Source organism: Mirounga angustirostris, unplaced genomic scaffold (assembly GCF_029215605.1).
Source record: "Mirounga angustirostris isolate CCGP_5_RB_7025 unplaced genomic scaffold, mMirAng1.0.hap1 SCAF_13, whole genome shotgun sequence".
Taxonomy (NCBI): domain Eukaryota; kingdom Metazoa; phylum Chordata; class Mammalia; order Carnivora; family Phocidae; genus Mirounga; species Mirounga angustirostris.
In genome coordinates, this window is record NW_026991721.1 from 36,766,717 (window position 1) to 37,055,074 (window position 288,358).

Sequence of the window (288,358 nt, forward strand, 5' to 3'; positions counted from 1 at the left end):
GCCCAGACCCATCAGAGGAATCACTGTCGCAGCTCTAGCCTTACAAAATGCGTTTCTTAAAAAAACCTTGAATGTCGAAATTACTCCTTGACCTATGGGCAGCAAAATGGATGTGGCATGAAAACATCAATCTCGTTGTCCATCTCCATCAGAGCTCTTGGGTGACCAGGTGCACTGTCAATGAGCAGTAATATTTTTGAAAGGAAGCTTTTTTTTCTGAGCAGCACATCTCAACAGTGGGCTTAAAATATGCAGTAAACCATGTTGTAAACAGATGTCTTGTCATCTAGGGTGTGTTGTTCCATTTATAGAGCACAGGCAGAGTAGATTTAGCATAATTCTTCGGGCACCTAGGATTTTCGGAATGGTAAAAGAACCTTAGCTTTAACTGAAAGTCACTAGCTGCATTAGCCCCTAATAAGAGAGTCAACCTATCCTCTGAAACTTTGAAGCCTGGCACCGACTTCTCTCTGGCTATGAAAGTCCTAGATGGCACCTTCTTCCAGTAGAAGCCTGTTTGTCTGCACTGAAAATGTTTCGTGCAGCCACCTTATTATTTTAGCTAGACCCCCTGGATAACTTGCTGCAGCTTCTACAACAGCACTCACTTGCACTTTTCTGTTATGGAGACTTTCTTTCCTTAAACCTCATGAACCAACTTCTGCTGGCTTCAGGCTTTTCTTCTGCAGCTTCCTCACCTCTCTCAGCCTTCACAGAACTGAAGAGTTAGGGCCTTCCTCTGCATTAGGCTTTGGCTAAAGGCAAAGTTGTAGCTGGTTGAAGCTTCTATCCAGACCACTAAAAACTTCCTATCAGCAATAAGGCTGTTTCACTTTCTTACAGTTTGTGTGTACACGGGAGTGGCACTTTTAATTTCCTTCAAGAACTTTTCCTTTGCATTCACAACTTGGCTAACTGGTGCAAGAGGCCTAGCTTTCCGCCTGTCTCTGCCTTTGACAGACCTTCCTCACTAAGCTTAAACATTTCTAGCTTTTGATTTAAAGTGAGAGACATGTGACTTTTCCTTTCATTTCAACACTTAGAGGCTACTGTAGGGTTATTAATTTGCCTCATTTCAATATTGTTGTTTTCAGGGAATAGCGGAGGCCCAAGGAGAGGGAGAGAGATGGGAATGACTAGTCCATAGAGCAGTCAGAACAATCAGAACATTTATCAATTTAAGTTCACTGTCTCATATGGGTGCAGTTTGTGGTGCCCCAAAACAATTACAACAGTAACATCAAAGATCACGGACCACAGATCATTATAACAAATATAGTAACAATGAAAAAGTCTGAAATATTGTGGGAATTACCGAAATTACACAGACAAGAAGTGAGCAAATGCTGTTAGAAAAAATGGCACTAATAGTGGTTGCCTTCACAAACCTTCCATTTGCAAAAAATCTGCAAAGCACGATAAAGCGAAGTGCAATGATACATATCGGTGTTAAATAAATTTGTATGCTTTTCTCTTGTTAGTCTGTCTTTTGTTACAGAGGTCATAGTTGAGAACTTAAGAGTAGAGCAAAAAGTTGTTTTTCTTCCCCTACGCCACTAATCTTTAAGTCTTTAAGGATTGGGAAGCCCTCAAGCTCATAGATACAGGTTTTCAAAAATTGCAATTTTAGCTTGAAAACTAGTATTTTATCACTAGCAACAAATTCTACCAGTTGTTTTATTTGAAGTGCTAAGGTCAGTTGTTTTTTTTTTTTCTTTTGCAGGACAATGCCTGCCATAGTTTCTCAGTCATTCTTTCAAGTAAAAATAATATTTTATGAAAAAAGTGGCTAGTTTAGGTCACAAATCAATTGCACAAGTGCTTTCCCTGGAGACAAATATTGTATTTCAGCATGCAGCAAAAGTGTTTTATTAGTATCACACAGAATATTAAAAGACATGTATTCAAGGGTAAAGATCTAATAAAATTAATATTTACCATGTCACCAAGGACATTTTAAAGAGAGTATGTGGTAGTGAAGAATAAAATGATTACTTTAGTAATAGTTTGGTGCCTTGATTTGTGTGCTAAAGGGCCAGCACTTTTACCTACAATAGCTTTTGCATCATTAGTATAAATGCCAATACAGTGAAAAAGGCAAACAATGTATCAGTATTATTGCAAGAATAGTTTTGATCTCCTGGACTTTCTGCAAGTTTTATTTTGGAGTCACCAGGGGTCTGCTGGCTACATTTTGAGAACTAACGATTGAGGTGAAAGATGATGCTGGTTTGGACCAGGATAGCAGTGATGGAAGTAGTTAGAACTATTTTGGTTCTGGATATATTTTAAAGGTAGATCCAGTAAAATTTGTTGGCCAGCTTGGATGTGGAGTTGAGGATAAAGGTCAAGGATGACCTTAAGGTTTCTGGCCTGAGCTAATAAAAGAAATTCCATTAAGTGACGTAGAGAAAGATAGCAGGAGCAGGGTTTGGGAAAGATCAGACATAGTTTTGAAACATGTTAAGTTTCAGATGCCCAGGAGACAGCTAAGTAGACATGTCATGTAGGCGGCTGGATATAGTCTGCAGTGGGAGATAGATGGCTGGAGACACACGCTGAGGAATCATCAACATCTAGGTATTTAAAACAGTAAGACTGGATGAAATCACCAAGGGAGGGAAGATGGGCAGAAAAGAGATCTCAGGACTAAGGTGCCAACATGTAAAGGTTGAAGAGCGAGGAAAAGCCAACAAAGGCAACTGAAGAGTGGTCAAGGAGGAAGGAAGAGAGTGGGGAAAGCCAAGATGAATGTGTGTTGTGTTCTATGTGTTGACACACATAACCATGATGAATCTCAAAAAACACTGTGCTAAAAGAAGGTGGAAATGAAAGAGTACATACTATATGACCCCACTTACATGAAGTTCTGAAACAGGCAAAACAAATTTATCTTGATGGAAATCAGGATAGTGTTTGCCTGGAAAAGGGAGTGGGGATACATGTTGACTGCATAGTAGCACAAGAGAACTTTTTGGTGTGAAAGAAGTGTTCTAAATAGTAACAGGGGTGTTGAGTATATGCATACATTTGCCAAGTCATACTGTACACTTAACATGTGCATTTTATTTTATATAAATTATACCTTAATACAGTTGTTCAAAAAATGGGAAGAGAAGCAGCACAGACCATGAACATGGAAAACTCTTTGAGTGGTCTCAATGTAAAAGGAAAACTAGAAATGTGGCAATAGCAGAGGGAAAAGTGGAGTTAATTTTTTTTTCATCATAGGAGCACCTGGGTGGCTCAGTTGGTTAAGCGTCCCACTCTTGAATTCAGCTCAGGTCTTGATCTCAGGGTCATGATCAAGCCCTGTGTTGGGCTCCATGTCCAGCATGGAGTCTACTTAAAAAAAAATATATCATAGGTGAAATAATAGCCTATTTGTATGTTAACTGGAGAGAGGTGGAGGGAAAATCTGATGATACAGGGGAAACATGCTGAAGCAATTAACTTTGAACTACTCAGAGAAGGAGATGTGGGACACAGGGAGAGAAGCTGGCTTAGCTAGAAGCAACGGAAGTTCACTTAGTGGGGAGGCAATGCACAGGCATAAAGATCGACTGGGGCATGTGGTATGGAAACCTGTGGAAGTTCTCAGATTTGTCCTATTTTCTCAGTAAAACAGGAAACAAGGACTTCAGCTGAAAGAATGAGAAGGATGTTCTGGAGGTTGGCAGAGAGAAGGTATAAAATGTTGGCAGAGAGAAGGTATAAAATAGTCACTGAGGAGTCTGTGAGATAAACAGACCAGGGAAATGACTATTGGACACCTGAGATTAGGAGTCATAAATTTAAGACTAGACCATCAGTATGGTTGAGTGTTTACCTCCAGCCTCACTGAGCTGCATATGTGCAGTCATGTGTTTGGGTTAGAAGCAGAACTGTGGTTTAGTCAAGAGTACAGAAAAGTGAAGGAGAGGCGAAGAAGATGCAGCTATATGAAAGGGGGTGTTTATAATGATGGCCTATGGATTTTAAGCCGATCCAAGAGAGAGGTGTAAAAATGAAGAGGTGAAGGATGGAAGACATGTGGTATGAATGAATGGATTTTGGTCTTGGTGGAGTTGAAGGATTGCTGGAATTGGATTACAAAAGAGAGTGTGCTGAAAAGAGGTAGTTAGAATGATACTTAATGTTGAGATTTATACAGGAGTTTGAGTTCTTGTTTGACCAGTTCTACAGGATGACCATAGGAGGGGCTGAGTTAAGGTTATAGGCAAGATCACTGGATGAGGTCAATGAGACAAAAGGTCAGCGTATAAAAGGATCATTCACATGAAATCTTACACTCACTGATGAAGCAGGAGCAGTGTAGGGCAGTGGTGGCAGTTAAAACTTTCAAGGAATGGAGATTAATCTGGAGGTGGAGAGTTGATAGGTAAGATGGTTTGTGTTGCAGTCTTGATGACAAAAGACAAAGATGGGAGGGGGTAGGAAGGATTTTGGAGAAAATGGTCTATAACTGACAACCAAAAGCCAGGAAGTCACTTACTGCACATCCAAGTGTAGGGAGGTAAGTGGTGTGGGAGAGGACAATCACTATTTAAGAGGCCTTTGGGGGAAGCAATGTCCTCAGGAGGGCAAGGGATTTCAGAGAGAAAAGAGGAGACATACAGAACTGCACAGGGATATGAGACTGGGATGCAGAACAAGGGAGGCTGGGGCTTCATCTTCCTTTACTATTTAAGCTATTGTTATCTTAATTTTAAAAAATTACAATGAACTCAATGATAGACTATTTTTGTATGTATTTAGGTATGCTCTAGAGCTAAATGCATGCTAACTGTTCCACATTAGCCAAGATGTTAAGGCACTATATGAAAACTGTTTCTTTGGTAGGCTTTTTTTTTTTTTTTGCACCCAAAACTTTATTGGGAAGGACAAATCAATTGCTAAGACACTTTAAAAGTACTTCGCTTATTCATCATTCTGCTTGGAAAAATTTACCTTTACTTTATAGTAAGGAAACAAACACAAAATCATTAAAAATATATGAGCCTCCAAGGCAACATGGCCTCATCTGATAGCTGGGCAGGGACTTTACATACCTTCCCATGGGGCCTCGTGCATTAATACAACAGGAACACCACATGCTAGGGTGAGAACCAAGCAAGGCAGGCATTGGGAGCCTCAAGGCATGTTGAAAAATGCTGATACAAAGCAATTTCCCCAACTGTCTCTTCTACTGTTGGCAGTTAGTTTTGGGTCCAGAGCCCTTTTAAGACACCCAGAGGTTAGTGAGATTCACAGAAGTGCTTCGTAGTTTAGTCTGTAGCTCGTGGGTGGGGTTCAACCATCTCTAACTTTGAAAAGTTCTGTCTGCACCTCTCTCTGGTCTTATTAAAACTTTCTAAATGAAGTTGATAATCAGCTTCAAAGTTTTGTGCTAATTTCCTTTGCACAGGGCACTGTTACAATTCCAGACACCAGTCTCAATTATGTAAGTACTTATATATATATATATTTTACATTAGGGTAAGTCTTGGTTAATCCTCTAAGTCTCATAAATGAAGTACATCTAGTTGCTTAGCTTCAAGTCTGTAAAAACTATAGTCTTTGTAATGTGTTCTATTGCGTGTATATTCTCTGCCATGGCCATTAATGAATCTTGTGAAGAAATATTCTACTTACACTATTCGCTATCTCTGCTCCAATAAAGCCTTATCAAAATGAGCAACGGGGTGGATTTGGCCCCAGGCTATAGTTTGCCAACCCACAGTAGGCAATGCTTGACCTCAGCTATCTCACTGACCTTGCCTTTCATCACAGATTCAAATTCCGTGACAGTATTGTATATTTAATATGTTTTTGAGGTATTCTTCACAGAAAAATCTGGATCTCTAGATGTTCTGGATCTATGCTACAGCCAAGCAGCTTAAATGATCACTTCCGGCATGACTGGCAGGAGCTAAGTGATATATGATCCTGTTTTAATCTTTCCTATTCGGAGTTTTTAGCAGTACTGTTGGCACACTCCCTCCACTTGATAGTTGACTGGTGAGATTAGTATGGGCTGAGCTCAAGGCAGTAACTTCACACAATACATTTTAGATATTCCACTTTAAAAAGAGAGAAAGGTAGAATAATGGAAAACACAGGAGGACCAGACTGGTTAATCTAGATTAAATGGTAAGAAGCAAATAACCCTGTAGGACCAGAATTACTTGCCCTCCCTCTCAAACAGGGATTATTTCAAAGTGAAATGATAGCTCCCTCATTTATTTCACAATGTATTCCTAGCACTTGGGGCTCCTTATTGGACCACTTTGTGCAATGCTGTACACCCTCAAGAGTTGTTTTGTTGAAACAATCCTTCCAGAAAACACTGTTCTAGTAAACAGAGATGACTAGTTGGACGCAGCCTACACACAAAATAACAATGTTAATTTCACAAAGAAAAACAGGAGGAAAAATATTTTCTTAATGGAAATGAAATAAAATCCTTGGGACAGAGTAGTTTGCTATCCATAAATGTGCATCTGTCACAGCATGAAAGGACAGTGTATTTATCATTGTCATGGGCTGTGAAGTTTTAATTTTTTTGTAGCAGTTTAACGGCTGAAATTCCAATCGAAGAGCTAATATTTGGATTCTCATGTTCTCTTAAAATGTTTGGTACACACATTAGAATGTTTCAGCCTGGGAAGGCAAACTGAAAAGAACAGAGATCTACCAACTATGGTTGGCCTATTTATAACCAGGAGAAAATCAAAAGAGCCACGGGGTGAAAATCCTAGGCAAATCTAACAAGAGTTTTTTAAAAAAATCATTTTTGAGAAATACTTTTTTAAATAGTAAAAAATATTTGTTATGCACTTACATGAAAGAAAAATAAAGCAAAAAAAAATTAGGCGGTTTTTGGTTACTTTAAAAACCCATTAAATCTTTTCACGGGGGTTCCTTATTTTTATCACTCTACCACACTCAAATTTGTACATGAAGTCATTCCGGACAAAATTTAAAGTACTTTGAGCTATGTTATCAGCACCACATATTTCTAGTAATGTTCTAAATCAAAAACAAGTTGGCTGGTTTAACCCAGTGAAAACAGAAATCATGCTTATAGAACAAGACTTAAAAGAGATGGCCTGAAATACAGCATTTGAAGGGGTTAATTTTCCCATTGCTAGAAGTCCAGTTCTCTAAGACCAAAAGACAATTTTCAAAATAGTTTTCGCTACATTAAATACTAATTTCTGTTAAAATCTTCCCACCCATTCATGTACTTAAGGGTAGTATTTGATTCCCCAACGAATCTAATGTAGATAGCACATATTCCATGAAAGGGATCCTTGACTGCCTAATGATACCGACCACCTAGAATTTACTGACTGTCTTCTATGTGCCAGGCACTGATTGAAGTAGTTGAAATGTATTAACTCATGAACTGGCACATTCATAAAGGGAGAGAGAGGTTAAGGAACATGACTGAGATCCAACAGCAAGTAAGAGCTGTCACCAGAGCCTGCGCCTAGGCAGTGACTCCGGAGCTCACACTGCTCAACACTACGCTATGCTGCCTTGTGTGTGTCTTATTTTGAAAAAGAACCAGCTGTTTAACTGAAAAAAAGGATATGACCCAGCTGTCCTTAAATCCGTTTTAACGGATTGACTCCTTTGTTAAGACTTGTTTTAAATGCTTCTGATTTTATAAAAGGCTTTAGTATGTTAAAATACCATTTTATAATGTTAATAGTTGTACATATTTGATTGAATGTTTTCTATTCTGCATTTCAAATTGAGTCAATAACTGTAAATAACACAACTGTAGGTATACTAACAGTTCTTTAATTATATTCTGATATTCTAGCAAATAATACAATTAAAAACTATTCCTCAGAGTAGAAATCTGCAATAAAATGTATAATAGCTTGTGTATAGTTACTAGTTTAATAAAACATTATCCAAATAATCAGTTACTCGTGTTTAAAATTTATAGTAAGAAACATTAAAAACAACAAAAGACTATCTCTGTTTCAAATTTAGGCCTATTTAAATGATTTTCAGTATAGTTAAACTCAATATAATGGTTACATTTAGTAAAATCTTGCTGACCAGACTTCCAAGACTGTAATTGTGTAGGTGGTCCACTAGGATCTATTGTTCCTTTCCCTTAGCTAAATTACATCAGATTCCTACCATGTGTCTCTAGTATTGAGGAGACTCATTAGGAAAGGATCCATCATCCATCCACATGCTCACATAAAACCCCCTCTTTCCACCCCCTACCCATAACCCACCCCCATACTAAAACCCACAAGTTAGTTGTGCTTTTGTAGTCTTTTCACTGGAGACCATAAGTTTGAGTTGAATTATTCAATGTGAGGGTCACAATGAGAGAACGTGGATCTTTCTTATTCTTGTGGACTGTGATCTTTCCTTTCAAGGCTTCACCTATAGAAGAAAGGTAAAAGATGTGTTTAAGAATTCAAGGAATACAGAAACAAACTGAGGGTTGCTGGAGTGGAGGGGAGTGGGAGGGATGGGGTGGCTGGGTGATGGACACTGGGGAGGGTAGGTACTATGGTGAGCGCTGTGAATCACAGACCTGTACCCTGAAACAAATAATACATTATTATGTTAATAAAAAAATTAAAAAAAAAAAGAATTCAAGGAATACAGTCTAGCAGAAAAGTAATAATGTATACCTAGTACTTCTCTTTTATTGTTGTGAGATGTTTCACTCATTTTGGAAAAAATTAATCGATTTAAATTTTAGGGCAATTTTATGTTTAATTTTTGAACAAAGTAGATCTAAAAAATGAAAAAATTTAAAATTAATTTAAAACATAACTGAATATTTAAAGCATAACTAACAACAATGTATTGGGAGATAAATCTATATATAGCACCATTTGGGGAAGTGAAATTTTTACAATAGCTCAAAGGATTGGAGGGGGTAAATGGAAGAAAATTACTGAGTCTTAAACTATAAATGAAATGGTGTACTATTGTTTGATGGTAGTCTGGTAAGCTAAAGAGGCATGCTGGAACTCTAGTGCAACAATTATAAAAACAAACCCAACACATGTAGTTATTTAGCTAAGGGTGGAGATAAAATGAAATAATAAAAGAATATTCAATAAAAAAAAAAGGTAAGAAGGAAAAAAGGAATCAATGACAGAGGGGATAGAGAAAAACAAATAGCAAATGACAGAATTAAATCTAGTATCACAGATAATAACTTTAACTGTAATGTGTTTAATATACTTTCAATATAAAGAAAGGGTCAAAGTAAAATGTAATTCTATATTAATCATAGAGAGTCTGAAATGGCAGTATTAATTTCAGACAAAGATGACTTCAGGAAAAAATACATAACCAGAGATAGACATATTTCAAAATGATCATTCAATTTACAAAGACACATAATGACTTTTATGTATGATTGTATGACTACAGAGCTTCAAAACACATGATGCAAACTGACAGAACCACAGGAAGACACATATAATCCACAATTATCATTGGGAATTTCACCTCTCCTCTGTCAATAATTGCAATAACAACTAGATAGAAAACCAGAAAGAATATGGAAGACTTAACACACTACTAGATATCCCTCATAAACAAAGATTCAAAAATCCTTTGACTAAAGAGAAAAATACTACTGTCTCATAAAATACAGGAAAAAATCTGACAGAATTAATTTATAACAACTTTCAGCAAGCTAGCAATAGAAGGACTCTTCAAGCTGATAAAAGGAATCTATGAGAAACTCCAGATAACATTTTATTTATTTTTAAGATTTTATCTATTTATTTGACAGAGAAAGAGAGAGCACAGCAGGGGTAGCAGTAGAGGGAGAGGGAGAAGCAGGCTTCCCACTGAGCAGGGAGCCCGATGTGGGGCTCGATCCCAAGATCCTGGGATCATGACCTGAGCCAAAGGCAGACACTTAACGGGCTGAGCCACCCAGGCGCCCGACGTTTTTTTTTTTTTTTTTTTTTTAAGATTTATTTATTTTAGAGAGAGAAAGTGTATGAGCGCAGGGGGAGGGACAGAGAGAATCTCCTGCAGACTCCACACTGAGTGATGAGCTCGACTCCAGGACCCTGAGATCAAAATCAAGAGTGGGCCACTTAACCGACTGAGCCACACAGGCACCCCACTCCAGATAACATTCTTAATGGTGAAAGACTGAATGTGTTCTTCCTAAGATTGGAACTGAGGTTAAGGATGGTCATTCTGACCACCTCTAATTAGTATTGTATTGGATGTACTAGTCAGGGCATGAAGGTGTGGGGGAAGGAATAAAAAAGGATATAGTTTGGGGGCGGAAAAAAAAGAAGCAAAACAGTCTTTATTTGCAGACCACATGGTCTTATACAGAGAAAATCCTAGTATGCAAAAAGAGCTACTAGAACTGTAAGATGGTTTAGCAATCTTAGAATAGAAAATTGCATTTCTATATGTTAGCAATGTAGAATTAGAATTTGAAGTTGAAATAAAAGCCCATGAGCATTTACAACAGCGTCAAAAAAAAGCATATAATACATGAGATAAATTTAACAATATATGTACAATGTTTAGTCACATAAAACTACAAAATAGTGCTAAAGATGATGAAAGTACAGTTGACCCCTGAACGACACAGATTTGAACTGCATGGGTCCACTTAATTGTGTATTTTTTTTGATGAATATAGTAAAGTACTGTAAATGCATTTTCTCTTCCTTATTTTTTTTTTTTTTAAGATTTTATTTATTTGACAGAGAGAGAGAGAGAGAGGGCAGAAGCAGAGGGATTGGCAAAGTAAGAGGGAGAAGCCGGCCCCCCATGCTAAGCAAGGAGCCCCCTGAGTTGAAGGCACCCCCTTAACTGAGTGAGCCACCCAGGTGCCCCTCCTTAAGATTTTCTTAACATTTTTTCTAGCTTACTTTAAGAATATATGATACATACACAAAATAAGTATTAATAGACTGTTTATGTCATTGGAAAGGTTTTTGGTTAACAGGAAGCTATCAGTAGTTAAGACTTTGGGGAGTCAGAGGTTTCGTGCAGATTTTCGACTGTATAGGAGGTTGACCACATTATTCAAGGGTCAACTGTAAATGGGGACATACATTCTGCTTGTGGATGGAGGACAAAAACAATATGGTTAAGATGTCAGATCTCTGCAAGGTAATCTATAGATTCAAAACAGTTCCAATCAAAATCCCAGCAGGCTTTTTTGGGTAAGAAATTAACAATTTGATTTTAAAACTTATATGGAAATTTAAAGGATCTAGAATAATGAAAACAATTTTGAAAAAGAACAAAGTCTGAGGACTTACATCATCTTATGAAGACAGTGTCTAACTGGCATAAGAACAGATACATAGATCAATGGAACAAAACAGCTCAGAAAAAGACATATCCATATATGGTCAATTAATTTTTGACTAAGGAGCCAAGTAATTAAATTGGAAAAGGACAGACTTTTCAAGAAATGATGAAGAAACAGCCTAATGTACATTTGGAAAAAATGAACTATTATTCTTAAAATTAACATGAAATACACTATAGACCTAAATGTACAAGGCAAAACTATAACATTTTTAGAAGAAACATGTATGAAAAACTCTATGATGTTAGGGTAGCAAAGATTTCTTAATTAGGAAACAAAAATACAAACTTCAAAATATATTGAGAAAATGAAAAGAAATGCTGGGATTTGGGATAAAAATATTAACACCACATATATCTGACAATGAACTTGTACCCATGTATATAAGGTTTCTTTTAATTCAGTAAGTTGACAAACACCCCAATTAAGAATTCAGCAAAGTATTTTTAACAGACACCTCCCACACACAAAATATACAAATGACCAGTAAACACATGAAAATATGCTCAACATCATTAGTCATCAGGCAAATGCTAATTAAAAAGACTGCTTACAGACAAAAGAATGACAAATTAAAATGGCTGACCTTTTTTATAAGTGCTAACAAGGATGTGGAGCAGCTGACCCCACTATGGTGGTAGGAACGTTGAACAATTTGATTTTAACAGTGCAGATTTTAACAGTTAACAGTTGAACAGTGCAGTGATTTTGAAAAAATTTGCTAGTTTCCTATAAAGTTAAACATACACTTACCATAAGACCTAGTAATTCCTCTCCTAGGTATCTACCCAAGAGAAATGAGAATGTATGTCCACACAAAGACATGTTTTTACATGAATGTTTGTAGCAACTCCATTCATAATGGCCCCTAACTGGAAACAACACAAAGTCTAGCAGCAGGTGAATGTGGTATTAGTAAACTGTGGTATGGTCATATAAAGGAATACTATTTAAGAATAAAAAGGAACAAACTACTGATATACAGATGAACCTCAAAATATGTTAAGCAAAGAAGTATAACATTTTAAAAGAATACCAATAGTTTAGTACTAGTAATACTAATATATAGTGGCAGAAAGCAGATCAGTGGTTGTCTTGGTCTGGGAATTGGAGCTGGGAATGAATAATCACATAGGGGATCAAAGGAAACTTTTTATTTTATTTTTTAAAAAATTTTTATTTATTTTTTAAAGTTTTTATTTATTTATTTGACAGAGAGAGAGCACGCACAAGCAGGGGAGGGGCAGAAGGTGAGGGAGAAGCAGGCTCCCCGCTGAGCAGGGAGTCCAATGTGATGTGGGGCCTGATCCCAGGACCCTGAGAGCATGACCTGAGCCAAGGTAGATGCTTAACTGACTGAGCCACTCAGGCATCCCCAAGGAGGAAACTTTAGAGTGATGCAAATATCTTTTATCTTGATTAGGATGGTGCATACATTTGTCAAAACTCATCAAAGTATACAATGAAGATATGTGAATTTTTATTGTATGTAAGTTATGGAAAAAAATTATTTAACAAATGTGGCAGCTTAGGAATAAACTGACTCAGAGATAAATGGAATATAGTAGAGAAGCCAAAAGATCTGTTATGGCGATTTAGTACATGTAAGTGGGGCATTTTGAGTCACTGAGGAAAGAATTCAACAGAAATGTGTAAATATAGTAATACAATCTTTTTCAGTATGAAACCAAAGTCAGAAACCAAATGGAAAAGGTTAAAGACTTGATTATACAAAAATGATAACAAAATTCCACAAAGCAAGATACTCTAAAGAAAGAAAAGTAACTTGGGGTGCCTGGGTAGCTCAGTCCGTTGGGCGTCTGACTCTTGGTTTCAGCTCCTATTGTGATCTTATGAGTAGTGGGATCAAGCCCCCTGTCGGACTGCATGCTCAGCAGGGAGTCTGCTTAAGGATTCTCTCCCTCTGCACTCCCCCCAAAATAAAGAAATAAATATTAAAAAAAAAGGCAATTTAAAACACTATACTTTCACTTCTTAGAAGAGCAAATATTTTTTAAAAAGTGAATTTTGATTTGATTCCTTAGGATGAATGATCAGAAGTGGAATACTTTCCAAAAAGGCATAAAGTATATTCCAGTTTTACATTCCTGCCATCTTCATCAACGCTGGGTGTTATTAGAAACAAAACAAAAATGAGTAAAAGAGAACAACAGAAGTATTTTTGTTATTTAAACTACCACCAGAATCTGACTGCTTTGATTGCATTTCAGTGATTATCAGTGGTGATGGGTATTATTTCAAATGTTTACCACCTAAAAAAAAAAAATCCTTTGTGCATTCAAGTTAGTGATTTTGTTGAGGTATATGAGGTATTGTTGCAAATGTTTCTTTTTAGTGCATGTCCTCTAATGGTTGCTGCTGTTTAAGTGCCTTGGAGGTGTTAAAAAAATGAAAGTTGGCTTGTTTGTAAATGTTCTATTCAATCCTTAGGATAAAGGTCAAAATGGAAATGTTCTATAGAGCTTATGAAGCAGGTCATCAAATTCTTCATTTCAAGTTTAAAGGATACATTTAAGAGTTCCATGTAGTCCTCAGCTTAGAAATATAGCACAAGTCAAGATGAACTAGTAATGGATACTTTTGTTAAATTTTCATGAAAGAAAAAATTTTAAGCATCAATATTAAACATTGAATAATTAAAGAGTCATAACAGTAATTACCTTATAAGCTAGTATAATTTTCATGTCTTGAAATACAAGCAAAGTAACTATTTCTGTAATAATCTCAATTTCAAAATGAGGGTGCAAACAGCACTTTTTAAAGTTAATTAAATAGCATGAAGGGTCACAGAAATAAATACGTAATTCACACTGCCGAACTCCCGTCAATTGTTTAGGCCTGACAAAAATGCCAAGGCAGTGGCTGTAATACTGGAATGGATCGTAGTAATTACTCGGTGTCAAATAGATATGAAATGACCGATGCTGTTAAGCGTGTATACGGTGGTGAGAGCTGCAAAGGACACTCTCTGTGGAGCTGAGCTGTATCACCCTGTTTTTACCATCGGCAGACGGCCATTAGTACCACAAAGCAGTGCTGCAGTTCAAAGAACAAAACTGATTTCAGTTCTGTTATAGTGGCTTTTTAAAATTAATTTCTTCCCGAGCAATGAAATTTCATTGCCCCAGAAGGGGGAAAATTTAAAAATCATTATTATCACTATTACAGCTTCAAGAATGAAAGAAAAAAGAGAAATGGATTTTCCATTATATAAAAGCTTACTAGATACATAAAGAGAAAGAAAAATAAATAGCCTGATTTTAGTCATATTTTCAAAGCCAAATTACATGAAAAAGATCTTGATTTTTACAGTAAACACTGCCATATAAGTTTGTACAATAAAAAATTGTACATTAAAGGAAAGGGGACAAACACATTGAATTTAAACTTTAAACTAAGTGTTCTTTAACTACGTTAAAAGCATTCATTCTGGGAGGGTGGTTTGTTACTCCCAGAATGCTGCAAGTGCTCAAATGTTGACAGCATTTCTTCTGAAATATTTTTAGATCTAGGTTGTGAATAAAATATAATACAAAAGCCAAACACCAAAACAAAACAAACTAGGTTCATTATTTTATAGTTCCATTTTGTTTGTGGCCAAATGTACAATTCTTTTTTTTTTAATTAAATTTATTTTATTTTTATTTATTTGACACAGAGAGAGAGTGAGAGAGAGAGCACAAGCAGGGGGAGCAGCAGGCAGGCAGAGGGAGAGGGAGAAGCAGGCTCCCCGACAAGCTAGAAGCCCGAGGCAGGGCTCAATCCCAGGACGCCGGGATCATGACCCAAGCCGAAGACAGCCGCTTAACTAACTGAGCCACCCAGGTGCCCCCAAATGTACAATTCTTAGTCTGAGAAATTCCTTATTCACACAACATCTTTTCTTACTTTCTAAATATCAAGTCTACCCTGAAGGGTGCAAAAAGAGATTTATCATTATTGAAGATATTCACACACCTGCCCCATGCCCCACAATCTAGGCAGCATGATGAAAGGCATATTTATAATATTTTATTTAAAAAATCTTATATTACTTTCTGGATATTAAGACAAGGTTTATACACACAGTAAATTATTCTGATTAGACATTCAGCTTTATTAAATTTTATCTAATAATTTTAGAGCATAATGAGTCCAAAACTACTTTTAGTTTTAATTAAACCCAACTACAGAGAACTCTTCAAACATGCCAAGATAAATCTGAATACCAATCTATTCAAGTTCAATAGTATGATAAAATTTTTGAGAACATCAGAGTTGACAAAATGGGAAAACCAAATAAAACAGCCAGTAAATGCCCTTGGCATGATGTCACCCAAGGTGATTAGAGGAAATGAGATTTCAATGACAATGCATATTACTATACTTACTTGTATATTCAGCAAAATATTTACAATATGGCAAATACTACATCAGATCAAAAAGGAGAAAGACAACTCATCTATTAGAACCCTTTATCACAGCATACTGAGATGTGATAACAGATGTATGCATGAATTGATCTAAGAGAACGAAGAAGACAGCAATTAATTTTCTAAGGTGAGGAAAGATTTATAGAAATAAGCTGGGTAATAAAGAGAAAATTGAAATTTATCAAGTGAAAGAGGTCAAAACAGCTTTCTATGTAGACTATCTTAGACAAAGGCAAGGAGTAAGAAAAGATAGCAAAGTTAGCCAAAAAATGAGCAGTCTGTAAAAGTCCATATGAGCTGGAGCATATGATGGGCTTATGATGTGGAATGTAACACAGTGGGATTGGAAATGATGAAAAATGGTCAGATTATAAAGGGCCAACGTAAGGAATTTGGATTTTATCCTGGAAATATTGATAGTCCAGTGAGGTGTTTTTTTTTTTAATTAACTTTAGTAAGGCATGATTTACATACAGTAAAACGTGCACATTTTACATGTGCAGTTCAATGAGTCTTACCATTACCTCACCCTCGTAAACTTTTGCCTACCCCAGATCTCAAAGATTATCTCTTACGTTATCTTCTAGAAATTTTGCAGTTTTATACATTTGTATTTAGGGTTTTGACTCATTTAGAGTTGGTTCTTGAATATAGTATAAGGTAAGCATTGAGATTATTTTCCTGTACAAACATTTAGTTGTTCTAAGCACCATTTCTTGAAAAGACTATCATTTTCCCATTGAATTACATCGATCCTTTGGAAAAATATAATTACTATACAAAAGTGGGTCTATTTCTGGATTCTCTTTTGTTATATTAATCTCTATGTCTTTATATAGTATAAAACCTTACTGTCTGGTTTAACAGAACTCTTTAATAAGTTTAGAAATCACATAGTAAAAGAATCCAATATGATTCTTTGAAAAATTGCCTGGTGACTCCAGGTCTTTTGCATTTGCATTCAAATTTTAGAATCAGCCTGTCAATTTCTACCTTGCTAAATTCTTACTAGTTCTGTAGTTTTTCCTGAAGATTCCTTAGAATCCACTGTGGACACAATCATGTTATCTATAAATAATGACAGTTTTATTTCTTCCTTTCCAATGACTTTTAATTCTTTTTTCATTCCTTATCACTTGCTAAGACCCTCAATATAAGAGAATAGGAGTGGTGAATGTGAACATTCTTGCCTTGTCCCAAACAGAGGAAAAGCATTCAGTTTTGCTCCATTCAGTATGATGCTAACTGTGGACTTTGTGTGGATGTCTATTATCAGGTTCAGAAAGTTCTCTTTTATTTCTAGTATGCTATGAGTATTTATCACGAATAGATACTGAATTTTGTCAAATGCTTTTTTGCATCCACTGATGTGACCATGTGGTTTTTCTTTAGATTGTTAGCACGGTTGACTGTATTAAATAATTCTACAATATTTTTAAATTTTGTATTATTGAATCAGTCTTGGATTCCTGGACTAAACCTCACTTGGTCATAGTGTATTGTTCTTTTTAAAAAATATTGCTGGATTCAATTTGCTAGTATTTTGTTGACAATTTGTGCATCTATATTCATGAAAGATGTTGTTCTGTAGTTTAATTTTCTTGTATAATTTTTGTCTGGTTTTTTGTATTAAGGCCCTTATAAAATTAGCTCTCTTCTATTTTCTGGAAGAGACTGTATAGAATTGGTGTTATTTCTTTTTGAAGTGGTTGGAAGTATTTGCAATGAAGCAATCTGTGCCTGGAGATTTGTTTTATGGAGGACTTTGAGGCTGGCTGCCTGTTTTTGTAAATAAAGTTTAACTGGAACACAGCCACACCCACTCATTTACTTACCATCCCTCAGAATTTAAGATGTTTGTGGGTCCCCACTGCTGCCACTGTGGGGTTATTTGGGGGCGAGGGTATAAGAGAACAAAGAGAAATATAGAAAAGAAAAATGCGGATTTCTCTACCTAAGCATTAGGAGATCCTTTCCCCATTCCTCAAGTTAGAATTAGAGGAGCTAGTTAGTCTTCGCTGATGCCTTAATTCTGGGTTTCAGGCTGTCTGGAGACCAGACTGGGGGATATTGGAGGCAAACAAATCATAAATTTATCACCAGTTCAAGGTATTTGAATTCTGGTCTTCTCCAATTTACTTTTCAGAGATCTCAAATAGCTATTCCCTGCATTCTGGTTTATTCAAGCTGCATTCGGTGAGAGAGCTTATTTTCACTGCCCTAAAAATCCTCTGTGCTCTGCTTATTTGTATCCCCTGCCCTTGGCAACCACTGCTTTTTTCATTCTGCAGTTTTGCTTTTTCCAGAATGCCATGTAGCTGGAATCACACAGTGTGTAGCCTTTTCAGATTAGCTCCTTTCACTCAGATATATGAACTTAAGATTCCTCCATGTCATTTCATAGCATCATAGTTTATTTCGTTTTAGCACTAATATTCCATTATGTGGATATACAGACCATTCATTTTGAATTTAAGTCTACCATCACACCATTTCTTTTCTTTTCTTTTTAAATTTTATTATTTGACAGAGAGAGAAAGAAAGAGAGAGATAGGGAGGGGGAGAGAGAGCACAAGCAGGGGGAGTGGCAGGGGGAGCAAGAGAAGCAGAGTCCCCACCAAGCAGGGAGCCCGATGCTGGGCTTGATTCCAGGACCCTGGGATCATGACCTGAGCCGAAGGGACTGAGCCATCCAGGCGCCCCATACCTTTTGTTTTCTATTTCTTTATGTTTGCATCTTCTTTTGAACTAAATCTTTTGCTTGAGATTCCATTTTATCTTCACTAATAGCTTATCAGCTTTATTTTGTAGCTTAAACTTTTTTCTTACCTGTTCCTCTAGTGTTTACAATATACATATTTATCATAATTTACCATTAAATTGCTTCATGTCCAGTGTAAGAACTTAATATATTTCCATTTTCTCATTAATTTTTTTTGATTACTGCCATACATTTTATGTTGCTATGTTTTGAAATCCGTAATACATTATTTTTACTTTAGTCAATTATCTTTTAAAAATTAAAAAGTGAGAAAATAAAGTCTTTTTTAGGAACTCACACATTTACTATTTCTGACATTTCCCATTCCTTTGTTTAGATTCAAGTTTCCATTTGGTGATATTTTCCTTTCACTTGAGGAACTTACTTTATCTTGTATTGATGGTCTGCTGGAGATGAATTCTTGCAGTGTTCTTCTTCTGGGCAAGTTTTATTTAGCCTTCATTTTTGAAATATATTCTAAATATAGAATCTAGGTTGACAGTTGTTTTTAGCACTTTGAGAATGTCATTTATCATCTGGCTTACATAGTTTCTTAAGAATATTCTGAAATTATTCTTTCTTTGTTCCTCTGTTTAATTTTTCTCTGGTTCATGTTAAGACTTTATATTATTATCACTACTTATTGGCACTTTGTTTGCAATATGTCTTGGTGTTGTTTTCTTTGTGTCAATCTTACCTAGGGTTCACTGAGTTTCTACAATCTGTGGGTTATAGCTTTTATCAAATGAAAGAAAAATTTGGCCATTATTGTATCTTCAAACATATTTTCTGCCCCGGCTTCTTGCAGGGACTTCTTTTATTACATTTAAATTAGAGTGCTTCATATTTTCCCACAGGATACTGTGGATATGTTTCTTTAAAAAATCTTTTTTTCCCCTCTCTGTGCTTCATTTTGGATACATTTATGCTGCATCTTCAAGAACACTGACCTGTTTTTTCTGTTAATTGCATCGAATGACATTTTCACTTCAGATATTATAATTTCCATCTCTAGAAGTTCTTTTTGGATTGTAAATATATTCTCATATAAAAGTAGTTAGTAGTTTCAACATGCTTGTGTGCTAATTTCATTTCTGGGTCTGTTTCTATCAACTGATATTTTCCTGCATTCAGTGCTTTATTGGAAATTTTGGCCATGACGAATTTTATGTTGTTCAAGGGTTTTTTGTTTTCCTTTGTTGCCAATAAAGTTACTTGGGTCCATTTTTTTTTTTTCTTTTAAGGCTTGTTTTTAAGCTTTGTTAAGGAGCATACAGGTTAGCCTTTATTTTAGGGATAGTTTATTCCCACTATGACGCTATGGTCTTTTTGGACTGCATATATTGATTCCAAAAGGAGTCCCCACTCTAGCTGGTTGAAACTCATACCCCACAGCCCCATGTAAACTCTGAGAACTATTTGTTCACAGCTGCCCCAGATGCTTTGCTTGACCTCAGGCATTTCATCCTATATGCATACATCTTAGTACTCATCTAAAACTTAAGGGGACATTGTGTGTAGATTTCTGGAGGCTTTTTCTGATTAGCATGTCTTCTTCAGTACTCTGCCCTCCAACTTCTGGCTTCTATTCATTAGTACTAGCATCAGAGTTTAGCAAGGTTAAAAAAAAAAAAAGTGTTGTATTTCCTTATATAATCCCTCCATATTTATACTATCATAGCTGAGAATTTTCCTTACTTTGAAATTTCCCTTTCAAGTCTTTCCCGGTTATATTTTAGGGGATTCCAAAATTTTGTGGTGTACTGGTCTTGCTATTTAAATACCAGCACATATATAATGGCAGTGAAAGAAATACAGAATGTAGACAAGAAGGCAATATTAAAATCACACACCTCCTTCATAGTATTCTAAAAAAGCTGAATCAGTTACTCTAAGGATTACTGGGTAATGACTAGTTAGGATTTCAAAATTTCACTAGACAAAATAATATTTTGTTGTAATTAGGTAGGAGAAAATTCAAATGCTATTTTAAGTCTCCCTCAAGATTAAAACATGAATGAATTAGCACTACCCTTAAAATTTAGCATTAAGATAATAAAATGGTTACCATGAAGAAGAAAGCAACATTTTCAAGTTTCCAAATATCAGTCCAAATACCAAAGCTATACAAAACCCAACCAATCAATCAAACAAAAACAAATGAAAATGTAATAAAATTTCATTTGTGTTCACCACACTTCAGTTTTGCTGTGCTCAAGCTTTTTGGAGAAAGAAAATGACACCATCAAGGTTTTATTTCCACAGCATTGCAATCTTAAAGTGAAAACATGACAACAAGGTGCTGCTTTACTCTAATAGTGTTTATCTGCATCTACTAAATTCAATTTATGCATCAACAGTGAAATCAAACTATAATTGAATTTTATGGAATATTTTAAACATATAGAGAACAATATAATGACCACCTGGACCCACCACTCAGTTTTGTCAAATCTTAACATTCTCCCACAGTTCCCTCAATCTAAAAGGAATAATTCAGATCTATGGCACTGAACCCTCTTTACCTTCCGTGCTCCTATTTCTATCTCTCCTCAGGGGTAGCCACTATACTGAATTCCGCAGTTATCATCCTTTAAGTATCGCTTCTTATTTTACTACATGTGTATGTGTAACTGTTTCATTGTCTTTAAACTCCATATAAACAATGTATTGTAGGAATCATTCTGCAACTTTTTTTGCTTAATGTTGCTTCTGATATTCACAAATATATGATTTATCTGTTACAGAGATTTTACTGTATGCAACTACCATATATCTTTTTTAATGGACATTCAGGTTGCCTCCAATATTTCACTTCTACAAACCATACTTTTGTTAAGATTGTTGTAGACAGGCTGCAGGGGAGATTGTTCACAATACATGCCTAGAAAAAAATGGTTTTAGTGATGGATATTTATACATCTATTCTTAACTTGATGGTAGCAAACTGTTCTCTGAAGTTGTACCAATAAAGACTACCAGCAGAAGAGTATAAAAGTTCCATTTGGCTACACAATTGCAGGCACTTAGCCTTGTTAAATTTTATGTTTTTTTCCTGTAGTGATGGATAAGAAACAGTTTCTTACATAGTTTTAACTGGCCTCTCTCCCTGGTTACTAGTGATGTTGAGTATCTTTTCATTGAAGTTTGTTGTACATTCAGGTTTCATATAGTCAGAAAGCTTTCAGTGAAGGTGGGGGAGGACAACTTATATGTAATAAACAATTTAAATAAAAAAAGGTTCCATAGTTAAATTCTAACCTTTGGAGCTAAGGGTGTAGGTACATAAGAACTGTAGGTTCTCATCAGAGTGAGCAATCAATGCGGTGTAAGACAGAGGAATGTGGAATTAGGCCAGTCCTTGAGCACTAAGATTTGAGCAGGTGGAGACAGTGGAGAGCCCCCTAGACATATATACTGAACACCGTAACTACTGAATGGCATTCTCTTTAATTTACACTTCACCTCTATGGGTGATATTTCTCTTCAGTCACTTTGGAGGTGAAAGTATTTTTAGTTATGTTTGCAACTTAGTAATGTATTAGTTACTGCTTAAAGAAAAGTTTTCAGAATTTTTTTGTGGTACTCAAAAGCTACATACTAAAGCACATTTTAAGTGGCAGGAATTATAAATCTAATCTAGAGTTTTCTTTAAATCACCACTTTAATGAAATGATATGCCATCTAAAACTTATGCAGCTCTAAGAACATCTTACCTTACTTAGCATCTGTTATATTGCTTCAAATACAGTGGACACACAAAAAGTCATTGTAGAATGAAGGAATATTGTTTACTTCAAAATGAGTAATTCATTTCTCCCCCTTTTCTTTCTTACCTGCTTTTTTTTTAATTAAAAAAATTTTTTTTTAATATTTTATTTATTTATTTGAGAGAGAGAAACAGAGATAGTGAGAGAGAGCACAAGTGGGGAGGAGAGGGAGAAGCAGGCTCCCCGCAGAGCAAGGAGTCCGATGTGGGACTTGATCCCAGGACCCGAGGATCATGACCTGAGCCGAAGGCAGACACTTAACCGATTGAGCCACCCAGGCGCCCTCTTTCTTACCTGCTTTAACTGAAAATGGCTTTTCCAATAGAAATATTGTTTGTTTCCAGTGTGTTCTGGCACTCTGGGGGCCCGTGGAGAACACGACCTGCATTGGTAGAGTTCAAAAGTATCTGATTTTTAATATCATGCTACATTAATCTACTCCATCAAATACAAGCTCCAATTGCTTACAACAGCAAAATGCTTATGATCAAATACCTTGGGGCACAAAAATAAAATACAATGTATTTCACATAATTAATTCTTATGAGAAAACTCATGATACTTACCCTGCTGTGACAATCCTTCTCAAAATATATATCAAAGTAGCCAGCAATTGCCTATTAAAAGAAAAAAAGGGAATATAAATAATTATTAAACTAATTACATGACATAACAATTAATTATTCAGTATTTCAAGACATGGCAACAAGAAACCATTTCAAAGACTAGATACCTCTTAAATTTATGACAGGCCACTATTTTTTCCTGGAAAAGATGTTACATGTAAAAATAAATTAATATAATTTGGCTTTCCCCCACAGAAACAATATAATAATAAGGGCAACAAGGCTAATCAAATAATCAATATGTGTTTTATGAGAGAAATGACTGTGGTAGACTACTGAAAAGTGAGAGACCACATTAAGGACGAGGCCTCAGCCAGCCCCTACCTGACCCATGCTCTCCCAAAGAGAGGCCGCTGTGCAAGCTGAGCCATCTTGGAGCTCTTTGCTCCAGTCAAACCAGACAACTGCAGCAGCCTGAGAGACCCAGGGAGAAACCAGAAGAGAACTAGAGGATAAGTCCAGTCCAGACTGCAGAATCATACACAAATAAATCTAAATGATTGTGACTTCAAGGCACTCAGTTTTAGGGTGGTTTGTTACAGAGCAATAAATTTAACTTAAACATACTCTTTTATACAAAGATCTCATTTAATTTCTTCTGACCTTGTGCATCTAATTTTAAAGCAAAGTACTATGAACATTTTTGTGATGAGATCAACGGAATTTTTAAATGTCACATTTTTTTTTCCTGAAGATAAATGAAAAATATATAATAGTACTCAAATAAAACTTATGTTTAAACAAATACCCAAAGGAGAACCTCTGAGGTCACTCTAAAGATTACTGTGATAGTACAAAAAGGTCTCTAAAAGATGAATATTCAGATGAGGATATGTAATTTTCACTTCTTTTTGTTTAAAATTTAAATGATACCATCCCTTTTTCTTTCACTAATGGAATTAGCCTAATCTATTTTTAAAACTGGCAATAAAAAAAGCTTATAAAGTGTTAAAAATAGGACACCGATGACTGAAAAATCACTCTAAAGCTAATTTATGTACTCTGCTGCTTTTTGTTGAGAATGTGAAGTTTTATTGATCTGTGAGGTTAATATGGATTGGGCCCAAAACAAGTTCAATATTTAACACTGAGGTTCATTATATTTTAGATACCAAGAGAGAATCAAAGTACTATTTATAATACTGTGAAACAGACAAATATAAAGCAATGCAGTACTCAGATACAGATTATAGAAAACCATGTAGTTAATCAGAACATTTCTAAAACATGACTTCTTTCAGTTGGTTTCCTGGTATCCCTCCACAGACTAATTCAATTGTTTTCTTAAATTTATTCCTGTATGCCAGTCTTGTTCACCAGTCTCCAGAGCAGTGCCTGGCCCATAGTACACAATAAACATTTGCTAAGAGAATGTGCTTATTATATACAATTCTATTACAGTACTTAACCATACTATCTTATAGTTACTCACGCTACCAGATTGCAGTGTTTTCTAAGAGCAAAGCCTATGTGTAATTCATATTGTTGTGCCCCTTACCTAGCACAGGTCTGTCATATAGCAGGTTTTCAATAAATTTTAGTTATAATTTTCAGTCTTCAGTTTACTAAATTGAGCTAGTCTTATTATGTCGTCAGGACACTTTATGAAATCAGCGAATAACTAACCTTAGATAGAACTAATAATTTTCAACTGAAAATAATGGAGTATGTGTGATACATATGGGGGAGGAGAGGAACCCTACTTCTTTGTATGAGCCTGCACAAGTCTCAGCCTGACCTCTGAACTACAGGTTAGATCCAAATTAACAAAACAAAGGCTGAGAGAATGGAACTAAAATCTGAATCACTGGCACAGGCCTCAAAAACCTAAAATCAACAAGATCTCAAGAACAAAGCAGAGATTTGAAAAACCTCTACAAGTCAGACTAATCACTAAGAACAGCATATGTGCATGAGAGCCCAAAACACTATAGCAAATGTTTAGAGAACGAGACTGAGATGTGAACCACCGCCTGCCCAGACACGGCTGACAGAACTTAATGTTTTGGCTTTAATTGGTCGACTGCCCGCTCACACCAAACATCAACAACATTCCCCAGATGATTATAATAGGGCCGAGAGGACACACAACATAACATGCATAACATCCAGAACACAATAAAAAATTATTCAACATACAAAGAACCAGGAAAATGTCTTTAACTTTCAAGAGAAGAGCTACTGCTCACATGTCAATTATGGGATGGCCCAGAAGCTGGTATTACGAGACAAGGACTTTAAGACAGGAATTCTAACTATGTCATTATGAGGTGACAGAGATGAAGTTAGAGAAAACACACTGAAATGAAGTGAACGATAGGAATTCTCGTAGAGAAAAGAAACTACAAACAAACAAACAAACAACTAATGGAAATTTTAGAATTAAAAAATACAATAACCAAAACAAAAAAACTCCCTGCGGTGAACTGCAGAATGGAGATGACAGAGAGAAAAAAAAAAAATCACTGAATGTGAAGATAAGTCAATAGAAAGTACCTAATTTGAAAAATCAGGGAAAAAGATTGAAATAAAATGCAAGAGTCTCAGGGACCTGTGCATCTAACATACACATAACTGGAAGTTCAGATGGAAAAGAAAAAAACACTGGAGCGGGGAAAAACCTTTCAAAATTCTATATCCAGCAAAAATATCCTTCAGGAATGAAGGCAAAATAAAGATAGTTTCAAGTAAAGGAAAACTAAAAGAATTCATTGCCAAAAGACTTTTTAGAAGAGATGTTAAAGGTAGTTCTTCAGGTTGGTGAGCAATAATACTGGGAGGAAACCTGAAAAATCAAAAATAACAGAAAAACAACAGAAATGATCAATAGTTTGGTAAATACAAAAGATTACCTTTTCCCTCCAAATTCCTTTAAAATACTTATGATTGTTTAAGGCAAACATAACATAACATCATTTGGTGGGGGTTTTCCATGTAAGCAGATGTAATCACAAAGATCAGTGCAGGGGGTTGGGGGGTGGTTAGGAGGAAGAAGAATAAAATCCCACCAACATATACAAGTGTTTATAAAACTGGGATGTGAAGAAGGCTTTTTAAGCACCACAGATAGGCAGAAACTTAATATGAGAAGTTTAAAATTTTAGTATCACAACCATAATAAGATATTACCTTACACCTGTCAGAATTGCTAGAATCAAAGAGGCAAGAAATAATAAGCATTGACGAGGATGTGAAGAAAAAGGAATACTTGGGCTGTTGGTGGGAATGTAAATTGGTGCAGCCACTGTGGAAAACAGTAGGGCAGTTCCTCAAGAAGTTAAAAATAGAAATACTATATGATCTACTAATTCCATAGGGTATTTACCCAAGAAAACAAAACCACTAATTTGAAAAGATACATGCACCCATGTTTATTGCAGCATTATTTATAATAATCAAGATATGGAAGCAACCTAAGTGCCCATCGATAGATGAATGGATAAAGAAGATGTGGTACACACACACACACACACACACACTGAAATATTACTCAGGATAAAAAAGAATGAAATCTTGCCATTCAACAACAACATGGATGGACCGAGAAGGTATTATGCTAAGCGAAATTAGTTAGAGAAACACAAATACCACATGATTTCACTTATATGTGTAATCTAAAAAACAAAACAAAGAAACAAAGAGACAAACAAAAAAACCCAGATTTATTTTTTTTTTTAAGATTTTACTTATTTATTTGAAAGAGAGAGGGGAATTCTTAATCTCAGGAAACAAACTGAGGGTTGCTGGAGTGGAGGGGGTTGGGAGGGATGGGGTGGCCTGGGTGATAGACATTGGGGAGGGTATGTGCTACGGTGAGTACTGTGAATTGTGTAAGACTGATGAATCAAAGACCTGTACCTCTGAAACAAATAATACATTATATGTTTAAAAAAAGAGAGAGAGAGAGAGAAGATAGTAGGAAAGGAAAAATGAAGTGGGGGGAATCGGAGCGGGAGACGAACCATGAGAGACTATGGACTCTGAGAAACAAACTGAGGGTTCTAGAGGAGAGGGGGGTGGGGGAATGGGTTAGCCTGGTGATGGGTATTAAAGAGGGCACGTACTGAATGGAGCACTGGGTGTTATACGCAAACAATGAATCATGGAACACTACATCAAAAACTAATGATGTAACATGGTGATTAACATAACAAAATAAAATAAAATTTAAAGTCACAGCGAAAGTGGTACACATGCTCTGATTCTATCTATATATAGAAAATTCAAAACAGCACAACTTACAGTGTTTTAAGTCACAATAGTAGTTACCCTTCAATAGTGGTAGATTCTAGAAAGGGGTTATGCTCCTGGGCTGCTGGTAATATTCTGTTTCTTCAGCTGACTGCTGCATGGATACATGGTGGATATTCACTTTGTGCAATTTTATCAAACTACACTTAAGATTTACGCACTTTTCTGTTGTGTGAGTATATGTTATGGACTCAATCAAAATGTTTATATAATGCATATACTCATTGACCCAGTAATCTAAACTTTCAAAAAAATATACTATGGAAATTTATCAAGTATGGTTGCAAAGATTTAGCCATAAGATGCCAATTTTAGCCTAAATTTTCAACAACGGGTGACCAGTTAACAAATCTTAATACCTCCATATGATGGAATAACATTTTGGCCATCAAAAGTAATCCTATAGGTAAATATTTACCAATTTGGAAATGTAGTCACAATATACTATTAGGTAAAAAGAATAATATATATATTATTGGCACTTATTATATGTTATGCAAATATGAATATATATGTACATATCTGAAAAGATATTCACCAAGCTATTGAATGTGGATGATAGATTTGGAATGTTCATATTCTCTATCCTTACCTATAATTTACATTTCCCATAAAAATGAACAGCTTCTGTGATAACACATTATTTCTAAAACTTGAGTTAAATGATCTATAGTATTGCATGGAGAAACATTCAATTTAACTATTACCTTTCTTTCAGTTCCCTTTGCAACACCCCAAAATCACTCATCCCTGTACCCCCAAGGGCTAGGGCAATATCTAATATGTAATAGGAACTAAATGATTTTGAAAAAAAAAATGACAAGTTTTCCCAACTATAACACAATACCAACATTACTATAATAACAATTTACATTGTCAGAAAATGTGATCTAAGTCTGAAATGTATAAAATATACAAAGTAAAACATCATATACTTAACTCTGGTAAAAGACAGACTGGCAATATTATTATGCTAGAACAACTGTAATTATAACAGAGTATATAGGTCTAAACGAAGAGGGGAGGCTGATGCATGAGTTTACAACAAAATTAAAAAATCAGAATATTTGAGAATACAAAGGTATTTTAGAACTGTCTTCCAATCCCCAAATTGAACTATCTATGAAATTTAGTTAAAAATCAAAGAAGAAACTCACCTTCCTCCAAACCCACAAAAATACAGTGGAAGAAATACTGTGTAGTTTGGGTTAGTAAGAAAACAGTTTGTTAAGTCTCAAGACAAATAAATAAAAATGAAAGATATAATTCACTTTGGTTATGAGAATTTGGCAGGGAACTATGACAAAGATAAATCTGAAGTCACATCTACTTTATAGTTCCCTCTGAAATGCATCCTAGTTTCTTCAACTCAAACAGATTTACCTCCCTAATGATGTCTGGTGGAGGGTAATATCAAAATCAGTTCTATTATAGCACATAGGAAGCAGAAGCATGAGAAGTTAGGAACAAATTGCCTGCAGTAAAAAATTACGTGCAGATAGTCAACTCATCAGACAGTTAAGATTCACATAACTGGGGCGCCTGGGTGGTTCAGTTGGTTAAGCAACCAACTCTTGGTTCCAGGTGGGGTCGTGATCTCAGGGTTGTGAGATCGAGCCCTGTTTGGAGCTCCACGCTCAGCATGGAGTCTGCTTGAGATCCCTTCTCTCTGCCCTTCCTGCTCCTGCGCTCTCTCTAAAATAAATAAATCTTTTAAAAAAATCCACAAAAACCCAAAAAGATTCACATAACTGAGCAAGTAGAAAACTCTTGCTCTGAAAAAACCAAAGGGCATTTCTGGTTTTAACATGGGTATTAACCCTCAAACAGAATGCTACTGAAAGGGAAAGGGCTCCCCCCACCCATAGGTGGTCCTTAATAATTAAAATAAGATATAGAAAAAAGGAGGAAAAAACTTTAAACTTGAATCATAGTCTATAAAACCCAACTGAACTATGATTAGTGTTTTTACTTCTGCAAAGCCATTATAACCAATCAAATATGTCAGCTGATTAGGGGACAAAGCTATTTATTCTGAAGAACATAAATATGCCACCATTTTTCAATTAGTTTCACCACCTTGTTACCATCACTTTGACAGGCTATCTCTAGGTCTTTCAAATGTTAATTTCAATGAACTTACACTCTCTCTGTGGAAGTCATTCAAATGTAAGAATTAACAACAACCACAGGAAATTGAAAATGATGACTAATAGGCAATGGTAATAAATAACTGGAGCACAGCTTGACACGTGCTTGAAAAAGATCAGATAGGTTATAAGGCCTGAGCACGGAATAAATTTATCTTTTGTTCCACATGTATACCTTGTCAGGGGCAAAGGGAACTGCTGAGGGGAAAATAAGCATTAAAATAAAATATCGGTAGGAGCTGGGTTAATCTGCAAAGGCAAGGTCACAGTTAAATAAAATTTCACTGAATTATACACCACTGTGAGAAAAATTTTTAAAAAGTCCTTAGCCTGAGAGAAGGGAGAATCTGTGGTAATTAAGAACAACAACAATGCTTATTATAGAAGAAAACAGAAGAAAAGGAAAATACGTGCACATACAGCAAACTTCTGGGACAGTTTGATCACATTTGCAATTTGGTGGGAATCCTCCACATATACAGGAGAAGAATTCAGGCATGTAGCTTTGTTGTGCATCTTAAACATTCCTAAGCATTAGAATACAGTCTTTCAAAATGAAATGTTTGTTTCTTCTTTGAGGATTTCACAAAAAGGAAGAAAAGAACTCAAAGTATGTGTAAACTGAGTATTTAAAAATCCGTTTCAAGCCACATTTTGCTTGTTTATCCCAGATACACAAAGGTAGATGCAGTTCATTTTATATATGCTCATTTGAAGAACAATGACTTGGAATCAAAATAAATTATTTCCTCACATATTTTGGTGTGATGAGTATTTCTTTAAAGAAAATGTATCATGTGTATATGTAACAGGATGGCAGCCAATGAAATAAGACCAGACTAGACCTTATGAGGAAGAAGGAAATTAAAAATTATCATTATCACTATCACCTGCAGGGAGTAATTTATCATTTCTGTTCTTCATTGGTATCATGTTCCAACAGCGTGTGGTTACAGCAGATACAATTAGGCAGCTGGCCACAGAAGTAGGAGGATAATGTGCTTTTGATGGAGTTTATCCAAGCATGGAGATAGAGTGTTTGTAATCCATGCAGCAGAATCACTATAACAAAAATACAATTCATTTTTTTGTTGGAGTATTTCTTTCAAAATCTTAATACAGAATTCAAAAGCCAACTGATGATGAGTCTGAAGCAAGTAAAGAAAGCCTAAGAAGAAAATGCATAAAAATGATTACTATAGCTACTATAGCTTACATCACTGTATATAAAAAACAAGATGATAACATAAACATAAGCCACGCAAGCTGCTGCATAAAGAGTATGAACTCTGTTAGTAATAACTGGTATTAAAACTAAGAAGATGTAATCAACAAATATGAAAATTATATATGATTTTCTCCCAGTACTATACCTTAAATTATGGACTCTTTCTTCTTCAATTAATTTTCTATTTTATCCCAAGAGAAAATTTGCATCTTTTCTTTCTTTCATGATTCCTCTAGGGAACAATACACATTAAGTGCCATATATTCCTCAAGGGATACTGCCAAATTGAGTAGTGTTTAGAAATAGACCAAGCAATAGGGGAAGTAGCAAAACAGACAATAGGTCTAAAAATATTTTTAAAAAGGTATTTTTACTGAAAAACTCAATATAATTAATTTGTGACCTACTTAAAATATTCCTAGATTATAACAAATTTCACTTAAATTTACTTATCTGGGTCCCTTGTAATTTCAAAATTGCTTATTAAAGTGCTTTGGGGGGGGGAGAAGGAATCACCTCTTCAGAGCCTACAACATAAGTACTTTAATTCTGACATTTCATAAATTGATAGCTTACATGCCCTAACTGCTCTACATTTCTTCCTAGCTATAAACACAAGATGCTGTTTTATACACTCAATAATCACTGACATTTACTAATATTTTCACTTTTAAAAACCTTTTAAAGTACAGTGTATGTGCAAAAAAGTGCACTTAAGTGAACATCATAAATTTTCAAACAGAATACAGCTATGAAACCCACACTCAGATCAAGAAATAGAACATCCCAGCACCCTAGTAATTCGCCCTAGCCAATCCTAGGCACCTCCACCCCTACAGGGTAACTACTATTCTGATTTTTTTCACCAGCTTTATTGAGATATAATTGACATATAACATATAACTGACACATATATAACATATAATTAACACATAACAATAGCAAATTAAAGGTGTGCAATGTGTTGATTTGATACACTTATATATTGCAAAATGATTACCATCACAGCATTAATGAACATCTCCATCGTGTCAAATAATTGTGTCATTTCTTTTTTGTGGTGAGAATACTGAAGATCTAGTCTCTTAACTTTTAAGTATATAACACAGTATTATTAAGTATACGCATAATGAGGTACACTGGATCCCCAGAACTTACTGGGTATCCTCTGACCAACATCTCCCCATTTCTCCCAGCCTCTATCCCCTGGTTATTACCAATTTATTCTCTGCTCTATAAGTTTGGCTTTTTTAGATTGCACGTGTAAGTGATAGCATGCAGTATTTATCTCTAATTTCACTTAGCTTAATCCCCTCAAGGTCTATCCGTGTTGTTGAAAATGGCAAGATTTCCTTCTTCTGATGGCTGAATAGTCCACAGTGTATGTGTGCATATATATATATGCATGTGTGTGTGTATCTTCTCATCTACTGATGGACACTTAGGTTCCTCCAATATTTTGGCTGTTGTGAATAAGACTGCAATGAATACGGCAGGGCAGCTATCTCCTTGAGATTCTGTTTTCACTTCCTTTACACATAGAAGTGGGATTGCTGGATCATATATTAATTCTGTTTTTAATTTTCTGAGGAACCTCACACTGTTTTCCATGGCGGCTGCACTGATTTACCTTCCCACCACCAGTGCACGAGGGGTCTGTTTTCTCCGCATCCTCGCCAGCACTTGTAACCTCACTACTATCCTGATTTCTAAGATCACAGATTCATTTTCCCTATTATATATTTCAACATAAACGGAATCACACATCATGTAGTATTTTGTGGACTGGCTACTTTCCCCATTATTGTTTTTTAGATTCACTTATACTGTTATATATTACTTAAACTGTTATACGGCTGTAAGGCATATTTGACTATACAGTTTATTTATCCAGTCTAAGATGCACTGACAGGCACTAAGTAGTTTTAAGTCAAGGCTTTAATGAATGGTGCTTTGAACATTCTTTTTTTTTTTTTTTTAAGATTTATTTGAAAGAGAGCGAGCGAGCACAAGCACGAGTGGGGGGGAGGGGCAGAGAGAGAGAAGCGTTGGCCTGACCAGGGGCTCAATCCCAGGTCCCGGAGATCAATCCCAGGTCCCGGAGATCATGACCTGAGACAAAATCAAGAGTTGGACGCTCAACATACTGAGCCACCCAGGCACCCCTGAACAATCTTTTATGACCATGTCTTTTGGTGAACATATGTATTAACTGTTGTTGGGTATATACCCAGCAGTGGAACTACTGGTATGTGCATATTTAACACTTTTGTTAATCTTTACTTTTTCCTGTATTCTGGCTTTCATCGGGGTCATTTTCTGTTTGCCTGGATTCCTGTTAGTATCTTCTTTAGTATAGGTTTCCTGGGACAAACTTTCTCTCTTTTTATTTGTTCATCTGAAATATTTTTATTTCAGCTTCATTCTTTTTTTTTTTTTTTTTAAGATTTTATTTATTTGACAGAGAGAGAGACAGCTAGAGAGGGAACACAAGCAGGGGGAGTGGGAGAGGGAGAAGCAGACTCCTGGCTGAGCAAGAAGCCTGATGCAGGGCTTGATCCCAGGACCCTGGGATCATGACCTGAGCCAAAGGTAGACACTTCACAACTGAGCCACCCAGGCGCACCTATTTCAGCTTCATTCTTAAAAGATATTTTAGTTGGGTAAAATTCAGGGTTAGCAGTTATTTTCTTTTAGTACACTGAGGACGTCATCACTGTATTATCTTTTCAACTCTACTCTTTCTGCTGAGAAATCACTTACCAGTCTATTTACTGCTCCCTTGAAGGTAACTCCAGTGCTCTAGTCATAGCCCCACTGACTGCTTTTAAGATTTTCTTCTTGATTTCTGTAGTTTTATTAGGATGTTCTAGGTGATTTCTTCTCCCTCTTTTTGAGATATAATTCACATACCCTAAAATTTTCCTATTTAAATAAACTGTGTAATTCAAATTTTTAAAGAATATTCAGAGTTGTACAACCATCAGCACAATCTAATTTTAGAACATTTTTATTACCCCCAAAAGAAATTCTGTATCCATTCCCCCTCTAATCCGAGACCTGTCTAACAGATTTGCCTTGTTTGAACATTTCGTATAAATGGAATCATATAAATGGGATTCTTTTGTGGTTAGCTACTTGTACTTAGCATAACCTTTTCAAGATTCATCCATGTTGTAGCACATACCAATACATATTTTGTTTTATGGACAGATATTACTTCACTGTATGTATCTACATTTTGTTTATTCATTCTCCAGGTGATGGACATCTGGTTTGCTTCCACTTTTTTGCTATTATGAATACTGGTGCTATGACCACTCATGTATAAGTGTTTGTGCGGACATATGTTTTCATTTCTCTTGGGTATGTATCTAGAAGTGGATGAATTTTTAAAAATTAATCTTATTCATAAACTCAAAATGGATTAAAGACCTAAATGTGAGACCTGAAACCATAAAATTCTTACAAGAAAACATAGGCAGTAATTTCCTTGAATCAGCCATAGAAACATTTTTGTTGATATCTCTCCTCTGACAAGGAAAACAAAAGCAAAATTAAACTATTGGGACTACACAAAATAAAAAGCTTTTGCACAGTGAAGGAAACCATCAGCAAAACAAAAAGACAACCTGTTGAATGGGAGAAGATATTTACAAATGATATATCTGATAAGGGCTTAATATCCAAAATATATAAAGAACTTATGCAACTGAACGCCAAAAAATCTAGATAATCGGATTAAAAATGGGCAGAGGACTTGAATAGACATTCTTCCAAAGATGACATACAGATGGTCAACAAACATACGAAAAGATATGCAACATCACTAATCATCAGGGAAAAGCAAATTAAAACCATAATGAGATATCACTTTATACCTATCAGAATGACTAAAATAAAAACCACAAGAAACAAGTATTGGTGAGGATGTGGAGAAAAAGGAATGCACTGTTGGTGAGAGTGCAAACTGATGCAGCTGCTGTGGAAAACAGTATGGAGGTTTCTCAAAAAATTAAATAGAACTACCATATTATCCAGTAATTCCACTACTGGGTAATTTACCCAAAGAATATAAAAACACTAATTTGAAATGCGATTATTGCTGGTTGAAAATATATATGCACCCCTATGTTCACTGCAGCATTATCTACAATATCCAAGATAAGAAAGCACCTGAGTGCCCACTGTAGATGAATGGGTAAAGAAGATATGGTGTATTTATACAGTGGAATATTGCTCAGCCATAAAAGGAATGAAATCTTGCCATCTGCAACAATACGGTTGGACCCAGAGGGCATAATGTTAAATAAAACAAGTCAGTCAGAGAAAGACAAATACCATTTGACTTCACTCATATGTGGACTTTAAGAAACAAAACAAAGAAAGAAAGAAAGAGACCAACAACAACAACAAAAAACCCCAGGCTCCTAAATACAGAGAACAAACTGGTGGTTGTAAGAGGGGAGGTGAATGGGGGTATGGGTGAAATAAAAGGGATTAAGAGTACACTTATCTTGACGAGCACTGAGTAATGTATAGAATTGCTGATATATGGTATGATATGGTATGATATATGGTACATCTGAAACTAATGTAACACTATCATCATTATACTTGAATAAAAACAAAATTAAAAAAAGAATCTTATTTAGGTTATGTTGTGCTTCTTGAGTTGTAGCTCATTGTCTTTCATCTGTTTTGGAAAATCCTCAGCCAATACTCTTCAAATACTGTTTTGAAATAGTCTCACCTCCTTTCCTTTGGTACTCCCATTTAAAGGTGTATTAGGACTTTACTTCTATCCTCTCTATCTCTTGCCCTTCCCATACCTTCATCCTTGTATCCCTCCATGCTTCCTACTGGATATTTCATTTTTTTTTTAAAGATTTTATTTATTTATTTGAGAGAGAGAGAGAGCGAGATAGGGAACACACGTAGAGGGAGTGGGAGAGGGAGAAGCAGGCTACCTGCTGAGCAGGGAGCCCAATGTGGGGCTCAATCCCAGGACCCTGGGATCATGACCTGAGCTGAAGGCAGACACTTAACGACTGAGCCACCCAGGTGCCCCTGGATATTTCCTTCTGACCTAAAATCTAGTTCAATAAACCTCTCTATACCAGTGTGTTAAGATCTGCTGTTAGGGTGCCTGGGTGGCTCAGTTGGTTAAGCGACTGCCTTCGGCTCAGGTCATGATCCCAGCGTCCCAGGATCGAGTCCCACATCGGGCTCCCTGCTCAGCGGGGAGTCTGCTTCTCCCTCTGACCCTACCCCCTCTTGGGCTCTCTCACTCTCTCTCTCTCAAATGGATAAATAAAATCTTTAAAAAAAAAAAAAGATCTGCTGTTAAACTCATTTTAGTTAAGTTTCAGAATATCTGTTTGACTCCTTTTCAAATCTGCTATAATTCTTTTTAAATGTTTTCAATTTTGGCTTGAAATTTACAATTTCTTTTGTCCTTCAACTTAATATGCATAATTATTTTTATTTCTAACTTTTTTAAGTAGGCTCCATGCCTAACATCAGGCTTGAACTCACGACAGATTAAGAGTCAAATGCGCTAACGACCAAGCCAGCCAGGTGCCGCGCAGAGTTATTTTATTTTTTTTTAAAGATTTTATTTATTTATTTGAGAAAGAGAGAGAGAGAGCATGAGATGGGGGAGGGTCAGAGGGAGAAGCAGACCCCCGCTGAGCAGGGAGCCCAATGCGGGACTCGATCCCGGGACTCCAGGATCATGATCTGAGCCGAAGGCAGTCGCTTAACCATCTGAGCCACCCAGGCGCCCCCAGAGTTATTTTTAAAGTCCATATCTGACATATCTAAAACCTGGAGCACCTGGAGCTCTGTTTTTATTACTTACTATTTCAGCTGGTTATTGATTTATGTTGTCTTGTGTCCCTGTGTGACTGATTACCTTTGATTATGATCTGAACATTATATTTGAAAAATTGTAGAAATAATTTAAGACCAATGAGAATGATCTCCTAGAAAGAATCTTTGTGCAAGGAATCTGGGGGTGCTAGCAAACATGAAGATCATCTTAATCTAATAATGGGGTTTGAGAACTTCCTGGGTCACCCAGATGATTTGAAGCTAGGCTGCAGTCCATGCAAGGGTTTATTTATCTATAATTTTACCCTATTCTTGGGTGCAATCTTTCATGGTCACAATGCAAAGCACTGGGGAATCACAAAGGCCCGATTTTTGTATTCCTATCCATGCGAGGCTATCAAAGGGCTACACAAATCTTTTAGCTGCTACTTCTGAATTGGTAAATGCCTTTAGGGCAAAAGCAGTCCCAAATGTCAGTCTCATTTCTTTGGATTTTCTTCTTTTCTGAGTTTTAGCTTGATAATGCTTTACTAATTTATCTCTCTGATACCTTCAAACAGACAGTATTTTATATTTTCTTTAGCTTTTGTAGTTGTTCTCAGCAAAAGGGTCACTCCATTTTATGTAGTCCACCATTATAGGAGACAGATTTATTACTGCATTTTTTCTTCCTACTTAAGGCTCCCTGCCTGTAACACTCCCCCATTCCCTAAACTAGCTTCTCCTCATTTACTATGTGTCTGTTTAAATGTTACTTCCTCTGGGCAGTCTTCCCTAATCCCACAGAAAAGATGTTTCTCCACTCCCTGTAATAACACTTTCCATGTTCATAGTACTTTTGGTTTAATTACAGAGACCAACAGGCCCTTAAGGGCAGTCTCACCACGTCTGTGCTCTCCTCCATATCCTCACTGCCCAAGCACAACACCCGGACATTCCACCTCAACAGTGAAGACAACTGTGCAGTTACAAAGGCATGAAAGAGCCCAGGAAGTGCAGGGACTATAGACAATTAAGAAAGATTTGCTAATTGAGAACCAATAAATGAATAATCAAGTGATATAATATGCTCAACTCCTATCAGCCTTTGGGAAAAGAAAATCATGATGCTTTACTTCTCTTATAACTTATTTTTTTGAATTCAAAATAGCTATTTGATGTCGACTACTTTAGGGAAACATTCCCTAAGTCTACACCAACAACAATTACTTGCTCTCCATTAATCCAGTGCATATGATATTAGGAAGGCTTTCTGGAAGAAGCCATGCCTAAGGTAAAATCTTAAATATAAGTAGGATTATTGAGGACAAGAAGTTAAGAGTGTGCCAGGCCAAAGGTATCTTTTATATGCCTCTCTTATTAAATTCTCTTATAGAATACCATATTACAATTATCTATTTATATGTTGGCCTCTCCTCCTAAACTAAGGTCCTGGGAGTCAGAGATTATATTGTGTTGTACTCACAGTACCTAACGCAGAAGCCAGAACTAGCATCCTAGTACACACAGTACTATTCAATACATGCTGCTTAAGTGAAAATTGTCTTGAAAAGTATTTTTGTGTGTATGTGCTTGCCGCTAAAAAACTTGCAGCCCGCTGCTTCTCTAGATTTCTATCTCCTACCCGCTTCCTGACATATCATCAGTTTCTCACTGTTTTATATCAATGCTTATTGTTTCCTTATATTCCATTTTTCATGCTGCTTTTCAATGTTCCCTAAAAACTACCCACCTAAAGGCTCTATGGCCCATTCCTAGTTCCTCAAATGGCAGAAAATACTATCAATGGTAAGTAAACATTATAAATTTTAAGAACAAAATAGCAGATACACTGAATTTAAAAATCAATGCAGAACAAAAAAGATAACCAGTTTCGTGATGACTGAAGAGGTTTAAAACTGAAAACTCTTAAAACCCATTTTTGTGACAAGGTGATCAAGTTCTACCAAATGTTACTTGTTTTTACAAGCCTTTGGGAGTATAAATTAAGAAATGGAACACTGAAAGAAACTCTGACAGACAGGAAAAAGAGGGCAGGTAGAAGATGTGGTGCACTTTACTTTCCAGAAATGAACAGGGTATTTTCTCTTTTGAAAAGTGAGGTAGGAGAGCCTGGGTGGCTCAGTCGGTTAAGCAACTGACTTTTGATTTTAGCTCAGATTACTATCTCAGGGTCCTGGGATCCAGCCACGCATCAGGCTCTGCACTTGGTGGGGAGTCTGCTTGAGATTCTCTCTCTCCCTCTCCCTCTGCCTCCCCCCTCACCCCTGCTCATGTGCATCTCTCTCTCAAATAAATAAATAAATCTTAAAAAAAAAAAAAAAAAAAAGTGAGGTAAAAGGATGGTTTCCACCTCCCCATCTGATTCCTACTAAAAAAGTATCCAACATCTGAAGTGAGAACTAAATACCTGGTAGCATTCATTTATGTTTGTCCCTTAGAGGCTGCAATTTTTCAGAGAAGGTAATTATACCAGTTATCATAAGTTCTGGCTTTATATTTGTAATTTCAGTGTTTTTTTGACTGCCTTCTCTGCACACTACTGGGTAAGACAATCACTTACATTTCTGGGGCCCCAGGACTGACTCTGGCCCATCCTATATCCATGGGGTTGGATGCTGAATGAAAGGATGAGGAGAAAAGAATAAGAAATCAGATGGAATGCTATGGTGCAATCTTTCAGGACAGCCAGAACATATCACTTGTTAAAGCTAAGGGCATTCTGTAATAGTTATGTCACTGTCTTTGTGATCTAGAAATTTAAAATGTGACTGTTTGCAAAACTGTAGGTAGAAAAGAAGTGATTTTGCTTTGAGAAGCTGATTTGCATAAATGAAACATTTTGAATAAAGGTCTCATTTCTCCAGTATATCAGATAGTCAGGTATATGGACAGATTAAAGAGTTTTCATTGCATTACCTTTGCCTGTAAAGAAACTAGTCTTTGAGAGCGCCTGGGTGGCTCAGTCGGTAAGTGTCTGCCTTTGGCTCAGGTCATGATCTCTGGGTCCTGGGATCGAGCCCCGCCTCGGGCTTCCTACTCAGCAGGGAGTCTGCTTCTCTCTCTCTCTACTTCTGCCCCCTCCCCACCACTTATTCTCTCTCTCAAAGAAATAAAATCTTAAAACAACAACAACAACAAAACCACAGTCTTTGAAGTGGTACGTACAGCCACATCAGTTATACTTACTCAATTCTGATGGAAGAAGTAAATTCCATCTATCAATTCTCACAATCTAAAATCTCCATAACCAAATGGATAAGTTAAAAATAAACAAATAACCCTTTCTTTAAAAATGCAACAAGACAGGAAAATGAATGAAATATTAATTGGATTATTTTATGGAGACTTTCTATGAGCCAGGCATAGGGATAAGTGCTTGTGTGCATTATCTCATTTAGCACACTCAAAATAATAACTTGGAAGTAGGTATTGGTGTTATGATCTCCGCTTTTCAGACGAAAAATCTGAAATTCACAGAGAAGTTAAATACCTCTTTCTAAAGTCATACTAGTAAACTCAGTTCATTGGGTCTAAAGCTGAAGCTTTTTTTTTTTTTTTAAAGGAGGCTCCACACCCAGCAAGGAGCCCAATACAGGACCCAAACTCACGACCCTGCGATCAAGACCTGAGCTGAGATCGAGTCAGATGTTCAACTGAGTCACCCTGGCACCCCGAAAGCTGAAGCTTTTAACACAGTATTACATTAACACTATTTAAATTTTCCTCTTTGATTTTAATCATTTTTAGAAAACTCCCTACTATTTCAAGATTGGCCCTTTTCTCATTCAGTCTTCTAGAAAAGAGAAAGATGGACTGATTTTGGTAACTAATATGTTCTGAGCCATATGGTATTTGTAACAAAAATTTATTTCTCCAATTCTAGACTCATCTCCCAATAAAGACTGATCCTTCCTGTGAATACATACATATACATCAGATGGCTGGAAACATTAGGTGTTTTGGATGTTCAGAATTTCTGAATGCCAATATTCATGATGGCTTCTGCTACAGTGTAAGTCAAAGGAAATCTAAACTGAGAAGATTACTTCCTTATAGGTCATTATTCTGGGGATAACTGCCTGAATCAAAGAGGAAAATACCTGGTCAAACTCATTTATTATCACAACCTAATAATGCTAATTGGCAACCTCTGAGATAAGTGTAGGGAGGAACTCCCCTGACATGTCTAATCTGAGTTCACTATTATTGATTATTTGATAAATAAACCATTTTTATGCTTATTGCTGTGCTTGAGATAAGTATTTCAGTCCTGCTTGAGTGTGATTATTTCTCTCAAATTTATTCTGACCCTTGGCATTGATGATTTCAAGCATGACCCTATTCCTATCTAGAATTAAATTATGATTGTAATATAGCAGAAGAATTTCAACACTCCAAATTATATTTTAGAACAATATGATGTTCAAATCCTTTTATAATATAACTCAACTGGAGGCTTTAAAATCACTGTTAATGGACTTCTAAAAATGCAGATTCAGAGGCATTATTTACAGCATGGCTTTCAAAGGAGGATCAAGCACAGGAATCTCTATTCACTCTAAGGACACGTTATTTTACTCAACTTCAGAGTTTCTCATTTTGTGGACTTCTGCATTCTCTCTAAGCATGTTTAAATAATGGTTTAATATTGCAGGTGATTCATCCCGCTACTCTAATCAATGAACATACACCTCAAAGTTAATAGGAAGTGGGAAACATATCTTTTAAAAAAATTAAACTTTTCTTAATGGTATGTTTCCAAGGCAAGAGTACAAAAATAGATAGGAAGGCAACTAGCCACAGAAAATTATTTGAAGAAATCTAGATTTTAAAAAGGCTAAAATCCTCTGGGGCTTAGCTCAGAAGGCTAGACTCTGTGGTTGGGAAAAATGAAAGATTGCAGGGGGGTCAGATGGAAATATCCAAGATTTTGTAGGCAATGCATTGGGTACACCTGGACTTTAATCAAAATATAAACAATATCAGACTAGATAGAATCCCTCTGAATATGAGACAAAGCTTCCTTTTACAGTAGAGTCATATATTATGTAAAGAATTAGTCACATAGACGCCATGAAACACTCCAATGTCAGACTTACTGGGATCCCAGAGGGGGTGGGGAGAGAGAGAGAGAGGACTAGAAGATACATTTGAGCAAATCGTAGCTGAGAACTTCCCTAATCTGGGAAATGAAACAAACATTTGTGGCCTACAGGCAGAGAGGACCCCTCCCAAGATCAAGGAAAAGAGACCAACGCCCCAGCACGTAATAGTAAAACTCGCAAATCTTAGAACCAAGGAAACCATCAGAAGGGCAGTTAGGGGGAAGAGGGAGGAACATCAGAATAACGTCAGACCTATCCACAGAGACCTGGAAAGCCAGAAAGGCCTGGCAAGACATATTCAGGGTACTAAATGAGAAGAACATGCAGCCAAGAATACTTTATCCTGCAAGGCTATCATTTAGAATGGATGGTGAGATGCAGAGCTTCCAAGACTGTCAGAAACTGAAAGAATATGTAACTACTAAGCCGGCCCTGCAAGAAATATTAAGGGGGGGGTTCTATAAAAGGAGAAAGACCCCGAGTGATAAAGAACAGAAATTTATAGGGATGGTCTATAGAAACAAAGACTTCACAGGCAACATGATGACAATAAATTCATATCTTTCAATAATCACTCGCAACGTGAACAGCCTAAATGCTCCCATAAAACGGCACAGGGTTGCAGATTGGATAAAAAGACAGGACCCATCCATATGCTGTCTACAAGAGACTCATTTTGAACCTAAAGATACATCCAGAGTGAAAGTGAAGGGATGGAGATCCATCTTCCATGCCAACGGACCTCAAAAGAAAGCTGGGGTAGCAATTCTTATATCAGACAAAATAGATTTTAAGCTAAAGACTGTAGTTAGAGACACAGAAGGACACTATATCATTCTTAAAGGGTCTTTCCAACAAGAAGATCTAACAATTGTGAATATCTACGCCCCCAACATGGGAGCAGTCAACTACATAAGCCAACTGTTAACCAAAATAAAGAGTCATATTGATAATAATACATTAATTGTAGGAAACCTCAATACTCCAATACTCCACTCTCAGCAATGGACGGATCATCTACACAGAAAATCAACAAAGAAACAAGAGCTTTGAATGACACACTGGACCAGATGGACCTCACAGATATATACAGAACATTCTACCCTAAAACAACAGACTCATTCTTCTCGAGCACACATGGAACTTTCTCCAGAACAGACCACATACTGGGTCACAAATCAGGTCTCAACCGATACCAAAAGACTGAGATTATTTCCTGCATATTCTCAGACCATAATGCTTTAAAACTGGAACTCAATCACAAGAAAAAATTTGGAAAAAATTCAAATACTTGGAAGCTAAAGACCACTCTGCTCAAGAATGTTTGGGTCAACCAGGATATCAAAGAAGAACTTAAAGAATTCGTGGAAACCAATGAGAACAAAAACACATCGGTCCAAAACCCGTGGGATACTGCAAAGGCAGTCCTAAGGGGGAAATACATAGCCATCCAAGCCTCACTCAAAAAAACAGAAAAATCCCAAATTCACCAACTAACTTTACACCTTAAAGAACTAAAGAAAAAGCAACAAACAATGCCTAAGCCACACATTAGAAGAGAAATAATTAAGATTAGAGTAGAGATCAATGACTTAGAAACCAGAAACACAGTAGATCAGATCAATGAAACTAGAAGCTGGTTCTCCGAAAGAATAAGATCGATAAACCACTGGCCAGACTTCTTATCCAAAAGAAAAGAGAAAGGACCCAAATTAATAAAATTATGAACGAAAGGGGAGAGATCACGACTAACACCAAGGAAATAGAAACAATTATTAGAAGTTATTATCAACAACTATATGTCAATAAATTAAGCAGCCTGGAAGACATGGATGCCTTCCCTGGAAACCTATAAACTACCAGGACTGAAACAGGAAGAAACTGACAACCTAAATAGGCCAATAACCAGTAAAGAGATTGAAGCAAAAAACAAGAGTCCAGGGCCTGATGGATTCCCTGGGGAATTCTACCAACATTCAAAGAAGAAATAATACCTATTCTCCTGAAGCTGTTTCAAAAAATAGAAACAGAAGGAAAGCCTCCAGACTCATTCTATGAGGCCAGCATTACCTTAATCCCCAAACCAGGCAAAGACCCCATCAAAAAGGAGAATTTCAGACGGATATCCCTGATGAATGGACTCCAAAATTCTCAACAAAATCCTAGCTAATAGGATCCAACAATACATTAAAAGGATTATCCACCATGACCAAGTGGGATTTATCCCTGGGATGCAAGGGTGGTTCAACATTTGCAAATCAATCAATGTGATAGAACACATTAATAAGAGGAGAGAGAAGAACCATATGGTCCTCTCAATTGATGCAGAAAAAGCATTTGACAAAATACAGCATCCTTTCCTGATTAAAACCCTTCAGAGTACAAGGATAGAGGGAACATTCCTCAATTTCATAAAATCCATCTATGAAAAACCCACAGCGAATATCATCCTCAATGGGGAAAAGATGAGAGCCTTTCCCTTAAGATCAGGAACAAGACAAGGATGCCCACTCTCACCACTATTGTTCAATATAGTACTAGAAGTCCTAGCAACAGCAATCAGACAACAAAAAGAAATAAAAGGTATTCAAATTGGCAAAGAAGAAGTCAAACTCTCTCTCTTCGCAGATGACATGATACTTTATGTGGAAAACCCAAAGACTCCACCCCCAAATTACTAGAACTCATCCAGCAACTCAGTAATGTGGCAGGATACAAAATCAATGCACAGAAATCAGTTGCTTTCTTATACACTAACAATGCAACTGTAGAAAGAGAAATTAGAGAATCGATTCCATTTACAACAGCACCAAAAATCGTAAGATACCTCGGAATAAATCTAACCAAAGAGGTAAAGGATCTATACTCTAGGAACTACAGAACACTCATGAAAGAAATTGAAGACACAAAAAGATGGAAAAACATTCCATGCTCATGGATCAGAAGAATAAACATGGTTAAAATGTCTATGCTGCCCAGAGCAATCTATACCTTCAACGCCATCCTGATCAAAATTCCCATGACATTTTTCAAAATGCTGGAACAAACAATCCTAAAATTTGTATGGAATCAGAAAAGACCCTGAATCACCAAGGAAATGTTGAAAAACAAAGCTGGGGCATCACATTGCCTGATTTCAAGCTCTATTACAAAGCTGTGATCACCAAGACAGCATGGTACTGGCACAAAAACAAACATATAGACCAATGGAACAGAATAGAGAGCCCAGATATGGACCCTCAACTCTATGGTCAAATAATCTTCGACAAAGCTGGAAAAAATATTCAATGGAAAAAAGACAGTCTCTTCAATAAATAGTGCTGGGAAAATTGGACAGCTATATACAGAAGAATGAAACTCGACCATTCTCTAACACCATACACAAAGATAAACTCAAAATGGATGAAAGACCTCAATGTGAGACAGGAATCCATCAAAATCCTAGAGGAGAACATAGGCAGTAATCTCTTTGATGTCGGCCACAGCAACTTCTTTCAAGATACATCTCCAAAGGCTAGTGAAACAAAAGCAAAAATGAACTTTTGGCACTTCATCAAGATAAAAAGCTTCTGCACAGCAAAGGAAACAGTCAAAAAAACAAAGAGGCAACCCACAGAATGGGAGAAGATATTTGCAAATGACACTACAGACAAGGGCTGATATCCAAGATCTATAAAGAATTTCTCAAACTCAACACCCAAAAAACAAATAATCAAGTAAAAAAATGGGCAGAAGACATGAACAGACACTTCTCAAAAGAAGACATACAAATGGCTAACAGACACATGAAAAAATGTTCATCATCATTAGCCATTAGGGAAATTCAAATCAAAACCACACTGAGATACCACCTTACACCAGTTGGAATGGCAGAATTGGACAAGGCAAGAAATACCAAATGTTGGAGAGGTTGTGGAGAAAGGGGAACCCTCTTACATTGTTGGTGGGAATGCAAATTGGTATAGCCACCTTGGAAAACAGTGTGGAGGTTCCTCAAGAAATTAAAAATAGAGCTACCCTATGACCCAGCAATTGCACTCCTGGGTATTTACCCCAAAGACAGAGATTTAATGAAAAGAAGGGCCATATGCACCCCAATGTTCATAGCAGCAATGTCTGCAATAGCCAAGCTGTGGAAAGAGCCGAGATGCCCTTCAAAAGATGAATGGATAAAGAAGATGTGGTCCATATATACAATGGAATATTACTCAGCCATCAGAAAGGATGAATACCCAACTTTTACATCAACATGGATGGGACTGGAGGAGATTATGCTAAGTGAAATAAGTCAAGAAGAGAAAGTCAATTATCATATAGTTTCACTTATTTGTGGAACATAAGGAATAGCATGGAGGACATTAGGAGAAGGAAAGGAAAAATGAAGGGGGGTTAATTGGAGAGGGAGATGAACCATGAGAGATTATAGACTCCGAGAAACAAACTGAAGGCTTTAGAGGGGAGAGGGGTGGGGGGAGGGGTTAGCCTGGTGATGGGTATTAAAGAGGGCACGTATTGAATGGAGCACTGGGTGTTATTCGAAAACAATGAATCATGGAACACTACATCAAAAACTAATGACTAACATAATAAAATTAAATTAAATTAAAAAAAGAATTAATCACATAATGGGAAAATCAGGTAATCAAAATTACTCTGGAAAATCCCTTAGTAAAGTTTTACATTAGAGACCAATGTCTAAACCATCCCTCACTAAGTTCAATTCAGCCAGTTCTTCTGGCAATGGCACACATCATCATTTCTTTGTCTGGGCTCCAGATGAAGTAGACAGCTTGTAACAGAGTGCCATGCTGTATTAAAAAATATGCTTTTATTTATTTTTTTTAAAGATTTATTATTTATTTGAGAGAGAGAGAGATAGTGCGCACGTGTGTGCATGTGCAAAGTTGGGAGGAGGGGAAGAGGGAGACAGAATCCTCAAGCAGAGTCCCCACTAACCACAGTGCCTGATGTGGGGCTTCACTGCAGGACTGTGAGATCATGACCTGAGCTGAAATCAAGAGTCAGGTGCTTAACCAGGTGACCCACCCACATACTCCATGGTATGTTTTTAAACTTTCCAGATTTTTTTTTCTGTTCATAAAGAATTTATCCATTTTGTAGTGTACACTCAAGATCATCTTTTTTCATTGGTATATGCTACTCCATATATATACTACATTTATTTATCCATTTTACTGCTGATAAATGTTTAGCTTGTTTCCAGTTTGGGATTATAATGAAGTAGGGTGCAATGGACACTTGTGTACATGTCTTTTGGCAAACACGAACACACTTCTGTTGTGTACAGACCTAAGAGTGAAATAGTTAAGCCATAGAATAAGCATGTGTTCAGCTTTGGTAGCTATAGCAGTTGTATGGTAACAACTTAGCACAGTACCTTTGCCTCATCACTCCTATGCATTTCTTAGAATGCTGTCTGGTTAGTATTATTCTTTAAAAACATCGAGGTATGAAAAATTTTAAGCATACACACAATTATAGAACCTCTGAGTACCTATCACCTGTATTCAACAGTTACCACTATTTGGCAAATTTACTTCATCTATTCTTCCTCCGTCCCCTTCTTTTTGCTGAACTGTTTTGAAGCAAATGCCTGATATGTCATTTCTCCCCCATATTACTTTAGTTTACATCTCTAAAAGATATCGACATTTTCTTATATAACTAGAATGCCTTTATCACATGTAAGCATAAAATGAATTTAAATATCTGTCTCCCTCATTTATGCTTTGTGAATAAAAGAACTGTTTTGGCTTGTTATTACATTCCCAATGCCTTACAGCTCTTAGCACATAATGCTACTCAAAAACAGTTTCTGAGAATAATTGAAGAGATTTAAGTATCGTCACCACCACTGAAGCCTAACTACAAAGGTTCAGGTTTCAGAGAACAGTACAAAGTTATGGCCATGCTCTAGATCATATGGTCATTTATATAAGGAGAAAACTAAAACTGACTGGAGAGGTAGAATCACATAATTAGAAACGTCCTCCCCCCAACACATAAAATTTACTTAATGAAGCCTATTAAAATATATACCAGATGTCCCACTAAAATCTATGATGCAAGTTCAAAACAAATCTTACAATTTCTAAGCAGCACAGATGTGTTTTAATAATTAGTTTCTTTAGCTGACTAGCTTTGCAAGGTCAAAATTAGGTCAATTTACACCTAAAAGTACTAAGAGCTGATTTAATACCCAAGAAATGAGTTTGGAATTAGCAGGTTTCTACCGTCTTGAGATTTTTCAAGAAGATTTAAGAACAGAATTACAAAGAAATAGGCTCACTTGAAGTTTTTTGGTAAGCTATTAGAAAAAATTAAAGCTTAATTAAAAAGTAAAATAAAAAACAAAGAATACTATGAGTAAGGAATCACTAAAGTTTGAATTTTAAACATTTTAAAGTTTCATTTAATAACACTTGCATTAGCCTTAAAAAACTGTTAACCAAAGACTTGTTTTGAGTCCATCAAAAGCTAAATGTCAGTGCCTCTTAAATACATCTATCATTTATCAAGTATGTCATTTAAAAACAGGGAAGAAAACCAAAATGAGAATTAGGAGGTAACATACAATTTATTTTTTAGTTCATGGACTAAATTTGTTTATGTTCATTTACTTTTCCTAACTTTCAAAAATCTTAAATACATAAGCCCAGATTTTCCAGATTGGGTTTTTAAAAACAATGCATGCAGGGACTTCTGTTTCTAGTTAGGATGTAGAGGTTTGCAAAAGATCCTCACTCTGATATAACAACAAAAATAAAAAAACCTTCGCTAAATTAAACAGTCATATTTTTCATTAGAACCATCGAAGAATCTTGGAGGCAAAGAAGTCTAGATAAACTATTTCCAGAGAGGGACGAGCCAGCCAGCCCTCCCTAGTTGAGCAGAGAGAAACAGTGGTTTTCATACCTGAAGGCATTTACCCAATGTCGGGCCCCTTAGTGGGAAAAGCAGCAAAAATGCCACAGGCACAGCAACCTAGCTGGAACAAGGAGAACCCAGTCAATTTTTAATGGGCAGCTCTGAGCTAATATGGTACACTAGAATCTGGAGAAGCCTGACAGGTAGAGCAAGTAAACCCAGAAGGTGGATGAAGCTGGTGGTTGTACTGCAAAGCAGGCAGAGCAGAGAGGTTTTCTTGCAATGCTTAGATCCCAAAGCCAAAATCATCTACAAGCACACAGTTCACTGTCACATTAACATGACATTATTATTCAACTCTCTGCTATTCCCGAAACTTGCCCAGGAAGATAAAGTTGTTTGCTTCAGGCACCTTAAGAAAACCTGTTTATATGAACAGACCTTTCAACTAATCCTGAGAGCTAATGCCCTCTTAAGAAGAGAAGGCTCAACTAGACTGTTTACTCTTCACTTTGAAACTCACCCTCTCGCTGTGTCTGCCAATTCTCAACTAGATCACGAGCCATGCCAAATCCGTATCAGGACCTTTCCTACCCCTGCCAACTCCTTGCTCTGTACTGAGAGGTCCACCGATGATCAGATTTTCCAATATCCTGTGCTTTGTCTTTCTCCCTAAACTCAACTGTATTTTGATTGTCATCCCAAGAAATTGGTGAGAGGGAGTGCCCTGATCCTGTGCCCGTGGTACCCAGCCCTGACCAAGCTCAATTCCAGATTAGATAATAGGTATCAGCCCCTCAATTCTACCAACCCAGGCAGAGGTTAAGTGGAAGCCCTTCTAGGGGAAAATATCACCTACTTTACTCTGATTTATCCTTTCAAATAATGGCTAGCACAAAACATAAAATTATGAAATATGAGAAGAAACAGGAAAACGTGACCCATAATCAAAAGCAAAAAGCAACAGGGGTGCCTGGCTGGCTCAGTCGGAGGAGTGCACAACTCTTGGTCTCGGGGTTGTGAGTTTGAGCCCCACTTTCGGGTGCAGAAATTACTTAAATAAATAAAACTTAAAAAAAAATAACAAGTAGAATCACAGTTGGCTTAGGAAAGTAGCAAATAGACCTTAAAAGAGTGATTATTAATATGTTAAGAAATTTAGATAAAAAGATCGACCAAACTGGTTAAAAAAATGAAAGAATGATAACTCAAAAAATGAAAATAGAAATTATGGAACTGAAAAACATGATATTTAATATGAAAGTATTTAGCAGCTATCTTAACAGCAGGAAGAATACAGATGACGAAAAGACCAGTGAATTAAAAAATAGGTAAACAGAAATTATCCCAAAGTGAACTTCTTAAATGGCTACTAGACTTTAGTCTTTTCCTTCAATCTTCTCATCCTTGGAAACAGGTTTCCTCATTTAAAATAAAATCTTTTGGGGGGGGGGGGTAAAGTGTTTTTTTCTTCCTCATAGAATCTTGGCTAAAAAATTTAATTACCTAAAACTACAATTTTTCCTCCAGAAAATCTCTCTTTTGGCTCCTGTTCCCAAACCACTCTGTGTATATATCTATACTCATAATTTTAAAGTTATACTGAAATTTTCTTAGCCCCTGTCTCCTCTCACATAAGTGCCTTTTCAGGACAGAGAACAGGTTTTGTGCGTGTGTGTGTGTGTGTGTGTGTGTTTGTGCATAGACTTCAGACAAGAGCCTGGGACACAGTCAGTATTTAATATTTGTTTAACAAACTGAAATATCTGTTAATATAAATTCTTATATTAATGATCTTAAAAGTTTTGATAAAAAATTAAAAACCTCTCAATGTCTCTGTACTCATATTAATGTACTTTGATAAAATCCAAAAGACTTTATTGTAAGAGGTTTTTAAATACAAATATAAAAAAAAGTCTGCTCTTTTTTATTTACTCCAGTGGCTCTTCTTTAATTTAGCAACTGTAGTAAAAGAAAAATGCCTAGGAAAAATGTTGTTCTTTGTTAAATGAGGTTTAGAAATATATTAAGGAAAGTTTATACAAACTGAACATTGTTGTACCAGTCACTGTTCCAGTGCATGCTAACAGAGATGTAGAATAAAAGAAAATATAATGCTGAAATTAATATATAAAAATGATTGCTCTAAGAGATAATGTATCAAATAAAAATCTTTATATGTCAAAGATTTATGTATGTAATCTGATAAAATCATATTATTTTCCTTTTTAAGGTAAACAACTCATTTGTTACACAAAAGGCAATATGAAGAGTCATTTAATGTATCTGCTTGCCTGTATCTTTAAGGAGCTTATATAGACAGATGCCAATATAAATGCTGCTGGAACAAAAAGGGAGAATATTATACAATTACATAAATGACATTAAAAATACACTAGAACTCACAAAATAAAACATATTAGTTCTAAATTGTATGGCTTTAAACCACTTGCTTTTGAACACTTATAAACTTCCCATATAATAATGGACTTTATTGCTCATTTACTGCACGGTTAGGCAGGCTACTGTGATAGACAGTCAGGTGCTAACTAAATTCATATCCCATCATAAAAGCAAAGGCAATTTGACCTAAACTGTCAGTAATATATGATACATAAAAAATGCTCAGAAAATCCCTATGTATACGCTACAAGTATTCATTGGAAAATTATCCTTTAACCAAGATCCAAGACTCTTACATATGATTATTATGTCCCGTTAAATTCCCCAAAACATAAAAAAGTTTATTAATGCAAAACACTACATTAAAAATGCTATCAAATTTCTTCAGTGGTGTATGTACCCCTGTGTGTTGGTGGTGAAGACTGCAAAGAAAAGATGTTTTCTATTAAAGGTTCTGAGAAACTTGAGAAAGCCATCTAAAAACACTATCAGTCTACAGCACACATGCTTTTGAAATTAAATGCAAAGGGGGTGTTCTTAGCATCTTGTTACTTTGAAAAATCCAATTTCCTCTAATATTTTAATTAGGCTACAAATTTAGAATCTCATTAGAAATAAATGGTTGTGCATATATTTAAAATGGGCTTAACTACTCAGAGAAATCATCCATCTTACTTTTTGACTATGCATTCAAGTTTTAAGCACAAGGAAGAAAGTATTTAATATATTTGAAGGTTTGTACTCAGCAGTACAAAAGCAAATACTTTTTTCTTTACTCTATCTAGAAGCCATACATCTTCTTCCCCAAAGTAACTTTTTCCATCTCTTTGACACGCATTGCTTTTTTAAAATTATTTTTATTTTTAGTATTTTCACTAATTCTTCTTACAATATAAAGGAGAAACAAAGTTCCAATTAGGCACTCATCCTTTTTAATACCTTTGTTGTGGATTATTCCCAAGTAACCAGGCGAATAATCTATCTATTCAAAAGTAGCTTTAGAGACTAGGTTTGCATAATAGCTCCAGATGGTTGGTAGCAGAAGAGTGTAAAGACTTGGCACCACCTCAAAGAGCAAAAGATAGTTGGGAGTAGATATGGATGGATAGTTGGGATTCACAAATAATGAAACTGTAATAAAGGCATTACAGGCCACAAAACCTTAACTCATGCCAGGCTCACGTTAGGGTAAGCATGCTGGGAAGGAAAGAAAGTTCCTAAAACCAAATAACGATAAATATACTCTGAAAATGTGAAGAAAAAAAATTTCGAAGATCTACTTTTTCTTTGCAGCAAAGAGGATGGGATATGTGACTTATTTTATCATATAAATTTGTCACCCCTATCTCTGAGAAAGAGTGCATTTTGATCATACTCTCTCTCTCCCTACCAAAAACTGCTAGACTATTGGCTGAGAATCACATTATTCAGACCTGTTTCATATGCAACATGTTTTAGATTTTTCAGATCTATTTCAAATGCAACAGGCTACCTCCTTTCTTCCACACCTTGAATATCTCATTCATAAGTTTCTGTATCTTCCTTTAATAGTTTGTACAATCCCACCAGAGTTTTTTGGGGGGTCAGGATATTTCACAAGTAAGACATAGTGATTTATTTTTCTTCACCCCCCCCAAAAATGGGAATGTTAGTACCTGCTTCAAATGGTTATTAAGAGGACTAAATGAAATAATGATTTTAAAGTGATTAGCACATTGTCTGGCATGCAAGTGTTCAATGACTTAGACATTATCACCAAGACAATTTATATTGACAAATTATTTGACAGAATAGTCTCAGAAGGGTTAACACTGAATAAGTACTAAAATTTTATGTTCAGTACCTGGTGTGCATCCAATAAATATGGTTTGAAACTATACATTCCTCTCAAAGGTGAGTTACAGAAGTACATTTTTCAGCAGTGATCAGACATACACAAGTCCACTCAATCTTCAGCCACCTTCTACCTAAACCCCAGACCTACCTCATTTCCAGACTTCTATATTAAAATCATTCAGGCATGTTGGGAAAAAAATATAAATCTAAAAGGCTCTTTACAGATATAAGGTAATATAACAGTTTCTTTTTGATTTATTTCTCTTATGGAACTCTGTACAGGAACAAATGCAGCAAGTACCTATTTGATTTGTTCTTTAATACAAAAATTTCTATTATAATTTTTGTGTTAAACAGACTTTACCAGCTTTTTAAAAAATTTTTATTGTTATGTTAATCACCATACATTATTACATCATTAGTTTTAGTTTACCAGCTTTTTTGTGTTTTATTTCTATTTTATTCTTTTAAATATACAGAATAAAACCAAGATCATTAAAGGATAAGTATAATTTATTTCAACATAAAGCTTCTTGTACTCTATGTCAAATAAAAAGAATAGAAAATAATTCTGTATATGCATTGTGAAACTCTTTTGTAGCATAACACTACTGCAGCTAAAACCACCTCCTAAGACTTTTTAATCGCTAGTGTACAACCTGACCTATGTGCAGCCAGAGGTGCTGAATGAAGATCTGTACAGAGGACCTGAACAGCATGACTTGGGCAGGGGGGATAGGAACAGGATGGCAGTGAAGAGTTCTGCTCATCTGGGGAGGTCAGTGGGGCCTCCCATTTACTGAGAGGGCCAAGGGCTCTAGGGTTTACGGGGGCTACAGCAGTGCAGCCTGCTTTGTAGCAGGCTAGTTCTAAGATGCGGTTTACGAGTATTTTGGCTATTCCTTTAGCTCTCCCAATGTGTCTGGAATTATGTTACTTAACTCTTCAGTAAATCACCTTTTGCTTTAAGAAGCTGATTTGGACTTTGTAGTCTGAAACTAAGAACCCTGACCAATAACCCAAAAAATAAAGAACATTTCAAAAAAACTCAGTAAACTCCTCTGTCTACATAAGGCTAAAAAATATGCACAACTAAAAACAAACAGTTTTTCAGGTCTTGACTACAGTTTTACATTTGCTCTACTTTGATTCATGTGAAGGGCACTGAAAGAAGATTTGAAATAATATTATTTAATAATACTGGTCATCCGGCAATTTCTATCTAAGAATTCCCTTATAGATTGATCAACTGTCATTAATCAAGAGGTCTTTTTTAATTCTCAAGGATTACTAACATCAAACACAGAGCAAATCTAAGAGTTAAAACCTTTAGCCTGTAATTTCAATTGACCAAATCATTTCAGTTACTATAAAGGACAACTGGAAAATCTGGGAGAAATCTGGGAGAAATCGGGGAAGAATGAAATTTTGTTTTTATCAGTTAAACAAATATAATGGGTGCCCTGAAATAATAAATCTGGGATCTAGATATTTACCTTTTAAAAACTGTAAAACCAATTTCAATGAAAAGAATTCCTCAAAACATCAAAGCACACTGTTAAACTCACATGGATAGAAAATAATTATTGGATCAAAATGAACGGAAACAATTTTTAAGAAGCCATAAAATCTTTTGTATGTCTATCTTTTAAAAAATCAGGTTCAAGAGTCAAAGTCAACATGACCATAACCTGTTTCACACAGTTACTGACCATACAGTTTTCAGTAAAATTTTAATTTTTAAGGTATAATTAGTATTTCAAAAACTATACAATTAATTTTTCAAAATAATATAAATATTTATATCACTACCACCTATGTAAATTCATACTTTAAGTAAAGGCCCACATTTTATTAACATTCTGAGTCTTCTGGTAAAAAATATTGTTATCTTAGTATTAATATATATTTAGAAATTATTTAAGAAAGAAAAAAATTAATATATTTTAATAACCTAGCATTTCTGGCTACTTCGTAGGTGCTTCCACATATATTAATTCATTAACCTGTGTAACTAGTCTACAAGATAGAAATTATTACCATTTTTCTGAAAGCAGTTGTTTAGTCTGAGGTACAGATTACCTAGGTAACTTGAGCACAGTAACAAGCTAGTGAGTGGCAGAACCAAATGTGAATCCATACTAACTTTTCTAATGCCCATTACACCAGGATGCTTCTTTAAAGAAAGGTATATCATCATTTATTATATTTTACACAGGAATATAAAATACTATACCAAATAAACATATTTTACTTCCATCTACATTGAGTGTGAAGAGCTGTTAGGAGGTGTAGGACATGAACTTGTCTATTAAGATAAAGATGAGTGCTTTCAATTAGTTACATGAGAGGCAATAAGGAAGACTCTATAAAGAAAAATCATTGTGCAAATATGGTGTCCTATTACTTTCTCTTCTCAACTAAACCAACTTTTTTGAAGTCTACTGACCTATCAAAACAGATCCGTTCAATAGCCTAACAAAGGCAAAGATAGACTGTCGAGGGCAATAGTCTTTTTCATTTATCACAGTCTGGTAATTAATTCATTAGCCTGCCAATCAACTACACTGCTAGTGAGATTTGTGAAAGGAGATGAAACAGCTTACCGTGCACATGGATGTCTTTGTAATTTGCAGGGTAAAATTCGAAGAAAATTCCAAAGCTGAGACAGATGTTGTATGGCAATCTATTTGCTACCCATTAAAAAAGAGTGGAAGGAAGAAGTTAGTAAAAATAGTGAAAACAAAACCAAAATCAAACAGATAAATATCCTTTTTAATGCAGTAAACCAATGTTTTGCAAAGTTTAATCATTCAAACCTCACTTCTGGAGTTGTTTTCAAATTTAAAGGCTACTAGCACTATCATTTAGTTAATTTCTGTATAAACCAAATTAGTATTTTTTTACTTAGACTTCTTGTAAGAACACTATATATCAAATCATGGCTCTGATGTGCTAGTTAACGTTTTTCTAAGATACACTAAAATATTTTCAAATAAAATTCTTTTCTTGTTTTCCAACTAAAATCATTTTGTATACTACCAGTGGTACACATTTGCTATAAATTATGCATGGTAAGAGTCAACATTTTTATAGGAAATGCCAACTTGAAAACATAGGCTAATGAAAAGGATAAGGTGTTTTAGGATTCCTTTTTGTAATTGCATTTGAAGAAAAGTTTGTTAGATATTAGGAAAAACTGTAACGGATAAAATCAAAGAGCCAAACCAAGGAAGAAGATTTAACTCAGGAAAACAATGGCCAAAGAGCCTTATTTTCCTTACTGCCTTGGTTCAAGTCCTTCTTCACTTCACTATGGAGAGCAGATGGGGACAGACCATGGCAGTGGGACGAGAGGGAGGCCATGAGTAGATTATGACATAGCATACACAATTCACAGGACTATATACCTGAGCCACTACCCTCTTTTAAATAGCTTGAGAAAATTTTAAAGAAGTTATAGTGTGGTTGCCTTCTATTTGTAGAGGATTGTGGAACGTGGAACAAAATATATTTACCTAAACAAACAAGTAAATAAACATTGATTAATGTTTAAAAAAAAGAGAAAGGGTATGTGTACTTTTTAAACACCTTTGTTATCAGTCTAAAATTTTCTATTTCAACTATTTCTTCATAGCAGTTTTTGGCATTAAACAAAGAGCACTAGAGAGAAAAATTAGCCCCTTCCCCCACTACCCTCCTCTTTTTGCATAGCCTTGAGGCTGAGTTGACTGAACTGCACACTCCTACCCATAATCAAAGAATACAAATAAATCTCTTACTATCAGTGTACCAGAGCCCTCAACAGTACTATAATCATTAACCAGGCTATAGTTTTTTCTTAGAAGCTAAATGCAATTTTAATCAGCTTGCTCTTGTTGAGAAACTTTTTAAGTTTATTATTCTATGCCAACTTTAAATATTTTTTATCTATTAAGAAAATTAACAAATATTTATTGAATATCCATTTTATGCAGGGAACAATTATTGATGCTATGAAAGTATGACTACAAAAAGCAGACAGTGTTCTGAACCTAAAACTGAACAAACTAAATTTATCTAATTAAAACAGACAAATTAAGGACTTTTTAAGAAAAGCAATGACTTTTCACTGCAAAGTTATTATTTAACCTATGTAAATATGACACAGCAAAATTCACAATAAAACTAGAGATTGGCATGGTGAACAGTTAAGATTTTATTTATTTTTTTAATATTTTAAAAGATTTTATTTATTTATTGACAGAGAGAGAGACACAGCGAGAGAGGGAACATAAGCAGGGGGAGTGGGGGAGGGAGAAGCAGGCTTCCCGCGCAGCAGGGAGCCTGATGCAGGGCTCGATCCCAGAACCCTGGGATCAAGAGCTGAGCCGAAGGCAGATGCTTAAAAACTGAGCCACCCAGGCACCCCAACAATAAGATTTTAAAACACAAAAGGAATTAACTGAGAAATCTGAACAGAGTAGGGCTTTAGTTTCATAGGCAAATTCACTGTAATTACTTAATTTGAAAAGGTGGAAGAAATTTGAATGTGAGATGTTAAACTGTGTAGAATATATGATATGAATGAATAATCTGGCTGTAAATGAGAAACTAGAACAAGGCCAGGGAGGTGGTGATGAAGCAGAAATGATAATACAGCAGGACTTTTCGCCTTCAAGCCTCTCAGTATAAGGAACTGCAATATACAGATAAGTGATTCCAAAGGATGATATAGTCAACTGGTAAATACTGTAACCTCAAGGTACATTAGCCTGGTTAATATAGGAAGAATAATCACTGTTTTGAAAGCCCATATATAATATCAATATGTTAATTTCAAATACTGAACTCATAAATGAAAACTAATAAAAATGGCAATTCTGTTAAAATAAAACTGGTAAAAACACCTACCTTAATACTACAAGCATCTGAAATAAGAGTCTTCGGATCTAAAACTTCCACAACAGCTTCTGGAATAACTGCTTTCTTCATACAGGACATGTTGAAGCCATAAACATTATCCCAAAAAGCAATTCTATCAGCATGCTTATTCATATCACTTACTGCCACAAGGCTGATAGTGCAAATATCAGGGTAGACTGTAACAGATAAAATACCCAACAATTTATCATTATCTCCGTTTGTGGCAAAATATACTTTTTTAAAGGCTAAATATAAATCCCCAAATCATCAGTATGAATTACTAGCAATTGATTACTAGTAGTGGGGGATTAATGGAGGTATAGGTCAGGGAAAATAACCAAGTCCTATCTTTAAAAAAAAGATTTCCATTACAGTGATGGCAAGATTAAAATAAGGATTTCAATGATGGGTTATTAAAATAATTAAAGCAAGAGAGCATAATTGAATAAACCGGAAATGAACGTATTTGTTAAACTTACAATATGCTAACTTTAAAAAGATACTAAATCTTTACACATTACTCTGAAACATGTAGAAAGAGACAAATCATTTAAAAAAGGGCAATTATTGGTGATGTAATAAATACTAAGAAAGGGGAGGTATAAGGTACTGAGGGAGCTCACAGCAAAAACAGCTAATTCAGATTTGGCTATAGCAGGGGTGCAGGTATTTTTTTTTTTTTTAAGATTTTATTTATTTATTTGACAGAGAGAGACACAGCGAGAGAGGGAACACAAGTAGGGGGAGTGGGAGAGGGAGAAGCAGGCCTCCCGCGGAGCAGGGAGCCCAATGCGGGGCCAGATCCCAGGACTCCGGGATCATGACCTGAGCTGAAGGCAGACGCTTAATGACTGAGCCACCCAGGTGCCCCAGGGGTGCGGGTTATTATATAAGAACTGAAGGCCACATAAATTAGGAGTGGGGAGGGAATTTCTAGGCAGAGTGAGCAGTGTGCGTATGGGGTCACAATTAATATACACTCCAATTTAAGAGAGTGAGATATAAGACTATAAAGGTAAGCAGGGAGCAAAGAAAACATGGCTGGATAAACCATGCTAGTAAACTGGATTTTATTCTAAGAATAATGACAAGCCTGTGAACAATTTTACATAGGGTCACAACCTGATCAGATTTTGGTTTTGGAAAAGCCAGATGGAGTACAATGTGGAGAATGAATGGGAAGATGCAAGATTAAGACAAAGACTAAACAAGAGATACTTGTAATAACCCAGGTGATTTGCAGTAGAGCAATGGCTGTGGGAATGGAAGGGGGAGATATAAACAGCTGACCCTTGAACAACACGGGTCCATTTATATATGGATTTTTTAAAAAAAATACAGTACAGTACTGTAAATGTATTTTCCCTTATGATTTTATTAATAACATTTTTTTCTCTAGCTTACTTTATTGTAAGAATACAGTATATAATACATATAACATACAAAACGTGTTAATCAACTGTTTATGTTATTGGTAAGGCTCCCAGTCAACAGTAGGCTATTAGTAGTTAAGTTTGGGGGGGGGGGGGGTTAAAAGTTATAGATTTTTGACCACATAGGGGGTGGGGCAGGTGATGCCCCTAACTCCCACATTGTTCAAGGGATAGTTAGGAGGAAGAACTCACAGGATTGGCTGGCTGTGGAGGTAATGAAGAGGGAAGAGTCACGGACAAGTTTTTAGCTTCCGCAGTGGGGCAGATCTTGGTATTAACCCTTACATTAGAGAATAAATAAGGGCAGAGTCAAGAGGAACAAAAGAGTTCAGTGCTTATGGGACAAATGGGTAAAAATATCCAATAAGCAGCTGAATAAACAGGACTGAAATTTAAGAGATGATCTGGGTTCAAGATATAAATTTGGGATGATAATCATATGAATGGAAATGTAAGTTACGGGAGCTCATGAGTTCATCTAGGGAGAGTACATAATGAGTACCAGAATTTAAGGGATGTGTAGAAGGGAAGGAGGTTGATAATAAATGGCTGAGAAGCTGGGGCCACCAAAGCAAGAAGAAAACCAGGAGAGTAAGTATTAAGAGAGGTGACAGAATAGAGTGATTCAGGAAGAAACTATTCTAATAACAAGGGTAAAAAGTCTGTATAGCACCAAATTAAAAAAAAAATAATATTGGGGGTGCCTGGGTGGCTCAGTTGGTTAAGCGTCTGCCTTCGGCTCAGGTCAGGAACAAGGGATCCTGGGATCTAGCCCCACATCAGGTTCCCTGCTTATCGGGGAGCCTGCTTCTCTCTCTCCCTCTGCCCTTCCCCCCTCCACTTGTGTTCTCTCTCGCTCACTGTGCACTCTCTCTCAAATAAATAAACTAAAAAAATATTTTTCTGACAAATAAATAACAAAATTAACTTTGTCCTTCAAATAAAATTCAGGGGATTCATGAATTAAAGTAGAAATCACATTTTCTTATATCAATAAACTGAAAACAAGTACATATGTACCAAAGAAATGCACAAAAGAAATAATTCCATGATTAACTAGTCTTTAAACAGCAGAGAAGTGAGCCTCCCCTTCTGCCAAACTTTGTTTCTATCCACAGCCTTAGGAATTTATTATTCAATGACAGCAGCACTAACTTATCTTCCTAATAAAGCCCATGATAAGATCTGTTGGCATTAAAGCAATTGCTCCTTTCAAGCCTGACGTGTGAGATACCCAGAAAAACTACTTGGTGCTATGCCACTGATAAGAAGTTTCTCAAGTCCTCCCTAAGGGGGCATGTGAGGCATGTGATAGCTGCACTGGGCTAGAGTACTGGGTACGGGGCTACCATGGACCGTTGAGTTACTTCTACAGTCCTCCTCTTCCACATACACACGGTAAGTCTCTTGACTGTGTTTAAATTCCTGACTAATACAAATTCTTCAAGGTATCTGATTTGTTGCTGACTATGCTGAACCAGCAGAGCATAAGCTACAGGAAAGCATGTTTAGTTTCTTGAACCAGATCCTTAGATGAGAAACACTGAAGCAGAAACAGAATTCTAAAGTAACTTTAGATATTTGGCAACTTCTTTATATATCTTTTGTTGGACTTAGTAAGGCAATCATACAAGTGTCCCACATTTTGCCCTGTAACTCCATCCTTAAAAAGGAATATAGTTAGGGTACAGATCAGGGATCAGCAAACATTTTCTGTAAAGTAACTATTTCTGGTTTTGTGGGCCATATGGTCTTTGTTGAAACTATTTATCTTTGCTGCTAGAATTGTGAAACCAGCCACAGACAATATGTAAATAAATGAGCTTGGCTATGTTCCAAGAAAACTTTATCTACAAAAACAGGCAGCAAGCCAGATACAGATACCCCTGATATAGATGTGGGAGAAATGGATGAGGGAGGTCATTATCAGAGCCACCATATTGTACTACTTCGGGGAGTGCCATTCACACCATAGTCTATGGGAAACTGAATATCCTTCTGAGTCTTGTAGTGCACAGACATTCAAGTTACTTAACACGGCCCAGAGTTCTTTTATTTCAGATATTATTAAAAATCTTAGTGAAAAATTTAAAATATCATTAGTCCATATATCAGGGGCTGGCAAACAATGGCCCATGGTTCAGATTCAGCCCCCTGCTATTTCTGTGAACAGTTTAACTGGAACATTGCTACCCTCATTTATTTACCTATGGTCTATGGCTGCACTGTGTTCTAGAGGCAAAGCTGAGTAGTTGGAACAGAGACGGGAGGGCTTACAAAGCTGAAAATATTTGTTGTCTGGTTTTTGTAGAAAAAGTTTGCTGACCTCTGGCTCTGTATCAAGCATTATGACATACTAGTAATATTACCAAGAAATAAGGATAACTTTTTCACAAGGAAAAACTATAATTTACTAAAATAAATTTAAAAAACTTTAAAAATATTTTGGTAAGAAGAAACAAACAGAGAAATATGACTTTACTTTTTCTAGTGTTGAGGTATATTTTTCAAGGTAATTATATTTCACAAAGATACAGAAAATTATGGTTTCTTTATTTGCTAGCATTTAGAAATGAAATTATTTTTTATCTTTGTTAGTAAGACGAATGAATATTCATAAAGGACCTGTAATCAGTGTTACAGGTCAGTTTAGTTCCATATCCACCTCCTCACAGCTGGCTAAGATTTTGGGCCACCTGCCAGAATCATGACTAACCCTTTACCTTCACATTCTGACACATTTGTCATTTGATTTTTGTAGAAATCATAGAAGCATAATTGAATAATTATACCTTCTTATAGGTGAAATTAACAAAGCGCTGATTGGACAAAGCACCCTCTTAACAGACCATTTATAAATTCATGGCTTTGACATCTGTGTCCTTCTCGATTCACTGCCCAGAATTCATTTGTCACTAGAACAGCTCAAACAGCTCACATGGTGAATAAAGATGGGAAATCCTTTATCCCTTAGAAATGCCTCACAAAATTTGGGACACTAAAGGGTAAAACTGAGATGCATAAAGAAACAATTTCTAGTAAGTACTGGCATCACTGCATGTATATAAATAACCAGAGAGTAAAAAGGTTTAGAACAAAAGGAGATAATAAGTCAAAATAAACTATTCTTTTCACAATACACGTTAACAATATGGAGGAAAGATTTTAGTAAACTAACAGTCAATGACAAAATGATTGATATGTATAAAGGGAAGTATACTACTAAGCTACTAAATCAGCAAAAATTCTGAAGTTGAATAAGCTTAAAAATCAATTTCCAATTTATTTATTTAAGATTTTATTTATTTATTTGACAGAGAGAGACACAGCGAGAGAGGGAACACAAGCAGGGGAAGTGGGAGAGGGAGAAGCAGGCTTCCCACCGAGCAGGAAGCCCGATGCGGGGCTCGAGCCCAGGACCCTGGGATCATGACCTGAGCCAAAGGCAGACGTTCAACGACTTAGCCACCCAGGTGCCCCTCAATTTCCAATTTATATAATAAGGATATCTTAAAAAATTAATTCTTATTTGGAAATTGGAAACATTTTCCCACCATTAACTTATAAATAGTGACTAGGCCCAGCTTAGCTAGCTGCACTATACACTGAAAAATTATGTATTGAAAAACAGTAGAAAATGATACTACTGCAACATCACTGAACAAAACAAAAATAACAAATGTGAAAAACACAGATGTGAAGACAAGAAAGTAGACAGTGAATTATGGAAATACTAAAGGAAATCTCCAAGCACTATGAACCACAAGCAGTGGGTGATTACCCTGAGTTGAACTATGTGAAAGTCAAGTCTTAATAGCGTGATGCCTAAATTCATTTCAATACTTTTATAAGGTATAAACCTAACACTAATCTCATTTTGCTAGCTATAGCTCACTTCACTGTAAATCTATAGTTTACCAGATGTAACTCAGGAGGGGAATTAACCTTTTTGAGCAACCACTTCATTTCAAGCATCCCATTTAATGATTTTGATTCTATAAAGCTAGATTATAATCCTTTTACAGATAAGAAAACTGAAGTTGGTAGCAGTAAAGTACCTTGCCCAAATTACCAGTCTTAATCAGCTAATTAGATTAACTGTTATCTGACAAAGCAGGGATTCAACATAAGGTCTACTTGCAAAATCTATATGCTTTCCATTATGCATGATGCTACATTTTATGCTTTTCAAATGGGAGAAAGGGAAAGAGGAACCCCATTTTCCCAAGGTAAACGGGCACTTGTTGAAAGAGAAAGAGGAAGGTGAAAGGGGTTGAGAAAGATTGGAGATTAATAAAATTTCAGAGCAAAGTGAGGAAAATGGAAACATTCAGCTTTACTTACTCCAGCTGAGTTAAGGAAGGAGATCATGGTGCAAAAAGAAACACTTAAAAGGAAAGCAACCAAGTAGAAATGAGGGAGCAGTGAGTAAGCTGTACAGTCCAGCTTTCCACATAAAGTATAGCTAGGAAGGTACAGAAGCAAATGGTGACTTTATAACAGAGGCAATTTCTTATTAGCATAGATCAGGTTTCCAATGCAAATTCCAATGCAAAACTGTGGAGAGAGACAGAACTATTGGTGAAGCATATATACCTATATATCTGCCACTCTATTTAGCTGCCCCCTTCTGAACTATTTGTGAAATTCTCTATGTTACAAGGCAGGGCCTGCCAGCCTCTATGGAGGCTGAAAATGACAGAAGCTTGCTTTCCCTCTCTCCCTTGTAGGTTAGGCATGCACATATGACCTATGTCCACAAATGAATGATAAACACCTAAAATTCTGGCTACTTCTCAGAGGTAGCAATGCCTACTGTTGGTAAGATCAGCAATGTAATATGTCAGCTAGTGCCAATATTAGGTTAGTGGTATTACTTCTAAACCGGGCTTGTAACATAATTTTAAACATTATTCCTGGCTGCATAACCTTCCAGCCTGGTTTTCTAGTTCTCACAAAAACCTAATAACCTACCCTACCTACTTTTTAATAAAGTCCTACTCTGTTGAATAGCCAAGGTAGATTTCTATTTCTTCCGACAATAACCTCGAGTGATACTAAGGAAAATATATATTTCAAATAAATTCTAAAACAAACAAACAAACAAATAAATAAATTCTTAAAATAGGACTCTCCCCCTACATTTTGGTTCAAAAGGATCCGATGTGGGGCCCAAACATCCATATTTTTAACAAAAGGCCCCAGTGATTATGATGGTCTGTCAAGATCAGGAAACAGTAAGTTAGGAACTGACGGCCTTGGTAATTGTGCATTGTACTGGACGTAGTCCTCAACTTCATAATCTTGATAATTACAACTCAAAGATGTATATTCTGAAGAACCCCAGAAGAAATGTGAGTCTAGTTTTGTGAGGGAGAAAAATCTTTCATTTTGCTTGTGATGAAAGGCAGTAAAAACATTCTTTTCTACTAATATGGAAGAAGATATCTCCTATGATGACCTCCTAAATGTTCTATGCAACAATTATGATTTTACAAAACTATTACCAGTTCTGAGGAAGTTTCAAAGAAATGATTTCTATATGCTCCTATCAGACCACAATTTTAATCTGACCCATTCCTGAGAATGTCAACCCTGATTACTTGATGAAGGTGGAGACTGCTATGCTTCTACATTGAAATTTACTCTTTTTGTAATTGGTAGCTATTTTGTGGGGAGGTTCTTTGAAACTAGGTAACTATTCCATTCTTAATCAAACTTTCAGATTATTCATTCATTCATTCATTCATTCATTATTTTAAAGATTTTATTTATTTATTTTTTAAAGATTTTATTTATTTATTTGAGAGAGAGAGAATGAGAGAGAGAGAGCACATGAGAAGGGGGGAGGGTCAGAGGGAGAAGCAGACTCCCTGCCGAGCAGGGAGCCCGATGCGGGACTCGATCCAGGGACTCCAGGATCATGACCTGAGCTGAAGGCAGTCGCTCAACCAACTGAGCCACCCAGGCGCCCCAAGATTTTATTTATTTATTTGACAGAGAGAGACACAGTGAGAGAGGGAACACAAGCGGGGGAATGGGAGAGGGAGAAGCAGGCTTCCAGTGGAGCAGGGAGCCCGATGCGAGGCTCGATCCCAGGACTCTGGGATCATGGCCCGAGCCGAAGGCAGATGCTCAACGACTGAGCTACCCAGGCGCCCCTCGTTTATTTATTTATATCTCAATGGACTTGTTTCCTATTTTATTCAAAGAGTTATAGCACCTCCCACCCCACAAATTAAAGGTAGAAAGTATGGAATGGTAGAAGTAAAAAACTGTCTGTATTTGCAAACAACATGACTGGTCACATAGAAAAGCCTAAGGAATTTATAAAACAACTACTAGAACTATCAAGTAAACTTAGCAAGGTCATAAGATACAAGGTTAATAAGCAAAAATCAATTGTATTTTTGTACTAGTAGTAGACAACAGAAAAATGAAATTTAAAAATTTCCACTTGTAAAAATGACAAAAAAATTTACATACTTAAGAATAAACTTAACAGGGGCAGGCGCCTGCCTGGGTGGCTCAGTTGGCTGAGCGTCCGACTCTCGATTTCAGCACAGGTCATGATTTCAGGGTCGTGAGATTGAGCCCTGTGAAGAGCTCCGTGCTCAGTGCAGAGTCAGCTTGAGATACCAACCCCCCCCGCCCCGCTCATGCGCACACAACACACACACTCTCTCTCTCAAATAAGATTTTTTAAAAAGAATAAACTTAACAGAAAATGTGCAAAATCTCTAAATTGCAAATTACAAAATAATGCCAAGAGAAATTAAAGACTTTAAAAAATGAAAAGGTATATTGTGCTTACGGTTTGGAAGACAACACTGTTAAGATGCTAATTACTCTCAAGTTGATCTACTCATTCAAGCCAATCCTATCATAATTCTAGCAATCTTTTTAAAATCGATAGACTGACAGATTCAAAACTGGTAAGATTATAAAATTTATTTTAAAAAACCACACACACAGACACACACACAAGGACCAAACTGCCAAAGCAAATTACAGTAAATAATTAGTATGGTATTGATGAAAAAAGAGACTTACAGATCAAATGAACAGAATACAAAAACATACCCACACATATATGGTCAATTAATTTTCAACAAAGATGCCAAGCAATTTATGGGAAAGGATAATCATTTCAACAAAGAAAGAGTGCTAGAACATATTAACATCTATCCTTACTTCACACCATAGACAAAAATTAATTTGAAATGAACCATAGACCTAAATGTCAAAGCTATAACTTCAAGAAAAACACAGGAGTATTCAGTGCAACCTTGAGTAAGACAAGGATTCCTCAGATTGGACATTTTTCTGAATAGGGCAGAGACTGAGCACATTTTTAAGAGTCATCTGTATTCCTTTTCTGGGAGCTGCCATTCAATTCTTTGCCCAATTTTCTATTGGGTTTGTGGTCTTATTTGTAGGATCTATTTAAGTGTTAAGGGGATTAGCTTTTTGTTGGTGACAGGAATTGAAAATTTTTTCAGTCTGTACTTTCTTGTGTGACTTTGTATATGGCATATGCTGTCATTTAGAAATTTATTTATATAATCAAATTTATCAATCTTTCTTTCAATAAAGGCCTCTAATCTAAGTTCTTATTTAGAAAGCTGCCCTTCCCAACTTTATATGTCTCTTTTCAGTATTTTTTTTTAAAGATTTTATTTATTTATTTGACGGAGAGATAGAGAGAGAGCACAAGTAGGCAGAGAGGCAGGCAGAGGGAGAGGGAGAAGCAGACTCTCCACCGAGCAGGGAGCCCGACATGGGGCTCGATCCCAGGACCCTGGGATCATGACCTGAGCCGAAAGCAGCCACTTAACCGACTGAGCCATCCAGGCACCCCTCCTTCCAGTATTTTTATCCTTTTTTTTTGCACTTAATCTTGACTCATGTAATATTTACACTGTCTGGATTTTTTACTTTATAATTTGTGTTTTCTTTTTTAAAAAGTATTTTATTTATTTATTTGACAGAGAGAGCGAGCACGCACAAGCAGGGGAGCAGCAAAGGGAGGGGGAGAAACAGACTCCCTGCTGAGCAGGGAGCTTGACACAAGGAGACTCAGGGCTCAATCCCAGGACCCTGAGATCATGACCTGAGCTGAAGGTAGACGCTTAACCTACTGAGCCACCCAGGAGCCCCTATGTTTTCTTTTTATTTTAAGACAGAGGGCTACCTAACTGTCTCAACATAATTTACTACAGTAAATTATATGATATACCATATATTACTTGGTTTATACCAGGATTCTCAATTCTGTTCAATTTATCTGTCCATTCAAGAACATTGCTTTAATTATTGAGGCTCTGTAATGTTTTAAATTTGGTAGCACTAGCCTTCCTGTTCCCTGCTCCCCCTGCCAGTGCCCTTCTCAGTTTTCCTTGCCATTACTACCAAAAAATTTAAAAATCCTAATTAAAAACACCAAACCTGTTTGTTGGAATTACAATTTTATAAAATTTATCCTATAAAAGTATCAAATACACACAAAAACAAAAGAGCATAATTAACTCTCATGTACTTATCATCTGTCTTCAACAAATGTCAATGGTTTTGGATTACACTAAATTTTTTTTTTTTTTAAAGATTTTATTTTATTATTTATTTGAGAGAGAGAGAATGAGAGAGGGGAGGGTCAGAGGGAGAAGCAGACTCCCTGCCGAGCAGGGAGGCCGATGCGGGACTCGATCCAGGGACTCCAGGATCATGACCTGAGCCGAAGGCAGTCGCTTAACCAACTGAGCCACCCAGGCGCCCGGGATTACACTAAATTTTAAATTAATTTTGGGAAAATCAATATCCTTATGGCACTGATTCTCCTTTTCCAAGAACATCTATATTTCCATCTATTTATCTTCCTTCTTCTAGTAGTAAAGCTGCTGGCATGTAAGTTTTGCTTATTTCTAATGATGTTATTTTGTAGCTCAATAATGTACTAAATTATTTTATTATTTGTTATCATTTTTCAGTTGATTCACTTGAAGTGCCTAGGTTTGAATCAGAGAATCTACAAATAGAATTAGTTTTCTCTCCTTCTTGGTTTATCTTCTATGTTCTTTCTCTTTTCTAATAGCACTGACTAGTACCTCTGGTAAAATATTAAATAATGGTGTAATAGTGGCCATCCAAATCCTGTTTTGACTATAGAGGAAATGTTTTTAGTATTTTCCCATTAAACATGATACAGATTTTCACTTGAGATAAATATACTTTACCATTATAAGCCAGTGTGATTATTCATATTTTCTCATTTAAAAAAATTAAGAATGTAAATTGTACTTTGTCAAAAACCTTTTGAGTATCTATGAATATGGGCATGATTTTATACCTTAGCTCTAAGTCCTACTCATATGATTGATTATATAACATTTTGCTCCAATTCTCTCTTGCCTGGTATCAGTAACACCAAACTTCTACTTTCATTTTGAGGGGATTTGCTTAACTTAACTATCTTTTTTCATCCTTTTAACTTTTCCAAATAATTTTGTTTTAGATGTGCCTCTATAAGTACACAAAATTGGGGTTTTTTTGGTGATCCAAACTGAAATTCGTTTTCTCTGAATAGGTGAGTTTAACCCATTTACATTGATGGATATGAAAAACATTTTTTGATCATACTCTACCATTTTATGCTATCTTTTTTGCATTTGTAGTTTCTGTTTTCTTTTGTTTTTAAGCAGTTCACTACATGGTCTTTTTGACTTTTTCCTAAATATTAGTTCTTATATTTAGGAAGTTTTGTGTTTTTGTTTTAGTAGCTAACTTTGTAATTACATTATAGAATACCTTTAGTTCTCTATTTTCAACACTATTTATTAATTTCCTATCATGAACAATGATAAAATTAGTATATTTCTTTATTCCTCCCCTTCTCTTTTTTCCATCATTTTTTTTTTTTTAACTCAAAAGGTAGATGTATTGATGATACTAACAGCAAATACAGAGGTGGGCACAAAGTTAGTACACAGCTTTAATATATTTTTTGGGAGTTAGAAATCAAACCATGTCGTAGTCCAATTGACTTCAAGGTGGGAAATGATACTTCACTTTTTTTAAATGTCACTTTCATTAAGGTATAATTTACACACAATAATAAAACTTGCTCTTTTTGGCTTTTTCGGGGTAGTATTCTACATGATTTGATAAACACATACAGTCATGTAATCACCACCATAATCAAGATAAAGACAGAATCTCTCACCACAAGCTTCACCCACTAAATTTAATCAATAGTATTATTTTAATATTAACTCTGTAGTGCTAAATGTGCTTACAATTCTATTACTTGATTTGTCACCTTTAAATGAGAGTCCATGAATTCCTGCTATTAAAGATAATGCAACTCAAGTATATACACTTCTTCCTACCTTCCTCCTGCATTCTCTTTCCAATTTTTGTAAAATACAGTATTTGACATTGTTAGGGTATTAAATACATACATTCTATGTAGTCATCCTAAAACATACATTTGTTTTTGTCTTAATTCTAGTTGTAAAAATATGCATAGGTCACAGCATATCTTTCTTTCCCCCCAATTTTTAATTTAAATTCCAGCTAGCTAACATACAATGCAATATTAGTTTCAGGTGTAGAATTTAGTGACTTATCACTTACATACAACACCCTGTGCTCATCACAAGTGCCCCTCCTTATACCCATTGGGTATTTAACCCATTCCCCCGCCCACAGCAAATCATTTCCTTAGTTTTCCTCTTTATCTATAGCCTAGCTGAATGTAAAACACTACAGTTCCTGACACAACTAGTGCTTTATAAATCTTAGCTAAAAATAGAAGCAATCTTTAGTAAATACATTTTCATTAACTTTATAAAATTATATTTTTAGTAGTAATAGCAGTAAATGAATACCTCTAAAATACTTCAGAATTTGCTTGGTGATAACAGGGAGAAGAAATACTTTGGCTGACTGTGTTTTATAAAGGACTTCCTCCATACCACTGTATATATAGTGAGACATAAATTGAACCTAAATTCATGGGAAAATATCAGTTGTGGTCCCTTCATGTTTATAAGAATCTTTAATATTTTCCCTCTCTCATAATTCAATCATTCTTCTAAAATCATTGCACTAATTGCTTAGTAAATCTTTCTTTTAGAAAAACATAAAGAAAAATTTGCTTTGTAACAGAAGAATGAGCACCTAGATGATTGGAGATATTCATCAGGCATACTCAAATACAAAATAAGCTAAATAGTCTACTTCATGTTACTCATTTCTGACTTTGCCTTCTTTTCTCTTAATTCTGTTAACAAGCAACATTCAATGGCACAGCCTAGGCAGTTAAATGCTGACCTCTCTTCAATATGCCTCCAGATTACCTCAGTGCTAATATTAGGTACATAAAAATTAAAAGAACTAGACTTAGGAGCCTCCACTACATCCCTGATGATGGGAAATACTCTGCTACTGTTTAATCAACTATAACTTCATTATTTTCATGCTGTAAGTTCTTAATGAATTTCATCAGGAGTTCAATTTAAATGTATTAAGTTGCTGTCAGTCCTTCAGTAAGATCGATGAATACCATTCAGGGAGGTATGGAAACAGTTTCCTGAATCTTCCCTAGAACTTCAAGGCAAGAATCAGATTCAATAAAGTGCACTTTAGTAGGGAACAAGAAGGGATGTTGAAAAGAACACGAATATTGGAACTGGCAGATCTAGTCTTTAAAAAAAATAGTCAAGGCTTGACCACTTATTATGTGTCCTCTAGGACACCTTTGTTTCTAAAATTCAAAGGGCTGTTGTGAGGATTAGACATGTAATAATATAAATAAAAGTATAGTTTCTGGCAGCTAGTAGACAATCAACAAATGGTAGGTAATAATTAGTTTCAGTCATTAAGTATAACAGTCATTTTAAAAAAGCCACTGCAACTATAGAAAGATATAGCCAATTTTTGCAGGGTAAAGTATATCTAAAAATTCTAGCCAGGTTCATGTCAGAGATCAGTAATACATCTTGAAATGCTTGCAGAAAATATAGTGATAAAATAAATGAAAGTATTTTGAAACAGATAGGCAAACCATTTAAAAGCTATTATTAAAGAATTCTATTGTACTGGAGAATTTTCTGTGCTTTATGTTTTGGCCTCACTGATTTTTACTGTACCATAATTGCCAAAGTGATTTCACAGAATATGGATGGGCAGGAGGCATAACTACGATCAAGTGCTTTATGTTACTAGTTCAAAATGTCCAATTTTCATCTATTTTTTTAAAATAATAATTTTCCAGATTTTAGATTTTATTTATCTATTTGAGACAGAGAGAGAGAGAGCATGAGAGGAGGGAAGGGGAGGGAAGGGAAGGAAAGGGGCAGAGCGAGAGGGAGAAGCAAACTCCCCACTGAGCAGAGCTTGATTCCAGGACCCTGAGACCATGACCTGAACTGAAGGCAGACGCTTAACCAACTGAGCCACCCAGGCGCCCCTTTACATAACAATTTTATCAACTGTACTCTGACCACAGAAACCATTTGTTGATCTTGAAGCTTTGAGAAAGTGAAGGTTCAGGGAGAGGTAAATGAAGGGAGACAGATGCTATCCAATTCAGTTTTAATGATTTGATTAAATAAACTTACATGATGCTCTATCTATGTTCCAGGAGCAGTAGAGCTTGTTCAAGAGTAAAAGATGGACAAAACATAATCCCTGCCTTGAAAAGGACTGTTTGTATATAACTGTTCATAGCAGAAGGCTTATAAAAACACATTCTCAAAACATACTCTCATTTAGAGTATACAGAATTAATATGAGAAAGCTTTCCAAATTTATTGCGATCTAATAAAAATACTGATAAAAAATCCAGTATGTCTAGTATAAAAATACTGATCGGGTATGCTGCACTTCATAAACTTAGTAGAAACCAATCACTTTTTAAATGTTCTCATTAAATCACAGAGATGACAGGTTTATATATTTAGTGAAGTCATGGAAAATTGTCCAGTAAAGTAGGTAATATCCAACCTAGTATGAAATACTCTATTGGAAAAAAAAAAAAAAAGACTAAATGTCATAAGCATTAAAAATCAAAAGGAGTTTGTTAGATTTTGATTTCAACAGCAAAGAGCTTCCAAAGCTAGTCCTACCACTAGTATTTTTATAAAAAGCATTCTTGAGATACCATTAACTTGAAGTCCTGCATATCTTCTATAATGTTCTACTATCAACAGTAAACAACTATCTTCAAGCTTCATCTAATGGAAACATCTTTCATTTCTATTGGGAGTTTTCTCTGTCACATAGTTTATTTGAAATCCAAAGGTTCACTTGGTTCTGCCAGACTAAAATTACATTATTAAAACTAGAATTTTTACTCACCCGATCCTCCTTTTGCCAAGTATTTGTTCTTCGCATAAAGGACAGAATCTAACATAGACTCAAAAAGAAGAAAATAGCCCTGCATAAAAAACATAAAAAAAAAAAAAAAAAGATTTAGAAATGTGGAATCAATATCTTCATAAGTATATCAATTTAAATATCTGGGCTACTCTTTTTACAAAAAATATGTTTTTGTCTCTGCCGCATAATTTTCTGCAAAGTTTGAAGTTACTTTTTGCATTAAATTCTCCAAGTACATCTAAAAAATCAGGCCAGGGTATAAAGTGGACCCAGAAAGTTTATTACGGTCGAATGTACTGAACTTTCTTAATCTGTGCTTCCACTTTCTAGACCATTGTTTCTTCCTCATTAAAAGGAAAATCTGAGATAGGAATTGTTAATGTACCCTCTAACTCCCTGGAATATTGCAATATTAATCCAGACAGTGGTTCTCAGCCACATTTTTGTCCCCTGGAGGACATCTGGCAATGTCTAGTGCCATTTTTGATGGTCACAACTCAGAGGGAAGGAAGGGTGCTACTGGTATCTAGTAATGTAAAGCCAAGAAATGCTGATAAACATGCTACAATGCACAGGAAGCCCCACAACAAAGAACGGTCCAGTCCCCAAAGTTGATAGGGCTAAGGTTAAGAAAGCCTGGTCTGGAATAGCGTTTCCCAAAGAGCTTCCTGCCCAGTGACTTTCTCTTTTGTTTAAAAAAAAAAAAAAAGGAAGGAAGGAAACCTTTAAAAAAACACCAGATGCTTTATCCTCATCTTGAGATTCGTAATGCACATTAGCACACTGATAGTTCTGGGTAGTGTTATGGTAAAGAGGTCTACTGAATATATCTTAACCATATCTTAACGTAACATGGTTACGTTTGTAGGTTTGCCTACAAACCTTTTTCTTTTCCTATTTTACACCTATCAATATCTTGCACAACTAGTGTTCTACGTTCATGAAATACAGCCCTGGAGTACTCCAGATTTTAGAGACCAGTAATGAATCCTCTACCAAGAAAGGATAATCGTAGCACAGGTGAAAAGAAAATTTACCACTACTGGTATAATGAGTAAGGGATCAATGACAGCTTGAGTCAGTCTTTCTCCTTTTAGAGCCTACCCCCCAACTACCCAGAGCAGTAGGAAGAGTCAAGTGCTTAGCACATAAAACACTTTACTGCTTAGAATAAACCAACATGAATTCTGCCCTAATGACGCATTCTAAGTTCTCACTTACTCATTTGTTTTGTGCACAAATAACTGTTTGACAGGATAAATGCAATACTCTTTAACCACATGAACAAAGACTTTTTAAAGGGGTCTCTAGAAGAGGAAAAACCTGCAACTTGGGATGGATAATCGTCACAAGAGATTATTATTATTATTTTTAAAGATTTTATTTATTTGAGAGAGAGAGAATGAGAGAGAGAGAGCATGAGAGGGGGGAGGGCCTGAGGGAGAAGCAGACTCCCTGCTGAGCAAGGAGCCCGATGCGGGACTCTATCCTGGGACTCCAGGATCATGACCTGAGCCTAAGGCAGTCGTTTAACCAACTGAGCCACCCAGGTGCCCCAAATCTTCACAAGAGATTAACAGCACATTTAAATTTATAGAAAATGTAGCTCACAAGCCTGAATCACTTAAAAAAAACCTAATTAAACTGCCACTAGCAACTCTACATTGATGTTTACCCAATCCCAGCAACATACCAATTCATTGAAAAGAAAATACTTGCCTACAAAAGAAAGACTTAGCAACAAAGCCTTTTATTAATTTGTTTGCATTAGGAAAATTAAGGATTTGGTGGAAACTGTTCTTCTGGTTAGAGTATCTCTGTAATATGTCTAACTCTTACAAGTTTGTTCACTGTTAATATCATCTGCATATTCAAAGAACAAGGAACTTTTGGAAGTCAACTAAGAAATCTTTATCAATCTGACATAATTCATGCAGATCTATGCACACAATTGCTTATAAATAAGCATTCATCTGTTAATTAAAGTGAATTTTAATTGATTCCAAGGAATTATTAAAAGAGAAGTCTTCTATTTACCTTCTATTACTTCTTTTTCAGACAAGCCAAGACTATGTATATGTATGCACAGACAAAGGAAAAAGATCAGCTGGTAAAACATGTTAATAGCTTGGGGAAAAAACAGTCCTTATTTGCAAGATTACTGCATGTTAAAACATTAATTAAAATAAATTAATTCACATTTTGATACAAACTTAAGTATTCATTATAGTCTAGTCTTTTTTGGAAGGGGGCAAAAAAAATTAGTTTGTCATTGATTTGGCACTGTGTCAAACTGTTTTTACTATTAACTTTCAAAGTAGTTGGCAAAAAGCTAAGTATTTTGTTTCCTATGTCCAAACTATCTTACTTCCATGTACCACAAATAAACCAAAGTCTTTTCCATCAGTAACTGAAAGTAGCGCCTTCTAACAACATGCTTATTTACTGCATTTATGATAAAGTTATTATTAGCTATCTACCAGAGATTAAATTGTGGCGTATTTTAAACTGGTGCTAAAGTCAATACCAATAATATAGTGGTGAAAAGGGTGCACTCCTGGATTTAAATCCCAGCGGAGTCCCTTTCTCTCTCTTTTTTAAAAGATTTTATTTTATTCGACAGAGAGAGAGAGAGAGAGAGAAAGACCATAAGCATGAGTGGGAAGGGGGAGGAGGAGGGCGGGGCAGAAGGAGAGGGAGCAGCAGACTCCCTGCTGAGCAGGGAGCGCTCCCTGCTTTGGGGTGGGAGGCTCGATCCCAAGACCCTGGGATCACGACCTGAGCCGTAGGCAGACACTTAACTTACTGAGCCACCCAGGCACCCCAAGGAGTCCCTTTCTCTATATGACCTTGGACAAATTAACATCATTGTGCCTCAGTTTCTTCATCTGTAAAGTGACAATTATGGTATTCTACTTTATAAGGCTGTTCTGAAGATTAAATATGTTAATACACAGAAAAGGTTAGAAAAATAAATCTTATTAATTTAGCTTAAAAAATTAAGAGCTATTTAAAAATACATTTAAAAATAGGCTTGTAAAGACTAATCAAAATTTTAAAATTATATTTAATAAATTAGAGAGTAAAGTTTTACGAGCCTGTCCAGAATCATCTCGTTTATTTAGTCAATGGTCCTATATTACAATCCATGACTCAGAACTGGAATTCCTGTTTTTTCTTTTTCCAGGGGTCTAAGAGAATACATTTTCTTGTGTCACTTTTTTCAGACCAACCAAGACTATGTATATGTGTGCACATACAAAAAAATATAAAACACTCAAAATTTCTTTACATTAAGAAATAGAATTTTAAAACCCAATAAAAGTAATTTGGTCACATTGGCCAAATTGGTGCCAATTCCAACTTTAAGATTCTTCTCACAAAGATAATCACAGGGATTTTTTTTTCCCCCAAGACAAAAAAAAAAAAATCCGTTTTATTTAATACTTCAAATTTTGGTATTTGCACTTAAGACGCTCCCATATGTCTGCTTCTATTTAAAATAGTAAACATCAATAAGCATTTTTCCACATACCCTATGATGATTACATTAGCTAAGCTTACAATTCTGATCAAACTGTATTAGAGATAGTTTCTAAGGTTTTAACTATTCAAACGACCTAATTTTCATATTATAGACATCAACACTAGAGAAGTTAAATGACTTAAGTCATATGACTGGATGAATAATACTGGACAATTTTTTGCTCCCCTTACAAAACAATGGTTTTAGGATTCATTTCCTACTGTTGCTAAACTCAACAGTAAAATCAAGTGCAAACAAACAAAAGAAAGAAGATAATCATCCTTGGCAGCAAAAATACCCTTTCATAAATGGCATGTTTTTCCTTCCCATTTTTTCAATCAGTCATCATTATTGATCAGAGAATTTCTGAAAGCAAATAATCAAATGCTTTTGTTGATACAGGTAAAGGATTTAGCACAGTTCTTGGCATAGGGTTAACACATAAAACCTATGAAAGACTGTATCATGTGATTCTTTAACTTGATAGAAGTCACTATGTGGGGTCAGCTACCATGTGGTAGAATTAGGCTAACATGGATAGAAGCAGAAGGCTAACGTAACTCTTTCTTCTTTCATCTTTCCCCATTTTTATCCCCCTTTTCTCTCTTCATTGGTGTACAATTAACAATGGTATTCTGTATCTATAATTTTTGACTTCAGTATCAAAGTATTGCTTATGTAAGTATATGATGAGGCTTCTATTCTGTCAAAGTAGTTTGTAAACCTTAACTTAAAGACTAGCTGATCTAGTAAATCAACAGAAAAGCATTCCTTCAAACCAAGAATAGATTCACATTTCTTCATATTTAGTCTTCAGTGAAGACTGACAATTTTATTGGTCATTCATTTCACTCAGCAGTCAGATTTCTGCTCAACTATTACCTCCTCAAAAAGGATTTTCCTGATGTCTCCACATAAAATATCATCTTTTTCCTCTATCAACCTCCATCTCTTTACCCTACTTTGTATTTCATTGTGACCCTCATGAATTAAAATGTGGTTTATTTTTGTGTTTAACTCTTGACTAAAATGTAAGCTCCAAGAGGAACAAGGATTTTATCTATATTGTTTGAAGCTATATTCCTGAGGGCTACAAATGTGGCTGGTAGACAGCGGGAATTCAGTACGAAATTTTTAAATGAATAAAAGAATAAGAGTTATTAATATCATACATCATTATATTTGTTAAAAATGAAACAGTACCTGCTTTTTCTTACTTTTCTGGTACTTAATAAAACTGGTTATTTTAAGAACATTTTTTTTTTTTTAAAGTAGGCTCCATGCCTAGCGTGGAGCCCAATGTGGCGCCTGAACTCACAACCCTGAGAACAAGACCTGGGCTGAGATCAAGAGTTGGATGCTTAAACTGACAGCCACCCAGGCACCCCTAAAACTGGTTATTTTTAAATGCTGTTTTGCTTTCTAAAATTAAAATTCTCAAATAGTAGTGATAATTGCTGACTTTTATTGTATTAAGTATCTTTATAAGAATTATTTAATTCTTCCCAAAGCACATCTTACTGTTATTTCCATTTAACTGATAAGGAAATTAAGGCTTACAAATGTTAAATAGCTTAAAACCATACGACTTAAAAAACAGCTCATAGTCACAGAAATAGTTGAATGACCCAGAATTTGAACCTTGGTCTAACTACAGAGTCACGTTCTGAATAACTATCCTATGTTGCTTCTTAAATTGATTTACCTAATTTAAAATAAGATTTAGTATTTGTATTATATACTACCTTTGTAATTAAGGACTCAAGTGTTCTGAAATGAAAAATTTCCCATAAAGCATATTAAACAAGATTAGAATTTATAATAGGTATATGATTCATAATATTTCAGAGTGATAGCTTAGTTGGCAACTGGCTCTTAGCCACCATCCATTATGAAAATTATCAGCTTAGAAAATCCATGCAAATATTAGAATATATGTAGAACCAGTATATGATATCTATGAGATAAATTAATATATCTAGCTTTAAATATTAGCAGATGAAAAGATTCATATATGTATTGCTAACTATTGTCCTTTTTCTCAACTTTCCACTTTGTTAAACTTCATTTTACTATAGGCTCCCAACGGGATAGAATAGCCTTTAATTTCCTGGGAACTGTCCTTGGTTCTGAACCAAGGCATTTATTACTGATATCAAAAGGAGCAGCTCCAAATGTCCGGCTCATCTGCAGTGTAATTCAGAATGTAATTTCACAGGCTGCTGCCTCACCTGTAGGGGTGCCATCTGGAAGAGAATTATACCCAATATTTTCTCCCATGATGCTCATGGGGCACGCTTCTTTCCAAAGTGATTTACTTTTTAAAATTAAAATTTGCATTTACACTTCAAAAATTAATTACTACAAAAGGTACACATTGGATTAAATCTGGGACTACGATATTAACATTATTCATTGAAATGGGGACCTTATTTTTAAAATGTCTGTTCATATCTTCTGAGAATAAATTAATGATAAAAGAAACTTGTGATACCTTCACTATAAGGTTTTCTTTTTTTTAGTGCAAATAACGGAGTTACTGATACACTCTTAGGCATAATTAATTATTATAAAAAGAGAGGCAGGGGAGAGTTACAGATAAAATGAAGAGTTAATCTGTAGAAAGTCTAGTGACAAATACTCAATAATTTAATTTATCTAAAGATAAAAATAAAAGATTACTTCTAACAGAGAAACAAGGCTACAAAATCTTTTTTTTTTTAATTTTTTTTTTTTAAGATTTTATTTATTTATTTGAGAGAGAGAATGAGAAAGAGAGAGCACGAGAGGGGGGAGGGTCAGAGGGAGAAGCAGACTCTCCGCCAAGCAGGGAGCCCGATGCGGGACTCGATCCCGGGACTCCAGGATCATGACCTGAGCCGAAGGCAGTCGCTTAACCGACTGAGCCACCCAGGCGCCCAAGGCTACAAAATCTAAACCCAATTTTTAGTATATTTCTGAAGCATGATAAATATTTTATGACACTTTTTTCCAATAGTACTCTCAGTTCTATAAAATTTGCTGTAGACAGAACTGTTACCCAATGTGATTGGGACTACTAGTTGGTTGTTAACTGAAAACAATACATTTTAAGGAAAAAATACAAATAAATATAGATATGTTTACTAATACTCTTTGAGGGGGAATCTATTAATTAGGATCTTCACAATCTTCCTTGCATAAACCACACTCATAATGGATTATAATTTCCAGTTTGGATTATTTTAAAATAGAAAAAAGAATCTAAGGGTATGGAGAATCTCTGAGTTCTGTAATTCCCACCTTCCCACTTCTATTCTGTCACAATCATTTTACTCATTACTTTACTCAACAGGAATATTTTTTACAATCCTGTTCAATAGTTTATGTTAATATTAACTGATATTATGTAAAGAAGCAGGGAAACAAGCACAATAAGCTCTTGGTAAACTTATAACGCAATTAAGAGGAGCAAAACAGGAGCAGCATACTGAAGGCAATTTACCAGCTTTAAGTGTTCAGTTAGCCATGGAATCTAGCACGTTATACAGAGAGAATGCAGAACATCATTAATTTATTGAATTAAATGCAGACTGGTTAAGGACATGTCTATTGTATATCCGTGTGACAAAGTATATTCTTAATGATGACACCTTTTAAGGAAAACCTTCTTTGATGTCCCATACTAGGTCAGGTGGCCTTTATAATATGATCTCATTTAGAAATTGAGTTATTATCAATGCACAGGAACGAGAACTTTAAAGCAGGGTTTCTCAACGTTGGCACTACTGACATTTTGGGCCAGATAATACTGTATTGTAGAGGCAATGCTGTCGATTGTATGATGTGTACTAGTACTCCTGGCTTCTACCTAACAAAGGCCACCAGCACTCTCCTCCTGTCTTTCTCCCCCCCAACCCCCAAAACTGCTGTAAAAACCTAAGATGTTTCCAGACATTTCCCAATACCCAAATAGCCCCAGGTGGGCAAAACTGTATACCCTTCACCACTGAGAACCACTGCTCTAGAGATATCCAAAAAGTAATTAGATAAGCACTTTCTCCTAATCTGTAATGCTCTCTGCTAAAAATGTACCAAACTTAAGTTTTTACAGGATATAATGTAACCTCTGTTTATTTCACCATTACATTTATAATAGCCTTACACACTGAATACCTGAATTGTAAAGTTTTTTCAAAGATTCCCCAGTCTATCCCTTGACTCTTTCAACTTAAAATGTGCTAATGCTAATGAATTTATCACAAATGTGATAATGAAGATACTGAGATACTGAGGTATTTTCCTTACTGACAGCTCTACAATGACTGAAACAGATATTACACTTACACACTTGGCAAATGCAAGGTGGCTGATGTTATCAAGCAACAAGAATATCTGTATGTTTTGCATTCACTTACTGTAGAATAGGTAAGAAAAAAAGTTTTGAACATGTATATGTACACACACACACAGACGACGTTTCGGTGTTTTATGTATTTGGCTAAGATAAACTTCTTAAAGCAGAATTTCTGGATTAAAGGACATGTACATTTAAGGTTTTGATCTGTATCATCAAAATGCCTCCAGAAAGACAATTTTTATTCCCACATCTGTCTAAGTGAATTAAAGACTTATATATAGCTTAAAAAGATATAAAGTTTGTGGAGAATATTTTCATGTTCTGGGGTGGGGTGGGAGTATTAACTATAAAGAAAAAGACCAATAAGTTTTACTAGATTAAAATTCAGAACCTCTGTTCATCAAAAAACATAAAAAGAATTAAAAAGAGTTTGAAAAGATATCAAACACACACATATCTTTACTTCCCACGAAGAACACTAATCATTAAGGGAAAAAAAAGGCAATCCAAAGGAAAATGGACAAAGAATTATACACAATTACTTCACAAAACAGGAAATCCAAAGAGCCAATAATGACATATAGAGATGGTGAACTTCATTAGTAATTCAACACAAATAGAAACTACTATTGACTAGCAGAGTGGCAATAATTACAAAGTCATACAATGTCCAGTGTTGACAAGTCTATGGAACAATAAAAAATTTTTTTACAACTTTTAGAAAAGTTTGGCATCATCTAGTAATGCAGAAGAGCAGCACACCTGTTATCTGGCAATTCTACTTCTAAATATACATGTAGAAAAACACACTTGAGTGTAACGGCATACATGTACCTATATACGACAGCACTATTATTTGTCATGGTGAAAGAACTGGAAATGATCCAGTGTCCACCAACCGCAGAATAAGAAACATATTGTTATACAGTCACACAATAGAATATACAAAAATGAAAATGAACAAATTATCCATACTGGCAATATTGATGAATGTTATAAACATGACTTAGTGAAGAAAGCAAAAAGCTATTTTTTTAATACAAAAACATACTTATATTTTGATTCCACTTACATAAATCTCAAAAATTGGAAAATATAAACTACACTGAGTTGGAATGTAAATCTAAGTGGCAAAAACATAAAGGAAGCAAGTAAATGATTACCACAGGGTCAGGAGAGTGGTAACCTCTCTGGGATGGGAAAGAAGTTGTAACAGATACAATTAAAAGATAAAAAGTTATTTTAAAATATTTGGAAAGATATTGTAAGAGACATCTGAAGATGAAATTAGTATACAAAGATATTTGAAGAAAGTTGAAAAGATACTTGACAGCTGCTTTCTATATTTTGATCTAATGATTATACAAGTGTTCATTATGTAACTATTTCTTACACTGGGTCTGTAAGTTTATGCTATCTTCTGTGCATGTTGTATTTCACAACTTATTAAAACGAAGATTTTATGACTAGTTATATAATATGCAATTGTCTGGGAGAAGGCAAAAGGAACACACACTCAAATCTGTTTATAAATGTTAAAATGTGTCTAGAATAGTACACAATTAATTAGAAAAGTGCTAAAGTAAACTAAAGGACCAAATTTAATAGGGACAAAGGACAATACTTCATAATGGTAAAGAAAAAAAAAAAAGAAGCCAAACTTTATCAATAATACATAACAATTCTAATGTGTATGAACCTAAAAACTACATAAAACTATCTGAAGCAAAAACTGACAGATGAAAAGAGAAACAACTCCTGAACTATCGGTAGAAACTGCATTCTTCTTCTTTTAGTAGTTAATAGAACAGATAGACTTAAAATAATAAGCACTTAAAAGATGTGAATCATACTATCAACCAACTTGACCCAATTGACAATTATATACGTCCATCCAACAACAGCAGAATACACATTCATTTAAATGAATGTGGAACATTCAACAAAACAGACCATATTCTGGGCCATAAAGCAAGTCTGAACAAATTTAATGTAATGATAACACAGACAGTATGTCCTCTGATATCAACCAAATTAAATCATAAATCAGTAACAGAAAGATAAAAAGTTCCAAACATTTAGGAATTAAACAACATACTTCTAAATAATTCATTCATCAAAGCAGAGATCACAGGGTAATATTTTAAATTGAACAAAAAATTTGTGGGATACAGCTACTGTAGTCATAATGGGAAATTTATAGATTTAAAGGAGATGAAAAAAGCAAGGTGTAGAACAATATGCAGAATATGCTTACTCTACACTAAATGTAAGGGTGGGGCTTGTCATCTATTTTGTTCACTGCTTTATCCTGCCTAGAACAGGGTCAGGTACATAGCAGCCTCACAATGTTTGTAAAGAAATGAATCAATGTGCCAAGAGGTAGAGATATATGTATAACTTATTATAACGTTTCAGGAAGGATACACAAGAATTTGGTAACAGATTTTGTTGGGGAATCAGTGTAGGTCTTGAGTGGTAGTGTAAAGACAAGATGAAATTTGTAACTTCTGTGTAATTATATAGTAAAAAAGCAATAATAAAATTTTACATGTATATAACAAATATTTGTTAGAGCAGCTCCTATTTCATTATTACTTCACTTGATCGTTACCTCCCATGCAAGAAGAATGAAAATAATAGTAGTAGCTACCATTTATTAAGCAATTACTATGTGCTTGCTACTCTCCTGCAAGACTATTTCCTTCCTCTCCTCATACCTCACAACATATAGTTCTCACTTCTTAGTGCCATGGACTTCTGGAGAACATAACAGCACAGGAGATAATTCCTTCTGCATACTCTTCTAAAGTTCAAAAAACTTCTATCATATTAAAAGTCTCTTCCCCACTAGATGGCACTCTCACTTAATGAACAAAAGACTGACAGTCAAATTGGTTCTTTCTTCAAACTGCAGCAAATGGTCCAAAAAGCAAGCCTATCAAAGGCAAAACTGGAGGTGCCTAGGTGGCTCAGTCAGCTGACCGTCTGACTCTTGGTTTCAGCTCAGGTCATGATCTCAGGGTTGTGAGACTGAGCTCCACAGCAGGCTCCACGCTCAGTGGGGGTCTGTTTGAAATTCTTTCCCTCACCCTCTTCTGCCCCTCTCCCTGCTCACATGCTCCCCCCTCAAATAAATAAATAAATCTTAAAAAAAGAAAAAGGAAAAACCAAATCATCTCAAGATCTTTCCAAATGCACATATGGGTCTTACTCCAGAGTTACAGAATCGGTTTCCAAGGATAAGGGTATGAAATGCAATATTAATTTTTACTTTTTAAAAAAGGTTTTATTTATCCAATGTGGGGCTCAAACTCACAGCCCTGAGATCAAGAGTTGCATGCTCTATCAGAGCCAGCCAAGTGCCCCAATAAATATTAATTTCTAAAAATGTTCCCAATCCCCATACCAGTTGAAAAAAAAAATCTTAATTATAACTGGATATTCTACTTTAAAAATTACAACTAAAGTATTAGTACTTCTGTTGAAGAGAATTATATTAGAGCACATATATATACACATATATAACAATGTATAAAGTATGCTAACTTTTATATAACAAAAGAGTGAAAATATAAATACATAAATATCTAATATTTTTTCTAAAAAGTCAAAAGCTTATAAAAAGGTTATTCACTAAGGGACAAAAGAAATAGAATCACATCATTTCTTCATAATTAAAACACAAAATTAAACTAAATAAAGGAAAAAGCAATGTCCCAAATTGAAGAACAAGGAAATAAATAAATCTGATTGTATGTCATGTTGGTGACATACTAACCTGTGAAATTAATTACTTCAAATGACTTTCAAACACAGTAGTTAGACTGTATATTTCCCATGAGCTATATTCTAGAACAAAAGAAATTACAAAGAAATCTTCAACTGCATGTAGAAGCCTTACTGTTAGTAATAAAGGTGGTATAAGATTTATAAAACTATAATGGGCAATTACATGATAAAGTCAATAAGTAATTAGCATTATCTTAGAAATCAAGATTTTCTGTAAAGAAATACAAGTATAAAATTAAAAACTTAAAAAATTCCATAATCTTAATTTGGAAAAATCAGTATAAACTCATAATTTTTCATAACAAAAAAATAGCTACATCTGTCCACTAAAATAAACATTATAAGCAATGACATTGCATGACAATTCATTACTCTGAAAATGGCAAATAAATAGAAAATACTGAAATTTTATCCTATTTTTCCTATTCAAATTACAGTTCATAACCAAATATTTGAGGAGAGAAAGTACTTTGGGAATAATTTCAGCTAACAAATAGAGAATAACTGGTACAGGTAGAATATCGTAACTTGGCAACTTTTAATGAAATAATGAATCCAAGAAATCATTTTCAATAGCTTCTAAAACCATTAGGTAGGTTTATAATGAATAGATTAGGCTGACAGCTCCAAAAAGCCACTGATCAACCTTAACATAATAGAAGGAGACAACCAGACATTGAGTCCCCTGATTCAAGGCAACAGAAACTAACCATCACTGCCCCCCATGAAGTGTTTTCATGGGCGGGGGGAAACAACAACTTTAATTTGTTAAACCTCTATTTCTGGACCCCATATTTCTGGTTTACAAGAAATACAAGGGATAGAAAAACATATTAAGTGACACCATGAGGATGCAATCATCAAAATCTAGAAAGTAGAAAATTCTACAGGACAACTGACTGAGTTTCTTCAAAGAATGGCAAGAAAAAAAGGGAGGAGGTGAATGTATAGACGATAGATTTTAGACTTGATATCAAAAGCATGATCCATAAAAATAAAAACTGATAAATTGGACTTTATCAAAATTATAAACTTTTGCTCTGTGAAAGGCTTGTTAAGGGGACTGGCTATAAATTGGAAAAAATATTTGCAAACCACATATCCAATAAAGAACTAGTAAAAAAGAACTATCAAACTCAGCAGTAAATAAACAATCCAAATAGAAAAAAAGCAAAAGACACAAACAAACATTTTACTGAAAAAGATACAGAAGGCAGATATGCACATGAAAAGATGTTTAACATCATTAACCATTAGGGAAATGCAAATTAAAATTATAATGAGATATCACTATACACCTATCAGAATGGCTTCAATAAAAAATCGTGACAATATACAATGTTGGCAAGAACGTAGATAGATACTGCCACTGGAACAGTCACACATTGCTGTAAGAATATAAAATGGTACAGCCCCTCTGCAAAAACAGTTTGGCAGTTTCTTATGGAACTAAACATGCAATCACCATATGACTAGCTATTGTACTCTTGGGCATATATCTGAGAGAAATGAAAACTTACGTTCACACAAAATCATATATGCACAAATGTTCATACAGCTTTATTTGTAATAGCCCCAAACTGGATATTCTTCAAAAGTTAAATGGTTAAAACAACTTTGGTATATTCATACCACTGGAAAAGTACTTAGAAATAAGGGCGAGACTATGGATATGTACAATAATTTGGATGACTCTCCAGGGAATTAAGCTAAGTGAAAAATGCCAACCCGAAAAGGTCACATACTATACAATTCCATTTCATTCTTGAAATGACAAAATTATACAAATTGAGAACAGATTAGTGACTGCCAGAAGTCAAGGCTGGCGAATGGAAGAGGGAGTGGTTTAGTCATAGAAGGATAACAGGAGGGCTCCTTGCCGTGATAGAACTGTTCTGTATCCAATGGTATCAATATCAGTATCAACATCCTAGTTGTGCTGCTGCACCATAGATTTTAAGATGTTATAGAAACCGGGTAAAGAGAATAAGGCATCTCTCTGGATTATCTAATCTAATAATCTGGATTATTAATCTACAATCATCTCAAAATAAAAAGCTTAATTAAAAAAAGATTTATGAGATAAATTAATCAAATGCAACATGTAGACATAACTCAGATCCTGATTTAAACAAATCAGTTGTAAAAAAATATATAAAATTCATGAAGCAATCAGGGAAATGTGAACACAGACTGAGTATTAGGAATTTTTTTTGAATATGGAATTGTGCCTATATCGGTAATTTTGTTAGGCTCAATGACATAATAAATATACATTTAAAAAAGTCCTTATCGGTTAAAAAAAGATAGCAGAAAAATATAATAGTGCAAAGATAAATAAAACAAAAATGGCAAAATATCGACAATTGTTGAAGCTGGGTGATAGGTGCATAAGGTTCATTGAAACATTTGTTCTAAATTTTTTACATTAGAAATTTTCCCTAATAAAGTGTTTTTAAAAATTAAAAAGAATAAATAACAGTGGTCTGCATCTGTAAATATCCCAGGTACAAAGCAAAAACAAATGCCAAATTATCTGGGGTAAAACCCAAGCACCAAAGAGTTTTCCACAGATAAAGTTCCTTAGAAAATATATCGCAGAATAATCAAATAGTACTAAACACTCAAATAAATAAGCACCAAGCACCAGGAATGAAGGCTAGTAGAAACAATAGTCAGCAAAAGCAGATCTGCAAAACTGCTGGATATTGTTTACGATTTATGAGATTAAAAGAGGCTTGACGATAAGAGTAACAAGCAAGCAAAATTTTAAAAGAACCAAAGAGAATTCCTAGAAGTAAAAAAAAAAAAAATTTTTTTAAATGAGATAAAACTCAATAGATGAGTTTAACAGATAATTAGAAAGAGCTTCAGAAAAAATTAATAAGTTGGCAGACTGAACTGAAGAAATTATCCAGAATACAGCCAAAAAAGTCAAAACAAGAGAAAATATGAAGGAGTATAAGAGGCATAAAAGATAGATAAGTCTAATAAATATGTAATGGCAATTCAAGAAAGATTTATTAAACAAGATACAAAAACTCAAACAATAAAAGAATTCTGGTAAACTTAATTCATTAAGTATGTCTTATTCATCAAATCACACCAAAAAATAATGCAATGATAAGCCATGTGCTGCTGACAAACATAACTGATAGGGAATCCATCAGTTGTATCCATCAACAAGCTAAGTTATCCTACATTAACAAACAGTATCCAAATCATCACTGAAAACAGAAAAGATTTATTTCTTACATTACAGGCTGACAAGAGTCATTGCTTATTATAATTACTCAGAAGTCAGGCTGACAGAGGGTTCATATTAATACAAGCTTCCAGAGTAACTGATGTGTAAAAAGGGGATATGGAAAACTGTGTACCGGATGTTAAACATTCTGTCTGGATATGACTTTCACTGGCCAAAGTAAGTCATAGGGCCACATCTGACTTCGAAGGGGACAGAGAGTTAAATTCTAATATGTGCCCAGAAACCAGGAGATGCAGAAAATATGAGAAGAGCCTTAACAACAGATTGGCAACTAGAATAAATAAGGAGCTCTCAGAAAAATAATAAAAAAATAAAGATCTCCAACAGAAATATCGCCAAAAGAAATTAACTAAAATTTCACAGAATGCCAAAATGAACCATAAGCACACTGAATGTGACAACCACTAGTCTTTAAACATTATTAAATATTTGAATTATGTACTGCCTTTCAAATTCTTATACAATTGCATTCCAGAATTTCCTTCTCTGGTTATGTAATGAAATGGAAAAAACTAGGAATTAAAAACAGTCACAAAACTTACTATTTTTTATCTCAGGAACATGCTTGTAATGGGTTTTATCTGTTGGCTGTATAAAAGAATGAGATTTCTTTCTGTCTTTGCAATCTCTTAGTGTTTGCCTGTTATGCACATCACATTCAAGCTTACTGCTTATCTAATAAAAAAAACTGTGTGTGTGTTTTCTCTTCTAAAAAACAGTAATCACAGTAGAACTGAACAAGGAAAGAGGAAATGACGTCAAAACTGATATCCCTAAGGAAAAAAAGTAAAATGTGTGCTCTTCAGGGTTTACTGGTTCTGCAATAAGGGTTCCTCAGAGCACATCATCAGCTTATGTAGAGAACAAGAGTGCCAGGGATTTTGCTTTATTAATGGTAGATTATCTCTCAAATATGATAATACTTGAATGTTTCTTATTTTAATAACAGCATAAAAGATAATAATTCAGGAAAAAAGTAATACTTAGAACTATTTTTAAAAATCACTTGAATGTCGGGACGCCTCTGTGGCTCAGTTGGTTAAGCGTCTCCCTTTGGCTCAGGTCATACTCCCAGGGTCTGGGATCGAGTCCTGCATCAGGCTCCTTGCTCAGCAGGGAGCCTGCTTCTCCCTGTGCCTGCTGTACCCCCTGCTTGTGCACACACTCTCTCTCTCTCTCTCTGACAAACAAATAAATAAAATCTTTTAAAAAATCACTTGAATGTGGGATTCAGCTAAATCGGTACTTAGAAATATTAGCTTCTAATGCCAAATATTAGAAAAAGAAAAGCTGGAAATCAATGATCTAATAAGCTTCCTTTTCAAGAAGCTAGAAAAGAGCAGCAAATTAAACTCTAAAGAGAGTAGAGGGAAATAGAGACTGAAGTGGGAATCAATACGATAGAAAACAAATGTTGACAGATCAACACAAAGCACAATTCGGGTTCTTTGAAAAGAGCAGTAAATGACAAACCTTTAGCAAAACTGATCAAGACAAATTACATGTCATTTCCTAATAACAGAAACTAGATTAAGCCTTGGGTTTGTTTCTGGTCACTTGCTTTTATTGGACAGAAGCACAAATTAATAAAAGTAAGACTGAAGACTGAATTCCTGAGATCAGGTAGCCTCAAATTCATTCAACTTCATGTTACTTTATATTGGGTATTCCCAAATAAATATTCTAGTATTAAAAATGGATAAAGGGAAGAGAATGGAAAATAGAGCAGACCAAATCGATGTTATCACCACTACTGGAGAATTTACTCAAAATACATAATCTACCAAAAACAGGTCAGAAAAAAACATTCATTCCTAAGAACAGATCAAAATTTACTGTAACTAACTCCTGCCCTAATTCTCACTTCACCTAACTGAACAATGACTTCATAGTTCTGCTATCTATCTAAATTTTGCCTATCTGGAGACTCTATTAAAGAAAATATAACATGTGAAAGATCTGTAACCCAAGAGAAGAAAACCTCAGGGGACAATTATCTTCATCAAGTCCTTTTAAATCAGTTTCAAGAAGCAGTGTAAGTCATGGCTTCTTAAACTTGTCCCTTGAAGTATCTCTAAATGGCAAAAGAGAATGGATTGAAACTCCCAAGGAACTAGGAAGGACTTAGTAAAATCAGCCTTGGGAGGGCTCAAAAAGCTATGAAGGCTAATGTTTTATCTTAAAAATTTGTGAGAATTTTGCATTCCACAGAAATACAAATAATGCTTTTTCCCTCCCAAATCTTCACACCATACCTAATCTGTTATTTCTCAAACACATGATTGGCAGGTTCTCTAAATCCAGGTTGAGGTGTATATGAGCAAGTTTTCTTTATTACAAACTGGTGGCATCTATATGATTACTCAACTCTTGTGAATCAAATATCTATTCATGGATAACTTTTAAGCAGAAACTTCACACTAACTGTGCCAACTCAGTTACATAGGATAATCTAACTGTGTTTATATTAAATGTCCAACTGTCTGAAAATGAAAACTGAAAATTTTAGGAGCTTTCTTTCATTCACAGGTAGAAGTAAACAGCATTACTTCTTCTGCTTTAACAAAGGGCTCATAAACCAAGGGGGGAAGCACTAGGAATGTTCTTCACCCAAGTGTTAATAGTCTTTACTTCATGTATATTACCATTTTCAAATTTTACTTACTGAATAACCTAGTCAGGCAGCTCATTCATTAGTTAGCAAGTGCTTAATAGACTATACAATTTTCAAAACCAAAGAGCTAACTACTGAGATTTTATTATGTGCAGAAAATGCTTCAAGAAATTTATATCTATTAACTTACTTAATCTTCACAAAAACCCTATGAAGTAGGTATTACTATTATCTTCATTTTATAAAGAAAGAAACTGAGGCACAGACAAGTTCAGTAACATGCCCAAGGCAACAAACCTAAGCAGCAAAACAGGGCGAAGGGTAAGGTAGTCTGACTCCAGAGCACCATTCTCAACCCTGTCATGTTACCTTCCTGACTTCATGTGCTGTATAGCAAATTATAAATAAGATTATATCTATGGCCAGTGAATTTCTAAGTTGTAAAGTTCTCTTATGGTGTACATTCCCTCATCATGCTAAGCCCTGTGATAGAATCTGGTCATACCAAGTAAATCCTAGCTCCCAGTCTCAGGAGAATGGAAAAAGGTACATGAACAATTAATTACAATACACTCTAATTTGTGTTGTTAAAAACAGACCAGGAAAGGTCACCTATGCTCATGGCAGTTGGCTGAAATGACATGGCTTCACTGTCAGACTAAAAACGACAAAAACATTTCAACGTCCACCAGTTTAAAATGTGACCTATGGGGGTGCCTGGGTGGCTCAGTCGTTAAGCGTCTGCCTTCGGCTCAGGTCATGATCCAGGGGTCCTGGGATGGAGCCCCGCATCGGGCTCTCCGCTCCGCGGGAAGCCTGCTTCTCCCTCTCCCACTCCCCCTGCTTGTGTTCCCCTCTCTCTGTGTCTCTCTCTGTCAAATAAATAAATCTTTAAAAAAAAAAAAATGTGACCTATGACAGGCTTCATGGTCAGTTTGTGGACTGTTGATGAGCCAAATCACAAGCCATGTTGTTTTTTAAATGATATCTTGAAATGCTACTCATTAATAAAGAGTATTAAATATGAACAAAAGATACCACTGTGGGTGTGGGTGTGTGCATTCATGTGTATTACACAGATACACTTGTGCTGGTGAAGATGAGGTAGGAAAGTTAATTCTTAAATTTCAAGGACACATCCAAGAATATTTTAAGGAGGAATTTTAGGTAGCTTCTGTGAGAAGCAAGCCAAGATAGAAAAATTGCTAAAAGGGACTTCAGACAATTTTAATGTAGGTCAGGAATGATCATGACAATGAAATATAAAGTTCACCTAATGTATAATTCTGCTGATAATCCTGATGATGGAAAAAAACAAAGGTGCAAACAAGAATCATCACTGGCAATCATATCATATGATGCCAGGATCTTATCTATGTATTTATAAGGAGGTCACACTGAAAACATAGATGGAAAACACTAACACCAAATGAGTTAATCTGGCTTAACTGGTTTGTAGCACAGAATTAGGGACACTTACTTTGGACAGTTTTATTAGACAATCAGAAATAAGATGTCATAAAGAATGGCTCTATTGGTAGAGTAAAATATGGAAAATGAAAGGAGATACTCTTAGGCATAAATACTAACATCTTATAGAGATTAAACTGATTTAACTCATATTTATTCATTCAGTTATTTATTTAATATTGGCTAATTTCAGTTATTTATTTAATACCAGTTATTTATATAACTGATAATAATTTTACCAAATGGAAATTCCATTCAATAAAAAATGAAAATATAAAATTAAAAGAAAGCCTAAGTCTGAAAATTCATAACTCTAAGAGGCAAGTGATGGCTTATTAAATAATATGCTAACAGCAATGATTTGGCTTTTAAAATTACATTCTTTTTTTTTTTAAGATTTTATTTATTCATTTGACAGAGAGAGACACAGCGAGAGGGAACACAAGCAGGGGCAGTGGGAGAGGGAGAAGCAGGCTTAACTAAGAACATCTTCCAAAATAAAGCAAAGTTCATGAATAGTTGTAGACAAAAAAATAAATCTAGATTAACATGGAATAGTTAGTGGACTATAGGAGAAGAAAACAAAATGTACATCTCTGTAACATACAATACCTACATTGCTACACTGCATTACAAGTCCATTAAACATCTGAGTCCAATTTTTATGCCGAGTATATTCTTTTTTTGACCTTTCTTGTTGAAAATACTTTTAGAAAAAGAGAAAAAAATGTATGTTATGGCTTAAAATGGTGTTTTTCTAGATTTTTGTACCATTACCACCATATGTTAAAAAAAAAAAGACAAAGAGAGGATTCTGTGCAATATATCTTAGTTTTAAAATGCTGGTTCATGAAAATGTGGGTTTAAAATAGATTTAAAATATTCAGTCATCTACCACTGGCCCATCATTTCAGCCAAAGCAGGAATATCTGGAAAATGTTGGATATATTTTAGAAAGCATACCTGTTCCTCCTGTTAATTAGGTATTTGGAATTTTCCAACTACTCAGCTCAGAAATCCTAGAAGTACCCAATTTAGAAGAGGATTTACAGGATTTAGAAAGTACTATAAATATTGCCAATCCACAAAGTTGACTCAAAACATTCCAGCATAAGCCTACTTAAAAAGCTTAATGCAAATTTTATTAGAGAAATAAGGCTATCCAAAGTTGCCTGCCTTAGAATAATGGCCATAAATTATAGTGTCTAATGCTCCACCTAACACATTTAACATGATCTGCTAGACTTCAATTCCACTGATGTCTATAAGGAAAGGAAGACAGTAAGATAATGCAAACTCTTAAGTTACACCCTTGTGAAGAGGAATAAGGAAATACTTCCTGAATACACTAATTTACTTCTCTTAGTGAAGGGCTTCTGAAAGCACCTTGGTTCCAAACAACTGGCTTTCATTCCAGGTTCCGGTGACTCAGAATTATTTGTATTATAATGCCTTCCTAATAAAGGCAGAGATCACACCTGACCAGTCCTCCAAAATGAAAGGTACCCTTTATATCAATTACAGTCTAGGAGAACAGAAACCATAGGTCATGAAAACAGAGAAAAATGAATACAGGAAGTTGGTTACAGAGAGGGTAAAAGATATGGTAAGTGATCAAGAAGGGACTGAGACAACTGGACATCAGCAGACACCAGGAAGGAACTACCATTCCTAGGCTAGAGAGACAAAAGGAAGAAGCAGTGCTACAAGAGTCCAGGGCAGAGTCACACAGTGGACACTGGAATTATGACAGACTTGTCCAGTGGGAACTGGAGTCACAAAAGAAATGGCTTCTGCCAGCAATACAACTAGAGGCAAACAGAAGCAAAGAAATGCCCTGACTCTTCCCTTTCTTTAAATCTCCTATTAGTGTTTCCCATTGGGTTTCCCAAACCCCACGGAAGATGGTTGTCCTTGGAGCCTAGAAAAAGCAGCCTGCAGAGTTAGCCCTCCTTCAGTACAGAAGTAGGCAGGAGAAGAGTGTAAAATAAAATGCACCTGAGGACAAATAAGCCCAAGAACAGCACAGCTTTTCAATAAAGTTCATATTGTAAATGTGATGATCTCATAAATTCACTCAATCCAGCTAATTTTTTGTTATTATACCAACTGGCTCTAAGATTTTAATTGAATATTAGTACTTCTAGATCATCTTTCAGATTTTGAAATGAAAATTCCTAGAATATCATTATCTAGAAATATAATTCTGCTAGGCAGGTCAAGAACTATCCAACTATTTATAACCAGATATGGAAAAATGTTCAACTGAAATGACAGAAAGTTTAGTAAAGTCTGTCTCAGTTTGCTTATATCCTAATTTGGAGTAATTTAATAGATGCATTTTCCAAGAAAAGTAAAATGGTGCTGGAGAAATGAGCATGTCAGCCAACATTTAGTATACACTATTTTAACTTATTGATGAGTAAATGCCTCAAATGTACTTCTTCAAAGCACCTTTTTGTCATCCTTAAAAAGATGCTGGATTTTTAATTATATGTAACTAAATCCGTATCTTTTCACCCAATTCATAAAAGAAATCAGAGTGCTAATACAAATTCTCTGGTATAAGAAAAATAATGACATTGTGATTAAAAATTATTAGAAGCTAACCCTACCATAAAAAAATCAACATATTCTTTCATGTACAAAAGAGTAACTGCTAACAACAGTGACTGTCACTGGCTCTAGACTGAAATTTACTTATACATTAAATCTGAACATTTCAAAAGCTCCCTAAAATCCCTGCTATTTTGCTAGAATTATTGCTATGATTATTCAAAATTTATAGATAATTATAAAGCAAAATGCATTTTTCCCAAAATTTTTTGATAAATTCATTTACTGAAAATATATGTATCAAATATAGGTTTTTAAAAAAAGGCTTTAAAACTCTCCAAATACTTAAGAAATCTTTATCTGGAAACACTAACTTGTCTTCATCAAATTGGCATATCAACAAGTCAAATCAGTTGTCAAATACCATTAGTTTTACTTCATATACATTTAAAAATAAACATTCTGTGCCCTGACTTACGATTTCAAAAGCAAATTCTAAAGCTATAAACGTATCTTAATTTTATTATTTTAATCATGCTAATAAATTCTCTTTTATGTGATAAAGAACACTGACTACATGGCCTGATGTAAGAAAGATAGGACACTCAGTATTAGAGCAATAGTGGCAACATCATGTTAATTTTGATGAAACAGTCCTAGTAAGTCCTTACTAGTCCTCACAGGCTTTTCAGCAAACATATTTAGGTCTCCACAAATTTAGAAAATAGGAAAACAGTAATTCTTTATTATGATTTTAAAAGTAAAAAAGGTACTTTATTCTCTTTTTAAAAAGATTACAAATGGCCAGTAAATAAGTGCCATATCAGAATAAACTACCATAAAAAGATTGTAGCTGTTTTTAAAATAATACCATTATTCTGCCATTTATCAAACATAATTAAATGCAGAAAACTACTACCTTATTCACTGCTTTCTTTTTTTAAAACCAACACAAGTAGTTTTTTTTGCAAACACTTACCATCCACTCAGATATAATAACATCTACTTTTTCTACAGGAAGGCAAACTTCTTCAATCTTTCCTTTAATTAGTATAATAGTATCTTCAAGTTTATTTAGTCTGAAAATTATCATAATGAAATAAATTAGTATGGTAAACAGACTCAGAAAACTAGTTAAATTACATAATTTGTTGGTAACTGTCCGTATTATTTTGTATGTTCAAAGTTTGTTTGATTATTCCCTGAACACTAGAATTACTTTTTGATCACTGCATAAATGTCCAAGAATGTTTCTGATTAATATGGCAATACCCTGAACCCATACTGAAAACTTCAGCCTGAAAAAAATTTGAATTTTATCAAGAACACATGTCAATAAAGTTATGTTTTGTTTTGTTTTGTTTTTAAGGGAGGGGTGGAAAGAGACAAGAGTACATTTTAAAGGCAAGTAGTGTTTCACAGTGGAGAGAGAATTGAGCTCTAGATCCTCTCGTAATTGTCAGCTAAATGATCTTCATCAAATTATATCATAATCTTCTAAGCCGGTGTGCTCCATGTGTAAAAGAGAATGATGATGCCTGACCTATCTACTTGACAGCCGATTATGAGAATCAAATATTTGTGAAAGCAGCACATACATCCTCAGCACATATTTCCTCAAAATATTACATGCTGCATAGAACCTGACCTATCTACTACAATCTTAAATTATTTAACCTTGTCCACTGACACTCATTAGGTATTTTTATATGCTTAATCTAAGACTAGTGCATATTTTCCACCTTCCTTTTAAAATATGAATTAGATAAGGAGATAATTTCAGAGTTAAAAGCAAGCTGCTAAGTTTATATCTAGTTAAACTCTCAATCCTCAGAGGATGTACATCTAAATTACAAAGGATTTTTTCTGCTAACAAAGGAGGATGTCCTTCCCCAACTTCACTGAGGTATTATTTACATAAAAGTAAATGCATTCATTTAAAGGGTAAATTTTGTTGACTTTTACAAAAGAGACATTTGAGTGATTGCTATCATCATCAATATATAGAACATATCTACCTCCTCGAAAATATTCATTAGCACTCCTTCCCAGAAAATCCTCCTGTTCACAGGCAAACATCGATTTTCTCTCTTTCACTACATATTAGATTTGTATTTTGTAGAGTTTCTTATAAATGGAATCATAGCAAATGTACCTTTTTGTGTGTGGTTTCATTTCAATACTTTTTAGATTCATGCATACTTTTGTGTGTATCACTAGTGCATTCCCTATTGTTGCTTAGTATTCCTGTGTGGATAAAACAATTTTGTTGATCCACATACCCGTGAATGGAATTCTGGATTGTTTCTAGCTTTCGGTTATAATGAAAAATGCTACCATAAACATTTGTGTACAAGTAAAATTGTTCTGTCAAATGAAAGTATCTAACTTTTAAAGAAACTGTCAATCTGGGGCGCCTGGGTGGCTCAGTTGGTTAAGCGACTGCCTTCGGCTCAGGTCATGATCCTGGAGTCCCGGGATCGAGTCCCGCATCAGGCTCCCTGCTCGGCAGGGGGTCTGCTTCTCCCTCTGCCCTCTTCCCTCTCGTGCTCTCTGTCTCTCATTCTCTCTCTCTCAAATAAATAAATAAAATCTTAAAAAAAAAAAACCTGTCAATCTGTTTTACAAAGTGCATATACAATTTTATATTCCACCAGCAATGTATATGTGCATTCTTGTTGCTTCACATCCTTGTCAACACTTAGTATTGTTAAGCTTTTAGATTTTAACTGTGTGATGAGATCTCATCATTGTTATAAACTGCATTTTTCTAATGATCAAGCATTTTTTCCCATGTGCTTTTTGGCCATATCCCTACATTGCCTTTTATTCCAATTTTTTGCCCATTTAAAAAATCAAATCAGCTGTATTCTTATTGAATTTTAGGATTCTTAACATATCCTAGATAAAAACCTTCTGAGATTTATGTGTAGTAAATGATTTCCACCATTCTGTGGCTTTTTAATTTTTTAATGGTATATTTTGAAGAGCTAGTTTTTAATTCTGACAATGACCAATTAATATTTTTTTTCTTTTGTGGTTCATTTTTGCCTACATCAAGTCTTTTCACCTGTATTCTTCTAAAACTTTTGTTTCCATTTGAATTAATTTTTCCACATAGTATCATGTTCATTTTCTTCCATAATAATACCGACTGATATGGTGGAAAAACTATTACAAGGGATAGTTTCAACTTCCCTGAAGAAAAAGAATCACTAACCCAAAGGATTACTTTGGTATCTTTGTCAAAAATTAATTAATCATATATGTGTAAGTTTATTTCTGGACTTTCAATTCTGCCTCAACATTTAAATATGCATCCTTATGCCAATACAACACTTTCTTGATTACTACAACTTTAAATTAAGTCATAAAATCTGACAGTATACATCCTTCAACTTTATTCTTCTTTTAAAAAATTCTCTTAGCTATTCTAGGTCATTTGTGTTTTCAAATGAATTTTAGCATCAGCTCTTGGTAATGTAATGCACTTTTCAGTGTTAATATCTTAGACATACTTTGTTAAATTTACCCCTAAATGTTTGATGATTTTGGTTGTACTGTAAATACTATATATTTATTTAAGTTTCAATGTCTACTTGTTTGGGACTACTAATAAAAAGTATAATTAATTTTCATATTTTCACAAATCCCGTAACTATGGGATTTTTAGTGGTTATTTTATATATTTCTTTTTTTAACATTTTACTCCTTTATTTTCTTTATAGTTAACATACAGAGTTATATTAGTTTCAGGTGTACAACATGGTGATTTATTTTATAAATTTCTTAGGATTCTACATGTATATGATCATGTCATTTGGGTGTCATGAAAGTTTTACTTCCTTCAAATCTTTTATTTCCTTTTCTTGGTTTATTGCACTTTAAGTTAGATTCCCCAAGACAACAGTGAATAGAAGTGGTGAGAGTGTACATCCCCTGCATTCATTAACTGTTATCAAAAATGACACTACCTATCTTTATCAGGTAACAAAGGTCCTTTTTTTGCTAGTTTGCTGAATTTTCCTTATGAGTTACAAATTTTGACATATAATTTTTCTGCACCTATTAAGATGATTCTACAGTTTTTCTTTCCTTTCTGTTAATATGATAAATTATATTGACTTTCAAATGTTAAACTTACCTTGCCTTCCTAAGATAACTCCACTTGGTCATAGCTTATTATCCTGGATGGATTCAATCTGCTAATTTTCTGTTAAAAACATTTCCATCTCCTAGACTTACCATGGTGATTATTCTGTAATGTATATAAATGTCTAATCACTATGCTGTACACCTGAAACTAATACTGTATATCAAATCTACTTCAATTAAAAAAGTATGTTTCCCTTTAAAAAAAAAGAAAACAGGACGCCTGGGTGGCTCAGTCGGTTAAGCCTCTGTCTTCCGCTCAGGTCATGATCCCAGGGTTCTGGAATCGAGTCCCACATCTGGTTCCTTGCTCAGCAGAGAGCCTGCTTCTCCCTCTGCCTGCCACTCCCCCTGCTTGTACTCTCGTGCTCTCTCCCACGCTCTCTCTCCAGCAAATAAATAAATAAAATCTTAAATTTTATGTTCATAGGGATGTTCATCTATGTTCATAGGGATACTGGTATGTAGTTTATTTTCTTGGAATATCTGTTTGACTTTAGTATCACTGTAATATCAGCCTTATAAATTATGTTGTGAAGGGTTCTGTCCACCTCCAAGAGTTTAGTATTACTTCTTCATTAAATGTTATGAGAAATTTGCTATTTGAGCCTGCAGTTTAATTTGTGGGAAGGACTGTAATTACCAACTCATTTTATTTATTTATTTATTTAAGATTTTATTTATTTATCTGAGAGAGAGAGATAGTGAGAGAGAGAGCCCAAGTAGGGGGAAAGGGAGAAGCAGGCTTCCCACTGAGCAGGGAGCCTGATGCAGGGCTCAATCCCAGGACCCTGGGATCATGATATGAGCCAAAGGCAGACGCTTAACACACTGAGCCACCCAGGCAACCACGAACTCATTTTATTTACTAGATCTAGGTATATTCAGATTTTCTAGTTCTTCTTGAATCAATTTTGGTAACTGTCATTTTTCAGAGTATTTTTCCATTTCACCTAAATTGTCATTATTTATTGACGTAAAAGTGTCTGTAATATTCCTTCATTATCCTTTGTCTAGAGGATCTGTAGTGATGTTCCCATCTTCAATCCTAATATTGATAATTTGTATCTTTTCTTCTCGATAGTTCTGGTTAGAGATTTATTAATGTTATCTTCTTTAAATAAATTTCATTTTCATTAATTTTCTCTATTATTTTGTTTTGTATTGCACTGATCTCTGTCTTTACTTGCTTTCTTGGGTATATTTCACTTTTCTTTCTCTACCATATCTTAAGATGGAAGCTTAGATCATGGATTTTAAATGTTTCTTCTTTTTTTTTTTTTTTTTAAAGATTTTATTTATTTGACAGAGAGAGACACAGTGAGAGAGGGAACACAAGCAGGGGGAGTGGGAGAGGGAGAAGCAGGCTTCCCGGTGGAGCAGGGAGCCCGATGCGGGGCTCGATCCCAGGACCCTGGGATCATGACCTGAGCCGAAGGCAGACGCTTAACGACTGAGCCACCCAGGCGCCCCTGTTTCTTCTTTTCTAATATAAGCATTTAAAACTTTAAATTTCCTCTTGGGTATGGCTTTAGCTGTATCCCACAAATTCTGATACACTGTGCTTTTAATGCACTTCAAAATATTTTCTAAATTCTTTCTCTTGTTATTTCTTCTTTGAACCATGGGTTGGTTATTTAGAAGTGTGCTATTTAACTGCAGCACAAGTGACACACAAACTTTAAAATATTTACTATCTGGCCATTTACAGAAAAGGCTTGCCAACACTTGCTTTAGAGCACTACAGAAGCATAGCTAAGACTATACAGTAAGAAGATCTAGAACAGAAATAAATGAGGTCACAGAAAGAGAAGAAATAAAAATCCTTGAAGAAATAAAGGATGAGGGACACCTTCATTGTGCACTCTTTGTTGAAGATTTTGTCTTTGTTTTTGATTTATTGAAGCTGTACTGTAATGTATGGCTTTAAAAGAAATTAGTCTTAGATTCTTTGGATTCATCTATGCCTTAATGCTTTTTGTCAATTGTAGAAAATTCTCATCCTTTCTCTTTTTTTTTAAAAAGATTTTATTTATTTATTTGCCAGAGACAACGAGTGAGTGTGAGAGTACAAGCAGGGGGAGCGGCAGGCAGAGGGAGAAGCTGGTTCCCTGCTGAGCAAGGAGCCCGATGCGGGACTCGATCCCAGGACCCTGGGATCATGACCTGAGCTGAAGGCAGACACTGAACTGACTGAGCGACAGACACTGAACTGACTGAGCCACCCAGGCGTCCCTCATCCCTCCAATAAAAATAAGTTACTCTGACACATGACTTCTTAATAGCAACAACAGAAACCAGAAGGTAAGGAATGATAATACCAATGAACGAGAGCGGAGGTGGGAAAACTTTTTATTAAATTCTCAAATAAAAAATATTTTAGACTCCCAGGTCATATGGTTTCTGCTGCAACTATTCAAGTTTTATTGTTGGATAAAAGCAGCAATAGACAATATGTAAACAAAAGGGCACGGCTTGTCCTAACTTTATTTACAAAACAGGTGGCTGGTCCATGGCTGAAGTTTACGGACTTCCATACTAGAGCATTATCACACCAACCCAGAATCGCCATGCAGAGAAAAATATCTCCAAAACAGAAGCAGATTATATTTTGAGCAAACCAACACCATTTTGATTTTGTTTGGCTACAGCCATAAGTGCAGAAAATGTTAAAGAATTAGTTCAGGAAGAAGGAAAATGATCTGAGATAGTCAGTGAAATATGAAGGAATAAGAAAAGAGGATGGACTTACGGGTGAGTGAATACAAAGGATCATGAACCACAGATTCTAACCAGGGTCAAGCTTTACAATTTCAAAAATACAGGCAATTAAGAGGTCCTAATTAGAGAGAAGTCTGGGACATTAAAGGCAGATGCTTTGGTCTTCCCTTCTCTACGTCAGGCACGTACTCTCTCACCCAGTTTAGACATGATCTCTAAGTAAGGAGCCCCTTTCCATGTACCAGATTGTTCCCTACTATATGAGTCTCTTGATTGCTAATATCTTTGAAATTATTAATGAAGTTTAATACTGGGTAATATCTCTGGGTAATCAGGTTTGTGTGAATCTACTGGAAAATATGTTAGCTCAGGGTAGTGCTATTAGGAGAACTCTCATACAGATCCATGAATCACAAAGGCTCAGGGTACTTTTTAAACCAGGAAAAGAAGGGGACTAAAAAAATAGAAGGATCTAATCCTCAGATGGTTACCAAGACATCTTTGGTATGAAATGGGAAAACTCAGACTCGGAGAAACTGGCCACTGGCCTGGCAGGGATTCGTGGGCAGAGGAGAAGACACTGAAAAGTTCTACTCTCTGGCTGTTACTAGCATGTCTGATAAATGCTAGTCCTTTCAGGGAGGAGATAATACCAAGAGAAAAAAAAACCTGTAAGAACAGTTTTTCCTCTCACTGGAAGGCCTCCTTATGCTTATATGGCTACCTGGGGAGATGAAGTATCCACTAGGAAAGTAACGAACTTAAGGCTATGGGTTATCCCAAAGATGATATAGGTAGATGGAGGACAAAATCAGAGGACTCCTGAGTACTGAGCCTATTTTGTGAAAGAAATAGAGCATTTCACAAAGATGTACCAGAAAAGCCTAGTGAATCATTATTGGCATGGACAATCAGGAGGATGCATCACTTATTTTATATACAACAGAGCAGAAAGGATTACTTGGGTTGATGATAGATCCATATGTTGCAGTGAACAGGTGCTTCTAGGTGGTACAACAACTAAACTGCTCAGTAAGTAAGAGCTGGGCTACAGTATACCTACCCCATGAGGGTAACTGCTCTGCCTTCTTCCCAACACATAGATAGTCCTCTAAAGCAGAAGGAATGCTGTGAGTGCAAGTAAACTTAGACTGACTTTACAATAACAATATAATTGAATGCTACTGACAGAGATGATGATAGATGTGGAATTCAGTGACTCCTCATTCTTGAGCATTTTATGCAACCTTGTAATATGTAATTAAGAGGTAGTATCTGATTACTTTAATTACCAAGAATGGGACTGCATGATGTTGCTGACATACAAAAGAAAGGGGGAGTGACAAAAGAAAAAATGGAGGAAACAAAAACCAGCTCACTGAAGGACAGTTTATATGGCTTTGGAAAAACAGTGTGAAAAAGAGGAATTAGATGAGGTCTCTACTAAGGAGTTAGCAACAAGCTTTGTAGAGGATGGTTTATATCCTAGTAGGGTCATTAGGGCCTTTACAGGCTTATTCTAAGCAGAAATTATTGCAGAAAATGTTATAAGAAGAAGTTAAAACAGCGGACTTGTGATTCATGCACAACTTTTATTGTGGGATATTCAACCCATGGGTGAATTTTCCATTAAAAGTGAATTAATGTCCTTGCATTATCCAGGAGGTTAGAAATATTAACAATATACTTTGACATATTTTAATTTCCAATGTCTGTTTCATGTTCCTTATAGAAATACAATTGATTTTTGTATATTAATTTGTATTCAGCATCTTGATAATTTTATTATTGGAATAATTTATTTATAGTTTATTTCTAAAGTCCATATTTATAAACATACCATTAGTGAATATGAATAGTTTTCTTTTTTCATTTTCAATTCTCATAGCTTTCTTTTATTGCCTTGCTGTACTGGGATCTCCTTTACAGAGTTAACAGAAGAGGTGATGGCAGGTATCTCTGTCTTGTTCCTGAACTTAAAGCAAATGCTTTCAATGCTTCATCAAGATATGGGCCATAGGGCTTGTGTTTTTTTGTAGATACAATATATCATGTTAGGATATTCCTTTTTAGCTCTAGTTTGCTAAGCACTGTAATACATGGATACATTGAATGGATATGGAATTTTATCATACCATTTTTTCTGCATCTATTGAGATGATCTCAGTAGACTGTTCTGGCTGATGTTCTCATACTTAACCAACCTTATATTCTTGGGATAAACTTTACCTTCCAATATATTGCTCAATTAGTTTTCTAATATTTTGATTAAGATTTTTGCATGTATGTTCATGAATGAGTAATCTGTAATTTTCTGTTCTACTGCCTTAGTAGAATTTCAGTATAAAGGTTATACTGCCCTCATATATGGGTGCTTGATTCTTGACAAAGATGAATGACAGTGCAAAACAGAGAGGAAAGAACGGTCTCTGTAATAAGTGAGACTGGGACAACTAGGTCATTTAAACAGATTACAAAAAAACAAAACAAAACAAAACAAAAAACAAAAGAATAAAACTGGATGACTACTTCATTCCATATACAAAAACAATGCCCAAGAGATTACAGGCCTAAATGTAAAACACAACTATAAAGCATTTACAAATGAATATAGGAGAATATCTCCATAAAGTTTCTTACTCAGCTCACAAATAGCCTTAAACAAGAATTTTGCTCTGTGGAAATTGAGAATTTCAGTACATCAAAAGACACTATGAAGAAAGTGAGAAGGCATGCAAGAATGAGAGAAGACATCTGCATTACATAAAACCTATAAACAACTAAAATTTTAAAAATATAAAGATCGTTTACAAATAAAGGAGAAGATCCAACTCAACAAAAATCTGAGAAAAGGTATCAACAGATATTTCACAGAAAAGGAAACTCAAATGGCCAATAATCACCTAAAAAGGTGCTTGGCCTCATTAATCATCACAGAAATGCAAATTTAAGTTGCAATGAGGTGCTATAAGACCAATTGGAAAAAAATAGAAAAGATAAGACAATACCAACCAGAACTGTTATGTACAAAAAGTTTGTAAGAAAATTTTTCAAAATAGCTCTAACCTGGAAAAGTAAAAAATGTCCATCAGGAACAGATCAGAAAATTGTGATATAGTCATCCACAGCATTCTTTACAATAATAAACATGAATGAACTATTACACATACCATGAAGAACACTAAAAAAAATGTTGAGCAAAACAAGCTAGACAAAAAAAAAATGCATAATATATCATTTTGTTTATTTGAAAATCAGAGTTGAGTAAACTATTTAGATGGATGGCGATGTAAGTAGTTAAAGTATAAAGCACACAAAAGAAGTAATTACTATCAAAGTCAAGACGGTAGCTCCTCAATCAGGCAAGGGCAGCATCTGACTGAAAAGGGCAAATGGAGGTGGGTGGGATTCTACCTATAGTGTGGTAATGTTCTATTTCTTGTTATTTATGCACTTTTAATACATATGTTACATTTCACACAAAAATTAAAAAAAAGGGATGCTTTATTATATTTGGGGTTTTTTTTCAAATAAGTACTTAACAAAATTCTTTCCGATAAAACTGCTGTAGTTGCTTACTATTTACTGAAATACATATATATATATTTTTAAAGACTTTATTTATTTATTTGACACAGAGAGAGACACAGCGAGAGAAGGAACACAAGCAGGGGAGTGGGAGAAGGAGAAGCAGGCTTTCCATGGAGCAGGGAGCCCAATGCGGGGCTCGATCCCAGGACCCTGGGATCATGACCTGAGCCGGAGGCAGACGCTTAACGACTGAGCCATCCAGGCGCCCTATTTACTGAAATATTTATTAAGGCTCTAACAGTTACAAACACTTCAAAGGAAACAAAAAGTGAGCTTCTTAAAAGAGCAAAATGTTCCCATTGCCTAGAAATATCTTCAGAATGCTAATGCTGAAACAAGATGTGTTCTGTAAGAGGCCATCTGCTCAGGCTGTTTATTGTCTGCTACAAGTCATAATCCTACTTGCAACAGTAATTACTTGTTCAAATATAAATATAACAGGAAAGATTAAGATTTCAGGCAATACACAGAAAAAAGACAAAGGCCATAATTCCCAGTAATTCTGTATTAAACAGCTCAACACAGGTATCATTCACATAGATAACCTCTTTCTTGAGACTGCTCATCTTAATCACCACCTGATTTCCCATTCATGAAAAAAACTATACTTTTTACTGACTTTTCTCAAGTGGCTACTCACTAAACCTTTCTTTAGCATAAAAGCATGCCAAAAATTCTATCTCTAGAATCACCTGCTCAGAAACTAGCATAGCTTTAATCTATAGAAATATGACACTGTAATAAGAACAATATTTTTTTTTTTTAAAGATTTTATTTATTTATTTGAGACAGAGAGAATGAGAGACAGAGAGCATGGGAGGGAGGAGGGTCAGAGGGAGAAGCAGACTCCCTGCTGAGCAGGGAGCCTGATACGGGACTCGATCCCGGGACTCCAGGATCATGACCTGAGCCGAAGGCAGTCGCTTAACCAACTGAGCCACCCAGGCGCCCAAGAACAGTATTTTAATAAGTCTCTTAACTAATCCAGTAAGTACTGAAATCATCTATTTTTCTGAGTGAAAATTTTGTTAGGAAATAAGATGGGAAAGTATTGGTTGTTCTATCGTAAAAGTAGCAATTTAACTTTTATTTCATGATACAGGAACATCAGCATGATTAATTATCTTATACTGGGCATACAGAGATGAAAGACACAGTCCACACACTTAAGAACATGGTCTAGGGGAGAGAGAATAGTAAACAGCATAGGGTATCACAGAGCTTATATAAAAAGCCCTGAAGTAAGTGAGGGACATTTGAGTTTAACCGGGAAAAGAGCACCCACAAAAACATATATACATATATATATGTGTATATATATGTAAGGGATATATATATATATGTAAGGGAGGGTCATCTCTGTGTGCACGTGTCTGTGTGTGTGTAAGAGAAATGGCAAATTTATAGAACTATAAATAGTTCACTATGATTAGAGCAATAAAAAGTATACAGTGACGAAGTTGAGAGGTAGAGGTGATACTCAAGAGTCTAGATTTTATTTAAAGGCAGTAAAGAGTCATTTCAGGATTTTTCAGAATGGGAAACATAGGATCAAATGTGTAATGTCCTTCTGTCCAATGTGACTTAGATTAAAGACCTGGTGTAGGTCCAAAGAAGAACATGGTCTAGTAGGGAGATAAATAAAAGCAGCATAAAGCATCACAGAAGTTCATGCAATGAAGACCTGTAATCAAGCAAGTGGCATTTAAAGTTTGTGACAAAATTCATCTAGAAGAATACATGAGTGCTAAGGAAGGGCAGGGAGGGGAAGAAAGGGAGGGTTCCCTCCACTCCCCTCAGAAACAAAACACATTCCAGCTACCTTTATTAAAAAAATCTAGTCCTCTATTCATAAATGCAAACAAAAAAAACAAGGATTCTTTTTTTTTTAAGATTTTATTTATTTGACACAGAGAGAGAGAACACAAGCAGGGGGAGCTGCAGAGGGAAAGGGAGAAGCAGGCTTCCCACCAAGCAGGGAGCCCGACATGGGGCTCGATCCCAGGACCCTGGGATCATGACCTGAGTCGAAGGCAGACACTTAACAGACTGAGCCACCCAGGTGCCCCCAAAAACAAGGATTCTTAACCATTTGACACAAATGGCAGATGTAAGTATATCCCATGAAAAATAAATACTACCAGGCAGATCATTTCAAATGCAGGCCCCAGACATGGAGTCAGAATAAGGCTTGTATTCCTCGAATACAATGAACTGCCTCCCTCCCAACTACACTACAGGTGTGTAGTTGTGGAATTCCTAACATTGAGAACATTTATTGTTTAAAATTAGCAATAACTCAGCTTCTAATACAATGAAAAAAAAACAATGAAAAGAATTGTCTGGATTCAAGCAGAGAAAATGGGCTTTCAGGTTTGATGTTGATTTGCTTTGTTTGATGTCCCAGGTCTTGAAAATTCATTAATTTATAAACTCATTCATTAAATAAGTATTTAAATTGAATACCTACTATATGCCACATTGCCTTTCCTGGTGGTAAAAAAAGAGAAAAATCCCTATTTAACCTTGAGGAGCTGAAATTTCACATTTCTATGTATTTCATCTCCTGACCTAAAGCTTTAAAAATTTACAAAATGCTGATAGTGATCTCTCATACTAGGATCACAGGTAATCTTTAGTTTCTTCTTTATCATCTCTTATGTCTTCCCAACACAAAACACATCCCTTTCTCCTTTCTTTTTTACTTAAAGGGGAGGAGAATTGAGGAGGGAAATCAGTCTGGCTGCCCTGGAGAGAACAGATGACACCCGCTGGGAGGCAAAGGCAACGTACAAATAACCGAGCTGGTTACACGCAGCTGTATGAATTCAGGTGAGAAATGTAAGAATGGGAACTAAGACATGGATTCAAGACACGTCAATAATAGATGAGGAATGGATTTGAGAAACATTAAGGATTCTCAGTTAACAGGATTATCTCCAACAGGAATGTTGGTAAAAAGAAGCAAAGGTTAAGTATGAATCCCAGGTTTTCAATTTTTACCCATGAGAAAAGCATCAATGCAGGTCTATTCTCTCAGGTCTTATCTCTGTAACCATGGCAATAATTCTTGACCAAACTCTAACAAAAGTCCTGAACATTCACATAATTATTGTGTAATGATGCTATTCTATATGCCCTAAGCCATGGACCAGGATCAACCAGAATGACAGCATGTTTAAAGGAAACATGAATATTCCTGATGTGTACCTGGTGTCTGACATGCATTTACACCATGGCGGGGGGGCGGGGGGCGGGTCATAGAGCAGGTGCCTGTATGACTAGCTCTCTTTGAGAACTATGGACTCTTGTTTGTTTGTTTTAAATATTTAATTTATTTATTTGACAGAGAGAGACACAGTGAGACAGGGAACACAAGCAGGGGGAGTGGGAGAAGGAGAAGCAGGCTTCCTGCGGAGCGGGGAGCCGGATGTGGGGCTCGATCCCAGGACCCTGGGATCATGGCCCGAGCCGAAGGCAGACGCTTAACGACTGAGCCACCCAGGTGCCCTGAGAACTATGGACTCTTAAAACTCAAGCAAACTTCGTCAGGCAGAGACATCTTACATGTGTCTGAGACTTGCAGCTAGAGAGAAAAGTACATCTTGTGTGACTCTTGCAAAGAAAGGATTACTTGGGAGCCTCTCTCTACATGACCTCTTTACTGATGGATATCTTTTTCTTGCTGTCCCTGAACTGTGTCTTCTGCTATAATAAATCTTAACTGTGAATACAACTTTATATTGAGTTTTAGGAGTTTTCCCAGTCAACTACTGGACTACTGGGTAGTCATGAGACCTTCAAACAGGATCACTGAGTGGGAGGGAAATTAAGGGTTTGGTGGGGTGGGAAAAGAAATGAATTTAATTTTCTTGTACAGTGCCTTGATCACCTTCATTACCTTCATAAGAATTCTATGGCTTATGAGCAGCAAATATATTTTTTACCATTTTAGCCTTATCAGCTGTTCAAAATTCTCTGCAGCTTTAACTCACTCTTCTATGTTATTTCTATTAAATTTAGAAACAAAATATGAAGGAACATCCTTATTTCAAGAACTTATCCTGGTATATTTTGTGATCTTGTTCCAAATCTGATATAGGGGCTACCACTATCTTTAAAATCATTATGTTAAATTCATTCTTCTCAAGGACCTTTATTATGCATTTGCAGTGAATCAGACACTTTGCTAGGTGTTCGGAATAAAAAGATTAAGAAAATACAGCTCCTGTCCTAGAATCCAGAGGACACTTATATAAACATGACAACAGATCAAATATTCTCTGGGCTTTTCTTTGTTTCATTTCTAACAGCATTCTAGATACAGGCAATATAAAAGATTGCATCTTTAATGTCATAGTGAGACTGAAAGTATTGCATTGTAGCTGTATGATGGATCAACCTTCTCATGAAAGTTCCTCTGCAATAATATGCAGAAGTCTGAATAATGAGCTATTCCATGGCCGAGTCAATGAGAAGCCAAAGGCAGCCCAACTAATGGTAAAAATATTACCAGAAGCTATCCCTGCTTCCTGAGGGTGAATACAGTATACAATTGTCTGGCAATTCAATAGCTCTACTATCCTTAGGTAAGTTTATGTTTCTAAAATGATCATTCACGGGGCGCCTGGGGGGCTCAGTTGTTAAGTGTCTGCCTTCGGCTCAGGTCACGATCCCAGGGTCCTGGGATCGAGCCCCGCATCGGGCTCCTGGGCAGCGGGAAGCCTGCTTCTCCCTCTCCCACTCCCCCTGCTTGTGTTCCCTCTCTCAGTGTCTCTTTCTGTCAAATAAAAAAAAAAAATCTCTTCAAAAAAATAAAATAAAATGATCATTCACTAAAGAGTTCAAAGTACAACAGCACGAATAAGAAACAATTTTCCTTCCTTCCATATTTCACTTTGCGTTCTATTTGTCCCTGCTAATACAACATCTTTGAAAACCTATATTCTACTTTATTCATGTCTGCAACCTCAAAACTGCAAGCTTGACCTTCTTAAGGCCAAACATGTATATATTTATATGTGACATATATATATATGCCCTAATATACATGTCAGTTTACATTAAAATCAGTATTTACCCCATTCTAAACTCATTTCTTTAGAAATATTAGATCTCTTTTTTAAATAAAGGAACACAAACTATTTTATCATATTTTGAACGTAATTCAAGGACTGTAAACTAAATATATTTAAAAGTAATGAAAAATTGGGGCGCCTGGGTGGCTCAGTTGGTTAAGCAACTGCCTTCGGCTCAGGTCATGATCCTGGAGTCCCGGGATCGAGTCCCGCATCGGACTCCCTGCTCAACAGGGAGTCTGCTTCTCCCTCTGATCCTCCCCCTCTCATGCTCTCTGTCTCCCATTCTCTCTCTCAGATAAATAAATAAAAAATCTTTAAAAAAAAAAAAAAGTAATGAAAAATGCATTTTAAAAGTGTCCCTCAGGGCGCCTGGGTGGCTCAGTTGGTTGAGCGTCTGCCTTCGGCTCAGGTCACGATCCCAGGGTCCTGGGATTGAGCCCTGCATCGGGCTCCCTGCTCCGCAGGAAGCCTGCTTCTCCTTCTCCCACTACCCCCTGCTTGTGTTCCCTCTCTCGCTGTCAAATAAATAAAATATTAAAAAAAAAAAAGTGTCCCTCTTAGAATTTAAAGTGCTTTTTTACAGATATAAGCTTACAGAATTTTATAGAAACTCTGCTATGTACAGATCTCTGACAAAATAGCCTCAGAAGAGCAAAGACAACTCACAGCCTGCTAATTGGAAGAGTTGTTTTCACTGACTGATGATAATTCTAGAAAGCTCCAATATACAATAATAGACAAGTATAAGAGAAGTTGAGAGGGGGTGCCTAGGTAGCTCAGTCAGTTGAGTGTCTGACTCTTGACTTCAGCTCAGGTCATGATCGCAGGGTCATGAGATCCAGCCCCAGGTCAGACTCTGTGCTCAGCATGCAGTCTGCTTGAGATTCTCTCTCTCTCCTTCTGTCTCTCCCAACCGCCCCCCATGGATGCATGAGCTCTCTCTCTCTCTAAAAAGAAGAAGAAGAAGAAGAAGAAGAAGAAGAAGAAGAAGAAGAAGAAGAAGAAGAAGAAGATCTTAAAAAAAAAAGAGAGAGAGAGAAGTTGGGAGTAGATTTCAAGGGTGAGTACAGAATAAAACTGGCCAAAGCTTGAAGCTTAATGGTATAAGAGAGTAGAGACCATGAATAATTGAAAAAAAATGCAGAAAACAGAGTCACCATATTTTGGGGGGATAGCTACAATGAATGATTATTTTAGAAACATAACCAACAAAACATAAAATATTATTTGAGGCACTGGTACCAAGCTAAACATACCACTCTTACTACTAATTAATAATATTACAATTACTGATAAAATTTAGTAAGCAATTACACGCCAGCCACTTTGTAAAGCACCATAAATGGATTCAATCCTTATAACAAACTTATGAGATAGTTACCACCATCAACCTCATTTTATAAAGGAAGAAACCAGAGAATAAAGAAGTAATTTTCCCGGGCCGCCTGGGTGGCTCAGTCGTTAAGCGTCTGCCTTCCGCTCGGGTCATGATCCCAGGGTCCTGGGATCGAGCCCCACATCGGGCTCCCTGCTCGGCGGGAAGCCTACTTCTCCCTCTCTCACTCCCCGTGCTTATGTTCCCTCTCTCGCTGTGCCTCTCTCTGTCAAACAAATAAATAAAATCTTTAAAAAAAAAAGAAGTAATTTTCCCATTATTATGTAGCTAATTAATCAAAAACAAAACCAGAAACCAAGTCATGTGATTCTAGATGCTGAGAGAAATGCTATGCTGCCTCCTCAACCAGTAGAACAATGAGCCAGTAAATTGTGAGAATATTAACAGTAAACTGTTTCCTGCATATCCTTTTAGAGAGACACTCACAAATAGAAGAACAGAAGTTCTTTTACCCAACAGTATAAATTTCAAAATTTCAAACGAAAGACAAGGGAGAGATGCTTATAGACACTATGGAAATAACTATCTTTCTCACAATATAAATAGGCAAAGGACAGTATCTCCAAAGAAACAGTTTAATGTTGGCTTATCCAAAACAAAATTTATCTAAAGCAAAAAGGTCTGATTTTCAAACTCTATCGGTTCTAAGTAAAGCAAATTACTGAATACAACTAACACATGCCCTGTGAGTAGTAAAACGGAGATACAGTGCAGTAGATTAGCTGTGAAGATGAACTATGGAGTCAGGCTGCCTGGGATCTAATCCTGGCTCCACAAGAAATAAGGAGATTTACTTAATCTCTGCCACAATTTCTTAATCTCTATAATAAGGATAATCATATACTGTAATTATATCTACCTCAAAGGAAATTCAATACAGTGCTAATGTTAGCAATTTTTATTATTAAAATGAAGTACCTAAAACTGAGTGCTAAGTCATTCTCAATAAATGCCCTATGCAAAAGTTCCATACACTGCAGCAGTAAATTTTATATACAATGAATGTGAATATAATCATTATATAAAGATATTTCTAAAAAGGCACTAGGAATTCTATGTGAAATAAAATGAAACAAAACAAAACAATACAAAGTAAAATGAGTGTTATCACTATCCTTTTCTTCCATAAAGGAATTAAAATGAGAGCACATCTAGTCTCACTTTGTAGAAACCAAAAATAAAAATTAATACATAAATGTACATGGTCTTTTATAAGATTAGAGCTTCAAATAGAAATATCTTATCATAATCTTCCTATCAACAATAAGTCTTTGATAATTCTTCTAAAACAATCTCTTGTTTAGAACACTGGTTCTCATATTTGTTTGGATGGCAATGCACAAGCAAGTGAGGGTGCTCTTTATGGAAACCCCAAAATGATGATGATGTCCTTACTGGTATCCTAAGAACTAGGAAAAACTTCACTAGATTACAGAGTTGCCTATATATATGCAACACATACACCATTTTCTCCAGTATGAAAATAATAACCACAAACCCAGAACTATGAAAAATCTAAGCAAGATCAATGTAATTTTTTCATTAACATTAATTTGGTACTTGTTAATAGTAGTTAACTTTTGAGTAACTATTACGTGCCAAGCAATATGCCAAAGAAATTTATATGTGTATCTTACTTGTAACTTACCTTGCTCATAATCATATGAGGTATTCATTATTATTTTTATTTTGACAGTGAAATAGCAGGTGTCAAAGAGGTTAGATATAATTTAACTGAAGTTCAAATAAGTGGTAAGTAGGAGTGAGGTTTCAAACCAATCCTGACTCAAACCTTGCACTTTGAACCACAACACTACACTTCTACATTATGCGATAATATCTAAAAGTTTAAACATCTTACATAACTATATTTAACACTATTAAGAAATAATTAATATTAACCAATTTTAAGAACAGAACGTAAGTATCAATGGGAGGACATTTAAGAACTCTTGTTGGGGATTTAATGTATGCAGGTGATTATAGTTAGTAATATTGTATTTATATACTTGAAGGTTGCTAAGAGAGTAGATCTTAAATGTTTTCAACACAAAAGAAATGGTAATTACATGATGCAATGGAGGTGTTAGCTAATGTTATGGTGGTAGTCATTTTATAATAAACAAAGGTATCGAAGTAATACATTGTATTATCTTAAACTTATACAATGTGATGTGTCAATTATATCTCAACAAAGCAGGGGGAGGCCGTGGGGGAGAGAATTGCTGAGAAGTTCCTATTAGTTATTTACTCTGAAAATTACTCCTAAGTTCCAAGTCTAAGGTGCTTTGTTAAGTATACAGCTAAAGAAATCTAGTTCTATAAGCTGTAGTTCAAATAAAAGGCCTTGCTGCGACATAAGCCAATTGTAAAGTCAATCCTTGATCGATTAACCTAACTTAATTCCTCAAAGAGAGGAGATATTTTTAGAGAATAAAATTAAGTTTTAGGGGATAAACTAATCCACTCTGCTTTGTTTGTAGTCATTTCGGAATTTACTTATTTTAATTTGAAGGAGGCACAAAGGTTAGTGTTGTAAAAAAGAAAAAAAAATAACCCTTAGTCTTTAGTCTGATTGTTATTTGCTAAAGGAAACATTACTGAAATAAATATTCAGTTTTGTTGAGTCTTCTAACAATATTACCCTATATGCCAACGATTTCTAATTTTGTATTATTATAATTAGCATATTTATAGCCATAACTGGAAAGAGGAAATTATATAAAAATAATTCTCATCAATGAGAACTGTGAAAAGATTGTTTATAGCTCAAACATGCCTAGCTCAATCTAACCTAAAATCTTATTATTCTGGAATGAATTTTTACTAAAAGACACATCTTGAGTCTGCACTAGATAGCTATTAAGGACAAGAAGACCTGTCAAATCATCATATTTAAAAATTATCTTAAGTCAAGCCTTAAAATACATCTACCTTATGATATCCATTGCCTGGTAAAGTATTTCAGACTGATCAACTCCAAGAACCTTCTTTGCCCCAGCTTTAGCTGCAAACATAGAGAGAATTCCAGTTCCACAACCAACATCCAGAACTACCTGGTGTAATAAAAAAACAGATGTTACTGAGAAGGTCTAGTATTTTACGTTCCATTCATATATTTTGACATTACTGGCAAGGAACAGACCACGAAATTTTAAAATTTTACAGATCGACGATGGTAGTAATTTCTATTTGAAGAAACTGAAGGTATCATTACAATGGGTTGTTTTAAGTTCTTTTTTTGAGGGGTGTACATAAGTTCTATGCCCAGCGTGGGGCTTGAACTACAACCCCAAGATCAAGAGTCTTGTGTTCAACGACTAAGCCAGTTGTTTCATATTCTCAATAGCATGTTTGGCCATATTCTGCTACAATCAGATGCAACAATATAAATTAAGAGATGTTTTATATGAAATAAGCAATTTCCACAGATTTAATAGGGAAGTATTCTGTTTCTAATTTCCCTACTGTCTGCATGCTCTAATTTAGGCTTAGTAATTCTAAATTTTAGCAGAAATAAACTTTCTCAAGTTTGAAAGGCAGGAAATAACTTAAGCAGGATAGCCTGATCCAATACAACTAAAAAATGCTTATAAAGGAATCCTACATGTAGAATATTGTCATATCCCCTCCATTTCCAAAATTAAATATTCAACTCATTTAAACAATACAGGTACAATAAAAATAAATTGGCTTCCAGAACTTCAAAATATAAGTTTTAAAAATGATACTTGGGGCACCTGGGTGGCTCAGCTGGTTAAGCATCTGCCTTCAGCTCAGGTCATGATCCCAGGGTCCTTGGATCGAGCCCCGAAACAGGTTCCCTGTTCAGCAGGGAGCCTGCTTCTCCCTCTCCTCCCAGCTTGTGCTCTCTCACTATATCTGTCTCTCAAATAAATAAATAAAATCTTTAAAAAATAAAAATAAATAAAAATGATACTCATTACCATTGGTGAAGGTAGTAAGAACCAAAGTTTAAGATGATATTGGGAACAGGTAAAAAGCAATTATTTCTAAATCAAGAACTGCATGTTATTTCCAGGATAGTATAGTGAAACCTGCTTGTCAATAAAAAACAAAAACAAATTGCTGAGGACACACATTAAGCAAAGTACAAAGAGATATATACTATTCTGTGAAATTATTGAAAACTGTAGTGCCTTAAGTCTTTCATTATTGATGGTCTAAATCCTATGCACTTATCCCAAAAAATGGAATGATTTCAGTATTCTCCTGTAAATATTCACAGTTAAGAGCAGGCACTGATCACAGTCATGGGATATAGCCAAACAAGACCAAGTCCCTGTCTTAATGAAGCTTACCATCTTGTGGAGAAGACCAATGAATAAACAAATACAAAATAATGTCAGGTAGTAGTGTTATAAAGAAAAATCAAGCATCAGAGTAGAGGTTAGAGCAGGGAAGAGGGGATACATCTTTTCAGAATCTTCAATAGGTCTGTGAATATGTTTCTGACACATGTGAGCACAGAACTGAAGGCAATAAAGGAGCATGCCATGCAGAGATCTGGAGGAGTGTCTTCTGGCCATGGACGATATTAAAGGCAAAGCACAGCAACACCAATGTGGCTAAGCTGGGTGAGAAAAGGTTGCTTGGAGGTGAGGTCAGGGGTTAAGAAGGGCCATATCCCATAGAACTTTTGGATTTTATTCTGAGTAATGGGAAGCTACTGTAAGAAAAATCGAACTAGAATTAAGAATTTATTAAATTGTTCAAGAATTATTTTATTCTTCAACTAGGTAATATAGTCACATAGTTTACACACCAAAAACTGTATTTCTTATTTATCCTTCAAGAGACTTTCTATGCAAATATAACACCATACATTTTTTTCCTTCCCCTTTCTACACAAATGGAAGCATACCCACTGCCCTCGCTACACACTGCTTTTTGTATCTAACAATGTAATGTAGAGATCTTCCTGTATCAATTTACAGAACTTCTTTCTCTCATACAGTTGTATAGGATTCCATACTATGGCTGTACCAGAATCTACTGATCTAGTTCTTTACTGATGGACATTTAGGTAGTTTCTGAAATTTTACTATGATAATCAAAGCTATAAATAACCTTATACCCAACCCCATTCACACATGAATAAATCTATAGATTATATTCCTAAAAGTGAAAACATTGTGTCAGAGAGAATATACATACTTGTAATCGTGGCAGACATAATCAAATAAATTATCTTCCATAGGACAATCCAACCAGCAATGTTTTAAGTGCTATTGGCCTTACAGTTGAGGCTAGCCTATGGAACATATAATGAAACTTTTGGCTTTCTGCCAATTTTGCAAGTACAAAATAATGATATATTGGTCTAGTTAAAACATGCAATTCCACTGTCATGAGGTTTAGCATCATTCCTTATGTTGCAGAGCCATCTGTGGTTCTTTTTTTTTTGTAAACTATGTACTTAATATCCTATTTTCCAGTTGTTTTTTCTTATCAAATTTCTAATCAAAATTTTCTTATAAATCTTGTCAAATAACAGTTTTTTGTAAGCGAAGTAGATTAGACCTCTATAATATAACTTGGAATGTTCCTCTCAGCATATATTTTTGTCTTTTGATTCAGCTTACAGTGACTTTTGCAACGTAGAAATTCTTTACTTACAGTAAATCTCATCAGTCATGTCTTCTATGGCTTCCTTCTGGATTTTGATCATAATTAGACTGACCCTCCCCATCTTCTTCCCTATTTCATCCTCATATATTTCCTTCTAGTTCATTTATGGTTTCATTAAGTTTGTTTTTATCATAGTATATACTAAGAGGTATGGTTTCAACTGTACTTCTGTTCAGATGGCTAATCAACTGTTCCAACATGCTATAAACAGTCTGTGTTTCCCCTACTAATTTGATATGTGACTGTTACGATCTGAGTATTTGTGTCCCTCCAAAATTTGTAGGTTGAAATCCTAACCAAAAGTGATGGTATTAGAAATGAGGGTTTGGGGGAGGTAATTAGGTTATAAGGGCAAAGCCCTCATGAATGGAATTAGTACCCTTCTAAAAGTGGCCCCACACAGATTCCTCTCTGGAGGAAGAAGGCATTTCTATGAACCACAAAGCAGGCCTTCGCCAGAATTAGCCAGTGCCATGATCTTGGACCTCCCAGCCTCTATAACTGTGACAAACAGATTTCTGTTGTTTATAAGCCACTAAGTTCATGGTATTTTTTTTTATAGATTTTATTTATTTATTTGAGAGAGAGAGTGAGCGAGAGAGAGAGCACACACGAGCAGGGGCAGAGGGAGAGGAGAAGCAGGCTCCCTTGCTGAGCAAGAAGCCCAATGAGGGGCTCAATCCCAGGACCCCGGAATCACGACCTAAGCTGAAGGCAGACGCTTAACCGACGGAACCACTCAGGCGCCCCTAAGTTCATGGTATTTTTGTTACAGCAACCTGAATGGACTAAGACAGGGACCTTGAGCATTAAGGAAAATTTCTGTATATATTTTGGATTTTTATTCTGCTCCATTAGTTTACATCATCATGTGCCAGTAATTATTCTAATTACAGAAGCTTTACAGAATGTTTTAGTATCTAGTAAGGCTGGTACACCCTCACTGCAAAATTTTTTTCACAGTGTTTCTGGAGAATTTTATATATTTATTTTTTCATAAAACAAGAGAATAAACTTGTCTAGGTTTTTTAAAAAAAGTCTTGGTATTTTTATGGGGATTGAGCTAAAATTCTAAGTTAATTTAGGGAAAATGGAAAATTTGAGTTTTCCTACTCAAGAACACAGTCTTTCAAACTGTTTAAATCATGTATCATGTTCTTCAGATTTTTAAAAAAAGTTTTTTCATATAAGCCCTGCACATTATTTAAGTTTGTTCGTATGCATTTTATCTCTGTATTGTTTACTGTTACGAGTGGAGTGCTTCATTCCATTATATCTTGGAAACATAATTTACTAGAACTGACTCCAAAAGAGAGAAAATCTAAACAACCTGATTTTTGTTGAAGAAATAAAGTTGTCAAAAGGTTACTACTCTGTGTCTCCTAACTTGTGCCCTTCCAAGAAGGACAAGGCCCTATATATGCTTTCAGAGGGAGAATCTATTTCCTGTACATGTGCCCCGTCCAGAGTTGAGTCAGTACATTTTAACATAACTACTTTAACATACAAAAAAGTTAAGGATTTTAAGGTGGAAACTATACGACATTGTAAACAAAATTAAATCATTTTCTTAAGTTACAAATAAAATGTGTTAACCATAACAGCAAGAAAATACTATAATAGATAGCATATGCACTTATAGTACATTAGTTTGAAATATTATATGGCATAAAATAAAAGTGGAAAAATATATAACACAATCATAAGTGATAAATTCCCAGAAACTTACACTGAAATAAGATATTTGCAAAATTTAAAAATTAAAAATAAAAAGTCAGTGTGGAATTTAGAAGTTTGATACTACAGTATTTGGCAATGGTGACTGGGAATATCAATAATCACACACCGTTTATGGAAAGACAGGCTGGCAGCACTAAAACCATCCAAGGTATAAATAACCTTTTTTGACCCAGGAAGTCCACTGCTAGGAATTTAACTTATTATTGTACTCTCACATATATTAAAAACAAATTTAAATATTTTATATTTTTATATGAATTGTTTCTAGTATTAAAAATGAAAACTTATGGACATTCTTACATCGGACATATAAGCCATTAAAAGAATGTTAATTAAGGAATCATCTCTAAGAAAAGTTGTTGAATGAAGAAAGCTAAGTACAGAGGGATATATACCATATACTCCAATTAAAGTATGTGTTCTTTTGTAACCCTAAATACACACACACATAATTTATATACATATGCATATATGTGTGTGTGTGTGTGTGTGTATATATAAAAGTCTTACTTATGGGGTGCCTGGGTGGCTCAGTTGGTTAAGCGACTGCCTTCGGCTCAGGTCATGATCCTGGAGTCCCGGGATCGAGTCCCACATCTGGCTCCCTGCTCAGCAGGGAGTCTGCTTCTCCCTCTGACCCTCCCCCCTCTCATGTGCTCTCTCTCAAATAAATAAATAAAATCTTTAAAAAAAAAAAAAAAGTCTTACTTAATCCTCATTCTGCAAATGAGAGAGCTTCAGAGAGGGGAGGGAACAGGTCCAGGATCATAAAGCTGGTAATTTGTAAAGCTAACATGCAAACATAGGCCAATCTGCTTCTAAAGCTATATTTTTAAAAATATTTTTAATTATATATTAATTATTTATTACACCTACTCAAAATTAGGTAATAAACTAAAACTTAAAACTTGATAGAATCAAAGGAAGGTAAAAATGATGACAGAATAAACTAACATTATTTTATAAAATGAAGGAATTTGATTCCTTTTTCTAAGGGAAAAAAAAGGAAAAGAAAAAAAGTGAATCAATTTAACTGTAGATAATAATCAAAAGCATAGTGAAGGCACCTAACTGTGAATTTCTTCAATGGACTACAAATAGAAATTAATTATGAGTGCGTGAAAACATGATTAAATGCCACCCAAATTAAATTAAATCTGAGAAACCATATGGCCTCCACAGGAGGTTTGTGAATTCAAACAATACTAAGAGAGGAATAAAGGAAAGTAGGCAAGAAGGGAGGGATGGAGGAAGAGAAGGAAGGAAGAAACACATTTTTCATTATAAGCATCTTTTTGAAAAATAAATCTCTACTATGTACTACATAATATGATATAGAAGCTAGTATCGTATAAAGTTTGTCTACCAAATGGAGATAAAAGCAAACAAAAACAATGGCAATAAAACAAAGGAAAACAAGTTATTTCATACATTTAAAAAAGATAATTTTATGAACATATTTTATCATGGCACACAAAAATCGTATGACCTAAATATGAAAAATAATGTCAATTAAAATACAACGAATGCATCCCACCCTAATTATTCATTCTATTTTAACATAATCGTGTTTCAAGTGCAGTGGCACAAGGTTAAGGACACTAGACTAGGAGGAAAGTGTTTGTTTTTGGTTTAGTTGCCTGTTTTAGGGCAAGTCAATTAACCTCTTGGTCTCAAATATCTACATGTGCAAAAGGAGATAAATACCTGTCCTGCCTCGTTATAGGTATACTATACAGTGACAACGACACAACATGTTTGAAAGCAATATATAAATTATCAAATGCTACTTAAATACATGGTAGTAAATTTTCTAAATCTGTAGCCATAGTATAATAAAGTATCCCAAATCATTTAAAAATATGAAAGTGCTAGATTATTTAATATTGTTAATTACAGAAATTAAACCCTGAAAGTGTTTTTTAAGGAATTAAAAATTGATAGGTATAATATTTTACATTGCAGTATATTTTTGAGAAGCCGTAAATGCTAAGCAAAACTAATTACACACTGATTAACTTAAATGAAAGCATTTTAGAGAAACTGCTAAGGAAAAATACTCCCAAATTATTTATAAGCTGTTTTCTGACTTCGGCAGATTTAATGTCTTCAGTAAGAGAAGTAAAGCACAAAATAACTGAAACATTATGTATTTTCCATGGGCATGTATTTTGTCTGAAAATGCATAACATATATACGTAACATTTCTATAATACCGTTACAAATTAAAAACCAGAAGCAGAAAGGACTGTGTATGTCTACGAATCCACTAAGATGCATTCCATATACATAGAAATATTCAGAATTACTTAATTTCTCAATGATTAATCTTCTAATTATAAGTATTTGTGCCTTTTCAGTATATTTTTATATAAGACAAGAGTCTATTCAGAAGCATACTGGAAAAGATACTTCTAACTTACTTTCACTTAACAAATTCTTATAGTATTTGCATCAAAAAGTATTATGAAAAGATGGCTCAAAACCATTGCTTTTACAATTTAAAATAATCATAAAATTTTCAAACCAGAAGGGGTTAAAATGATTTCATTTTACAGATGAGGCCCAAAGAGATCCACCCACTTGTCTAAAATTATTATATATCTCATTCCTGATAAGCCAGGCAGGACTAATGATGTCCAGGCCAGTACATACTTAATTTCTCTACAACATATTAATGAAAAAATAAAAGAAAAATCTGGGTACACTCCAACGATAAATATAAAGCAAAATTTTTAATAGTAACATATTTGCTTCTTGGGAAACAAAGTGGTTTCTTAGACATATTAAAAAAATTGTTCCAGCATTTGGGTATAATTATAAAAACCAAACATAAAAAAATTCTTAGTCTCTGCTGTAAAACATATAAAAAGCACACAAAAAAGCTATGTACAAAGAACTGATAAAAAGTAAGATTTTAAAAATGAAATCACCTATTTGTCTATAACAGGGGATCAGTAAATACAAAGAAATACATATTATCATAAACCTTTCATGTTAGGTAATGCTTTGGCGAAGATATCAGAGTACCATATAAATTTCAACTGTCTAACTCAGCTAAGTCACAAGTGAAACACAGCTCTTGGGAAACAGATAAGGAAAATGAAAAGCCAATCTGTATTATATTCCAAACAATACACAAATCAGGAAAAGAAATTTTTTAAAATATAAAGATTGTTAGTCACTGCTGCAATATCATGTAAAGCTTATGAAATAACCTTGGAGAACTATCTTTTAAAATGAAGGTGAAAGGGGAATTATAAAAACCTGGTATGTTGTCAGTATATATATTCTTGAACTGGAAAGGGTGGGGAAAAATTCCCAGAGGTATATATGTGGCAGAAATGATAATATCTTTGACTAAATTAGTGGACTAATTTCCAGTAAGAAAGAACAAACAGAAAATCTGAACTTTTAGGTAAACATGCCAACGTAGAATGGGAGGGAAGGAGGAAGTGAAGAAGAAAAAATGAAAACAATTCATAAGGGAGGAAAGAAAAATGACACAAATATCAAACACACACACACAGACACACACACACACACAGTGTGAAATTTCATCTTTGAAATACCCTGAAATGATATTAAGACTAACTGTAAAATACAAAGTGTCTCATAAAGGGGTAAATGAGGTCTTAAAAGAAAGAACCTAAGTTCTACCTTACAATATTTGACCCTACTTATTAATAATAACTTCTTAAAATTATTTTTAACTAGTTAACACACACCAGAGTAATCACTAAAAGTATGCTTTGGTACAGGGCTTATCTGATACATTTGAAATTCATAGGAATCACAGTAAATCAACAGTATGGTTTAAACAAAATAATCTGGATAAGCAAAGTTTAACTAAACCATGTCACTGTAATTAATGAATTTCAATTTAAAAAATCTATACACTGAATGGCAGCACCAATCAGCATTTCTGCTATCAGGATTCTGCACCACAGAGAAGCATCATAAAAGTCTTCCATGAAATAAAGCCAGAGTACACTAAATCAACTGCTAGCACAATGAGACCCCAAGAGAGGACTTCTACTGCCCAAGATCCACATGAAATGTACAATTCTATAGCCTATGCTACTCACCTTGTCTTTGAAGATATGTGGATTTTGGTATATAAAATCTCGGTAACTTTCTGTTCGTACTTTGTCCTAGAGTAGAGAGAGAAAAGCATTGTTTATAAGATAGACTGAAAATATAAAAATTTCTAGGATTTGTTATTTTATCACATATTGCTAGTTTGCTTGGAAAGCTAAATTTATTTTTTTTGTCCTAAAAAAAAAAACAAGAAAAAATAGAAATGCCAACAACACACAAAGAAAATTACTGAAAGTCAGATAAGGTCTAAATTCTTAAAGATGTACACATTTTTGTCTTGACACGCGTTATCATTTCAAGACTTCAACTGATAATTAAAGCTAATAGAAGCTGAACATGATGTTTTGCTCCTTCAAATAGGGCCTGGAATCTAGAGCCTGACAACCTGTAGTAAAGGGAGTCTACTGTGTTAAATGTTAAAATGCTATGTTAAAACAGGGAGAAAAATAACCAAAACAGGTGAATGTAAAAGCTACAGTTACATATAAAAATGAAGCGACATGGAGTATGGTTTTTCTAAGAAAGTCACTGATCAGCACCTATCTGATTTATAATCCTGTTTTGTTTCTAGAAATGTCTGTAGTAAGAAATTATGCTTAAAAGCCTATAATCCCAAAGGTAAATCATTTGAGCCCTGCAGCTCACATTTGAGACTTCTACACTCTGGAGTCTCACATGACCTGTGACTGAGACAGGCATCGATTGCAAACATTTATTTTAGTTCAAGAATAGAGCCGATTCCCTTTTAAATTACTTCAGTTGAGACATATACGGCCAGCAAATTAAGCAGTAAGGGCCTCTGCTGTCAAGAAAATAAAATGAGCACGATAAAAATAGATTAGGAATTCCAGTTTTGGGTTTCACACTAGGTAAAAAGAAATATTACAGCAAATGCTATGATATCAAAATTTATGCAATCTATACCCTTCAAAAAACAATTTTAGGGCAAAAAAACACATAAAGGTATTAAATTAAAAGCCAAGTTGTTTTACTTAATTACAGGATATAAAAATGGGGAATAGCAGAATTAATTCCATGTTTTCTGATGGAATTATTTCTAATTGCTTTATACACAAAATTTTAAATAAGGTTTATTAAACCTTTCCCTGAAATTATTTTAAGACTTACTAAAAGAATCTAATGTTTAAATAAATTTACACATATTAACTAATCAATTTTAAAAGTCTTTTAAAAAAATATATACAATTCCATACACTTGTCATTTTTATACTCATATTACAACCAGTGATTTCTGCTGGGTGAACATCAGTCTAGGAGGCAGTCACTTGGAAAGCTCTCGCCAATCACACTGCCTCACCACTGCTCCTGTCCTAAATCCATGCACCACTGCTCCCTCAACTACAGTCTTTTATCTGGGCTCTTTCTACAGATCCATCTGCTTTCATTCACATGCTCACTCTGGGGCAATAAAATCCAAAGTATACCAAACAGAGTGCCTTGGACATAGCAGAGCTTCAACTTAATAACTGAAGTTTTGAAAGAAAAACCACTAAACATGAAAATGCAAGCAAATAAAGACTAGCACTCATAACCACTTCTAAAAATGTATTCTAAGAAAACACTAACACTTCAATACAAAACAAGGAGATAGAAATCTTAAAAATTATCTTTTTCACCAGCCTATTAGAACTAAGAAACACAAAAGAAAAATAAAATCAGAGCTCTAATACTAAGAAGCAAAATAATTTTTTAAGACTAGTAAAGTGCCATGGAATTATTCCTACAAATGTTAAAAAAAAAAAATTGAAGAATGAGACTACAGTAAAGTATATACTACAAATTTTACATATATAAATACCAGTATGTTTTAAATGATAGGCTCATGAAGGTGGAAGGAATGCATGAGTTGGCTGGAGATACAATGAGAAGAATGTAGTAAAGAAAAATTATGTAATGGTACTATGATCTGTGATAAATGTTCACCAGGATGAACAATATTTTTCTTGGGAAAAAAGAGAGTGATGCATCTCAGATTTACAACATTAGTCAACAATGACTGTTCTTCAGAAAGATAAAGTGGCAAAGGATTCTGAAAGTTCATGTAATCCATCCTTCCATCAACTGTATCTCTAGAATTCAAAAATGTTATCTTCATCTGAGCCCCAGAAAGTAAGATCACAAAGTACCTTTATTTATAATTATAATCACAACATATGCCAAAATAGTGTCATTGAAATATGAGACTAAGTAACCAAAAATCCAAATTCTCTCCCTATAAAAAGCAAGCCCAATTCTAAGCATAAAAATAAACCCTATTCATGGTTTCTCAATTTTAAATTATTTATAAAGATCAAGTGAGATTCTGGTAGTAGCACAACCTTAAACAGATTATGTGAGCTAAGAACTGTTTTTGATACGAAACAGCTTGATATACGGAACATTTCCTACTCACCCGCAGTATATAAGTTGGCAAAATATAAATTGGATAAATAGTTCTTTTTGCACGGAATATATCCTTTTTTCCTATGAACACTTAATCAAGTCATCACCAAGGAGAGGTAATTACATTGTGTAACAGCTAACAGGAAGTGAGGCATGGAAAATTATATTAAAAGGGATTCTTAAATGATTCTCTAAAAGGGAAAGGTTAGCACTGGAAACTTCAAGCTGGAACTTCTTAAATTCATATGTACATCAAAAGGACTTAGGGTTATACCATCAAGGTGTGAAGATGTTCTAGTTATGGATATACAGCCACAAATGTCCAGAACAGACATTTGGAAATAAGTAGTCAAACTGGATTCCCCTGATGATTGTACCTAGGATACTTTTATGTACTATCTACTTGGAGTCTCAGTAACCTTATCTGTCTGAAAACCCACACTATTTCCATACCAAAGGTGTTAAAGGTTCATGGCATTTAAATTGATGGGGCGATTTAAAATGACGAACATGGGCTTAAGTGAACTCCTTAAAAAAAAAAATTCTAGACACAATAAAATTAATTTTAACAAAGAAAACAGAGTAAGTCAATTTCTTTTAAACAAACTCACTCTGGACTTAAAATAATTTATCACTTATAACTGTTATTTATAATGCTATGCCATTACCCAAGTGACAAGAAAAAGCACAACCAACTGTGACATGTCATTAGTAGAGAAATAACATGACATTGCTTTAAAACACCCCAAGTAATTACAATTGCTATTAATCAGCAGACCTCCACTCTGTGATAATGCTAACCTGACTCAACAAAATACATACATGTTATTAAATATCCCTAGTTGTTTTAAATGCATCTGTGTCACAGGAACACAGTCTCAGGGCTTTCCAAAATAAAATAATCTCGTGAGGAAGGATTTAGGAACGAATTTTTTGTTGGTTTTCAAGAAAAGGTAGGGGCATCTAAAATCCAGAGATGAACATCTAACATTTTCAATAAATTTTTTACATTCCAACACTTGTTCAACTATAGATATTTTTAGTTTTACCGAATTAAAAAATTAGATCTTACTATTTTACAATCTATAATAACATAATCAAATGTATAATTACTAGTTGTAGCTAAAAATCTACTTATATTTTACATGGACATTATCATTATAAAAATTAAAACCAACCAAATTTAAAAATCTGATTTGACCAATTTAGGAAATTCTACATATCAATGATTTCAAATGTAAAAAAGTTATGCCATGACAGTTGTGAGAATTATTTATAATTAAACTTTGTACCAAAAAATTATTTGCCCAAACTGAAGTCAGTATTGCTATTTAAAACACTAAAATTAATCATCCCCTCTGTACATTAAAAGGCAAACGTATAATTTATTTGTTCCTATTTAATAGTTGCTCTTAAGAGAGCACCAGTTTTTTCCAATGTTCTATTTCAAGCAAAAGTAAAGATTTCATAATAAAGATTAATAATGATCTTAAATGGAATTTACAGTGGCTGTGATGCTCCTCCAGTCTTTTCAACCCAAGATGTGCTATTAAGCACCAAAGAGATTTAAAAAGCAGTTCTAAAAAAAACCAAAAAACCCCCAGTTCTCCCAGCATATATATTAAGAACTTGTTTTATTCTGTTTTTCCTTTAGTATGGATTTGGTGCATTTGTGCTCTTTTCTAACCTTCAGCATTTCTTCATGTATCCCATAATGCCCGTATGAGCTGAAATAAACACCATCCTCATCTTCCTGGAGGTCTGCAATGGCAGATGACGAGCAGGTTCTGACATCTGCGTTCATCACAAAATCCTGAGCAAATTGTCTGTAATCAATTTGAAATACACCCTTGAGACAGGTTTATTGGACCATGAAAAGAGGAAAGGCTAGAGGTTGAGGGAGAGGAAAGGGGAGGGAGTGGGGTATGCAGTGTGATGAGCCTTCCAACACAACATTCTATCCTAAGGAACTGAAAGCTCCCCCTGCTGGACCTTACGCAACAGCATATTTAAACCCATATGTAAACATTCCCTCTGCAAACCACGAAAACCCTGCCAACTGAAGATTATAGCTGTTTGTATCTTTCAACTGAACAAAAGCACATTATCTTTATTCAACTTTATTATTTCTATTGTTCTAAAATCTTATTTTAGCAGCTGATCAATGTGGTATATTTCAACACTATTAATATTCTTTGAAACCGTATTTCATGGAAGGGTTATACAGACAAAAAGTTGACCCAAATTGAGAATTATTTACATACAACACCACCACCCACTGCTGCTCTAAAGCTCAATTCCCTCTCTGATCACAACATATTAAGAATCTATAATGTGTACATGGGGGAGAAATGCAAAGAGGCAGATAGCAGAGTTGTTGTTTACCAGATTAACCAGCATAAAATCTCAAAATGGGGAAAGGGAACCACAATCAGCTATACTATGTTCCCTGCTGGACCTTCTGGCAAACCATCAAATGGGCACTGAGGGAATGGCAACCAACTTACAAATCCAACAGCTGAAGCTATACTTGGTAGAAATGCAGAATCTCAGGCCCTATTTCAGACCTCTGAATCAGAATGTACAGTTTAACAAATTCTCAGGTGATTCATATGCACATTAAATTCTGTGAAGTAGTAAGCCAGAAGAAGGCTAATTTACTCACTGGAGAAAACCATCCTATGTATCTGGTTTTCTAACTAAATACTATGTAATTATACTTTGATTCTTTAAAAACAAAAATTTCAACACTGTATTGTCCCCAACCCTAAAAAATATTAATTACTCCCCTTTAAAAGCCTAGTAGAAAAAAAGTAAATGGAAAAATCTATTAGATACAGAGTAATTCAAAGGAAGGCAAAGAACAAAAGCACTCAAGAGGACAACACTCCCAGAACAATAACCATTAGTACAAAAGTAATTAAAAAGAAGTATGTGAGAACAGGTAAAACCACAAAATTTTATGTTAATCAACTATATAACATATAAAAATGTTGCATATCATTAATTAACTTAAAATAAATTTAAAATTAAATACCTACATTGTGCTTTCCAGTACATGAAAAGTTTTACCATATTCCACCTTATTATTAGTGGTGTTACTTTTGGGATCTAAATAACTAATTTTCTTTAAGACTGATAAATTACTTCATTCTTTGCAGATCCTCACGCGCTCTAGCTAATGCAGCTTCAGCAGACAGTGCCCTGGCTTCCATATGTTTCAACTTCTCAACAACGGATGTGTTTTCACTGAGTCCATTGGGGTATGAGAATGGCACTGACACTGGTTCATAAAGATCTTCCACATCTAAAGAAATAAATGGACATTATTATCAGGCCACCTTCTGACAATGAAGCAAATATAAACATGTTATCAATAAATATATACTAAGTGCCTATTATGCAGCCAACTGAGAAATATTTGTAAAAGTACTTCTAATAAATCTTTAATATCCAGACTGCTTCCATTTACATTTAAAGAGCATGCTCTCCGTCTAAGTTTTTCGTTAGGTGGCTAAATTAACCATATATAAAAGCATTAATCATACTGAACCAAACTCAGGAAGAAACAAAAAAGTGAAAGGAAAAAGCCCTAATATGTATTGATCACCAGGTTTCTTTCAAGTACAAACATTGCATCTCATTTCTTCCTCAAAACAAACCTAAGACGGGGGCGCCTGGGTGGCTCAGTCGTTAAGTGTCTGCCTTTGGCTCAGGTCATGATCCCAGAGTCCTGGGATTGAGCCCCACATCGAGCCCCACATCGGGCTCCCTGCTCCGCGGGAAGCCTGCTTCTCCCTCTCCCACTCCGCCTGCTTGTGTTCCCTCTCTTGCTGTGTCTCTCTCTGTCAAATAAATAAAATATTAAAAAAAAAAAAACCTAAGATTTAAATATTTATCCCTAATTTAAGGCATGGGAAATATAAATTTCAGAGAAATTAAGTGAGTAGCCCAAAGTCATTTGGCTATTGAATGAATAAACTTAAGATACAGACCCATGCCTGCCCTCCTAGCTCATATTCTTGCCACTATGCAAGGTCTCTTCTCAGACTCTGGGTCTTTATCTATAGAATAACAGGTATTACATTTAGATATTCACTAAGGACAGTGTGTACATAAAGAATTCTACACATTCAGTAACTTATTCATCCTAGGTAAAAGGGTAGTACAATCTATACACCGATGTCTTATTGCTGATATTATTGATATCCTAACTCCTAATATTAAAAGTTCTTGACTTAATTTTAATTTCACTATGTATAAACTCATTAACTTCCACTGTAGAATTAATAACTCTGCAAACAGACGTTAATATATGGAGTTAGTGACTGTGGTCAAAATCCCAGTGTCTATTAACCAGTCCAATTAACTTTCAGATCAACTTAAAGCAATAAAAACAATGTGGATATATTTTCTCTTCAGTACAGTACTGGGAGAAATATGGCTTTTTTTCTTACTCAGTTTTTAGTTGTGACACTCAGTTGAGAAAAAAGAACTAAGCTTAACAAATACATGAGAATATTATAACTTAGAGACTAGAGCCTAAGTCAAACAACTTCTGAAAGCAGTAGTACGTATGCCACTAATCTCTATCAGCATGACAGAACACCGAGTCTCTCTTTTAAAAAAAACTATAGATTCATTCACTATTTAATTCACCAAAATTTAATGAGAACAACAAAATACGTTAAGGACGGTACACCAGATTTTCTACTTCTTACTACAACTCTATGTATCTTGTTTTCAAACTTCTTCAAACTGTTTATAAGCCAATTTGTTAGTTTAAATTACAGATCAGAACTGAACAAAGGAATTGATTTCTTTGTTTTAGCAAGGTTCTGTTTGCTTTTTGCTGCAATAAAAGAGTAAAAACTTTCAACACTAATAATGTAGATAATCATATATATTAAATGTTGAAAAGGACAAAGGATTTAGTCAACATTAAGATCCATAACTATAATTTATCAGAAGTCCTAACCATATTCAGGAAGATGAATTTCCACATCTACATTCTGTCTCAGGAGGTTCAAATCACCTGGATACTTCATTTTGGCAGCTGAGAACTACCACAAAGGATAGTCAATTTATCAAGAAGACATAACAATTATAAATGAGTAGAAACCTCACAAAAGCAAAAACTGATAGAATCAAAGGGCAAAAACAGACAATTCTTCAGTCATAGAAATGTAAATACACCCCTATCAATGAATGATGAATTAGAAAAATTCAGAAACATATAAAAGATCGGAACTAAAATATTCAGCACTTTGAACTACCTATTTTTAGAACACTGCACCTAAGAACTGTATCTGACACTTTTGTAGAGTACTGATTTTGTAGTCAGTCCGTCAACTTGGGTTTGGCTGATGTTTTTTCATTATTGGAATAAAGTTATACATTTTTGGCAAGAACATCAGAAAAATGATGTTATATCCTGAGTGCATTTTACCAAGGTGTCAACAGGACTTATTAATGGTGATGTTAACCTTGATCACTCAGTTGTGGTATTGTCTCCTGGAAAAGTTAACATCTCCTTTGTATTTAAATTTCTTGGGGAGATACTCTGAACTATGCAAATCCTATTTCATCTTAAATTTTTGCCCACTAATCTTAGCATCCATTGGTGGATCCTTTTTTTTAAAAATATTTTATTTATTTATTTGACACACAGAGAGAGAGACAGCTAGAGAGGGAACACAAGCAGGGGGAGTGGGAGAGGGAGAAGCAGGCTCCCAGCTGAGCAGGGAGCCCGATGCAGGGCTCGCTCCCAGGACCCTGGGACCATGACCTGAGCTGAAGGCAGACGCTTGACGACTGAGCCACCCAGGTGTCCCTCCATTGGTGGATCTTTTCTTCAAGTTATTACTATGGTGTTTGCCTAATGGTGATTTTCTATTTCTCTCTTCCCTTCTATATTTATTAATGAAAATTTTACTCTAAGTTCGAGCTGCTCCTTCTCCGTTTATTTATTTAGTTGATTATGTCAGTATGGATCCATGGATATTTATTCTCTCCTATGGGCTAAAACCGAATACTATCATTTTCTCTGTTGCTCAAACTACTCCAGCTTTGGCCATGAAGAGTCCTTCAGGTTGGCTCCTGTGTTCTTGTGTAAGGTCCCCCTCCCCATCTTTTCTTTTTAAGTACTTCCTTATTTTGTGGCACAAGCTGTTCCAGACTCATCTTTTATCATCCTGCACCATTCATGGAATCAAGCACTTCTCTAAAGAGCCTTGGTTCCTTTTATTGGACAATAGTGTTAAAATCTGGGTAAAAGGCATACTCATTGCTACTGGGGTTTTTCTAGGCTCTCTCAACAGAGCTAGGAAATACATGTGTCTATACTAACCCACACATGCACAGACACCTACATTTCTGTATCTATCTGTATGTATATTAAAAACTGTGAATTTATACTGATACCTCCAATTCCAATCTATCACCATAGGACTCATTTCATCCTTCTGTACTTCCTTATCTGAAACCTCCTTCTCCAACAGCGAGAAACCTAGCTCTTATTATCCATAATATATTTACTTACTTGTCGATGCTATTATAGACAATACGGAGTCCCAGAATTGCTATTCATACATACCCTGCGAGAAACCCCTTTACTGACTAGATTACAGCACTTACGTAGTCTTTTTACCTGGAGCCTCAGCACAATATCCAGTCAAGATTTTAGTTACTCAAACAGCTCTTTCCTTTGCCACCCCCTTCAGCAGTTACATTATTCCTTTGTAATACAGTTGAGTTCATCTGTTAGTGTTTACATTCCATTTTGCACCACCATAACCCTCACACATCCTGGTTGTTTTGTTGTTTTTTGTTTTATTACATGAAGGCTATGAGAAATAACACTACAGTCCTAAGAGTCGGGGCTATACAGAAGATACCCTCAGAGAAACGCCACTCCCTCGTTATCCCTGTTACCTCAACCCCATTGTGCCCTTCTCTCCATATCTGTCCCACTAAACTCCACACGTCACTACTCTCTTTAGTTTCTAGTTTATCCTTCCTGTATTTCTTTTGTACAAATGAGCAGACACATGCATCTTCTCAAATCCCTTTCTTTCTTACATGATGAGAATATCATACCACAGATACTCCTTTGAGCTTTGCCTTTTCTTGTTTAACAGTATGTCTTGGATATCACTCATCAGTTCAGAGATCTTTGGTGTTTTTTTTTTTTTTTTTAACAGATGGTGTGGATATACCAGAGTTTACTCAACTACTCTCCTATGTATGAGCATTTAAATTGTTGTCAATATTTAGAAATTACAATGCTATACTGACTAAACTTGTGTACATGTATTTTCAGAATGTTGGAGGGGTACCTTCAAAATAGATTCTTATCTGTGAAACTGTTGTGTTAAAAAGTAAGTGCATATCCATTAGTTTTTCCCTAATACCCCCTTTTTGTACCAAGATCCTATCCAGGATACTATAATTCATTCAGTTAGGTCTCCTTAAGCCTCTCTTAGCTATGACAGTTTCTCAGATGTTCCTTGTTTTTTTTTTTTTTTTAAAGATTTTATTTATTTAATTGAGAGAGAGAGAATGAGAGAGAGCAAGCACATGAGAGGGGGGAGGGTCAGAGGGAGAAGCAGACTCCCTGCCGAGCAGGGAGCCCGATGCGGGACTCGATCCAGAGACTCCAGGATCATGACCTGAGCCGAAGGCAGTCGCTTAACCAACTGAGCCACCCAGGCGCCCAGATGTTCCTTGTTTTTGATGATCTTGACAGTTTTGAGGAGTATTGGTCAGGTAGTTTGTAGAATGACCCTTACTTTGTATGTCTGATGATTTTTCATGTTAGACTGAGGTTATTGGTTTGGGGAGGAAGACTAGAGGGAAAGTGCCATTCTCATCACATTATATAAAGAGTTGATAATAGCAACATGATTTATCACTGATGTGATTATCTGGCTATGGTAGTGTTTGCCAGGTTTCTCCCTTGTAAAGTTACTTGTCCCCCTTTATACTGTACTTGCATTGCCTATTTTCTTAGTCATCTCCTTTATTAATTCAATCATCTTTAAATCCTCAAAGCCTAATACTTAGCAGACACTCGATAAATATTTACTGAAAGGCAGTGGAGGTGCAATGGTCAGTAATAAAGCTTGGAGCCAAGAGAGCGATGACCTTCTCTTCCATCTCTCTCCACCAAGGGCTAGGAGCACAGACTATTTGAGAAAATGCAGGCAGTTCACTCCAGGACAGGCCCAGTTCAAGTTCTCCTTCTTTTACTAGGCCTCTTTAAGTGTTCCAGATCGCAGTCATGGCTTCTTCATCCAAACTCCTGTAGGCCTTATTTAAACAATAAATTCTCCTTTATTAAGCACTTACCCTCTGACAGGTGCTGTGCTAATATGCATTATCTTTGCAACAATTTTATAAGGTAGGTGTCATTATCACCTTTTTACAAATTACAACTGAAAGAAATTAACTTTATATATCGCTGAAGAATTAGATTCAATACCAATCTGTACCCACAGTGACCAGGACACAACATTCAATATCTGTTGATCTGAATAACCTCTTCTTCTTCTGAACAGTACTACCTTTTCGACTTCTCACAAAACTTACCATATTTGACCTCATAATACAAGACAGGCGTTTAAAAACAAAACACTCTTAAGACTATGGGCTCCCTAAGGGAAAGATTCATTTCTTTACGTTTCTAAAGCATTTAACATACACTTTCATCCTGTGAGTGTTCCAATAAATGATTTTGAATTTAGGAAGTCATAGAGAGCACTTAGTGCGCACTTTGTCATTTATCAAAGAGATCACTTTGATCACTCTTGGGAGAAATGAAATTAGAGAGAATTTGTAAAAACAGGAAAGAATCAACCTGGGACTCACCACATTTTGGAGCCAGAAAGAATCTCAGATGAAAACTTAATAAAAGAAAGCTCTGTCCAGGGTCACACAGTTCCTGAATCCTACATTAAGGTCCTTACTGCCACACAACTTAATGATGGTCCTTCTCAAGGAAATGAGTAGTTCTCCACAGTTCTCACTAATCAGAGTACTGCTCCACTCCACACTGTCAGACTTCTGTATGTGAAGGTACATGTCTGTTTAGAATGGTCTCACTGACCTGAAGAGAGCAAACCCTCTACCTCACCTGACACAAGAAACATGAAAGACAGTATAAAGGGGAAAAAAGCACACATTATTAACCCTGATAAGTTATAACAATAAAGTATTTATAAGAAGCCAACAGAATTTTCACAAGATCCCTGTTCAATAAGGAATGAGTTGGGGTGCCTGGGTGGCTCAGTCAGTTAAGAGCCCGACCTGTGATTTTGGCTCAGGTCATGATCTCATGGGTCCTGGGATCAAGCCCCACCATGAGCTCCACACTCAGGGGGACGTCTGCTTGAGATGATCTCCCTCTACCTCTCCGCCCACTTGCGTGCTCTCTCTCAGATAAATAAATCTTAAAAAGAGTAAAATAGGGAATGAGCAAATGCACAGAATAAATAAGTAAGAAAGCTACAGTCAAGAAATGAGAGTGGCCCTGCCACAAGGAAGGCTATAGAGTTAGTGTATGTAGGTAAGCCCATGGAAATTTGCGTGGAATCTGTTCTGCATCAAAACAAAACCTCAGGGGCGCTTGGATGGCTCAGTCGTTAAGCGTCTGCCTTCGGCTCGGGTCATGATCCCAAGGTCCTGGGATCGAGCCCCGCATTGGGCTCCCTGCTTGGCGGTAAGCCTGCTTCTCCCTCTCCCACTCCCCCTGCTTGTGTTCCTTCTCTCGCTGTGTCTCTCTCTGTCAAATAAATAAATAAAATCTTAAAAAAGAAAAACAACACCAAAATCTCAGTAAATTAGATGTCTTTAAAAAAAGTCAATTATCTCATCTAAATATATCAGACAAAAAGCAGCAAATATTATTAAATCTACTTTAAAATTACTTTGAAGCAGAAAAAATAAAAAAATAAAATTATTTTGAATCAGTAGATTTAAAAATTTTGGTTAATTTAAATTTAAAATTTAGTTAATTTTAGTTAATTTAACTAAATAAAAATTTTAGTCAATTTTAGTAGAAAAATCAGTCTACAACTAAAAATTATTTTCTCAAGCGTCCCAATGTTTCAGAACATCTAGTACACAGTATTTAAAGAAACTCCTATTTCTAAATTTCTCTCTAGTAACGGTCAGTGTAATTAACAGTTCTTAAATAACTTAACTTTCCTATTGAAACCAACTACCTAGTAAGGTCTTTAAAGAATTAAGGAGATGATATATTTCCTTAGAAAACTTAACCACCATTTGCCATTACAAATGACCCTATGTTAAAGTAGACCCAGTATGTTCATCTTACCAAATTGAAGTAATAGGTCATCTTCTAATACTGGCTTCAAATACTCTTCTTTTTCCCAAGGCACTGGGTTGTATATGGAATTCATATACTCAACTGTAGGATTCTGGACGTAAAATTAATTGCATGTCTTTTCATTGTATATAATCACAAACCCCCGCCCCAGAAAAAATAAGAAAATTAAGCCCCCAAAAAAGGAACCATGTCTACTTCACATAAAATCTCTATTTAAGGAGTCTATGTTCACCTGTCATTTCATTAACTTGATTGGACGATTGCTTAGATTAAGCAATAGGGTTTTTCGCACTTTTTTATTGTTTGGATTTGGGGGAAGTAGCATCATAAACATTCATTAGAATAGGAGAGAAAAAAGGACTAAGTATTTAAAAATAGAACAAGAAGACAACCACAGTACTTGAAATCACACTAGAAATTATTTCTGATTTAGGAAATACGGGTATTATCTGACACTGAATTACTTTTTCACATAAAATCAATTCACCTCTTGGACACAGTTAAAAATGATAACTTTACTAAACATGGTGTGTATTCATTTACTTGGTGCTGTATGTTGTACCAGCTCCTAAAGTCCATGATTCCCCCAATATGATGATTATATAGCAGTTCTTTGTATTCTTCTAAAATTAACGCACCAATAGTCACTGTGGTATTTCTTTAGTTTCCAAACAAAATTGTAAATTAAGCTACCAACTTACCTTAAGTCTAATAAAATTTATTAGTTTAATGTATCCATAAAATTCAAGTCCTAATGGGGAAAAAAAAAGAAAATTCACCTATTTTAATATGAGTTTTGTTTAACTGACCTATTCTATAGAAGCTTCTCTGGTTAATAATAACCTCTAAACTATAACTTAAAATATTTTGAATTTCTTATTAAGAACTAGAAATAGTGACTTAAATACTTCTGAAAATTTTAATTGAGAAACAGCCACATGGATAACAGTTTTTAATGTTTTTCTTGCATTTTTAAAAAGCAGGAAATTAATTTTTAGCATTCAAATCCTCATTTGTAAGAACAAAACAAATCAGGAAAATTCGGTTGTAGATTTTACCAAGTATTTGGCAGCTGATATTAGAGCCCAAAGTCTCTAAATCCCCTACATTTAGGGTGCCTACCAAATTACAATTTTGCCCGGACATGGAGTATACAAAGTATACTAGCTTTTACATGAAGTTAAATGATATAAATTAAAAAACAATGAGGCTTGTTCTCTTTCCAGAAATGAAGCACTGTTTAAAGGAAAAGCAACAGGATATCTAACCAACTGGGAATTAGTTGTTGTGAGAAATGTTGTCATAAGAAACAACAGCATTTAAAATGTTTTATATGCACAACAGCATACAAAAACCTCTATTTGTTAAGTGAAAAAAAATTACAAAATTATATTTAAAGTATGATTCCAATTCAGTTTAAAAATGCACATTAAAAAACCCAGTAAGTCATTCATGTCTTAACAAAAGCAGTTGCGGTTGAATTTGATTTATAAACATATTTATCACATATTTAATGTCTTTTCTAGTTGATAGCAAATATAGGGACTAAAAAAACAATTCTGTATTCAGTTAATTTTAGTGGAATCGTGTAACTCTTCGGCATCCATTTAAAGAAGCAGACTTTAATTGTAAGGGAAGTATGTTCAAATGCAAGTTTCAAAAGAATCATCTAAATATTTTGTTCATCCCCTTAACTTCATCACTCCTTTTTCTATACTCTTGCCAAACTCAACCTTGTATGCCCTGAAGTTCATGTTATGCTTCAACCTGGTAAGTTGTCTTTTTTCACAATGACCCACTTCCTTTTCCAAAGTCCACCTCCATCCTTGCTCTCCCTAATTCTAATATGATAAAAATGCAATCACATGCCAAGGTTGTTTTTCCTTTTTAGTTGTGAAGTCAATATAATCTTAAATATAGCGAATCTTATCTAGAAGAATGACTTATAATTAGTCCTCCCTCAAAGGCTACTTGTCAAAACAACTTTGTAAGATAGGCTGTTGTTATATTTTTCACTACACTGAGCTTGTGTAGGAAAGGAAAGATCTGGAAAAATATAAAGTTTGAACTTAAATTTCACAACTAAAATTCTCTTTATTCTAAAAAATACTCACCATGTTTATGGACCATGTTATCAATATTAAATTGATGCTCAGACTTACAGTGTGAAAACGTTTCTTCAGCAGATGTAAATAACCTGAAAAATCAAACAACTTCTTTATGAAATAGTCCTCTCAAAAGTCTAAATATTGATTTCATGTTAAATATGTATCCCCCCCATTCTGCTGATTCCTATTTTATATCCAATTAAGAAAAAAACAAACATCCCTGTAGATGAGAGGGACCCAGCATTTCTAAAGGGAATTAGTACTTCTGAGTCCCGTTTTACACCCTACACTAACTACATTTTAAATGTCAAGGTTCATTTATTTGCCAAATAATAGCACTGAATTTATCAAAAGGCTTTTAAGGAAGAGAACTCCCTGTGATAGATTGTTTCTCTCAAGATATGAAAATTCCCTACAGAAGATTCTTTTCTGCTCTGTGTCAACGCTGCTTCCAGAGGCTTTGAACTGTGGCAGCTCAGACTCCTTTTAGAAATAAAGCATAAAATGTAATTTTTATAGGTGGCATTTTCCCAAAGTGATCTTGTAGTGTTGTGAAAGTACTTGTGTTACAGACATTGTGAAGACCAAACCTCTTTATTATGTGACCTGCGAAACCGAAGGATTCTTAAGATAGGAACACACAGAGGAGGAGCCGCATACCTCTGTACATTCGGCACCTCTGCAGCAGTTAGTTTTCAACAAACGTTTACCTCGCTGTACTTAGCCTATTACAAAGAAGTACATCCCTGATGCTCAATAAATATTATTTTATGCCAACTGGAGTATATGGAGACATTCTGTACCTACGCAAAGGGCGCTACGTGTGAGAACAATGACAATCAAGAGGAACCAATATACCGCCAATCAGCACCATGCCCAGATTTATGGGAAACTGGAAAAATGTTTATTCAGGTAACACTGGCCAGTGCCAAGCAGGCCTCTTTCACGCCCACTTGTCCAGAGCGTCGACCAAAGTTAAAGCTTACTGAGATGAAGAGGCAGAATTTTATGTGGAAAAAACATGGATTTGGAGATAAGGCAAACCACAGCTTTGTGACCTTGAACAAGTCACTGATACCATAGTCTTTTTCCTAAGTGAAAAAGGCATCAATTCCTCTCCCTGCAATGGGTGGGGAGCCCCTCCCTAAGAAAGGTGATTCTTCAGACGGCTCAATGGAAGTATTACACCTGAGAAGCTCCGTACTCATTAATGAAAAACAGAATGATAAAGCTGGAAGGGTCCTGAGGGATTATGTGGTTTAGTGACTGGCAAACTTGTTACTCAGAAGATGCCTTTATGAAAAGAGAAGATTCCTAGGCCCCACCCCTGATTTAGAAGGGCTGCGGCGCGGGCTTCAGCATCTTTTCAAAGTCTCAGGTGACAAGGGCGCACAACTAGGTTTGGGAACCACAGATTCAGATTTCACACTAGGGGAAACTGAGGCCTGTGGAAGAGAAGCTGGCATAAGCTGGGCTCCCAGTTCACGGCTCTTCCCTCTACAGCACTGTGCTTCCTCCTTTCGTCAACAAACCCTCACTCCACACCACTGGTTCAAGGATTCGCGGGCAGGCCGCTCGGGCTGGACTTCAGACGAACGGACCCACGGGGCTCGGGCACCGAGGAGGACGAACCTGTCACAGAACAGGCAGGGGGTCTGCTGCTTGTCGTGGGGGAGCTCAGCATCGTCCTCGTCCTCCCAGGCGGCCTCGTCACCGCTGTCGGACAGCTCTGGCAGGTCGTCCTCGTCCTCCACAGCGCGCCGGCCGCCTAGCACATGCAAACCATCAGCCGTGCCCGGGACCGACAGCAGCGCGAGACACCACCCTCCGCCCCGCTCCCCGCGGCCCTCGCCCGCGCCTCCCCCGCCCTCCCAGCCAGGCCCCACCGTCCCGCACCGCATCCGGGAGGGGAGGGTCTCTGTCCCGCCCCGCGGCCTGCGTGCCGGGCGAACACGGCGCTAAGGGGCCGAAGATACCCACCCGCAGAGCCCGACGCTAACGAGCACATGGCTGTGTTGCCCCGGGATCTCGCGCGCCTGGGGGCGGGGACCGGGCTGGGCAGCGCACGCGCGGCCGCCGCCGAGCAAACCGGGCCCGGAACCCTGGGAACGAGCGCGAGCGCAAGGCAAGGACGCAACTCGGGGAGCCTCAGCGTCGCCTAGAAACGCGAGACCGCGCGCGCGCGGACCTGGAAGCGCTTCCGGCCTCGAGGCCGTGGTTGTTGGTCACGTGATCTGGGGGCGGGGCCGGAGCCGGGGCTCCGCTTCCTCCAGCGGCAAGGTTGATGTATCGCGCGCCGAGTCGGCGCTGAAAGCTGGACTGAGCGTCGCAGACTTTGATGTGACTTTTGTCTCCTCCTCGCGCTGCGGCACGTCTTAGCGGGAGGCCCTCGCCTGTGCCCCTGAGCCCAGAGACGCAGGCGCCCAGCGGCTTTGCAATGGGCTCCGCGCCCTCTGCGCGTCTCTTATTCGAGGAATGGGCCGTTAGTGTAGGGGGCGGCCGGCCCGCGGCGCCCTCTGGTGGCGGAGAGACGGAGCGCAAGTAAGGGCCTGAGACTCGACTCTGGTTCCTGGGCTCCCTGATTCCCTTGGGGTGCAGCAGGGTGGGGAGACAGGATTGCAGGAGCCAGTGTGGGGGTACTAGAGCACACACAGGTGCCAAAGCATGGAGGACTATTTTAAGGGTTTTAGTCTTTAAAGTGCAGTGGTTAAGTGAGAGCATGGACTCCGATCCAACCTACTCGGTCTCAATCCTACGTCTGTCACTTTGTCACTCTGATCTTGAGCAACATCAAGACCTCTCACTGCCTCCACTTCCTCACCTCCAAAACAAAGATAATGACCGCACTAGCCACAGAGCCACTCTAAGGATAAAATGACTTAATACATGTAAAGTGCTTGGACATAAGTGTTAACTTTATCCTAAACAATGGGAAGCAGCTGACCTCGGTTAAGCGACGGAGTGATGCCCTTCCATACGTTTAGAAAGTGACATAATGGCTGCTGGGTGGGAAGAACACAAACGTTCCGTTCTTCATGGCTTTTTTCCCCTTCCTAACATCTACTCAAACCACAGAATGCTTTGTTAGGTGGGAGTGGGCAGCAGTAATTTCAGTAGGTAATTGACCAAGCTCTAGTTCCAGAGACTGGCACATGTTTATCCAATTAAATTGACTACCTTGGCCTACCAGGCTCCACATAATCCTGCCTGACTTCCATGTCAACCCAACCCTTCACCCTGGGTCCCACCCTCCAGCCTTTAATCATTTTCACACCTCAAGGCTTTTGCTAAGAATGCTCTACAAATACAAACCACCATTTCTCAAGAAGTTTCCACTGTCTTTCCAGCAGCCCTCTGTTAGTTTCTTACTGAGCATGTACCATTTGCTTGTTTTTCTTTCTTTCTTTTTTTTTTTTTTTGGTTTTACCCCCAATGCTGGGCCTTGTCTCAAAGGGCCTTGTCTCTTTGCTTTCGTTTCTCTGGCACATAATAGATGACCTAACTCATAGTAGGTACTTGGTAAATTTGCTGAGTGAAAATGATGCCTTATATTGCTCAACTCTTCTGAATGTACTCCTCTGTCTTATCTGTAAACTAGAGGACAGAATCTATCAAATATTAGTTTTGAATATTTGTCCTTACATTGCCAGAATAGCTGCTGGCTCCAGTAGGTTAAACTTACTGTTCCCTGATGTATCCATACTGCCTATGTGCCCAGGAGTGCTTAGGAAGCATTCGGTATGCTGAATTAAATAATTCAAGGCCTCTGGTTACCTGGGCCCATCCACCTTTTTGCTCTATCCTTCCAACATAAACTCTTTCTCCAGCATGGGCCACCTTCTCCCTGTGTGTATAACATTTGGAGGGATATCTGCTCAGTTCCTTTGTAACACCCAGTCAAGGTTAACACACTAAAGTAAGTAACATACAGTCTAGAAGGGTGACTGAGCCAGAATCTTGTCCTTTTAAGTTTATGTCTCACCACGATGCTGGGTTTGGGAGGGAGCCACTTTCCTTTCTACTCCAAAGATGAACACAGACAGACCCTACCCCTAACATCCCATCTCACTATTGAGACCAGAATAGGAAGTTGAACATGACCCGACAGAAGGTTCTGTGGGCAAGAAAATAACATAGAGAGGATAACTTAAAATTAGCCACTGGGGGTAGCTTTTAGAGCCCGCAGGCATCAGGATGTCCTCCTAGGGTCCCCTCGCCTCATGCCTCACTCCTTGGAACCCATGCCTGTTATCACCCAAACACAAAGGCTCTTCAGAGTCCAACCCCAAAGGAACCCTGCCTGGCAGGAGGAATGTTCCATCTCCTTCCTAAAGTCCACATCCTAAGACCCCACCCCTTCCTAAAATATGTCTCTTTCCGGGGTGACTGACAATGGGAATGTCTAATCCCTTCTACAGATATACACCCCCAATTAAAGGGAATGGCCTTTATCATCTGATGTCCACTGAAGCTTGAAATGTACCTGGCATACTGTAGACCCTGTGAAAATGGACTGAATCATTCAAATCACTGTTTCCCTCAGCACAGAGGTTAAGACAGGGTTTCACCACTATCCTTTGTTCCTGGATGGAAATTAACACTGTGTACTCCTCTTGACTTTGACCCTTCCTTCTGCATCTTTCCTTTTCCATAGTTTTTAAAGTGTGGCACCTTGACATACACTTCTACTGGCTATGTGAACATTTTGTGGTTAATCATTACTGGGATCCTAAACCCTATAAAAGAAAACAAATATTTCAATTTTATTCATCCATAGCACATTCACTGTTAAGTGGAACTTCCTGAAAATATACAGATACCGGAGGCTTTTGCAGAGTCGTTAAAAATAATACAAGCTATGGGTCATGCTGACTTGGGTTAGAATCCTGGCTCTGCCATAGCCTAGCTTCAGGTCTTCAGCTTTGGGCCCTCAGTTTCCCCATCCAAGATATGGGGATGATTGTAGCACCCATCAGGATTACAAGGATTGTGGAGGGCTACAGGACAGACAGCATGTGCATAGGCTGGCACTTAGCCAGCACCGGGTAAACACTAGCGCTGTTATATCATCCCACTGGCCAAAACGCTGCACGTTATCAGTGATACTTGGACATTTTCTAAGGATCACCCAGGACTTGTCCATTTATCTTTCTTCCTATGTTTAGTTCTCCCAGGAATTATACAAGCTCGGTTATATAATGACTTTTATTATACATTGTAAAGAAGTAGTAAGGCACGATGCCCACTGACACAAATACAGCAGTCAGGGCCGGGTAACTCAAAGACACAAATGACAATTTTAGAATAGAAATCATCTGCATAATAGATAAAGTTTGTGCTGCTACTCTGACTGCAGAGAAGCTTTTCAAGCAGGCCATCCCACCAGTGGCACCAGAAACACTAGGGGAAGCTTTAAAAAAACCAACAGATTCCTGCGCTCATACCCTGAAGATTCTTCTTCAGAGGTTAGAGGTAGAGCCTACAAATCTCTATTTTTGAAAAGCTCCCTGGGTGATGTATCCATACGTCCACCCAGGCTCTGAACTGCTGGTGCAGAACACAGTAATTTTTGATATGATCTGGGCAGCTGAGACTAGCGAAACCACCGTTAAAGCACACTGACTTTTTTTGTCCCTGAAAGTACCAATAAGGTGGCGGGTGTTGAGCTTTACAGTAGAAAGCGTTTCTCCAGCGTGGTCATGGCGTGAGAGAGCTATCGGCTTTCCCCAGGTCATGGATGGCCTTATTATCCAGCAGTTCCTTCTTCTTGCCGCTTGGGCTCACTGCGTTGTTCAGCATGGCCCTGACCACAGTTGTCACTGGCACAGAGTGCCCACTGGCCCAAGATTCTGGTAAGGAGCCAAAGAATTTCCTAACCAACCATTCCCCTGGGCGAGATTCTTGCCTGTCACACAGTAGAACTCTAAAGAGAAAAAGAAAAGCAGAGGAAGAGATGGTTTATTGTCTTCAGACCATAGAGGGTGCTAGGAACTGTACTGTGCCCAGCCCACCAAATTCATGTTGAAGCTCTAATCCCCAGTGTGGTTGTAGTTGATAACGGTGCATTTATGAGGGGTTATTAAGATTAAGTTAGGTCCTAAGGGTGGGATCTTGATCGGACAGGACTGGTATCCTTACAGGAGAGGGAGAGAGATCAGATACTTCTCCACGTGCACCAGAGGAAAGACCATGTCAGGGCACAGAGAGAAGGCCATCTACAAACCAGGAAGAGAGGCCTTGGCAGACACTAACTCTGCTGGCACGTTGACTTTGGACTTCTAGCCTCGAGAATTGTGAGAAAATAAATTTCTGTTGCTTATGCCTCCCGGTCTGTGGTGTTATTCTGTTATGGCAGCCTGAAAAGATTAATACAATGGGTGAAATGTTTTATTTGGTGAATGAAGAGAATTTTTTTTTTTTTTAAGGCAGCAAAAGCCACCCAGGAAATTCCAGGCTACTCTGAACCTGGCACCAACAAACGGTCTACCCTTTCCTTCAAAGCCAGAAGGTATGTTCTTCGGAGAAGCAATCCACCTCTAGTCAACTTCTTTCATAGCTTAGATATCTTAGTTGTCAGCCTCTTCAAATGAAAAACTAACTTCTGGAGCATGACGAACAGTACTGTACTGTTGGGCAGTATGAACACTTACCCAGGCCTGAACACAGAGTAACGATCAAATTGTAGTTCTTCAACCCTAGCTTCCACTTCTCCCTGTTAATCAAAACCAAATTTTAGTATTTAATCAAGAAGACCAGTTTACTGTAATGCTGAAGAGGGAATAACTTGGGGTTTTGAAGATAATCTGCTTCTGCGGGTCTCAATAACTGTAAATATCCTTACCTAGAATTCTAGATTCTGGGAAGTTAAGGAAGAGATCATTTATCCTGACAGGCAGTAGAGAGTTGATGTCCTGACTGAGAGGATGGCTGCCTAGTCAGTCCGGCCTTTCATGTGACTGATTTTAAAACAGCTCCAGAGACTAAGTAATGTGTTAGGAGTTCAACCATCAATGAATAATCTCCCCTTAGTCTAGAATTAATGTTGCAGGCTGATGAACATCCACCTTTTTTGGTTTTCAGGTAGTTCCAGTGGGTCAGAAGACCCACAGATGCTCTGTATTACCATCTTCCTAACAAATCCCATCAAATTTCAAGAGACTGAGATTACATCTATATGATGGCTTTAAATTAAATTTGTTAGACCAACCATGAATTTTCATGCCAGGCATCTCCAAGAACAGAAATGCCAGACACAGGGACATCTGAAGGCCTTGTGAATTTTATGGCACGCTCTCCTCCTTCTTGGCCTGTTCATACCATTCATTTGGCACCTCACCTGATGCATCACAATCTTGGGCAGCTTTTTGAAAAACTTATTAATAATTAATGTTTTTTAGTATATTTACAGAGTCATGCCACCTTCCCCACAATCTAAGTTTAGAATTATTTCTTTGCCCCCCAAAACCCTACACCAATTAGCACTCACTCCCATCCCCTCCCCCCAAGCCCTAGCCAACCATTAACCTTTCTGTCTCTACAGATTTGCCTATTCTGGATATTTCATATAAACAGAATTCTACAAGTTGTGACCTTTTGTGACGGGCCTCTCTCTTTTAGCATAATGTTTTCAAGGTTCATCCATGTTATCGCATGTATCATGCCTTTTTACAGTTGAATAATATTCTTTTGTATGTATATACCAGATTTTATTCATCCATCAGCTGATGGATATTTGGGCTGTTTCTACTCGGGCTATTATGAATAATGCTGCCATGAACATTCACATACAAGTGTTTATGTGGACAAATCTCTTAGCTTTCACGAAGATATGTTTTGTCTCTATTAGCAGGGTGCATAGAAGAGTTAACATAGCAGGCTGAGACTCTATTTTAATCGTAGAAAGTCCTGTCTGCAAGGTTGACCTTTGGCTTGTGTCCAAGAACTTGGATTTCAGGAGTGTCCCCGTCATTACCTAACTGATAGGGTAGTTTACGTTACCTAAACTATTTGTACAAATGATGTGGCTTATGCTGAACACTTGCTTTCCTTCTGGAAGTTTATAATTATTTTCCAGGCTCAGGGTGCCAATGTGATTGACCCATCAAAACTCTGAACTCTGGTGCTCAGGCAAATTTCTCTCATTTTCTCAACACTCGTTGCTGAAGAAATTAAGCATGTGTGCCTCTACTGAGAGAAGACTCTTGGAAGCTTGTGCCCATTTCCTCTGGACCTCACTCCATGCACTCTTCCCTTTACTGACTTTGCTTCCTAGCCTTTCATTGTAATAAATCATTGCTGTGAATATAACTATATATTGCATCTTGTGAGACCTTCTATCAAATTACCAAACTTGGGTCTAGCCTCGGGGAATCCCCAAACAAGCATATTAGAGATACCTTGAGGACAAGAGCCATACCCAATACTAAAATATCATCTACGCTGGAAAAGTTTAAGAATCACTGCCTCCAAGTCTCTTCTAATGCTAAGATTCCATACTGATATTCAAGACCAGAGCTGTCACAACTCATTTCATGATTACTGGATAATCAACACGGGGAAAGACATTGGAAATTATCTTTCAAATCACTCCTGTTTACTAAACATATCCATGCAAAAAAACAGTCCCTGCCACTATAGAAAATGCATAATATAATGCATTTAATGCATTTCTGTATTATTTAGCATTTTACATTATTTTGTAGTGCCACTTAGCCAGGGTTCTCAAAAGTATATGCAAGATAGAAATGTGCACAAACCTTAACTTGCAGATATAAAAAATTGCTTGACTTATCAGCTCCCTTAGAGGACAGCAAGTTAAAATGTTTGCACCCTCCAGCTTTTGCCAGCTCCGCAGACTTGAGGACATAATCTCGATCGACACGAACAAATCCTTCCTGAGGGGGAAAAGGATGTGAGTTATTTCCAAAAAGCTGCGAGTTCATCTTAAGGATTACTACTCAGGTTGGGTGGCAGGGTAGGAGGACTGCAGGGGAATGGAGATCTAAATAAAATGCATCCAAGCATAGGCCATGGGAAAAGCTCCAAGTGTGATCCTCAGGATAGACAGACCAGCTGCGGCAGCAAGGCCAGTGAAATAATAAGGACAGTGACATTGAGACACAGACACCAAACAAATCTGCAAGGAACAAAAGGAACAATAAGACCAGGCTAAGAAACGGCTTGAAGTCACACATTTCTTTGTCTTTTAATAACTTTCCGATTCTCAATTTTCTCTGTGTCAGCTCTCATGGGCAGGGGTCTCAGGGGATAGCTGAGAACTCTATCCAGGCACTATGAGAACAACATCTATTTAATTTCCAATTTGGGGGTATGCTTTACAACATACTTCATATACAGTAAAGAGTGAATCCTCACATTTTTTTTTACTGACAGGTATACAATCAAGAATGTTTGGGGACCCACTGGTCTAGACTCAGTCCGATGAGTGTAGTGGTAGGGTCTTTCTTCTTAATTCATATCTCAGCATCAGTGTATGCCCGGCACATGATAGGTAACCTAAAAATATCTAAATGAATGAATAAAAGTCCAATAAAAGCAGAGAAAAAGCAAATCCAATTGGGGGGAAAAAAAAAGGACTAAGTGGCAATAAATAGGAGGAGTGGGGAGAACGGTGCAAACAATAGAATGTAAACTCATTGCCTGGGCCTAATGGAAGGACACATGCCTGTACCCAGGTAAGGGAATGTCATGAAGCAACAGCTTCTCAGGACTACCACAAATGTTGGCCATCCTCAAACTCCAGAGCACTGGAGAGGAGTCTAAAGTCTAGTGAGCTTTAGACCCACCACTATATCATGAGGTTTTCTATAATGACGATTCCAAATTGGAAGACGACATTACCACCCTAATGATTTTTTTTTTTTAAAGATTTTATTTATTTATTTGAGAGAGAGAGAATGAGAGAGAGAGAACACCTGAGAGGGGATAGGGTCAGAGGACGAAGGGTCAGAGCAGGAAGCCCGATGCGGGACTCGATCCAGGGACTCCAGGATCGTGAACTGAGCCAAAGGCAGTCGCTTAACCAACTGAGCCACCCAGGCGCCCTCTAATGATTTTTTTTAATTAAAAATTTGCCCTAGGGTACTTAATGATCCTAAATGTTTTATTTCATAAGGAGAGGTGGGTCTTGCCCCTCAGGAAACACCACGTCCAACCCCTTCATTAGGGAGATGTGAAAACAAGGGCCAGTGACTTGGTGAACTTGTGGTAAGAAGAGAAAGCGGAGAGCGGAATGCATATTCTTGCCTCTGAGCCATGCTCTCCATTGTACCCATCTTCCTTCTTATCTCACACTGCCTCCAGCTAGTGAAAAGGACTCATTCATAACTGGGGTGGCCCCACAAAGATGTCCGTGTGCTGATCCCCATACCTGTGAATGCGTTAGGTTATACAGCAAAGGGGAATTCAGGCCGCAGGTGGAATTATGGTTGCTAATCAGCTGACCTCAAAATAAGATTATTCTGTATTCTGCAACTGGGCCCAATGTAATCACAAGAGTCCTTAAAGATGGAAAAGGGAAGCAGAAGAGGAGGGATGAACTAGGCGGTGTGAGGAGTACTCAGTCTCCTGTTCCCGCCCCGAAGTTGGAGGGAGGGCACCACGCACCAAGGAATGCAGGTCAACCTCTAGAAGCTGGAAAACGTAACAAAGTGGATTCGCCCCCAGAGCCTCCAGAAGGGAACGTGGCCTGTCGACACCTTGATTTTATCTCAGCGAAATCCACGCTGGATTTCTTTTTTTTTTTTTTTTTTTAATGATTTTTTTTTTTTAAAGATTTTATTTATTTATTTATTTGAGCGAGAGAGAGAGAGAAACAGTATGAGAGGGGATAGGGTCAGAGGGAGAAGCAGGCTCCCTGCCGAGCCGGGAGCCCGATGTGGGACTCGATCCCAGGACTCTGGGATCATGACCTGAGCCGAAGGCAGACGCTTAACCAACTGAGCCACCCAGGCGCCCACACGCTGGATTTCTAACTTACAGAACTGTAAGATGATACATTTATGTTGTTTGAAGCCAAGAGATTTGAGGCAGGATGTTACAGTAGCAGTGGGAAACTAATACAAATTTCAATCTTAAAACAACAGGCCCACACCTTTTCAGATGTGTATGGAAGTCGATTATAAAAGCAAAGTAAACATATTGTAAGGACAGAGCTGTGACTTTTCATCACCTGAACCCCCTCTGCAACCGACGTCCGGATCAAGAACCAGAATGTCCCCCTGACCCCCAAAGCCTCTCCTGTCCTCCTCTGTCAGCAGTGATGGTACATTTTAGCCACTACCTGCAGGGCAGGTAACATAAACGTCACTCTTCACCCACACATCACCACCACCTCCTTCCGTGTTGTACACTTGCACATTCGAGCCTCGCAGCAGACTCGCCTACACACTGATTGCAGCTCCCGATGCGGCTCTTTCACACCCGTGTGAAGCGAACCGAGTTTACTGCTCTGCTCCTCCTGAGAAAGGGACGTGAGCCTCCTCAGAGCCGTTCTCCGAATTGAGATTTTACGTGTGCGGGAGGAATCCCCAAACTCTGATTTCGAGCCCAGCTCTGTTATTCACAATGAAATCACAGCGCTGACTAGTGAAATAAATTCCTCTTCGTTGCTGCTGCTGTTTGGCACTCTTTCTTGGAAGCGTTATCATCGTGTCTCTGTTAAAATGCTTTTTTTCTTTCATCAGCTTCTTTAAAAATAAAGGAAAGATTCAGCCAATCACAAGTCCCTGGACCGACGCTGTCTCTCTCGCTTAATCCAGGGCCAGTAAAGGGGTAATTTGATTAAACTGAGACCCTAATTTATTTGGCTTTAGTTCTGGATCAACCTCTCCTTAATAGAGTCCTGCCATCTCCAATTGTTTGATGAAAATTAAAGTGACATAAGTGCCATGGGACTTTTTCAATCTGATTAGTCAGCTAAAGCACATCAATACCACCCTAGCCATCAGACTCTGGCGTCCTTCCTTTCACGGGCCTGGCTAACAACTGACAACGGCCCCGTGAAGGACGAGCACCCACGCTGCTGCAGAGACCCCCACACTTAGCCCGTCACCCCTGTTCAATGGGCCCTGTTGACAAGGTGCCCATATCTTTCTCCACTGCTGTTCTCTGGACAAAGCTAAATATTGTTTTATTAGCAATCAATGGCTGTTAATCCAAAATGATTTCACAAATCCTCCGAGACCCCAAGCTGATTATAAATCCGCATTTTTCCAAGCCCACTTCCCCCACCCTGATGCGTGGCCTTTTAGCTGGTGAATGAAACTCAAAAGCAAAGGGGTCAACGGCTTTCAAGGACTTAGAAACCAAACTTAAACGTGGATCCTGGTGACAGACTTGGAGATACCAACACACACTAATTTTCTCTGCAGTGAGGAAGAGTCCATTTAGAGATAGAAGGCAGCTATCTTTAAAATCTTATTAACATCTTTTCTTGTTCTCTAACGGTGCAAAAAAAAAAACAAAACAAACAACAACAGAAGAAACTAGATACTTCATATCCCAGAAACACAGTTTTCATGTGTTTTCCCAGAAAAACCATATTTAGTTTCCCTAACCATATGGCAGGAGAAAAGACATCTCTTCTGAGAGCATTAAGTCCATTCTGTTACACTGTCTTTATGATTCTATAGTCAGTGTGTCTTACTTTAAGCTAGGAATCAGAGTTCCTTCTAGAAAAAGGAATTGATTAAATAAGTTCCCACTATAAATTTCCTTTCCCAACACCCACTCAAAAGAATAAGCGCAATGTAATATGACTCAGCAGAGCTACCTTCACAGGCTCCACAATCATCAAGGGAGACAAATTCTCCAATTACTCTTTAAATCTTATTAAAATCCAAAGCTACTAAGTATTTCTTCTAATCTTTACACAATCCTGAAAACTAGGAACACGTTGGCTTAGGAACAACTTCTCCTAACAAGGTATTTCAGCAGTGACGGGCATGACCAGAGAGCATGCCACAATGACTCAACATCCAGGGCATCCTTCTCCAAGGAGGGAGGATCTGTCATTCTGTAAAGGGGCGCACTTAGCCATATTCCTGCTTCAGATTCTTTCTCCTTTACTTCCATTTCAAGCCAGCCCTATAAATTAGACTACAAGACAGAGATGCTGACAAACAACAAATGGTATAATCTGAGACCCCATTTGTTTGTATTTCTGGAAGGCATCTCTATATTTGATGTATGGTGGTAGAACCAAGATCTTGGTTAGAGAAAAAGCTCTGGATAGAAAAAATCAAACAGATAACTGAGATTCCTGAGTCCATCTCTACGTCCTCACAAAATGTTTCCATTTGGGGCCTTCTTTTCTCTGGGTGATGGAAGTCAAAGAATTCTGCAGGCTAACGGGATCAGTGGTCACCTCCTTCTCGGTACCGACGAGGAGGCACTGGCCCAGGGGAGCGACCCAGCACACCCAAGGCCCCATGGCCATTTGGTATCCAAACAGAGAGCCTCAAGTCACTGGGGGCCCTGTGACTTCACAAGCCCTTTCTAGACATCGAATCAAACAGTACACATTACAGCAGGAGGCGGCAAGCTTTCCCCGTAAAGGATGCGATAGCAAACACTTCCAGATTTGCAGGCTTCTGTTACAGTGACACAGCTCTGCCATCACGGAACAAGAGCAGCCACAGATAATATACAAAGTCATGACAGCAGCTGTGTCCCAATAAAACTTTATTTATGATACTGAAATTTGCATTTCTTGTATTTTCACGTCATGACATATTATTCCCCTTTTGACATTTTTTAGCCATTTAAAAATATAAAAACATTCTTAGCTCGATGGGCTATACAAAAACAGGTAGGCTGTATGTGGCCCAGAGCCTGTGGTCCGCAAGCCCCTGGATTAGAAGAATGTTTCATTCTGATTCGAATCAGAAGCCAGGAGACTCTAATGATGCCTCATAAATGTTACAACGGCGGCTTTAATCACATTACTGGCATTGTCTATTCAACAGAATCCAAGAACCTGGACTGTGAGGAAGTGCATGGAGAGGTGAAACCACATTACACCACCTCAAACTCACGAACCACATCCTTCTCTGAAGACAAATAAGGGGAAAGCACTATTCTCAGTGACATCTGTGCGTTTCTGCTCCACACCCCAGGCCAAAGTAGATCTGGTTTTCAAAGGGTATTACAACCTTCACTAGCACACAAGTTACTTCTGAAAGCCAGGTGAAGGCCATCTGGGACTCCAGTACCTAGAAAAGCAGCAGGAGAGGAAGACTAACACATCCTAATGCTTTGCGAAAGCAGGTCCAACAAGAGGAGGGTTGGCTGCGTCTGAATTTCCCAAGGAGCTTGCTAAAAGTAGTTGCCAAGCTTCCAGCCTTAGAGATTCTGACCCAGTAGATCTGGACTGGGGCCAAGTAAGGAAGCCACTGCACTGTTGGGCAACTGGGGCCTGTGAGTGTGAAAAAGATCAGCATCTAACACGACTAAACAAAATGGTTTTCCAAACAGCTGAAAAAGCTAACAGACCTATCCCGACACCAGTTTCAGGGGAAATCTGAATAGCCTGAATTTTATGGGTTGTAATAGTTTCCCCAACACTCGTATGTTGAAGTCGTGACCTCCAGTACCTCAGAATGTGACCCAATTCGGAAACGGGGTCATTGCTGATGTTGTTAAGGTGAGGTCATACTGAGTGTGGTGGTTCTTAATCTACCTGGACTAGTGCTGTTGTAAAAAGGAGATATTTGGACATAGCCACACACACTCAGGAAAAATGCCGAATGAAGAGACACGGAGAGAAGGCGGTCATCTAGGAGTCAAGGAGAGAAGCCTGGAAGTTCCTTCCCTCACAGCCCTCAGGGGAAGCAAACCTGCCAACACCTTGATCTCAGACTTCCATCCGCCAGAGCTGTGAGACACTAGGCTTCTGTTGTTGAAGCTACCCTGGGTATGGTGCTTTGTGTAAGAACCTCAGCAAATTCACACACTGAAGACCAAAGGGAAATAAGATGGCTACCCCGAGGGTGTCAATAATGAGACAGAAACCCTGACGTCCTTCAAGTTTTTCTACTGGAAAGTTCTACCACTAAGGAAAACTATGGGATGTTCCAGTTACAAAACAGCTACAGAATGAATGACACCAGGCTTGCATCTCAGTAACTACCTGATAAGCTCTTTGTCTACAGACAGGGCTGCTGACCCAGAATAGCAGGTAGGGTGAGCTTGGAAATCCACAGTCCCCCATCAGACAACTATTATTACCTAACCACCTGTGAACCATCACCTCTTTTAAATTGCCCAAAGTTATCCCAACCTCCAAACTTTATATTGCATCCAATAGAAATTAGTATCAAATTTTTAAAAAAAAATTTTTTTAAAAAGACATTCTGGAGGAAATGTCAGCTTACTTTCTGTCACATTTAACCCCCAACTCATTTCTGAGGTTATATTTGGCTTACTAGTTTTTTTTCTCTTGCTTACCCATGAATACTTTTATCTTTTCAAACTGACTTTGGAGAACAAAAGGTATTGCGTAGCCTAACGGGTGGGGAACCAACTCCACCTAAAAAAAATATTCCGGAGAGGGAAGACATCTAATTCCTCTGATTAAAATTGCTTTACAAAATTTGAATGCAACAAAGCAATTTCAACTTTTTCTTAGAACACCCTATAATGAGATTTGCCTTATGTGATGAAAATCAACTGCTCTATGCCTAATGCAGTCGTTTTTATTTTGCTGAGTCACCACCAAAATCAGCCTGGCACCTGAGACAGTTCAACCTGCAGTGTACTAGAACAAAAGTTTTTCAATGCTTTTTAGAGGGCACGTTGCTTGTGACTGTCGCTGGGACAGAAATGACTGTACTTGCTGCTGAGCAGGATAATGACCCTTTCTAGGAGACACAATGTGCCAATTCCTGGGAGAGTCAAACTTCTCTATAATCCATACGTCCCAGCACAGAGCTCAAAACCCAGCTGGGTTCCAAAGTGGACATGAGAGAACTGCAAAAGATTGGGAAATACATCCCTACCAAAAGCATAAATAGAATTATTCTTTGGATCACCAACAGGGCCAGAGAAATACATTTGAGCTGAACTCCTTAGTTGGTATAAACCAATAGTTCTTAACCACGTGCCTTCCTAATGATTCTGATACATGGGCCTGTTTATAAATCTATGATAAGGCCCCATGGTAGCATCCTGATCCTGCTACCATAATAGCATAATACCTTAATAGACACATTTAGGGGCATCTGGGTGGCTCAGCTGGTTAAGCGTCCAACTCTTGATTTTGGCTCAGGTCATGATCTCAGGGTTGTGAGATCGAGCCCCACTTCGGGCTCCACACTAGTCGTGGAGCCTGCTTGGGATTCTATCCCTCTGCCCCTCCCATCTCCCTCCCCCCAACTTTCACTCTTGCACACTCTCTCTAAAAATAATAATAAATAAATAAACACATTTAGCTCCAACAATCCTCTGAGAGAGGAATAAACTATAGTCAAGGTATAAATTAAGAGGTATTAACACTTGCTGAGGGTCTATGTAGTAAGCAATGACTTTTAACTAGATAGTAACCTAGGACTTCTGGACAGAGGCTGATGTGATTTAGAATACCATTAAAAAGAAGATAAAATGTGGATTAGAACAGTCTGCGTCAGTTAGGGCTGAATCACCACTGGGGCTGAATCACCACTGAAAGCTGAGTCATCACTAAAGGCAGCTGAATCGTGCCTCTGTTCTGATGTTCTATATCATAAATTTAAAACTTGGCATGAAAACAGGTTGAAGCAAATCATTTATGTGAGAGAGAATGCTTTAAGTTGAAAACATTTATAAGGAAAAAAAAAGCTTATTGCTAACAGCATGAGCCAGTTACTTTTACTCAGACGTAATGGTCTGCCTTAGTCAGGGGATGTAGTGACAGCAATTATTTGCAAGAGGCAAGACCTTGTAAATATTTATGATGTCTCCAGCACGAAGGCCTGAACTCAAGGATTACTTTGAAGGAAAGATAAATTTATCCGTACTATTCAAAGTATAGCAAAGGTTACAGCAGCATATGAAATCACAAATGATAAGAGCTTATTACATGTAAGCACTACGGATATAAAGAAAAAGAGTAAGCAAGAAAGGAATAGTTGACATTACCAGACAGCAAAAGGGAAAGGGGTCTATGTCTTCCTTACCGCTCCAGCTTTTCTTCTGGTGGTACCCAGGCAACAAAATCCAACATCATGACCTTGAAAGGCAGAAGCGTAGTCATCCAACTTTTCAAAGTCCACCACTTCTTGGTTCTAGACAACAAGGACACAGCTGTATATAACTTGATGTTATTAAAAGAGAGAGAGAGAAAGAAAAATACCCCTCTAGATTTAAAGAATAAATTAGAGAACATTACTGAAGAGGCTGCCCACTTGTCATCAAATTTTGCAAGCTCTTTGCTCTGGAATCTCTTCTGCCATTCTCCCATCTTTTCCATGTTAGTCTATTTAGTAGGGCAGATTCCTAGGGCATGGGAATCGCGATTCCACATAGTGTGCTTATTTTACTTAGTAAGAAACTTCTGATAGAGCTAGAGTGGCACTGTGCAGAGTGGCAGAAAGTTGGGGCATTAGATATGAAGCATGGATACACTTAATAATTTACACAATATAAATAAGGTACTGGGTAGCTTTTAAGACCTATGATCAAGTGACTGTTACAGATGCTATTTACCAAATTGATACTTTGCTGGGAGACAAACCAAGTTTAATAAGATAAATAGAAATTAAATTAAGGAAAATGCATAATCATATTATAAAAATTTTTTGCAAGCTCATTTTTTTCCCCCACTAAAAAGCAATTAATCTGAATTCAAAATCAACAATGCACTTATATGTCCACGGTACACATAACTGGACTGTAAGTGATTCAGATCTCTAAAGTCAGGTTCAATTATAATTTTCTCTCTGGAAAAATAAAAGACCTGTCTCTACTACCAGGAGGGATACTAATGAAGTACAATGTCAGGGCAAGGAATGGTGTTTGGAATCTCAAAGACCTCGGTTTAACTCTTGAGCCTGCTACTTACTAAGCATGTAATTTTGGCCAAGTTACTTAGCCAAGTCATATGCCTCAGTTTTTCCAGCAATAAAATGGGAATGATAATCTTTCCTTCAGTCCAATTCATGAACCACCTGTGTTAGAATCAGCCAGTGAGTGCTTGATAAAAAAGGCATATTCCTAGGTGTTGCACCAATACTTCTGAAGCAGAAAATGCACTTTTAATAAGCACCCTCTGTAATTCTCGTGCTCACTCAGATTTAAGAACCTCCACGTAAGAGCACCTGGGTGGCTCATTCGTTAAGCATCTGCCTTTGGCTCGGGTCATGATCCCGGGGTCCTGGGATCGAGCCACCCATTGGGCTCCCTGCTCCGCGGGAAGCCCGCTTCTCCCTCTCCCACTCCCCCTGCTTGTGTTCCCTCTCTCGCGGTCTCTGTCAAAAAATAAATAAAATCTTAAAAAAAAAAAAAAAAGAAAAGAAAAGAACCTCCATGTAGGGATGCCTGGGTGGCTCAGTCAGTTAAGGGTCTGTCTCTTGGTTATGGCTGAGGTCATGATCTTAGGATTGTGAGATCAAGCTCAGTCCAGTAGGGAGTCTGCTTCTCCCTCTCTTTCTGCCCCTCCTCCTGCTCATGCACTCTCTCTAAAATAAATAAATCTTTAAAAAAAAAGAACCTCCACATAACATCGTAAGTTTGTTGTGAAACTTAAAAAAGATAGATTGAGAAGTTCCCATGATCCAGGAGTTCAAATAAAATGTAGTTTTCCTTCCTTACCATCAGCTCTTTCTAAAGGATTTTTCTGGCACTGTGAGTATGCTAAAGAAAAATATGTTCCCATTAAGTGCATAACCAAAAGACGTGCCACCAAAACTTGATTATCAAAGCACAGAACTCAATTTCAATATCTAATTACTGGAGGTATTTGACACACTCCATGAAGTCAGACTGTGAAGACCACATATTAACTAAGTCTGAGCAAAGACGTCCATTTTATTTATTTATTTTTAAAGATATTATTTATTTATTTGAGAGAGAGAGAATGAGAGAGAGCACATGAGAGGGGGGAGGGTCAGAGGGAGAAGCACACTCCCTGCAGAGCAGGGAACTCGATGCGGGACTCGATCCAGGGACTCCAGGATCATGACCTGAGCCGAAGGCAGTCGCTTAACCAACTGAGCCACCCAGGCGCCCAAAGATGTCCATTTTAAACAGTAAAGTCCTGATGGACATAAGATAGACGTAAAATGACCTGACCATGGACCTACAGGGATTAAGAACATTTATTTGTGAGACCACTTGGTATTTGGAATGGTCCACCTGTGAAGCCTGTGGGACCAATGTCTATAGCTGTGGGGGTCTCAGGATTACATTATAGTTTAATTTACTGCATTTCACAACTCCCTTTACATGGGGAAAGGAATCTCCACAAAGCTCAGACTTCAAATATTTAGGGGAAGTCTGGCATGTCATTTGGTTAATGATGAAAGTGTGACAATGAAGAGAATATTCCACTTACAAGACTGCAGCCCTGGGAAGTTAGGCAGGGAAATTCTTGTAGGTGAATAATCTCACCTTTATTGCCATAGACCTTGCCTGCAATTCACTGACATTAATATTGGGTGGACAGGTAAATAAAACAAGCAAAGTGGTTGAGAAAATGGCCCCAGGTTACCGGACTATCTGTAGAACCCAGCTTGAATGGCCCTGAAAACTTGCTCTTCTCTGTCTTCAAAGCCCTCATTACAAGCCAGGCCGGCCTTATAGGGGTCTAGATTGTGAGAAGGGCTTTGCCCAAGGTCATACAGTGAGTGGGGAGGCCAACCTGGGCCTATAACCAAGACTCCAGCTTCCAGGAGGGCCTCTCACAGACCATTCTCCGCCACATTGTGATCACCTCTCCTCCACCACCGGCCGGGCAATGTTCAGCCTTTAGGCATGAATATATGTTCACCCCGAAGAATCACTGCAATTACATTTTTGAGTCCCAGCTCAAATACCCACCACATTTTTATAAGCATCCTCATCGAAAGTGAGCTTTCTCCGGCCAATGAGCGTGACTTTGGAAAACAGGCTCTGTTCCAAGATTTCTTTTAAGAGCACTCTGCCGGTTTCCCCGCTGGCGCCCAGAATAAAGACAGTTTTATTTTGCATCCTGAAGTCTTCCCGAAGCTTCGGCAGCGCCTCAGTCTTGGCCATGCTGCAGAAATAACATCGATAGCGGCTGGTCTTGGGATGTTTAAGGGATGGCCCTTGCTTATCCTGGGGAACGATGGTGGTTTACTTGCTTGGAAAAAGGTATTGTTATTCTCCGCAGTCTGGGCCCAGGGGAAAGTGCTGAATCACCTGCAGGGCGTGACACCCTGGCCATCCCCCGCACCTGAGCCCTAACAGGAGATGCGCCCAGGTGCCATGGCACCCAGAGGCCTCGTTCCCCGACGGTACTCTGGGTTTCAACCCCTCCTTCCCCCGCCCACTGGGGTGCGAGAGCCCAACTCGGTCCCCTGCGCGGAGGGGTTACCTGGAGCCAGCCCCCGACCCCGCGTCCTCACAGCGCAGCAGGAGCAGGGCGGCGACCAGTGCCACCGCCGCAGCCGCCACGGCCGCGCTCAGCGCCGCGGGCCCGGCTGTCCCGGCATCACCCCTTCCCGGCGGGTCCCCGTCCCCTCGCCCCATTTGGGTGGTGCCCCTCCCAAGTGCGCCCGGGGGTCGCAGGCGGCTGAGCCCGCGCCTACCCGATTACTTCTTCCGGTGACTTCGCGGCGCTGCTGCCTCGCCCCGCCCAGCGGGGCGGGGCCTGGGGGAGGGCGGGGGCGGGGCGCGGACTGGCGTCTGCGCGCTGGGCTTGGCCGGCCGCGAACACGTGCGCAGCGCCAGGCGGTGTCGCAAGCTTGGAGACGGCTCCCTAAACGTCAGCAATCGCGAGCGCCCTCTTTGCGCTCTTCCTGTCACCACCCAGGCTAAGCTCGCCCTTATCCATGGCTTCAGCCAATAGACTGGACCTTCGCTGGTCTCTAAAACGTGTCATTTCAGTTGTGTATTGGACGGCTGTCTCAAGTTCACTGCGTCAAAACCTTAACCTTTCCCACCCAGCCACCCCAAACAGAAAGGAAACAAGCCTGCTCCTTGCCTCTCTTGGGTCTCACTGTGCCTATGCGTTCTCAAACTCCTCACCCCTCCCTCCTGTCTCAAGTCAGAAACTTGGGCTGTCGCCTTTGACTCCTTTTTCCTGGTTTTTCCATAGCCCATTTTCTTTTCTTTTCTTTTTTTTTTTTAAGATTTTATTTATTTGACAGAGAGAGACACAGCGAGAGAGGGAACACAAGCAGGGGGAGTGGGAGAGGGAGAAGGAGGCTTCCCGCCTAGCAGGGAGCCCGATGCGGGGCTCGATCCCAGGACCCTGGGACCATGACCCAACCGAAGGCAGACTCTTAAGGACTGAGCCACCCAGGAGCCCTTCCATAGCCCATTTTAATCACCAAGTCCTATCCTATCTGCCTTTCACATATTTCTCTTGTATAAGTCTCGCTCTCACCATAGCTCACCAGTATAACTGGTTTTGCTGCCCAGGTCCCAGATGGTGAGCCAGGGTGATCTTCCACACCTGATCCTGTGGTTCCCTCTCCCAAGCCAGGTCAGTGGTGTTTAGAACATAACAATCTACACTGGACACGCCCTGGATCTTGGAAGTCCTGGACAGGGAGTTAGAATCACAAGTAGGAATCTAAACTACAGAGATAGATTGTGTTGTAAACATTGGTTATTTGGGGCTGCCCAGCATTCAAACTCTATCCCTATTTTTGGGAATTCCAAAGTAAGTGGGAGGCAGGACACTGCCATACAGGTTTTTCGCTTTGGGGGGAGCAATAAATAGATGCAGTGGAAGCCTGAGATAGGGTTTGGTTGGGTGGGGCAAAGGCATAGTGTAAGGGCATCCTCTGATCTGTCAGCCAACTAATGGTGTGATCATTTCTTGTTTTGCCTCCGCAATTCCTGCCTGTTTTCAGAGCCTGTTCTTTATAGTTTCTATTATTCTTCCCAAAATTTTGTTTCCTGCTTAAATTACCCAGAGCTACTTTCTCTTGCTTGCAGTTAAAAACCTTGAATGATACAGAGCAGAGTGATTCGTTCCCCAGTGGCCCGTCACGGTGCTTAGACCCTTCCCTTTGAGTCCCTACAGCTTTTCTACTAAAATGCAACTTAAAATCTTGTCAGCTAGCGCTGTCTCAAGAATTCATTCATCAAATCTGTTGCAGAGATTATTAACTTCCCTCTAGTGTCCATTCTTCCCTTCTTCCTTTTTTTTAGTTGTGGCATAATTGCTATACAATAAAATGTACCAGTCCTAACAGTTCAGTTCCACGATTTTAGACAATTGTGTATACACCTAGGTAACCCACCAAAAGAAGATATAGAACATTTCTGTCATCCTGGAATCATACCTTCATTCCTCTTTCTAGGCAATCCCTCCCCATCCCAGAAGCAACCGTTTTCTGATCTCTATTAATACAGATTAGTTTTGTCTGTTACAGAATTTCATTACATAAAATCACACAGCATATACTCTTTGGTACCTCAAGTTTTTCTGCTCAACAGAATGCTTTTAAGACTCATCCTTATTGGGCGCCTGGGTGGCTCAGTTGGTTAAGCGACTGCCTTCGGCTCAGGTCATGATCCTGGAGTCCCTGGATCGAGTCCCGCATCGAGTCCCGCATCGAGTCCCGCATCGAGTCCCGCATCGAGTCCCGCATCGGGCTCCCTGCTCGGCGGGGAGTCTGCTTCTCCCTCTCCCACTCCCCATTTGTGTTCCCTCTCTCGCTGTGTCTTTCTCTGTCAAATAAATAAGTAAAATCTTTAAAAAAAAAAAAAAGACTCATTCTTATTGTTTGTAGGGCTGCATTATGACCTTCACAGGCCCTAATGACCTCATAGGCCCTTTCTTAATAAAACAAAGTTAAAAATTTATATCTTATAACTGTGTTGCTATAAAAACAAATATGTCCATATTAATTAACATTAATAAAATGTTTTCTTCAGCCTAAAAGTTCATTTTTCCTCCTGATTTTAAAGAAACTAGAACATTCTCATGGGCCTGGGCACTCTGCCTGCTGTGCCAAATGGTAAGCCAGCCCCGGATGTTCCATGTATCAGTACTTTGTTTCTCTGTATTGCTGAGCGGCATTCCATTGTACGAATATCCCACAACATGTTGCATCATTTTCCTGTTGATGGACACTTGGTTTCTTCCCTGGTTTTGGCTATTATGAATAAGGCTCCTATGAACATTCTTGTACCAGTATTTCTGTGGACATACGTTTTCATTATTCTTAGGTAAATACCTAGGAGAGGAATGACCAAAGAGTTCGCTCAGGTGAACATACCATTTTATTCTCCTACCCACTTGGTATCATCAATCTTTTTAATTTTAGTCATTTAGTGAATGTTATTAAATGGTTCCTCGTCTTCCTTTTAGCAAGAGAGTCCCAAGTTATATCTGACCACATGACTGTCCATTTAGAGTCTATATTTCCCAGTATCACCTGCAAGTCAATGTGACTATGTGACAATGTTTTAGGCAATGAGCTACAAGCAGAGATAATATGTACCTGTTTGAATCACATTTCATTTATTTTTGCATTTTTTAAAAGATTTATTTATATATTTGAGAGAGAGAGAGGGCATGAGTGGGGGGGGGCGGTAGGCCAGGAGAGGGAGAGAAAGAATCTTCAAGCAGACTCCCCACTGAACATGGAGCCAGTTCCAGGGCTCGAGCCCATGACCCTAAGATCATGACCTGAGCCGAAATCAAGAGTCGGAGGCCTAACTGATTGAGCCACCCAGGCGCCCCCTGAATCACATTTTAATAAGAAAGTTACCTGCTTTCCCTTCACTTTCCCTTTCTTCCTATCATTAGGCCAGAACGTGAATGTGGTACATTCTGAGCCAGTGAGCCAGCTAGTGAGCCAGCTCTGACTATGGGAAGAAAAATACCCTAGAAGATAGCAGAGCAAGAAGTTAGAACCTGAGTCCCTGGATGCCTTTCTAAAACAGAGACACTCACCCACCCTGGACTGCCTGCCCTCCTGTGGGCAGTGAGAGAGAAGTAAACTTCTATCACGTTGGGGCCACCTTAATTTTGTTTCCGCAGCTTAGCCAGCAGTTGCCTAAAATCCTTTTAGTCAATCTTGCCAATGGGTACTTACTGATTTTTTTAATGTGAGCTAAATGCTGTACCAGGCACTATAGATCTTTCCAAGATGAATCAGCTACCAGACACATTTACTCTCACCTGAAAAGGCCAGTTATGAATAGTTGAAGAGCTAAATAAAAGTACATGTTAACATTATCAAGCATCCCCAAAACCTTCATAGGGTTTTGCACATGCTAAATGCCAAGTGAGTATAGAGACAAGAGATGGAAACTCAGAGAAAGACAAGCCCATGACTTTTCTTCTTTGACAGTTGGCAAGCTTCAAGTCCCTGAGATGATGTGGCATGTCCTAGGCCACAAAAGCCCATGGCAAATGGGAAGAGAAAAGCATAAGGGAAGGAGGGAAAAGGAACACAGAAAGATCCTGGGCGAGAAGACCTACGTGCCAAGTTCAGGTCTGACATCACCTTTACTTAAATGAAGTTTGTTCATTTATCTTGGCCTCCATTTTGTTACCTGTAAAAAGAGAACTGTTTTATTATGTTCATTTTGCTCGAAGGGGCAGAGACTCACCCATGCTAACTTGAGTAAAGATGGTGAATATTGTAAGAATACACATATTGTGTAAGGGAGACAGAATCTCAGAGAAACCTGAAAATATTATCTGCTGTAGGATTGGGCCTCATGGAAACAGAACTGGAAGGTGATTCTGTGTTAAGGTCAAATGGAGATTCTTTAGGATCGGGGATCCGTGCATCTTCACTTTTCAGCTATATTTTTAGTTATACCTAATTAAGACCCTTCCTGTTTGAAGCAACTGAAATATCAACTCAAAATGCTTGGAGCAAAAAAGAAAATATGCTGGTTCATGCAAATGAGAAATTAGTGTGTGTGACAGCCTTGGGCATAACCTAGAGTCAGGTCTCAGCCAATGGGGCCAGGACTCAGTCCCTTTGGCTCCCTTAACTCTAGTCTCCTTCATATGATCTTCTCTCAGACCCCACAAGATAACCTGAAGGCTGTGAGCAGCTCCAGCCCTTCACCCTCTGTTTTAGCCAGGGTCAAAGATAGGAAAGATAATGGCACTCCAAGTGGGTAATCTAGGCTAAGTGTACTAAATGGATGGCATTTAAAAGATCAAAGGTGGGAGGGCGCCTGGGTGGCTCAGTCGGTTAAGCGGCTGCCTTCGGCTCAGGTCATGATCCCAGGGTCCTGGGATCGAGCCCCACATCAGGCTTCCTGCTCTGCGGGGAGCCTGCTTCTCCCTCTCCCACTCCCCCTGCTTGTGTTCCCTCTCTCGCTGTCTCTCTCTCTCTGTCAAATAAATAAATAAAATCTTAAAAAAAAAAAAAGATCAAAGGTGGGAGAGTTGATGAGTTACCAAAACTTCCATTGGAATAGCATGTCTGCTTTCCAGTAAAGAGAAAGCAACACGAGGGAAAGCACATTAAGGATCTGAGGGTCCCATACAGAAGACCATGAAGGGGCACCAGCCTAGAGCAGAGGGTTTATTTGAGACATCGGGTTGGACGAGTGGGGAAGCCACAGATGTCTCGAGCCCTAAATGTCAAGAAGTGAAGAGACAGTACACTAGTGTTTTAGGGCCTCCTTGACAAATGACCACAAAATGGGCAGCTTCGACAGAAATTTATTCTCCCTCAAATCTGCAGGCCAGAAGTCTGCAGTCGAGGTGGCGGCAGGGCCACGTTCCCACCGGAAGATGTAGGGGAGAACGGTTCCTTGCTTCCTCCAGTTGCTGGTGGCTCCAGGCATTCCGTGGCCGTGGCTACAGTATTCTCACTCTGCCTCTGTCTGTACGGGGCCTTCTCCTCTGTGTGTCTGTGTCTTCTCTGTCTTATAAGGACGGTCATTGGATTGCCCAGGTAACCCAAGATGATCCCATTTGGAGATCTTTAACTTAATTACTTCTGTCAAGATCCTTTTTCCAAACAAGGCGACATTCACAAAGGTCAGGATGTGGACATATCTTTTGGTGGGGGGCATCATTCAACCCACTACAGATGGCAAATGGGACAAATGTTAGTCAAATTTAAGCAAAAGTGTTGCTCGATGAGCTCTACATTTAGTGGATGAAGACGAAGCTAGCAGGGGTGTGCAGAGAAGGGATAAAGACAGAAGAAGGTTTGTGGTTGAAGCCCTCGCCAGAGTAACCGATGGGATGAAGGTGTGGACCAGAGAATCACTTCAGGAAAGAGGAGGAAGTAATGCATATGAGAGACTTTCTAAAATAACTATCATCCTTGGTTATTTAAAGTTCTGTGCAGGGGCGCCTGGGTGGCTCAGTCGTTAAGCGTCTGCCTTCGGCTCAGGTCATGGTCCCAGGGTCCTGGGATCGAGTACCGCATTGGGCTCCCTGCTCCACGGGAAGCCTGCTTCTCCCTCTCCCACTCCCCCTGCTTCTGTTCCTGCTCTCGCTATCTCTCCCTGTCAAATAAATAAATAAAATCTTTAAAAAAAATTATTAAAGTTCTGTGCAATATAGAAAGAGCATAGGATTTCAAGTTCTAAGCTCCGACTGACACACTGACTAGCTGTACATTCGGTCAAGTCTTTAGTTGTAGTCTCCTCATCTATAAATGGGGGGGGGGGAGTAATAGCAAAACCAGCTTACTGCACAGATTGATGGCAAAGTCCCACTTAGACAGGACATGGGAAGGCAGTTGAGGCTAATTACCTGAATATGCTGTGGCATTAGTGGACCTGGTTTAAAGTCCCGCTCTGCCACCAGTTAGCCAAGTGACTTCCAGTAAGTTCCTTAGATTTTCTATTCCTTGGTTTTCCCATCTGTAAAGTGTGAATGATAATAATTACCTAACTCATGGAGGTTTTGTTAGGGGGTTAAATGAGATGATGCAAGTAAAGCACTTAGTATCTAGTATAAAACAGGCACTGAATACATGTCTTATTACAGGGAAGAACTTTGTTTAAAAAAAAATCTAAGTGCTGTGACAGTGACCTGCCATTCTGACTACACTGAAGCATCTCTTGAAGCTTCAGAAAAATGAAGATGTCTGGGCCTTGCCCTAGACCTACTGAATCAAGACCCATAGTTGTTTTTTTTTTTTAAGATTTTATTTATTCATTTGAGACAGAGAGATACAGAAAGAGAGAGAGCGTAAGCAGGGGGAGAGGCAGAGGAAAAGGGAGAAGCAGACTCCGCACTGAGCCAGGAGCTGGACATGATCCCAGGACCCAGAGATCACGACCTGAGCTGAAAGCAGAGGCTTAACCATCTGAGCCACCCAGGCGCCCCAAGATCCATAGTTTTTAAAGCTTCTCAGATGAATCTGCTGCACGAAGGAGAAATTCACCACAGCAGAACATGTTATTAGGATCCATTTCCTAATATCCATAAGGAGAACAAACAGTCTTTAAAGAGACCACATAAGCGGCCTAAAGCATCCCGAGCTTAACTCCTCCTTTAAAAAAAAGTGTAGTACTTATTACATGTCAAGGACCATTAATGACTTTATATGTATTGACTCATTTAATACCCACAACATCCTTATGGAGCAGGAATTTTTGGTATTACAGATAAGGAAACTGAGGCACAGAGAGGCTAAGCAGCTCACCAAAAGTCACCCAGTTAGAAAGGTAGGTAGGTAGGGCGCCTGGGTGGCTCAGATGGTTAAGCGTCTGCCTTCGGCTCAGGTCATGATCCCAGAGTCCTGGGATCGAGTCCCACATCGGGCTCCCTGCTCCTTGGGAGCCTGCTTCTCCCTCTGCCTCTGCCTCTCTCTCTCTCTCTGTCTCTCATGAATAAATAAATAAAAAATCTTTAAAAAAAAAAAAAAAGAAAGAAAGGTAGGTAGGTAGCACCAGCGTTGGAACAACAGTCTTCTGGCTCGAACACCACCACCAAATGGATTCTCTCAAAGCTGTAGGGTCTCTCAAGCATGAAACCTCTCTAAACCTCAGTTTCCCTATCTGTAAAATGAGGATTATAGCACGACTTACTTCACAGGGGACTTGTAAAAACGAAGTGAGATGCTGTATGCAGAGTACTCGGCAATGTATTTAGAATCTACTAAGCACCGAATGAAAGTCAGCCATATTATTCATAATTTTAATATACTATCACCAATTATTTAGTTACATGGAAATATAATGCTGGTTCCAGCTGAAGTGTAAGAATCTTTTATTTCCCAGCTGCTGGGGCAGGACACCTGATTCAAGGCAATGTGGGATCTGTCACTTGCATTTACCTCCTGAAGCTCTGTTTCCCGCACTCGAGGGTAAGAGTCCTCTGGTGCACAGGAAGACTTGAAGAGTGAAAAGGCCCATTCCATTAGCGAAGAAACACAAACTCTGCAAGACACTGAAGGACAAGCCCTTCTCAGTAAAGGAAAAATGAATGGAGAACAGCTGTGTCTTCTTCCAAAGAGAACTTCCTGCAGCTTCAACTTCTCAGGGAATTCAGAGCCTTGGCCTGAGGACGAGGGAGAGACCGAGAGAGGCCGGTGAGAGCAGTCTTGCCGGATAACACACGTCATGCACACTTCCCTCACTTGCCTTTTATAGGTCGTGTGAGTCTCTAGGAACAGGAGTCGAGGGAAAGTCAAACTGATAAAGGAGATCACGGCCTAGGGGGACTAGGGAAGCCCAGGTCACATAATATTTTACAATTCCTGACACAGGCACTGGTTGCAGTAGCGTGCAGAGAGAGAAAACAAAAGTGTGATCTGTAAGGGTGTGTGCGTACTATGTAGAAAACAGATCCAGTTTCAGTTCCACGCCTCTCCACTCCCGTCCTCATCGGCACCCTTGATTAGTTTCCGCCACAAAGCACCAGGGGGCGCCAGAGAAGACGGAAACTTGTGTTTTCCCGGGACCCCCAGTGTTAGAAAAATCTTCTCTGGTCTTCATGTAGTATAAGGATGCTCACTATCAGTTCTTTTGATATCTTTTTTTTTTTTTTAATGAAATGACTATATGCGTAAGTTTACTGGCTAATACTTTTGGGCGAGGTGGGTAGTTCACAAATGAAAAAACAAATAATTAAGCATCGTTGGAGAATGCAGAAGTAAAGGAGATTCTCTAGGGATGAATGAATTCATTTGTCAAACAGCTATTAGCTGCTTTCTAGGTGCCTGCTGGTTAGATGCTTTTTTTGGTGCCATGTAAAGCGAACACACGATTTTCCACTGAATTCCTTAGTAACTCACAAGTCAAAATTTTCGTATGCTCTTTGGAACTCTCTTTATCTTCCTCATCTATTCACCATTAACGTCTTCAGAGGAAGTCTGTGGGAGGGATAAGCACAAAGGCCTTGGAGTAAGACAGCTGGGTTGGATTCCCAGTTCTTCCACTTTCTAGCTATTAAGCTCCCTGTGCTCTACTTCCCTTATTTGTAAACTAGGGTGGTTACAGTACCTACCTCGTTGGGTGTTGTGAGGATTCACTGAGATAATTCATGCAAAGTGTTTGGACCCATGTCATATTTAAGAGCTCAGTGTCTTATTCATATACTACCCATCCTTGGGAGTCCAGCTGAAATTACAGACAGAGATATACTTATGCAGGCCAATAAATTCTCTTTTGGTTCAATCACTTGCAACCAAAAGCATCCTGACTGATACAGCGGCTATATTTATTAATTCTTAAATTTGTGTCAGGTACTGTGCAAAGTACTTTCTGTGTTTTTTCTGTCTTATCTTTTAATGCTCATAATAGCTCTATGAGGTAAGAGACAACACAGGTACTGATAGGATTCTCCTTCTACAGATGAGGAAACAGTAAAAACCATTGAGTAGCCCATCTAAGGTCACACGGCTAATAAATGGAAGCATCAAGATCTAAAAACATTTCTACTCCGGGCGCCGGGGTGGCTCAGTCGTTAAGTGTCTGCCTTCGGCTCGGGCCATGGTCCCAGGGTCCTGGGATCGAGTCCCACGTTGGGCTCCCTGCTCGGCGGGAAGCCTGCTTCTCCCTCCCCCACTCCCCCTGCTTATGTTCCCTCTCTCGCTGTGTCTCTCTCTGTCAAATAAATAAATAAAATCTTTAAAAATAAATAAATAAAAACATTTCTACTCCTACTCTTACTATAAAATTGATATTTCCAGAAATGACAAAAATACGTGCTTTTGTAACATGTTTAGAAAGTATGACCTCAGTCATTTGAGACTCCATGTCACAGGCACACTTCCATACACTAGAACCTTCACTGACTTTTCCTTTCCCTGAGTATTGGTCAAGGTCACTATCAGAGCCCCCACATTTATCCCTTAATTACCTACTGTGCTCTCCTATTTACTAACAGTCTGACTAGAATGAACAGTCCAAGAAGGCAGGACTTTGTGTTGTTCACTGTTATGTCCCCAACACCTAGGAGGATGCCTGACATAATATAGGCACAAAGAAACCTCTCTCCCAATCTCTCTCAAGTAAATAAATAAAATCTTAAAAAATCCCTTTTTGGGGCGCCTGGGTGGCTCAGTTGGTTAAGCGACTGCCTTCGGCTCAGGTCATGATCCTGGAGTCCCTGGATCGAGTCCCGCATTGGGCTCCCTGCTCGGCAGGGAGTCTGCTTCTCCCTCTGGCCCTCCCCCCTCTCGTGTGCTCTCTCTCATTCTCTCTCTCTCAAATAAATAAATAAAAATCTTAAAAAAAAATCCCTTTTTGTTCCTTTCTTTCATATCATCACATCATAGGAGCTAAATGCACACACGTACACACACATAATGACTAATAGATATTTCAACTCTATCCTTAAAAGGAGCTCCTTTCCTTCAGAGTCCACAGCAGGAGCCTGTGAGTTCCTGCTTAGTACACCACAACAGAATGTGAATGTTCCCAACTCTGTCCTCGGTTCCATCCTTAAGGACAAGGGTTTATATTCTTGCCACTGTTGTGATGGAACTGGCCAAAGCATAGAGCCTAAAAGATCTGGGGTCTCATCCTAGCCTTGCCACTAATCCTTTAGCTTCACTGAACCTCCATTTCCTCAGGTGTAAAATAGGAATGATCTCAGCTTTTTGTGAGGATCAAATTATATGGTTATGAAAAGGCCGAAAAACCCAGCAAGATATACAAAGGAAGACATAAATTTAATACATACATACCATTTCTGGGTAAGAGAGGTTTAAAAAAAAAATCTCATTTTGATGACTAAATGTCTTATATTGATTGGCTTGTGAGGGTAGCATAGGATTTGGCCAAATGCAAATTGGAAATAATTTAGCTACACGTGATTTGAAAGAAAGCAATTTGGTTGAAATTAAGTTGGCTCCTAGGACAATTTAGTCAAAATATGGTTCGGTGAGCAAACTAAATTAGAAAAAAACTAATTTTTCTCAGTTACTGGTTTTAAAAAAATTGGTTGTTTTGGTTTACTTTGGGGATAGAGTTTTTTTTAAAATATCTTTTAGCAGTTTTGTCATTTTGAAGTATTTCTGTTTCTTTTCTTCTTAAGTCATTTTCAGTATGCCTTTGAGTTGGGGATTTCATCAGTTTGGTCATTTGTCAAATGTGTTTCCTCTCAGGAGATCCATTTAACATTGATTAATTATTTATAATGGGAATTCATAATTGAGTAATTATAAAAATGAATTGTCAGAACACAGTCAACCACTTAGCTTGATAACTATTGCAGTTTGTCTTTCAAACATCTGAGCTCTTAGAAACTGGCTGGCTTGGGGTCTTTTTACCACTTTTATGCAATTTACTGTTAAGAGAGCAATGAAGGGGAGAAAATCTTGAGTGCAGGGGAGGAAGCATTCAGGATTCCAGTGTGGACAAAGACACCATTATCTGCGAAGAGCCTTCGAAAACCTCAATTTAAATGTAAAACTAGTGGCAAACTCAACTGTTGAAGTGGAAAAAGAAAGATTGCGTGGGAGGAAGGGGGTGAGGGGATTTTACTCGTCTTGATGTTGTAAACTTGGATGAAAGCACAAGAGGGCAGTGCAGTGCTAAATATCTCAAAGCTGACTGCAATGACTTGCAGACAAACATACCATCAGGGAAGGAAAAAAGTCAAGCTCCTAGAAACAGAGAGCGGGATGGTGTTTGTCAGGGGCTGGGAGGTAGGGGACATGAGGAAAGTTGGTAAAAGGGTACATATTTTCTGTAGAATAGATGCCTTGGGACACAGGATTCTTGCGAGGATTGGAAAGGACAACGGACAGGAAGTGCTCGGGACATAATAGCTGCAGCAGAACTGATTACTATTATTGCCAAATTTTATTGTTACAATGCTTCCCATTTCTGAACAAGACAAGTAATACATAATCTGATTACAACAGCAGACAGTGCATTTTCCTCCTCTTCCTGGGTGAAAAGTGTAATTAGTTTGGGTCTGCTACATTCATTCTCATGCTGAAAAACCATCTTTGACTATGGAGATCAGTATAATATAACTCATTGGAATATAGAAATTAGAGTTCTTGCAGAAATACAGCAGATGAAAATGTCCTATTATACGTCAAGATGTTGTTAAAGAAAGTTTAGGAGGGGCGCCTGGCTGGCTCATTCGGTGGAGCCTGTGGGATTGTGAGTTCGAGCCCCACATTGAGCGTAGAGATTACTTAAATATAAAATCTTAAGGGGTGCCTGAGTGGCTCAGTCGGTTCGGCTCAGGTCATGATCCCAGGGTCTTATGATCGAACCCTACGTAGGGCTCTCTGCTCAGCGGGGAACCTGATTCTCCCTCTCCCTCTGCCTGCTGCTCCCCCTGCTTGTGCTCTCTCTCCCAACCTCTTTGTCAAATAAAGAAATAAATAAAATCTTTAAAAAATATATAAAATCTTAAAAACAACCACAACAACAAAGAAAGGTTTATGAGTAGAGCCCAGCAAGCCAAGAATTCATAATCCCATTTTTCTTGTCAAATCCCAATACCTGATCTAATAACAGTAGTAACAATAATAATGTAGTCCTTATTTTTCCAATATAAAAGACTGCCAGGCCTTAATTGGTGAAAAGAATTCACCTGGGCATACAACAGCCATCCTGCCATGATGTCAATCATAATAAATCACTGTGCTATGGATAAATCAGTCAGCAAGTCAATGTTGTCTGGGGCGAGTTTAAAGAAAGGAGAACCAAGGACCAGAAGGAGTCACTGAAGCTCCCCGGTCCCCTAGGGATTGTTGCATGGGAGTCTAACACTTAATAGCAGTAAATATTCTGCAGGTTCAGAAAGATTTCTACCATCACTACTGGCCTGGACACATTCAGGCTGAATCAAGAATTCATTTGGGAATGGGAAAGTGGAAAGACTTGAGTTTATTTTCAAACTGTACATAAACAAAAAGATGAGTGCAACATCAGCTGCTAGTATTTTGGGTTTCTGTTGATCTGAAATATTCTCTATATATGCATTTTAAAAATCTTACTTTTTAATTAAAATGTAGCATCCTGCCTTATACCCTTTTTGGTACAAATCCAGCTACATGTAAATGACTGGAATGAAATGCAAACATAGTAATTAAATTTTAAGATAAACATGTGCTTGTTGTGTTAAAATAATTTTACATGCTTATTAAGATAAAACATCCAAAATATAAGAATTTATTTGAAGATGATTTCGGCAATAGTCTGGTTGTGCTAATACAACAAAAAATAACCCCCACACATCCATGTTACCACCCTCCCCTGTAACTTCAAAAGCATCTGCTTTAATTCACTCTGCTTATTACAAAATCATCATTCAGTTTTGTTTTGTTTTAAGATTTTATTTATTTATTTGACAGAGAGAGAGCACAAGCAGGATGAGGGGCAGGCAGGGGGAGAAGCAGGCTCCCCACTGAGCAAGGAGCCCGACACAAGACTGGATCCCAGGACTCTGGGATCATGACCTGAGCCAGAGGCAGACGCTTAACCGACTGAGCCACCCAGGCATCCCATCATTCAGTTTTCTAACATTCTACAAAAATGGATATCAAAATTACTATATTAAATGTATTGTGCTTTGGTAAAAAAATGTGCACTGCAGGGATGCCTGGGTGGCTCAGTCAGTTAAGCATCTGCCTTTGGCTCAGGTCATGATCCCAGGGTCCTAGGATTGAGTCCTGCATCGGGCTCCCTGCTCAGTGGGGAGTCTGCTTCTCCCTCTGCCTGCTGCTCCCCCTGCTCGTGCTCTCTCTCTGATAAATAAATAAATAAAATCTTAAAATAAAAAAAGAAATATTCACTGCAACTATCTGAGTTGTAAGGACTGTATGAATATAGGAGTAAAGATGAAAACCAAAAATATGTTCTTTGTAGGAAAACTAGTGATTTAAATCAAACCCATTTGAAGAGAGTAATGGTTATCAACTTGGATAACTATGGTTAATGGCCACATGAATGCCTTCATCTGCCAACCAAATTCCTCAATTTAAAGTTGGATGGCCCTTTCCCTTAGAATTGCATGGAGGAGATCACACACTTCGACAGGGCCAACATGAATTCATTTGGATGGTATTACTCTTTCCCTGGGATAAGATGGACTGCCAGAGAACATTAGTTCACTCTGCGGTCATGGTTTAAAAGTGAACCTAATTGTTAGTAAAACATGCTAATTGTCAGAAACAGATGCTTTAATATGGGTAGGTCATTCTTAACAGTGTAATCAAGGCTCTTGGAATGATGATTTGCCCTTGAAATATGGATTCCAGAATTCCAGAATTTAAGAGTTGGTGTTTTTAAGCCATTCCTGCAGCCTCTTGGGATTAAGGTGGAGACTCTTCTGACCTTGTAAAACTTCCCAAGATTCTATTCCTATCTTACTAATTGATCCTGTGTGCTTACTAACACAAATGTTTAAGTCCTTTCCTGGAGTCCAAAGTGAATCTGATATGCATGAAGAAAGAACAGTGAATTTGGAATCAAAAGATCTGGACTTGACACTTTCTATTTGACCTTTGGCAAGTCTTTTGTCCTTTTTGGGGTTCAGTTTCCTCAACTGTAAAGTAAAGCAAATAAGCTAATAATCCTTACCTACCTCAAAAGAGATTGTGAGAATCAAATGAGCTAAGGTATGTTAAAACATGCAATAATTACAACACTGCAGACATTTAGGAAGTTTATAAAGAAATAAAATCGGGTTTAGATATTAAATAATTATGCTACTAGTAATTTTGGTTATGATTTCTCTCAGTCTACACTAGACATACCACTCACTCAGGGATCTGACACCTAGGACTAAATTCTACAGAATTTTCACATCCATCCACTGCTCCTAGACTTTTTAAGCAGTTTGTGAACTGTCAGTCATTATACAAATTAAGCTGTTACCAAAATGACTAGTATTATTATACTAAGAGCCAATGAGCCCCCTGTTTCAGAAAAGCCTGAGGCTAAATTGTCTTATAAGGCCTGGGCTGAGGAGTTTTGTCTTAGAACCTACAATGCATATCCTTTATGAATAAATCTAGCTTCCGAGGAATGTGGCCATCCAGAGAATCACACAATCCTCACATGCTAGTCAGCATCCCCAAAGCCAAAGGCCCGACAAGCAAAGTAGCAGGGAAAGTATCTGCCATTTGCATAGGGCTTTCCAGTTTTCTATGCATTTCCATATGCTACAAATCAAATGTGTATATGACTCTCATTATGGAAGCACTGTCAGTAATTTGAGAAGTGGCAACAAAAAGTAAGGAAGGAAATAGCATGAGTTAAACCACTTAAATATCTTAAAGCAAAACTGTAAAATAGATTAAATACACAGTTGTATACCAAATTGAGCTATGATACTAATACCAATCAAAATATAAAGCCGTGCTTGTATACAATGGAGTAAAGATTTGTATCCACTCAGCATTTATTCCCCTCCCCCACCGCAGTTTCCTAACTTTCCTTTGGGAAAACTTTACTCATTTTCTAGCATCTATGTACTTTTGGTAGTATTGACCTCATCCTTTGGTCTTGGGGTTAGCCCTGATTGCTCTACACCAGTCTGAATAATCCTGACCTCTGTTGTTATTCAGGAATAGTCCAATCACAAGAAAACTTAGAACTTTTGTTTGAAGGTTATGGGAAGCATCTTTCCTCCCAGGATGTGAACGAGGAAGTCCATAGCCCCGCATACTGCTGGCAGCCATCGTAAAACTAAGAATGAAACGAACCTAATGATAAATACACTAATGGAGAAGAGCAAAGCCTAATCCATCTCAGGGCTTTCCAGTGATGAAAGCCAATACCTTCTCTCTTTATTTAAGCTACTTTGAAATTTCTGTTCTTGTCACACAAATCACCCGAAATGATATATTTAATAAAGTACTTTTCCATCATCTATTGCATAATTGGACCCTCGCAATGACTCAGTGGAGTGGGTTTTTAGTGTCATCTCTATTATACAGAAGGGGAAAGAAGTCTCAGGTTCATGACCTGCCTAAGGTCCATCCATACCATGTATGTGTTAGAGTTGGAAATGGAATCAGGTGTTCTAGTCTAAAACAATTGCTTTCTATTCTACCATGCCATGTTGAAATGCCAAGTTAAGAGCATAGTTTTAAACTTTTATGACTTAGGCAACATATAAGATTTTGTAATTATTAATATTATTAAACATGGCAGGCACATATTATAAAATCTAGAATCTCAATCTTTGGTTCTCGATTCCTTAATTTTTAAATCTTTTTGCCATATGGGCCCTAATCTGTGGTCTAAGTATGCTGTAATTTTTACGGAGTGTAATGCAGTTCTTGCTCTGCACTGTACAACAAAGCAGAAATATTGATCTTAAATTATGTGAAAGTTGAGCTATAAACATCTCATGGTTAGTACTACTAGCTCTGATGCTAAGAGCATCCCACAGAATCTTCACATTGCTCCATCTCAAAGCATTTGTCAATCTCAAAGCATTATTCTTTGAAGAAAAGATGAGACCCTATATTAACCTACTGTTAGTTTGTCAATGTTTTGCTAAAAAGTCCATTCTCCAATGTCATGGATGTGGAGTCTCATTATAACAGAAAGACTCAATTGATATTCATTCAGCGAAAATTTTTAAGGACAAACTATGTGTCAGAAACTACTGGAACTCAGTTACACATTTGAATAAACCAGTTTATTCTACTCTTGGGTTTACCTGTCCTTTTGTTTTAATTCAGTCAGCCAATAATTAGCAATCTTCTAGGTCGAGCATCTTCTGGGGAATGTGAGGGATTCAAGATGTGGTCTTTGTCTTTGAGAAACTCAGGAGAGAGTTGGAGGAAAAAAGGAAATACTGAAACATAAGGCTATGTAAGAAAAACCAAATTATATGCACATAATGAATATCAGAATGGGCCCAGTTTTCAGAAAAGACTCCAGGAAGGTAGTGGAATGCAAAATCAGTATCAATAGGTGTAACAATTCTATTTTCCTTAATAGAGGGTCGCTATGCCTCAAGAAGACCTACCTCCATGGATCTGGCTCTAAATTATGCTTGATTTATGCAAAGATTCCAGCTTTTTTAGCTAGTTTCATCATCTGATAATAGGAATAAAACGAAAACCTTCTTCATGGGTGGTTGTGATTATCCAATCATATGTATGAGATGAAAGTATTTTCATACCAGTTAGGATGCTTTCAGTTTTAAGTAACAGAAAACCAAAATTTTAATTTTGGCTTAAATAATACAAGGAATGTAGGGGTGCCTGGGTGGCTCAGTTGGTTAAGCTTCCGACTCTTGGTTTCAGCTCAGGTCATGATCCTAGGATTGTGAGATCAAGCCCCACATCAGGCTGCACACTCAGCACAGAGTTTGCTTGAGATTCTTTCCCCCTCCTACTCCCTCCTCTTCTGCTCCTCCCCCCACTAGTGCTCTCTCTCTCTAAAATAAATAAATAAAGTCTTAAAAAAATAATACAAGGAATGTATTCTCTTTCTCAACTCTATAGGTGGATTGAGCTTTTAGGCACAGCTTGAATAGGGCTCTACCATTGTTTCTGTCTGAATTTCTCTAATTTTTCCTTCTTTGTGTAATGGCTTCATCTTTAGGCTGGCTTCCTGTGTTTTTCAGAGTTTAATCCCGAGACCACCCTCATCAGAATCTCCTATTGAAGTAGAATCTTGGGATGTAGGGTGGGGAGAGGATATCCAGGATGTTTATGTTTGAACAATATTTCAGATAACTCTTAGGCACACTAAAGATTGGGAACCACTGGATAGCCCTGAAAGAGGAAGGTTGAAAGAACATTGTCTATTCCAGATTTTCCTATAATAGATTATAATGACCATAGGGCTTTAGCTAACTACTTGGTAAAGCACAAGTCCATTTATTCTTATTCTAAATGTACTCAGAGAGAAACTGAGGTCTGAATCTCTATAAACATGATATTTAGCTCTGGTCTCTTGCCTGTATTCTTCCCTTCAGACATTTAGCACATCTACCATTTTCTTCTGGGAATCTATAGAGGGAGAGGCAGATGGAAAGTGAACTTACAGAGAGTATCATTGGAATTTTTTATTGCATCAATGAAAACAGACTCTGGCTATATTAGGGAAAAAAGAAACAAGCCCATTAGGTAGACATTAGGTGCTCACAGAATTGACAGGAGGCTGAGGGACCAGGCTTAGAGACTGTGAAGGAAACATGAGACTCCTGGAAGGGTAAGCATCAGGAATGGCCACACCAACAGTCTAGTCCAAATTCTACTCGGCAATGCAGATGACATCCATCTCTCCCAAATCCTTGCACTACTTGCTCAAGATGGATCCACCAGAAGTCCCATGTCTGTTCTATTGTACATGAAATGGAGAGTGAAATCTAGCACCTTGAGTTTCTAGGATAGGAGCTAGCTACTACTTCCTACCAAGACTACACACAAAAGGGAAGTATCCAGAAAGGAAATAAAAAGTGAGACTACCTACAATTCAATAGCCAAGAAAAGAAAAGAAAAGAAAAACAAAACAAAACCAAGTACCCTGATTAAAACATGGGTAAAGGACTCGAAAAGACATTTCTCCAAAGAAGATATATGAAATGGCCACTGATGCATGAATATGTGCTCAACATCACTCATCATCAGGGAAATGCAAATCAAAACCATAATGAGCTATCACCTCACACCAGTTAGGAGGGCTATTATTAAAAAAAAAAAAAGATCAGCATTGGCGAGGATATGAAGAAATTGGAATCCTAGTACAATGTTGGTGGGAAAGTAAAATGGTGCAACTCCTAAGGAAAACAGTATGGAGGTTCCTCAAAAAATTAAAAATAAAATTACCATGTTATCTAGCAATTCTACTTCTGGACATACATCCAAAAGAATTGAAATCAGGATCTCAAAGATATATCTGCATGTCCATGTTCACTGCAGCATTATTTACAATAGCCAAGATATGGAGAAAACCCAAGTATTCACCAACAAATGAATGGATAAAGAAAATGTGGCATATATATACAATGAAATATTATTCGGCCTTAAAAAAGAAGAAAATCCTACCACTTACAGTAACGTGGATAAACCTGGAAGACGTCATATGAAGTGAAATAAGCCAGTCTCAGAAAGCCAAATACTGTAGGATTCCACTTATATGAATAGTCAAACTTACAAGAGCAGAGAGTGGAATGGTGGTTACCAGGAGCTGGAAATGGGGAATTATTGTTCAGTGGGTACAAAGTTTTAGGTACACAAGATGAATAAGTTCTAAAGGTCTGTAATACAACATAGTGCCTATAATTAACATGGCTTTGTGCACTTAAAAATTTATTACATGGGTACATCTCATATTAAGCATTCTTACCACAAGAAGAAATGAGGACACAAAAAACTTTTGAAGGTGAAGGATATTTATTACCGTCATTGTGGTGATGGTACCATGGGTGTATGCATATGTCTAAACTCATCAAATTGTACCTATTAAATATGTTCAGTTTTTGCTTTATGAATTATATCTCAATAAAGGCATTTTAAAAAAAGTAGTGGGACTAATGGCTGGGCAGCCAAATAATGGCAACTGCCCACTACAGGGGGTTCTGCATTAAGCATTTTCCAATGAACACTGAGCCTGCCATCTGGAAAAGACTCCCTAGGTTTAAAAGATAGCATGATATGGGTGGCCAGACAGCACCACCAATGAGTACCAAGAAGGGACCAAATGAAGTTCCAAATTCTCATTCATCCCATTTAGGTGACATGCAGGGCGTCTGATGAGCAGACAGAACCTCTGCAGTTTAGGAAGGGTCCAGTGGGGAAGGCTGTTTCTCCTTCCCTATAGTATTTATTTCTGGGATTCACATTTATGTCTAGTGAGACTTAAATTTAGAATTTGGGAAGTCTTCATAGGATCCTAGAAACTCCAATCTGTAAAAACCATTAGAGATCAAATAGCACTCTGGTTTGAAAACGTTTTTGCTTCAGACGCCCTTCTTCAGCCTGGCATGTAAAGTAGATAAAAGTACGGCTGCTGTGGTTGGAGTGGGGTGCAGTCCTGCGCCACCTGCTTAGTTTCTCCCGCTTCATCCACACCCTCCCTACCCAACCCCCCCACCGGCCCGAAGCCAGACCAGCCTCTCGAGGCACCTGCGCCACACTAAGTTAGTCATCTATTGCTTCGATAAAGCTGCATAATAAACCACTCCCCAAACTCGAGGCTTTGTAACAAAGGGCACTTATTTTATCTTACAATTCTGCAGAATGCATGGGATCTTGCGTGGATTAGGTGAAGAAAGGGAAAGTAACTGTTGAGTTTAAGCGAAGCCAAGCAGGCCCTGCTGCCTTAGGATATATTGCAAATCCTTCCATTGATAATACCCTTCTTTGGGTCCTCTTCCTCCTCTCCTGTTTCAATCAGATTCTACACATCTATAGACTGCCTACTCCGTGCATGGCCCTACCCTGGACACTTGAGAAGCAGAATTCAACCTTTGGTGGGAGCTTTTGTCACTAATTTACACTAAAGTATCAATGACTTATTGGATCTCTTCGCCTCATAATTAGTAGGACTTATAATCACACAGCACAGATATCCAGATGAATAAAGGCTGTAGGGCCCTTTTGGGCAGAAGGACAGGGCACAAACAAAGTTGCTGAGGGTTCCTTCAGCCTATTTTGCAAAGATCTATATCTTATACTTTTTAAAAAACATTTCCCAGGACCCCTAACACAGTGCTGTGAATTCAATCCATGATCATTAATTTGTTCATTTGATGACTATTCATGCACCTGTTATCTCCCAGGCAGCAGGCACTCGTCAACTGATTGATCTGTCTAGCAACACAACTCCAAGAGATCATCACCATTTTTCTTGACTCATTACCTCCAAGAGGCACTGGTACCATAGGTCCAACAGGACACGTTATACAGCCAAGCTCTGTGAACTATAGAGTGTTGCACAAATAATCAGCAATTTCCATTATTATCAACACCGCCATTGAGCAGAGATGAGAGGCTTAAAATATGATTCCTGCTTCAGGTTCCAGAAGGATAGAGCCTTGTGTGATGAGGAAGGGACTCCAAAACTATTATTTGATCGTTTGATCATTTACTATACCCCCAGACAGTAAGGAATACAGCAGTGAACAAGACTTTGCATTCTGTGTCCTCATGGAACTTACAATCCAGTGGACTGAGGGCTGAGAGCCATGTGGTAATTATAATTTCTTTGAGTCAATCTGTATTGAATGTTCTTTCTGGGCCAGGCCTGTGCTAGGGGTATAAGAATTTAAAAAATAAAGCAAACGAGAACAACCACAAGCCATCCTTGCTTGCAGGCTACTCACAGACACATAAACAAGCAGCTAGAAGGTCGTGCTAGAATTGCTATCATTCAGGATGTACTTGGACAGCTCCTGGACACGGATGAGGCTGCTCTGACTTCTAATTGGAGAGGGGAGTGTCAGAGGAAGCCCCACAGAAACACTGACATGAGCTGAGCTTTGTCAGAAGCTGAGTTCACCAGAGGGATCTGTGAATGTTAAGACTTCATCCTTATGGCTAACGCCAGATCATTCAAAATATACAGCTTCAGAAGACACTCGAACAGAAACAGAAACCACTGCAGCAAGGTAGACTTAGGCTTAAGTTGGCTCATTTATAAGTGCAGTTACTTAAAAGTTACTTTTCCCCTGATTTTGTGAAAATGTCCCCAGTGAAACCTTGTCCACAGTAACACACCACTCTGGACATCAGGTGTTTGTTGACAAATGTGGTTGACAGTCCACTTATTTTCCTGTTTAACTTTGTCTCTTCTAGATATTGTTTACCAACCTGAACAATGACAAGTGAAAGAAGAGAGAATGTGGGGGAGAGGGAGAGGGAGAGAAAGAGAGAAGGAGGAAGAGGAGGAGGAAGAAGAGGAGGAAGGAAGGAAGGAAGGAAGGCAAGGAGGGAGGGAGGGAGGGAGGAAGGAAGGAAGGAAGGAAGGAAGGAAGGACAGGAGGAAGGGAGGACAGGAGGAAGGGAGGCATGGAGGAAAGGGGGAAGGAAGGGATAAGATCCATTCCAGAGAGAGATTCATTTGGAGATTAGAATCCAGTGCAAAAAAGACCCTAGTTTTAAAAAGGAACAGCACGGCCCGGCACCAACTGAGATGTGAGACAAGCAGGTTCAAAGGGTCAAGAGAAAAACAACCAAAATAAACCGCTGAAAACAACCTGGCAGGAGGAGTCAGAAAAGACGGGTGATGGAGCAGCCCAGAGGATGTGACCTAATTCCAGAAACAGGCAGAGACTAGGCTGTTGCTCTACTTACTAGGAAAAAGGGCAAAAAGTATGTAAAATTTTACCCCTGTGCACACAATCACCTAAAAATAAAAATTGCTTCAGCAGAGGGAAAGTAGTTAAAAATTGGCTGTTTGCAGAGAAGGAAAATGCCCATTTCACATCCTGTGCTCAGTGAGCAGGCTGAAAACTGTCTTCCCAAAGCCAGCTGAGACTGTGGTTTGAGGGCAATTTTGGCAGACTGTGGTGGCGGGGGGGTGGTTTCCTGTCCTTCTACTGAGCTTTTGGCCCAGAGTAATGATGGTGATTCCTATTTGTCACTAGCTGGGGTTCCACTAAGAAGTCTTTTTCAGCTAGTTTGCAAGAGAACAGTTGGAATAGATTCCCAGAGAAGATGACAAGTCCTATTTCTGATTGCTGTGGCTGACTCCTAGAAAGTTCCATCCCTTGAAATGTTCGGATCCCAGGCAGCTGCACAGGACTTGATTTTCAGATAGAGTCCTGGGACTGTCACTTCCCCCCGGGGGATTTGTTCTTTAAGCTGCAGAGCGAGAGGCGTCAAATGATACCCATCCTGGCGCGGGGAGCCCAGGGAGAATTTTTACGTTTCACAGCTGAACCAAACTTCACAATGCGCCAGGGAAGAACTGGTAAAAGGTTGAGCTAGAGCGATGGTCTTCAAATTGGAATACTAATGATGACCTTTAATGAAGCCTGACAGTCCAATCTGTTTCTCATTGTTGCTTAAGTGCACCTCCCAAGCACACCCTGGCTTTCAAGGAAGGGACAGACTGGGATAAATGGACCCTGCTGGTGAGCAGGCCTGAGCACAGCTGATCTTTCAGCCAGGATTAAATTAATTAAAGTGATTCTCTCAGCCAAAGAATTAGTCTTTTTATCTGTCATTATTGTATTGTTTATTAATCTCCAATGGGGGCTAATTGGTATCTGAGCTTTTGGGGACAAGGGATCTTAGAGTGATAGGGATGAAATTGTTCTCATTTGGAATGGGGAGAACAGGAAGGGTTGTCTTAGTTCTAAATGTGAAACGAGCTTGTTAATTTAAGACCTTCGTCAAAAGACTACAACAGCCCAAGGCAAGAATAGTAAGGCAAAATGAACCTATATGGAGAAAGGTTTAGTTGTGTTGGCTTTGCCCCAGATTAGTAATCAATGGAATAGTCACTAAGAAACCTACTGCAACCATGGCATTGTGCCAGGGAATTAGAGGGACCCATTCATATGCCATGGCTCCTTAAATAGGGTGCACTTTAGTTAATGAGATGCCTGAGTCCCATGTCCCAGAGGAATCTGGGGACAAAAAAAAACTTGAACACCCATCTAGTTCAAACTCCCAGTTTAACAGATAATAAGGAAATTGCAATCAGTCGTGAGGAAGTTTCTCAGAGCTGGGGCATTTCTTAAAGTGGGAAAAATGTATCAGGCCAGGCTTGAACATCCAGATGTCAGCTGGGTCCAAAGGGAATATGATCCCTCCTCCTCCTCTGCTTTCAGTTCTACTCTCAGGGTTGGGATGAGCTTGGAGGCATGACCGAGGAGATCTTGGGCCTGGGAAGATATGGGAGGAGGATACACGTCTTGAGACATCCTAGCCAGGAAAAGAGAGAAACAAGGTTCTGTTTGTATTAGCAAAGGCGAAGTTTGCAAGTGATAGAAGCTTCACTGTCCTTTGCCTCACGGCCGCTCCAGGGAGGTACATTCTGGGGGAATTCCTGTTCTGAAGGCTGCACTGCTTTAGCAATTCTCTTCTATTGCTCTGAGCTCTGGCATCTAGGGATTGCAAAAGAAGCTAATCGATTTCAAGACATTATTTTGCAAGCTTGCGATCTCTCTCTGGCAATAACAACCCTTAAAACCATGGTAGGCTGCTAGACTGTTAGTGTTCCATTAGTGACAGTGGACGAAGGCCCAAAGCCAGAAATCCTGTTCACGGTCCCTGAACGTAGACACCACCCCTGTGGTTTCTGTCTCTTAGCAATAGTCTTGCTACTCTATTCCCACTCTGATCACTAGGTGCCACCTTGGCCTCTACAAGCAACATAATAGCCTGAGGTGGAAACAGTGGATGTTCTCTTGCCTCCAGGCTGCCTCCCAATGAATGGCTGTTTATAACAGTCAGATAGGGAGTACACAGCAGCAGTGTTTGGGAGCAATAGAGAGGGTCAGGCTTTCCTGTTGCATGGTTATACCAAGACCCCAATATTATTTTCTATTCTGTATTCTGTCTCCTTCCTTTGTTTGTACTATCCAGAGCACTGATGAAGGATACAGCTTTTTCAACTCAAGCAGATACGACTATCTTGAATTATTGGCCATGGCAGAAAGAGTATCTCAGTAATGACCCTTTGTTGCTGGTGCTCACTTGCTATACGTTGGAAACTCACAAGGGCTCAGCCCTGTAGTGAGCACCTCTACCCAGACCAACGGAGCTCACCTGGTAAAGGGTGGGGAAAATTTCAGAAGCTTCACACTACCGGGGCCACTTCCACTGCTGCTGTCACTGAAGGGGGGGTGGGGCGACCTGTTATTCCCTTGCTGGCTCTCATTCAGAGTGGAAAAGTTAAAAGACTTGTGTCCCACAGGACTCCCGCCTCTAAGCCCTCCAGTTACAAAGCATGGGCTCTTATTTTTTTTTTCCTTTTTTTTATTCTTATGTTAATCCCCATACATTACATCATTAGTTTTAGATGAAGTGTTCCATGATTCATTGTTTGTGCATAACACCCAGTGCTCCATGCAGAATGTGCCCTCCTCAATACCCACCACCAGGCTAACCCATCCTCCCACCCCCCTCCCCTCTAGAACCCTGTTTGTTTTTCAGAGTCCATCGTCTCTCATGGTTCCTCTACCCCTCCGATTTCCCCCGCTTCATTCTTCCCCTCCCGCTTACCTTCTTCTTCTTCTTTTTTTTTTTCTTAACATATATTGCATTATTTGTTTCAGAGGTACAGATCTGAGATTCAACAGTGTTGCACAATTCACAGCGCTTACCACAGCACATACCCTCCCCAGTGTCTATCACCCAGTCACCCCATCCCTCCCACCCCAACCCCCACTCCAGCAACCCTCAGTTTGTTTCCTGAGATTAAGAATTCCTCATATCAGTGAGATCATATGATACATGTCTTTCTCTGTTTGACTTATTTCACTCAACATAATACCCTCCAGTTCCATCCACGTCGTTGCAAATGGCAAGATCTCATTCCTTTTGATGGCTGCATAATATTCCATTGTGTATATATACCACATCTTCTTTATCCAGTCATCTGTCGATGGGCATCTTGGCTCTTTCCACAGTTTGGCTATTGTGGACATTGCTGCTATAAACATCGGGGTGCATGTACCCCTTCGGATCCCTACTTTTGTATCTTTGGGGTAAATACCCAGTAGTGCAATAAGCATGGGCTCTTATTAAAGCCTTTCCTGTCTGCACCCACATGCCGTTCTAGGTTTTAGGCTGCCCTAGAGCCCGAGACAAGATATCTAGGAGCGAAAAGAGAGGCAACCTTAGAGGTTCGCGGCTGGGTCGTCCCTCAAACATTGGGTTCCCTCCACAGTCCATTGCTCCACCCCCTTCCCAGAGTCCTCCGATAGTTGCTTTACACATTCTGTCCAGGGTTTTAGTTGTAGTCAATGGAAGCAATAGAGTGAAGGATGCTTGTTCCATCTGGATCAAAACCAGAACTCCTCTGTGTCTTTTTAACATGTGTCCATTATTCTTTGAACAAATCCTTGCTTTCTGATTAAACAAGGCGCTGGGCTCATCTTATATCTTCTTTGCCCCAGCCCTTGAATCAGTCGTTTCTCAAAGGAGCTCTGGTTCCTTTTATTAGAGAAAGGTTTGAGGAGGCAAGATCCAGGCACTAGATTGCTACTCTCTTGGGTTTTGCTTCTTCTAGGCCCTTTTCTGCTCCCAGGTTCTCTCAGTGGTCAGACCTTAAAAGAAGCAGCCACGGAGCCACAGATAATTGTGCTACCTGCCTATTTAAATTTAACATTAAAATAAGTAAAATTAGAGAGACAATACTCTAGTTGTACCAACCACATTTCAAGTGCTCAAGAGCCACGTGTGGGTAGTGACAATCATATAGAATATTGCTGATATGGAACAATTCTCACATTGAAATGCTGGTCTAGATAATTTCAGCCAAAAAAAGTCTGCATTACCTAGATTGTTTGTGAAAATAAAGTATAAAGCCTACGTCTAGTTATTAAATACACAACATTACCTTTAACAGGCATACATACAACCCAGAATTTGCTTCAGAGCAAAAGGATGATCAATACCTCAAACAATCAAGTTGCTTTTGAGGCTAGCCATTTATCTATTTAAGTCAGCTTTAGCTCTCAAAGAAGACCACAGGGATTATAACTGAGAATCTTCTCGAGAATTCAGTCCAACCACTTTCTTAAACCATACACAAAAATAAACTCAAAATGGATTAAAGACCTAAATGTGAGGCATGAAGCCATGAAGCTCCTAGCAAAAAACACAGACAGTAATTTCTTTGACATTTGCCTCAGCAACATTCTTCTAGATATGTCTCCACAGGCAAGGGAAACAAATGCAAAAATAAACTCTTGGGACTATGACAAATTAAAGGCTTTGCACAATAAAGGAAACCACCAACAAAACAAAAAGGCAACCTACTGGATAGGAGAAAATATTCACAAATGACATATCTAATAAGGGGTTAATATCCAAAATATATCATGAACTTATACAACTCAGCACCAAAAAGACCCAAATAATCCAATTAAAAATGGGTAGAGGACCTGAATAGACATTTTTCCAAATAAGACATACAAATGACAAAGAGACACATGGAAAGATGCTCAACATCACTAACCATCAGGGAAATGCAAATCAAAACCACAGTAAGATATCATCTTACACTTGTCAGAATGGCTAGAATCAAAAAGACAAGAAATAACAAGTATTGGTGAGGATGTGGAGAAAAAGGAACTCTCATGCACTGTTAGTGGGAATGTAAATTGGTATAGCTACTGTGGAAAATAGTATACAGGTTCTTCAAAAAATTAAAATATAAATACCACATGATCCAGTAATTTCACTACTGGGTGTTTACTCAAAGAAAACAAAAACACTAATTTCAACAGATATATGCATCCCTATGTTTATTGCAGCATTATTTATAATAGCCAAGATATGGAAGCAGCCCAAGTGTCCAATGATAGATGAATGGATAAATAAGATGTGATATAGATAATATAACAGAATATTACTCAGCCATATAAAGGGAGGAGATTCTGCCATTGGTGACAATATGGATGGACCTAGAGGGTATTATGCTAAGTGAAGTAAGTCAGATAGAGACAAATACCATATGATTTCGTTTGTATGTGGAATCTAAAAAACAAAACAAATGAATAAACAAGCAAACAAGCAGAAACAGACCCAAACATACAGAGGACAAACTGGTGGTTGCCAGAGGGGACAGAGATGAGGGGATGGACAAAATGGGTGAAGGGGAGTGGGAGGTACAGGCTTCCAGTTATGGAACAAATAAATTGCAGGGATAAATGGTATAGCACAAAAAATATAGCTAATGATATTGTAATGGAGTTGTCTGGTGACAGACAGTAGCTACACTTGGCGGTGAGCAGAGCATAAAGTATGGACTTATTGAATCACTATGTTGTACACTTGAAACTAATGTAACATTGTGTGTCAACTATACTTTCATAAAAAAATAATAAAAAAGAGATCAGTCCAAGATGTATTAGCACTTAAAAGGAGACATTCTTTATTTTCATTCCCCATGTGTATTTTTTCCACTGTGCCATTAAGTAAGCACATCGTTGACCATGGAAGGCATGTTTTAGCAGCACAGTGCATAATGTCCTTCCTTCCTGAGCACCTAAGGATGGAGACTTTGATGTCTTGATGAAAACTGTTGAAGAAACTGACACAGTTCTCACTTTTTCAGCATTCTTACTAAAGCGTCATAAGTCCAGGTCAGCTGAGAGTGATTGTTTAGAGAAAAAGACAGAGAAAAAAAATGACCTCAAAATTGTGTCACAGAATAAAAGATGAGAGAAATATACCAGGAATGATATATATATATCATATATATATATATATAAAATCATTATTAAATGAGATAATGCACAGAGTTAGTATAAGACTTGGCACAGTTAAGTTTTTGTTACATTTTAGCTATTCTTTTGATTCCTTTTTTTTTAATGGAAGTTTAGTTTCTTTTTTTTACAAAAAGATTTATCTGAGAGAGAGAGAGTGAGTGGGGGGAGGGGCAGAGGGAAAGGATGAGAATCTTAAGCAGACTCCACGTGGGCCATGGAACCCACTATGGGGCTCAATCCCAGGACCCTGAGATCACAACCTGAGCCGAAGTCAAGAGTTGGATGCTCAACTGACTGAGCCACCCAGGTGCCTCTGGAAGTTTAGTTTCTGAGTGCAAGTATATTTCTCTTCCTCCTTCTCTTATGCTGACAAATTCTACAAATATATGGAGCCCTTTTGGTAAGCTCTCTGCATATATTAGCTCATTTAAGCCTCAAACAACCCAGTGAGGTAGGTACCATTATTACACCAAGCTCCAGTTAGATTAAATAATTTGCCCAGAATCATATAGCTTGCAAGTGGTAGAGGAGAGATTTTGTGCATGTCGTCTAGCTCTAGAGCCAGGACTCCTAATCCCTGTGTAAGAAATCCCAAAATGGGTTGCAAAATCCTTTCACATCAATTTATTATGTGAAAAGGTTCAGAAAACATTGACCCCAAACTATAAAGCCTTGTACATCATAAGACACACCTTGCACTCTAATACCTAGTTCAAAGTGAGGTCGGGGACATAGATTCAGAAACAATGTTGATGCTCGATGATGATGATGATGATGACAGCAAACACATATAGTATTTATTTTGTATCAGACACTGTTCCAAGCACTTTATATATACTAACTCATTCAATTTTCACAATAACCCTATAAGGTAAGTTTTATTATAACAATTTTTCAGAAGAGGAAGTGAAACAGGGAGGTTTAGTGACTTACCCAAACTCCACACAACCAGTAAGTTTTGAATCTGGGATTTGAACTCAGGTAGTCTGACTCCAGAGTCCACACTCCTACCCGCCATATTATATTGTCCCAATGTTGCTATCACATAGCTAGTGATGTCTGTTACTGAAGAAATCAACCAACCACGACTACCACTGTCATGCCAAACTTAAAAATTCCTCAAAATTGGGATGCCGGGGTGGCTCAGTTGGTTAAGCATCTGCCTTCGGCTCAGGTCATGATCCCAGGGTCCTGGAATAGAGTCCCACATCGGGCTCCCTGCTCAGTGGGGAGCCTGCTTCTCCCTCGGCCTGCTGCTCCCCCTGCTTGTGCTCTCTCTCTCTCTCCCTCTCTCTCTCTCCCTCTTTGACAAATAAATAAATAAAATCTTTTTAAAAAGTTCCTCAAAATTGAGGTTACAAAGTCTTTAGCCTTATCTGAAGAGAAGCATATAAATAGACAATTTAAAAGAGCAAATCCAGTTGTCACTAGTATTCTATTCCCATAGGTTACTGGAATTCTTATTCTCCACCACTCCCTCCCACATTTCCTTATTATTTCTTTATCATTCACACACACACACACACACAGCTCCTTTAGAAAAACCCAACCATTATGTTTGTCTTTCTGAATTATTCTGACTCTTCGCACTTGAGACTTGTAGCTCCTTGAGTCGCAATATGCCTGAAACAAAAGAGGAGATCAGTTGAAAAACATGAGTGGATTTTCTTAGAAAATTGCATGCTTCCATCACAGGGCTGTTGAGAGGATCAAAGTGAGAATGTGCGTGATCTCGCTTTGAAAATTCTGAAGGCCTTCAGAAATGTAAGGGATAGTTATTGTCACCACACTAAAAACAAAACCCCAAGCTCTCTTCCCAAAACAATTCCCCAAACACAGTATCAATGGGAAGGCAGAGTTGTGGTTCACAGTCTTTCTTTTTATTGTGTCAGACTTTAGAGTTTTTGTGGCTTTTTTCATAGCCATTAATATTTGTTTCCTTGGAGTTGCACAAGGCTTGCACAAGCTCATGGAGACTGTGTAGTAAGATTCGTTTATGAATTGGCCAACAGATGACACATTTTTTTTCAAGGAAATTTGCATTTGTCATTGCAATAATTGAATTCACTGCTCAACACATGAATAAATTCTTCAAAGAAGTCTTTGTGTTGTGCTTGGGATTAGAGTACTTTTTTCTGTCAAAGCAAGGCAAATTCTGCCTGAAATGAGTTTCTTTTTGCAGCACAAAAAAAGTGAGTCCGTGAAAAGATGTAAGACGATCCTTTGCATATGATGACCTCAGTTGAACCAACTTGCCCTATGGCCTGAGTAAAGTCAGAACATTTTTTTGGACCTTAGTTTTCCTAGCTACAGAATGGGGAGGATGGCCTAGGATTTTGTGATCCCTTCAGACTCTAATATTTTATGATCCTATGATTCTTCCCTTCTGAGGTGCCCAAAAGATTAAATATGGTACACCTATCCTAACAATGGAAAAACTTTAATGCTCCAGAAGGAAATGTGAGACTTCATCCTACATTCATTATAATCAAAAATATGTCCCTCTAACTTTATAGTTCATGGAATGTTTCCACATATATTATTTCATTTGGTCCTTACCATAAATCTTTGAAGTAGCGATTTTTATTCCATATTACAGATGACAAAATTGAAACTCAGAGCGAGTTGTTAAAAGTCTCTTCCAGGGCGCCTGGGTGGCTCAGATGGTTAAGCGTCTGCCTTCGGCTCAGGTCATGATCTCAGGGTCCTGGGATCGAGTCCCGCATCGGGCTCCCTGCTCCTTGGGAGCCTGCTTCTCCCTCTGCCTTTCTCTCTCGCTCTGTCTCTCATGAATAAAAAAAAAAAAAAAAAAAAAAAAAAGTCTCTTCCAAAATTCCACACTTAATAAATGGTGAGTCCAGGACTCAAAATATAGGTCTGGAGTAGTATAATTTCACCTCCTACTCCATGATGCCTGACAACTTATTATAGGAGGATATTTTTATTCCTTCCTTATGGATTGCAGATGTTGGTATTGAAAATTATGCTGGTGATGCATATATTCTTGCATGAAACGATGATAAGATATTGGCTGAGCAAGAAAGTTGAAATCTTATTAAGCCTATTTCATAAGCATTGTAAAGGCAAAGGTCCCACAAGCAAACTAAATGCTGTATCTCAACATTCACTCACTTCCTCATTCATTCATGAATTCAGCACATATTTGCAAGCACTTAGTATTGTTAGGCATGGTGCTAGGAGACATAGCATTGAATAAAGCAATGTATAAAATGTATAATATAACAGGAAAAACAAATAGGAATTGTTATGAATCTTCTGCTGGGCAATATTTAGAATGCTGTAGGAGCATAGAGAACAAGCATGTGACTGTCTGCAGCCTTCCCAAAGGACATGGGGTTCAGACTCAGAACTGGAGGCAGACCACTGCTAACATGAACAAGAGAGAGATGTTCTACGTAGAAAGAAGAGCATGTGCAAAGGCAATCCTTGCTTTTACTTGTAAAAAGTCACTGCCTCTTTCAAAAATACGTTTCTAAGATTTTTAAAGTACAAAAATGATATGTGTGTTGTGTCAAAGGAAATGATATAAAGGTCTATAAAGAATAAGTTAATATTCTAGCTCCATCCTCAGCCCATTTCTACTCAACCAGTATGAATTGTTCTTGTGTGGAATACCCCGCCTCCTCTATGAATTGTTCTTGTGTGGAATACCCCACCTCCTCCCTATCATACTGTTATGATGTAGCTAATTTGTTTCAAAATGCTTGAACCCAGACAATGTGATAGTCGTTTGTGTTAGTTAGTTTAAGTCACAAGCCAAGTCAGCTGCCCTAATTGAGATGTGGCTACTGTAACTGCATCATTAATCTTCATCTTTGATCAATACAAAGACATTTCACTGATTAGTATAGTAAATGTCAGAAATGGGTTTTTCACAGGTGAAATTAGTAGCTTGTTAGCCTGATAGATGTTTAAAATGGGTTCTCATTGGTGAAACCGGTGGTATTCAATTATATATGATTTATCTAAACTCTTTTAGAGACACTCCACTTCCTTGCAGAGATAGGGTTTAAATGTCTAGCAAAGCCTATAGCCTTCTCCCTCAGGGATGGTGTCTAAGACTTCATCCTAAAGAGTACTGATCTAGGGGTGCCTGGGTCACTCAGTCGGTTAAGCATCTGCCTTCATCTCTGGTCATGATCCCAGGGTCCTGGGATAGAGCGCTGCATTGGGCTCCCTGCTCAGCGGGGAGCCTGCTTCTCCCTCTCCTGCTCCCCTTGTTTGTGTTCTCTCTCTGTCAAACAAATAAATAAAATCTTTTTTAAAAAGTACTGGTCCAATTTGTTTGGGAGAATTTCTGATGGCCTGATACAGACCATAAGGAGAACAGAATTCAGCCCCTGCCATATTGTCACATCTGGCTCAAGGGAACTTGTCATGAAAGATGGTGAGGAAAAGAACTAAAGGGCCGAGCTGGACTTAGCTGAGCTTCTAGAACTGTGATATGACCTATGTGTACTTGCTTGTTATAAATGTTCATATATGCAGTGGGATAGAGTCTAAGACTTGCTTACTAAACTTACCTAAAACTTTATTTTTTTAAGATTTTATTTATTAAATATTATCAAATGGAGAGAGAGCGCCTGCATGCATGCTTGCTCAAGCGGCAAGGGAGAAGGAGAAAGAATCTGAAGCGGACTCTGCACTGAGTGCAGAGACAGGACTCGGGGCTCCATCCCACGACCAGGAGATCTCCACCTCTTGATCTCCACCAGAGCTGAAACCAAAAGTCAGATGCTTAACCAACTGAGCCACCCAGGTGCCCCAAACCTACCTAAAACTTTTAAGAGGTTAATATTATTTACTAATATGACCCTAATCACATTTAGTGCATGACTAAATTGGCTTAGATAAGTTCACAGTACACACAAGTAGCCACACACACACACACACACACACACACGCACACACACTTGTAAAATTTTATAAAGTAAAAATGTATCACACCAGATTAATTTCTATTTTTTTCATTTAATAAATACATGGGATCCATCTAGGTTAAGAGATAAAGATATACTGTAATTTGTTTAAAGACTGAAAAATATTCCATAGAGTAGATATACTCATTTGTTTTACCATTTACTAGATACCACTATTCATGAATACTTTTCATTTTTATTTTTGTTTATATAACTATTGCTATAATAAGCACCCTTGAACTTAGAACCTTATTTTAATGTTTTTATTTCTATGGAATGTATTTTTTTTAAAGCAGGATTGCTTGAGCTAATGGAAGTTTAATACATTAAAATGAAGTCTATTTTAATATGTATCGCCAGATTACTTTCCGAAAAGCCTGTAGTAATAGACAAATTCCGATATCCCATTAATTTATGGGAATGGCAGTTTTCTAGCATCCTCTCCAATTCACAATGGTATTGCTCTTTTTATGTTTTGCTGATTTGATGGGTCAAAATGGTACTTCACTGTTACTATATTTGGCATCTCCCCGATTGCTGAGGTTAAGTCTTTTGTCTTATGTTTTAGGACTTTTGGATCTTTTCTTATGTGAATTTCCTGTTTATATTATTTGCTCAATTCTAAGGTTTGCCTTTTAAGATTTATGGGAGCATAAAGAATAGTAGAAACATTGTTTTGTTTGTCATGTATTTTTCATTTTTTTCTAGGCTACCACTGCTTTTTAATTTTGTCACGGTATATTTGTCACTCTAAAAAACATCTCTCAGGGTGCCTGGGTGGCTCAGTTGTTGAGCGTCTGCCTTTGGCTCAGGTCATGATCCCAGGGTCCTGGGATCGAGCCCTGCATCTGGCTCCCTGCTCTGCGGGAAGCCTGCTTCTCCCTCTCCCACTCCTCCTGCTTGTGTTCCCTCTCTCGCTGTGTCTCTCTCTGTCAAATAAATAAATAAAATCTTTTTAAAAAAAAATCTCTCTTCATCATGGCTTCAAGGTCCTATGAATAGGAAGGTTTCCCTCATAACAGGTTTCTACAAATGCTTTTCCAAATTTTCTAAAATTTTAATTTTATTTTAAAGCATTGAAATATGTAATCCATCTGTAATATTTCAATAAGGTTTGTGTAAGGGGGTCTTTTTCTTCCAGGAAGGTAGTCAATACCATTTATAAAATGGAACATGTATTTTTCCTGAAATAGAATGCCACATCTCATATCTTTTTTTTTTTTTTTTAAGTAATCTCTATGCGCAGCATGGGGCCCAATACGGGGCTTGAACTCATGACCCTTAGACCAAGACCTGAGCAGAGATCAAGAGTCAAATGTTTAAGCGACTGAGCCACCCAGGTGCCCCATACATCTCATATCTTAAGTTCTCAAATGCACTAGATCTTACTTTTTTTGAGATTTTCTATTTGACTCCAATGCTTTATTTTTCTTTTATTTCTCTATGCTCTTGCCAATCTTACACTGTGAGAACAGTAGACTTATGGTAAGTCCTACTTTCCTTAGCTGGTTGCTATTTATTAAGAAAAATGAATTAATCAAGTGAAACAGCAAATTATTTAAATTTTAAAAGTTTATTATTCCAATGAGAAAGGAAATGGAAAATAGGCAATAAGACTATTGAATCACAGACCTGTACCTCTGAAACAAATAATACATTATATGTTAAAAAAAAAAAAAAAAGAAGATAGCAGGAAGGGAAGAATGAGGGGGGGAATCAGAGGGAGAGACAAACCATGAGAGACTATGGACTCTGAGAAACAAACTGAGGGTTCTAGAGGGGAGGAGGGGAGGTGGGGGGATGGGTTAGCCCCCCATAAAGAGGGCACGTACTGCATGGAGCACTGGGTGTTATGCACAAACAATGAATCATGGAACACTACATCAAAAACAAATGATGTAATGTATAGTGATTAACATAACATAATAATAAAAAAAATCTGGAAAAAAAAATTCAGGTTTACCTAACTAAGCGACTCTGGAAATGTCCCTGGACTTCCCTCGCCATTAGTTTACTCATCTGCAAACTTGGCATTTAAAATTGTCACTTACTCCACAGGTTTATTTTAAGTAGCTAAGGAAGTTGGATATCGAAAATAATTTGTAAATTCTAAATGGTGTTACACCTGTCAGTTATTGTCTGTGCATGATGTAATAAGTGGGACACCTATTTCTTTATGGACTATGCTTGGATCTGCAAGCATGACGACATCTTATAAAGTGTCATGAACCTGCTCTCGTTTCTTCCTGTCAGAATAGAGGAATGGTCTACAAGGCATTAAAATCACATGTGTTTTCAAAGCCCTGGCCAACTAATTGGGAGGAACTATAGAAAACAAACGGCAATGATGAACAATGCAGGGTGGAAAAGCTGCCTCCCCAAATCCCCAGGTTAAATAGACTTAAGAATCCCATGTTGTGGCCTTGCCTGGGGAGGATTCTAAGAGGATCATTCCCCCATGGCAGCCTGGGTAAAGGGTGAAAGGTTAACAGGCCAATCCCAGGACAAGGTGTTGGCCCAAATTAGGTGTTTAGAACATTTGCTGAAGGACTTAAGTCTGTTGAGTTCTTTATTTCCAACAGCAAAAGTATTTAGGGAACAAAAAAAAAGACTTTTGTAAGGAAGAATTCAAGAAATTTAGTTGGGTCCTCTCTTCTCCCAGGGAACCAAAAAGGTTAAAAATTTCCCCATTTCAAGGAGACGATTACAAATAAAAAAACAATAAAGCTTGTTTTGTGTTCTGGGAACAGCGCCCTGTTCAACATCTTTCATTTGGAATTACTCTTCCACCAAGATCAAGCAGAACCGCAAAGAAGTATCTATGATTACCTGGTATTCCAGCATCTAAATACTTCCAATATCTTTTCTGTATTTTAGGCCAACGAATTCTCCAGTGAAATCCAGGTTTGGGGCAAGGGCAGGAAGAAGGAGACAATTTAAGAGCTGGAGGAAAGAAGTGTAATTGGACACCTGCCCCCAGCCCATAACCCCACACACTCCAAAGACCAGAACAATTTTTCTGCAGTCATCCTGCAAAGTACTTAAGCACTGACTTTGGCTATGCTGTTATCCAAAGATGGAATTCTATAGCAATGAGATCATGCGCCTGGAAAATGACATTTTTGAAGGGAGAGAAAAGCATTTCTTCAGGTATTTGTGCAACATACTCTGCAAAGGTGTCTGGCCAATTTCATCTAGCACCAGAACTCTCATATCACCTCTCTGAATTCTGAAGATGTCGGTATAGAGAGAACACAAAGAATCACATTAGCAAATTCATGAAACTGGGCACCAATCGAATAAGAGTTTACCTCGATTTTGCAATGACAGGCCAGAAAAATTTAAAAGCCAAAACCTTTGGTACATGACACTAACTCCAAACTCTATAAACTATAAAATTTAGAAAATTTAGTGTATAGATCCAGATAAAAAGGTAAATGGCAGAGGGGTAGTGGTGGTGGCAATTATTCTGTTTATGGAAGGAACTGCAAATAGAATTCATTCAGATTGCGAGATGCCTTAATGGATTTCAATATGGTACACAGGAAACAACAATGTGAATTATGCCCTTCTGTGTAAGATAAAATAAAATGCCTCAAAGGCAGACGATGAGCCTGAAATCCCAACCCTTAGCAACATGAAATCCTTCTCATCTCTAGTCTCTTGTAGCCACGTGCACATTTTCAAAAGATGGCTGGTGGAGGTTGAGGTGCTCTCTGTGGAAGATGGAACAAAGCCTTCTCTCCTGGAGAGCCATCCCAGATGATCCCACACATCCCTAGCTGCTTCTCCCTGTGTTGCTGTCCTCAGACGCCTGCACGGAACACTGCCCTCCCAGTATCCTGCCTTCCTCCCTCCAGGGTGCTTTTGGTCTTTGTTTCTCTGTACCTGGTCAAGGGCCCAGTACATACTAGTTTTGCAGTAGAGAGCTGAAGGGACTCCCATTTTATTTTCTTTGACTTTTAGATTTTATTTATTTGAGAGAGAGAGGGAGAGAGCCAGAGAGAAAGCACAAGCAGAGGGGAGGAGCAGAGGGAGAGGGAGAAGCAGACTCCCCACTAAACAGGGAGCCCGATGTGGAGCTCGATCCCAGGACCCCGGGATCATGACCTGAGCCGAAGGCAGACGCTTAAGAGACTGAGCCACCCAGGTGTCCTGGGACTCCCATTTTAGAAAGGCTTTGACTCTGCTGTTTTTCTGCTAGGCCCCATTGACTCATGTTTCATATTTTGCCTCTGAATAAGCTACAGAAGCTATGTTCCCACTCCAAGCAGGAAGCAAGAAAGCTAATCATTCTCTGAGTTTTGTCCTAAGCCCCAAACACCTGACAAGACCAAGAACAGCCAGATCCCAAACATGTTCCAAGACATTAGCTTCAAACAAACCTCAGCTGACACTGGCATGAATGACCCTTCCTTCAGCAATTTAGCAATTAGCAATTTTACATGTACCCTAGACGCTTCTCCAATATAAATCCCTAGTCCCAAGCAACGATGAGTCTCATTCTTCTCTCCTTTCCCAATCTCCCACACACTCCCATCTGCTATTCCCTGTCACTCACGCTACTCAATAAACTGTTTCCACTTTCTCTGGCTTGCGTTTGATTTCTATCCTGTGTGAAGCCAAGGACCCTTTTGGCTGGTCCTGTGGGACCCTCCCCTGGGTTCCCGGACCAGCCTGGCTGCATCAGTTTGATTAAAGGAGGAGGAGGCCCTCATTAGCCCTAAACTCTTCAGGAGTTCTGGGACAAGTTGGGTGCGGGGGCTGCGTTTATTCAACAAATATTGATTAACTACCTATGACCTGCCAAACACTGTGCTAGGTTCTGGGGATAAAGACAAGTAAAACAGGGTTTCTGCCTTCAGGCAGTTTATAATCCACTAGATCATAGGGAAGCCAACACAAGTTACCATGGAGATGATGGAGCAATGAAAAGAGGAAGGGGATGTGCAGCCAGAGAAAGGAGGTTTGAATCCTTCCTCAGTCATTCACAAGCTGGTTAACTTGACAACCAATTAGTATCAGTTTAGCCTCTACTTACGTCACGTAACCTCCATGTCAAAGTCTGATTGATACCCGCTGTACTAAGAAACTTGTAAGAATCAATAAGAGCAAGCATGCTACAGCATCTAGCCATCTCTGGCACGCCACAGGCACTCAGGTAGGTCCATTTTTCTCTTCACTTTAATGAAAAGTGAGGGTAGAATATAAAATTATTTCTACGCTGTGATGACATCTATGTAATCATTATGCATGCTTCTGGGCCAACACTGAGAGAGAACATGAAAAAAATAATAAAAGCCATGCAGAGGGGGATTAGAGGTGATCTTTTTCTTTCTTTGCTTCCTTCCCCGCAACCCAGGCTTTTTATTATGTCTCACTGATCCTTGGAAAATAAAAAACGGTTATAATTTTTAAAAGTCCAACTTATTGTAAGATGAAGAGAATAAGAGATATCCCTTATGATAACAGGCATGTAAATTTACTATTTTCCCAGAAGAGATAGTTTGTAGAAAATCAAGTCATAACATGCAAAAGTCTTTCTTCACCATGAGAAAATTAGAGAAATCTTAAAGAGATTTAAAATTCTCCAAGCCTGATTTTGCTCTTTACACAAACCCTCCTTCTTTTTTTCGCTGGCATTTCAAAAGCCCCCAGGCTGAAGAGAACCCTGGCAAAGCACAGAGAAATTCCCAGTTTTGCCCAGTCAAAAGAGTGTACCCCTGGTTGAGGACCTCACCATCTCCCCATTGGGGGTGTTCTCAGGTTTACACCAATTTCAGGACTAGGAAGATAACATAAACACAGGGGAGGGGGAGTGTGAGACCACATGGAATGAGGGGGCCTGGAACAATCCAGCTGTCAAATTCTAAACTCTCAGAACACAGTGCCAGCTAAAGAAAATTTCTGAAGTTGGGCTCTCACTCATCAGCCTTTGGCCCCTGGTTAAGATGTCTGAGGCCAGAATGATCTTTCTAAGTTGTAGGTTAGGTCATGACCCTGCTTAAAGGCTTCATGTGGCTCCTGGATGGCACAAAATAGGTAGGCAGGGGACGAGGCTCCCACCCACCCTGCAGTTTCACAAGCTCTGCCTGTCCCCCATGTCCCAAGTCCAACCATACTGACTCTTCTGAGGAAGCCCAAGTCCATGTCCTCTTGGCCTTACCCATCTTGTTGACCTCTCCTTCCCATCATGTTCAACAGGCAAACTCCGACTGATTCTTCAAGACGAAAAGTAATGTTCCATTAGACCAATGGTTGGTAAACTTTTGGCCTCAGGACCCCTGTACACTCTTAAAAATGATTGAGAATCCCAAAGATTTTTGTTTGTAAGGGTTATATCTCTTGATATGTTCGGTATTAAAAGTTAAAACTGAAAAGTTTAAAAATATTTATTCATTAAAAAAAACTATAACACATCCATGGCAAATCATATGCAATCTCCTCTATGATAAAGAATATAAAGAATTTAATGAAGAAAATGCTAAAGAAAATAAAGGCACCCTAAAAATATCTTGTTTTTGCACTGACCTCAGTTGACAGTGAGCATCTATATGGTTTCATAAATGTGTCGTTCAGTGTCCACAGGAACAGGTTGGCAGTTGACAGTGTTTTATACATATTTAAAAAATCATTTTCCTGTTCTGAATATAAAACAAAACAAATTTGAATACTAACATGTTGACTAATAGAAATGTAGCAATAGGGGCGCCTGGGTGGCTCAGTTGGTTAAGTGAGTCCCAGGATCGAGTCCCGCATCGGGCTCCCTGCTCGGCGGGGAGTCTGCTTCTCCCTCTGACCCTCCCCCTCTCATGCTCTCTCTCTCTCTCTCATTCTCGCTCTCAAATAAATAAATAAAATCTTAAAAAAAAAAAAAAAAGAAATGTAGCAATAGGGGCACCTGGGTGGCTCAGTCAGTTAGGCGTCTGCCTTTGACTCAGGTTGTGATCCCAGGGTCATGGGATCAAGCCCCACATCAGGCTCCCTGCTCAGTGGGGAGTCTGCTTCTCCCTCTCTCTCTGCCCCTCCCACTGCTTATGCTCTCTCTCTCTCTCAAATAAATAAATAAAATCTTTAAAAAAATGTAGCAATAATTAATTTTAAAAATGAAGTTTCAGGTTTGTTTTTGTATCTCACAGATTTGTTCCATGATGGTGATATTTGGTTTTGGCCAAATTTTGATGTTACACTAGACCTTTTAGTATTTTATATTTGTCAATCACTTACTGCTATTTATTGCTTTACCACATATATTGCTCATCTTTGCTCATAACTGAACTTTCTATAAATGACTGTGCATAGTCTCTGGGCTTGCTTTTTTCACTCAACATTATATCTGAGAGTTGTTTTCTTTGCTGTATCAGATTTTATGTATATGCCTCAATTTATCTATCCATTCTGTCAGTAGACATTGGAGTTGTTTCTTGTTTTGTTTTGTTTTTATTAGTAGTAAAACTTTTCTGAATATTAAAAAATGTAAATAAAAACAACATAAATAGCATGTTTTTATGAAAAGTAACTCTTTTCCAGAACAAAACATGTTTGGTAAAGAGAGTGACTTTCACATTTTTGCAAATCCCATTTGTGTCTGGCTTTAGTGGAAGACAGCTGAATTCTATCTGCCTCTGCATGCAATCTGTTGGGATATGTTATTTTGGTTGAAGTATATGAAGACTATCTGGCCTCATAGATAATGTGGTTGGGAAAAAATGAATATTTTAATAACCATTTCTGGATAACTGGACTTTATTCTTCAACATTATACCTGAACAAAACAAGTAGTAATTTCTTAAAGGTTAGTTGCAACGTGGAAGTTGAAACTATTTTAATGGGATTTTCATACTCTGTTACAATAAAACTCATTGGTCTATCTGGCATTCTGAAAGGATTTTTTTTATCCATGCCTGATTTTGTAATATCATGCATTGGTCGTTTGGAAAATATTAGCCCACTAAGTTATGCAAATCTTCCAAATGTTAACACATTTCATTACTCGACACTGAAATATCACTTGCATTAATATCACCACTAATCTCACTGAAAAAGTCTTTATGTTGGGATGTGTCAAATTCATGATGTGGGGATACAGCTTTCTAAAGTTTTAATTTTTGCTTGAAATCTCAAATTTTACCATTAGCAACAGATGCTGTCAGTTGTTTTTCTTGAAATGACAGGCCCATCTCATTCCTTTGCAAGAAAATGTCTGTCAAATACCCAAGTCTGAATAAGCATAGTTTGTCGCTCTTTCAAGTAAAAATGGCATTTCATGAAAAAAGCCGCTAAGTTCAGCTCAGAACTTGAACCATCACACGGGGCTTGTCTTGAAGTAATCATCACGTTTTGGTATGAAGACGTGCTTCATATGCACTTCCTAGTGCATATGCATATGCATCACATAGAATGTTAAAAACACATGTATTCAAGGGTCAAGATTTGATCAAATTAATGAGTTTTACTCTTCATTCTTAAGAGAGGCTGGAATTTTTTTTGTTTTCCTGCAAGTGAGCGGTGGTGTTCTAGCCGTGTGTTGGTTTGTGCTCAGCCTCCGGTTTTATCACCATTGTTTTCGCACCATCAGGGCAAATGTCAATCTATGAAAACAGGCGAGTTGCATCTTAGCGTAAAGTAAAAACAGTTTTGGGGTGCCTAGGTGGCTCAGTCGGTTGGGCGCCTGCGTGCCACTCGGGTCATGATCTCAGGGTCCTGGGATCAAGCCCCGCGTCCAGCTCCCAGACTCAGTTTGAATGACTGTGCTAGACCGTGGGTCACGTGAGGGCCAGGACTGCCTCCCGTGGTGCACCACCGGAGCCAGCTCATACTGGCTTGCAAGAGCTGATGGTTAATTTTTTGAGAATTTTTGCAAGACGCTTGATGTCACGTCGGCAGTTAGGCATGATCCATGGTAGGAGCCTTTACACCATGGAAATCAGTGGACTTACAAATCAGGGTCTTTTTTCTCTTCCAGAGAGCTTATTGTCAACCATCTACCAATATACCACTGTCTCTGCCCCTATTTCCTTGTGAATCAAAGTAAGTGGTGAATGATGTTGAGTAAAACTCCCTCTCACTGCTGCTCAGCAGTTTCTCAGGCCCTTCCTCCTGTGGGGAAAGAAAAAAAAAGCCCCTACCAGAGGCCACTCTCATGTCGCTGTGTATGCCTAAACACCCAATGGCCGGATTTATTAACTTCATATCTTTAGCGAAGAGTTCATGTCAGACCTACCACAGGCCTAAAGATGGCTCCTGCTGGGCCCTCAGGACGAGGACAAATGTTTAGGCTAAGAGTGCGAGCGCGGCATGAATAGACCTAAATTAGGCCGGGTCTAATAACCCGTTTACTAACACCTGTATTAGTCCTCTATCACTAGGGGTGAACTGCTGTTGGACAAGGCATAATCCCATAAGCTTTTCATTTGCATATCCCTCATTAGCTGATTAAAACCTGAAGAAGGCAGGTTTCTGCAGCTGGTGGGCCCATTCCTTCACACTGTCTGCCTGGGTGGTTTGGGTAATGAAGTCATGTGGGTGGATGTGAGGTTTATATGTATGGAAGGGATTAAGAGTATTAGGATTTGTGTGAGCTGATGTTGCCATATTCTCTCTACTGGAACCCAGTAATTGGATGGGAGGAGAAATGGCAGACCCATTAGTTTTGTCTGTTTACTCAGGAGCAGGGTGCTAGAGATTCAATTTTGCTTTCTTTGGCTCCCTCGCCTTTGTGCGGCGGGCCTGCTTTGTCTCCTCCGGCCCTGAGCACCTCCAAACGCCAGCCCCACTAAGGCGATTCAGCCACAAAGGACAGACGTCGGTGCCTAGGGGCCCGAGGAAGAGAAAATGCAGCCCCGACTCAAGTACTACTTGAAGGCAGTCCCATCCTGCTAGTCCAATCCTGGGAGACAGAGCAAGAGATAATTGAAATTTATCAACACTTCTGGGGCCCTTTTTTGATTATTTTATTAGTTCTCCACATTTGGGATTAACAATCCTCAGCATCAAACGCACCGCAGGCTCCTTACTTGGGAAATGAATGGTTAGACATTTCGGGAGTCTTAACAAAGCAATTGTTGTATTTGCTGGGTTTGCATAATTTTAATAGACGAAAAATAACACGAAGAAAAAATCCATTTCCTGTGCTGTTTGTACAGCTGGAGACAGAGCTCCTTGTGCTTGATGATGTAAGAGATGCGCCATTGTGTCGCCCCTAACCCCGACAATGAGGTCCCACTAATGTTGTTAACAAAACCGGACCAGGCAATTCTGAAAACTTTGAAGCTGAACATTGTCTCCAAAATGTATGGGGCGCCACAGACAGAACTATGTTTATTCATCAGCAGTGCTGGGGTTTGCAAAGCTGGGAGATGACTTACACCAGCGAAGAGTGAAGAAGGGAAATGTGGGCGGATCACAAGGCCAGAGTTTGAAGCCAGGGAACATAGGAGGGAAATGTGGATGAGGAATTTTGTCTTCCATAAAAATACTGGAGAAGTATAGGAGAATATTTCAACTCACTTAGATTCTGTGAAGGTTTATTTTGTATTTTTAGTTTTCTTTATTAAAAGCCACAGCCCCTACACAGAGCCTCCCCCCAAATTCTAATGTGAAACTTGCAGTGCAAATACTTTTATCAATTGCTGAAATATTCCATTTCAATTGGGTTTATGCTACGATATGTCTTCACTGAAGGGACACATTAAAAAATTCACCAAATGCAAGTCTGAGTGTTTGAGTTCAGTCATTTGCAGGGTTTTTAGTGATAAATTGTTCAGCGAGATTAAGGGATCCAAAGAGACCCCCATAAGCAACAGAGAATCAGCAATACCAGTCATTATAAAAGGTTTCCCATAGTAAAATCAAATCTTTAAAAACAAATCCAACAAAAAGCCAAGCCAGCAAGCCAAAAAAACAAACAGATGAATAAAAACACCACATCCTAATCATCCTATGGGCATATTTATGTGTGTTTTACCAAACTGCAAAACAAAACTCTCCATTTCCATCTCCCTCTGCCTTTATTATTTTTAATTATTTTGTCCATTCCTGGTAACACTGTTAGTAAAAGCAGTTGGATCCTCTGTGCTATATGCTCAATTCAGCTAACATTTTTGAGCCCCTACTCTCTGCTATGTTAGAGTTAGAAACACAATCACTCAACAAAGCATGCACAGTTTCAACCCCAATCAGGCACTACTGGTGTGCATTAAAGGAAATGTAATTAGAAAAATAGAGAGGAAAATTTTAACCTGGCTCATATGATCCCTGATGCCAGAGATTCGTCAAATCTCAGGAACAGAATGAACCTTAAAGGTCCTCCAATCCAACCATACAACTGACGCTCTAAATCCCCTCTTAGCAAAAATTCAATATACCCCCTTACTTGTTCCAAGCATTTGTGCCCTATCATGTGCTTCCATTTTTGTAATCCTGATCTACAAATTGATCTTCTAGCCACTTTGTATCCCACCAAAGCTTATCTTTGCATAATATATTCTTCACGGGGAAAATTTGAACATTTTTGAGCACCTACTTACCATACAGCCTGTCAAACATGCAGTATCCTGTGAAGTGGGAATAATCACTCTCATTTGTAAGTAATGAAACTGAGATCAGCGAGGCTAAGCAGCCTACCCAAGGACGCATGGCCTCCAAGCAGTTCAACCTCCTGTTACATAACAAACCACTTCAAACCTCATCGTTTAAAACAATAGCCATTTTATTATTTCTCATGATTCTCTGTTTTGGCTAGAAGGTTATGCTGCTCTGGGCTGGGGTGACTGGGGCTGGATGGTCTAGGATGGCCTCACTTACAGGTCTAGGCCTCAAGTGGGATAACGAGGATGTCTGGTCCTCTTTCCCCATCATCCTTAAGGAGACTAATGCTGATTTGTTCAGATAGTGACAGCCTTTCAAGACAGTGAGAGCAGAGGCTACAAGGCCTACTGAGGTCTAGGCCCAGAACACAGAGTTACTTCCCTGTATTGTGTTGATCAAAGCATGTCACAAAGCCAGTCCAGGCTCAATGGGTGGGAAAATAGATTCTGCCTCTTGATGGGAAGAGCTGTAAAGAATTGTTGGCCATTTGCACTTGAACACATGGTCTGTGATCCACACTCTTAACTCTAGAGCCAGAAAGTCTACGTGCACATCTTGGCTTTGCTAGGTGTTCGCATGATGCCTTGGGAAATGTAACTGACCTCTTCCTGTCTGTTTCCTCATCTGTAAAATGAGGATAATAATAGGACTCTCCTAGAAGGGTAGTTATGGGGATTACGTGAGTGGATATATATTACACGCTTAGAATATTGCCTGGTGCACAAGTATTGATGATGAGTATTGTTGTTAATAATCCATATGTTGTACTGCCTATCTCAATATTTGCTAATGTTTAGTATGTGCTAAGACCTGGGGATATAAAACAAAGGAGTTGAGTGGGAAAGATTTAATATTCATTTCCCACCTCTTTATGTAGGCTCCATGTTGGGTGCTTTACGGAGAGTTTTTCACTTAATTCTTTTTTTTTTTTTTAAGATTTTATTTATTTATTTGACAGAGAGAGACACAGTGAGAGAGGGAACACAAGCAGGAGGAGTGGGAGAAGGAGAAGCAGGCTTCCTGCGGAGCAGGGAGCCGGACGTGGGGCTCGATCCCAGGACCCTGGGATCATGACCTGAGCCGAAGGCAGAAGCTTAACGACTGAGCCACCCAGGCGCCCCAAGTTTTTCACTTAATTCTTATAAAAATCTGATAGTTCAGGTGTTATTCTTCCTGTAAGGTGAAGAAGACATGGTCTCTTTTCTGAAAAAGCTCAGATTCGAGAGTAAAAATCATTACCAAAAAATGACATTTGTTAGGTGATTTTACAAGACATGGCTATGCATTACTAACTCACTGGGGCTCAACAGCATTTTGTCACCTCTAATAAGCAGATGAAGACACTGGTGTGCAGAGAAGTTAAGTCTAGCACAGAGAAGAGCCTGGACGAGGACTGGTGGTTCAGGTACTCCATTATAAGCTTTCCCATGACGTCTCAATGTCTCACTTACTTAGATCAGTAATTGTCATGTGGGGGGAAAAAAAAGATGCCCAGAAATTGCTAAGAAAAACTTGGCTAGATGAAGGCAGAACAACAAAATGAGGAGTAAGATGGCTGCCTCTGGAACCTTCCACACCCTGGCATAACACTTCCAGTTGTTTGCTGAGATCAAGTTTGGATGTGGTATGCCTACTGAGCAGATATGAAAACACGAATAGATCATAGCCTTTTCAGGACTAGAGTCAGGGAACCCAGTTCATAAAAGGAAACGGTTCCATGGCCAGCTTGGTCTGGAATCAGCTCACAGGTGCAAAGCATTAGTCAAAGACTAGGATGGTCACGACTGGAGCAGCTTTCGAAAAACTGGAGATCTTCCATTTAATTTAGGGTTGCAACAGCTCCCGGTCCAGGGCTGACTGGCACATGTGGGCTCCCTTTGCACTTTGGAGGAAACTGATACATGCCATCAGAAAGAGCAGGGTTGGAATCAGACAGACCTGGATTTTGATCCTGGTGGCATGGCCATGGGCAGTGGTGGCCATGCACCGGGCAAGTCCTTAGCTCTGTGACTCCTTTAGACGGCTGATGTGTGGAGTGTGTAAAGTCCTGCGTATAAAGTGCTGAGCACAGTGCCTGGCACACGGTAAACTCTTCTTATTGGTGAAGGAAGAATTGATCCTGTCAGAGTGAGGAACCCAGGCATCACCAAATCCTGCCCTGCACTCTCCCCTCCTTCTGAGGGAGTTAAACACATGAGGAACAAAAGTGGATGGAAATCAAAGTGCCCTTTTGGCATTAGCCACTGGCATACCCTTGTTCTGTGTTCCAGAAAAGCTTTGGTAGAGCACATGGTTTCAGCTTGAGGACGAAGCAGAGATTTTACACTCTCCTCTCCTCCCGAATTTCAATCTCAGTATCATCTACCTCCTGGAGGATTTACAGGAAAAGAAAATCAAAGAAGAGAGAGAAAAAGTTGCTCAGGTTTGGAAAGAAGGAAGATAGGGAAAAAAAAGGAAGTGAGAAAGAAAGAGGAAGAAGCAGCAGAGAGAGGAGGGGCGGGGGAAGAGAGGAAGAAATAGAGGAAGAGAGAGATGATTGGGCCCACGCTCATGTGCCCAGAGCCCTGTCTGGATCTGCTTCACCACACAGAGGTAGCAGGAAATGGTAGCGGTGTTTTAACATAGTGACCCTGTCTATTGATAACCATGACCCATTCAATGTTGTAGATTCTTGTTATTCATTTAGCAATGCTTCTTCCCTTTACAGGGCTCATGGAAGCAGGCATTGGGAGACAAGGCTGGAGACTCACCTACCCTATGGCATCCAACACACTGTAACTCTAATCACTGTCATCACCATGGGTGCCGTTGTTACACTCCTGTGCTTCAGCGTCCCCACTACCAGTGGAAAGGAAATTGAATCATAAGGACTTCCTTTCAGATCTGAATTAAATATAGCAATATTTCAGAAAAACTGTGGAAAAATAAAAACCTATATAAATCAAAATTTATTTTCTAATGATACATTGAGAGATAGCATGACATAAAAATAAAGCAGAGAATCCTATGTGGGCATATTATTTAACCTCTCTGAGTCTTAGTTTCCTGATCTGTAAATAAGAACTAATGATAACTATCTCCCAAATTTGGGAGAATTAATGAGCTAATATAGAATAAAGTTTTATAGGTGGCCAAGATTCAAGACATGGTAGTTCATTATTATAAATATATGGTATAAGAGTTTATCATCAGTTCATGCCTTCATTATGCTATTCAATGTACTCCTATTTTTCAGCTTTAAGTTTATCATTCCTTACCCACCACCATCCCAGGTCCAAGTGGAGCATTAGAGTAGAAGTAGCTTCGGATTCAGATTCAGTAAGAACTTGAATTGAGCCTAGGCTCTGCAGTTTTATGGTTTTTGTGACTTGGAACAAATCACCTACCTTCTCTGAACTGCTTCTTCACCTAGATTGTGATTGTGTGGCAAAACTTCTAGTTGTCAACCCCAGGATCCATTCTCTTCCTTTTTATCTGAGCATGTTGCTGCCTGCTTAGAAGACTACATTTCCCAGCATCCTCTGCAGCTAGCTGTGTTCCCATGACTGAATCTGGGCCAGTGAGATCTAATTAGGAGTGTTCCATGCCCTTCTTTAATTTTTCCTATTTGTTGGAACAAAGGCATGATGGCCGGAACTCAACAAACTTCTTGGCCCCTGAGGGTGACTGAACAGAGAGCTAGAGGAGCCTAAATCCAGAGACAGTGTGGTTCCCATGCCAGCCCTGCAAAGACTACCTCTGAATATCCTTATGATTAATTAAAAATAATGCACCTATTTAAGCTGGTTTTATTTTGAGTTTTCTGTCAGCTGTGGTCAAACCTTTGTAAGATAATGAATGTTAAAGTGCTTGGCACAATGTAGGCCCTCAATAATTTTAGTTTCCTCATCTTATCTTTCCAGAGAGTTCGTTCTTCTTACAAAAGCCAGAGAGCTTTTCTTAAATTCAAATATTAAACAACAAATTCCACAGATATGCTCATGTTATCCCCACTTCAAAGTCATTGATGGGGTCATGATGAAGGTCAGAGGAAATACTTCTGTAAAAGTACTTTGTACATTGTAAAACATCATCTAAATAAGAGGCATAGAGACCTTTCTCAGTATGGCCACATCCCCTCTGACCAGCCTTGTTCCTGCTCTCTCCTCCTGTCCATCCTAAGCTCTCCTTCTGGACATCTCATTTTCTAGCTATACCAAAGTGAACACCTCATGCATAAGTCTCAGCTTTTTCTACTTATGGCAGAGAATAATAAGCACAGACCCCAAGAATATCTGGAGACAAAGCCTGAAGCAGCCTTATAGAAAAGCCCAGAATTTCTTGGAAGCATTAGATTTTATCTCAAAAAATTAATTTGAATTTTTGTTCTCCTTTACTATATGCTCATGTTTACATTAATAAAACTATACTATTTAAATCACTCACCCTTGAGCAGCCTGTGGTTTTGAGAACTCAGATCCAGATCTGGGAAGGAAGGCCACATTTGTCATATCTGTGCTTTTGTGCTGTTTCTTCTGCCAAAAATGTCTTTCCTTGAGCTTTCTCCTTCTTGGTCTCCTCTGTAAACGTGTTCTTGATTCCTTTAAGCCAACTGAGTCACTTTCTGGCATGTTGTACATCCCTCTACTATAGTACTTAAGAGAATATATCTAAGCTGGTTTGGGGGCATGGGTGTTGGGAGTGGGATGGCTGTATCTCTCATTAGTCTATAACATCCTCCAGGGAAACGACTGCAATTTTGTACCATCATCACCGTTACAACCACCATACACCCATACCCAGTATGACCTCGCACTGCTTAGTCCATAACATGCTTGTTCAAGATTAGATGCAATGAACAAATTGGTGAATGTTCAGCAAATAAGTCAAAAGAAGAGGCATCTTTGTGGACCTTAGACTTCAAATTTCACCCTCATGCACTATCTAGTTTGGCTTAGGTCAACGCCAGCTGTGATCTCCTCCATGTATATGGCTTAGTACACTTCTACAATGGACCCTGAACTCTTCTACATGTACAATGGAAAGATAAAGGCAACCATCTCCAACTCAAGTCAGCCCAGCCAGGAAAATCCACTGCCAATGTCCCAGTGGTCTCCGAAATGTCAATACTATGAAGGTTGACGCTAAGCTCCTCACACCCCCACATTATCAAATGCCCGTTTGCTTCATGTTTTGTCTGGTCTGTCAGCACCATTTAGTGCTGAGCAGGTCCCTTATCTTTATTGATCACTTAATTTATCTTTTCTTAACTTCCCTTGCACCGTCTGGTGCCGTGTGTCCGTCTGTTGAGGCTGTCATGACTGGTTTGCTCTTGAAATAATAGGGGCAGCAGGTGGTGTGACTAAGTCGACCCTTCGCAGAATGGGGGACCATTCCCAGTCCCTGTCTCAACCTGCCAGTGTGTCTACACCCTCCCAGCTGTTCCACATTAAAGCAGTCAACTGTGACTTTACAGTCCGAGTTTTACACAACTGTTTTACAAACCGGGAAGAAGGTCTTTTGTCACAAATCCTTTGTCAGGCAGTAAAATGAGGGGGAGAGAAAGCCAGTTCTGAGACTTGGTGCATTTTAATGACTATGCAGATAGATGCATACTCCTTTGCTCTCTGGTAAAAAGGGGTATGGGTTGGGGGTGGGAGGCTGACTGGGAGGAGAGAGCAAACTGACTCCTTGCTCTTGGGACAATTTAGTAAGAGGAGCAACTGTTCTTTCAACACTAGTCTCAGCTTCAAACACTACTCCGTGAAAACCTTCGTTCCTCTTGTAAAGTGAGAATAAGGGCAATCAGAGCCCTATGTCCCAGGGTCAGTACTCTGGGGGCAAGTGTTTGCAATTGAGAAAACAGCAAGAAAATTATGCCTTTGAGACTTGAAAGCCAAGTGCCTTTATGACTTGGGGCTTGTAATCACATGCGAGAAGCAATGAGACAAAGTGAAAAGAGCACAGAGTTTTGAGTCAGACAGATCCTAGCTCCAAAATTCAGTGACTTGGACATATCTCACTGTTGACAATATGGTATATTTGAATTCCTATTTCTTAATACAGAAATCTTTTATATGACATTTATCTCTATTAACCAGAGGTTAATTAATCAAAACCTTTGAATAATGAAAATCCACATCTCTCTCTTCCTCTCTCTCTACACACACACACACACACACACACACACACACACACACACCCTTCACTCTTCACTTGGATTATAAACTAAAAGGCAAGGGAAAGATAAGTTAAACTCACCATTATGGAAAGAATATATTAAGCTAAGAGTCAAGAAACCTTTCATTCTCTCTTGTTAACACTAAGAAGCTGGTTGAGTTTATGCATAGCACTTAAGCACTGTGAGCTTAGGTAGGAATAAGTCAATCAGAGAAAGACAATTATCATATGGTTCCACTCATATGTGGAATATAAGAAATAATGTAGAGGACAGTAGGGGAAGGGAGGGAAAACTGAATGGGAAGAAATCAGGGAGGGAGACAAACCATGAGAGACTCTTGACTCAGGGAAACAAACAGGGTTGCGGATTGGGAGGCGGGTCGGGGGGATGGGGTAGCTGGGTGCTGGACAATAAGGAGGGCACATGATGTGATGAGCACTGGGTGTTACACTGAACTGATGAATCACCAAACATTATATCAAAAACTAACGATGTACTATATGATGGCAAATTTAATTTAAATAATAAAAAAAAAGGAAACTATCGAATGTCGTTTATTTCTAAGGTGAGTGAATCAGGAAAGTGGATGGTAATAGGAGAGTGAGAAGGAGAGTAGAATCATTGTCTTTCTTCCTCCTTATTTATATAGGTTTGTAGAACCAGAATTTCTACTTTCTTCTGGATGTTAGAATGACAGCCCTTCCTCCTAATGACTGCTCCCTAAGGTGGGAGAGCGCTCGATTCCTTGGAACCACTTCTCTCTCCTGGGTGATGTAGGGCATTAAGTGTTGCTGGTTCCACAAGGCCTGTCCTTTCCTCTTCCTGGTTGGCTGGCCCACAGGTCATAGGTACTACACTCTCCTTCCAGCCCTCACTTTTTTTTTTTTAAAGATTTTATTTATTTATTTGAGAGAGAGAGAAAGAGAGAGAGCACATGAGAGGGGGGAGGGTCAGAGGGAGAAGCAGACCCCCTGCCGAGCAAGGAGCCCGATATGGGACTCGATCCAGGGACTCCAGGATCGTGACCTGAGCCGAAGGCAGTCGCTTAACCAACTGAGCCACCCAGGCGCCCCCAGCCCTCACTTCTTAATTCTTGTGGTGAGCAAACCTGGATTAGAACCCGGGTCCCATGATCTAAAGCAGAGACACTCAAATGTGACCTGCTGACCAAAATGTTTATGACCAATCCATGATCAGAAATGCAGACACTGTCATTAAACATTTAGAAAGCTGTCAATTCAACCTAAGCATGAAGCAAGTTCATTTTTCACATTAGAAACGAAATATTGATGTAGCCAAGAGGAAAATACATAGCATTAAATGTTTATATTGGAAACCAAGTAAGCTCTTTAATCAATAATCTAAGTTTCCATTTATGAAATTTGAAAGAAGAAATCAAATTAAAACCAAAGCAAGCAAAGGGAAGGACATAATAAAAATAAGGGCAGAAATCAATAAAATTAAAAAAAAAACAGAGACAAATCTATAAAGTTAAAAGTTATCCTTTGAAAAGATCAATAAAATGGATAAACTTCTAGCCATGTTGATCAAGAAACAAAAAAGAGGGAATACACGAATTACCAATATTAGCAATGAAAGAGACGACATCAATATAGACCCTACAGAGACTAAAAGATAATATTATAAACATCTTTATGCCAGTGAATTGATAACTTAGGAGAAATAGACAAATTCCTTGAAAGATAAGAACTATTCAAGAAGAAATAGATAATTTTAATTGTCCTTTATTATTTTCTGAACATTCAGGCACGATATTCTCCAGCTTATAGGAGATCCTAGATTATATTCTTTTGGTGCCCCCCACAGCTCTACAGTGTCTTGCTCATAGAAGGCACATAACTATGTTTTAAAAGTGTCATTTTAAATTTTTTTAATTTTTTATTTGTTAATTTCTTTCTTAAGTTGGCTCCATGCCCAACATGGGGCTTAAACTCACAACCCCAAGACCAAGAGTCATATGCTCTACCGCCTGAGCCAGCCAGGAACCCCTGCCCTTTATTTATTAAAGCAAATGAATCTGTTATCCAAACTTTGCCATAAACAATACTTCAGGCCTAGATGGGTTCGCTGGTGAATTCTATCAAACATTTAAGGAAGAAATATGCTGATTTCATACACTTACATAAAATAGAAGAGAAGAAAACATTTCCTGAGTCATTTTATGAGGCCAGCATTATCCTGAGAGCAAACCCAGAGAAAGACATTATAGGAAAAGAATCTCATGAATGCTAAACAAAAATCCTTAATAAAATTCTGTCAAATTGAATCCCTAAATATAAAAGATTATACATCATGATCAAATAGAGTTTATCCCCAAAATGCAAGGTTAATTCAATATTTGAAAGTTAACCAGTCATGTCAGTGAACTAAAAACAAAACGCTCTGTGCTCATATCAACAGATGCAAAAAAAAAAGTATCTGACAAAACCCAACATCCATTCATGATATGATAACATTTTCAGCAAGCTAGGAATGGAAAGGTACTTCCTCAAGCTTATAAAGGCTATCTTAGAAAACCTATAACTAACATTATACTTAGTGGAAAGAAATGGAGTGCTCTTCTCACTAAAATCAAGGAGGCAAGGAGGTTTGCTCTTACTACTCTTACTCGACATTACACTGGCGATTGTAACCAGTGCAAAGATGCAAGGAAAAGAAATAAAACAATTGGAAAGAAAGAAAGAAATCTCTTTATTTGCAGACAATATGATCATCTAAGTAGAAAATCCACATAATCTATTTTTAATGGTCCTAGAAGTAATAAGTGAGTTTAGCAAGGTTGCAATATGCAAGTCAATATAAAAAATCAATTACATCTATCTACTAGCAATGAACAATCAGAAATTAAATTTTTAAATGCCATTTGCAATAGCACCAAAAAACATGAAAAAAACCATGAAATAAACCTAACCAAATATGTGCAAGACTTATGAGCTGAAAACTATAAAACACTGATGAGAGAAATTAAATACCTACATAAATAGATATACCATATTTATGGATTGTAAGACTCAATACTGGGAAGATGTCAACTCTGCTCAAAGTGATCTTTGTATTTAAATCAATCTCAATCAAAATCCCAGTAGGATATTTTACACAAATTACAAATCAAAAGCTTATTACAAAATTAACATAGAAAATCTGGTACCTAACCTGATCCCAGAATCTTGGGATCGAGTCCCACATCGGGCTCCTTACTCGATGGGGAGCCTGCTTCTACCTCTGCCTGCCGCTCCCCCTGCTTGTACTCTCACTCTCTCTCTCTCTCTAGCAAATAAATATATAAAATCTTAAAAAAAAAAAAAAGAAAATCTGGTATCTAAAATAGTCAAAACAACTTTGAAAAATCAGAACATCAACTAATTTCAAGGAACCCTCATGCACTGTTGGTAGGAATGTAAATTGGTACAGCCACTGTAAAAAAGAGTATGGCGGTTCCTCAAAATATTAAAAATAGAAGTACCATATGATCCAATAATTCCACTATTGGGTATTTACCCAAAGAAAATGAAAACACTAATTTGAAAAGATAAATGCAAACCCATATTTATTGCAGCATTATTTACACAGCCAAGATATGGAAGCATCCTAAGTGTCCATCAATAGACGAATGGAAAAGGAAAAGATGGTATATATAAACAATGGAATATTATGCAACCATAAAAAGGATGAGATTGCGCCATTTGGAAACAACATGGATGGACCTAAAGGGTATTATGCTAAGTGAAATTAATCAGACTGAGAAAGACAAATACCATGTGATTCCATTCATAAGTGGGATCTAAAAACAAGTAAACAAATGAATAAACAACAACAAAAAGCAGAATCAGACCTATAAATACAGAGAACATTCTGATGGCTACCAGAGGGAAGAGGGGGCGTGGGAGAGTGGGCAAAATAGGTGAAGGGTGAGGTAGATACAACCCTTCGTGTTATGGAATAAATAAGTCACAGGACTAGAAGGCACAGTATAAGGAACACAGTCAATGATACTGTAATAAGGATGCAATGGGACAGATGGTAACAACCCTTGAGGTGAACATAATGTATAAACTTGTTAAATCACTATGTTGTACACCTGAAACTAATGTAACATTGTGTATCAATTATACTTTAAAAAAAAGACTTACTATAATGCTACACTAATAAAGACAGTGAGATAGTCAAGTAAATATTGTTATGTAGATCAATAAAACAGAATAGAGGGTCTACAAATTTGCCACAGGTATAATCAACTGATTTTTGACAAAGCTGTCCATTTAATGGAGTAGATGAAGTGTAGTCTTTTCAGTAAATGGTGCTGGAAAAATGGAACATTTATATGCCAAAAAAAATTAAAATTAAATAAAATCTCAATTTTTATTCACCACATAAACAAAGGTTAACCCAAAATGGTCACAGACCTAAATGTAAAGCCTAAAACTGTAACATTCCCAGAATAAAACATGAGAAAATATCTTTATGGTTTTATATTAAGCAAATATTTTTAAAATTTAAGACAAAAACTATGAATCATAGTAGAAAAAACTGACTAAATGGGCTTAATAAAAATTTTAAATTTCTGTTAAGACATTTCTAAGAAACAAAATCAAACCACAGAGAGAAAATATTTGCAAAAAAATTGATAAAGGACTTATATTCAGAATGTCTAAAGAAATCTTTATAACTCAATAAGAAAAAAGTTTTGATTAGCAAACTATTTGAACATACACATCACCAAAGAAGAGATCTGAATGACCAATAAGCACATGTAAACATGCTAACATCATTAATTATGAGAGAAATGCAAATTAAAACCACAATAAGATGCCACTTGTTAAAATGGCTAAGAGAAAACAAAGCATGGGGCACCTGGGTGGCTCAGTTGCTTAAGCGTCTGCCTTCGGCTCAGGTCATGATCCTGGAGTCCCGGGATCGAGTCCCGCATCGGGCTCCCTGCTCGGCGGGGAGTCTGCTTCTCCCTCTCCCTCTACCTGCCTCTCTGCCTATTTGTGCTCTAGCTCTCTGTCAAGTAAATTAAAAAAAAAAAAAATCTTTAAAAAAAAAAGGAAAAAGAAAACAAAGCTGACAGTAGGAAGTGCAAGTGAGGATGTGGAGCAAATGGAACTCCCATACATTGTTGGTGAATATATACAACAGTGTAGTCACTTTGGAAAACAATTTGACAGCTTCATATAAAGGTAAAATTTGTGCCTACCATATGACCCAGCAATTCCACTCCTAGCTATTTACCCAAGAGCAAGGAAGACATACATACAAATAAAACCTATAGGTGATTGCAGCTGGCAACTTCATTCATAATCACTAAAAATCAGAAATAACTCATGTTTATCAACTGGTGAATATGAATAAACAAAGTTTGTTAAATCCAACCACTCAACAATGAAAAATACTACTCAGAAATGAAAATGAATGAATTACTGATACATGTAATAACATGATGAACCTCAAAAGCATTGTGCCAAGTCAAAGAAGTCACACACAAAGGCTACATGCTGTATGGTTCCATGTATATGATATTTTATTACTTGTTTCATTGTTGTTTCTGGAGATTTTCTGTTTCTTTCTTGTCTTTATCACTTTTGGTCTTTCCACTCAAAGAGTCCCCTTTAATATTTATAGTCTTTTTAAAACAATATGAAATTCTTTGCAAATTTGTGTGTCATCCTTGCTCAGGGGCTAAGCTAATCTTTTCTGTGTCATTCCAATTTTGGTATATGTGCTGCCCAAACAAGCACTATATGATATATTTTTTTAAAAAACAAAACTATAAGCAACAGGGTCAGAATTGCCAGGGGTTAGCATGAGGTAACATTTTGGGGATAATCAGACTATTTTTTTTTTTTTTTTTTTTTTTTTTAAGATTTTATTTATTTATTTGACAGAGACAGAGACAGCGAGAGCAGGAACACAAGCAGGGGGAGTGGGAGAGGGAGAAGCAGGCCTCCCGCCGAGCAGGGAGCCCGATGTGGGACTCGATCCCGGGACCCTGGGATCATGACCTGAGCCGAAGGCAGTCGCTTAACCAACTGAGCCACCCAGGCGCCCTAATCAGACTATTTTATATCTTGAGTGGTTGGTCGTTACATATCACAAAACTCATTTAACTATACATCTACAAAGGGTGAATTTTAAAAATGTTTGAATGTACACACAATTGTACGATTACATCCTTTGCAACTATTAAAATGACACTGTAGGAAATATATACATGGGGGGAGGACAAAGGGAGAGGGAGAAAGAGAATCTTAAGCAGCTTCCATGCCCAGCATGGAGCCTGACATGGGGCTCAATATCACAACCCTGAAATCATGACCTGAGCTGAAATCAAGTGTGATGTTTAATTGACTGAGCCACCCAGGCACCCCTACTTGAGCATATTTTTAAAAGAGTGATGTAACATACCCAAATAGGGTTTATTTTAAAATTTCAAAAATGATTCAACATAAAATAACCTATTAACATCCATTCCTGATTTTAAAAAACCTCAATAAACAAAAAAGTAATAATGTAACTTACTATGCTACTAACATATAACATTATGAGGAATTACCTGAAATTCTCAGCAAGATTCTTCTAAATAGTAAAATACCAGATGAAGAAATGAAATAAAAAATCGAAAAAGTAGAGAAAGTTGTAATTATTTATAGATTATATAACTGGCCATATGGAAAACTCAAGAAAATAAAGACAAGGAAATCCTGTTACATGTTTCAGCATAGATGAACCTTGAGAACATTATGCTAAGTGAAATAAGCCAGTTAGGAAAAGATAAAAACTGTGCTCTCCCACTTACACGAAGCATCTAAAGTAGTCAAACCAATAGAAAGAGAAATTACAAGTCAGGGGCTGGGAGAGGGGAAAAGGGAGTTGTTATTCGATGGATATAGAGTTTCAGTTTTGCAAGGCGAGAGTTCTATAGATGTTGCACAACAATATGCATATAATTAACACTGCTGTATTATACACTTAAAATAGTTAAAATTGTAAATTTTATCTTATGAGTTTTTTAACCAAAATAAAAAGTACTATTGGAACTAATTAGACAATTTTGTCTATTACTGAATAATAATTTATTATTATAATAATTCTATTCAGAATGCTATAGAAAAGTAGCAACCAGTTGGAAAATATAATGGAAAAATAGATGCCAGTAGTAATAACAAGAACAACGATATAATACGTTGGATGAAGCAAAACTTGCAGAACCTATTTATTATTTATGTATGTATGTATGTATGTATGTATGTATGTATGTATGTGTGTAAGATTTTATTTATCTATCTGAGAGATAGAAAGAGAAAAAGCATGAGCAGGGTGAGGGGCAGGGGAGAAACATGCAGGGCTTGATCCCAGGCCCCTGGGATCATGATCTGAGACAAAGGCAGATGCTTAACCAAATGAGCCACCCAGGCGCCCCAAACCTATTTAAAATAACTATAATTTTCTAGATATGTCTAGCAAAATTTTTCTAGATATGTCTCCTTAGGCAAGAGAAATAAAAGCAAAAATAAACTATTTGAACTACATCAAAATAAAAAGCTTCTGCACAGAGAAGGAAACAACAAACAAAACTAAAAGGCAACCTAGGGGCACCTGGGTGGCTCAGTCATTAAGCGTCTGCCTTCGTCTCAGGTCATGATCCCAGGGTCCTGGGATCGAGCCCCACATTGGGCTCCCTGCTCGGCAGGAACCCTGCTTCTCCCTCTCCCACTCCCCCTGCTTGTGTTCCCTCTCTCGCTGTGTCTCTCTCTGTCAAATAAATAAAATATTTAAATAAATAAATAAATAAATAAATAAATAAATAAATAAATAAATAAAAGGCAACCTATGGAATGGGAGAAGATATCCTCAAATGACATATCCAATAAAGGATTTACAAAATATATAAAGAATTTATACAAATCAACACCCAAAAACAAAGAATCCAATTAAAAAATGGGCAGAAGAAATGAATAGACATTTCTCCAAAGACATCCAGATGGCCAACAAACACATGAAAAGTGCCTCAACATAACTCATCATAAGGGAAATGCAAATCAAAACTACAATGAGATATCACCTCAAACCTGTCAGAATGACTAAAATCAACAACACAAGAAACAAGTCGTTGGTGAGGATGTGGAGAAAAAGGAACCCCTTGCACTGTTGGTGAGAATGCAAACTGGTGCAGCCACTGTGGAAAACAGTATGGAGGTTCCTCAAAAAGTTAAAAATAGAACTATCCTATGATCCAGGAATCATGCTACTGGGTATTTACCCCCCAAATACAAAAACACTAATTCAAAGGCATATATGCACCTCTATGTTTACAGCAGCATTATTTACAATAGCCAAATTACAGAAGCAGCCCAAGTGTCCATCAATAGATGAATGGATAAAGAAGATGTGGTACACACACACACACACACACACAGGAATATTACTCAGCCATAAAAAAGAATGAACTCGCCATTTGCAATGACCTGGATGGAGCTAGAAAGTACAATAAGTCAATAAGTGAAATAAGTCAATCAGAGAAAGACAACTACCATATGCTTTCACTCATATGTGTAATTTAAGATTTACACAAATCTTGGAAAATTTCCACAAATTTACACAAATAATGGAAAAATAGATGCCAGTAGTAATAACAAGAACAATGATATAATACCTTGGAAATTTGTTGTTAAGAAAATTTGTTAAGAAACAACAAATGAGCAAAAAGAAACAAACCAAGAAATAAACTCTTAACTACAGAGAACAAATTGATGGTTACCAGAGGGGAGGAGGGTGCAGGGATGGGTTAAATAGGTGATGGGTATTAAGGAGGGCCCTTGTGATGAGCACTGGGTGTTGGACGTAAGTGATGAATCACTAAATTCTACACCTGATACTAATATTACACTGTATGTTAACTATATTGGAATTAAAATACAATAAATAAAATAACTATAAAACTTTACTGAAGAACATAAATGAAAATTTTAGTAAATGGTGAGACCTGGCATGTCCTTCAGTGATAAGGCTGATTATTATAAAGATGCAAATTTTTCTCATATTAATCTATAAATTTAATGAAATTTCAATAAATGTCCCAATTGGATATTTTAAAACTCAAATATAATTTTAAGTACACCCAGAACATTAAGATCTGAGAATAGTCCAGAACATTTTTTGGAAGTATTATAAACAGTGTGAAGGACACAGAGGTGGTTGTCCTAGATATTAGATATTAGAACATATTATAAAACTATAGTAATTAAAATAGTGTGGCACTGTGCATTTTCATTTTCAGAAAAGACAAGAAATTTTTTGGTACACAATGATAAGTTCAGAAACATACCTAAGCATATAATGAACTTGATATATGATTCAAAATGCTGAGAAAAAGATCTAAGATCCATTATCAATAAGTAGAGCTGGGACAAGTGGCTCATCATTTGGGGAAAAAAGTTAAATCCTTATTCTTTGTGACATATCCAAATAAATTCCAAATGCTCCATTTATTTAAATGTAAAAGATAAATATTCAACTAATCATAGAGTGAAAGAGGACTTGACAAGGTTGAATTCTGATATAGATCTATAAGGAAATGTTGATAAGTTAAAACATATAAAGTTAAAACTTTAATGAAGAAAATATTAGGAACAAAATGAAAAGAAGCAAACGACAAGAGAAAACACATTTGCATTATGGTAGATCACTAAAAGAAAAAAAAAAAACTTCTTACAAATAAATGAGATGAACATTTAGCTAGAGATATAGACCAAGGACATAAGGAGAAATTCATGATATAATTCATAGAAATAGGAAATGCACATCAGAAAAGATATTCAACTTCCTAGTAATCAAATAAATGCAACTTAAAATCAGAATTTGAGGATGCCTGGGTGGCTTAGTTGGTTAAGTGTCCAACTCATAGTTTCGGCTCAAGTCATGATCTCAGGACCAAGAGATAGAGCCCCGTGATGGGCTCCGCAGTGAGCGTGGAGTTGCTTGAGATTTTCTCTCCTTCTATCTCTACCCCTCCCACTCATGCTCTCTCTTTAAAATAAATAAATAAATCTTTAAAAAAAATCTTACAAGGAAATCGGAATTTGTTTTAATTTTAAAAACATTACCCACAGTGTTCATCTTTGTTATGCTGATGGTAGATATGAATTTATACCACTTTACTGGAAAATCTGATAATACCCACTAAAAATTCAGAAATACTTATATCTTTTGACCCAGAAATTTCCCTGCAAAAAAATTATCTTAAAGAAAACTTTGTTCAAGAGTGCAACTGCAAGGATGTTCAATAGAGCATCGTTCATAAGTATAAAAACTTGGAAACAGCTGAAATATAATAGATTGGTTTTAAAAATGTTTGAATGTACACATGATTGCATCCTTTGCAACTATCAAAATGACATTGTAGGAAAATATTTAATACCATAGAAAGCTGCTTAAGGAGAAAAATAGATGTAGTATGATCCCATTTGGTAAATTAACAAAAAATACTCACAAAGAGTGGAATACACAAGTCAAAATGTTAATAGTGACTTTTCTCTTTTGTATTTATATTATCTAAATTCTCTAAAGTGAAAATTTTCATTTAAAAATGATCCAACTGCATTGTTTATTTTGCTTATGTTGTTCTTATGTTGCAGAGTAAGTCTACTTATCTTCATGCATATGTGATTCTGTATGTCAAGCTTGGGCCATATTTTTATCATATCATATTCCAATTATTTATCTAAATACCTATCTCCAGTAGACCATGATGTCCTTCAGACTTATTCATCTTCAGTATGTAATACAATATTCCTTATACGTGATGAATAAATATTTAAATTTGAAAAAAATGATGCTTCACCAAATAAGAGACCAGGGTGACAAAATAACACATATCAAGATGCTCACTTTCAGTAGTTATTTAAAGAAATACAAATTAAAACCACAATGAGATACCATTCCATACCTATTAGAATTACTGAAGATTTTTTTAAATGACAATACAGAGTTCTGGTGAGCAATGAACTCTCATATATCACTGGTAGGAATGCAAAATGGGAAACTACTTTGGAAAACTTTGGCAGTTTCTTAGAAGGCTAAATACACAATTCCCATAAGACACAGCAACCCCAGATATTTACTCAAGAGATACGAAAACATGTGTCTCCACAAAGACTTGTGTGCAAATGTTTACAGCAATTTTATCCATAATTGACCAAAACTAGAGACAACTCTGAGGTCCATCCACTTGTGCATGGATAAATAAATTGTACTATGTCCCATAGAATGGAACACAGCTCAGCAATGGAAAGGAATAAATAATGGATACAAGTAACAACACGGCTGAATCTCAAAAGCAATATGTTAAATGAAAGAAGCTAGACATATGTGGCTATATCATATACGGTTTTATTTATATGTCATTTTGGAAAAGGAAAAATCATAGTATCAGAAATCACGTTGGTGGTGGCCAAGGAGGAAGCAGTGAGAAGGGTTTAATTGTAAGGGAACTTCCTAGGATGATGAAATATTCTATATCTTGATTGGTCACATAACTGTACACCTTTATTCTTACCAGACTGTGCACCTAAAAAAGGGTGAATTCTGCTGTGTGTAAATTATACTTCACTAACTTGACTTATAAAAGCTATTGATATACACAATGTGCACTCGAAGTGTGCATATAGGCATTAAATGTGGGGAATTGCTATTTTACTCACAATTTTTTGTTTTGTTATGATTTAGGAGTGGCAAAAAGTCATGAGTGTAATAGTAATTCTATATACTAATTGCCTATAGGCACCCTTTCAGTGAACTACATAATACAGTTTTGTAATTCTTCTCTTTTACCTATATTGTTTAATTATATTAATGGAAACATAATTTTGTACCTAATAAACACCTCAATTTGTGTTTTATATGTCTTTGCTTTCTTCATTTCATTTGCCTAGTACTTCATTGCTACTGCATTTGATACGTTTATAGGTCTGTTATAGATTCGGAATAAAAAAGAGAAAAACTGGTTCTTCAGCACAGATAGTTCTAGAAGCACCATTCTAGAGGCAGGTGTAGAGCCCCACCTGTGCCTGCGCGTGTTGTTTCCCTTGTAACTGGTTTGGATCGCTCCCCATCCTGCAGACCCAATCTCCTCTTCATAAGCAGGTAACAATTCTAGAAATTCCACTGGGTCTCAAATACGAGATTATTTTCCAATGCGGCTCTGCTGGCAAGCTATGACTAATTCTCAACTCTTTCTGAAATTGGCTTTGTGGAGGGAGGGCATGATTGGACAAATCAAAACTTTAACATGAAGAATCTTCCAGTTTTAAAACCTTGAGATTCTACCAAGGGTTGGTTTGTTTATTTATGTATTTATTTATTTATTTAAAAGATTTTATTTATTTATATGACAGAGAGAGACACAGCGAGAGAGGGAACACAAGCAGGGGGAAGTAGGAGAGGGAGAAGCAGGCTTCCCGCCGAGCAGGGAGCCCGATGCGGGGCTCGATCCCAGGACCCTGGGATCATGACCTGAGCCAAAGGCAGACCGCCTAACGACTGAGCCACCCAGGCGCCCCAACCAAGGGTTTATTTAAAACAAACAAACAAACAAACAAACAAAGCTCGGGGTGTTTGCCAGAGTCAATGCACAAAGAAATCTCCTTACCCTAGTCCTTTTCACCAATCCTGGCCACTTCCCTTCAACCTAGCCAAAGGTTACAGATACCTATTCTTTTTTGTGTCCCTGCTCATGTAATAAGTCTATAATAGGGAAGATGAACAAAGTAAAATCTGTGTCCTCCAAGAATGTATAGCTTATCTTATGCTAAGAATTGTTCTTCAAAATGGTGATTTCAAAGCCAGTAATGTCAATAATTATCAAGAAACATTCAGTTGGGTTTTCTTCCTTAGGTAATTAGATAATTAGCTTGATTTTTATAAACCTCTGTTTTCGTATTGTCTTGGGTTTTTGTTTAAAATTTTTCTGTATTTACTTATATACTTTTAGGTTTTTCAGTTGAGATAATAGACACAGTATTAATTTCTTCTGGTTTGTTGATATGTTCAAGTGGTGGAATATAAGGTGTATATAGAGATCCTAGTTTCCAATCTTTTTCTCTGCTGAAATGTGAAGGCCAGGACCTTAAGAGATAATGATCTAAATGATTTTCATTTTGAAACTAATTGTTTAAACCCAACCATCAATAAAAAAAACCTTCTTCCTGGAATTTTTTTACAAAAAGGTCTGACTTCGCTGATAAGCCCATGTATTTCTGTTTATTACAAAATAGGATTTATGTAACTTATCGTATTTCCCTTTGGTTTAAGCCAAAGGTTTTATCTCCAATTTAAAATTACTTAATCCTTCCTTTATATGATTTTTTTTTAAATCTGTCTTGCAACTTTATTTAAGCTACCTCAGAACTTCTGTGCAAGTTAGCAGGTATACAGCACTCAAAAGTGGAATGATTAAATTAATAATGGCAGTATAAGAATGGGTTCTATTAGGTCCTTCCTCTCTTTTCACTACTATGCTGTTTAATTACTTAGCTCTCAAGGTCTTTCAAGAGCCTAGATGTATTTCTTTTAATGAAATCCATATAATGCTATATAATCAGGTACAAATATTTATTACATTAAAATTGGATATTGTTTATTATTTCCCTCCTAATGAAATCAAGGATGACTTACCACGTTTCTGGAAAAAAGAAGATAATTTTTTAAAAACAAAAATAAAAAACTTCACAAGCAACTAAAACCAGGTAATGGGGATTCTATTCCCCAAGAAAATCCTAGGGTAAAAATTTGAAATTAGTCTTTAAGAAAAAAATTCAAAATAATATACAAGGAATCTGGACAACATGAATAATAAGCAAAACACGTTTTCTTAAGTACAGCATCAAAAATTTTATCCTATAACCAAGCTCTGGGTTTCAGGTTTACCGTGGAATACAAGCTTCATCAAAGATAATCCTAGTTCCAGTATCTCTTCTACCTCCTGCATCAGTAACGAAACAATGTGAGCAAGTCACTGAAATGCCTGCCATCACACTCTGAAAGTTGGACTTTTTCTAAACATCTTCATTTAAAAGTTCTCCAGTTGGGGTTATTTACTGTGGTCAGGCGATCAAATAGCAGGGTCTCTCACCTCAGGGACCCAGGGCGTAAATTAGAGAGAAAGCACAAGTGAACGGAGTTTGGTGGTCGTTTGAGACCCTGATGGACATTTGTCTACCTCACAAAAGCCTCCGTACAATTGGGCTCAATTTGTCACAACTGACAGTTTCTGCTCTAAAGAGGCCCAGATCTGGAATGGCACAGATGTTATAGTTTTTCTCATTCCTCCGTTAGGAACACAGGGACGAAATTCACCCATCAAAGTTAATCCTTCCAAGCAATCTGCACAACCCCAAACAGGCACCTTTTCTAATCTCTTTTCTACCTCTTTCCCTGGGGTTCTGATCAGTTTCCTTAGGGTGGAGAAGCCACCCCCCACCCCCCCCCCCGCCACCGCCAGATCTGAGCAGCAGGAGACCTATAGGGACACAATCATCTCAGGAACCATTAGAAGGGGGATAAAAAATGCAAGTTGAGAGAACATCCCCATAGACGTCTCCGACCTCCTGGAAGGCAGAGTCCAGCCTATCCATTGCTGTATCCCCTACCACAAAGCCCAACTTGGCTGATAGGCCCTCCATAAATGTTACATGAAATTGACAGAGGAGCTTGACACGTCTCCTTATATGTCAGTGAGGCCATCTCATTCAAACCCCCCTTACACTAGTTCCAAAGAAAGCCCAGTTTGTAATCAGGTATCTACAGCTGGGCCCTAAGAAGGTACAATGGCAGTTGTTTCTTGTAGCAAAACTCATCACACGCCCGTGTTTTTTGTTCCCAGAAAAATGACCGAGGAAAACAAAAATTGTTGTGCAGGCACCTTGCAGTGAGGACAGTTTCCATATAATTGTCTTAAGAGTAATTGAATCTGTCCTTTAACAACTCACAAATTATCTCCTGACAACTTGAAATAATAGACCTTTTTGTTAAAAGGAGAAAGCTTGTGGAGACCAAAGGTTAAACAGGTCTTTTCATCATGATAAATCACTGGTTAATGAGGTCACTATTGTTGGGTATTATGACCATTCCTTTAATGCCATTACCTCCTGGTTGTAAAGCTGACACTACTAATGGTCTGCATTCTTTGAACTTCTCCACAATATTGACTGGCTTCTCGGAGCAGATGTTCCTTGGATGAGATTGCAAGAGGGACTACAATTCCGAATCATGGAAAGAGTTTCAAGCAAGCTTATGGAATCCAGGCGGTCCAAGCATTTGCAGAAAGGCAGTAAGACGTAGCAGGAAAAAAAAAAAAAAAGCCAGGACACAGCTTTAATTTTGGGATAATAACATCAATTTGCCATGAGGACCTGAGGCAATGTAATGTGGTAACTAGCACCGAGAGCTTAATGAATGCTCATTAATTAGAAGTAAGGTGACAAGTGCAATTAATATTCGTATCGCTCCTTACACATCACAATAGCATACGCCGTCTCACTTATCCTTATGAAGACCCTGGAAGTTGCATACATTATTATCATTTTGAGATAAAGAGGCTGAGATCGTGCAGAGAAATTATTTCCCTCGGTCCTGCAGATACCAGATGATAAGGAAACACTGACTTCAAACTTCATGCTCTCCCATACAGCCATTGCCACCAGAGAAGAAACTAACCAGTTACTCATCAGACTGTGTAGTATTAACAGCTACTTCAGAGAATTCCTTTACAAATGCCAATTGCACCATAGAGTAGTTCTTCCTTTGCATTTGATGACTGAACAGAAATACAACTAATTTCCACAATAGAAAGATTTTAGAGATCAATGATGTAGGGAACACAGGCAGGCAAATTAGCAACACTTAAAGCCAGGCAACAATGAATGCATCATCAATGTCAAATCTGCAGCAGCATTCTCAGGCGAATGGCTTCTGGGCCACATTTGCAATTTTTGAATCACAAAGTTTCCTTTCCTTCTTTTTTTTGTTGTTGTTGTGTTGTATTGTTTTGCTTTGTTTTGCTTACCCAGGCCAAAAAATGAAAACATGAATGAATAATCCAGATATATTGCTAATATGAAGTCAAATACGAGTGATACCTTCCAAAGACACTCATGATTAGACGTGTTTTGGCATGAATTATACATCCTATCCAACACCTACTATCCACTGCCTTTGTGAGAGAAAACAACAGCAATGCAATTGCAGTCACCTGAGTGCTAGTAGGCACTCAATAAATAGGAGTTGAGTTAAACTGAAAAATATTTGTATGAATTTATACCATTTTTGTTTCATCAAAACTGGAACCATCGAAAGAATTTAAATGCTTTAATCTTTGGGTTGCTAAGAAAGAACTTTTCTCCTAGGGGAATGAATGTGGAATTGCTTGCTGCTTTTTCTCCCCTAGTAAGTAATCATATCCCCAGCTTGAGCCAACTTTTGTTACTTCAACCCTGAGTCCAGCCAAAACAGTGTGGGTTTGTGTTGCTTTTGAGAGGGCACTGAAGATTCAGAGAGGGGGGAAAAAGCACTTAAAAAAAAGGGAGAAGAAACAGAACCATCTGTATCCAGCATACTGGACTCTCACTAAAGACTGGACTATATTTTATTCACTTCTCTACCCGGCAGAGAGAAGGCATGCAATACATGTCTGCTGAATTAATTACATACATACATAAAGTTACAAATGCATGAATGAAAACTTCACATATACACTACAGATAATAGCTTAATTACTTTAGACTTTCTTTTCTAAAGCTGACTCACTTCAAGTACTTAATTTGTTATCACAATATCCATGGGTCAGTTAGGTGGGGAATCATCTTGTCTATTTTACCAGATGAAGAAACGGGTCCACAGAGCAGGGAGCAAATGAGATAAGAGTGAAATATTAATTTCAACAAGACTTTGTTCTATTTTTTTTTTTAATTGTGAAAGGGAGACTGTCCAAAGGAAGATTGATCAAGTTAATGCAAGAAACAGTCTTGGTTGTGTGTATTCCTGCATAGAGGAAAGGGGTTTCCGTTCTAGGAAAAAGAGTTAAAATCTTCCCTTTTGCACAACAAAGAATGGAACATGGTATTGAAACATTGAGTTAATCTCCCAAGTACTTTGTCTCTGCACCACCAAAAGACACTGAAATAAGGGGGAAACTCTGGATGTCTGGACTCTCGTATCAAAGCCCTAATAATTAGCTCTTTTTCACTTTTTTTGAGAACACAACCCTGGAACCACAGGGGGGATTAGGCAAATGTTAATTAGTAGGGCTTAATGTCCAAACCAAAGCTCAGACCAGGCCTTTTCAGCATTCAGATGAAATCTGAAAAAAAGTCAGGAACACTTTGCAATGTTTCAAAATATATGAATATTAAGTCCTGTATTGATAAAATGGATATTCTGCTTAATTTCATTTTTCACCACATTTAGGTATCACAAAGAGTCTAAATTGGAGATTAAACCCCATTCTCTTCCTTTCAGGGTTTGTAGAGCCTCAGTCTCTAATTAACTTAAATAAGTGATTCTAAGAACCTTGAAACAAGTCAGTAGACAAAGACATGCTGGGAGGATGGGATGACAATTTACATTTTGCTTGAACTCAACAACAATCCTGTATGGTGTTAGGTTTGGCTGGTATAGTCAGTCCTATTTTAGATGAAGAAACTGAGGTTCACAGGTAAAATGAGGCTAGGACCTATACAACTACTAAAGAAAGACCCTTGCCTCTCTGCTTCAAAGATTATGGGACTTTTTCTGTCGACACCTCAGTTTGGTGGTCAGCAGAATGGGGTTTCTAATGTCTGCCGTACCTTAAAATACCTCCGTCTAATCTGTGTGATAGTATGGAAGGGCCAGGTAGCTTCAACTGTAACTTCAGGGGTGATCAGCTCACAGGTTGTCAAGAAAGAACTACCCATGAGTGGTCAGCTAATGCTATACTCCAGAAAATGCCAAGTCATTCTTGATCGATAATTCACACATTGCTAATTGGCATGGGGGAATCAAACAGGGGGATATTAACAGTGGGACAAACATCCTGTTAAGTAGTATTACAAATGTTAGGAAATCGCTCTCATTGGTTAAGTGAGAGGCATTCAAGTTTCAGGAATGGGCTAAAATAGGTTAGGGTTAAGTTTCCACCCCATCCTTACGTGAACAAAGGTATAAGAATCTACTGAGGCTATATTCTGAACCCCTGAGGAATGGCACTCATGGCTTGACCTCTAAATTGGTCCTGCATCCAGCCATTGCTTTAGCAGAGTTTCTGATTGTGTGATGCCATCTAGAAGGCAGAGAACATTGCCCAGAAATGTTGCTGTGTCTGCTGCAGGTGAATCTTTCATATGCATCATGGTTGTTACACCTGACAGAACAGAGAGCTGGCGTCTAATCAAGCTCACAGGACAGAGTATAGAAACTACCCAGAACTGTTAGTAAATATCTGTATGTGTACAGAATTTAGTCTAAGACTTACCTACATTACAATCTTGTAACAGGATTCGGGAGAGAAGCTAACTTACCCACCACTAACTACAACTATCTACCAAAATGAATCTGAGTTATTCATGGATCGAACTGGGTTAGGTCAGTTCATAACAATAGGCATTAGTGTGGGCCAGACACGGGTTCAAGTCCAGCTTTGCAAATCAGTCACTGAACCACAACTGTAGTTTCCTTGGTGATACTTCAGGCTCTGTGCTTCTTTGATAGTACATAAGCTCTGGGTGAGGATTTCTGCTAATGACCTAGACAGTTACTTCACTCTGCATTTTAGTTTCCCCACCTATGAAATGCAGGTAATAATTGTCTCTACCTCATAGCATTATCCTGAAGATTAAAAGAGATGATTATGAAAAATAAATAAATAAAAGGGATGATCATGCAAAGTTACATCAGTGATTAACATATAGTAAGTGCTCGCTACATGTGACCCACTGATAATTACTGTTATAATTTCAAAGATCCCAATTCTTCCACTTCATCCAAGACATGCTTTCTCCCGGAGGGAAGCACTCCAGGAAAGAAGAGATTCTGCCCAGATGAGAGGCTAGGCTCCACTGGAAGGCCTCAACCCTTAGTTTTCTGTGAGTTGAATAATGCCCCTCCCCACAGCCAGCTGGCTGAGCAGCCATTCCGGCTAAAAGTCCTACAGACCGTGGTGCTCCTGGTCCCTCTGTTTTCAACTGGAGGGTTTAGGAGAGAAAGGAAGTAGAGGTGGAGTTCAGAATGCAAAGGTACCCCCCCGAAGTGAGGCAGGTGAACAAAAAGGAAGCAGATTACCCATTTAGGCTCCCTGGGTTTCTCCCACGGTGCAGAGATTTATTGATAGGAAAAAGGCATCTCTAATCGATAAGTCATGTCAAACAACTGTAGCAGACATTTGTCATTGTTTTTGGTTAGTAAGCACCAACCTTCCTGTTTTTTTGGGGAAAGTGCCTCCATGGCCTCAGTATGAGCCCCAGCTCTACTTCCCACAGCAGAAAAGGATGAGTCAGATATGCCCTCTCCTCACATGATCAATGCTCCCGTGGGGCTCACACACCCAGGGAATAGTCACGCCTGCGGCAGCATCAACATCTAAGATCCCCATGAGACTATTGCCACATCACGATCTTAGTACTATTTCTTGCTGCTTAACCCACTTTCTGAGCCTGGTCCCCCAACTTGCCCATCAGTTTGGTGATCTACCTTGTTCTTTAAAGCATGTTCCTCTTTGGATTAAGTTTGCCAGAGATATTTTCTGTGGCTTACAGCTAAGAGCCCAGGCTGATTTACCAAACCATTATTGGGCACTGCTGATGCCCCCATCACAGGAGCAAAAGAGAAAAGATCCAAATACCCTGAGAAGCTTGCCTTTGAGGAGGGGTAGAAGACAGGTACACAGTCCATCATACCCTCCCTGATGCACCACTGTGATCACATAGTGCCTACCTTTGGCCATAACATTGCCCCGGTCAATATGATAAATTCTGATCTTCAGATTCATTATATTCCCAGCATTTAGCACAGGGCTTGGCAGGGAGAGGGTTCAATATGTGTTTGCTGAAGGAGTGAATGAGGAAATGAAAGAATACATTACAATGTGTCACCAGGGATCTGTCTTCCCTGATATTACTATGCTGACCTAATCATACAAGGAAGGCAGGATCAATGCTTTATTCTCTCCCTTTATTTATTTAGAATAATAAGTTGGTGCTGTAGGATCTTCTAAAGATCGCACATGAAGTTCTGTTTTGGAATCTTTTGATTAGCACTTTGAATTATGAATTTAAATCTATTTAATGTGTTCAACCCATTGCTATTATTAGTCCCATTGATACTCAAATCGTGCCAGCTCTGACCAGTAGAAGACTCTCCAAGTTGGCCCAATTAAACAGCTGCAGAGCTGCGCCTGGGTGGCTCAGTCGTTAAGCGTCTGCCTTCGGCTCAGGTCATGATCCCAGGGTCCTGGGATCGAGCCCCCCATCGGGCTCCCCGCTCCACGGGAAGCCTGCTTCTCCCTCTCCCACTCCCCCTGCTTGTGTTCCCTCTCTCGCTGTGTCTCTCTCTGTCAAAATAAATAAATAAAATCTTTAAAAAACAAATAAATAAATAATGCCATTTAAAAAAAATAAATAAACAGCTGCAGAAAATTTAAGAATGCATTTGAAAGTCAAGGCAAGTGACGTTTGAGAGTCTGATCAGCAATGGTTGAAAACTTTTTGGTTTTCTGTATTTTTCAACATTAAAGATGCTCTTTTTTCATTTTAAGAAAGTTGTAAAAATTGCTCTGTGTTCAGCCTGGTGAACGGTGCATGTAGTGTCTGTATCTGTGTCTTAGTGTCCTACCTCGCCTGGTAGAGGGTCTGTCTCCCAGACACAGTCCTTTGCAGGCCACGGCAGCCTGCAAGTTCGGGCAGTCCTGAGCTGTATCCCTGAAATGACACAAAAGACAATCACACAGATGCAATGAGACTCTAAGGTAGTGGCCATGGGGTTGAAGGAGTGTTAAATGAAACCAGGAGGCCTACATAAGCAAACCAAAATCTAAGTCTATAAATGCCTCAACGTTATAGCATCAAAACCTAAGGACAACCAGTCGGAAAGAGCCAACGAGGCTTTGAGCAAGAGCCAACCAAACAATGTCCTTGCTTTGCTTGTACCTCCTCTTTAAAGGTCCTGACCCAGCTCCTGTTGGTGGAGGACTCCTAACCACCTCTGGTTTGGTGTAGCCAACTGGAATCCCTGCTTTCTCAGGTAAACTCTTAAAATTTTTAATACGCCTCAGTTTATCTTTAAACAGGAAGGAAAGACGACATCCCTTCTGATGAGGGGAAATCAGGAAAAACAGGGGGGTGGAGGTGACAGTTGACTCAGAACATGAAGCAAATGCATAAGATTGTGACAGATGATGTAGATAAGGCTGATGGACAAAGGCCACCGCAATGGTAGGGGAGCAGCATGGGCAAGGGTCAAAGGTGGGATCTGGTAAGCTCAGAGCCTGCTCAGCAGGAGCATGAGTGCTTGGAAGGCTTATAGGGGATCTAGGAGGTTGGGGACACACTGTAAAGGACAGAAAGTGCCCACCAGAGTATGTGTAAGCGTTTTGCTTTTTCAAAGGACTTGCCTTATGCTGGAAGTCTTCCCTGTAGAGTTGCCTTGTGTTGGTCTGGTTAATGTGGGCTCTTTTCTACTTTCCTTTGCCTCTGATTTGGGAGACAAGTCCCCTCTACCCCCAATACGGATCATTCTCTCCTCAAAAAGGTGAGTATATCAGTTTCATTTCCACAAAGACAGCCCATGCCCGCTGAGGCCCTGCCCACAAATGCAGAGAACCCCAGGCTGAAGAACCAACTAAAGAGTTGGCCAGGCCAGGCGGGTTCTGTCAAGTCCTCCACCGCCTGCACGCATTCCGAACCAAGGCCCCACCAGCTGCGTGCCTCCGCTGAAGAATGCAGCCCTACAGGCTCCACTCCTTTATCGGGTTTCCAAGTGAAAGAAGTAAAATTTGTAAAAAATGCTCATTTCATGTATGCTGATTAGCATAAAATTGCTCCTTTGTCTCAGCTGCTAGGAAGGACAATGGCGCTGAGACTCCTGGCTGGTGAGATTGTCCCTCTCCCTTCCTCTGTCCTGAGTGCAGCGGGCCAGGCTACACAAAGACTGCAGGGAACCAGGATCAGCCAGACTTGCAACTGTGGACACCAAGAAGAGGGTGCTCTGGCCTGGACCTCCTTTATCTCTAGGTCAAAGTATGAAACAGGAGCTGGACACCTGGGCAGGACAGAAAATACTCCTCCCCAAAGTGCAGTTTCTGCTCTCATTCAGGAGCTGAAGGTCAAGACATCAGATACTTCATTTACTCATTTATTCTTTCACTGTTTATGCACCGACTTCTGTGCCCTTGACACTTACTAAGTACTGATTTGTCCAGACCTCTGAGAAAGAGACAGGAAACAGCAAATCAAGCCAAGGCTTTTTCCAAGAAGAACTTGGAAAACTTCACCAGCCCCATGATGCTGAGATCCAAGTACATATATTTGATTCCCAAATGCACAATTTTTCTACATTTTAACTTCATTCAAATAGGGATAAGGCCTATAACTAACTAGTGGCACCTGGAAATTATAAATGGCAGGAATTTTCCTTTCTTGGTGGTATATAAAATAATGGTGTGTACAGCAATTGAGTGTGTCTTGGATTGGGAAAAAACAAACAAACAAATAAAAACAAAAAACCTCCCAGGGAAAGTCCATGACAAAACATTTGAAACTGATAAAGATAAAAAGCTGGTAATGGCAAACTCTGCCCATCTTAAAGGAATTTCCCTCCCCATCCCAACCCACCAAAGAAATATTTTCCAGGAGGCAGAATTTTGTTTTATCATTCTGAATATGAGACTGTGTATTTTAAATTCCCTAAGAGGACCTGGGTCCTAGCAAAACAGCATGGAAACAGAATAAACTCTGGGCAGACAGACTTGGTGCTAAATTGTACTTCTGGTACCTACTATTCGCTTTCCATTTGGAAGCTTTGCTTACCGGATCTGGAAAAGGTAGATGACAACATTTCCTTCCCAGAAGTTGTGGGGTTAAGTGACACAAAGCGTGGCACATAGGAGATTCTCAATAAAGACTACTTCTCTTTTTATATAGATTTATGTGTTATACTGGACATAGAGCTCAAAAAAAAAAAAAAAAAAAACAAAGAACAAAAAACCTCATTCAATCTGCAAAACGTGCCCATCGACAAGGAACTAGTAAGCTGAACAAGGTCGCACACCTGGTGAAGGAGACTTGGCTGGGTTTCCGAACAGTCTAGTGCCCTATTCTCTAGACGAGAGCCAATGCCATCAACACCCTCATCACAGGCCCCAAGCCCCACACTCTGGTTCCTGAAGAGCCCCAACCCATTCAAAAAGACGAAGCTCAGAATAAACAAACCCAGAGAATGACATTAAAACGGTGCGGCTCTTTAGAAGACATTGATTGATTCTAGTGAACATCTGTGTGAGTTATTGTGTCAAAAATGCAGGGGTCATCATTAGCTCTGATATGATCTGATGCCTGTGACCCTCTTCCTCGGACATCCCCTGGGGGCCACCGGTTCAAGCTGCTCTGCTACCCCAGTTGGCAGCTATATTGACACAGCCATTTTCATGGTGGGCCTGTTGTAAATTTGTTGTTACATGGCGCGTCTGCCCCAAATTGCACGGTGTACGTAAATTTTTGTGTGTGTGGCGGGCCTGGCATGGGGGTTGGGGGGAGTACCGGGGCTGAATGGAGCGTGTGATGGGGCAACCCGCAGGAGACCTAACCCTGATAAATTGTTTACTTGTTAGCGATGGGGCTCAAGAGTGGGCCGGGGGCTGCAGGCTCAGCGGGACAGACGTAGAAGGTGGACCCACGCCAATTACCGGCCATTGTGGCGTCCCACCCCATGATTGACACCAATGTCTCCCCTCTCACCATGGGTCCTTTTACTATCCCAGACCCAACACAAACCCCACTGTGCTAATACCATGGTATCTTCAATTTCCTCTGCTCCTAGCAAAAATTAACCTAGGCCTCCGGCCTGTAGAAAACCTAAGGCCTTTATTTTATTATGCATTTTCCCCCAGTTTTTCAAGGATGAGTTAAAAAATAGAGGTTGCTAAGGCCAGTTGGGCAACAAAGGAAGCAAAGGGACAAACATTATCTTTGGATGACTGACTTCAAAGTTAATGATCTTCCCCACTGAATTGCGCCCTCCACTCCTCAATGAGGTCTATACCATCAGATAAAGAAGCGCTTCTTTAATCCACTAACACTCCTTTGTCCCTTTGTGGCAAAATGATCATTTCATCAGTTTCGGGTACTCTCTGCCCGGAAAGTTTTTAGCCTGAGTGATTCAGAGCAGGAGAGACAGAGAAGGGTATTTCTCTACTTCATTTTTCCTCAAGTGACGGCTGAATAACTATGCAAAAAAATTAAGGCATAATGACCCAGCAACAGTGACAAAACCTAATTAGTCACGGAGGCCACTGGGTAATGAGCCGCAAAACCCGGCTCTTGAGTGTGTAATAACTGTATTTTTCTCCATTTCTTCCCCTTTAGTCACAGCCTTGTGTGGCATTTTTAACAAACTAAAATGGCACCAGATGCAACAGGGTTCAGACATTTTAACTTGAATTAAGAAACCATATGTTCCAATAAGTCATGGTCTCTTCTTTCCCACAGACTAGGTCCTCCATCTGTGAGGTAACCCTCCGGTGGTGAGGGAATGATGGCCATTGGGATGATAACCCCTTGAAGATGACTGGCTGTTGGGGTTGAGAGTGGGTCCTCCAGAACCCTTCCGAGACAGAGGTTCTGGTTCCTGCAGGCAGCCTGGACATTCCAGATGTGAGGCAGACACACTCCCTGAGCACTGTTAGACTGAGAAGCTGAAGTAGGAAGAGAAGGTGGGAGGAGACAGAGGTGGGAAGGACTCTTGTGTCCAAACAAGAGAGTCTGGAGTGCTAAGCATTGCCTGTAACCATTTATGACAACATTATCCACTTTTGAGCGGCTTAGGACACACATTAGCCACATCTGAGACTCACAAAAACCTTGGTGTATAGGATAGGCCTTATTACTTCCATCTTTTTGAGGTGAGGCAACCAAGGATCAGTGAGGTTAGGAAATTGCCCATCGTCCCGGTCAGAAATGCAGAAATCAAGATTGGAAGCCACATCTATAATCATTATCCAGTATGTTTCCTGTTTCTTGTCATTATTGTACTATTTATAATAATTTCCTCTTAAAATTAGAGAAATTTTAAAGGGTAGAAAGTTCACATATCACATAGTTTGGCATGATATCTCTCTTTGTAACCCCCCCCATGCACCCAGATCCAAAGTCAGTTAGGTAAAATGTCATTAATATATAATTTTAATTTTGAGCAGGGCATCATCCAGGGTATGTCCTTGGCCCCACTCTGGGTTTAATGTGGGAGGCTTCCAATTCCAGTCCAGGGAGACACTGTCCCAAAGTGTTAATGTGTGTTTCTCTTTCGCTTTCTGCAAATGTCGTCTTATTTCTGGCTGTCACCAACTATGGTGCTGCGATTGGGCTTATGAAACAGCAAGTATTATGATCTTTGCTCTCTGAGAGACAGGAAGGCTGACTTTTCTTTTGTTCCTCTCCATACCTAGCAGACCAAGAAAAAGTCTCGGCAGGATGAAACCAACTCCCCCTAGACTTCAGCAAGGACCTCATTTCTTCCGGAGCCACTGACCATGGAATCACATGAGGGAATCTTGAATATGGAATCCCGTGTAGAATATGGGATATAGAATTAACCAGAGAATGCAGGCACAGGTTTGGACAAAGACCACTATCTCCTTGGGGAATTTTAAAACAGCATGCATTAAAAAAGAAAATCCAGCACCAATTTTCTTCCTATAATAGGAACAACACATAAAATGAAAAAAAAAAAAAACCAAACCAAACCAAATCAAACAAACAAAAAAAAACAAAAAACAGGACTGGCTCTACCAGTCGGGAATTTATAAAATATAAATTATACTTTTAACTCCCCATATAATTCTGACACAGCAAGGCCTGGTGTCTGGGACTATGTAATATGACAGTTCTTTGTCTCTCTAATCCAGGACCAGCTGCATGATTTGCTGGGCCCAGGGCATAACAGAAATGTGGGGTCCCTTTCAGGATGGCTAAAGCCGGGCATTCAACCAAGTGCAGGGCCCTTCCAAGCACAGGATCCTGTGTGACTGCCCAGGTCACACCACCATAAAGCAGACCCTGCAAAGGGAGCTACTGCGTCAGGATCATGTAGGAAAGGCACACGCTCGACCACTGTGAACACAGAAGGCCGCCCAGCATTATTCCCACTGCTCACTCAGAACTGCTCAAAGTTGACTCTTTCTTCTCTAAACTTTGAACTTGAGAAAGTCTACTTTGGCATCTCGGAAGTACTGTATGGAAAATGGGGAGTCTCACCATGCAGACAATGCCATTTCTTCTCGACTCTTCTCCAAACTTTCATCTATTCTCGTCCCGGCAAGCTTGGCTGCTCTGTTCATTGGGCCTTTTCCTGCACTCAAGTCAAGTCATTATCCTCTTTTTATATACTGCACTTCGTGCCCTTGTGAACCTGTTGAAAAATCCTGAAAGAGAGTTGAAAAGTACCACTGGCTCCTAAAAATAGTGCTGACTAGGAGGCAGAAAGGGGGAACTCCGGTTTTATTCAGTGCTAAAGATAACACCACCAGAATGATAGACTCCTCCGAATTGTTTGTCCCCACTGGCCATTGTCCCCTGAGCACTGAATGAGCCTCTTAGCAGCTCATGAGGGCCTGTCACAGGTAGGCACCCAACAGGGATAATTCCCAGCCTATGCTTGACTGCCCCTTTATAGACACTCACTCATGGTTCTGAAAGGGCTCAGACACTGTTGAATAAACTCCTACTCGCTTCCATAAACTTTTTCTCCCACTGAATTTTCCGGGGATGTGAGCAGCTTCCCAGCCTCGCTGGAGGATGCTTCTGAATGCACTCCTGTTCTGAATCAAAGCCTGACAGCCAAGCCTCTCTCCAAAACAAGAGAAAAAAACTGGGCCGTCCGTCCCCAGGACGAATCTGTGCTTTCTTCTACAGGTGAAGGCCAACTCCCAGTGGCTCAGGCCTTCTTCCTGTTCTTCTTACGGGTTTATTTATTTGGCTTGGAGGAGACTTTTTTTTCCTCTGGAGGGAAAAAGCCTCTGTTTGTTGTCTGAGCCCTGTCTCTTTTGGTTTTGAAAAAGAAGGGCATCCCTGTAGGGCATAGAAACTCTGGGGGCATGTTTGTCTTCAGAATGTCCTAGAAGAGCATGAGCTTTGGAGCTGCATGAAGCTGGATTTGAATCCAAGCTCTACCTCTTACTAACCTGTGGAGCCTTGGCAGCTCACTTGCCTTTCTGAGCCACAGTTTTCTCAACTATAAAATACAGCAATAATAATCTATCTCACAGGCTCTTTTCTTTCAAAGGTTAAAATAGATCATGTATGTAAAGTATTTAGTAAGATGCCCAGTAGGAAACGAGCTCAGTAGAAAAGTAGACTTTATTATGATATTATTACTGTTTTTCTTATGGAATTCTTTGGATTTACCAGACTCTTAGGGCCCTTTTAAGCCAGTCACTGGCTTCTGAAGGACATTCACCCACCTGCCATTCAGAGTCCTCTAAATTGGCTTCTCAGTAAAGGAGACAATACTTCTTTGTTAATACTTATAACCCAACTCTTTAAAATGTGCTAGGTAGATGCATGTTGTTATACTTCTCTTTTAAGTTTCCTAAGGCAACAGGCATCAGAATACTTGGGAAGGAAATCATATGAGACTTTTATTATTGTTCTTTTTATTCTGTAGTCCTTGCTCACCTTTTATTTCATTGGGTGAAATAAACAAAATGATTGCTTTACCCTCCTCTTCCAAAAAGATTTCTTTTAGCCAGAAAGAGGAAGATGAGTCCAAGAGTAATGGCAGCATCCTCATCCTTCCCCTTCCCCCAGTATTTCCCTGGAACATCATTATACACAATATGCAAACTTTAAGGAGATCCATCTCTGAGATCTCAATTTTTAAATACCAAGCACTTCCTTGATAAAACCAGAAAGGATTTAATCTACATGCTGATTGGTGTGTGGATCTTCAAAAATCAGTAGGGTTGGGGGATAGAGAGGAGGCTGCCCCACTGAGCCCACAAGCATTCTTTCTCTGATAAGAATAAGCACATTCGTGCATGATTCTCCATGTTCCCCTTTTAGGATTAGCACAAGTCTCCCTGAGGCAAAGTATTACCAGGATTTCTGAGAAGTCAAAACAACATGAAACTTGGTCCTTGTCCTCCCAGGGGTTACAGCCCTGCTTCTCGGTCCTCTTCTCTCCCAACGCTATAATGTTAACATCCCCTTTATTTTGAAATATAGATGTTATCATACATGATATAATCTACTTATATATATATTTCAAAAAAACAATGTATGCCCTATCAGTAATATAAAGGAGAAATAAAAAGAAAATAATTTATAATAAAACAACATGTATTTTAATATGTGAATACTAGAGGTAGGTTACGCTACTGGTTTAAGAGAGGTCAAAAGTTTTCCTCTACATATAGAATCATCGTAAATGTAATTGGCATAAAAGCTGACTGTAATGTAATGGCTGTATTTTGTTGGAGACTCAAATACCATAAGCAGTGTTGTCATCAGTAGATATAATTTTCTGAAATGGTGAAAAATTCTTGGCCAAAGACCAAGCTAGACAAAGTATAATCATTCATTCCCCCCCCCCACCCCCAGCTTGAACAATGGTCATTGTACTCCTGGAAAATTCTCTACATGTTAAAACGGTACAGAGATTAGTAGATGTCTATATTTAAAGCAGAGTTAGGTTTGAACCTTATGGATAATTATGAACAAGTTTTTAACTTTGGATGTCTAATGGAACATAGAGAGTCTTGGGGGTTATGGGATAATTCTTCATTGCCTAGGGCTGTCCTATGCATTGCCCCTGCACAGTAAATAACAGTGATCCTCTTTGATCACTGTGATGCTCAATCGCCACATGCATACATTCCCAAAATGCCTCCTAGGGACAGAGTTGCACCCATTGAAAACCACTAGCTTAGAGTTCAGTTGAAGGGGGAAGTTCACACCCCAAAAGACAATCAGTAGCATAAGTAATCATCCGTTAAGTGTCAAACCAGTCATTCAGAAGAGACATCAGGTACTATGCAAAGGAGGGCAAGAAAACCATGGGTTCAAGTCATCAGGAAATTCTTTATAACCAAGCATGGTTTCAGAAGAAGTATAGATTTTAAAATCAGACAGCCCTGGATTCAGAATCCCAACTTTGACATTTACTCCCTGGGTGAATTTGGGTCGGTAATTTAAATTCTCCAAGCCTCCTCTTGCCTGCCTGTAGAATGAGAGTAATAATACCTACATTGGAAGATACGGAGAAAGAATTAAATGAGATTATATATGTAACATATTCAGGAGTATACCTAGTTCATGGCTGATGCCAAATAAATATTAGCTGTCATTGGTATAAAGAAAGAGTCACTTCAGCTGCTCCTTGAAGGATGGCAGGAGTGGGGGAGAAGGCAAGGTAGGCACAGCGTGAACAAAGGCCCAGGCGCAGAATTTGTATTGTGGGTTTTGGGGCAAAGTCAAGCTGCCAAAGAGAGTGAGGGTGGGAGGCATGACTGGCAAGGTGGACACAGTTAAGAGTGTAAAACCTTGAATGCTTGGCTAAGGAGATTGTCATTTGTTCTTGTTGGCTAAGGGAGTCAATGAACGTGGAACATTCTGAGATACAGCTGGGGTCAGAGCCAATGGCAGACAAGCCCAGCAAGAGCTATAGCCCCTCTGCTCTAAACAGGCCTGTTCTGTACCACATGCTTCTCACATTGCTCTACACCTCAGCTGACATGAACTGAGGTGGACTTGGGCTTGAGGGCAGCCTGTCCATGACCTGTGACTTATGCTTAAAAAGCCTGCTAGCAAAATTGAGCTGAGCTTATCAGATTCTTCTTTGGGGAATTTGAAAAGAACAAGATAATAATTGCTAGAGATGAGCAGAGAAATCTCAAGGCAGACCTGGGGCCAGAGTGTCCCCTCGGGACTATGGACACACTGAAATTAGGAGAAAGCCAGTTGACAGACAGCTAGGTGACTGGCTCAGACATAAACAGGAGCAGCAACATCATTATGAGAAACCAAATGGCCCCTGAGAGAGACTGAGAGAGCAGATACCTGTGGCACAGGTAGTTTTCTGGTTCTAGGTTCATTTTATGTACATCCTTACAAAAACTGCCCCCCCCTTAAGGTTAGTCAAGTGGGTTTATGATCCAACACGCCCAGACTGCTCTAAGCGCAGTAGTGTTTATCTTTTCTGGAGGTTCCTGGAAAAAGTGATTCCAATCCTTTTAAAAGTCTTAGGCATCTTAATATCTCAACTTTGGAGGCAGTCTAGTTGTTGAGGTATATGTCAAGTTACAATCTGTGACACCATAAGAAAGACAAAAAATGGATTCGGATCCAAGAATGGGATATTATGCTTTATGTGTAACTTCCCCTCGTGCAACAAAATCTCTAAAATTATCAAAGAAAATCAACTGTTATGAGGAAAATCCATTTTCTCACTGGACAAGTAGGGAATGGTACCACTAACATGTCAAAAATTTTAAGGAATTTCCGCAGATTACAGTGTAAGCACTCCCATATTTCTGGAGGGACCAACAATACGCCATGAGGGAAAAAAGACGGAGTCGTAAAGAAAGAGACCCCTATGGAGCCCAGAAAACAGTCCCTAGCATGCAGCATTTCTGGCAGGAATCAATGAAGGGACAAATTCCAAGTTTTTTAAAGCTGTAAAAGGGCAGAGTGCTATAATCCAAAAGGCATCAGGATCCTGCTGCAAGAGACCATACCTGACATGGATGGATGATCTGTCAAAATACACAGAAGAGTCTGCCAAAGTTGGTTCTCAGCAAGAGCATCCTGCAAGTAAGAGGAAAGAATGTGGTGAAGTTATTTCAGACAACTACATCCAAGGGAAAAACAACTCACACACAAAAAGTAAATATCCCTGCTTTGACCCCTCTGGTGGCTGCTTCCTTCTGCTCCATGGTGTCTGGTCAGTGAAAGATGGACGGAGATCATGGCTTGCCCTTCATTGCCATTCTCCTTCTCTTCCTAAGTAATGAAATGTTCAGCGGGGTGTATTGCTGCTTAGAATAAAAAGAGCGTTTCCCGGTCTTCTTTGCAGTTAGGATTCAGTCATGTGACTAAATTCTGGCCAATGGGATGTAAGTCGAAGTATCACATGGCAGCTTCCATAAACCTCCCTTAGTCTCTTTTTTCTCCTTTCCTCCATCCTGCTTGAGAATGTAGGTGTGATGGCTGCCAGTCTACGTTGGGCCATGGTAATAAGGAATACACCTTTATGGTGGCAAAGCTACAAGGAGCCTGTGTCCCTGAGGACTTAGAGCGAGCTGCCTTACCAGTGTTAAACTGATTACGTCCAGGTTTTTGCATAAGACAGAAACAAATTTCTATCTCATTTAAAATACTGTTATTTCCTATGTCTGACCCAGCCAGACCTACTTCTAACTGATTCAAAGAGTAAAACTATAGTAACTCAGAAGTGTGCTCTTTCCCCTTTATCTGAGCTTAAAGAGCTATATAAAGGTCACACATAATTAATCACGGAACTTTCAATACCGGAAAAAACTTTCCACTATAAAGATGAGCAGAAGGAGAGGGTTCCTTGTATACACAGGAATATTCAACAATTCAAAAGAAAGGACCAATAAAGGAATGAGAAAATAGGGAGACCTAAGAAACAAAGAACTACAGAAACAACTCCAGTTTGTAATGTCAATAAGCTCTAGAAGCTAGTGCATCTATAAAACAGGACAAAATTTGCAACAAAAAGAAAAGAAACAATGTGGAGGAAAGTTTTTGTAAATGAAAGTATGACTAATGGATTTTAGAACGCAATGAAGGCAATAAACAACAGATTAAAGCTGGGTGTCCCTGGTTGCCTGCGTTGTACATCCTAAGCTTTTAATTTCTCAAGCTTACAGCGCAGTTCATCCCACTCTTCCCAGCCTCTGACTTCACTTATTTCACTAAGAATATTAAGTCTATTAGGTGTGAAATCTCTCCAGCTTTTCTCTACACACCTACACCCAATTCCTACCTGCCTGCACTCTGACCTAAAACCCCTTGAGTCTAAGAGAAAAATGCGTATCTTCCTGTTTTAAGGCCAGTCTTTTCATCTCTATCCTTGATCACCCCCTTCTCTGATTTCTCTAAGATCAGAAACTTGTTCTTCCTCTGTCCTCTACATCATTACCCTTTCATTCTTTGCTGAGTTCTTCTGCGCAGATTACAAATACGTTCAAATCATCCATCTTTTTAAAGATCCTACAATTCCTTTTTCTCTCTCTTTTTAAGTAATCTCTAAATCCAGTGTGGGGATTGAACTCACAACCCTAACATCAAGAGTCACATGCTCTATTGACTGAGCCAGCCAGGCATCCCCCAAATCCTGCAATTTTTCATCCTCTACTAGTACCACATCACCTATCATCTGTCCCAGACATGGTCCCCAAAAGAACAGGTGACACTACCTCTATTTGCTCACTTCCCATGCACTGTTCCTTAAATAAGTTGTTAAATAAATAAATATTAATTGTAGAAATCTTGAAAAATGTAAAAAGATACATCAAATAAAAATCGTCCATAGATTTGTGACTCGGTAACAATTACTGTGACTACTTTGGAGATTTTTCTATGCATCTAGTCTTTATATAGTAGAATATAAAATCGAATGCTACTATAATTATAGTTTTGTAGGCCTTTTCTCACTTTGTGTAATACTTTGTAATTTTTCCATGCTATCTAATTTTCTGCACAAACATATTCACTCAAACAAAGACTTGTACACAAATGTTCATAACAGCACTACGCACAATAGCCTAAAGGGGTAAATAACTCAAATATCCATCAACTGATGAATGGATAAACAAAATGTGTTATAGCTATACACTGGAATATTCTTCATGCATAAAAGGGAATGAAATACTGATACATGATACAACATGGATAAATCTTGAAAACATTACACTAGGTGAAAGAAAGAAGCCAGGCACAAAGGTCATATATTGCAGTATTCTAAATATATGAAATGCTTAGAATAGACAAATCCATTGAGACAGAAAGCAGATTAGTGGTTGTCCAGGGCTGGAGGGAGGAAGGATGGGGAGTAATGTTTAATGGGTAGGGAGTTTTCTTTCGAGATAATGAAAATATTCGGGAACTAGATGATGGTAATGATGGCACAACATTATGAATGTAACAAATGCCATGGAATCATGTATCTTAAGATGGTTAAAATGGTCTATTTTAAGGTTATATGTGTTTTACCACAATTTAAAAAAATGATATTCGATGATTGCAAACAATTACATTGGATGGCCATGCCATAATTCATTTAATGATCTTTTTATTGTACAATGTTTAAGTTTTACTTTTTTTAAAAGATTTTATTTATTTATTTGAGAGAGAGAGCAAGCAAGAAGTGGGGAGGGGCAGAGGGAAAAGCAGACTCCCTGCTGAGCAGGGAGCCCAACGTGGTGATCAATCCCAGGACCGTGGGATCATGACCTGAGCTGAAGGCAGATACTCAACCAAGTGAGCCACCCAGGTACCCCTAAATTTTCTTTTAACTCAATATTGCAATAAAGTTATTTTATGATTAATCTGACTCAGAATGTGATAAATGACAGTTGGCTTGATATGCATTTTTTAAATTAGGTTACAGAAGTACTAATCTATTCCTAGTATTCTAGGCATTTTAATCGGAAATAAGTCCTCATTTTATCAAGCACTTTTCAACATTCATTGACTTAGTTATATTTTTTTCTTGTTCTGCCATAATATATTTTACTTACATATTTTCTTTTTTTTTTTTAAATACTTAATTTTTTTATTTTTTTAAAGATTTTATTTATTCATTTGAGACAGAGAGAGAGAGAGAGCATGAGCAGGGGGAGAGGCAGAGGTAGAGTGAGAAGCAGGCTCCCCGCTGAGCCAGGAGCCCGATGTGGGGCTTGATCCCAGGACCCTGGGATCATGACCTGAGCCGAAGGCAGACGCTTAACCATCTGAGCCACCCAGGCACCCTACTTACATATTTTCTTATAGCAGACTATTCTTGCATTCCCGTTATACATTTTACTTGGTTAAAAGGTACTACCAAATTCTGTGTAGTAGCATTTTAAAAAAATTCTTCCACCCATATTCATGAATGAGGAGATTTACAGCAGTGTTTCCATGCTGGTGTCTTAGAGTATCTGTAGAACATCGAATACATTTGGAAAATATTTGGGGAAATGCCTTCAACAGGGTTTCTTTATAGCAGAGATCCTCAGAGCCTTTAACATGCAAACAAGCCTTGTGAATCTCCATGGGAAAGATATGAGAATTTCCCACATTTATCTGACTATAGGACACATTTTTCAGGTCATACGTATTACTAGAACAGTGTTCCATAATGTGGAAGTGTGTTGCATGCAATACCATTGGGAAATTCCAGCTGTACTTTTCTTGTGGGCTAAATTTGAGTATATTAATACTTTGTTCAATTCAGAAACTAAAGTTGGACACCTCTTTATCTTTTCCTGTGCTTTGAAACCTGTCTTCTTACTCTCTCTCTCTCAATCTGATTTTGCAGAGGCTTGTCTTTTTTTTTTTTTATTTTATCCCAGAACTACTACTGCTTGGTAACTGTACATGCAGTCTCTCTCTTCTCTAATGCAGTGACTTCTGGTTTTGTCCGCATTATTTCCTGCTATATCCTCTAACATCCTAGCAGGAAAATAGAAACCACAACAGTTATGCGAACAGAGAGATTGTGTCATAAGGAACCAGTGAAATAAGTATGCCAAGACTTACAGGGCAGAGGGGCCTCAGAGATGGGCACAGAGCCACTAAATACAAACACAGCTTCCAGTCCCCAGGGGGAACAAAGGAGGGGCTGGAGGTTTTAGAACCTGCCGTCCTTAGAGGAGACAGCTCTGGGAACTTAAGACATGGTCTCTGAGGATGGGCTGCTATCTGCTACTGCAAGGCTCCTTGAGGGGGCATGATGAGGCTGGCTCAGGGAGTGTGGACGGAAGCAGGAAAGGGGACAAAACGCAACTGCCATGCCAAGGAACCGCTGTGAGGTGACAGCGACAGATGCCGCAAGCAACAGCGGACACACATCTTTTCCTCCTCCTCAGCTTTCCAATCTCCCGCCAGTTGCTCCTCCTAGGCACCCACTAGCAAAAGGGGAAGGTGGTTTACAGAATCCAGGCCCAGCATCACAAAGCAGGGCACAGAAGGATGAGCGTGGGTGGAGCTGAGAGACAGGAGCTTCCCAGCCAATGCCCCTTCCTTTGCTCTCCTGTCTGAGTGCTGTCTCCTTTTCTCCTCCTCCTTCTTTTTTTTTTTTTTTTTTTTTTTTAGATTTTATTTATTTATTTATTAGAGAGCAAGCGAGAGAGAAACAGCATGAGAGAGGAGAGGGTCAGAGGGAGAAGCAGGCTCCCCGCTGAGCCGGGAGCCCGATGTGGGGCTCGATCCCAGGACCCTGGGATCATGACCTGAGCCGAAGGCAGTCGCTTAACCAACTGAGCCACCCAGGCGCCCCAGTTTTTTTTTTTTTTTTTAGATTTTATTTATTTATTTATTAGAGAGCAAGCGAGAGAGAAACAGCATGAGAGAGGAGAGGGTCAGAGGGAGAAGCAGGCTCCCCGCTGAGCCGGGAGCCCGATGTGGGGCTCGATCCCAGGACCCTGGGATCATGACCTCTCCTCCTCCTTCTCTTCTTCTCCTTTTTTGCATATTTTCTTATTGAGGTATAATTTACATGCCATAAAGTTCACCCCCCTTTTTTCCACCCACTTCCCCTCTGACAACCACCAGTTTGTTCTCTGTATTTAACAGTCTGGTTTTTTTGTTTTGTTTTGTTTTGTTCTGTTTTTTGGTCTCTTTTTTCTTCGTTTGTTCATTTTTTTTTTCTTAAATTCTACATATGATTGAAATCATATGGTATTTGTCTTTCTCTGTCTGACTGACTTCACTTAGCATTATACCCTCTAGGTCCATCCATGTTGTTGCAAATGGCAAGATCTCATTCTTTTTATGGCTGAGGAATATATATATGGCTGAGGAAAATATTATATATATATATATAAAGAAGATGCACCACATCTTCTTTATTCATCTATTGGTGGATACTTGGGTTGCTTCCATATCTCAGTGATTGTAAACAATGCTGCAATAAACATAGGAATGCATATATCTTTTCAGTGTTTTTGTTTTCTTTGGGTAAATACCCAGTAGTAGAATTACTGTATCATATTGTAATTCTATTTTTAATTTTTTGAGGAACTTCCTTACTGTTTTTCATACTGGCTGCATTAACATGCATTCCTGTCAACAGTGCATGAGGGTTCCTTTGTCTCCACCTCCTTGCCAACACTTGTTTCTTGTCTTTTGATTCTAACCATTCTGACAGGTGTGAGGTGAGCTCTCATTGTGGTTTTGATTTGCATTTCCCTGATGATGAGTGATGTTGAGTATCTTTTCATGTGTCTGTTGGCCATTTGTATGTCATCTTTGGAAAAATGTCTATTCAGATCCTCTGCCCATTTTTTAATCAGATCATTTTTTGCTTTTTGGGGTTTTTTTTTTTTTTTTTGGTGTTGAGCTGCATAAGTTCCTTATATAGTTTTATAGTTTCTTCCAAACTATTCCAAAAAAGGAGAGGAAGGAAAACTTCCAAGTTCATTCTGCAAAGCTAGCCTTAACCTGATACCAAAACAAGATAAAGACACTACAAAAAAAAAAAAGAAGAAGAAGAACCACAGGCCAATATCTTTGATGAATATACATGCAAAAATCCTCAACAAAATATTAGGAAACTGAATCCAACAATACATTAAAAAATCATTCACCACCATCAACTGTCAAATATTCCAGGGTTATAAGGGTGGTTCAGTATTTGCAAATCAATCAGCGTGATATAGCACATTAACAAGAGAAAGGATAAAAACGGTATGATCATCTCAATAGATTCAGAAAAAGCATTTGACAAAGTACAACATCCATTCACTATAAAAACTCTCAACAAAGAAGTGTTAGGGGAAAGATACTTCAACATAATAAAGGCCATATATGAAAAACCCACAGCTAACATCATACTCAATAAGGAAAAACTGAGAGCTTTCCTCTAAGATCAGGAACAAGATAAGGATGTCCCATTTACCACTTTTATTCAACATAGTACTGGAAGTCCTAGTCACAGCAATTAGACAAGAAGGAGGAAGATGAGGTGGAGGAGAAATAAAAGGCATCCAAATTGGTAAGGGAGAAATAAAGCTTTCACTAGTTGCAGATGACATGATACTAAATATAGAAACTCTAAGGAGTCCACCAAAAAACTTCTAGAACTGATCAATGAATTTAGTAAGGTTGCAGAATACAAAATCAATATACAGAAAGCTGTTGCATTTCTAAACACTAATAATGAAGTGGCAGAAAGAGAAATTAAGAAACAATCCCATTTGTTCCACCAAAAAGAATAAAATACCTAAGAATAAACTTAACCAAGGAGGTAAAAGACCTGTATACTCTGAAAATTCACCCTTTTAAAGTATACAATTCAGTGATTTTTAGTATATTCATTATGTTGTGCAAATAATTTCTATCTAATTCTAGAAAATTTTCATCATTCCAAAAAGAAACCTCGTGCCTATTATTAACAGCCACTCTGCGTTCGTCACTGCCCCAACCCTTGGCAACCATTAATGCGCTATCTCTCTATACAGGTTTACCTATTTTGGACATTTCATATAAATTGAATCATCCAACATATGACCCTCTGTATCTGGCTTCTTTGACTTGGCTTTATTTTTTAAGGTTCATCTTTGTTACAGCATGTATTCAGTGCTTCATTCCTTTCCTGGCTGAATAATATTCCATTATGTGAAGATACCACATTTTACTTATTCATTCATCAATTGATGGACATTTGGGTGTTACCATTTTAGCAATTATGAATGTTGCTACTACAAATATTCACATACAAGTTTTTATGAGAACAATTTGGTTAAATATATAATCTTTCATTTATTCTTAAACATAGTGTTTAAGTTATATATATATATATATATATATATATATATATATATAATTAAGTGTTCCATTTAATTATTTGTTATATTTAAGAGCTTATACTTTTAAACCAAAGAGGCAAAGGATCTCTACTCAGAAAACTATAGAATACTCATGAAGGAAATTGAGGAAGACACAAAGAAATGAAAAATGTTCCATGCTCATGGATTGGAAGAACAAATATTGTGGAAATGTCTATGCTACCTAAAGCAATCTATATATTCAGTGCAGTCCCTATCAAAATACCGTCAACTTTTTTCACAGAGCTGGAACAAATAATCCTAAAATTTGTATGAAACCAGAAAAGACCCTGAATAGCCAGAGGAATGTTGAAAAAGAAAAGAAAGCCGGTGGCATCACAATTCTGGACTTCAAGTTCTATTACAAAGCTGTCATCATCAAGACAGTATGGTACTGGCACAAAAACAGACACATAGATCAATGGAACAGAATAGAGAGCCCAGAAAGGGACCCTCAACTCTATGGTCAACTAATCTTCGACAAAGCAGGAAAGAATGCCCAATGGAAAAAAACAGTCTATTCAACAAATGGTGTTGGGAAAATTGGACAGCCACATGCTAAAGAATGAAACTGCACCATTTCCTTACACCGTACACAAAAATAGACTCAAAATGGATGAAAGACCTAAATGTGAGATAGGAATCCATCAAAATCCTTGAGGAGAACACAGGCAGCAACTTCTTGCTAGACACGTCTCCAAAGACAAGGGAAGCAAGGGCAAAAATGAACTATCGGGACTTCATCAAGATAAAAAGCTTTTGCACAGCAAAGGAAACAATCGACAAAACCAAAGACAACCGACAGAATGGGAGAAGATATTTGCAAATGACATATCAGTAAAGGGCTAGTATCCAAAGTTGATAGAGAACTTATCAAACTCAATACCCAAAGAACAAATAATCCAGTCAAGAAATGGGCACAAGACATGAACAGACATTTCTCCAAAGAAGACATCCAAATGGCCATTAGACACATGAAAAAGTGCTCAACGTCATTCGGCATCAGGGAAATACAAATCAAAACCTCAATGAGATACCACCTCACACCAGTCAGAATGGCTAAAATTAACAAATCAGGAAACGACAGATGTTGGCAAGGATGTGGAGAAAGGGGAACCCTCCTACACTGTTGGTGGGAATGCAAGCTGGTGCAGCCACTCTGGAAAACAATATGGGGGGTCCTCAGAAAGTTGAAAATAGAGCTATCCTACAACCCAGCAATTGCACTACTGTGTATTTACCCCAAAGATACAAATGTAGTGATCCAAAGGGGCACCTGCACCCCAATATTTATAGCAACAATGTCCACAATAGCCAAACTATGGAAAGAGCCCGGATGTCCATTGACAGATGACTGGATAAAGAAGATGTGGTATATATATACAATAGAATATTACTTAGCCATAAAAAAAAAATGAAATCTTGCCATTTGCAATGACATGGATGGAACTAGAGGGTATTATGCTAAGCAAAATAAGTCAATCAGAGAAAAACAATTATCATATGATCTCACTCATAGTGGAATTTAAGAAACAAAATGGAGGATCATAGGGGAAGAGAGGAAAAAATAAAACAAGATGAAATCAGAGAGGGAGACAAACCATAAGAGACTCTTAATCATAGGAAACAAACTGAGGGTTGCTGGAGGGGAGGGGGTGAGGGAATGGGGTAACTGGGTGATAGACATTAAGGAGGGTGCATGATGTAATGAGCACTGGGTATTATATAAGACTGATGAATGACTGACCTCTACCTCTGAAGCCAATAAATATGTTAATTGAATTTAAATTAAAAAAATTTTTTTAAAAAGCTGATACCTTTAAGCTTAGCAGTCTTGCTCCAGATACAGCTTTTTCATATCCAATAGTGTTTGATATTCAGTGTTTTCACTAATACCACTTTATTTTTTTTTAAGATTTCATTTATTTATTTATTTTAGAGAGAGTGCACACATGTGCGTGAATGGGAGGAGGGGCAGAGGGAGGGGCAGAGCAGGAGGGGTAGAGCTGGAGGGAGGGGTAGAAGCCAACTCTGTGCACTGAGCACAGAGCCAGATAAGAAACTCAATCCCAGGACCCCAAGATCATGATCCAAACTGAAACCAAGAGTCAGACGCTCAACCGACTGAGCCACCCAGGCACCCCTCACTGATGCCACTTTCTAAACAATTGTTAAAGTTTTGATTTTTTTCTTTCACTCACTTGTTGTTTAGAAAGCTGTATATTTCAACTTTTGTTTCAATTACAAAGGGCACTTAATGCTATTAAAATGTGTTGAGCTTTTCTTTGTGGCCTAGTATATTTTCAATGTTTTACATGATCCATGGATGCTTAAAAAGCTTTGTTACATACATTTTTAAAATTATATTCTGCGTACTGTCCTTTTTATCTACTTGATATCAGATAATGATAATCTCTTTCACAATAATTTTGTCTCTCTCAATTTCTCTTTATGTTTCACACAATTTTGGCTTTATATATTTTTGGTACTTCATTAGTTGACCCATAAAAGTTCTATTGATTCTCCCTTGTGAATTCAATTTTTTATCAATATAAATTTAAACTATTTTATTAATGATTTTCTTTTACTCTGAACACATTCCAGACAAGAGAGTTTGCATGCTTTTACTAATTATCTTTTCTATCTAGATTCCTCTGCAATAGTTTTCAGTATTAATACTGAACTGTTTTTTATGACAATCATTCAGCATTGATTCCAAGTTTAATTTTGTCCAAAATATTGCACGTACTGTCTCAGAGTGTCTAAAATGTAGATTATTTATTCTTTGAGGAAAAGACAGTGGAGTGACAATAGTTGGACAATGTCTGCCTAATAAAAACCAAAAATACCAAATATTTATTGAGCATTATCGACAGCTAAGATCTGCCACAAAATCCCTACTTATATTAGATTACGTAGTCCTCGCTAAAAGATGGTGATCTTGACCACTTCATTCCCTGACTCTGCATACCTCACCACGATATTTCTTTCTTTGGCAGTGTCTCTTTCTACACCCCTGCTTGAAAATCAGGTTCATATAGAGTGACACCCTTTCCTTGCCACAGCTGATGGGAACAGGGTTAGACATCTGACCCAGAGCATCCACCTATGGACTAGGCTGAATCCCTTTTATATTTTGACCAAGAAACCCAGAGACATTACAGAGCTCTGGGCACTTGGGTGACAAGTTTATGTGGAGTCTGCTGGGTATCCATCTCCACAACCACATGAATGTTGACAATGCAGTCTGTGGGAAGTTGAACCAAATGTGCAGAGATAAGGAGTGTCAGAGATCATATGTCTCCTGAAGGAGAGAGAGATGGAAAGATAGCTGTCTCATCAACTTCCAGTTCCTATGGAGCTTCATTGTACTTCCTATATTTTGTTACTGTGAGATTTCCTTGCCTCCTTTTTATAATCTCCTTTTAACTTCCACTGGTTTTGGTGGCCTTCTGTTTCATGGATGAGCTCTGATTAAAATGGGCCCAGATTAGATGCATATTTATCTAGGTGAGATACTGTAGCAGAATGGATTTTCCAAAAAAGGATATGGTAATATCTCCTATACCATATACTTTTCTGGAACCTTGCCATTCTCAGTTAAAAGGTGAAATCTATGTCCTCTCTCACTCAGTATGGGTGGGTCTTGGTAACTGCTTTGACCAATATTGTGCTATGGAAAAGACAGTATGTGAATTCCAAGGCTAAGTCACCAAAATGTCTTGTCTTCTTGGGGTACTTGCTCTTGGAACCCAACTCTATGCTGCAAGGACGCTGAAGCAATTAGCAGAAGCCCAAGGAGAAGAACACTGAAGGCGCCAGTCCACAGCCCCAGCTGCACTCCCCCACTGACAACCAGCATCAACTTACCAGCCAAGTGAAGGAGCCATTTTGAAAGTGGATCTTCCAAGCCTGAATTAAGTTGCCCCAGCTGATACCACATGAAGCATAGATGGAGCTGTTACTACTAAGACCTGCCCTAATTGCAGATTCTTGAGCAAAATAAATGATCATTGTTGTTTTAAGCCACAAAGTGTGGGGGCTTTTTCCTCCTTTAGGAATAGATAAGGGACATAAATAACACATTAAGCCATAGTAATTCATTAATACAGTTACTCCTTAGCAGGGACCTAGCAAACTGGACATGGAGAAGGAGGCTGTAGGATGGAAAGGCAGAGAACAACAAAGAGACAAAAAGCCACGTTACAGTTGCCCACAGTGAGTGCATGTGGACACCTAAAGACAGTTTAGCAAAGAAGTGGATGGAAAAGGGGAAGAAGGATTGGAGAAGAGGAGGACTGCCGTTTATTTCCTTACGTTCATCAGCAGACGTCCCTTGAATGGCTTGGAGGAGATGAAGGAGGTGGTGATGGGAAGTACAAGGTGCTGACTTGAACTGTCCTACGGAGTGTGCCCCTGACTTTTTCATTCATTACTGTACCCACAGAGGGCGGCACAATGCCACTTACGTAGTAGGTGCTCGATAAATGTTTTAAATTAAATTTAAGGGGGCGCCTGGTGGCTCAGTCATTAAGCATCTGCCTTTGACTCAGGTCATGATCCCAGGGTCCTGGGATGGAGCCCCACATCGGGCTCCCTGCTCCGCAGGAAGCCTGCTTCTCCCTCTCCCACTCCCCCTGCTTGTGTTCCCTCTCTTGCTGTGTCTCTCTGTCAAATAAATAAATATAAATTAATTAATTAATTAAATTTAAGGAATGGGAATTTCATAGTGCCCTAGTCATGATATTTGCTTGTAAAGAACAGAAACCCCACCAAATTAGTTTAAGTAAAAGTGAGTTTAGCGTGAAGATAAAGGGGAACTTCCCATAATCAAATTGCAGAAGCACAGCAGGGTCTTGTGAGAACAGAAAAAATATCCATTGTTTCCCCCTTATCTGGAGCTATGTGGATCCCTCACCTTGGCTTCTTTGTCCATATCTCATCTACTCTTCCTCCATAAATTACTTTCCTCTGTCAAGCTTTTAGTTTCTACTCTCCCCAAATTCCACCTGCATGAGGTTTTGGATAGCCATATTGGCTACTCCACATGCCTACAGCTCCAATGACCAGCGATGAAGGCTGGCTCAATCTCTGCCTAAAATTCAAACTCCCAGGAGAGAGACTCTAAACAGCTAACCTTGGGCCAGGTGTCTACATCAGTCTAAGCAGTTGTGACCAGGCTGGCTTCATGCGGTTCTTTGGGCTTCCTCTTCTAAATTGTGAGTGAGCCAGATTTCCTAAGATGGGGCATCGTTGGGGGGAAATGATGATGCTGCAACATGGGTAAGCACAGAGTTAAGGGGATTGCTTTTCACCCTTCAAAGCTTTGGGCCACAGTCCATGGTCTTATGAAAATGGGTTTAGGATCTAGAACCACCGTAGCCATAGAAACACCATCAGTAAGCTTCTAATAATTGGCATCACCTCTATACTACCCATGGTCACTCCCAGACTATTAGGGCCTATAGTCTGCCAATGATCAAGATTAGAGTCTCTCCCTGATGGTAAAGTGCAAGCAGCAATCCCCTTTCTAAACTTTCCAGGACTCCAACCTTCTAACAACATGCATAGAAGGACATAGGAACCAGTGAGTTACTTCGGATCACCCTGCTGTGTTAAGGCAGAAAAGAGGAGTAGCTTTCTGCAGAGTACCCACATAAGGCTGATGGTTTGGAAGGGTCTTCAGACTCTGCACGGGTCCCCAAGTGGCCTGAAGGGGGCAAAGCTACTTCCCATGCTCCATCTTATTCTTGAAGAGCAGCTCACAATAAAGAGAATCTGGTTATTTTTTACTATTTGGACCACATGCAAAAGAACACATAAGTTACGAAGTCAGACCTAGAAAAAGAATGACCTAATAATATACTACATTTTAATCCTTGCTTGCACATATTGTTCTGATAAAAGGTATCAAAATTCAAGTGGAACAGTGCACTTCCTTCATTCTAGTATTCTGTTCTGTGTTTTAATCAGTGTGATGACAGAAACCTCAAAAGCCATCATGTGGACTAAATTGACAAAATGATTTATGAGTGAAAGCCCCTAAATGCCAAGTTTATATCATATTAGTTTCAAAAATGTCTATACATAATCGATTTTGTTTCCTAAAAACCAAAACCAAAACCAAAACAGAGAAACCAGTTCTTGCATCAAAATACCTTTGAAAAAAAATTCTTTTTTCAATCTTTAAAGATCCAGGCTGTTGGTGAACTGAGAGAGCGCCTGGGTTGACTGACAGTATCTGTCAGAGGCGATGAACTCCACTTCAACGTTGCCTTCATGCTGGTGTGTCAAGTTGTCCAACTGTGACCCTTCCATCTGTTCCAGCTAATCTGAAAGTCATTTAGACCCGCTTCCCCATTCATCTGAAACGCAGCACATTCTCCTGTTAACACACATATGCAAAGTTGTCTGCTGTCAGCAACCGACGGGTTTGTTTTTTTGAAAAGTCTCACTTACAACATCTGTACAAACATTTACACAACAGAAAAGCCATGTATTGACTATTCCTGCCTCCCTAAGTTTTTCGGACATGTCTAAGTATAGGGTCATTCTGAACAGACACTGAGGAGTTTACTTCCCCGATTTACTTTTTAAGCAGGAATGATCCATTGCTGTTGACGTGTCAAAAAAATCTTTCTGTGTTGTATCTTTAGACTTCTTAAGAATTCATAGTCTTATTTGCTAGGGTTCAGTTGACACTGAAAATGCTTGCATACTTTGTTTGTTTGTTCGTTTGTTTGTTTTTAAGCAAGTTTGGAAGGATGTCGTGAAGTTCATCTGATCTACTGAATAGGAATCTCTGGGGTGGGGCTCTGGGAATCCGTACTCAAAAAGTCCTCCAAGTGATTTTGAGAATCAACAGGTCTGGTTAGTTATACTTTACTAAGATGCCTTATACTGTATGATTCTGCTTTCTTATTTGTATGACTCATATGATCCTATTAAGAGACTTAGAAAGAATGTCAGTAAAGTACTTAGTGAAAGGTAAAAAAACAAAATATAATAAAATAATCAGAAAAGCTTATTTGAGTGATTTACATGGATGTTTCTTTGCATCATTTGTAAATTGGAACTGCATTTAGATGTGACACAACAGGAATACTCATATGATGCTAAATGAATTAAGACCTCCTTTGGTCCAGAACTTTAAAATTGCTTTGCTTTTTTTAAACTGATTCCTTCTCTGTCCTCTGTCCAGATCTATACTGCATTTCTCAGGTCTGGCCTCAACCGTGACACTGAATCTCTGTGTGACCTTGTTAGTAAAGTTAGTTCTCGTCTCTGAGATGTAGCTGGTATGGAGTTAGAGAAGATGATCTCTGAAGTCTCGTCCAGCTCTGACATTCTTTGGGCATCTAAAATAAGTTCTGTATATCCTTTTCCTCTCTGATAAGATCACCTCCAGCCCAGAACATTCATTATCTCCAATCATATACAATCGGGGGCCCACAAAGTTACAAGCTGATTAGGGTATTTTAGGGAAGTATTTCTGAGGTATAAGAGCTTAAGGAACCACTCTTTATTAAATGTTCCCAGAACTTATTTTTAATTTTTTAATTTTTAAAATAAGATTTATTTATTTATTTTGAGGGGGGATGGGCAGAAGGAGAGGGAGAAAAAGAGGGAGAAGGAGAGAAGCAGACTCCCAGCTGAGCACAGACTCCAACATGAGGCTTGATCTCACAACCCTGAGATCAGGACCTGAGCCAAAATCAAGAGTCGGACCTTTAACCGGCTAAGCTATCCATGCGCCCCTTTCTAAATTTTTTAAAATAAGATTTATTTATTTATTTTGAGAGAGAGAGGAGAAATGTTCCTAGAGTTTAAATTTATACCTCTAGCTCCAATAGTTTTGTTTTGTTTTTTTCTTAATTAATCTACTCACAAAATGTTCCACTTTGTCCTTTAAGGTTGTATTTCCAATCTTCAAAGGTTGTTCTCATTACATTCATTGTCTTTGTCCATTTCACCATCTCCCGTTTATTTTTTTAATTTTTAATTTTTTTTATTGAGATCTGACATCTAACATTATATTGGTTTCAGGTGTACAACATAACAATTCACCATTTGCATATATTGCAAAATGATCACCACAATAAGCCTAGTTGACATCCATCACCACACATAGTTACCGACAAATTTTTGTCTTGTGATGAGAACTTTCAAAATTTACTCTCCTGTTCATTTTTGTATCTGGTCCTCTTGCTGTGGTTGAAAGGACATGTAAGCCTTCTGATAAGTTATATGACCTCGAACAAATAATTTAATCTTCTTAAGCTTTAGCTTTTTCATTTGTAAAATTGAAATAATATCTGCTTGAGTACAAAAGGAAGTAAGTACAAAAGGAGATAAGTGAGAAGTGCTTTTTTTTTTTAAAGATTTTTTCTTATTTATTTTAGAGAGAGAGAGCAAAAGCACGAGTGGTGGGGAGGGGCAGAGGGAGAAACAGACTTTCCGCTGAGCAGGGAGCCCAATGTGATGCGGGACTCAACTCCAGGACCCCGAGATCATGACCTGAGCCGAAGGCAGGTGCTTAACCAACTGAGCCATCCAGGCACCCCATGAGAAGTGCTTTCTAAACTGTAACTTGTTGTAGAGATGCCATTATTATTGTCTTTATCGTAATTGTTGATACTGTTCCTACTGCTCATAAGTTGGTCCTTCTCTGTACCATGATCATAAATAAAGTACCACCTAATTAATTACTGTTTGGGACACCTATGGAGAAAAATGAAAGGGTATTGTAGACATGTGTATCAAAAGCTTCAAAAACATAACTTTTGGCACAATAATTTTACTTTTTTTTTTTTTTGAGAGAGAGAAAGAGTGTGTGTGCTTGCATGGGGGAGGGCATGCAGAGGCAGAGGGAGAGAGAGAATCTCACACTCAGCACAGAGCCAGATAAGGGGCTTAATCTCACGACCTGGAGATCATGACCTGAGCCAAAATCAAGAGTCAAGACACTCAACTGACTGAGCCACCCAGGTGTCCCTTAATAATTTTACCTCTGAGAATGTATCAAAATATATATCCTATATTTTGTATAAGGATGTCCATCGAAGCACTGTTTATAATAGCCCATATTAAAACCAATCCAATGCCCATGTGTACATCATTTTTTAGTCATCACTGAGACACTCTGTAGTCAATCAAAATGGTGTTTTGGAAAAGTATTTAATGACTTAGAAAATGCTCATATTACACAGTAAGGAGCAAAAATAAAGCAGGATGCAGACTTGCATTTCAGTATGATTTCAATATTATGGTAAAATATATTGTCTAAACATATCTCAAAGAAAAAAGATATACTGAAATATTTGCAATGTTTGTCAATAATGGGAGCATAGACAATTTACATTTTCTATTTGTCTCTGTGTTTTCTAGGATTTCTTTTTTTAAAAATGCATTATTTTTATAAAACTGTAGCACATCCTCCCCTCCCAAGTTTCAAATTACGTATTCAATCACCCACAAAATACATATTGAGTATCTCCTGTGTGTCTTTGCCCGCTGTTGGACATGATGGAGATAAGGAGGTGTATAGCATGGTCATAAGCTTTAAGGAGCTTCTAGTCTAGGAGAAATTGTTTCTTATACAGAGAAAGGCAGTAATAATGGGTCTTTAGAACAGTACAAATGAATTGCCATAGAAATTAAGAGAGGAAGTTTCTCTGAAGATATAACAGGTAAACTGTTCATTAAACTCTGCAAGAACTGTTATTGAGGTAATAAACAGTTCACAGGAATATTTTAATCTGATTAGAGCCTTCATAGACTATATCTTCTCATGAGGAAATAGAGAGTATTTTAGTTTAGTTTTTAATTACTCTAATGCTCTTATCAAATTAAGTCCCAGCCCATATTTGCCTAAATAATAGATAAAATTTAATTCCTCAGCAATCCATTGTTAGGAGGTTAGATACCCAAGAAAGAATCTGAAGAGTCTTCAAATAGCACAAGGCCACCAAAATCATCTGAGGGCACCTGGATTCATCTAGTTACTCTCACTGAGTCCCCTAAACTCAGGGGTACAATTCCAAATAGGCAGGAGGAGCTGATATGAGGAGAAAAAGAACACTTTCTATCCAGTCCAGGATCCTCTACCTAAGGGAGAAAATAAATGAAATATAGTTGGAGCCTGTGATGCTGGACCTATAGTAGAAACACAAATAAAATTCTCCACAGAGCTGTCCTATCCCCCACCTTCCACAGCATCATCTTCTATTTGTGATTACATTGGAGTTAGAACATCCATTTAGATGAGCACATCTAAGTTTAAAGCATGATGGGTCATGAACTTCAGTTGCTTCCAGTGGCCAAGCAGCTCATGGAGATGTGTGGACTGGACAGATACAAGATACTGATGTGGTTGTGCCACAATAAATTGGAGAGTACATGTCTCACCTAATGGCATACTATTTAATATAAAAAGCATCATGCCAGCACAATAAATTTGTATCTGTTGGCTAGATTTGCCTCCTCCTCCTGCAGCCAGTGTGTATCCTGCATAGAAGGGCCCATGGAGAAGCACGTCCATCAGCCCATTACTCATGGTTCTAGATAAGGGTCATTAGTTTTCCCACCAATTCCAGTTTTGGTTCCTGGGAGTGATTCCTCCTCAGTGAGGAATGTAATAAAGAGAAGCAGAGAGAGAGCTCCATGTGACCAGAGAGTCAGGCAGAGCATAAGCCTTAACTAGAGGAATGTAAATAATGAGAGAAATCACACCAAACCATCAAAGAACTAATAGGAGTTACTGGTCTCTTTTTGGTGTTCCCAGATCATGAGACAAATTGCTCCATGGCACTGGCTGGAGCAATTGTGCCCCCGGGGGTCATTGGGCAGTGTCTAGAGACATTTTTGATGGTCACAAGCTTGGACAGGGGTTGGGGGTGGCATGTGACTGGCATCTAGTGGGTAGAGGCCAGGGATGCTGCTAAACAGTGCACAGGACAGTCCCCCACAACAACAACAAAAAATGTCAACAGTGGGGAATATGAAGTGAGGGGGCCCTTTAAAGTGAGTGGTCAAGAAAGAGATCTGAGGAGATTACATCTGGGGTGAAATCTGACTGAAGCCAGAGGAATAATCTACTCCCAGAAAGACCTGGGGGCAGAGTGGGGCAAGCAAAGGCAACAACAGGAGCAAAGATGCTGAGGTGAGAACAAGCTTGATATAGTTGAGGACAGAAATCTGACTAACCCTGCTTTCCCTTGCCCCATTTGCCATGGAATTTACTGGACATAAAAATGAACTGCAACACAAATTTTAAATTCTTAATAGCATCTTAGTAATCATGTTACAAGTGGGGAAACTGAGACTCAGAGAGTCAACGTAAAGTAAGGTCACATAACAAATCAGTGGCAGAGAACTTAGATCTGACTCCCATTTTTATATCCTTCTTGGGCATGGTGGTTTAACCATCACTGATTTTGTTTTCTATCCTCTATCTACATAACATTTCTCTAAATAAAACTACTCTACAAGTACTTTATGTATGCTTTTTAAAATGTATTATATTATAAAAGTGTACTGCATTATCTAATCATCGCCGTGATACTCTAAAGGAGGTATGACTATCCCTCTTTTACAGATAGTAACTTGGAGATTCAGAGAGGTGAGCATCTAGCCCAAGAGGACAGAGCTCATTAGTGGAAATAAGATGTAACCCAAATCTGGCTGGCTTTGAGTTCCTCTCCTGTGCAACGTGACCTCTAGGTTAGATACCTTCCCAAAGTCACCTGAGTGGTTGGCCAGCTGAAGTCTTCTGGAACTGTGGATGGACGAAAGAGGACTCACAGCTGACCATCAGGAGTACTTCAGATTTGAGTCCATGTAGAAAGAAACTATTTTCCAAAGGTGAGGTAGTCAGTGCCTCCTGGGGTGTGATCCCTCCCCCACCCCCAGGTTTATTGAGGTATAACTGACGAATAAAACTGTAATATTAGGGTATATAACATGATTTAATATGTGTATACATTGTGAAATGATTTCCACAGCCAAATTAATTAACATATCCATTACCTCATAGTACTGTGTGTGTGTGTGTGTGTGTGTGTTGGAAACACTTAAAATTTACTCTCTTAGCAATACACTATTACTTACTACAGTCACCATGATGTACATTGGATCCCCAGAACTTACTCATCTTGTAATGGGAAGTTTATATCCTTTGTCTAACATCTCCCCATTTCCCCCACCACCCAGCCCCTTGCAACTACCATTCCATCCTCTGGTTCTGAGTTCAATTTTTTAGATTCCACATGTAAGTGAGATCATACAGTATTTCTCTTTCTGTATCCGACTTATTTTACTTAGCATACTGTCCCCCAGTTTCTTCCATGGTGTCCCAAATGGCAGGATTTCCTTCTTTTTTATGATTGAATAATATTCCATTGTGTATACGTCATATATTCTTTATGCATTCATCTGTTGACACTTAGGTTTCCATATCTTGGCTATTGTGAATAATGCGGAAATGAACATGGGACTGCAGATATCTCTTCATGAGACTGATTTCATCTCCTTTGGATATTTAACCAGAAATGAAACTGCTGGATCATACAGTAATTCTATTTTTAATTTCTTGAATTTCTTCATGCTGTTTTCCATAATGGCTGTACCAATTTTCCTCCTGACCAACAAGGTACAAGGATTCCCTTTTCTCCAGATCCTCACCAATACTTGTTATCTGTCTTTTTGATAATAGTCAACCTAACTGGTATGAGGTGATATGTCCTCGTGGTTTTGATTTGCATTTTCCTGATAATTAGTGATGCTGAACATCTTTTCATGTACCTATTAGCCATCTCTATGTCTTCTTTTATTTATTTATTTATTTTTATTCTTATGTTAATCCCTATACATTACATCATTAGTTTTAGATGAAGTGTTCCATGATTCATTGTTTGTGCATAACACCCAGTGCTCCATGCAGAATGTGCCCTCCTCAATACCCACCACCAGGCTAACCCATCCTCCCACCCCCCTCCCCTCTAGAACCCTCAGTTTGTTTTTCAGAGTCCATCATCTCTCATGGTTCGTCTACCCCTCCGATTTCCCCCGCTTCATTCTTCCCCTCCTGCTACCTTCTTCTTCTTCTTTTTTTTTTCTTAACATATATTGCATTATTTGTTTCAGAGGTACAGATCTGAGATTCAACAGTCTTGCACAATTCACAGCGCTTACCAGAGCACATACCCTCCCCAGTGTCTATCACCCAGTCACCCCATCCCTCCCACCCCCCACCACTCCAGCAACCCTCAGTTTGTTTCCTGAGATTAAGAATTCCTCATATCAGTGAGATCATATGATACATGTCTTTCTCTGTTTGACTTATTTCACTCATCTATGTCTTCTTTTAGAAAAATGTCTGTTCAGGTCCTTTACCCACTTTTTAATTGAGTTGTTTGTTTTTTGCTATTGAATTGTATGAGTTTGTTATATATTTTATATATTAACCCCATATCAGATATATAGTTTACAAATGTTTTCTCCTATTCTGTAGGTTGCCTTTTATTTTGTTGATTAGTTCTTTCGCTGTACAGAAGCTTTTTGGTTTGATGTAGTGCCATCAGTTTATTTTTGCTTTTGTTGCCTTTGCTTTTGGTGTCATATCCAAAAAAATCATTGTTAAGACTGATGTCAGGGAGCTTTTTCCCTATGTTTTTTTCTAGGAGTTTTATTGTTTCAGGTATTACATTTAAGTCTTTAATTCATTTCAAGTTAATTCTTGTGTATGGTGTGAGATAAGGGTCCAATTCCATTCTTTTGCATGTGGATCCCTGGGAAGCAAGGATGGTTCAATATATGCAAGCCAAAAAATGTGATACATCACATTAATAGAATGAGGGATAAAAATCATACAATCATCTCAATTGATGCAGAAAAAGCATTTGTCAAAATTCAATATCCCTTCATGATAAAAACTCTCAACAAATTAAGTATAGAAGAAATGTACCTCAACATAATAAATGCTATATATGACAGGTTCAGCTAACATAATTTTCTTCTTCTTCTTTTTTTAAGATTTTATTTATTTATTTGAGACAGAAAAAGAGAGAGAGAGAAGACAAATGGGGGAGGGGGAGGGAGAAGGAGAGGGAGAAGCAGACTCCCTGCTGAGCAGGGAGTCCAATGAGGGGCTCTATCCCAGGACTGTGAAATCATGACCTGAGCTGAAGGCAGACACTCAGCTGACTGAGCCATCCAGGCACCCCGCTAATGTCATTTTCAACAGCAAAAAACTGAAAGCTTTTCCTCTAAAATTAGGAACAAGACAAGGGTGCCCACTCTTACCAGTTTTATTCAACATGGTACTAGCAGTCCTAGCCAGAGCAGTTAGGCAAGAAAAAGAAGTAAATGGCATAACATTTGGAAAGGAAGTTAAATTGTCTCTGTTTGCAGATGATGTGATCTTACATATAGAAAACCCTAAAGAGTCCACTAAAAATTTGTTAGAACAAACAAATTAGGTAAAGTTGCAGAACACAAAATCAATATATAAAAATCAGTTGTATTTCTAGACACTAAAAACAAACTAACCAAAAAAGAAATTAGGAAAAGAAAATCCCACTTATGATTGCATCAAAAAGAATATAAAATACTAACGAATTAATTGAACCAAAGTTCATAAAAGATATGTACATTGAATACTCTGTATAAGACTTTGATGAAATAAATTGAGGAAGACACAAATAAATGGAAAGGCCCTATGTTCATGGATTAGAAGAATTAATATTGTTAAAATGTCTACACTACCCAAAGTGATCTACAGATTCAGTATAATCCCTATCAAAACTCCCATGGCATTTTTCACAGAAATAGAAAAAAAAATCCTAAAATTCATATGGAACCAGAAAGGCCTCAAAAGCCAAAGCAATCTTGAGAAAGAAAAACAAAGATGCAGTCATCACACTTTCTGATTTTAAACTATATTAGATAGCTATAGTAATCAACACAGCATGGTACTGGCACAAAAACAAACAGACCAATGGAACAGAATAGAGAGCCCAGAAATAAACCCACACAAATACAGTCAACTAATATTTGAAAAGGGTGCCAAGAACACTCACTGGCGAAAGTATGGTCTCTAATAAATGGTTGGGGGAACTGGGGTGTGATCTTAAGGGCCAGGGAGGGATTCTGTCTCAAACTCACCACACCCATCTACTCACTCATGCTTTGAGTTCCTTGGCTTGAACCAGAGTCAGATATTCTAGAACAAAAGAGCCAGGCTTTAAATTTATGTCTCTGAGAGGCTTAACACAGAGGTTTTTCATTCTAATGCTGAGGAACAAGATAGATGGGTACACCTCAGCCAGCAAACAGGGTTTGATGAGCTGGGGAAAGAAAGAGAGAGTATGGAGTTGCCAAGGCTGGCATGGACATGAGGGCACCCCAAACTGATAGCACTTCACCTCGCTGCCCCAGAGCCAGCACAGGAAGGGCTCTGTCAACACTGGCCAAACCGAGTGGAATTGCATTAGATTTACTCACAATAGGATAATTACACTTGGGAGAGTTCCTGGGATGGGCCTGGCTTATGCCTGTTGTCCTGGCATAATTATTCATAGCAGCCCCTTTACGCTCACACTGTCCCAGGTAGGATAACACATCATATGCTCAGGAGCTCTAGGGCCCATGGGCCAGAGCAGCAACGCAGCCCCAGGCAATGTTGAGGGTGGTTATCTTGCTGAATCTCAGCCTCTCTCCACCTAGACTCTGCATAAGGGGCAGTGAGCCAGCCGGAACAACAGACCAGCAATCAGCCAGGTGGAAGCAAGGTTCCGCTCATTCGTTGCCACCAGATCCCTAATATGGCCACAGTGAACATTTATTGCTTTCATCTGTCTGTCATTCATTCCCATACCTTCTAGGAATGCTCCTGGCCTGTGCTTAGGAAACCACACTCCCATCACTATTAAGCCATGGGGACTCAGGCATGAACATGTGACCCAGGCTGGTCAATCACAGCATTTTGAATCCTCGGTCACAGGGTTTGGTTCAAGGATGGGCAGGTGACCCAAGCTTGGCCAATTACAGTTCAACAATGGATTGCCCACATTTGAAAAAAAATTTCTCTGCTACAGGATGCTGGATAACCCCAAAAAGTAGAACCCGGTGGGACTGCTGAAAACTTAAGTGAAAGCCTGGTGTCACTGTCAACAATATTTCCACTGTGAGAGGAAACCTTATGTAAGAATAGAGTCAGCACAGGGGAAAGGCAGAACGGAGAACAGGAGAGAAAGAGATGAATCCTAAGGACAGTGTTTAAATTCCTGCATCCATTGGGGCCCAAAGCTAGTATTGCCCTAAGTTTTTTAGTTAGGGGTGGTAAAGTAGTAATTTCCTTTTTTCCCCCTTAACCCAGTATAAGTTGGATTTCTATCTCCGGGAAAACAAGAAAGACCATCCTGACTAATATCAAGACATTAACAAGAAATTCACCTTTTTGACTTAAGAAACTTGAGAACAGGTACCAAGCAAGAGGTGTCAAAGAACCTAGCCTTGAGACATGATCGTCGAAGTTCATTCTGAGCTGAGCAATGGGCTCTACAGCATTCCCGACAAGAGCTGCCCAGGCTGCTTGAACTCTTCCTGCCATGCGAAACTCACTTCCGGAAGCACCCTCGTCCTTCGCTGGCAGACCCAGACACTCCAGCTGAGCTGAAATCTTTCCCCCTGCACCTCCTACAAACAGCTTCCAAGTCAGTCCGCTGCAGCCACAGAACAAGCTGGCTTGCTCTTCCTTATGCGATGCTTCAGGTATCTGAAGACAGATCTCCTGCTGCTCAGAGACAGCCATTCCCACAAGCCACGGTTCCAGAGCCTCTACCAGAGCTCGGACTCCTCTGGAGGTCTCACAGAATGCACTCCCACCCTCTAATTATAATCAGTACCACAATAGCCAAGATAGATTAAGCATTTATTATTAGCCAGGCAGTGTGCTACATTCTTGCCACAAGCTTTATCTCATTTAATCCTCACAACCATCCCAGACGAGTTGGGTATTATTAGCATCTCCATTTCACAGATGAGAAACGGAGGCTTAGAAGAATTGAATCCGGACTGCATTTGCCACTACATAATACTGCTGTTACAGCCTGTGGCAAGGGGCCTTATATTGCACATAGGAACTTGGGTAATGACTCCGCATCATATTGCATTTGTACGGATAGCTACACAATACCAATACAATATCTATGAGAAAACACATTTCTACCGCTTAAAGCCACCAAATTTGTGGTACTTTGTTAGAGCAGCCCCAGGAAGCTAACACAACTGATGAGTAGTTTTGACTCCTAACTCCCTAAGCCAATGATGGAACTGTATCTTCCAATCTTACATTGCCTGCAGCAATGTAAAAAAAGTCACACCCTCTACATATATAATCATGCAACTGCTAACATGTAGACCAAACACAGGACCCGTCTATGTCATTGTCAGGGTGGGACTCTGGTTTCACAACAGCTATTACCAGACAAAGGGCTCTGTGGTTTCGTAAGGAAGTTTGGGAAGTTCTGAGTTGAAAATATTTTTTAAAGTTTCTCTATTACAGGACTTCTTAGAGCCTTTAATATGCTAATAGACACTATGAGTCTCCAAGTAGAATGTGGTCTTTACTAAGCTATTTGATTATAATCTTTCCAACCCCTGGGGAAACACATTTCTTTTGTTGTTGTTGTTGTTGATTTGAGAGAGAGAGAGGGGGGGAGAGAGTATAAGCAAGGGAAGTGGCAGGCAGAGGGAGAAGCAGATTCCCTGCTGAGCAAGGAGTCCCATGCAGGACTTGATCCCAGGATTCTGGGATCAGGACCTGGGCCGAAGGCAGCCACTTAACCAACTGAGCCACCTAGGCGTCCCCACACTTCTAAGGACTAGTGTTAAAAAGACCACAGTTAGAAGGAAAATGTCCAGCCCAACCACCTCATGGCCCTGACTATAACACTGAAGTCCAGAGCTGTTGCTGTGCCCAAATCCCACTCCTGGTAGAGGCACATTCAGAGTTATAACCCAGGCCTCCTAACATTCTTTTTGGTTTTTAATTTAAATTCAATTGGCCAGCATGTATAGTACATCATTCGTTTTTGGTGTAATGTTCAAAGATTCATTAGTTGCATGTAACACCCAGTGCTCATCACATCACGTGCCCTCCATAATGCCCATCACACAGTTACCTCATCTCCCCACCCACCTCCCTTTCTACAACCCTCAGTTTGTTTCCCAGAGTCAAGAGTCTCTCATGGTTTGTCTCCCTCTCTGATTTCTTCCCATTCAGTTTTCCCTCCTTTCCCCTATGATCCTCTGCACTATTTCTTATGTTCCACATATAAGTGAAACCATATGATAATTGTCTTTCTCTGATTGACTTATTTCACTTAGCATATTACCCTCCAGTTCCATCCACATCGATGTATATGGTAGGTATTCATCCTTTCTGATGGCTGAGTAATATTCCATTGTATATACGAACCACATCTTCTTTATCCATTCATCTGTTGAAGGGCATCTCAGCGCCTTCCACAGTATGGCTATTGTGGACATTGCTGCTATGAACATTGGGGTGCAGGTGCCCCTTCTTTTCACTACATCTCTATCTTTGGGGTAAATAGCCCAGTAGTGCAATAGCTGGGATTTATTCCTGGATGCAACGGTGGTTCAACATTCGCAAATCAATCAACATGATAGATCACATTAATAAAAGAAAGGACAAGAACCATATGAATCTCTCAATTGATGCAGAAAAAGCATTTAACAAAATACAGCATCCTTTCTTGATTAAAACTCTTCAAAGTTCAGGGATAGAGGAAACACACCTCCTAACATTCTGTCCAGTATTCCTCCTACAAAACATGCTGAATGTCTGAAAAGGAAGTGCTGAATGTTAGCTTTAACATAAAGGGAGGTGGGTTCTCTAAAGATAACTTTATTGAAAGGAACATTTTCTGCAGTGAGTGAACAGCTTATAGAATGCAGCAATGAGATATGAGGAAAGGTGGATTTTTTTCCTATCTTTTGTTATTGGCATTGACCCTGAAGGCCCTCAGTCCTCCCCAGAAGCTTAAGGGGCTTAGATCAAGGGCAGATTTTGAAATTGAATTTATTCAGATTAAGCAAAACCTCCAGTGAGAGGATTTACTCCCCACAAGCTGTTGCCAAGTTGGGGCTGTCCAGGCCAGGCCCATTTTCCCGAGCCACGGTCGACTCATTGCTGGCAGTGTCCTGCCAGTCAGGTTCCTCAGACATTAAACCTACAGTTTCCTGAGCCTCCTGGATCCTTCTTGGTCTCTCTGATATTTTTAAGCAGGGTTCTGGTAGGCTGCAGATTTTTTACCAATTGTACAAGGAGATGATCCCAGGGAACACAGCCAGAGATCCAGAGTTCTAGAACAATACTCCTTCCTTATCAGTTAGCAGCTGACAAATCACAGTGAGATTGTTCCTGGTGAGGACATTTTGCCACGATAACACTCTAGGAGACCAGGGAGCAGTCGGGAGCCCAGCGTTACAAGAAACTGTTTGTTTGAGGGATTCTCTTTTAATATTTTATAACACTGGTTTACCAGCTGCTACTTTTCCTCCCCAAATCTGAGAAATTGTTGCTGATTTTGAGACATGGATGTAGCTGGGATAATAGTTGCCAAGCTATCCCTCGACGTGGGGGTTCTATTTCCGGGTTGCACCACGATCCCCCCTCTGTGTGCTCTGCCTTCAAGAATGAGTTTCTCTCAATATTCGGGAGGCCTCATGTCTCCAGTTTTTCTCTTTTGGGTCTGTGTTGTAAAAATAGCTTTAATGCTTTTTTTTCCTGATAAAAAGGAATATATATATTTTTAGAAATACAAGAGAAACAAAGAAGAAAATAAAAATCTCCTACAGTTTCACCACTAATAGAGGTCATTAACATTTTAGGCTCCAAATCCTTTTATTATCATTATTGCTATTATCATCATCATCATTATTATTATTATTATTATTATTATTATTATTATTATTATTATTATTTGGGGGGGAGCTCCGAGTCCTTTTAGAGTCACTTAAATATCTTGACAGGGTGCTGGTGAGTCCAGATGTTGAGGTTGGTCCCTCTAATCCCCACAAGATGGAAGGCAGCCTGTGTAGTTCAGGGCTGCATCAGATACAAAGAGAACTGCTGACAGTTTATTGAGCCACCATTTCCAGAAAAATCTCTGTCAGGCTGGATGGGGTCTGAGAACCCCCCTGAATAGGTGAGAAAACTGAGCACCGGAGAGTGATTGCCTTCCCCATGACACCCTGCATCTCAGAGGGAGTCCAGGGACCAAGAAAACCATCTCCTGGTTCTCATTTTAGTGGTTTCTCCCTTCACTATACCAGTTGTCTCACTATAGAAGGAATTACACTAATAAAATTCAATTTGAGCAAGAACATTTGGCTATGCCAACACTCAAAGCATGAGGAATTTTTTTTTTAAGATTTATTTATTTATTTATTTATTTGAGAGAGAGAATGAGATAGAGAGAGCATGAGAGGGGGGAGGGTCAGAGGGAGAAGCAGACTCCCTGCTGAGCAGGGAGCCCAATGCGGGACTCGATCCCCGGACTCCGGGATCATGACCTGAGCCGAAGGCAGTCGCTTAACCAACTGAGCCACCCAGGCGCCCAAAGCATGAGGAATTTTTATGTACTAATCATTTGGCATTATGGACAAGGAGTCACATAAACATAAATTTCCAAACTACTAACAGCCAGCTTTCTAGGCACAAAGACTTCTAGCTTAATTTTCACCAATTTCAGTGGAAATTATTCTAAATGTGCCTTTTTAAAGACGGGCACGTTTAATAACAATCTCCTCTTGAGCCTCAGTTTCAAGTCTATGCTGTAATACAGTGAGACCCTCCAGGTTGGTAAAACTGTAAAACCCTGAAGGGCTCCAGAACTGCTAAGCTTTCATCATTTTATGTTTGCTTTCTATGGATTTTCTGTCTCCCCCTTCACAATCAAGCTGTCAGCTATTATTTCTTGCTGCTCTCAATATGTCTGAGACCCTCTCCTCATTTGTTTCCCATCTGCTATGCTGCTTTTAAACTATTGTGTGCCGGGAAGCAGACATCCAAGTTTGTTAGAAGTATTTGCAATGTAAGAGTAAATAGGCTCTGAGTGAGTAGTGAGGGGCTCTCAGTCATAAAGTTAGTGAGCAGACTTGGGGACATACATTTTGATTGCTCAGAAGCCTTGTTACATTTGCTTTCTTTTTAGATTGGCAAATAAATAATGTCTGGATAAATGATACAGTACTTTAAAAACATAGATATAAACAGACTTGAGGCATTCAGATACCCTTTGCTTATTTATGCACATCGGTCTTTGCTTGGGAAGAGCCTAAATCTCTAAGCAACAGAGTGGGTTCTGGGTTCTTGAGTTGTTTCTTTTGTTTCTTTTAAATTTCTAAAATCACTTTCCAACATAAAATTGGTCTTTTCTAACCTCAAGTGGAGGGTGAATGGAAACACAGCCGTGGCGTCCCCTCATGAGAGGCGGGCAAGTAGAGAGGACAGGTCTCCGAATGAGGACTGCTTTTCTCTGGCAGCTGTAGTCCTCCCCTTGGAGGTACAAAAGTTGCCAACATTGTCACTTCTTCACTTTTTGCTTGTGTATTTGGGGGAAGATTAAAACAAATTTCCCTCTTTCCAAACTTGACAATTCTTTTACATGATCAATAAGACTGATTTTCCTACTCTGTCACCATGTTTTTTTCCAGATTCTAAATTCTAAGAACATGCTCACCAAGAATAAACAAGTGCATGAGGTGGACTAGTAAACAGCTAACATCCCAGCTCACATGATGCTGAAATCATTTTTAAAGCTACCATTAAAAATGGTGCTGTGGGAGAGGCACGGGCTGCAAAAGCCAAGCGATTTGCAAACTTACGCCAAGACGGGGCACTACTCAATGCAAACACCTGCTATGGAGCGATTATCAAATTATCCACAGTGTAACTATGACCCTTCAAGTTGACTTTCCTTTCCCCCCTGACTCCACGGTCGTTTGTATTTACCAGTAAACACCCACAAACCCCGCACTCTGGTAAACCAAATGGCCAAATTAAGCAACTCACACAGGAGTTAATGAGGGGTTGTAATAACACCAGCCTGGCAACATTGGAATGGGGCATTAACAATCTGCACAGGACTTCCACACACAGCATCTCACTTGTGGCTTGAAATCACTGCACACCAAGGCTGTTCCCTGGGAAAGTCACCACCAATGAGTTTTCCCCAAAAAATGTGCAACACTATAAAATAAAAAGTGAGGTTCAACTATAATCCTAAAATTCCCTTCTATTTCATCCCACTGCTCCCCCTCCCCACCTTTCTTTCCAGCTGTCAGTTTTTAAAGTGTATGTTTTAATTTTCCACGGTTGACCACATCCAAAGCTGTTTTAAGGGGCATGGGATTCTATTCTTCTCTAAAATCTATATGCAGCCGTGGATTACCACAGCTGGCTCTGGTAACATTTGCAAATTCTAACTTACTATCTAAGACTATTTCTAAGGCTATTGTGAGTGACATTAGGCCCGTTTCTGGCAAGAAATCCTCTAGTTGTAATGTATACCATCTTAAATGGGTCTTTTTGTGATCATGGTCTCTACCCTTAAACAAATGCGGGGCATATTTTCCCTGATGGGTGTCCCAAGGAGAGCTTGGGAAGAAATCATCATTATCAAGGCGGTTCACCCAGACACACAGACTTGCTTGTTACCGTATTTAAAGAAGTGGCCACAAAGAAATAGTCATTGGATTTACAATAGAGGAGACCTAGTATGCATTTCCAAGGAATCACATTTTGGGGAGAATTACAGAATAATTACACATATGCTTAGATCACGAGCATTCAATGAAGCGGACAGTATTTTGAGGATTTAAGATGTTGGTGTTGTGGTCGTCTCTAAGAAACCGGGATAATTCAGACATTCAAATGCAAAACCGCACCATTTGGAGAGTGTAATGCGGTCTGTTCTGGTCACTGTTACAAATTTGGAAAGGATTCCCTGGCTGCAGACATTAGAGGCACTTAATACTTAAATCTGTTTCCAAATGTAAAGCATAGAACAAAAGTGCTGGGCATTAATGAAATGTATCCTAACACTGGTGTGCTGACACATTTCATTAAAGTGTCACTTTGGGAGAGTAAAAAATAATGACAAGAGCTTTGCTGTGTGCAACTTGATAAGGTCCTCAGATGAAATATCATTAACTAATAACACATTAAACATCCATTTTAACACTATCAGGGTTTTCAGATCGCGTTTGAATTAATTTCATGCCTAGGATGTTGACTATAACCAATTACTATAAATGAATCTCTCTTATGGGTCTAAATACTGATTGTTTATTCATGTTAGTTTTATTTTGACTGCCGGGAAATCGAGTTAGTTTTTTGGAGGTTATTGCAATTATCTTAAGAAAAACACTTTAAAATATCAAATATCTTGTTTACTTATAAGGCCAGCCATTGGTTATTTCCTGAAGGAATATCCTGCATTTTAAAAAATACACACTTTTCCGATTTTTGTTGGGTGACGGGCAAAATACTTGTCCACTGATCTCTAAAAAGTTCTAAGTGTTCTTCTTAGCTCAAAATAGTTTCTCTTCTTTTGGTAAACAAAAATAGATAAAAGATTTCAACAAGTATAGACCAAAACTCAGTAGTTTATCATGTTGTCTAACAAAAAGCCTTCCAATTTAATGTTTAAAGCCAAGTAGTTTTCTACTCAGGACAATATTCCACGTGTAAATTCATATTTTCAGTAAATTTTTGAAACTTCCCCTTCAAAAACCTTGTGTTCAAAGTATCAAAATAATAAGCATTTTGCGATTTTGGCAGCTATGTCGATAATCTTAACTGACAGATTTATGTTGGGTGTTTTCCCACATTTATAGATTTGTTTGATTTTGTGCAGAAGAATCATTCTATAAAATGTAGCAAGGCAAGAAATTCCCAAGCTGGGCCTAGGCAGCCAAGAATCGAGTTGCAAAATAACACAAAACAGAAGAGATGAAATAGAGAAATTAATCTGAAGCAAAACAAGAGAACTGCACAAGAAACTTAGAGCTGGCAATCTCGCAATGTGAAAGGTTAATCACAAGATTTAAAATCTAATCTTGCTTTCAAAGGCAGCTCATGTAATTGCATACATTGTAAAGGGACATGAGAACAGTGGGAACAGAAAAAAAAAAAAGAAATTTAAACAAGCAGGCTTGATATAAGCCGTAAATTTAATATGGAGAAAAGCAGAAAATTAGCAAGAGCAGGCACAGACCTCAGTAAAGGGTCAGCTAGGGAACTGGGACAGTCGAAATGGCCCCAACTAGACATGTCTAAAGAAAAGGGAACTTTAATTTTAGATAAATACGTATTTGAATGGAATGCTCTCTAAAGATGTTTTATATTAAATTGCATTCATTTGTGTTGTCTAACAAGTATTTATAGGGGGCCTATCCTGTGCTGATATCATAGGAATACAAAAATAAATTGGACACCAGAGGAAGAAAGTCATAGCTCCCAAGAACACAAAGCAGAAAGTACTAAGTGAGAGTTGAGAGGTGGGAGAAATCACTCCATAAAGAGGATGGCCTTTAAACTACGCCTGGAAGGATGGGTAGGACTTGGCCATATGCAGGTGGGAAAGCATGGACTTTGTGCAGAAGTCAGAAATGACTTCAGGCTGACTGCGAGCGCAGTCTACCTACACAGGAGCAGGGCGGGCTGGAAACGGACATGTGGGAGGCATCAGAGGACCTGGAGGAGTTTGACTTAATTCTCTGGAAAATGGGAAGCCACTGGAGTTTTTGAATCCCAGGAAGGGTAAGATGCTAAAGGTATTGGAGAAAGTTAACCTGTGTGGGGCAGCCTAGAAGAGGAAGGAGAAAATGTAATCTCAGCAGAATATATTTCTGCAAAAATGTAGAGGTTTGTGTTCTTGGGCTAGAAAGTGTGGAAAGCATATTTAGGAGTTACGTGTTTCTAAATTTCAAGACTGCCATTTCTTGCTAATTGGAAAAGCAGTAAGAGGTGCCACTGAGGGATATGCAGTTTATCAGAGAACCATGGAAGCCCCGTGGCCAGTGCGTATTCCTCAGATCAAATCCGCTGGTTTCCCCAGAGAAAAGGACAAGATCTGGGTGTGTGTCAAATGCCAGGGACTGAACAGATAATAACCAGCCCTGAGGGTATATGTAATTCCTCATTGGAGCAGGAATTTGGATACAACTCCGGCCCAACCATGACATACAACTGCCAGCCAGTGTATGAACCTGCAATGCAGAAGTGTGCGAACCAGGACGGGAACCTCATGAACACTGGGGAAGGGGAGCAGGCCTCACTGTGTCAGTGAACATATTTAAAGACTTTCGGTAACAACTATGTGGTGTGAGGTTTTGGGAGAGACATTGCTAAAGAAGATAATGTACTAGTGAGCCAAAACAATTTTTTTTGGTATTCATAGGGGCATTTTTAAATCTGTCATATATTTTATATTTCTTTATACTTATATTTTTCAAAGTGATTTTTAAAAATATTATTTAATTTCCCCCAATAACCCCATTATTTTTGTTTTACAGAGTTACAGAAGCCCAGAGAGGTTGTGTGGCTTCCCCTCAGACCTCACAACCACTTGGTAGAGGAGTGAGCGTCCAGAACACAGGTCTCTTAAATCTCCCTCCACTTCAACGCCTGGCCGCGTCCTACTTATAATCAACAAATATTTATTGGGCATCTATTCCATAGAAGACATGTTCCTAAGTCTGAGGCAAGCCTCAAGTGTTCCTGAGAGTTTTCACAGAAAAATCCTAGCAGGGCTTTTGGTGCCGAATGAAAACCTGGCCTGTCTTCCCTGCATTAGAGCCCCCTGGTGGCAGGTAAAATAAGACTTAGGACTTAGGATGTCTTGGGAAGTTTTTAGATCCAGACATCTTGAGAAGTTTCTAGGCTATGACTTTATGGAAAGATGAGAGCATTAAAACATAGAAAATAATTTTTAGAAGGGCTCATCTCATCTAGTGCTCTCACTTGGCGTATTAAGAGGTTGATGTCCAGAGAGGTTGAGCAATGTGTTCATGGCAGCACAGCGTCCTAAGCTAGTGCTTCTCTCCAGTAAGAAAGGCACCCCTCAGCATCTTCCTTATTCACGTTCCTCTTGTGGGTTAACATTCATGCTACAGAGGCAATGCTCTCTTTAGGAAGTAGGACACAAAAAGGATAAGTTCCTGGTATTTGCCCAAATAAGTTACAGATGGATACCCCTGGCTCCTGCTTTTAATAGTTACATGACCCATGTGACTTCAACCTCCTCATCCCCCTCTGAGCCTCAGTTTCCTCATTTGTAAAGTAGGAGCAGAGATAGTTCCCACCAGACAGGATTGTTTTAAGGGTTAAATGAAATAATGCAAGTGACACACTTAGCACCAGCCTGGCATATAGTAAACCCTCAATATATGGTTATTATTATCGTTACTCTTGATTAAACTAAGATGAATTATAATTTCCATGTATATAAGAATAAATGAATATTAACAATAGTTATCACTAGAATGCTTACTGTAGATTCGATGTTTATTTATAAGCAATAATAGCTACTTTGTTTGAATGCCTAGGTATTTTGCAAATACTATATAATTAACTCACAAGAAACCTATAGGTAGGTATTTACAGATGAAGCCTTTGAAGTTGAAATAGGTACCATAACTTGCTGACAGCTTTATTTCAAATAACTGGCAAAGCCCTGTTCTTCAAGTTAAATCCAGCATTCTTTTCACTGTGTGACTAACAACTATGTCATTAAGAGATTTTTGTTTGTATTTATGTCTTTTGGGATTGTTGTATGGAGCAATCCTGAATTTCACATGTGAAAAATTGAACATAACATCACCTGATGGGCACTTCACTCAGTCTGTAACTTTATATCCCTTCTAAGACTCATTTTTTTTTTTGAAATACAGTAGGAAAAATAAAATACTCCCAAAATAAAATTATTGGGAGTTTTCAAGATTCTTTAGAGAATTAAATCAAAGAAATGTGGTGGATATTTGTTTTTATAATAAATATGTTGGCCCTGAATTTCTGTTATGTATCCAGAAGCTACTTGAACTGATCTTGACAGAAGACATTTAAGGGAATGTTTGCTATTTCCATGTTCACAATCTCAGGAGCCTATGTTACCTACAACAGAAAACGACCCTCTTGCATCCATGTAGTTAATTATTAAGAACACTCTCTTCTACTCTCAAAAGGGTGAAGGCTTGGACAATAAATTATATAGCCATCCTACTAATAAATCATGGGGGTGAAGACAACTTCTCATCTTCTTAGAAATTAAAAAATGGAAGGAGAATATTGGATTAGCCCTCTTATCATAAACTACCATGAAAACTGGACAAAATATATGAAACAAATACTTTCATACATTGGACAACTGTCAGCTCAGGACTATGAGGTAAGCACTATGATTGTCCCAGATTTCTTCACATAGGCATTTCCTAAACCTCAGTGCAGATACAGAGAATCAAAGCAGAGCACAGTAGTCTCACTGACAGAGGTCAGATTTCAGAGAGGCGAGACAACCAGAATTTGTGGAGGGAAAGTACTGGAAAAGAAAGCTACACACTAGAAGATCCCTATAAATCTCTATGAGGTCCCATGAGTCTCTGACTAAGTATGAAGCTGCACATGCATAGGGCAAGACACCACAGTCCAGACCAAGAACAGCTGCTGGGGAGCTAGAAGCTGAAGAGATCCAGCACACGGCTGAGAGCAGTTGAGTTCTCCGGAGTGGTGAGACCTGACAGAATACTGAGGACATTAAATAGAGATTCCAGAAAGATCACAACTTAAAAGTAGGGTTAAATTAACCTAAGCGTAAAGGTTTTCCTAGTCGCACCCTGATAAAGCCTTATTTAAAAAAAAAAAAAAAAAAAGCCTTTGCAGAATAAATCTGATCTTCCAGAAAAATAACTAGCTGAAAGAATAAAATTCAACATGCTTTAAAGGAAGACCACAAGATCTAGACTCTCAAAGATTTAGCATCCACAATGTCCAGAATACAATTTTAAAATGACTAGCCTATGAAGAGTCAGGAAAATACAATCCATAACCATAATCCACAAAAAATAAATCATTAGAACAGACCCAGAAATAGGAGAAAATATGGAATAAGTGGAAAAGGACTTTGAAACAACTATTATAAACAGGTTCAAGGATTTAAAGAAAAACATGAACACTATGAGGAGGCAGATGGAAACCTTAAAAGTGAAGTAAAAGGAAACTCTAGATTTTAAAAAGACAATTTCTGAAATGAAAAATTCACTGGATAGATTTAATAGAAGATTAGATATTACAGAAGAAAATATTAGTGAATATAGCATGGGATCATAAATTATCCAAACTACAGAAATAGAGAAAAAAGGCTTAGAAATTTAAAGTGCCTCAGTGAACTGTGGAACAACATCAAGCAGTAATTGGGCTTCTAGAAGGGGAGAAGATAGAGTGGTAGGAAAGGATAAAATTTGATGAATTGTGGCTGAAAATTTTCCAGGTTTAGTAAAAATATATTAATCTGCATATCCATAAAGAACAATGAATTCCAAAAAGAACACAAAAACACACAACAAGGTATATCTTAATCAAGTTGCTGAAAAACAATTATAAAAAGACTATCTTAAGAGTAGTAAGAGAGGGAAAAAAAGACAATGCATATAGAGGAATGAAGAGAAGGATAATCATTGATTTTGCAATGTAAACAATGCAAACCAAAAGATAATAGAATGACATTTTTTTAAATGTTGAAAGAAAAGAAAAAAATGATGTTAAGTCTGTATTAATATCACTTATAAAAGCATCAAAAAATTTGAAAACCCAGGGATAAGTTTAACAAAATATAATTAGGACAGTACAGTCAAAACAAAAAAACCCAGTACTGGTAAAAATTAAAGAAGCCCCAAATGTTCATGGATTGGTAGACTCAATATTACTAAAATGTCCATTTTCCACAGATTGATCTATATATTCAAAGCAATTCAAATGAAAATCCAAGCAGGTTTTTTTTTAAGAAATTGAAAAGCTGATTTAAAAATTTATGTGGAAATGCAAAATAACTAGAAAAATTAAGATAATTTTTAAAAAGAGGAGTCAATTTAGAGAGCTTTTAATACCTGATTTTAAGACTCATAAAATTATAGCAATCAAGATGTGTGCTAGAATAGTAAGGATAGACATAAAGATAAACAGAGGAGAAGAAAGAGAGAGTTCACATGATTTTCAAAAATAGTATCCATAATATAATTCCATGGGGAAAGAAAGGAATTCATTTCAATTAATGGTTAATGGTGCTGGACAACTGGATATCTCTATGAAAGAAAATGAACCTTAACCTCTACCTCTCACTTATACAAAAATAAACTCAAAATGGATCATAGGCCTAAATGTAAAAGTTGAAACTATAAAATGTCCAGAAGAAACAGAAGGAAATCTGCATCCTCTTGTGATGGGCAAAGATTTATTAAGCACAATACAAAAGCACTAGCAATAAGAGAAAAATATTGACAAATTCAATTTCACTAAAATTTAAAAGTCTGATTTTCAAGGAATACAGAAAAGAAACGCCAATCTTCATGCTAGGAAAAAGATATCCATGATACATACACCTGACAAAGGGCTTGAGTCAGAATAAATACAAAGAACACTTACAACTCAATAATAAGAAGACAACCTATTTTAAAAATGGGCAAACAATTTGTACAAGCACTTCACAAAATAATACACACACACACAGTCAGCCAATAAACATATGAAAAGTTGGTCAACATCATTTAGTAACCAGGTAAATGCAAATTAAAACCACAATCAGATCCCAAGTCCTGATGAGGATGTAGAGCAAGTGAAGTTCTCATACATTGTGAGTGGTACAACCACTTTGGAAAATAGTTTGGCAGTACGTTATAAAGTTGAACACACACTCTACATATAACACAACAATTTTACTCTTAGATGTTTCCTCAAGAGAAGTGAAAACACATCTAGGAAAAAAAAACCAAACAGCTTACATATGAATGTCCATGGCAGCTTCATTCATAATATCACCAAAGTGGAAACAACCCAAATGTTGTCAAAACCTAAATAGTGTTATCATCAGGTGAATGGATAAAGCAATTATGGTATATTCATATCATGGAACACTGCTCAACCATAAAAAGGAGCACAGTCTCAAACATTATGTTGAGCAAAAGTACTCAGCCACACTCAGCATGATCCCCTTATATGGCATTCTGTAACAGGCAAATTTAATCTATAGTTATAGAAATTAGATCGGGGCGCCTGAGTGGCTCAGTCAGTTAAGCATCTGCCTTTAGCTCAGGTCATGATCCTGGAGTCCTGGGATGGAGTCCCACATCGGGCTCCTTGCTCAGTGGGGAGCCTGCTTCTCCCTCTCCCTCTGCTGTTCCCCCTGCTGTACTCTCTCTCTCTCTGACAAATAAATAAATAAATAAAATCTTAAAAAAAGAGAGAGAGAAATTAGATCAGTGGTTGCTTGGAAGGTGCTGGGGTGAGATGAGGAATTGACTTGGATACTTTTGAGGGAATTTCTGGAGGTGATAAAAATGTTCTAAGCCTTGATTGGTAGGTTTATCAAAACTCAATGAATAACATATTTTAAATGAGTGTATGTTATTATATCTTAATTATAATATAATAAGTTAGTATTTTTATAAGAGGGAAAGGGGAGGGAAAGAGGGGGAAAGGTTTTGGAATATTATGCAGCTATTAGAGAATAAGGAAGATAAATATTTTGGAATGTAAAGATATAATATGAAGTGAAAAATGAAAGTTGTTGGATAGTGCCACTGACCACTGATTATGTGTATATGTACACACATTTTGTTTATCCATTCATGCATCCACGGGCACTTGGGTTGCTTCCATCCTTTGGCTATTGTGACTACACTACTATGAACACTGTTGTACAAATATCTGCTTAAATTTCTGTTTTCTATTCTTTTGGGTATATACTTACAGGTAGAATTGCTGATCACATGGATCATATAATTCTCTATGTAATTTTCCCCCCATCTGTAAAATAGGTATGATAATCCCCATTCTGTCCACACCCATAGGGCTATCGGAACCAAATATAAAACCCCGTTATAAGTTGTTGAAAATCAAACTCATATAATAGATTATGAGAAAGTATTTATGAGGAAGAATACAATCCTAAAAATAAAACATGTATAAATGGTTTTAAAAAAATTAAGAATAACTAAAATTAACATTTATTGAGTGCTTACATGTGCCAAGCACAAATCTAAGCATTTTACAGGTCTTAGCAAACTTAAACCTCATAATGATCTTTTGAAGCAGGCATTCCTATTATCATTTAACATGGGAGAAAATTGAGGCACAGAAAAGCTACAATAATTTGCCCAGAGTCCTACAGCTGATAAGTAGGAGAGTGAGAAATAACTTCAAGTAACAACACATTTCCCCACATGTCAGAGTTCTTTCAACATCCAGTAGGTTTTATCATAATTTACAATGACAAATTTTAAAAGAATAAATGCCTTTATCTCATTTCAAAGCCATATGAAGAGTCTAGGAAATGCAGAGAGAAATAAATCTGTTATTATAAATGTTATTCAAGTTTCCCCATACATGGCTTCTACTTAGATTCTGGAAGGAATCTACTTAGATTCTGGAAGGAAGAATCCAGATTTCTTAAGCACCAACATTCTAGGGCTCAAAAAAAAAAAAAAGGCTTTGGAAAAGATTTCAGCCTCCTTGTTACCTGAGGAGATTGGGCCAGGGGATGGGTGGGTGGAGCATGGAGGGTGAGGGGTAAGTCTGCCACGGACATCCACACAAAAGAAAAAGAAAGCAAAGGAAAGCCTACACCCAGAGGCATGTTCAGGCCAACAGGAGACACACCATATTTCTGATGAGGTCTTCGCGCCTTCCTTGTCTTCAAGTGAAAACTGGAGCCATGAAATCCCCGTTTTGTTAACACTAAGATATGGTAATGCCAGCCATTCATGACCATAAGCATGGAAAATTGATGAAATTACAGTCTGTTCAGGGAAGTAATATGGGGATGAGAGGAAAAATCCTTGCCTGTGTCAGAATCCTGGTGACAGCTTTTTAAAACAGGTGAACATTTTCTTCCCCTTCTGCTGGAAAACATCCCTTTGTGCAATATGCCAAGTGGATGCTTATGGAGAAAGGCCAAAGGAAAAAAGAAAACGACACAAATAATTGAGATATTTTTACGGGCATGTAAGTCTGTGAGCATTTCATCAGTATCATTGCAACAATTTTCTCCTCTCAAAGAAGTAGCCAAATTGAAATTCTAGTCTACTATTTACTTAATGAGCAAAAGAATGTGATTATGTTGCCATAACATTAAGATTCGAGATGGTCATGTGACAGGCATGAAGAAAGTCAGGGTTAAAGAATCTAAGTAAAATTACCTGGCCTTTTTCCCATGAATGCATTTCAACAGAATACGTCAAAAACTCATCACTTCTTCATGAGCTAATGACAGCCACAAGGCGATGTTTAGAGAAATGCATTTCTAGCATATGCTATACCGAAGTCGCAAGCAACTGAAAAGTGTTGCTATATGTGATCACAGAGCACTCAGCTTCCATCGCAAGTACTACTTCCCAAGGTTCAAGGCTGCATAATGTGTCAGCTAGTTATGGCTGTTTAACAAGTCAACCCAAAACTGTGTGGCTTAAACAACTACTTTAAGTTCTCATGAGTTACGTGGATGTATATGAGATATGGCTGATCTCAGGCTCACTCATAATGTTCATTGTGGGTTGACTGGTCTACGATGGCTTTGGCTGGTCTGGTATGACTTTGCCCTGCTCTCACATGGTGAGGTGTCCTCTAGCAGGCTATCCCAAGTTTTTGTTTAAGACAATGGCAAAGTTCTGAGAGAAAAATTAAAAGCAATCAAGGTCTCTTGACATCTAGCCTCGGAACTGACACAAGGTCTCTTTACCTCTACTGGCCCCAAATAAGACATAGTCAGCCCAGATTCAAAGGGTAGAGAAAGAGAGTCCATCTCTGGATGTGAGGAACTGCAAAATTATGTTCCCAAGGGGAAGAACAGAAGCCACTATAATAATCTATTTGGAGGGGCGCCTGAGTGGCTCAGTGGGTTAAGTGACCAACTCTTGATTTCAGCTCAGGTCATGATCTCAGGGTCGTGAGATCAAGCCCTGCCTTGGGCTCCATGCTAGGCATGGACCATGCTTGAGATTCTCTCTCTCGTCTCCTGCTGCCTCTCCACCCGGTGCACATGCACACACTCTCTCTGTCTCTATCTCAAAAAAAAAAAAAAAAATCTATTTGGGAAAGGATTGCCCCAAATTTACAAATAGTTGGGAATCCAAAAGAATATTGGTACTCTATTGTTTGACTCTTGGGACGCATGTTCCTAAGATAACAAATGTTGCATTAAGTTCTCAAGTTAATCAATGAGTCTATTATTACATAAGGTTGAAGAAACAACTATGCACTTGTCAGTGTAATCTAAAAATAAATAACGCAGTTGCTAGTAAAATTCAGAGGAAATTAGCATGAAATCAGAAATTGCTTTTTATTTCTTAGATAAAGGTCTTAGGAGAGCAAGTTTTGTTAGAAGAGGATGAATCTACTGTTATTTTGAACCACTAAGATAGTAAGGGACCTCTGAGAAAATTAGGAGTGCCTTGTCCCCAAATCCTTCTTCACCATCTACTACCCTCACCATTCCCTACCCACCAGACATAAGCAGTTGAGTTCTAAACGCCCACCCCACTCCAATCTCATTCTTGTACTTAATACTGGGAAACACAGGCACCTGGAATAATGTTTAGGCTGGAAGCCTTGAGTCCAATGAAGAGTTTTTGTGATGATTCTGAAAAGAACTTCTGTTCACTTTTAAGTGATTAGAACTTAATGTTGCTTATTCTTTTTCTTAAAATTTACTTATATTTCAAACATAGGGAAAAATACAGAGAATCCCATAACAAACACTCCTGTATCTACTATTCAGCTCTACATAATCCGAAAATTGTCATGTTTGTTTTACATTTCTTTTGAGGAAATAAAGCATTACTGATACAGTTGTCCCTGTACTTCCCTCCCTTATCAGTCTTCCATCCCTCATCTCTCCCTCCCTTCTTCCTCAGAAGTAATCACTAACCTGAATTTTTTATCATTTATCAGTCCCATGAATATTTTATACTTCTCCCTGTGTGTATATTCATAAACAGTATATAGCTTTGTCTCGCAAGTTTTAAACTTTATATAAATTGCTGTTATGTTGTACCTATAAATCCATATCTTGCTTTTTTCACTCAACATTTTAATTTTTTTAATTTTTTAATTTATTTAAGTAATCTCTACACCCAACATGGGGCTTGAACTTATGACTCGGAGATCAAGAATTGCATGCTCTTCCAATTGAACCAGCCAGGCATCCCTCTCAACATTTTTACTTTTACATCTACCTATCATCTATCTATCTATCTATCTATCATCTATCTATCTATCTATCTATCTATCTATCTATCTATCTATTTACTTATTTATTTATTTATAGAGCTGGAGAAAAAGGGGGAGGAGGGGCAGAGAAAGAGAGAAAATCTTTTTAAAGATTTTATTTATTTATTTATTTATTTATTTATTTGAGAGAGCAAGCGCAAGAGAGAGCATGAGTGGGGTGAAGGGCAGAGGGAGAACCAGACTCCCTGCTGAGCAGGGAGCCTGATGTGGGGCTCAAACCCAGGACCCTGGGATCATGACCTGAGCAGAAATGAAGAGTCGGAAGCTTAACTGACTGAGTCATGCAAGTGCCCCTCAACATTTTTAAAAGATTTTTCCATGTTGATGAACAACACTAGCTTACTAATTTTCAATGTTGAAGAGTTTTCAATTGTATGGCTATGCCGATGTATTTTTCCATTCTCCTACTGATGGACATTAAGTTGCTTGTCATTTTCTCTACTATAAACAATATTTTAATTAATATTCTTATACATATTTTTGTATAACATGTATAAGAATTTCTCTGGCATATATATCTAGAAGTGGAATTTCTATATTTTAGTACATGAGCATCTTCAACTCTATTAAATATTACCAAATTACTCCTATCAGCTGTGTTTGGGAGTACATGCTAATTCACCTCTAGAACTGTAGAACTGTCAGTTTTTCACATTTTGCAACTTGATGAGTATCGTAGTGTATCTCAGTTATTTTGATTTTCCTCATTACTATGGAGATGGAATTTTTTTATGTTTATTGAGCTCTTCATTTGTGAATTACTTGTTCGTGTCTCTTGTCCATTTATTATTGCGTTGTTTTTTCCTGTGGCTTTGTGTATTTTTTCAACATGAATATAATTAACCATTTGTCACATAAATTGCAAATATTTTTCCCTCTCTCACATTTAGCCTTCAACCAAGTTTATGGTGTTTTGGTTTTACAGAATTTTAAAGTTTGTATTCAAATGCACCAAAGTCTTCACTAATTTTTATCAAATGCCATTTTCCTGCCCATGCCTTAGATCTTCACTACTCAAAATATGGTCCACAGAGCAGCAGCATCAATATCCTCAGAGAATCACTGCTTGAGAAGCACTATTGCAGATTCTCTCCCCTCTGACCTTCTCCAGGACTGTACCCGTTCAGTTATTCCCTCTTTCTCTTGCATCATCTGCATCTTCCTCTCTGTTATATCTTTCCTGCTAGGATACAAGTACACTCCAGTATATGCAGTTTCAAACCTTCCTTGATCCAAATTCTCCTCCAGCTGCTGCTTCATTTTTTTGTCCCCTTTTCGGCAAGCTTTTCACACTAGCCATCCAGATGCACAGCCCCTCCTTGATCAGATCCTGCTCACTCTCTATCTACTTCCATCTGGCTCCCGCTGCCATCACGCCCCTGAAACTGACCTTGTTCAAGTCAGCAACCACATCTTGGCTGCAGAATTCAAAGGTCATTTTTCAGCCATCATCTTATATGATCTTTGAGCAGCATGGGACCCCACCAACCCCACTCTCCTTAAAATATATTTCTCTCTTGGCTTCTGTGAAACTAGACTCCTGATTTTCCTCCTACTTCACTAGCTGTTCTTCCTATGCCTCCTTTTCTGGTTCATTTTTCTTTCCCTAACTCCCTACATATAAGAATGTGGCGAGGTTTGGTCCTAGTACTTTTCCTCCAGATGCACGCTCTTCCAAGGTTGCTTCAGCCATTCCCATGGCTTAAAATCAGAGGCATACCCAGGGCAAGGCAGTGGGTGCTGCTTATCCCCGGTACAATCCATAAGAGAGTGCATGGTCTATAGAGATTTTCGAAACAATATGCCAATTATGTGTGGGTCTGAATTTTAGTGTCACCAATTCTAGACAGCATCAGTCATAAAATACTCCTTTTAGAGGGGGAGTTGTCTTTTATTGATTTATGTTCTAAAAAATAGTTTAATTACTGTTGAGTTTTAATAAAAGTCTGAAGCTTCAAATTATCATATTTGTATTACTTTTCTTTAATAAGTGTGTATTCTACAGGGAAGTTGGAAAAACCCGTTTATATAGTCAGCCCTTCCCTTCTCCCACAGAACACCTGCAGACTCAGCTGCATGCATTCATTTCAAGAAAGGTTCATAGTACTTTGAAATTACTCAGTCTTGTGTCAGATACGGTTCATGTCTCTTCCCCGTGGAGTACCACATGTCCCTGTGATTAGGCAGTAGATTCAGAATAAGCAATGACAGCACAAAAATGACAAAATCAAACTTGAGTTATTTCATCTGTCATTCTCTGTGAGCATTCAGAGTATTTGTCTTCAAAACTTAGAACAGTGAAACTGAGTGTGAACTACAAAGTATAATACTTCTGTTGGTAAGTGTAAAATATAATTCATAAATATTTTACTAGCTTCAGAAAACATCTTTAAAATGAAAATGCATTCTTGTAATTTTACTTGTTAATTTTTTATTTTAAAACTAAAGAATAAATCAAGAAAATATGAATATTTCCAATTATTACAGGATTATTGTGAAAAATATTTTGTCATATAAAAGAGGGAGTGTTAAAAAAAGATCCACTCTGGGGCACCTGAGTGGCTCAGTCAGTTAAGCATCTGCCTTCCACTCAGGTCATGATCCCAGGGTCCTGGGATGGAGCCCTGCGTTGGGTTCCCTGCTCAGTGGGAAATCTGCTTCTCCCTCTGCCCCTCCACCTCTTATTCTCTCTCTCTCTCTTTCTCGTGTGCACACATGCACTAAAATAAATAAAATCTTAAAATTAATAAATAAATGATAAACATTTGGGAAAAAAAAAGATCCACTCTGGGTGTCAAGCACATTATGTGTGCTACCGCTTGAAATACTGATCTATGTATGCATTTCCAAATTTCTGTGTCTAGCCTAGATCTCTCTTAACAGCTCCAAATTAATGTATCCAAGTGACTGCCTGATGACTTTATCTGGACATCCTATAGACATCTCAAAATTGGTCAACTAAATGGACCTGTTGATTTTACCCCATCCCACCACCCCAGCCTGTGCCTCCTTCCAGGTTTTTCAGTAAATGACACCATGATGATCCACCCAGTTATTCAAGCCAAATTCCAGGGGACATTGTTGATTCTCCCCTTCCCCCATTTCCATACCCAAGTAATCCCAAAGGGATTTCCATCAGTATCATCAGAGTTCAAACGGTCTACAGATGTTCCTCAACTTACGTCCCGATAAACCCACCGAAGGTTGAAAATATCCTAAGTTGAAAATGCATCTAATATACCTAAGCTACTGAACAAAAGAGCTTAGTCTCGCCTACCTTAAACGTGCTCAGAACACTTACATTAGGCCACAGTTGAGCCAAATCATCTGATGCAAAGCCTATTTTATAGCAAAGCACTGAATATCTCATGTAATTTATTGAATACTGTACTGAAAGTGAAAGACAGAATGGTTGTGAGTTTATTGGTTGTCTAACCATGTGACTGCAGGGACGACCAGAGCTGTGGCTAGCTGTCATTGCCCAGCGTCATGGGAGAGGATCTTACTGCATGTCACCAACCAGGGAAAAGATCAAAACTCACACTTCGAAGTACACTTTCTATGGCATGCATATCGCTTTCACACCACAGTAGAGTTGGAAAATCATAAATTGAACCACCATAAATTGGGGACCATCTGTAGGCCCAAAGCTCCCAGTCCCCCAACTTCCACACCTATCTGCCCAATCCATGCCTCCCATACAGCCCCTGGGCCTGGCAATGCTGATGCCTCTCAAACCTTTCAATGACCCCCCGTTGCTGAGTGTCACGACTGTGACCTGCAAGTGTTTCCTATCCAACATCATGTCATAACACTTTCATCCTCACTCGCTCTGTCACCTCAGAGCGCTTGCCTCGGATTATCAGACACCCTACTCCTTCGCTCCAACTCAGAGCCTTTGCACTTGTTCTCTCCTGGTCCCAGAGAAGCCCAGGAGGCTTTTACCCTGCTCTTATAAGGGCCCATTCATTGTCATCCTTCACTTGTAGTTTAAATGCCATTTCTTCAAAGCAGCTTTCTTTGACCATATTTATACCCATCATCGACTTAATACTGTTTATTTAGAGTCAAAATATGGAAAGAGCCCAGATGTCCATCAATACATGAATGGATAAAGAAGATGTGGTGTGTGTATGTGTGTGTGTGTGTGTGTGTAATGGATTATTACTCAGCCATCGAAAAGAATGAACTCTTACCATTTGCAACGACTTGGATGGAGCTAGGGGGTATTATGCTAAGTGAAATAAATCAGTCAAAGACAAATATCATATGATCTCACTCATATGTAGAATTTAAGAAACAAAACAGATGAACATAGGGGAAGGGAGGGAAAAATAAAATAAGATGCAATCAGAGAAGGAGACAAACCATAAGAGACTCTTAACTCTAGGAAACAAACAGAGGGTTGCTGGAGGGGAGGTGGGTGGGAGGATGGGGTGACTGGGTGATGGGCATTAAGGAGGGCATGTGATGTAAGGAGCATTGGGTGTTATATGCAACTGATGAATCACTAAATTCTACCCCTGAAACTAACAATACACTATATGTTAATTAAATTGAATTTAAATTAAAAAAATACTGTTTATTTGGCTCCTAGTGAATGGTTTCTCTCCCTCATTATAACATAAGCTCCAAGAGGGCAGGTCTGCTTGCTCCCCACTATCTCCCCAGTGTCTAGTGCAGTGTGGACACACATGGGGCACATGGTAAACCCTTGTTGAGAGTGAATGAATGAGCCCTCCCCTTCTGCTTGCATCTATATGATTGCTGCAGAGGCTACCAAGCTCTTACATGCCACTCCCCACAGGTCCAGGACAGTACATCTGGCCCCCACTGGAACACTGAGTCTCTGCCTCAGGACTTTGGAAATGGGATTGAGAGAGTCATTCCATCCCTCTCAGGTACATAATGTTGTACCACAAAAACCCAGAGCTTCCCAATGACTTTTTTATTGTGTGAGCCAGAAAAACAGAGACAACAAATTGGCAGAGAGATAAATAAAGCAGACACGCATAGAGCAGGAAATGCAAGAGGCAGAGAGTGTCCTGATGGCATTCCTATGCCTGGTCCTAGGTCCTCTGAGGCCGCTGCAACCCTACTCTTGGTATCCACTAGATAGAGCAGAATCCACATACTAAAGACCCCTTTTGCTTAAGTTTGTTCAGATTGAGTTGCTTTCACTTAGAACCTTAAAAAATACCGCAAAGGCATACGTTTTTCATCAAGAAGTCACATGGATAAATGATGACTATAAACTGCTGTGCTCATCAGGTGAGCAGGTCAAAAAGGTAAGGTTAAGTAAGTGGACATAAGTCAGTATCACTCTGAAAAAAAGACACTGACAATCTGAACTGGCACTTACCAGCCAAAAAAGACAGCAAGAAAATGAAATAAAAGACCAAAGGACTCACTGGGAAGAGTCCAGTGTGATGGGCAGGAAGATGATGGCAGCAAGGAAGAAGGCGTCCTCAGGGAGAAGGGAGTAGCCAACAGGGAGGGTAGGGTGATAGCACATGCCCTTTGGTAGACTTGGTGTAACAGTGATGAAACTAGGTGATTTCACATCCTAGAGGACTTTCTTTTTTTTTTTTTTTAAAGATTTATTTATTTATTTGAGAGAGCGAGAATGAGAGAGAGAGAGTACATGAGAGGAGGGAGGGTTAGAGGGAGAAGCAGGCTCCTCACCGAGCAGGGAGCCCGATGCGGGACTCCAGGATCATGACCTGAGCCGAAGGCAGTCGCTTAACCAACTGAGCCACCCAGGCGCCCCTCCTAGAGGACTTTCAACCCCCAGATATTCACCCAGCTCCTACTGTGTGCAGAATATTGGTGTGGCCTGCATCTTTGGTTTAGAATGCAGTCTATGTACCCAACAAAAAGTGGGTAGGAGTGGCAGTCCCAAATCCAGGCCAAACTCCACTTTCCAACTCAACTGTGAGCTTGTAGGAGCTGTAACTGCCTAGGGGGAGGGGGGCACCTGTTTAAAGTTCACACAAGGAACAGTAGGGGTCCTGAGGCCCAAAACTTCTTGAGAATGATCAAGGACACGTCTTACCTTCAGGATACTTTTACACTAAATCCACACATTATTATATTACAAGAGTCTTCCCCATAAGGGTCCTTTGAGCTAAGTCTTGAACTATCTCAGGCAGACAGGCAGGCAAGAGGGCTCAGCATTTTAAGCAAGCAGATGTCATGTATAAAAGCATGACACATGATGGTTTGTGTCAGGTACTGCAAGCAAGTCAGAAAAAACAGAGAAGTGGGTGCAGAGAAGAAATGGGAGGGAATGATGCTAGAAAGGCAAGAAGCCATCAGAAGGGCCTTGTGTTCTATACTAAGGAGTCTGGTCTTTGTCCTCTAGTCCACAGAGCCACTGATGGGATTTAAGCCAGAGAGTGACCTGGATGGGGATAGTGGATGAATTGGAGAAGGCCAGGGAGGAAGCAGGGAGACTAGGCTGGTATAACAGTCCAGGTCAGGGCTGCTGGGGGCCTAACCAATGCAGTGGCAAAGGCACCTAAAGGAGGAAACAGGCTGAGTGACATTAAGGCGTGTCATGGAGATAATTTGGAGACCATAGGTCTCAGTTTGCCCAAGACAGCTTCAATTTGCATCTGTTGTCCTGGCCTAATTTTTTTTTTTCAGCTATATCATTTATTTTATTTATATATA

The 288,358-nt window shown here is 38.1% G+C and overlaps 2 protein-coding genes, 1 long non-coding RNA gene and 1 other non-coding gene across 9 annotated transcripts; 1 reads left to right on the forward strand and 3 right to left on the reverse strand.

Annotated features, from left to right (window-relative positions):
* Positions 1 to 226: 226 nt before the first annotated feature.
* PRMT3 (protein arginine methyltransferase 3) lies at positions 227 to 139,374 on the reverse strand. Of its 3 annotated transcripts, XR_010406921.1 has the most exons (18): positions 139,178 to 139,374; positions 138,830 to 138,965; positions 137,204 to 137,286; positions 135,791 to 135,840; positions 135,078 to 135,180; positions 127,889 to 128,048; positions 126,429 to 126,567; positions 122,326 to 122,391; positions 113,780 to 113,901; positions 94,884 to 94,983; positions 72,319 to 72,397; positions 57,515 to 57,702; positions 55,228 to 55,314; positions 22,863 to 22,913; positions 22,591 to 22,678; positions 8,262 to 8,397; positions 5,052 to 5,218; positions 227 to 350 (listed from the first exon to the last, which is right to left on the reverse strand). XR_010406921.1 is itself a non-coding variant. In XM_045894009.3 (17 exons), exons 1-16 carry the CDS (start codon positions 139,203 to 139,205, stop codon positions 8,288 to 8,290), a joined length of 1,590 nt encoding a protein of 529 aa, XP_045749965.1. In that variant the 5' UTR covers positions 139,206 to 139,374; the 3' UTR covers positions 227 to 350; positions 8,262 to 8,287. The 3 variants fall into 3 exon arrangements, 2 of the variants coding, with proteins under 2 accessions (XP_045749965.1, XP_064432801.1); XM_045894009.3 differs by lacking the exon at positions 5,052 to 5,218; XM_064576731.1 differs by having other exon boundaries at positions 227 to 5,218.
* A 42-nt stretch (positions 139,375 to 139,416) lies between these two features.
* LOC135362349 (uncharacterized) lies at positions 139,417 to 145,715 on the forward strand. Its single transcript, XR_010406922.1, has 3 exons — positions 139,417 to 139,738; positions 143,623 to 143,705; positions 145,272 to 145,715. It is a non-coding gene; the product is annotated as an uncharacterized LOC135362349 (long non-coding RNA).
* HTATIP2 (HIV-1 Tat interactive protein 2) lies at positions 142,388 to 158,115 on the reverse strand. 4 transcript variants are annotated; one of them, XM_064576733.1, is made up of 6 exons: positions 157,963 to 158,115; positions 157,232 to 157,427; positions 154,372 to 154,479; positions 145,954 to 146,091; positions 143,848 to 143,909; positions 142,388 to 143,120 (listed from the first exon to the last, which is right to left on the reverse strand). In XM_064576733.1, the coding sequence occupies exons 2-6, from the start codon at positions 157,424 to 157,426 to the stop codon at positions 142,895 to 142,897; spliced, it is 729 nt and encodes a 242-aa protein (XP_064432803.1). In that variant the 5' UTR covers position 157,427; positions 157,963 to 158,115; the 3' UTR covers positions 142,388 to 142,894. The 4 variants fall into 4 exon arrangements, with proteins under 4 accessions (XP_064432803.1, XP_064432804.1, XP_064432802.1 ...); XM_064576734.1 differs by having other exon boundaries at positions 157,232 to 157,489; positions 157,963 to 158,094; XM_064576732.1 differs by lacking the exon at positions 157,963 to 158,115 and adding an exon at positions 157,749 to 157,940.
* A 56,321-nt stretch (positions 158,116 to 214,436) lies between these two features.
* Positions 214,437 to 214,543, reverse strand: LOC123858060 (U6 spliceosomal RNA). Its single transcript, XR_006794027.1, has one exon. It is a non-coding gene; the product is annotated as a U6 spliceosomal RNA (small nuclear RNA).
* Between the last annotated feature and the right edge of the window lie 73,815 nt (positions 214,544 to 288,358).

Bases quoted from the DNA above. Each gene is read 5' to 3' on its own strand.
- PRMT3 (XM_045894009.3), bottom strand. From the start codon at position 139,205: ATGTGCTCGTTAGCGTCGGGCTCTGCGG. The intron at 137,287-138,829 runs GTTCGTCCTCCT...TTGATTTTTCAG, and splicing joins CCCTGCCTGTTCTGTGACAG to GTTATTTACATCTGCTGAAG. The intron at 135,841-137,203 runs GTGAGTATTTTT...TTTCCCCATTAG, and splicing joins TAACATGGTCCATAAACATG to GACTTGAATTTTATGGATAC.
- HTATIP2 (XM_064576732.1), bottom strand. From the start codon at position 157,903: ATGGGGCGAGGGGACGGGGACCCGCCGGGAAGGGGTGATGCCGGGACA. The intron at 157,428-157,748 runs GTAACCCCTCCG...TTATTTCTGCAG, and splicing joins GGGTCGGGGGCTGGCTCCAG to CATGGCCAAGACTGAGGCGC. The intron at 146,092-154,371 runs GTAAGGAAGACA...TTTCCCCCTCAG, and splicing joins CCAGAAGAAAAGCTGGAGCG to GAAGGATTTGTTCGTGTCGA.